The sequence below is a fragment of the Tenrec ecaudatus genome, chromosome 6 (assembly GCF_050624435.1).
Source record: "Tenrec ecaudatus isolate mTenEca1 chromosome 6, mTenEca1.hap1, whole genome shotgun sequence".
NCBI classification, from domain to species: Eukaryota; Metazoa; Chordata; class Mammalia; order Afrosoricida; family Tenrecidae; genus Tenrec; species Tenrec ecaudatus.
The window spans coordinates 157,867,895-158,156,252 of NC_134535.1; the positions used below are offsets into that span (position 1 = coordinate 157,867,895).

A 288,358-nucleotide genomic window follows, 5' to 3' on the forward strand; every position below is an offset into this window, starting at 1 on the left:
CCATAAAGATTTACAGCCTCAGAAACCTGGTAGCGGAGTTCTCAGTCATAGGAAGCAGCCACTCTAAGACAGTGGGTTTGGTCACCCCCATATTTCTCAAGTATATGATAGCATGCTACATTTTAGTGGCCAGCGCGTATTTCTTTGCTCTGATATACCACCCCAGTTGACTGCTGGTGAAAATTTTACAATTTACATCTTCAGGAACTACTGCTACCTTGTACTTCAACCCTTGTTATCATTGCTAGATGGTGGATTACACTCCCCAATCCCGACTTATTATCTACTTTCCCAGACACTTCCAGCTCAACAAGGGGCCCTGGTAGCGCCTTGGGCTAGTGTTGGCTGCTTGCTGTGATCTCAGGGGTGCAAACGCAGCAGGTGCTTCGCAGGAGAAGGACAAAGAAGTGGCTTCTAGGAAGATTGACAGCCCCAGAAACCCTGTGGGGCAGTTCGCCTGGGCCCTCTAGGGCACTCCGGGTTGGGAACGACTTGATGGCAGTGGGTCCAATTCAAACCGTCACAGGTCGGATACCCCGGGAAGCAGGCGCTGAGATGTAAACCGAGGTGCCACTGTCAATTAAATGTATCGTGCACGCGCTAAGATCAAGCTTTTGTAAAGTCGTCGCTTAGGCTTACAAGACGGCCTGTTTGAAACTTTACCTTTCAGCCTGACTTTCAGGGTGATTGGTTGGAAGGATTTTTCAAAAACAAGAAAACACTCAGCAGCTCTGTGATCTAAAAAAATAAAAAGAAAAGAAAAGCACCTTGGGGGCCGCCTACCGGGCGCACGCAGGAAACAGTCACTCCTGGGTTCCGGCCACAAACTCCCGGCAGCCCCTCCGACCCGGAAGTGCTCTCAGCCCGCGTCGTCCGCATCGTCGTCGTCGTCGGGCAGCGGCGGCGTCGAGCTCCTGTGGTGGGGCCATCATGGGTTCGTCCAAGAAGCACCGGGGCGAGAAGGAGGCGGCCGCGACGACGTCCACGGCCGGTAACGGGGGCGCCGCGGAGCCGCCGCCGCGGCACCGGGAGCACAAAAAGCACAAGCACCGCGGCGGCGGCGGCGGCGGCAGCGGCGGCGAGAGGAGGAAGCGCAGCCGCGAGCGCGGGGGTGAGCGCGGCAGCGGGCGGCGCGGGGCCGAGGCCGAGGCCCGCAGTGGCGCCCACGGGCGGGAGCGCGGCCAGGCCGAGCCGTCGGAGCGCCGCGTGAAGCGGGAGAAGCGCGATGAGGCCTACGAAGCCGCCGCCAGCTCCAAGGCCGCCTCCGAGGGCTCGTCCCTCAGCATCGAGGAGACCAATAAACTCCGGGCCAAGCTGGGGCTGAAACCCCTGGAGGTGGGGGCCGTCAAGAAGGAGACGGGCACCAAGGAGGACCCCTTGGCGGCCGACGTGATCAACCCCATGGCCATCCGGCAGCGCGAGGAGCTGCGGGAGAAGCTGGCGGCCGCCAAGGAAAAGCGCCTGCTGAACCAGAAGCTGGGCAAGATTAAGACCCTGGGGGAGGACGACCCCTGGCTGGACGACACGGCAGCCTGGATCGAGAGGAGCCGGCAGCTTCAGAAGGAGAAGGACTTGGCGGAGAAAAGGGCCAAGCTGCTGGAGGAGATGGACCAGGAGTTCGGGGTCAGCAGCCTGGTGGAGGAGGAGTTTGGCCAGAGGCGGCAGGAGCTGTACAGCCCGCGGGACCTGCAGGGGCTCACCGTGGAGCACGCCATCGACTCCTTCCATGAAGGGGAGACGGTGATCCTCACCCTCAAAGACAAAGGCGTGCTGCAGGAGGGCGAGGATGTGCTCGTGAACGTGAACCTGGTGGATAAGGAGCGGGCCGACAAGAACGTGGAGCTGCGAAAGAAGAAGCCCGACTACCTACCCTATGCGGAGGACGAGAGCGTGGATGACTTGGCACAGCAGAAACCCCGCTCCATCTTGTCCAAATACGACGAGGAGCTCGAGGGGGAGCGGCCCCAGTCCTTCCGCTTGGACCAGGGCGGCGTGGCCGATGGCCTTCGGGAACGAGAGCTGGAAGAGATACGGGCAAGGCTGCGGCTGCAGGCCCAATCTCTGAGTACCTTGGGGCCCCGGATCGCCTCTGAGTACCTCACGCCCGAGGAGATGGTGACCTTTAAAAAAACCAAGCGCAGGGTGAAGAAAATCCGCAAGAAGGAGGTGGTGATGCGGGCGGATGACTTGCTGCCTCTGGGAGACCAAACTCAAGATGGGGACTTTGGCTCCAGGCGGCGAGGCCGCGGTCGGCGCCGAGTGCAGGAGCTTGATGAAGAGGTCCCAGAGGAGGAGGAGAAGGAGCCAGCCCCACAGCCCACCCAGTCAGATGACACCCGTGTGGAGAACATGGACATCAGCGATGAAGAGGAGGGCGGCGTCGCTCGAGCTGGGTCCCCAGAGGTGCTGGAGGAGGATGAGGCCGAGCTGGAGCTGCAGAAGCAGCTCAAGAAGGGTCGCCAGCTCCGGCAGCTCCGCCAGCTGCGGGACAGCGCCGAGAAGGTGGTGGAGATCGTGAAGAAGCTGGAGTCTCGCCCTCGGGGCTGGGAGGAGGAAGAGGACCCTGAGCGGAAGGGGGCCATCGTGTTCAATGCCACATCCGAGTTCTGCCGGACCCTCGGGGAGATCCCCACCTATGGGCTGGCGGGCAACCGGGAAGAGCAGGAGGAACTGATGGACTTTGAGCTGGATGAGGAGCGCTCGGCTAACGGAGGCTCCGAGTCCGATGGGGAGGAGAACATCGGCTGGAGTGCCATCAACCTGGACGAGGAGAAGCAGCAGCAGGATTTCTCCGCCTCGTCCACCACCATCCTGGACGAGGAGCCCATCGTGAACCGAGGGCTGGGGGCTGCCCTGCTCTTGTGTCAAAACAAAGGGCTGCTGGAGACCACGGTGCAGAAGGTGGCCCGGGTGAAGGCACCCAACAAGTCTCTGCCCTCAGCAGTGTATTGCATCGAGGACAAGATGGCCATCGACGACAAGTACAGCCGACGAGAGGAGTACCGCGGCTACACGCAGGACTTCAAGGAGAAAGACGGCTACAAGCCTGATGTCAAGATCGAATATGTGGATGAGACTGGCCGGAAGCTCACCCCCAAAGAGGCATTCCGGCAGCTGTCCCACCGCTTCCACGGGAAGGGCTCGGGCAAGATGAAGACGGAGCGGCGCATGAAGAAACTAGATGAGGAGGCCCTCCTGAAAAAGATGAGTTCCAGCGACACGCCTTTAGGCACCGTGGCTCTCCTCCAAGAGAAGCAGAAGGCCCAGAAGACGCCGTACATTGTGCTCAGCGGCAGCGGCAAGAGCATGAATGCGAACACCATCACCAAGTGAAGCTGCTCTCTTCCCCAGTTTTGATATTAAATAAAGTTCTTGCCTTATTCTAAAATACTCAGCCTGCAGAAGAATGCTCTTGGGATCGTGCATACGGAAGGGTAGGAAGTCGGATTGGGAAGAGGGAGAGGTTGGGGGCTGCGGTACACATTGAAAGAAGCCAGCTTGATGGCCCTATTAAAGTTTTCCTGGGCTCGGGTAAGGGGCCTGGTCGTTGCAAAAGGGAGGCTTGTAAAATTCCATTGCCTTTCATTTCCATTTTTCCACAACTTTTTGAGGACCCCCTTATTCCCATAGTGAACAGGCTTTGGAGTTGGGCTGCATCAGGAAAGGGTCCTGGTTTTAGACAAAGCATTCTGTTTAGCTCAGGTACTTTCCAAAAGGGTTAATAGCTAGAGCCATTTGTTGACAGCATTTCTCACAATTGGGGAAATAAATCCTTAAATCCTTTTTGAAAGGGAATTTGGTTGGTAAATCACAATGTCCCTCTATAACATAATACCATTACCAGACTCAATGAATTTAGGATTGGTACAATAAGTACTATAAAATGTTCAGATTCCTTTGGCCCAGAATGCCTTTTAGGTTTTATTTTTTAAATCTGGGATCTAATCAAGAAGTGTTTGCATTTGGTTCTCAACTTCCTTGTTTTTTCTTGACACATTTTTGACAAGTCTAGAGTGTTAGTGTTTTATGATCTCATTGTCTGATTATTTTGGTCCTTGATTGGGTACAAGTTTTTTGGTGAGAATATTCCAACATAGGTGGTGCGTACTTCCTTTTGAATCACATTGAGAGATTTCGTTTGTTCCCTGTGTTTCACTCCCATCCAGTTGATTCCCACTCAGTAACTCAATAGGACAGGGAGGGCTGCTGCCTTCGTGTGCTCCCAGGACTAACTACAGGAGGAGGAAGCCTTATCACTCTCCATCGGGTTACCTGATGGTTTCAAACTGTTGCTAGTGGTTCTCAATGTGTAGGCCACCAGAGCTCCTCTCAGGAGCCTGAAAGCAGTCTTAATTGCATTTTGATTCTTTATGTGAGACTAGAAACCTTTTTGAATCTTAGAGCTGCTTTTTCTAGCAGCAGTTTTCTACCTTTATATGTTTAATTTTAGAAATAGACCCTAAAGGAAACCACCCCCCCCCCAGCCCCTTCCCGTGGGAATCTTAGATAGTGATTGTATATCTTTGTGTAAGATAACCACAGAAAATGTGCTGTCCCAAACAAGATGATCATTACAAACTTTTTGGCAAATACTGTTAACCAATCCATTAAAAGCCCTGGTGAATTAAGCAGTGGGTGGGAAGGTCTATGATTGGACCTACTAGCCACTCTAAGGGAGAACCACGAGGCAACCTTTCCCCCTAAACAGCCTCAGAAACCCTCGGGAATAGTTCTACTCTGGTGGGTGCTTCCATCTGTGAGTCAGAACTGGTTCAGTAGCACTGGATTTAGAACCATCCAGTGGCTATCAGGTGAACTTCACAATGACTCAGTATGTACCCCTGTGATTACTTACACTTTATACCAAGCCTTAAACTCCAACATACACAAAGGGCTTCAAAAAGTGGGAAATTGAATTTAGAGGTGGTAGAATGTTTCCATGTATTTTTAGAAAACTGTAACCAGTCCTAGCCAAGGTCCCACATTGACCCTCACCCAACTCCCATAACTGCTATTCAGCCAATCATAATCTTAAAAACGTTAGTTTCTGCCTTCTTGTCAGGAGCCATCAAGTCACCTCTGACCCGGTGGCCCTAAATACAGCAGAGGAAGAAAGCACTGTCTTTCACTATCCTCACAGTCGTTGCTATATTTGAGCCCACTGTGTCAGTTCCTGTTCGTATGGACCTTGTTTTTCACTGCCCCTCTAATTTGCTAAGCATGGTGTCCTCCAGGGACAGATTCCTCCCATGATTATACCCAAAGTATGTGAGTTGATGCTTTGCCTTCCTCACTTAGGAGAAACATTCCAGCTGGGCTTCTTCCAGGACAGATTTGGCTGCTTGGTCAGTCCATGGTAAATGAGGGTAGGTTAAAAAGTACTGCTACAGAATAATCGGCCCTTGTATTAAATAAGAATTCCGAAGGTGAAGCTGTTGTTTCTTCATCTGCCTATGTCCTGGTAAAGACACTTCTGAGACTGTCTTTCCATCTCCTGCCATTCCCTGAAGAATTGTGCCCTCTTACATTTATACTACATAAAAACAGTTTTCACAGTGAGGGACTCAAGTGATGCACCTATTAAAGGTTCTTGGAATTTGGGGAACAAAAAGAAGCCTGAAGGCCAAGAACAAGGTAGTGGGGAAGTAGGGATAGGCTTTATCATGAAGTTTTCAGCACAACCCTTGCCGCCCTCATGAGTCGGTGCATAATTGTGATGGAAAACAATTCCTTGGGGCATCTTTCCTTGCTTTTTTCATCAGTGCACAGTTCAATTTTCTTCAAAGTCCATAATGAGTCCCCTGCTGGCCCTGTGATCTTAGAGAAGATTACTGCTTTGAATCTGAAACAAGTTGCTGTAAACTTCTGAGTTAACCAGTCTTGAATTCATCTTTAAGGTCTCCCCAACCTTCCCTAAAACACCACCAATAAAACCACCTGAACCATCTACGAACTTATGTGGGGTGACTTTCCAATAAACTTGTTGCACAGCCTCAATGGATTGGGAAAGATAACCATTTGAGTTAAAAATTATTTGTCCTGTGGGTCCCCCCCTCCCCCGATGGCACAAAAAGTATTGGTTGTTTTTTAAGGCAGCTTGCACAGCTTAATTAAGGTTTAGGCTGCTCACTACAAGTTTCTGTCAACCACTCCTCAGAAGAAAGATGAGGTTTGCTTTCCTGAAGACTGAAACCGTCTCAAAAAAAAAAAAAAACCACACGGAGCAGTGACTTCTCCATCCTACTGGGTCTCTGTGAGTTGGAATAGATTCAGTAGAAGTGAGTTTGGGTTGAATGAGAGACCTATTTAAACACATTTGTTTGGAATCAACACCTGCATGTAGCAATACTTTTAAACTTGCCCTCCTGCTGTGTAGTCATCACCATAATTTAAATGTATCAATTCTTCTGTGGCCTGTCAGATTCTTTGTCTACCTTTCACATGCATAGAAGGCAATTGAAAATACTTGTGTCAGGTGCACCTCAGTCTTCAAGATAATGTGTTTGTTGTTAACACTCTAGAGGTCATTTGCAGCAGATTTTGTCAATGTAATATATTTTTTGTTGATTTGTTGACCTGTGAGCATTGAATGTGGTACCAAGTAAAATGTAATCTTTGAAAAATTCAGTCTTTTCTCTGTTTAACATGATGTTTATTGGGCCAGTTGAAAGGATTTGGTTTTCTTTACGTTGAGGTGTAATCTGTACACAATAAGGCTTACTGTGCTTCATCAGTGAGTGCTTCACATCTTGACAGGGCCGTGTTACCTGCATATCGCAGGCTGTTAATGAACTGCCTTATAATCCCTATGCTCGATGAGTTTTTTTCATTTTTCCTAGTGGGTTCTTACAGTCCAACTTCTTGCATCATTTGCTCAGCATACGATTTCAATAAATATTGTGAAAAATAAAACCCTGACACATACCTTTCTTGATTTTAAACCATGTAGTATTTCCATTGTGTTTGAATGGCTGCCTCTTTATCCATGAATAGATTCCACATCAGCACAATGAAGTGTTCTGGAATTCTTATTCTCCGTGTTATGCCTTACTTGTTCTGATCCATATGGTCCCAGATGCCTTGACAGTCAATAAAGCGCAGGTAAATATCTTTCTGGTAGTCTCTGCTTTCAACCAGGATCTATCTGACACTAGTGATTATATTCTCTGTTTGATACCACTGTCTGACAGTTCCCTGCTGATGTACTGCTGCTGCAATTGAATTTAGCAAAGTTTTCCTTGCATATGATAATAATACGTTAGATAATTTCTGCCTCCTTCTGGATCACTTTTCTTGGGGATATGCACAAATAAGGATCTCTTCTAGTCAGTTGTCTGGGTTTCCAAATTTGCCTCACCACATTGCATCCTTTTGTTAAGACATTTTAATTGGTATTTCTTGAATTTGGAGCTGTTTTTCAGCAATGCCTTCAGTATAGCTTGGGTTTCTTCCTTCAGAATCAATGGTTCTTTATCATATACTACCTGCTGAAATGGTTGAATGTCGATCCTTGTGATTCGGTGACTATTTCTTCCATCATCTTTTGATGGTTTCTTTTTCATTCAGTATTTTGCCTATAGAATCTCCTTCATTTTTGGAAGTTGAGTTTGTTTTTCCTCTCCTTCAGTTCTTCCAGCTTGCGAAGTGCTGAGCATGCTCTTTAATTTTGGTTTTCGTACTCTAGGTCTCTGCACCCACTCACTGTCATTATGTTGTTAGATGCAGTCAAATCAGAACGAAACACTTCCCGGTCCTGTGTCATCCTCAAAATTACTGTTAGGGTGGAGCCCATTGTGCCAGCCACTGTGTCAACCCATCTTGTCCAGGGTCTTCCTTCTTGTAGGCTGCGCCTCTTCTTTACTAATCATGATTGGTGTCTCCTGATAACATATTCAATATATATGAGAAGTCTCACCATCCTTGCCCCTAAGGACCATTCTTCATAGCCTATTCTAGTCTGTAAGCCCTGCTGTAACCTATTCACTCAGGGTACCCTTGATGGTATTTGAAACATCAATGACATAGCTTCCAGCATGATAGCAACACGTCAGCCACGGCAGTCCTACAGACCGACAGACGCGTGGTAGACTGTCCTCAATCACCCATCTAGGGTTTCTGAGACCAGAGCTTTTACTAGAGCAGCTGCCTTTCAGGACCCGAGAGGTGAGTAAGTTGGTCTTGCAAAATTCTATAATGTGGTTTCCAGTGTCATTTCTATCACCAGGGCCATATTTCCAAACTACCGACTGTCTAGTTTTCCTACCTCAATCACCTGTGATTGTGAATGCATCCTGATTGCTTGTGTGATCCATTTCAGACGACAGAGGTGGCTAGAATTCTTCAGTTTCTTTGGCGTTAGTGGTTGCTGAATAAATTTGGATAATACTTACATGAAGTGATCTTCCCCCCAATGGTTAGAGCACATTTTTTATCCTTTGTTGATTCAATCACTACATTGGTGGGTACAGAGTGAGTTTTCTAATCCTCCTCTCATTTACAGCAGGTACACTTCTCTAAAGATGAAGCTCACCTACCTCTTTTTCTAGTATAATTACATGCTCATGGATTCTTTTTTATTCACTGTACTGTAATACATTGCCATCGTTATTCTTTTACTATTGAAATTGTTTCAAATTTGCCAGTGGATACTCTTGCAGGATAATTCTTTAATTTTTAGTATGTCACTATCACTCGTTGAGTTCCAGGTGGTGCAAGCAGATAATGGGTAGCACACAACTGCTAACAGAATGGTTGGGAGTTCTTTGCCACCCAGACATTGACTTGATGGAAACATATTTATGCCCAGAGGGAGCAGCCCTGGTAGTGCAGTGGCTAAGCACTTAGCTGTTAACTAAAAGGTTAACAGTTCAGTGTCACAAGGGTTAAACCCTTAGCCACTAATGAAAGTGGGTGGTTCAGTTTTACCAGCCAATCCTCCGGGGGATGTGCACTCCAGGACGATTGAGAGCCTTGGAAACCATATGGGGGCAGTTTCACTGCTTACCGAGTAGTGGATCAGAATCAACTCAATGGCAGTGGGTAATTAGAACACATTTAAAAGTTGAAAAACGGATAGTGCATTCTTATTCAAAAGCAGTTACACAAATTGTGCTAATTTTAAGTTGCAACACAAATGCTGCTTGAATATGGAAATAGCTTGTATTTGAAAACTAAAAACTATAAAAATGGGCAGTGAATGTTAAAAAGATTAATGACATAGTTTTAAAGGGAACCAATCTCGGTGTAAGTTTATCTTTTTTTAAAAATCATTTTGTGGGCTCTTATAGCTTAAAAAATTTTTTTTAAATCAGGAAGCTCAATTTTTATTTGGTGCGTACAAGTGAGGCAGCTACCAAGGCCTTCATAAATGCAGGGCCGCCACTTATCCAAGGGGCCATGGTGAGGGATGTATTTGACTCCACAGCCATCCATGAGGAGGCGCTTCTCAGCCACTATCTTCAAACCTGGTGAAGCCCCACTTCTTGGAGATGTGGATCTTCTAGTGCCCAGAGAACTTCAACGTGGGTCTATGTAAGGCCTCAATCACATGCTCTTTGTTTTGAAGCTTGGTGCGGATGGACATGATAACCTGGCCAATGTAACTCTAGCCACTGTGCTGTGAGGTTTCCCAAAAGCACCTCGCATCCAGTTTGAAGCCTAGTTTAGGGAGAGCAGAAATTAGCCAGACCAGAGGCATCGAAAAGCAGTAAAAGGTTGTCTCCAAGGTCCCTAGGGCAGCCTACACGTACCAATAGGCTGCATACACTACCGAGGAGGCTTGCTGTTTGCAGCCATTGCACACATCCCCACCCCACCAAGTCTTACAGATCTTACATCCCATCAATTGTATGAAGCATATTTGTCCATGTTGTCATTTTCTAAACATTTAATTTCTAGTTGAGCTCTTGGTTTCAGCTTTTTCCTCGCCCCCTTGATAAATTATCAATTGTTTTCCTATCTTACACTGACCACTGTCTCCCTTCACTCACACTTGTTCACCCCCATGGGAGGGGCGGGGGATTATGCATCCATCATTGTGATGGATTCCGTTCCTCCCCTATCCTCCTGGTATCCCTTCTCCCGTTTCTTCTGTTCCTGAGGGGTTTGTTTGACCTGGACTCCTTATGTCATGAGCTCTCATATGTAGCAGTGTACATGCTCAGGTCAGAACTGAAAGGCAGGACTGGGGTCATGATAGTGGGCGGTAAGGAAACTTATAAAGAACCAGAGAAATAGTCTCATTGGTGCTACATTGTGCCCTGGTTGACTCATGCCTTCTTGTGACCCTTCTATGAGGGAATACCCTATTGTCTACAGATAGGCTTTGGGTCTCTGCTCTGACCCAGTCTCCTCATTCTCAACAATGACTTTTTGTTTTGTCTTTTACCTGATCCCATTCCTCATGATGCAGACTGGTGTGCTTCTTCCATGTGGGCTTGCTGCTGCTCTGCTAGATGGCACTTTAACTTCAAGCCTTTAAGACCCCAAATGCTCTTTTGATAGGTGAGCACCATCACCTTTCTTCACATTTGCATATGCACCCATTGCCATTAGTGATTGTGTCAGGGGGTATTAGAGAATGCCAGGTTCTTAGAACAATGTGTTATTGCATTAACGGAGGGCTTAAACAGGCCCAAAGTCGGTCCACTTCCTCAATGGCAAGTTTATCTTTTAAAGAGCAATTTCCAGTGTCTATTAATATTTAAACAATTTAACCCATCATTTCCACTGCTAATAATTTAGTCTACAGAAATACACAAGTGCGTAGGCTTGGAAAACTGGAAACCCACTGGTCTGATAATTAACTCCATGTACCAATATGGAATTTACACCTTTAAAACTATATCCAATACATGTACAATGCTGTTCCTGTAAACAATTTTTTTCAGGCCTTCTATTCAAAGATGGCAAATGGAACAAATAGGGAATTTTGCTTTTTTATGCTACTAAAAACTTCAGCAAAGGTTTTGAAAAATTGTAACACAAGCCAGTGAGCTGAAAAGACAAAAAAGCACCAGTAAAATAATTTGTAAAACTATTCCTTTCCATGTGGCACCCTTGGGAGACAGCCCTTCTGATCCTACAGGTGTTCTTTATTTTTTGCTTCACGTTATACAACTGAATCCTTTAAGAATTGTGCAATTACCACATCAATTTCAGAACCTTTTCCTTTCACACTCATTAGCTCCAAAGATAATTTTTTAGAGAGTAAAATCAGTTTCTGAACAATGGCATATAGCAGGACATGTGAATGTTGGTACATGGACAGGCCCAGAAAGAGTAGGAATTAAGTTACTGGAAGTTGATATTCCCCTCTGCCCCAACATGGTTCTCAGGTGTCTCACCAAGGCCTTCACTCTTTGGAAGGAGTTTTGGAGTCTTCTCTAAGAACCTGATCAACCTCTGTTATGGCAGACATTAAGAGCGTGGAAGGAATCCTAAGACCAGTGAATAAGAAGACAGATACACTCATATTGGGTCTCCAATACATGGACCACAACTCTATTATCCCTCAGTGAATTCCTGGGTAAAGAGCTCCACTCACATGCAGGCTTCTGATGGGATTGGCGGTCACTGTCTCTTAGACAAGTGAGGATTATCAGGCATGGAACCATGATGTAGAACCACAGCTGGCAAGCTTTTCTTGTAAAGGACCCAACTGTAAAACTGTCAGGCTTTCTAGGCCACGTTTGGTTTCTGTTGCATGTCCTTTGACTTTCATTTTAACATCACTTTCGAATTGCCTATCCAATGTATGTGAAAAAGGAAGCAATTTCTGTAGCATTTTGATGACTGGTCTTTGTAGGTGCAAAAGGAAGCAAGCTTGCGCTGCGTCTGTAACTTCCGTCTACATATCTTGGACTAGTTAGACATTTTTAATAAGGTGCATAGAGAACTGTACATTCATAAAAGCTTCTTGGATTAAATGCTTTTCCCATATAAAAATTCTAGTAGCATGTTACTATTTTAAATGTTTTAACATATCACTTAACCTCACCCCTCAAAAAAACCCACTACTGTTCTTATATTAAGTTCAAAACCAATGGTGAAATTTTAAAATTTTTGTTTATTGTAAGATAATGTACAATGTCTTATTGTCTTTAATAACTGGAGCCATACATGGACAAGGACAGCAATCAGCACAACACAGCCAGCTGCTGTCACTTCTCTTTTTTCACCTGAAAAACAAAATAGAGTAAGTGAAAATCAGTGTTTTTTGGGGGGGAGGTGGGGATGGGGCAAAAACATTGTCCGGAGATGATGGTTTAAGGAACTTGTGAGCTGTATTTATATCATAAAATGCTATCCCTGTGCCAGTGATTCTCAATTTTTGGTCAATGGATCTTTTCATGGGTTAATGAGTGCAAAAATATTTTCACAGTAATGTTAATGAAATTATTTACATTTTCTCTTAGGAATGGGCTTTTAAACAGGGTGCACCCCAACAGAGTGAATGCAGAGATGATAGATCAAGACTCCAGCTGTCTTCTGTGAATGAGTATAAAAGGGACCCAAAGCCCATAAAATGAGAACCATCACTCCACTCTTAACCAAGCAATATTCCAATCTTCTCTTTTTGTTTTTTCATTCCACATCTTAAAAACTAAACTAATTCGTTATTCCTAAAGTTATTTCTTTCTATTTCTTATCTGAGCACCGATTCTAGATTTCCTAGAAGTTAATAATATATGTATCTTGAAGAAAGAAAAATGTCTATTAGCATTACCCATGTACTTCTAAAAGTTGGCTGCTACTATACATTGGTCCCACCAACCTAAATCTCTTAGAGAAACAGCTTCAATATTTCCAAATCAACTCCTTTTATATCGGGTTAGGCATCTTTTCTGAAGGGGTCTGAGGACAATGTGTGAAATATTACCACTTTACCTCTTGTCTGAGGATGACACTTGATTTTCATTAATCCCTGGTTATTATATTAGGGGGAAACAAAAAGACAGACAAGCAGGTCAGGAAGCAATCCATGCACATGTCATTTCAAACCAAATAGGCCCATTTCGTTACCCACTTCACTTTGGACACTACACACAAATACTTACCAAAATATTTCTTTAAAACATTAAATGATTGTTATAAAAAGTTATATAATTGACTCTTGTTAGAAGTAGTATAAAATCATGTACATGCAAGACTGAACTACTTTGCTTATAAATAACACATAGAAAAATTTTAGGCTGGCAATGAATATTCATTACTTCAAATTTTTTATATTTTACAACTTATTGTTCAACATTAAAGCAGCCCAATTATTTTTCTTAAATATTAAAGTTTTTAGCCCAAATAATTGATGAGTATGTGTAATCCATTCATGTAAAACATCCAATTTGGATCTTCTAAGCTCACCTTTTAAGCAAAGATTAGTAAAAATTTAATTACAAAATTTTAATCTCAAATTATCCTAAGTCTTACCCCATCTTTATCAGATTGGTGCTACAATGTGCCTCACCCCACTTCCTTTTACACCCCTTTTTTGATTTTGTTACTTTAGTCAGGTTTCCCCCAACCCTAATCAAGAAAGTCTGGCCCTTAATCTTGCTAAAGTTGTACACCCATACTTCATTCCTAGCACTTCCTTTTCGAAAACAAAAAAGAACTTTGGGTTCTCTGCATCTCACATATCCCTCTGAACTAGGGAACCTTAAAAGGCTCTCCAAATCTAGCTCTTTAGCATTAGTAGGAGGATTTGTAAGCAGGGCTTCATAGAAAAATGGAATTAGAAGATCATGAAATATAATTCACGAACTTTTGGAAGGTTTTTTATATACGAAGGTGGATAATAAATGATACAGCTGAGTGAATACTAAAGTATCTTAACTAAATTTAATAAATTAGTAAGTGGCAGGCCAGTCAATACGCAGTGACCTCTGTCATGCTAACAAACAGTGACCAGACTGAGGTGAGATGGGTTAGTGCTAACAAAACAGAGGAAGAGGGTGTTTATGGTCACAGCAAAGTTCATGTTGCCAACAACACCTTATAGAACAGTTCTGTTGTCTTTCCTATACTTGAGAGATGAGACGTGTAAGGCTCAACTTAAATGTTATTTCTCCCTCTTCTGAATTTTCCAGTTCTTAACACACTTGTGGCCTCATCCATTCATCTAACCAACATTTCTTAAGGACAGTATGTGCCAGCTCATAGGGGCACAAAAGTGAACAAGACATGACTCTTTATCTTCAAGTAACATATATACAATTCTAATAAGATGTGGCACAGGATGAGAAACGTAGACAGCTCATCCAACTTGTAAGAAAGTAGTCTGTATTCTGGGAGAAATGACTCCCCTGGGTCAGTTAGGAGGGAAAGTGCGGGTGGGCCACATGAAGAGTCAAGGAGCTCAAAGGAAGAAGAGCATGTCAAGTCAAAGCAGCAGCCCGGGCCCCTTCTTAGAGGCAAGATTTAACACGACCAATCTGTAGGCCTAGAAGAGATCAAAGTGGCTGAGACTCAAGACAAGTGGGACATGGTAGTAGCAACAAATATTTGCTACTTCAAATACTTTATTTTACAACTATTAATGTTTAACATTAAAGCAGCCCAATTATTTCTCTTAAATAAAAAATAAGGGATCAGACTGGCTAGAGGGTTGATGGAAAGGTACTGTAGGATCATATGTACCATGCTATTTTTGTAAGATGAATTCTATTATTTCCCTTCTATGGCCAAATAGTAAATATTTCAGGCTCTGTAGATCATATACAGTCCCTCTCTTCCTCTAGCCTTTTAAGAATGTAAAAACAAAACAAAACACAACTCCAGCTCAGTTTGCCTGGCTCTCCTGAAACTAATTTATTAAAAGTTTATCCTCCTTTTGAAAGCTTATGAGCTCTTTGAGAACAGATATTGTTATGGCCAAATCCTGCAGTGTCTGACACTTAAACACTCTTTTAAAGTTTTGAATTTAGGGGAGATGTAACAAAAATGTAAATGAAAACAGTAGGCCTTGAGAAGGGAAAGGATTCCAGAGATGCTCAGAAGACTTGACTGTCAATTTAGTGGAGAGCATGAGAGTCAAAAATACGCCCCCCCACACACACAAACATTCGAGCTTTCATCACAATTGTGTGGATGTGCTTCTTATCCTACTAGAATATAAACACATACAAATAAGAGGATCATATCATAGCATTGGAGTGGTACATTGTTGGGTGTTCAAGGAAAGATAAAAAAACACCAAAGTAGTTGGATATTTTAGAAAGCGTCACTGTTTGATTTATAATGTTTTAAATCCCAACAACATATGTAGTATAGATGACACCGATTTATCCACAACCCTGTTCCCTAAAGCTTTAGGAATGGGAAAACTTGTAATATACGATCTAAATAGAAGAAACTAAGCCTCACTGTTTCAAGTGATTTTTATATTTCGATAGGCTCTCACTAATTTATTGATTGTTATGAGTAACTTGGTGAGATTCCATTTTCATCAAGTGTTTATAATCTAAATGTTAGGGATATAATAGTTAGGAATACAATGGATCACTTCAACTTTTATAGACAAAACAGAAAACTTTCAAGCATTCAAAGATCAAACTCGCAGAGTGAAAACTCTGAAAGATGACTACAATTACTTACAGAGCGGCAGCACCAGAGATGATTTCAATCAATTCTTTTGTGATGACAGCTTGGCGGGTACGGTTGAAAGTCAAAGTCAGCTTGTCAATCATCTCAGCTGTAAGCAAAACATAGACAATAAAAATCTAAAAATAGGAAGACATTACTAATGAACTCACAGTAGTATGCTGCTTACATTTAAAAACATGGGAAGAAAAAAAAAACATGGGAAGAAATCCGCTTAAGGTCCCTGCACTCTTAGGTATCATGTTAGAATAACTAGTCTCTCAAAAATTTGTATGAATGTTTTTACATCATTCATAGGATGCTTCCTTAACAGTACCAAACACTATTATATTTCTAATTTCTCAGATGAGAACAATTCAGGAAGAGAAATGGGTCAAGAAAAGGTATAGAGTCAATGGTAGAACCTAAGAGACTAGATCCCAGTTTCCTCGCATTCTGGTCTAGTTAAAGAATGGCATTGTCTTTGATGCTAGCATCCCCAGGCTGATCTAACCCCAGAACTCTGAGAAGAGCGTAGGCTTACAGGCGTTCTTGCTAGCGTTGTCCATAGCTGTCATTCTTGCACTTTGCTCACTGGTGGTGGACTCCTTTAAAGAGTAGTAGATGATGTTTGCCAGGCTGTATTCCTGGTAATTTTGCAGCACATCAGCATCAATATCATCATAGATACTCATGCTCTCTGTTAAAAGCAATGATAAAGTTCTTTGAAATTATACAGAACAAAGACTGATTTAATAAAACAAAAAAAATCAGCTAACACTAATGTCTCCTATATCCTCATTACAGAGAAGTCAAAGCAAGATGGGTAAAAGAATCCATTCTAATAGAATATAGCAGATAGCCAGCGAACTGTGATGTGTAAAAAATGTTTTGACATATTTCTGATGCATAATTAAAAATCAGAACGCTAACAATCACTTTACTAAGTTTCATAGATATGACACCTCTGGATAGGACAGAACAGAGTACTCGGGACAAAGCCAGCAGGCACTCAGTAATTTAAAAATGGTAACGATAGAACTGAAAACATTACAGTTACACAACAATCCCAATCTGTCCAGAAATCGAAAGTTATCAGTCTAGACAATGACTGGGGAAACCCTCTCTAGGCTTATGAAAGATTGTGGAAATCAGAATTTTTCCTTTTGTGGCAGCAATTTAGCTGCATAGTCTAAAATTCATGTGCTAAGGTCAAGTGAAAATACCATGCTTCCTGAGTCTTAGGGTGCTATCAGGTGTACCACCAAGAACGAATGAACACAGGCAAGAACCAGGATGCATGGCAAAGTCAGTGATGTTAAACTGTAAAAAGGCAGTCCCTGTAAATGCCTGACTTCTGAGCAACTCATTCTTCCCCTTTAATAACGCAGAGCTTTAAACAGTTCCTGTCATGGCTGACAAAGCAAAATAGGAACAGAGTGCTTTTTGTTCTATGGGTGATTCCTTAACATAACCGGAACAGGAACATTTAGGGGCATGAAGACTTGGAAGAGGTGTAGCAAATTCTTCAGGAGCCTGATACATGACAGGATTATTGGCAGGACTGTGGAGAGCCACACACATTCAAATCTGTGGTCAGCCACCACTTTGAACTAGGAACTACCATCTTTGAAGCCCTGCTTTTAGGTTACGTAAATTTGCCTTCACTTTGAAACAATGAAATCACAATAATCACCTTTACTTGCTGTACCCGAAGATTTTTAATTTCGGCAAGGCGCCGAGTCTTTCCTCACCTCAAAAGTAAGGCTACAGAATTATGTGCAATTATTCTGACTGACCAACAAATTCTTAAAGACGTGGGAATGGGTCTTGTTAGTAAACCTGTACATGTTAAAACAGATGAAATATGGTATAAAGGAGGGACGTTCTTAGAAATCTATTCCACAATATTATTTTGGATGCTTCAGTCAGCAACGATGACTTTATTAAAACAAGACAACTGAGTGGGTCAAGGTAAATCAGGTTCCAGCATGGTTCAAATCTCTGCTCTAGAGCTACTTCTGTTATTGTACAAATCTCCCCTCTTTAACAGAAATACTCAAAAACCACTTACCTGCACTTGCAATGGTATTAAGGGAAAATATGGGTCGCTCATCTGTCTTGTAGGAGATGACAGACCTAGAAATGACAAAAGCAAATGTAATTTTTTAAAATAAGTTTTAAACTTCTATGTAGACATCTGCTTATTTTCAAAGGAATGGTTCAGTTCATGAATATTAAAAAATCATTAAAAAAATCTATCTTGCCTGAATCGATTAAAAATGATAGATCCTTCATCAAATTCATATCCAGAATTTAGTAATTCGAGGGCAATAACAGACGCATCTCCAAAAGTAGGGGGTTTCCTTCCCACTTCCTTGAACGTCACCAGAAACTGGTCAGAGTGAGTCCTAGGAGAAAACCACAAGATCACAGAACAGAACACACTGAAGGTGGTAGGGCGGGGAGCACGTGTGCTCTTTGAGTGAAGCTGCTCCGGCATTGTTGTGCTTGCTCCTTTCAAAGAACTAGGGACTAAAACAAGTTCTTCCTCTTCAGTTTCCTCCTTCCACTTTTTTCTAGGCTATGATTGTTCCTTAAAGGTCTCATTTGGATTCATGCTCCTTGATTCTCACCGATTCAATGGGAAACAAAAGACAGACGGGGGAAAGGTCTACATTTTTACGAACAACCACCCACCCCGAGAATACAAACCAGTAACCAACAAAAGACACCCTGCTTAAAAGGCTGTCAAGACACTTCCATTTCTTCATGCACGCACCCTTTAGACTATAAACAACATACATTTACATTACCTATACAGTATGCCCCTGATTTTGTCACCAATTCCAACAAGCATAACTTCTTTGCCAGCTGCTGTGAGAGAGGCCACCTCATTTTTCATCTGTTTAGCGACTGAGGAATGAATAGCACCACAGAGTCCTCGGTCGGAGGAGACACCAATAAGGAGGTGTTTCTTCTTGTCTTCAGGCACCTTAATATCAGCTTTTTCATAGAGAGCTTAAAAACAAACAAAATGGTATCTAAAAGTTAGGTGGCATTTGACCAATATAATCAAAAGCATTTGTGTACTCACCCAACTAATAATGATCACACTAAAAACCATAGAAGTCTAAATTTCTAATGGCAAACGTTCCCACAGGTCTATGGAAGGCCAGCTTACCTTAAATCCTCAAAGAAATGCTAAGTACAATTAAAAGTACTTGTAGAGAAGCCCGTTAAATTGACTGACTGACCCATTGCCATTGAGCATATTCCAACTCACAGAGACTACAGCACAGAGCCGCACTGCCTCTGTAAGTTCCCGAGACCGTAACTGGAAGCCCTGTGTGTGCCGCCCCAGGAGTGCCTGGTGGTTTCTGAGGTCAGAGATCTAATGCGTAACCCACTCTGTCATTGGGGCTCCTCTGAGTTCAACAGAAGGACTCACGTGATGACTCTAGCCTAGCGAACAGAAGTGTCCAGTATACAGCCAAGAGCAGGAATACATCTTTATGAGCTACATACGAGGGGGCAGCCCCCCAAAAAACACAGAATTTCCCCCCCAAAGTTATGTATTTAAAAATTTTTAACAAAACAATATCACTTTCGAAGTACTCTCCACTACACCTAGTACATTTGTTAAATCTGTGATTCCATTCTTGGAAACATGTTTGAAGCTCATCTGTTTGGACGGCTGACAGCACCTCACTACTTCTATGTCGTCAAATCGTTGTCCCTTTATGCCCCTCTTCATTCCAGGAACAAAAAGTCATATGGAGCAAGGCCAGGTGCATGGGTCAAGAGAGGCATGATGCTTTTTGGCAAAAACTGGTGCACCGAGTTGGCTGTCTGAGCAGGTGCCTATTCATGATAGCAAAAACCAGTCCTCAGTTTGTCACAAATCAGGCCTTTTTTGTCGCACACTGTTACACAATCTTTTCAGAAAGTTTGATTCAGTCTGACCTGGTGGAATGAACTCCAAATGTACTACAAGTTGACATTTTCAACCCTTTGGGAAACTGACAGATGTCCAAAATGAGGTTTGTTATCAATTGACAGTTCACCTTTTTGGAAACAAGAAAACTACTTGTACACTTGAGTTTTCCCCATAGCACTGTTCTTGTAAGCTGTGTCAACATTACAACAGTTTCTGCAGCACTTTTCCAGAGCAGGGAACAGAATTTCTTTTAAAAATAATTTTATTGGCAAGATATGACAAAATAACAATCTATAAATTATCAAGGGCTCATGAGGGAGGGGGGAGCGGGGAGGGAGGGGAAAATTAAAAAAAAAAAAAAAGAGGACCTGATGCAAAGGGCTTAAGTGGAGAGCAAATGCTTTGAAAATGATTAGGGCAAAGAATATACGGATGTGCTTTATACAATTGGTGTATGTATATGTATGGATTGTGATAAGAGTTGTATGAGCCCCTAATAAAATGTAAAAAAAATAATTTTATTGGGGGCTTGTACACTCTAATCACAATTCATATGTACATCCATTGTGTCAAGCATATTTGTACATTTGTTGCCATCATCATTTTCAAAACATGTGCTTTCTATTTGAACCCTTAGTATCAGTTCCTCATTTTATACCCTCCCTCCAAAACACTTGATAATTTATGTATTATTATAATTTTGTCATGCCTTACAATATCTGACATCTCCTTTCACCCACTGTTCCCCAGGAAGGGGATTACATATAGATTCTTGTGATCAAGTCCCCCTTTCTCCCCTACCTTTCTCTTACCCTCCTGGCACGCTACTCTCATTATTGGTCCTAAGGGGTTTCTCTGTCCTGGATTGCCTGTTTCTAGTTCCTGTCTGTACCAGTGTACATCCTCTGGTCTACCCGTATTTGTAAGGTAGAATTGGGATCATGATAGTAGGGGGAGGAAGCATTAGAGAACTAGAGGAAAGTTGTATGTTTCAAGGAAACAATGTCACAGCTGTATGTTATTCTCTTAAATCAATCATCACAAAAAAGGAGGTTCCAGCAAAACTGCGACCAGAGAGAACTGTGACCAGAGAGAACCTTCCCAGGTGACACCACTGGGTACACTAACTCAGAGCTAGTTGCTTGATGCTCATGTAGTGGGAAAAATGCGCACTACTGTGAAAGCTCTGCTCAGCCCGTTGCAATTGTTTTTTGGGGGGGGCTACCCCCCTGATAGGTAGGTTTATTGTGCCAACCTAGCCAATGACCATATGTAGGACTAATTGAAGAGTGGAGATATAAATGGCTCGGTGAGCCTCGCCTTTCTTGTCTCTTGCTCTTTGATGATTGGACCTGTGTGTGGCTTGACTTAGCTTGTTCTCTGCCTCAATTTGCAAGCTACACTACCTGTGGGACACCTAACCCATGGACTTTGTTGCTGTGGTTTGAGGTTCCTTCAAGACCTGCTCGCCATGCTACTGGAGCATACATTGCTTGGGCTGGGGACTGTCGGACCCTGTCAGCTGACTGACTGTTGGTGACCTGCCTTGTGGTTTTGCTCCCTGTGGCCAGATAGCCTGAATTGCTCTACAGAGGACTTAGCTGTCAGCTTCCTTGACTGGTACCCGGCAGCCCTCAAGACTTGAAGGACTGCCAGTGTATTAGCTGTCTCACTGAAGTGAGTTGCACTGAGCCAATTGTACAGCTACATCGATTAATTAGCTGTTTATTTCCTATTTTCTAGCTATATAAATATATATAAAATCATGTGTCCTAGTTTTGTTTTTCTAGAGAACCCTAATACACCCCCACATATAATCTGAATGTTAAGTTCTTATAAAAACACTGTATACCTTAATGGAAGCCACGTGTTTTTCTACGCAAAATGCCTGAGGAAAAACAGGAAGGAAGGAAGTTGGGAGAAACTGAGAGAGCCTTTAGACCACAGTCCAGGTCTGCCTCCTACAAACATAGCTATTAGGGTTCCAGTTCATACAGGAAAGCAAACAAGGGCTTTAGCACATCTCTGCCATCCGTGCATGGCTGCAGAGAAATTCTTTCCCTTTAGGGTGCCCTCACAGAAAGATGTGCTCAAAGCAGTCCCTTCTGAGGGGATGTGCTAGACTAGACGAATTCAAGGCAGAGGGCCAGCTCAGATGATTGAGGACACTGCTTTGGGGAATTTTTAAAAAAAGATTTGTTTATTAAAGGTTTCCATGATTTGGGGACAGTACTTTTGGACTTGGCCTTATATTTCATTTATTTCCAAGATAAAACAATTTCATAATGAAGCAAGCACTGCAAGAGGTAAATTGATTGGCTGCTAACCAAAAGGTTGTTGGCTTGAGTCCAACCAGAGATTTTTCAGAGACAGGTCTCACAACCTGCTCAAGGAAAATTCATTATTAAAAACTCAGAGTACAGCCCCACTGACACACATGGGGTTGCTGAGTCAGAATCACCTTAAGTCTAATTGGTACCGGCACCATGCCATGTCTACTCTTCAGTAACAAGACCAATCAAGATGTTCTAGAAAGTTATACAGGAAAATAACAAGAATAGGGAAGAAAAGGCTCCGCCACCCACTCCAATGCGGCAAACCAAAGCATCACCAAATCACAAGGTAATGGGATGAAATCAAGCACCCAAATCTAATGCACCACTTTTTAAAGTTCTTCTGATAGTACATATAACAACCAAGGAAATTTTCTAGACTGTTTTAAAAGTCAATCTAGTCACAATAGTTAAGACAGACAGGGGGTGTAGGCCAAACCATGTAAATTAACACAACGGATTTCTGTGACTTCTCATAGGTGACCTTGGGAGCTCTGGAAATGTAGTAGTTCCACTTTGGGCTAATTACAAGTCCAGCGTTTGGAACCAGCAGCAGCTCCACAGGAGAAAGATGAGGCTTTCTACTTCTGTAAAGAGTTAGTCTTGATGGGAACTGATCACAAGGATTACATACAACCCACTCCCTGGGGGATGGGCAACAGAAATGTAGGTGAAAGGAGACATCAGACAGTGTAAGAAATGAAAAAATAATAATTTATAAATTATCAATGGCTCGTGAGGAGGTGGGTGGCGGGGAGGGAGGGGAGAAAATGAGGAGCTGATCACCAAGGGCTCAAGTAGAAAGGAAATGTTTTGAGAACAATGATGACATGTGTACAACTGTGCCTGACACCATGGATGGATGGATGGATTGCGATGAGTTTGTAAGAGGCCCCAATAAAATGATTAAGGTACAAACAAATACCCTCCCAACCCCCCACAAAAGAGTTAGTCTTGAAAACCCTCAGGGGCAGTTGCAAGTTCTACCCTGCCTGTTAGGGTCGCCATGAGTCAGAATTGACTTGATAACAAAAAGTTTGGTTTTGAGTTTTGGATTTGTGACCTTGAGCAGGTTTAGTCTTTCTCATCTGTACAGCAGAGGCTGTAACAAGTCCTCCCTCACAGCCTTGCAGTGAACCGTGAGTTGCTGACAAGCACTCAAAACAGCCTTGCCATCATCATAAGCACTCGAGACAGGCCAGGTCAAGAGCTCTGGGTTACACCATTCGTTCCAGTTTGAGAATTATACTCTTACCCAGAGAGCCGACTCCGTACACCCGGGCCGGTTTCAGCTCCCTCTCAGCTCGGGCATATTTTGCTGCAGCTACCATTTTCATAGACTTGGTAATTTTCTGGATGTTTTTGATGGACTTGAGTCGCCTGGTAACTGAAAAATTGAAATGCCTGGTTAAGGTCAGGGAATTACAGAATAATTTCATTTTGTGAATTTATTGGAACATTTTCCTCAAGTCCAAGGTCAAAGGAATAGCACTTTAACCATTAATACAGAGTAGATGCTAAATCTGATGTTATAATTAGTCCAAAGAAAAGGGGCACATTTGAGTAAAAAGCACAGGCTACATTTTAAATGTTAAAAGATACTAAAAACAGCCTTTAACAACATATTCCACAATACTGTTTTCATGTAAGAACAAGTATTACATTTTCTAATTATATAATTATTAACATACAGATAATAAAACCAGATCAGAATTTTCTCATGTGTCTCCTCATACTGGACTTTTCGAAAACAGGTCCAATATCGTACACATAAAACAGATTGAATCAGTTTTGACTAAATAAAAGCTCAAAGCTGTACCTTTAAAGTTTTACTATTTGTCTTATTGGATTAATATACTAAAACAAAATACTTACTATCTTTCAAAGTTGCCATATTTCGAACTTGGGTCCTGAGAATAAAACAATTAAGAATATTTCAGCATTAGGGAAAAATAGCTTCATTAAGAGCTAAAATATTTAGCAAGTACCCTATCGAAATAATCTAGGAAATACAGCATTAATGCTTATAGATGAATGTCTTATATGCTTTAATTCCTCAATACTGGAACCAAACCCACTATCAAAGGCCTGCCTTTACCTATCTGCCACAAACTTTCCATCAAGGCCATAGTGTCTTCGACACAGGCTGTGGTCTCATGCCCATGACAGCCTTTATTATTGTGTCTAAGACAATATAACCCACCCCTGGCTAGGTCACACAACTCAAGATTAAGGCCAACTATGTCCAGGAAGATTACTCAGTTTTGAGCAACACTCAGAGTAGATTATACATTCTAATGTGACTACATGCGTGAATGGAGTTTGTTAGGAACATTCAGGCTTTCCAAATCAATTAAACATTTACTCAGCTGCTACTACATTCCCAGGTGAGCAGAGTATGTTCTCTACATACAAGAAATATGTCACACAAATATACTAAAAACATGAAATCTACACTAAATATTTTCCTACGGTCTTTAAAATCAAAGAGTCTATATAGGACACGGGTAGTATGTATGTATACATGTTACAATGATTTGACTTTTCTAATGCTGACATGACACCCTGACTTAATTAAAACACTACGAGCATGTGACAACTTAGTGAAAGATACAGGACAAGATCTTAGTGAAAGATGTGTAAGACTTATGACCTTTTCTTTTTCTAAAGATTAAATGTTAATTTCACAGATTCCCTTCTCTTCAAAGGTCCTAGACATGACATCAAATTTCAGGCAAGATGCTTACCATTCAAAACATAAAATTGTTAAGGAACAAGGGCACACATCCAGATGAATTCTCAATTGTCCTTTAGTTATCCAGAAATGTATGCAGAACTTACTGAAGAGAAACTGCACGAGGGTAAACAATGAAGACGAGAGGGTCTCTGCCACAGGAAAGTTAGGACTAGCAGAAGACCACGCGTCCTAACAAATTTACATGACCTTCCGGCCCTCACACTGATACACGTTCATGCCTGTACCTGTGCGAGCCACGGCAAGTTTGATGAGAGATCTTAAATCTGAGCAAACTTTTGCATAAAAAAGGGTCTACAGAGGGCCCTCTGGGAAAAGGATGTAGCTTACACAGAACTAAAAACCCTGGTAGATGATGGTACTGGAGACAACGGTTGGGGCTAATAAGTTTATAGGTACAGGAATAATGAGCCGCCCTGCGGTGTAGTACTGGGTGGTGAGTTGGGCTTGGTTCAAAACCACAAGACAATCTGAGAGAAAGATGAGGTTTACTGCTCCTGGAAAGAGTTCTGGTCTCAGAAGCCCAAAGGGGCAGTTATGAGTCACAACTGACCCCATGGCAGCAAATGCGTGTGTGCATGAAAGACAATGTATGTTTACAAAGCCCACAAATCAGCTTGTTTCTTAGCAGTGAAAGCACACAAAGACGTTGCAGCACTGGTGACACGGGGACTTAAAAGGAAGGGGCTGCTGGCGGCCTTCAGACGAGAGGCTATAAATCTGGAAGAAAGTTCTTAAAGAAGTGAGAGGACCATTAATTTACTGATTAGCTTGAACAGGACTGTTATTAAGCAAGAGAAAACTGGGGACTTACCTGGAGATAATGAATTTTGAGTATGATGCAGTTAAGAAGATCATGAGACTAGATGGCAATGTCCAATGACTGAATTAGGAGATTTAGGGATTGGAAAAACTAACAGTAGATAAGCAACTGATGCCAAACAAACAAATGGCAGAATAAGAAGAAAAGATCAGGAACAAAAATTGTCAACCAATCAACATCTAAGTGACAATAATGACGAGTAATGGCTGAAAGAAACAAATGAGTAAGAGATGTGTACCGAGACAATGAAATGGCACTGAGATTTACAAGAGCTTGAGTTGGAAGGTAGGAGGTGGGTAAGGTGTTAGCCTGAAAGTAAACACCAAGGGAAAGCTATTTCATGGGGCTGTGTGCTCCAGTAAAGATTTAGTCTTGGAAGCCCTGGAGAGCAGTTCTACTCTGACCTAGGGGGTTGCTATGAGATGGAATCTTCCCCAGGCAGTGCGTGGGTTTTGAAATTAGGGAGAAGGAGAAAGTGGAAAGGACTTGGAACAAATGATGCTATTCTATTCAAATGGCACTCTAAGTATAATTTGTGATGGCAGTGGTAACATTGAAGACAAAAATACGACAAACTTTGCCAATGTTAAGCATTTTAGCTATCTTTTACTTAGTTGGTGTTTTCTAGGCTTAAAAAATTGCCTAAAATTACCCAGCCAAGCGCAAGAGAAAGTATAACTGGAGTGCCAAGGCTAAAAGACGAAATGCCACCGGTACTGGTGGAATGAGACACCTAAAGACTGCATACCGCAGATTCAGGCATGGAGTCCGTGAAGGAACACCTAAACCCAAGAGGGCAGCTGCTGCAGCTTCAAGTTCATCTTAAGGATTTCAACATTTAGTTGTGGAATAAATGTTCTCATATTTTAAAAATTGCCTAAAATAATTTCTAAAATTTAAAATGATCTAACAGATATATAATTTTTTTCCCAGTACAAAGTTTTCCGAATTCTACCTAGCAGGACTGGACAGGGCAGAGGTTGTACACTGGTGCATATGGGAACTGGAGGCACAGGGAATCCAGGGTGGATGATACCTTCAGGACCAGGGGTGTGAGGGGCGATGCTGGGAGAGTGGAGGGCGAGTGGGTTGGAAAGGGGGAACTGATTACAAGGATCCACATGTGACCTCCTCCCTGGGAGATGGACAGCAGAGAAGGGGGGGAAGGGAGACTCCGGATAGGGCAAGATATGACAAAATAATGATGTATAAATCACCAAGGGCACATGAGGGAGGGCGGAGCGGGGAGGGGGGGGGGGAAAGAGCACCTGATGCAAAGGGCTTAAGTGGAGAGCAAATGCTTTGAGAGTGATTAGGGCAAAGAATGTAGGGATGTACTTTATACAATTGATGTATGTATATGTGTGGATTTTGATAAGAGTTGTATGAGCCCCTAATAAAATGTAAAAAAAAGAAAGAAAATGATTAGGGCAAAGAATGTACAGTTGTGCTTTATACAATTGATGTATGTATATGCATGGATTGTGATGAGTTGTATGAGCCCCTAATAAAATGTTTTTAAAAAATCATCTTATTTGTGGTTCTTACAACTCTTATCACAATCCATGCATCCATCCATTGTGTCAAACACATTTGTACATGTTGCCATCATTTTTAAAACATTCCTTTTACTTGAGCCCTTGCTATCAGCTTGTTTCCACCCTCCCTCATGAATGCTTGGTAATCTATAAATTTTTTTTCCATGTCTTATACTGACCCATGTCTTCCTTCTCCCACTTTTCTGTGATCCACACCCCTGGGAGGGGGTTATATATAGATTACTGTATAGATTCCCTCTTTTCTCCCTACCTTCCCCTTACCCTCCTGGTATTATTCATAAGTAGCTTTTTAAAGAGTAAAACTTCCTCCATATCTGGATATTTCCTAAGTTGAGGGCTTTTGATATTGAAAATATTAACAGTAAACTTTGTTAGGTCATCTCAATCCATGAAATAAAATGTAGACAACCTTAAAATGTTCAAAGTTTCCAAGGATGCATGGAAAAGATGTAGCTATAGGATTTATTCTGCCCAAGGCAGATTGTAACAGGGAAACAAACAATACCCACCAATAAGTGTCCAACAATAGGAAACACATTAATTAGCCAGTTAATACACATTAGAGTATCCTAAGAAAAAATGTAGAAAATGTAGTAGCACTAAGAGAGGTTCCCAACAAAGTGGCATTAAATTAACAAACAAAAAAAGGCTATGGTGATTTAAAACTTCAGCTCAGTGCAAGATAAAAAACAGCAAAACTGGGCACTTACAGAGATCTAAGTAAAGGCATGTGCATATGTAAATATATTTATATATGAGGATGGGAAAAGAGATCCATGTGCATACATTTATAGGTTTAGTATTAAGGTACCAGATGGACATTTGGCCTACACTCAAGTACTCCCTTCAATGCAAGAATACTTTTTCTATTAGACTGGCATTCTATGATGGTCACCTTCCCGACACAATCACTGAAGACAAAGCCGGTGGTTGCATAAGCAAACGTGGTGAAGAAAGCAGATGGTGCCCAGCTATCAAAAGGTATAGTGTCTGGGGTCTTAGATGCTTGAAGGTAAACAAGTGGCCATCTAGCTCAGAAGCCACAAAGCCCACATGGAAGACGCACATGAGCCTGTGTGACCCGAGGTGCCGAAGGATTCAGTTATCAGGCATCAAAGAACAAAAAATCCTATCATTGTGAATGAGGGGGGGTGCAGGATGGAGACCCAAAGCCCATATATAGACAATTGTACATCTCCTTAAGGAAGAGTCACGGGGAGGAGAGGAACCAGTCAGGGTGTGATGTAGCAAAGATGAAACATACAACTTTCATCTAGTTCCTAAATGTTCCCTGCCCCCAACTATCATGATCCCAATTCTATCTTACAAATCTGGCTAGACCCCAGAGAATGTACACTGGTACAGATAGGAACTGGAAACACAGGGAATCCAGGGTGAATGATCCCATCAGGACCAGTGGTGACACTGGGAGGGTGGAGGGTTCATAAGGGGGAACCAATTATATATAAAACCTCCTCCCTGGGGGATAGACAACAGAAAAGTGGGTGAAGGGAGACGTTGGACAGTGCAAGATATGACAAAATAATCATTTATAAGTTATCAAGGGTTCATGAGGGAGAGGGTGGGGGAAAATGAGGAGCTGATGCCATGGGCTTGAGTGGAGAGCAAATGTTTTGAGCATGATGAGGGCAATGAAGGTACAAATGTGCTTTACACAATTGATATATGTATGGATTGTGATAAGAGTTGTATGAGCCCCTAATAAAACGATTTAAAAAAATACAGTTCATGTTGTAGTGACCCCCAACCCTAAATTATTTTCATTGTTACTTCATAACTGTAATTTTGCTATTATAAAACGCTATAGGGATTAATCACAAAAATATGTAATTATAATTTATGAAGTATTTTACATCCAATACTGCTGCTTTCAACACAGTATCTGCTTTTAACAGAGTAGCTGCTTTCTACATAGTAGCTGCTCTCTACACGTGTGACTGGTCCACATAAGTACATTATGGCGCCAATCCCGTCACATACACTTGTATTTGTATGGGGTGTATGTGATGGGGTTGGCGTGATGATGTCAACAGGAAGGTTACTTGTATGTGGGCACATCTGCATGCGGGCACACCCGCCTGGAGACAGAGGAGTGGTGTCTCAGTTCCTCAGACTATTGGAAATATGTATTTTCCCATAGTCTTACATGACCCCTGGGAAAGGGTCTGAGACCAAGTTGAGAGCCACTGCTCTCTACACCAGGTATAGTACATTCAAATGCAGAAAACCAAAGACAATGGGGGAGGGGTGAGCATACAGAGAATAGGAATAAGAATTACAGTAGACTTCTCTTCAGAAATCATGTAAGCAAGAATGGAGCAAAGTGAAATATTTAAGGTGTAGAAAGAAAAAACAAAAACTATCTAGAATTCTATAACCAATTTGGAAGTGTGTTTATTCTGACTCATTGCAACTCTATACTGAGGCAAAATGTGTATGGGAGCAGATAACCTCCTTCTCCTCAGAGGCGGTGCGTTCAGTCACCAAGCCCACGCCTCACCCATAGCACAGCACTCCCAGAGCTCTTTCTGAAAGTATTGTAAGGTGTCCGTATTTCCAAGTGGTCAAATCTTATTCAAAATGGATTAAGATTAGTAGAAACAACAGAATTCGCATAATCCATTAAAACTAGAATGCAGAAAATGAGGGAAACGTTTAAAAAAAAAGTACAGTAAGTACAGGTGTTGCCTGAAGTCCCTTTGGGCATTCTACCGCACACACATATGTGGTCCCACAGGCTTTGCTTTTTTTTTTTTAATTAAAAGATCATTTTAGCTTCTTAGGAAATCTCCTCAGAATCTTCCTAAAACAACAAACAAACCCCAATATCTGGTACTGAGTAAATATTTGTCTACTAAACCCTCTCCATTATTAAAACCTCCCCATAAAGAAAATTAAACAAAAGTTTATTTTATTGGGGGGGGAGTGTCTTACAGCTCTTATAGCAATCCATTAATTGTATCAAGCACATCTGTCACATGTTGCCATCATTATTTTCTAAACATTTACTTTCTATTTGAACCCTTAGTATCATCTCTTTTTCCCCTCCCTCTCCCCAGGTGACCACTTGATAAATTATGTTATTATTTTCATATCTTACACCAGCTGCTGGCTCCCTTCCCCCATGTTCAAGCCCCTGGTTGTGTGTGTGTGCTTACGTGGCAATCGCTGAGCTTAGTTCCCCCTGCCTCCCCTCCACTTCCCATCTTCCCCTCACCCTCCCAGTTTTGATACTCTCATTCCTGTTCCTGTATTTCGTGTGTTGTGAGCTCTTACCGGTACCTGTGTACATGGCGCCAGTCCAGCCTGCAGTGAAAGGCAGGATGGGGTCATGCTAGTGGGGGCGAGGAAGGCTGAAGGAACCAGAGGAATATTGTGTTTCATCGGTGTTCAAATCACATAATGTTCCATTTCAGAGAAGACATAGTAAACTGATACACACCTCCACAACAAATAGGGATGAAGAAAAGACAAACTATGCTAACATTAACCCCCCCCCCCCAACAAAAAGAAAGGTGGTTTAGCTACATTATTTTCCAACAGAGCAGATTTAAGAATAAGGGTAGTTAGCAGGGACAAAGAGGGTCACAAGAAAAGAAGGGTCAATTTTCCAAGAAGATATGACCATCATTAATGCATACATAATTAGAATCAAAATACAGAAAGCTAAAACTGAAAGATCTAAAGGAGAGCTAAATGAGGCCACTAACGTGTAGAGTTTAAAACTCCTTATTAGTAACTGGTGGGAGAACGATAAGGCTTTCTGTTCCCGTAAAGATTTAGAAACCCCAAACCCACAGGCAGTTCTACAGTGTTACATACAGAGTTGTTGTGAGTCAGAATCAACTAGATGGCAGTGCGCTTTTTTTTTAAAGATCATTTACTGAAAAAAAAAAATCATTTACTGGCAGACTAGTAAAGATTTAGTTGAACTAAACAGCACTACCAATCAACTGAGATCTATTTGACATTTTTGACTACATCCAAGACAGCACACACATTTTACCTCAAACTCATAGATAATATTCATCAAGTCAGACCACAACCTGGGCCATAAAATACTGCTTAACAATTAAACAGGCTGTGTCGCGGAGAGTTAGGTGTTGCACTGTTAACTGAAGGGCACCAGTTCAAACCCACCATCTGCTCTACAGGTAGAAAGAGCAGAAACCCTACATAGAGTGGCTGAGTTGGAATCTTTATGACAGTTGGTTTTTGATGGAAGATAAAAACAATAGAATCTCAAAACAAAACAAAAGAATCGCAAAGTTTAAAAAAATGTATGGAACGCTTCACAAATTTGGGTGTCATCTGCGCAGGAGCCATGCGGATCTTCTCTGTATTGTTCCAATTTTAGTATATGTACTGCCAAAGTGAGCACGGATTCGCAAAGTTTTATAAAGCAAAATGGGACTTGGATAAATGAAACCTATTCACAACACAGCTATATAAATCCAGCTGAAAACAAGGAACTAAGTTCTAGTCCTCCCCACTCATCAAAACACACACACACACACACACACACACACACACACACACACACACACACACACTTGAAAAGCAGTGGTAAAGAGTCCTTCAGAACCCAGATATTGAAGTCCATCCTTGTTTATGAAAGAGTCCATTGACTTTACCCTGCAGACAACTGACAAAACAGGGAGATTTCTCAACCCCCAATAGATTAGGTACAGCAATGAAAGATGGGTTTGGAGGCTTTACTATCCAGTTCAGCAGTCGAAGAAATGATTGAAAGAAAGCTGAGAAGAAGAAAACCCAAATTAAAAAACGCAAACCCAAATACTCCCCATGTACAATTGCGCAGGTGCAAACACTTCCATATCCCTTGAAATTAATACTGTCATCCTCGATAGCCCATTAACTGGAATTCATAGAGGTAACTACTTTCATTGTCATTGTTAGTTGCGCTGCATCAATTCAACTCACGGTGATCCCGTGTGTAGAGTAGAACTTCTCCATACTTTTCAAGGCTGTGAACCCACGTCTATTTGTTCACCATTAGGACTTTTCAGAGTAGACAAATGCGGAAAGGTTAACTAAGAGTACAACTCAAGACAACAAAGCTTAATTCCCGTAATTCCTTGTTTATGGAAAAATTGCCTGTTTCAATGAATGCGTTATGATCACTTCACATAATTAGAAACCCAAACCAAACCCAGTGAGCTGGTTACAACTCACAGAAAGCCTAGTTCTGAGACTACATATTTACAGTAGCAGGTAGTCTAGTTTTTCCAAGACGGAGCAGCTGCGGGATTTGGGTCTAAACAGACGACCTTGCGGGGAGCAGCCCAACTCGAATGTAGGGTATTGTTCGTTCTTAGAAATGTCCCGGCTGTCAAACCAAGAAAACGCTATGACACAGCCTATAGGTGTTAATCCCCTTAGCAGTGTGTCAGAAATTGTAAATGGTGAGATAAAAAATAAATTTCATCCGATTCTATAGTACCATCACTAAACCAAACTTTACGTTTTCCCAGACCTTCTGCTAAGCATTCTTTCCGGGAACCAATCTTTTGAATCTTTAAATCCCCCAGCATGGTACCTCTCCCTCCTCCCTCAGACTCCGGGACAATTTCATGACCTTGCAGGGGTTACCACGGCAGTATAATGGCTTCGTGACAGTACGAAGCCGCGTCTTTAACTTCTTCCGGCAACCGGCTTATTTTTAAGGTCCCTTTTGCGCTAAAAAGCCCACGAGGGCATTTTAAAATTTCCCCTTCATTTCTCCAGTGAGCATCAGAGAACCTGCAACAGCAGGCTCAATAAATGTCTGGCTGACCCACACTCAAGATTTCGCTCTGCCCTGCCGGGCGCACTTCAAACTTTGCCCAGCACCGGAGGGCTTCAAGGGCAAACAGCACAACCTTCCCCTAGACTTTTGCGTCGTGTCCCCCATCCCCACCTGGGGACCCACAGTTATCGTTGTGGGTCCCACAAATACAGGGACCCACAGGGGGCACCGTGGGTGGCACGCAGTAAGCGTGTAGCGGATGAATGGAATCAAGAACGTTTTAAAGTTCCGACCCTGAGGTCCAAGATTGCCACTCCTCTCGCCTCTCAGCCCGCCCCGTCAAGCCCCAGGAGACGTGGCGTGACCTTGAACTGACTCGCGGCTCCAGCCTCCCCGCGGCCCGTCCCTATCTCTAAGGCGCGTCCCTGCAGCGCCCGTGTCCCCGAGCCTGGGCTGGGGGAAGGCGGCCTAGTCCAGTCCCGAGACCTCGCGTCCATCCTAACGCGCCACTTCCTCCTTCTCCCCCGCTGGCCGAGCTCCGCCACTCCTGTCCCCACTCTCCTGTCCCCACCGCGAGCGGCCGTACCATTGCGGCTGCAGAGCCCAGGCCGAGGCCCCCACGACGCTCGCCCGAGAGAACATGGTGAGGACGGTGCCGGCCCTGCTGAAGGTCGGTCAGACGGGCCTCACCACGCGTGCGCAGAAGCATCCCAAGGCCCTCCCCTCGCGCCTGTTTCCCGTTCCGTCTCGCAGCCTCCCGCCAGACGGAGGGAAATCTCGCGAGATTTGGGGCGTAGCCCTTACCTCGCTCTGTCACTCACCTACGGCCGTCGTTTGTTGCGCCCGTCCCAGCCTGCTCATTCCGCTTCCGGTTGCCTGGGAACTGAGCTTCCAAAGTTGTCCCGAGCGTCGCCGCCATGGGGAAATCCGATTTTCTTACTCCCAAGGCTATCGCCAACAGGATCAAATCCAAGGGACTGCAGAAGCTTCGCTGGTACTGCCAGATGTGCCAGAAGCAGTGCCGGGATGAGGTAAGCGGCTCTGGGAAGGCTTCCGTCTCCCCGGTGCCCAGCGCCCAGTGTGCCCTCACACCAGGAGGGAGGCCCTTTCTGGAAATCTGAGTTCGAGTCTCAGAGCCTCGAGAGTAGCGCAGCTCCGGCAGGCGCTGTTTTTAGGGTCCCCTTCGTGCGAGCCAGCTACTCCGTAGAGCCATCCTTGTCCCTTCAGCGGACACCTGGTCCCCGGTGATTGTTGACACCTCATTCCTCCCTAGCCCTTTCCTAAACCACTGGAAACGGGAAAGGGCTTTGCAGCTCCCGAGGAAGTAGGCTTTGAACAATAACAATTCCGGCATTCATACCAGTCCTTTTCGCGATCAGATGAAAAGGAACTGTGAGCCCTTCTGCACTCGTTTTCCTCCTCGCGTATTTAGCAAGAATTTTTTGAGCACTTACACTATGCCAAACCCAGAATAATATTGCGGTTAAGATTATGAACTGGAGGCACATCGTCAGAATCCTAAAGACTAGCTGTGCCACTTACTAGCTATGTGACCCTAAATTCTCTTTGCTTCTTTATATTTGAAACAAGGTGACTGTCTCACATAGAAAATTGCAGAGACTAGTATAACGAACCTCCATATATCCGTGACCAATATTTAGTATTTCAAACATTTTCCATAAATTTTTAAAGAACATAAATTACAAATATCAGGACATTTCACCCCTTGAATGCTTAAGTGTGAGTCTCAAGTTATTAGAATGCTTTCCTACACAATTACAATATGTCATGAAACAAAACAAAAATAAGTAAAAATTCCTTGATATAATTCAGTATGCAACCATATTTACTTTTTTGCAGTTGTCCCTCAGATATTTTTACAGCTGTGCTCTCTGTCCCCACCAAACTAGCCATATGCCATGAATCAATTCTGGTTATTAGGACGCAAGATGTTTTGTAAATTTTGTCTCGACAGTCTGCTAATTACCCAGGAGCATTCCACTTTCTGTACATGTGGAAATGTTTTCTTTTGACCAGAATTCACAGCCTTATAATCAATTCCAACTCAGCAACCTTGTAAGGACAGAGTAGAACTGTTTACCTAAAGTTTCTAAGACTATGAATTGTTACAGGAGCAGACAGCCTCATCTTTCTCCCTCAGAGCTGCTGGTGAGTTCAAACTACCAACCTCTTGGTTAGCAACCTAATACTTAACCACTGCACCACTGTAAAACCAACCCAAACCAAATTCACTGCGATCACATTCATTTACGGTATATACTTGTGTGTACGCCAAGTTTTTCTGTATATTTTTAATGCGGTTTTTGTGGTAAAACTAGGTACCTCTGCTGATATTCGTGTCAGCTTATACTCGGGTATATATGGTAACTCATAGCCACTCTGTAGGACAATTAGAATTGTCCCTTTAATTTTTCGAGACTCATTCTTTAGAAGAACAAAAAACTTGACCTTTCTCTCACTGGTGGGTTTGAACTGCTGACCTTGAGGTTAGCAGCCCAATGTGTAACCCACATCATGACTTCTTGTAACTCTTTTTTTTTCTTGTAACTCTTATGGTTTCTGTAATTTGGAACTTAGTTTGAGAAGCTTGATTAGATTCAGGTTTAACTTTTTTTTGGAAAATTATTTTGTAGATAAGCATGTGTATTTCACAAAGCATCTTATAAAAAAGTCCATAATGTGTGATAGTGTTAAAAATCCCGCCCCCACCCCTCACCTGGCCTCTATACTGTCAAAAACATGGCAACCTGTAATGTTAAAAAGTAATGTTTTCCTCCTTGTGAAGGCAAGTATTTCTTTGAAACCATGCCAATATGTTTAGTTTGCCATCATTTTGCTACCTATGTGTTTTAGCTTCGTTGGCTTAATCATTCAATTCATTAGGGGTGGTTGTATTTCTGGATTGATTATTCTTTGTACATTCATTACTGACATTCTTTTGTCATTAAGAGCTCTTTCCTCATCAGCTAGGGCTATTGAGTTATTTTTAAACAAGTGCAGTTCCCATAGAAAAGACAGGGTGAATGTGGAACTCTTTCCTTCAGTACCAACTTTCTGAGTTAAGACGTGTGGTCTGGGACACTGTTCCCTTAGTTCTAGCCTTTCCTCCCCATGATGACAGACTAGGAGAGGGCCACCTTGACTTCTGTAGCCTCCTTTATTGTCTTCTATCCCCAATATTAAAGGAAGAGTAAGACCAGGGAGTTCCTCCCATCCCCACTCCAACTCTGTTGGGGTTCTAAAATTTGAGAGCACTAATTCTAAATGTAAGGATGCTTTGTTTTCATTTTATTGAATGAGTTTATTAATATATGGAGTATGATCCTAGTCGCTGTTTTTGAGCCTGATACTAAATTTTCTCTCAGATAAATTAAGAAGTATGTGTGATTCTTACCAGTAGTGCCTAAATGAGACAAATTGGTGTAAGCTGTTCATGGATGTCTAAAGGATTCAGAAAGTAATCTGAATGACTTTCAGATTCAACAGTACCATGTTGAGATTAGGACGCAAGCAATAGGATTGACCAGAGCAGCTGTGTAAGCAACATAAAGAAAAAGAAGGCAGCATGGATTTAATGCTACATTGAATGTAGAGAAGGAATCCAGGATGGTCCTACTGATTTCTGGCATGGGTGAGTGGTTGGGGATATGTTAGTTCTATTACTTGTGAGAGATAATACAGATGGAGAGGTACAGTACACACTAACAACGTATCTTGTTAGTGAAAACCCAAATCACACTTGTTGCTATCAAGTAAATTCCAACTCATAGTGACCCTGTAGGTCAGAGTAGAACTGCCATGAGTCGGAACCAACTCGGTAGCACCCGATGGCTTCAAATCGTCAGTCTTTTGGTTATCAGCTGAGAGCTTTAAGAACTGCACCCCCACTGCTTCTACTTTCAGTGAAGAAATCAAAAACCAAACCCATTGCGTCAAGTCGATTCTGGTTCGTGGCAACCCATGTGTTACTGAAGAAGACTACTCCATAGGATTTTCTTAGTGGTAATATTTATGGATAAGGAGCGCTGGTGGCAATGTGGGTTAGACAATGAGCTGCTAACTGCAATATTAGTGGTTCAAACGCACTACCCACTGTGTTGGGATAAAGATGAGGCTATCTGTACCTGTAAAATATGTGCCTATAGAGTATTGCTATGCATTGGACTCAATTCAACGGTAATGGGTTTAGTGCTTCGGTTTCAGTCTTTCTGGAAGCAGATCATTCAGAAGACCTCTTTACGGTGGCACTGCTGGCTTCAAATAGCCACCCTTTAGTTTAGTGTTGTTAGATTCCAACTCACAGCCACCCTGTATACAATAGGACAAAACACTGCCTGGCCCTCCGCCATCCTCACAACTGTTCTTATGTTGAGCCCATCTATGCAGCCACTGTCCGTGCATCTTGTTGAAGGTCTTCCTCTTTTTGCTGACCCTGTACCCAGCACGATGTCCTTCTCCAGAGATTGGTCTCTCCCGATATGTCCAAAGTATGTGAGACCAAGTCTTGCCATCCCTGTCACTAAAGGAGCACTCTGGCTGTACTTCTTTCAGGACAGATTTGTTGTTTGTTTGTTTTTTTTGACAGTCCATGATATTTTGAGTATTCTTGAGTAGCACCATGGTTCAAACACATTGAGTCTCCTTTGGTCTTCCTTATTCATTGTTCAACTTTCACATACATATGAAAGTACCATGGTTTGGATCAGGTACACTTTTGTCTTCAAAGCAACATCCTTTTCAACACTTTAAAGCGGTCTTGTGCAGCAGATGTACCCAATGCAATGCGTCTTTTGATCTCTTTGGCTGCTGATTCTGTGAGCATTGATTGTGGATACAAGCAAGACAAAGTTCTTGACAATGTCCAATTTTTTTCTATTTATCCCGATGTTTCCTTTTGGTCCGGTTGTGAGGATTTTGGTTGTCTTTACTTACATTCAGTTGTAATCCATCTTGAAGGCTGCAATCCTTCATCTTCATCAGCAAGGGCTTCAGATCTTCCTCACTTTCATCATGAAAGGTTGTGTCATTTGCATATCCCAGCTTGTTATTAAGCTTTTTGTCCAATCCTGTTGCCCCATTATTCCTTATGTATATATTCTAATATACACGGTAATCCAGCTTCTCGGATGATTTGCTCATCATACAGACTGAGTAAGTATGACGAGAGGATACAACCCTGACACACACCTTTCCTGATTTTAAACCATGCAGTATGCCCTTGTTCAGTTTGCACAACTGCCTCTTGATCTATTTATAGGTTCCTCGTGAACACAATGTAGTTTTCCGGGATTTCTATCCTTGTTAATGCTATTCATAATTTGTTATGGTGCACACAGTTGAATACCTTATCTTAGTTAATAAAACACTAATAACCATCTTTCTGGTATTCTGTGTTTTGAGCTAAGATCCATTGACACATCAGCAATAATATCTTTGTGATAGTTAAGGTTTATTGTGCCAACCTGGCCAATGAACACATGTGGGCTTAATTGAAGGAAGAAGAGATAAATGGCTTGGTGAGCCTCACCTTTCTGGTCACTTGCTCTCTGATGGTCAGACCAGGGTGCAGCTGCCTTACCCAGTTCCCTGCTTTAGCTGGCAAGGCTCACTTCCTGGGAGACATCCCTGAGGAGAAGCCACATGGCTCTACCCTGATGCAGCCCTGGGTGCTGGAGCAGCCGCATGGAGGCCCCTGCCAGCGCTGAGATGCTTACATGTTCACTGATTCGACTTTCCTCCTGCGTTCAGCGTCATTGTGTGTGTTTTATGAGTTTGAAGAGGACTTTGTAGATTGGTGTCGGACATATGGGTTAGTGTCAGATTTATGGGCTTGGACTAGACTGGATTGGGATGCTTTCTTAATGTACACTTACCCATTATGTAAGACTCTCTCTTATAAAATATGAGTGTCTACAAATTTTGTGTCTCTAGTCTACCCAGACTAACACACTCTTGTTCTCTGTCCTCTTCTGAATCCAGCCAGAACTCTGGCAGCCCTCTGTCAATGTACTACCGCAACTCTTGTTGGATGAGCGTCGTCACTATTTTACTTGTGTGTGATAGCAATGATAGCATCCTATAATTTGAGCATTCTTTTTTGTCACCTTTCTTTGGATTGGGTTTGGAATGACATTTTCATTATTTGACAGTTTCCATACTAACCATAGCATTTTCCATGGCTAATTCCTCCGAAATCCACAGCCTATTCCTTCTTCTTCATAGTCTGTTATTAGTCTGGAAGCTCTGCCGAAACCTGTTCACTGTGGCAGACTCTGCTGGTGTTTGTGGGTGACTTAGTTTCCAGCATCACAGCGACCCACAAGCCCCCACAGTAAGACAAACTGATGGAGACAAGTGGTGGCCCGTGTGTCGCTGTGATGCTAGAAGTTACATAGGTTAGTAGTAGAGTACAAGCTACTTTTGTCACCCGGAATCCTTACTAGTGACAAATGAGGTGCAAATATTAAGTAGAAGTTACTGAGTTAGAGCTTGCATACTTTTTGCGTTTGTTTTTCATCTAATTCAAGAAGGTACAAATGGAATGTTTTATATATAAGGTTTATGTCATGTGCATAATATATTTTAAAAAGGGGGCAGTGACAGAGGGAAGTGAGTGAAATAGTTTCCGTGAATGAATTCAATAAGGACACATTCTATTTCACTGTGGTCCCTCTACACACTACGCATCATACTCTATATTATTCAATGTTATTAAAAAATCTTAAATCACTCTATTGTTCTTGTACCTAAGGTTTCTTATTATGACCTGTTTTCTAAAGTAGGGTTTTACTCTTTCTGTAACTTCAACGACTATTCTTTTATTAGCAGGATTGCAAAGCTCAGCCCCATAAAAAATAAACAAAACAAGACAAAATAAAAGCTGTACAGCCTGGGGACATAATGACTTATTTTATTTATTAGTATCATTATTAATTTTACACTTTGTGATCAGAAAGCTGCTTTTAGGGGTTATTTAAATGCTAGCTAGAGCTCATTGTGATGCCCTAGTGAAAGCAGAATTTAACTGCAACCGTTCCATTTTTGCAGAACGGCTTTAAGTGTCACTGTATGTCCGAATCTCACCAGAGACAGCTGTTGCTGGCTTCAGAAAACCCTCAGCAGTTTATGGATTACTTCTCAGAGTAAGTAACTCAAATACATATCTTTGTACATTTTACTCTCTTGGATATTTAATGCATGCTTAACTGAGCTATTGGATGCTCTGTTCGTTTATTAATATGATCACTGTTTTTTTTCTATGCTCAATTTTTACCTTCTTTTGACAGTTTTTCATAGTGTTGACATCCCGTGAGTGTGCTTTACTGTTTAGTCGTTCCTTCCTTCTGCTTCAAGAGTACTAAATTATTCTGGAACAAACAACAAGTGTAGCTACTAGCAATCTCTGGAATCAGATTGTTGTTAGGTGCCGCTGAGTGGGTGTTGACTCATAGTGTGACCCTGTGTCACCACCACACAAATCCTGCCCGTTCCTGTGGCATCCTTATAGTTGTTGGGGTGTTGGGCCATTTCTGCAGCTGCTCTGTCAGCCCATCTCTTACCCTCTTGCTTACCTTCTGCTTTTTCTGACTCCAGATCGGCGCTTCTCTCCTTTTCAGCTGTGTGACTTTGGGAGCTCTGTAATTGTTCTGCGTTTAATTTCCTCATCTGTGAAGTCGGAAGAAAAACAACCCGTTTCTTAACTGTTTCGTAGGGCCTATGTGGAAGTTCAATGAATTAATAAAGTGCCGTAGGCAGTGCTCAGTAGTTGATGAACGCTAGCTTTGATTATTAATGCTACTGTTAGTTTATTCTTGTTTCCATTTATCTTTTTCTTTCCAAACTTCTATACTAATAGTTTCCTAATGTTTTTGTCTTAGGACCACTTTACCTTTGAAAAATTACTGAAACACCCCTCCTCCACCTGACGTTTAGTTATGTGGGTTTTATTAATACTAAAACTTTAACATATTTTAATTAATTAATTTAAAATGAAAATAATAAACTTCTCACTCAACTCACTGTCATAAACTAATAGTGACCCTAACTGACAGACTAGAACTGCCCCTGTGGGTTTCCAAGACTGTACCTCTTTATGGGGTAGAAAGCCTCATCTTTCTCCCTTGGTGCATGCTAAATTAAATAAAATTTTGAGTGAAAAATAACAATTTTCCTAAATAATAAACATTTCAATCAAGATGGTATTGTTTGACATTTTTATAAATCTCTTTAGTGCCTGACTCAATCGAATCCAGTGGACTTTTCACCATCTACCTCTGCATTCAATCTGTTGGGACATGTTATTGTGGTTAGAGCAATCATGAAGTTGGAAGGACAGTGGTGGTACTTTAATAGCTTTTAACGATAATTTTAGATCTTCTTTGATACTGCACAAAAACAAGACCAGCGATAGTTGCAATGTGGAATTTGACCCCTTATCAGTGAACTTTGTGTACTGTTCTATCAAAATCCATTGATGTGTCATTAGCTTTGAGTGGGTCTTATACCCGTGCGTGATTTTGTAACATCATGAAATCTTGCATCAGTCAGTTTGCATTCACTGACTTAGGCACACCTTCCAAACAGTGACACATTTTATTTGGGAATATTATAAAATTGTAGGCAGTAACTACAGCATTAATCTAATCAGAAACATCTTTTAAGTATTGGCAGGTATTTTAAAAATCACAAGTATTAGTCTCCCCAGAATTCTGATTTTTTTTTTGCTTGAAAACGCAGTTTTAATCATTAGCAATAAATGCTGCCAATGTCTTTCCTTGATGTGAGAAAATGTCAGCATAGCCATCCTTTCTATCTTGGATTATTTGTTCACATAAAAATGGTCTTTCGTGAAAATAGTTCAGCTCACACCTCAAACAATTGTAGATGCCTTTCCTCAAGACTACCATCCTGTCATAGCAGATGTGGTCATGTGTAATTCTCATTTCATGACACAGGATGTTAGAAAGATGTGTGTTAGTACAACGAAACAGTCTACTGCTTCGTCATGAATGCTTTAGATGACACTAGCATTGGTTTTTAATGCATGTGCCCGGCAGGGAAGAATACACTGACCTCCAGCACAGCTTGATACCACTGCTTTCATCTGTACCGAAACAGTAGCAGTTTCACGCTCCAGTAGCACAGCTAAAGAGGGAAAACTTATTTACCATTTGTGAACCACATAGAATCATCTTGAATGCCGCCAGGTTATGTATGGCACATTTTGGGAAATGCCATTTTGGCCAGAACCACCTACATTCAGTGCCTGCCTCTCCACGACTCCTTCATGCCTCAGTCCCCTGCAGTCCGACTTTGGCCTCGGTCAGTCTACTGAAGAGCCACGTAGGGCTTTTTTCCATCTTCATCTCCCTTGCCCTTTCTTCAGTGGAAGTGCTGGCAACTCTTTTTTTTTTTTTTTAACAATTTATTGGGGCTGATACAATTCTTTTCACAGTTCATACATATACATACATCAATTGTATAAAGCACATCCATACATTCCCTGCCCCATCATTCTCAAGGCATTTGCTCTCCACTTAAGCCCCTTGCATCAGGTCCTCTTTTTTCCCCCCCTCCCTCCCCATTCCCCCCTCCCTCATATGCCCTTGGTAATTTATACATCGTTATTTTGTCATATCTTGCCCTTTCTGGAGTCTCCCTTCCCCCCTTCTCTGCTGTCCCTCTCCCAGGGAAGAGGTCACATGTGGATCCTTGTAATCAGTTCCCCCTTTCCAACCCACTCACCCTCCACTCTCCTAGCATCGTCCCTCACACCCTTGGTCCTGAAGGTATCATCCACCCTGGATTCCCTGTACCTCCAACCCTCATATGTACCAGTGTACAGCCTCTGTCCTATCCAGGCCTGCAAGGTAGAATTCGGATCATGGTAGTTGGGGGGAGGAAGCATCCAGGATCTGGGGGAAAGCTGTGTTCTTCATCGATACTACCTCACACCCTAATTAACCCATCTCCTCTCCTAAACCCCTCTATGAGGGGCTCTCCATTGGCCGACACTTGGGCCTTGGGTCTCCACTCTGCACTTCCCCCTTCATTTAATATGATATATATATACATATATACACATACATATATACATATACACATATATACACATACATACACACACTTATATCTTTTTTTTTTTGCATGATGCCTTATACCTGGTCCCTTGGGCACCTCGTGATCGCACTGGCCGGTGTGCTTCTTCCATGTGGGCTTATTTGCTTCTGAGCTAGATGGCCACTTGTTCACCTTCAAGCCTTTAAGACCCCACACACTATCTCTTTTGATAGGCTGGCAACTCTTAATGAAGCACCTCGATTCCTATTTCCTGGTTTTCCTATTATTACTCCCACTGAAATTACTTACTTCATTAGCTTCTATTGTACTCTCCCCTCTCCTCAAATATCAGAAAGCTCTTCTGGGTGCCTACTGACTTCATTTCATCGCGCCCCACCCAGTCTCCATGTGTTACCTAATGCTCTTAGACGTTCACCTTCTTTCCTGTCATTAGTCTTCTACGGTAGATCTTTTTCCCTACAGGGCACTCTGATCTGTAGATCGTAAGACAAAGGCGTTAGTCTTGGTGACACAGTGACATGCTGGGTTGCTAGCCACAGGCTCATCAGTTTGAACCCATTGGCACTGGTTCCCGGTGGACTTTCTGCTCCTGTGAAGATTCACAACCTGGGAAACCCAAAGGGGCAGTTCTGTTCAGTCTGTCCTGTGCGCTTGCTAGGAGTCAAAATTAAGTTGATGACAGTGAGATATTTGTTGTTGTTCTATCTCAAAGTCAACCTTCCTAGAACCAAATTCGTTATTCTCTTCTATGAAAAATACTTTGCATCCTCTGCCAGCAACTACTTAGACTCCTGTGCTGTAAACTGCAATTTACAGTTTCACTAAGTGTTCAGGTAATACTGATTCTAGAGACTGCAATTTGAGGGTTATTGTTTTATATGGTCCACCAGGAATATTTTTCTAAATCACAGATTTTTTAAAAAAATTGTTCCCAAACTTAAATTCTTTATTGCTTTTCCAGTGTCTGTATGAAGCCCAACCTCATTTGTATGATATTTAAGACATTTCAAAAATTCGGTAGAACCTTTTATTTTAGCTACATCATCCCTCTTTATTCTATCCTCTATTTTTCCCCCAACAGTTCCATTGGCATGTAATTCACATAGCATATAATTCCATAATTCAGTCATATTAAGAAACATTGTGCAATCATCACCAAAATCAATTTTAGAACATTTCCTTCTTTCTCATCCTCATTAGCTCTCCATTTTCCTCCAACCTCTCCCACCATACCCCCAAGGAACCATTAATCTAGTTACTGTCTATTGATTTACCTATCTTGGATTTCATATGTAGAAAAGCATACCAAAAAAACTCAAACAAAAACCAACGATAACAAAAAAAGCCTTAATTGAAAAGAAACTAGAAAATATTAAAAGCTGGAACAAATTAAAAATGCGTCAAAAGGGAGATCAAATGATAAGGTGTTAAATGTTAAGCTAACTGTATCTGCAGTAGTCCACTTTCCAATGCACTCTGCACAGCAGCAAAACTATTCAGACCCCAGCTTTGTGGTCAGAGGGGATTCACCAGAGGCTTAATCCACTTGTATGTCTCTCTCACTTTTTAAAACTGAAACACCTTTAAAGTGGATTGAAAGGGAGATGAGATGATGACTATTTTAACCTAACTGCATCTGCTGGTAACAAGGCTGTTCACCCCCCTGGGCTCTGATCAGAGGGGAGTCCTTGGAAGCTTAATGCATGTGTAGACTCTGCACATGGTGGTGGGGCTTCCACAGCCATCCCAGCCTGAAGTCACCCTCAATTTTGTCTGTCCCAACCTTTAGCCACATGAGATGTATTCTCTTTCAAGTGTGTCATGTATGTGTTTGCGTCAGCTGAGAACGGCTTCTTTTCCTTCACCATCGGTAAGTCTATTCATCCATTAGAGTGTCGGATTATGAGTTGAGGGCTCTTCCTCTGTGTTAACTCTTTCTGTGTTATTTTGCTACGTGTCTTTTTTAGTTTGACTTCTGCAGTATTGCCTTATCAATCATAGCCTCCCTCAAAGTCAAGTTTATGTTGTATTCATCTGTGTTTACCTAGCACTTAACACACGTTTCTCAATTCAGAGGGACGCATTAAGTACCAATTTCATGTGGGATAGAGTGAAGTGTTGTTATTATTATAGGTAAAGGAGGGTGATTCTGTCATACTTGGTAGCACTAAAAAACTTCTGGAAGGACTATCTCCAAAGACACCTGATAACTTTTGTTGTGACTGCTTTGCTAATAAAAAAAGCACTTTAATTCCAGACTGATTTTTAGCTGTGATTCTTCTTGAAAGCTATTCTCTCTAATGTTTGGGGGTTTTCCCTTGTTTCGTTTTTATAGATTCAAAGCCTAGAAATTCCACATGTCATTTGGGCACTACAACTGTTGTGTAATTTTTCAGATTGTAAGATGTTTGTGCAGAAATTACCTAACCGCTTTCCTTTCTGTTTTTATTAGGGAATTTCGAAATGACTTTCTAGAACTTCTCAGGAGACGCTTTGGTAAGCATCTTTATGTATTATGCAAATAATACTTTCATTGCAATTTTGGAATATTCCCAAGGTCAGCAAATGTTATCTTTTGTTTTCAGGCACAAAGAGGGTTCACAACAACATTGTATATAATGAATATATCAGCCATCGAGAGCACATCCATATGAATGCTACTCAGTGGGAAACTCTAACTGATTTCACCAAGTGGCTGGGCAGAGAGGGTAAGATGAATAGTTGTTCTATGGCTCCATTGTCAGAGAGAAAAAGAATAATCATAGTTACTATGTAAATGTACCGAAGTAAGGATGACTAGGGCAATTAAGAATTTGGGGAAGGATTGAATTTGTTTATTATAGTTGAGAATGAATGTCTGAATAGTTTTATGTATAATTTTATTAGGGGCTCATACAACTCATATCACAATCCGTACATACATCAATTGTGCTGAATAGTTCTTTGACCATGCAAGGATTAATGATTGTTTTCCCCCTGTTTCAGGAGACTTCTCACTCAGTCAGGGTGGTTTTTAATTTCCTTTATCTAGACTGAAGAAACTGGGAAAGGAAGAGAAACTTTGTGTCACTGTATTATTTTATTCAGTGTGTTACTTTGTTCTATCCAGGGGGATAATTTAAGTTAGTAGATAGTCTCACTAGTTAGGAAATTACTCTGCAAAATAACACTTCTTTGCCTAACTATGTTGCCTCATCCTAGCAATATAAAAATGAAGATAAATTTTAGAGAGATAAAACTTCCATTTTAAAGTATCTAAATGTTATCAACTTTAAGTAATGAAAAATTAGTGCACAAGTGAATTTGTGTAGTTGAATATATTTGAATGAGTACATTTTAATGAAAAAAGAACATCGTATTTATGCTTAGATTTGCCTTTAATTGTCTAATCATTTATGTGGTCTGCTGTTTTTGTAAGGCTTGTGCAAAGTGGATGAAACACCAAAAGGCTGGTATATCCAGTACATTGATAGGGACCCAGAAACGATCCGCCGGCAATTAGAACTGGAGAAAAAGAAGAAGCAAGACCTCGACGATGAAGAAAAAACTGCCAAATTCATCGAGGAACAAGTGAGAAGAGGGCTGGAAGGGAAAGAGCAGGTAGGTAATATGGTCTAGAAAGGCAGCATGATGAGTCTTAAGATGTGAAATTGTGTTGTTGCTGACGTTCCTTCATTACAAAGATAACAAGCACGGCATAGTGTACAAGCATAAGTGCTAGAGGCGAAACAAGCCTGGCTTCCTGCCTCCATGATCTTGTTAGTTATGCAGCCTTTAGAATCCTCAGGTCCGTACTTGAAATAGAGGTGACGTACCAGCGGGCGCATGACCGCTTCAGCACCAGGACTCCCGGCACTCTTCTAGGCCCTGGGAACGAAAGCCCAAACCTCCTTGCCCTGTGGAACGTGCCCAGTAAAAGTGTGTGAGAGAGAACACACAGCCTGCATAAAGCAGAGCTGCCCCCAAAGGTTTCGCAGGCAGTGATCTTTATGGAAGGAGTTCTAATGGGACGATGGTTAAAGCGCTTGTCTGCCAACCAAAAGGTAGGGGGTTCCCACTCATCACCCACACCACAGGAGGCAGATGTTTGCTTCTGTACACCTTACAGCCTTGGAAACTCGTCTGAATTACTGTCCACTCTTTTACCTTTCTAGGTTCTCATACTCATTGCAGTGACTGGGCAGAACTCAGACACATTTGTGATCAAAGAAGTTAAGTTGTAATGCCAGTGAGAAATGCTCAGGGTTGTTTACCAGATGTAACAAAGTTCTGTATGTCAATCTGCTCATAAATGCCCGTAGGGTGGGCCATTTTGCTGTAAGTCTCAACCTAAAGGCATTCAGCTTAAGCTCTGTAGACCAGCAAACTGAATTAGGTGCACGGAGGCAGCCCGCTCCAATAAGCCTCAGCCTGAAGGCACGCAGCTCCACTTCCTTGGTCCGCAAGCCCTGCTTCTTCAACTAAATGCCCAGAGGCACTCCACTCCTCAAGCCGTCCTCAGCACAGAAGGACTCGGCTGTACTTGCTCTGTGACCTGGGAAGTCCATCAGCCTGATCCACGTTCTGATCCTGGTTCTGATTCTTCTAAGGCAGTAGCTGCCACTGAATCCAGGAGGCTCCCGGCACAGGAATCTCCGATACAGAGGATGCACACCACTCTGAGCTCTGGCTGGGGTTGAGATCTCTCCTCCCGCTTCTCAGGGGACTCATTTTATACACAGCAGGATGGCACTCCAGGGAATCCTGTTCAAAATCACTCAAAGAATCTTCCCCACCTTCTTACCAGACCCATGCAAGGAAAGGTCGTTTGGTGAGAGACTGACTAAAAAGAGCCGCGTTAAATTACCCACTGCCATTGCAGAAACCCTGTGGAGTAGTTCTAGTCTGTCCTTAGGACCCTGTGGAGTAGTTCTACTCTGTCCTTAGGACCCTGTGGAGTAGTTCTACTCTGTCCTTAGGTCCCTGTGGAGTAGTTCTACTCTGTCCTTAGGTCCCTGTGGAGTAGTTCTACTCTGTCCTTAGGACCCTGTGGAGTAGTTCTACTCTGTCCTTAGGTCCCTGTGGAGTAGTTCTACTCTGTCCTTAGGACCCTGTGGAGTAGTTCTACTCTGTCCTTAGGTCCCTGTGGAGTAGTTCTACTCTGTCCTTAGGACCCTGTGGAGTAGTTCTACTCTGTCCTTAGGACCCTGTGGAGTAGTTCTAGTCTGTCCTTAGGACCCTGTGGAGTAGTTCTACTCTGTCCTTAGGTCCCTGAGTCCGAATCACCTGGATGGTGATGGCTTGGATTTGGGCTCACCTTTTGGAGCAGATTGGTAGGTTTTATCTCCCATGGAGCCACTGGTGGGTTCACACTACTGACCTCTGCTTAGCAGCCGAGCTCCGAACCGCTGTCCCACTGGAGTGGGATAAGGAGCAGTGCCTGGTGGTTCTGGGCCTGGCTGCGAACCAAAACATCAGTCAGTACCCATCAGTAGCTCGGTGGAAAGCTGTTGCCGTCTGCTTCGTAGGTATTGGCAGTTTTGGAAACCCCATGGGACTGTTCACCCTGTCTTGTAAGATTACTATGAGTTATAATCAACTCTATGCAAATGTTTTTTTCTTTTTTTCTCCACATATAATAAATTACTTGATGCATATTAACATTAAGTATATAACGCAGTTAATTTGTATACACGTACCTACTTATGTAACTTCTCTCCAAATCCAGACAGAGCATTTCCAGTGTTTTCCAAAGTGTCCTCATATCTGTTCTCAATTACCCCCACCTGTCGCCCAAGACATGACCACTGTTCTGACATACCATTCCTGATTATGTTACTATGTTCTTAAACTTCCTATAAATAGAGTCATACAGTGTGCATTCTTTTGTGTCTGATTTCTTCAATTCAGACATAATATTTGTGACGTTCCATGTTCTTTCCTGTATTAATATTTCAAATTTTGTCTTATACTGAGTAGTACACCATCTTACGACTATGTTACACTTTTATCTATTCTATTTAAAGCCATTTTGTTTTGTCTTCAGCTTTTGGCTATTACGAATATAGCTGCACCTATCGAATTGCATTGATCTCACATAAACCATTGATTATAAATAAGGATAGAGGTTCAGGGGCAGCTTAGTCCATTGGCATGGTTCAGTTCACAAAGCTAATGCTCTTTATCTGCGTTTGGTCTGGGGTCTTAAAAGCTTCTTAGAGCCTGTGGTAGGCCGAGTTTTCTAGAGAAACAAAAGCCAATGGCAAACATGTAAGTGTAAGAAATAACTTTATTTGAAGTGAACAGCATACCCTAGTCCCAACTCAAGTTCATGGGTCTAGTGCTGCCTAGAACCCCCTTCAGGCTCCCACAGCTGCCGACCAATGAAGCCGGAAGCTGAAGTGAGAAACTGGAAGATCACAGGCTGGTGGGTGCAGAGGCAAATGGCTCCCAGGTCCACAAGAACATCCATCCCAGTGTAGGCAGGCCACATGGGCCGCTCGACCCTGACTTGAGCTGCAGGAACAAACTGGTCAAGCCGGAAGGAAAGGGGCAAAAGAGGAGCTCGTCACAGCATATCATGAAAAGGGCACACCCCCAACGAGGTGGCATCAGACTGTGACCTGATTCAAGGTCGGACTCTGCTTCTACCAACATCTATATGGAATTACATCTTTTAGAAATTTCTACATTGAAACAAGAAGAGGGTGAGTATGATAGTGGGACCGGAGGAAGGTGAAAGGAAACAGATGAAAGAAGTAGGCAGAAGCTATTTATAGAGGTATAGCTACAGGCATGTATATATGCAAATATATTAACTTATAATAGCGAAAGGGATAGAGGCTAATGTACATATATTTATATGTTAAGTATTAAGATAACTGACAGACTTTGGGCCTCTATTCAAGGCCTCCCTAATAAACACAAGAACACTTTGTTATAAACCTGGCGCTCTTTGATGCTCACTTTCCTGACACAATCGCTGGAGATAAAATGGGTGCATAAGCACATGTGAAGAAAGAAGATGGTGCCGTTATCAAAAGATAGAGTGTATGGGGTCTTAAAGGCTGGAAGTTAAACAAGCAGCCATCTAGCAGGGAGGCACCTAAGCCCACATGGAAGAAGGACATCAGACTGTGTGATCATGAGGTGTTGACAGGATCAGGTATCAAAAGATCCCAAACAAACAATTATATCAATGTGAAAAGAGGTGTGTTGGAGTGGAGACCCAAAGCCCATCTGTAGACATTAGGACATGTCCCACAGAAGGGTTACAAGGAAGGGATGTTTCAACCAGGGTGCAGCATAGCACTGACAAAACACACATCATTCCTCTAGTTCCTGAATGCTTCCTCCCTCCCACTCTCATGACCTCAGTTCTACCTTACAAACCTGGCAAGACCGGATTACACACATTGGTACAAATAAGAGCTCTAGACAATGTGGAATTAAAGACAGATAAACCGCTCAGGAACAGTAGTGGGGGTAGTATTGTCATGAGTGTAGGGGGATAAGTGAGGGGGAAGGGGAAAAAGGAGGACCCTATCATGTTGGATATATACACCCCCAAGGGGGACAAATAACAAATGTAGGTGAAGGGAGGCAACAGACAGTGTAAGACACGAAATAAAAACTATATAAATGATCAAGGATTCATGAGGGTGGAAAGGTGGGGAGTGAGGAGGAAAAAGATACCAGAGGCTCAAGTAGAAAGAAAACGTTTTGGAAATGATGGCAACATAAGTATAAGTGTGCTTAATACAATGGAATGATGGATTGTTTTAAGATTCGTAAGAGCCCCCCCCCCAATAAAATGATTAAAAAACAAAAGAAATAGTAAGAGTTACGGTTATTTAAAAATCTTGGTTAGTATGAAAGTTTTTTTAACCTTGAAATGGTTTATCTAAAGTTTAAACTTCTATTTTCAAAAGAAACATTTTAATCTCCAATATTGGAAATTTAGAAGACTCACACCTTGTTCAGAGTAAAATAGTTTATAATAACATTTGTCATTTTGTAGCCTTTTACCTTAATATTGCCAATACCTGGTAATTTTCTAGTTTTCTGATAAATACAGTGTCTTACTCCAAAAGTCAGGTGATAACAGAACATCTTATGTTTAAGTGTATCAATTATTTTACAATTAAAATTGTTCTTTTTCCTTTTTAAAAATTACGGATATTTTAGCTGGGTCTGTTTGTGACTAGTAGAAACAGCAAATACTATGTATTTGACACTGAGGCATTATGTCTGTCCTGTATGTTACCTTATCTAACCCTTATAGCTCTTCTGACTGTATATGTTATACCTATTGTAAAGATAGAGAAACTGGGCTTAACCCTTTAGTTGATTGCTGAAAATTACAAAGTTAATAGCTTACAGAGGTGGATTTTATATGTAGTTTTGCTTTCTTTTATAAAATTTTAGTCTTAGGTTCTTAAGCACTACACTAAATTGTCCTACAATGAATCAAGATTTTGCTTATTAAAATAATTCTCAATCTAATATTCCTAAAGTGAATGACTTTGTTGTTGTTGCTTCCTGCTTAAAATGTAAGGGGGTTTGGTACAGAAAAGGTTTGTTTACCCCGTTTAGACTAATTTTCAGTTGGTGAACATTTGCAATGCAAGTTAATGTCTTATTTAGAATCTTAATCATTTTAGAGTTGTCAGAGCTGTCTTGCAGCTTAGATAGCAAGCTGTAATAAAGAATTATTGAATATTGAAAGTAAATATACTTTGGACCAAGACCTTCAAGCCTTATGTTTGTTTATGCAGGAGACCCCTGTTTTCACAGAATTAAGCAGGGAAAATGATGAAGAGAAAGGTAGGCTTGTTTACTTTTTTTTTTAAATGTGGATATGTTTGCATTGCATAGACTAGCAGCATGTATGAGAATATATTTAATATGTTTGAGTCATTGTCTATAAATTGAAAAGATAATATTAATGAATTGGATAGGATGTTTTAGCTACAAGTAAGAAAACTGACTAAAACTGACTAAAAGAACAAGGAAATGTATTATCTAGTAACCATAAGACTCCAGCGTGGTTCCGAATGCCATATAATCAGTAGCTGAAAACCAGATGGCTGTCAAGATAACCAGCCATCAGTCTCCAGCCCCAGCGTTTTCCAGAGGACGAGAGAGCGTCTCTTGTGGAGTCTCCCAACAAACAAGGACATTTGTCCTTGTGGGCACGCTATTGTCATCAGACTTCATTTTGAATGTTATTGGTCAGAATGATGCCATATGTCTCCCTAAAAAGTCACTGGAAAGGGAAATGGAATAATTTTGATTGGTTTACACAATCAGAGATGCCCCCTGAGGTGAAGATGATGTGAACTCCCTGAGCCATATGTGAAAGATATGGACACATAATCCCCCCAAACAAAAAAAACAGTACTATCAACAGAACAGACATGGCACAGAGCAGGGAAGCATCCAGCCCTCTCTGCTGTAGCATCTGTCTAGTCAGTTCTACAGGATTTTGTAAATCTGAATAGGACTGTGTTAGTCTGGGTGGACTAGAGAAACAAATTCATAGACAGGCGTGTATAAGAAAGAATAGTTGAGTATTGAGAAAACATCCCAGTCCCATCCAGATCAAGTCTGTAAGTCCAATATTAGCCCATATGTCTGATACCAGTCTTGAAAGCCCTCTTCAGACTCATGAAACACATGCAATGAATGCAGGAAGATCACAGGCCAGTGGGTGCAAAGTCAGTGAGAAGCGTCTCAGCACAGGCAGGGGTCTCCATGTGGCTCCTCCCATTCCCAGGGCTGCATCAGGATAGGTCATTGTGGCTTCTCAGGGATGTCTTGCAGAAATTCAGCCTTGTCAGTAGAGCGGCTACAAGGGAGTGAGCCAAGAGTCTCTCCTGTGTCCAAGGAGGAAAAACCAGATTTCCCAGAATTCTCAGGAAGGCCATGCCCACACAGAGGCCTCATGGACTATATCCTGATTGACAGCCTAGACTCCACTCCTATACTCTCTATCCTCAAATTGGCACCAGATTATGTAACTACCCCAGGACTATTTTAACTCATTCAAAATGCTTGTAAATTTCTAAGTAAATACATTGCATGGTACCTTGTCTGGCAAGCCTTACTGTAATTTCCTTGAGATGTGTGTGGAATAGCGTTTTGTTTTTACTTTCAGTTACATTTAATTTGAACAAAGGAGCATGTAGTTCAGGAGGAGCAACATCATCCAAACCCAGGTACGCCAGACAATTATTACCTCAACCCTTAAAAATGTTTATGAAATGTTGGTTGCAACACTGTGAAGCATTTGTCTTCTGGTTATGGGTTTCTTCTCTTTGGGTTTTTGTGATTGTTTTGGGTGCCAACTGTTCTTATTTGCCTGCGATGAGAATGGATACTTGTGCCTTTTGAAAATAGACTCATTTTGAGGAACTGTTTCTTCTGGAGAGAATGTGAGTTCTCCCCGAGTCCCTCTCCAAGTAATGGTCCCTTTGGTAACACAGCAGTATTTGCTCCTTTAGCACCGTCTGCTTCTCACAGTCGCCAGCAGGGTGGGGAACCTTTTTCTACCAAGGGCCATTTGGGTTTTTATCATTTGAGGGCCATACCAGTCACACATTTAATTATCTTACCCTTAATGTGTTGGCGGGAACTGCCTCTCTGCGGTGAGGTGTGTGATGTTAACCAGTATTGATGATTTCATGGACCTTATATGGCCTCTTCTCTACCCTTGTTCTAAATTTTAACCGAGATGCATAGTTAAAAAAATTTTTTTTAATTTGCTATATTGTGATTTTTCTAAGACTTTCAATATAAATCGCCTTCCCTTTTAAGGTGGCAAACTTTTTCCTTAAAGGCCAGGTGGTAAATACTTTAGGCTTAGTTGGCCATGTGTCTTTATTGTGGCCACTTAACCTAGCTGTTGCCCAAGAAAGCAGCTGTAGACAGTATGTAAATCTGTGGTTCTCAACCTGTGGGGCGCGGCCCCTATGGGAGGGGTGTCGAATGACCCTTTCAAAAGGGTCACCCAATTCATCACAGTAGCAAAACTACAGTTATGAAGTAGCAATGAAAATAATTTTATGGTTGGGGGGGGGGGTCACCACAACCTGAGGAACTGTATGAAAGGGTCGCGGCATTAAGGGCATTAAGAAAGTTGGGGACCACTGATGTAAATGAAGGAGGCTGGCTGTGCTCCAGTCAAACTTTATCTCCAAAAACAGGGAGCAGGCTCAATTTTGTCCACAAACTGTAGTTTGCCAAACCATGGTACAATGTGTAGTCAAATACTTCTTTCTACTTTTCATGGGTTTTTTTTTTTGGTGCCACTCTTCCCTCAACTCCAAATATTTTGACCATTTGTGATATGTAGTATATTCAGTTATGTTACGGAGATTAAACAGTGAATAAGACAAGATGCCGACACCTCCAGAGGGTACCTTTATCAAATGGACTTTAGCTTTAGGTTGAGTGATTTTGTTTCTGTTTTACTTAGTATTTTACAGGTTTGTGCCCTAACCAAGCCTCTGGTGAGGGCAGAGGCTAGTGCTTATTTGTGAGGTCAACACTGTGTAACTTGACAAATATCGTAATGTTGTTTAAAAGACTTTAAAAATTAATGTTTATATTAGATACAAAGAAATTGATTAGTTGGATTCTACATGTTTATCTGGAAAGAATTTTTTTATTATTGGTGTGTTATGACCTGGAAAATGGCTCTACTATGTTATAAGACACAGGCACATACTTCGAAGTTTTAGACCCTTAACACATTTCTCTATATTTTCCTCTGTTATTCTTAGATGTACTCCAAAATAACCATTGCTGTAGAGTTAATTTCCACTCGTAGCACCTCGACAGGACTCATTAGAACTATCCTATAGATCAGGTATGGGGCATCAAAGAACAAAAAGTCATATCATTGTGAATGGGGCAGGGCGGGGGGAGTGCAGAGGAGAGACCCAAAGCCCATCTGTAGGCAACTGGACATCCCCTTACAGAAGGGTCGTGGGGAGGAGGTGAGCCAGTCAGGGTGCAGTATAACAATGAGGCAACATAAAACTTTCCTCTAGCTCTTTAATGGTCCCACCCCCCACTATCATGATTCCAATTCTACCTTACAAATCTGACTAGACCAGAGGATGTACACTGGTACAGATCAGAGCTGGAAACACAGGGAATCCAACACAGATAAACCCCTCAGGACCAATAATGAAAGTAGAGGTACCATGAGGGTGGGGGAGAAAAGGGAACCCTTCACAATGATCTACATATCACCCCTTCCCTGGGGAGTGGACAACAGAAAAGTAGGTGAAGGGAGACATTAGATAGTGTAAGACATGGGGGGAAATTTATAAATTATCAAGGGTTCTTGAAGGAGGGAGTGGGAAAAAATGAGCTGATACTAATGGCTCAAGTAGAAAGAAAATGTTTTGAAAATGATGATGGCAATATATGTACAAATGTGCTTGACACGATGGATGTATGTATGGATTGTGATAAGAGTTGTCCGAGCGCCCAATAAAATGCTGTAGAAGAAAAGAACTGTCCTATAGAAACTGTTTCCAAGCACGTAAATCTTGGAAGCAGCGTGCCGTTTTTCCCCCTGAGTAGTAGCTGGTGGGTTGGCACCCGTGGCCTTTCCGCTCGTTGTGTTTGTGAGACTAACTTCATCTCTGCCCTAGAGTGACCGGTGGCTTTGCAGGTAGCAGTCCGGTGCCTAACCTGTAGCACCAGTGAAAGCAGTTTAACACTCATCTCCAGCCTTTCTCAACGTGGGCAGTACTGCCACCTGGGCGACATTGGAGCAGTCCGCAAAAGCAGATATTGACATTTTATCCTGAACTATGAACTATAATACAAAAGGTTTAATTATGGGCCGGGGGGGGGGGCGCGAGTATCTGTCTCTTTTTTTCCAAGAAAATGGGGCCTTAGGTCAAATAAGTTTAGGAACCTATGATCTATATCTACGCATCAGGAGCCCTCTACTAATCAGAGCTTGATTTTTTATTAGCTTTATGCAAGTATGCATCCTCTTAGTCATATTTGGTAGCTAAGACAAGTGGTTAGGCAGGTCAGATTCCTTTAGTCAGCAAATATTAGGGGAGCCTCTGAAGATCGCTACTGGTCCTGAAACGAGGGGAAAGCCTGGTTCCTGCCCTACTCTGAGAGCGCCTCGTACACGAGTGATTGCGAAGCGTGTGTCCGTGGGTCGGTTCTCACAAGCGTGCCTCTTCTTTTCATCAGTTCCCTGGGGCCAAGCGCCTTGAAGGCGATAGGGAGCACAGCCTCGGTGAAACGAAAGGACCCTTCCCATAGCTCCGCTCAGGCAAAAGAAAAGAAAAAGAAGAAGTCTGCGCTTGATGAAATCATGGAGGTACAGTTTGCGAGCGAGCTCCGCGGAGGAATGATGCAATTCAGGCCAGGGGAAAATGACATCATTCTGCAGTGATTGGATGAGTATTAACTTAGAAAGTGTGACCTGTTGGTTTCGGAAAGGGACCTAGCTGCACTTCTCTCTGAACAGCGCGGGTGCCCCACTCTAAAGGTGTATTTTCTTGCCGACGTGCTGTCATTGACTCTGTGCACTGTGGTCGGCAGCACTCAATTACGAGGATTTTATTGGTAAGTGAAGCTAAAGATGAAGTCTGTCTTCTCCTGTCTGTGGCTCGTGATCCTCCGTCGGGCTGTCAGAGGGGCCCGGTGTGGCGGGCATAGTGAACACAGAGGGGAGAGTGGCCGTTTTCGAGATTAGAGAGAAGATCAAGGGGGGCGTCAGGGAAGCTCTGCATGCCGTAGCAGGTGTCTCTGCACTTTCATTCCAGGTACAGGGCCAGCCAGATCCACATAACTGTGAATATCGTACAGTGCTACATTTGAACTGCTCTTGGCTCTCATTTTCTCCCAACCTCCTCTGCCCAAACCCTAAGAAACTTTTTTTTAAATCATTTTATTGGGGACTATTACAGCTCTTAACATAATCCATACATCCATTCATCGTGTCAAGCACTTTTGTACATATGTTGCCATCAACATTTTCAACACATTTTCTTTCTACTTGAGCCCTTGAAATGATTTTTTTAACACTTGAAAAAATATGATTTTGGAGGATGGGGACGGAGGGGAAAAAGGAGCTGACAGCAAGGGCTCCATGGGCACTGTGTCTGCCTGAACCATTTTTGTGGTATTCCCCGATCTCAGAAAGGGAGGAAAGACCCCAAGCCAGTAAATATTATAACCAATCTGCTCAGAAAAGAAGAGGGCCCTTTCCTGAGTACACAGATGTAAGTGTTGTTATGGTTCAGAGATAGCCAAGTTGATACGGTGTCTATAATGAAGAAGAGGTACAAACAGGCCACTGTCCACTTAAGGAACTTCCACAACTGGTCGCAGTCCTTCCAGTGACGGAACAAATTCCTTTCTAGGCTGACAATTAGTCCTGGCCACGAGTTTCACCACAGAGGTAAACTATTACAGTGAACACATTTAATAGCAGGCGCGCCATCTCTGTGGGACATAACAGTAGCATGAGTCCTTCAACCCTTGGCGACTTTTTATACCGAGTCTCTCCAGGTCATCTGCCATGAGGACCCTTCTCCCAGAGAACCCATCTCCCTGCCTGGGTTTTAACTCCCGGTGATGCCCGGGGTCTCTGCTGCCACTTCGGGAGCACCCTCAGACGCAGATTCTTTTGCAAGCAGCCATCTCATGACTTGTCACCTCTTAGAAACTATTAATCTATTTGCTGTATAAATTTACCTACCCTGGATTTCATATGAAGAAAAACAGACCCCAAATCAACACACTAACAAACCCAGTAATAACAACAAAACACAGAAAGACTTCAACCCACAGAAAGCAGAAAATAATCAATACTAAAAAGAATTCAAAGTGCGCCTAAAGAGAGAGCAGAAGATGTTAACTTAGAGCCTAACTATACCTGTCTGAATTCACCTCCGCATGCACTCTGTCTCAGGGCAAGGCTACTTACGTCCCTGGTCCGTGGCCCCAGGGAATTCCGTGCAGGCTTACTCCCCGATGTGACCCACAAATGGATTTGGGCTTTCATTGGGGTTCATGTGAAGCAGGTGAGGAAGCGAAGGCATGACGGGCTGCAGTGGGCAGGCAGTGCTTTGTTTCTCTGGTCGTCATTTATTGACGCTTCTCTTGGTTGTATTTTCCTTCCTGGCTCTCACAAACTTTATTAGCATTATCCCACGGCCACAAAGTGCCATCGGACTGCGCCTTTTCATCCTGTGCGAAGTGTCTTTTAGTATTGTGCTTTATCACGTGAGAACAGCTCCTGTTTTCTGGTTTGGTGACAGTCACAGAAGAGGAAGCCGGGAGAGGGTCGTGTTGTAGTGTTGTATTGGCAGTTAGCTTTGCAGAGTTGACCAAATAGAGATTTTACTGCGTGTTCTCAGTCATTAACTTTTTTTTAATCCAAGGTTTATTTTGATCAAAAATTAGTTGCAAATACTGTTTTATTTTTATTTACAAGAGCGTTTGCATCATGGTTTTGATCCCCTGTAAAGTATATGTTTCGTGGCATTCTTTTGTTAACCACGTAGCATGTAACCAGGTGAGGTTTGGAATGAATTGGAGCTGGTGAAAAGATAACTTTATGAAGGTTTTATGTGTTCTATAGATCGAAGAGGAAAAGAAAAGAACTTCGCGCACAGACCACTGGCTGCAGCCTGTAAGTGTTCCATTGGAGTTTCTTCAGCTCCAGATAGACGCTAAGTGAGCGATCTACATAGCACTCAGTATAAACACTGACAATCCCAAACACCTGTAAGTGATTTAATGTCAATTTTTAATTTACAAGGAGACTTCAAAAATTTTGTGGAAACCAATGGAAAGAAAAAGAATTGGTTAAAGGCCCCTTGCATAGCTTGAGTGGATTTTTAATTTCATCTTTAAATATTGGTGGTATTCAGAAGATGGCTTTCTGTCCACAGATCAGTGATGCTCTGTGAGTTTGGGACTAAATCCATTAATGGGACCTTAAACTGAAGCCTGAAATTGTTTTTCATTTTTTCTTCTTCAAACAGTATTATTGACATATAATTCATATATCATACAATTCAGTAAGTTCAGTCACACCGAGAAGAGTTGTACAGTCATCACCATATTCGGTTTCTTCATTCCTATACTCAGTGTTGTTAGCTATTTCGCCCCAGCATCCCCTGCCATATACTCCCAAGGAGCCATTAAGCCAGTTACTATCACTATGGGTTTATGTTCAGTTTTGTTTATAAAACAAAGGTGGTGATTTTAAAAATGGAATTTCAAAGGTAGAAGTTTAATTGTAGAAATAGAGTATTATTAAAAAAGTGTTGCTACCAGAGTCCCAGTTGATACATACATGGGTTTACGGCACACAAACTTGTTAAACATGTCTGCCTTCAACCAGGAAGTTCAAGGCAGAGAGGTCAGCTCAGAAGCTGAGGGTTTCTGAAGGGGCAGTCTTACTAGATCTTCTTGAAGGACATCATATGATCATGAGAATTTATTAGGAAGAATTCCTCAGAAAATGGAAAAGTGCAGTGGTGAGGAAAAGCCTGGGAATGTGTTGCTGAGAAATCCCCACCCCTTCCCCCCTATTACAACACCATCCTTCGAGGATAGCAGGGGCTGTCCTGTGAGAATGTGTCCCTACAGCCCAGATCCGTGCACTGCATCTCCATCCAGGAATATACACTTCTGAAGTTGATATTTCTATCTCTCGAACCTTACCCCAAAGAATGTTGTGCACTTAGATTTACACCACACAAGGGCAGCTTCGCGAGATTCAAATCATGTGTTTAAGTGTTCTTTGAACTTCGCAAACAAAAAGACATCACAAGGGCCAGGATCTGGACTTCACATTTTGAGTCTTTAATAGAGGTTTCTGTGATTTGGCAGCACATCATTCTTTACTTACCATAGTGGGTTAATGAACTTAGAATATGTGTTTGTTGTTGCTATTAGGTGCCTTGGAATCCGTTTCAACTCATAACAACCCAGCCCTTTATAAAACAGAATGAGATATTGTCTGGTCCTGCAGCATCCTAGTGTTATGTTATTTTTAATATTATAAAGGTTGTAATAATATTTTTAATTAAAAAAGCCGGTTTTAACATTATGAGCCCAGGGAAGCCTTCCATTTTCTTATTTACTTAATTTTTAAATGACTGCTTATTGGCTCACTGTATGGAATTTACTGATGTGAAGTTTTCATGAAGCTCTCAGAGTACCTTGCCCCTGTCATGGAGTTGATTCTGACCTTTAGTTACTGTATAAGACAGAAGAGAATTGCTCTATAGGGTTTCTAAGACTGTCGATCTCTATGGGAGCAGACAGCCTTATCTTTCTGCTAAGGATTTGAACTGTTGACCTTGTTAACAGTCCAGTACTTAACCCACAGCATCACTATGCCTCCTCAAAGTATCTTATTCTTAATGAATTTATTTGATCAATAATAGCAGGCTGAAAAGTTTTATATATATATAATTCTTGATTTAAGAAATTAATTCAATAATAGCCTTGAATTACAGGCCAAGAAACTATTATATTCTAATTAAAATATTCATAGTCATTCTACCAGTTTGAGAATAATCCCGGTTATATGTCTTAGATTATGTCCTTATATATTGGGAAACATTCCTGCCTGGTGGTGATGTGATAGATCATGAAACAACTTGTCTAATATGGAAATTCCTCTTGTGTTACATGGAAAAAAGTACTATGTTTAAATTATTTTACTAATTCTCATAACCACTTTGCAAGGTGGTTACTGTTATTATTCTCATTTGATAGGTGAGGAAACTGATACAGTTTTCTCTGATGAGTAATTTTCTCATGGTCATTTAATGAGTGGAGAGCTAGGATTTCCTTGACAATGCGATTTGTTAGGTTGTATCTTCAGCTACTCAACTGTACTGCCTTAAGTACAGTTAAGTCATTGAGTCCATTGTTACTCATACCCCTGCAGGACAAGGCAGAACTGCCCCTGTGGGTTTCCGAGACTGAATCTTTCAGTAGAAAACCTTATTGTTCCCTCTCAGAGAGGCCGGTTGTTTTGAACCTCTAATGCACAGTGCAGAATAGCAGGTAACCCAGCTTAACGCCTAACCCGCTCTACTGCCCAGACGCCTTCTATCTTACTGAGTCGTCATAAACTCAAAGGTGCTTACATGGGACGGAAAATCTAATTTTCTCTCTTATACAATTAGCAAAGGAAACAAACTTCGTTTTTTTGTGTGAGTTAATGGTGTGTTTCTCCCTATCAGTTTCACATTCAAGTCATACACATTTTGTTTCATCTTACTGATTGCATTCCCTGCTGCCTCCCCGTGTTTCCTATTTCCATTTCACTATTTTTCCTAACCCTTCCTCCTGCCTTCTGAATTTTGTTCTTGGGTAAATGCTGCCCTTTGATCTCCAACAGTTGATAACTCTAAGCGGTGAGTACCTCACGAATGTGAGTGTTCCATTTATTGATCTTTTGTTTTACTGAAAATCGAGTCCTGGAATGAGTTCCTTCGCAGACCTCCAGGGGTGACGTCAGCACCACACTCTTGAGTGGAAGTTCCATCAGTCTACCCGACCAGTCAGCCAGGCCTTTTGCATGACTTTGAGTTTCGTTCCACATTTGTCTCCCATTCTGCTGAGGACTTTCTATTATGATCCCTTTAAGAGCACTGGTAGCTGGACACCATCTAGTTCTTCCAGTTTCAGTATCATGGAGACTAATGTTCTCATGGTCCTGTCCATTGGACTAATTTAAATAATTATTAACTAGAATTTCTTAGAGATTTTGAAAATATTTATGCTTCATACTACCCTAGTTTAATCTCTTGAGGTGAGTATCAATTTTCATTAATTTCCCAAGTGCTTCTGATGTCGCCCCCCTGGTTAATAACCATGGATTTAAAGGAAAAAAGGCGGGACAAAAATATTCAAAATTTTAATTAGTCTTAAAATTTTTTAGTCTAAAAAACTTTTTATATGGCTAATATTTCAATTGATTTTTATTTTATTTTGATGTCTTATATTGTAAATTCTGAGTTTTTTCCCTTAGCATTTCTTACTGAATGCTTATGTTGAAAGTGAATCTCCCACAAGCAATGTTCTACTGACTCAGCCTGAAATGGGCAATGTTTGTGAAAATTGCAAGCGGTGCATAGAGACAAGCTAGGTAGGCTTTATTTTTTTACCCAGAAAAGAAAAATTTTGAAGAGATCTATTGTAGGCAGGAGTCAAAAAGTATAACGATACAGTGAGTTGTCTTCAGCTTATTGTCGTTTGAATCCCTAAATGCCCTTGGGAGAAACCTAGCCCAGAAATCTGTTGGCTAACTCGGAAAAGCCACGGTGGCATTCCCTGGCTTCATTTAGAAAGTTCCGTTGGGTAGTCCCTCCCTGCCGTGGCTTCTAACCCTGATGGCAGAGTGCGCTGTGCGCCGGGCAGCTCTAAACTACCAGCTGCTTCAGGACAGAAAGATGTGGCGTTCTACTCTCATAATGAGTTGCTGCCTTAGAAACCCACAGGTGCAGTTCTGCCCTGTGCTACAGGGTTTTCCATAAGTTGGAATCAACTGATGGCAATGAGCAAGTAGTCCATAGGTGGTGCAAGTCAGGGTAAGCTGTTGGCTCCTCACTGACCCGTTGATGGCTTGGACTCACTCACCCAGCACCGACTCTGAAGACAGGCGTAGTGAACAGTTGTATTCTGTACACACGGGGCCGCCATGAGTCTGAATTCACTAGACCATTGTTAACCAGTAGGGGCTAAGCAACTTGACATGTTCTCTAAAGTTAGGTTCCTGCTATTAAATATCTTCCCCCCAAAGCTCGGACTAAACTTTTGGTAATATAGTTTTAGCATAGCTTAACCAGCGTACGGAGGCTTCCTGGTGATGCAGTGGGTTAAACATTGGGCTGCTAAGGGAAAGGTCCGCAGTTTGACCCCACCCGTCGGTCCCTGGGAAACAGCTAAGGTGACAGCTTCATGAAAATGGACAGTCTCAGGAAACCTGGTGACACAGGAGGCTCTGTGCACTGGACTGTGAACCATCAGCAGACACCCTGTGGAGCAGTGCTACCTGGTCCTGAGTCAAAATTAACTTGATGGATGTGTGTTTTTGTCTGGTTAGTGAATGAAGTACTTGTAATCTGTTATATTCACTGGAAGTAGGAAACTACAGAGTCGCCGCCCTGGGGAAAGCAGTCAGCTAGTCCCGGTTTCATTGTCAGCCTCGAGAAAGCTGGTCAGGAAAACCGCGAGGAAGGAACACATTCAGACTTAATTCATATGAGACAAGCCCAGACTCCTTGTCCCTTAGAGAATTGGATGCTCTGAAGAGAGATACTTTTAGCTAAAGTTAAATCTGGAAGAATCCTGTCTGTATTAAAAATTCAAAGCAACATAAGGAGAAAGTAACATGAAAAATGTCGTGCTTAAAATCCAGTGCAAATCCTTGCAGTTTCCTAGTGAGACCTTTGCAGTTTGAGTTTTTATCTTTACTGAATTCCAGCAGTTTAATATGTAAGGAACCTTTAAGTTCCTTGAGTGAAGAGAAAGAAAGATCCCACCTATGAAAGACAGGATGAGTTACTAAGATTTTACAGACGAAAGTGCTAGATTTCAAGAAACCTTCCCTATGGAAAGCAGCCGTGTGAGTGAGTGTGTGTCACACACACTTGGTAAATTGGTAACTGTGTTGAGTAAGAGAAAAAGAAGGCATGACAGTTTACCTACGAAATAATTTTGCCATTGTCGGAAAGGTTTAGAGTGCAGTAATTTCTATTCATTTTTATTTTGTTGATTCGACCGTTTCTACTTGTACAATTGATTATATCCTTCAAGTTAAGTACCTGTCCTCACCCCTCTTTTCTGAGTTGTCATTTCTCCCTTAAAATGACCTTGCCATCCCCTGGCTCATCTTTCTAGCTCTCTGTAACATCTTGTTCAGTAGTGCACATGATTTAGAATGAAGGAGTAAGACAAGATAATTTATGTCTGTCTTATTTTTGTTTCTCAGGAAATTGTTGTGAAAATTATAACCAAAAAACTAGGAGAAAAATATCATAAGAGAAAGGGCATTGTGAAGGTAAGGACTTGAAGCTCTGAATGGAATTTGTGGAAAAGCCGACGGGCGCATGAGAAGCCGTTTTGGGAGCCCCTTACGTGGGGCTGCATGGCCACTGTCATTGAGGTTCTCGACTGCTCCGTAAAAGCAAAGTTAAACTGATATTTGTTGGAAAAACCCTTCATTTCCAACCCTAGTGTACATTTAACCTTACTCTGGCTTCTTACTTGGACAAATCATCTACTAACCTCATCAATACATCTGGTACATGGCTTGGTAGTTCTTGATACTCCCTTTGCCAAATACAGGCAGTGCAGTTAACCCCTGCGGTCAAAGGATGTGGTTCTTGAGTTTTGCCTGATCTCGTAGGCATGGTTTTATTGTAGTTTATACGAGCACGCAGGTTGTTTGTTCCCTTTTGTTTTTCCTAATTTTTCTAGCACCTACCCTTGTACGTGCTTAAGTTGCTGTTCTGCTATATTTTAAGTGAGGCAAAACAACCCCTCTTGTTCTTTAGGGCTGAGAATCTTGCTTTAAGATCAGTAGCCTGTTATTCTTTGCAGTTGAATTGAGTTCTTGATTGAGACTCATATATTAAGAAATTGTAAATAGAATCTAGAAAATTGTGCCATTTTCAGAAGGAAATGACTTTTATTTTTAAATTTGAATATGATTTGTTTTTGCTTTTAAAAAATTATGTTTTTACAAAAGTTTTCATTTGATATGACAGGAAGTAATCGACAAATACACAGCTGTTGTAAAAATGATTGATTCTGGAGACAAGCTGAAACTTGACCAGACTCATTTAGAAACAGTCATACCAGCACCAGGTAAATCTTTTTTCAGTCATTTTATTGGGGACTCATATAACTCTTATCACAATCCATCCATCCATCCGTTGTGTCAAGCACATTTGCACATTTGTTGCCCTCGTCCTTCTCAGAACACTTGCTCTCCACGTAAGGAGCATAACCTCCTCATTATTCCCCCTCCCCCTTCCCCCACTCATGAGCCCTTGATAATTGATAAATTATTATTTTGTCATGTCTTACACTGCCCGACATCTCCCTTCACTCGCTTCTCTGTTGTCCGTCCCCGAGGGAGGAGGTTATATTTAGATCCCTGTAATGGGTTCCTCCTTTCTACCCTCCCTTCCCGGTATTGCCACTCTCAGCACTGGTCCTGAAGGGATCATCCGTCCTGGATTCCCTGTGTTCCCAGTTCCTATCTGTACCAGTGCACATCCTCTGGTCTAGCCAGACTTGTAAGGTAGAATTGGGATCATGATTGGGTGGGGGTGGGGGTGGGGAAGCATTTAGAAACTAGAGGAAAGTTCTATGTTTTATTGTTGCTACACTGCACCCTGACTGGCTTGTCTCCTCCCCGCAACACTTTTGTAAGGGGATGTCCAGTTGCCTACAGTTGGGCTTTGGGTCCCCACTCCACACTCCCTTGTATTCACAATGATATGATCACACAGGCTGGTGTGCTTCTTCCATGTGGGCTTTGTTGCTTCTGAGCTAGATGGCCACTTGTTTACCTTCAAGCCTTTAAGACCCCAGACGCTATATCTCTTGGTAGTTGGGCACCATCAGCTTTCTTCACCACATTTGCTTACACTCCCAATCTTTTTTTTTTTCTCCCAGTCTACTTAATGTATACACCATCAAAATGAATGATTTCATTCTTAGTCATTTTTTTTTACATGAAGCTTAAGGATGGTCATGGTTCCCCTTTTTAGGAATATGTGACATAATTGAGCCTTATTGGACTTCAGCATTAAATTTCATCTATTCTCTGTTTTAGGTAAACGAATTCTAGTTTTAAATGGTGGCTACAGAGGAAATGAAGGTACCTTAGAATGCATCAATGAGAAGACTTTTTCAGCTACTATACTTATCGAAACTGTAAGTATGTTTGCATCAAGACATTTTTAAAAACATCATTTCAATGGGGCCTCGTATAACTTACCACAATGCATATATAAATCCATTGTGTCAAGCACATTTGTACATTTGTTGCCATTATCATTCTCAAAACATTTGCTTTCTACTGAGTCCTTGGTATCAGCTCCTCACCTTTTCCCTTCCCTCCCCATGTCCCACCCTCATGAACCCTTGATAATTTATAAATTATTATTATTTTGTCATGTCTTACACTGTTCAGTGCCTCACTTCACCCATTTTTCTATTGTGAAGACATTCAAAAACATTTTTTATTAAAAGATCATTTTATTAGGGGTTCTTCCAGCTCTTATAACCGTCCATACAGCAATTGTATCAAGTATATTTGTACATATGTTGCTATCATTTTGCAAACATTTACTTTCTATTCATTTATTTGTATCAGCTCCTCTTTTTTCCCTCCCTCCCTCCTGACCCCTTGATAAATTATGCATTTTTAAATTTTCATATCTTACACTCACCACTGTCTCCCTTTCCCCATGGTTTCTGTTATTCCCCTGGGGTGCGGGCTGGTGGTTATATGTCCTTCATTGTGATCAGTTCCCCCTTCCTCCCCATCTCTCCCCACCTTCCACCTACCCTCCTAGTATCGCTACTTCCATTCCTGTTCCTGGATTCCGTGTGTTGTGATCTCTTATCTGTACCTGTACACATGCTCTAGTCTAGCCCTCAGTGAAAGGCAGGGCTGGGGTCATGATAGTGGGCGATCTGAAGCCTCAAGGAACCAGAGGAGTAATGTGTGTTTCATTGTTGCTATACTGTGCCCTTGTTGCCTCACTCTTTCCTTGTGACCCTTCTGTGAGGGGGATGCCCCACTGTCAACAGATGGGTTTGCTTTGAAAACATACCATTGTTCTTTTGTCATCAGTTTTTGTCTTTGTTTTATTTGAAGAGTTTGTTTCTTCTACGTGCCTTCGCTCCTATGGTTTGGGAGAAGGCACACAACAGAGAAGAGGATGCTTGGCTGTCCGTCCATAAGCTTCAGTTCCCCAATGATGGCCATCAGTAAAGCCTTTTATTCTCCAACAATGAAAGAAATACAACCGGAAAAGTACAATGTAGTGTAAATAATTTAAGAACTTATTATAATCCCCCATTACTAGTTTGATCTATTTATGAATTTTTATATAATATGTACAGTTTCGATTCCTTACTCTTTTTTTCCTCACACTTAATATAAAACATTTTGTGGAGCGGAGACCCAAAGCCCATCTGTGGACAATGGAACATCCCCCACGAAGGGACCAAGGGAGGGGGTGAGTCAATCAGGGTGTAGTAGAGCATCGATGGATCACACAATATACATCCGATCCCTTGAGGGCTCCTCACCCCCCACTACCATGACTCCAGTGCTGCTTCCCACTCTGGACTGGACGGGAGCATGTACATAGGTGTAGACAAGAGATACAGCCCACGATTCATGAAATCCAGCAACAGGGATGGGAATAGAGATAGCAAAAGGGTAGTGGGAAGGCGGGGAGACATGGGGAGGGAAAGGGGCACCAATAGCAATGAATGGCACATAACCACCCACCCCCATCCAGGGGGAAGAACAACAGAAACCAGAGGGGAAGGGAGACAGTGGTTGGGGTGAGATATGAAAATAATTAACAATCTATAATCTATGTAGGGGCCATGCAGGTGGGGGAAAGGGAACAAAAAGAGGAGCTGATCCCAAGGGCTTAATAGAAAGTAAATGTCCAGAAAAGAATGGTGGCAATGTATGTACTAATGTGTCGGATAACATGAGTTGTTAAGAAGCCCCAATAAAATGATCGATCTATATATATATGAATTAACATTTTGCTTAATGATTCACCTTCTTTCATGAAGCCTTGGCAGAGATCAGTAAAATAATTAATGTAAAGATCTCTGGTATAAATAAAATTAATGATTGACTTAGCACTGACAGGTTTTGTGAGTGAGGCCAAGTGAGGTCTAAGCGGTCTTCTGAAGAAATGAGCTTGCTCTACTCATTGTCTAGTTCTGTGCAGAACTCTTGGTGTACGGTACCCTGTCTCTCTCTGACCGGGTATCTCCGTGTCCAGCACAGTGATTTTTAGCGTTGGGGGCACGTGACCGTCCCCATGGCGAGCCTTTTGAGAGCTTGGGCTCTGCACTGTCGCACGTACCTGCCCACTCACAGATTCTCCTTGTGGAGTTCATAGCTTCCCCAATCTCGCCCATGGACCGGTTTCACATGTATCAGGAAGGTTTCCAGAAAAACCATTCAGCTTCTCATTTGAAAAGGGGCGCGTTTATGTAAATTAAGCTTTTCTCTGTCTTCCTGGATGAATGAATGTGTTTTGGAAATGAATCCATAGTACCATTTCAAGGGTCTAATTTAGCAGATTTTTAAAAAGATTTTTTCTCTTTGACATGATCCATATGAACCATGGAATAATTATTCATTATCAGATAATAGTTTATTAATATTAAATTTTATATCCTGCTTTATATTTTCATCTAAGTAGCATACAAAACAATTAATGGCTATTAAGGATTTTCTTTGTTCAATCGAGATGCCTTTGGCCCACAGTTCTTAAGATTTTGAGAGCTAATTGTCTCCATTATAAATCCACAGCTTCATCTTTATAATGCCTTAACCTCCCAAACAATAGTTGCTGTACTAGAGATGGACAATCCTGTTGTTGAGAGTTAAAGATATATGATACAGCACTTCAGTTTTCTAAACAGAATTGGGCAATTAGGAGAAAAGCAAGTTTCTGCTCTTTCTGAAGACAACTTGCTAAGACACCTTACTTTAATTCTTTAGCCCCATGTACTGCCATAGAATGAATTTATATGCCTCCACATGAAAAGCGTTTTGATTATGAAGCAAACTGTACCTTTGAAAAAGAAACCCACCTGCTGAATGTTTCTCTAATTTTTTCTGTAACCTGCCCACATAATGCATGTTATTGTTTGGCCCCAAGTCTTGTCTGAGTCACTGCCACAAAGCACATGTATGTTTTAATTGATTTCTCTTGCTATTTCAAAAATATTTAGTGTCAGTTGTCGTATTTGAAATTTGCTAATAGCTAGTATTCAAAATCACTCTTAACTTTCTAAATTATTTGTTTAATTGCCCAAATCTATGGCATTCATCTCATTTCCTGGATTTGTTGCTCTTTAATAAAAGTATAATTGACTTTTAAATCCGCCACTGAAAAATGCAAGCTGGGTCATACTTTACCTGGAGGCTTTTTCCCTTAACTAAATCATTATTGTATATTGGAAAAGCATTTTCTTATTAAATCATTTTATTGAGGGCTCGTACAACTCTTATCACACAATCCATCCATCCATCCATTGTGTCGAGCACATTTGTACATTTGTTGCCATCATCATTCTCCAAACGTTTGCTTTCTACTTGAGCCCTTGCTGTCAGCTCCTGATTTTCCCCCTCCCTCCCCACTCCCCCTCCCCACTGAGCCCTGGATAGTTTATACATTATTACTGTTGAGTCGTGTTGTGTCTTGGGGAAGCATTTCTGAAGGAAGGCTGTGTTTTCTCAGATGTTAACTTCTCATTCTGAGCGAGCACGTGGGTGCTCTTCACTGGGGAGAGGCTTTCTCCAAGTGATTTGTAGCTCAAAGCTCACCCTTCTTCCACATGTGCTTTCTTGGGTGGTCCTGTAGACTTGCGCCAGGCAGGCCAGGAGGAAGGGAGGGAACGGGAGGGATATGGAGCGCATCACTCGGTTTGCTTGCATGGTCTAGACCTCTACCACAGGCCACATCTAACCATGCTCAAGGGGAGCTAGGAAATGCAGTAACTGTTTATCCAAGGAGCAGAAGAAATACTGAGTGGCCAGGGAAATCTGTCACCCTGCCTATTATTGGAACCGCTTAGAATTCTTTCAAATAGCATGGAAGGAAATATGGTCGTTCACAACAAGAATGCTAGGGATGACTTTTTAAAAGTAAATTACATATTGACATGTGGATAAAGTGCTAATAAAACTTAAAAAATGATTAAATAGGTGAAAAAATAATTTATAAAAATATAGAAATATTTGCTACTTTAGTAGTACTTTCTAGAAATAGGAAAGGTAAATATATCCATAAGTATGAAGCCATGATTACATCTTCTAAGTACATTTATATTCTTAACCTTTTAAATTTTTATTTTATTTTTAGGGCCCTTTAAAGGGACGCAGAGTTGAAGGGATCCAATATGAAGACATTTCTAAACTTGCCTGAGTTTGAAAATTTGTCAACAACACATTAAAATCCAAAGCATCAAATTGGTGTTCTCGAAAGCATTATGAAACTCTACTGTGTTAGGGTATATCTTTTGTATTAAAATAAATGAATTTATTTAAATATTTCTGTATAGTTGTTTAGCTGAACTTATATAAAATTATGTCTTATGATATAGCGAACTGTGTAACTTTGTCCTTGTTTTGTTCCTTTGTAGTATATTTGCAGTTTTTGTGATCTTTTATTAAAAGGATATTATTATAAAGTGTTTTATACAAAACAATTTAGAATCGTAAGAGGAGGAAATGCTTTACATGTTCTACATCTATATTTTCAGTAGTGTTTGAAATATAAATTAATACTATAAATTTTGAAAGTTTATGTAATTCACATACTGTACAATTTACCCCTGTCTTTAGTTTTCGATATATTGGCTCAGAGGAGTTGTACAATCTTCACTGTTATCTAATTGTTGTGCATTTCTTCATCCCCAAAAGGAAACTCTGTAGTCATTTGCAGTTAACCCCTAAGCGTGTGTTTCAGCACGCCCTGGCAACCACTAATCTCTTCTCTGCCTCTGGATTTCCTACTCTGAACATGTCATATAAATGGCATTATACAATATGTGGTCTTTTTGGCTTCTTATAATCTTTTCAAGATTTGTGCATGTTGTAGCATATCTCAGCTCTTCATTCCATCTTACAGCTGAATAATACTGTATACATTTTACTGTATACATACATGACATCTGTTTATCCATTCATCAGGTCATGGACATTAGATTTATTCCTGGGTTTGGGCTGTCAGATAGTGCTGCTATAAACGTTCATGTGAAATATGTTTTCATTTTCTTGCGGATCTAACTTAGAAGTAGAATTGCTGAGTTTCATGGTAACTGCTCATTTTGAGGAACTACCAGACTTTTCGAAAATGGTTGTGTTGTTACATTGCCTCCAGTGACCAACAGTTGCTGTCAAGTCAGTCGTACCCATGTGGGTCCCAGGTGTGTCCGAGTAGAGCATAGCATTTTAGTGGGTGATTTTTTATAAGTAGACTGAGTTGTCTTCATTAGTGTTCTTTATTTTACTAATATCCATTGCAATGACTACACAGAACTCAGACAAAATTTATGATTAAAAGGTTTATTGAGCAAGTTAAGTTGTAATGCCAGTGAGAAATTCCCAGGGTTGAGTTGCTCTTCTGCCATGCCTGCTAATAACTGCCCAAAGGGCATACCACTCAGCTAGAAACCCCGCCCCAAAGGCCTTTCAGTTAAAGCTCCAGAGGTAAGCAGCCCCAGCTCCCTGAATTCAGTTTCTGGGGACATGCCACTCCCGTAAGTCTCAGCCTGCAGGCACACAGCGCCACTTCCCCGATTAATTGCCCAGAGGCACCCGGCTCTGTAAGTGCGCCCCCTGCACCAATGCACTCAGCTTTACTTGCTCTGTGGACTGGGAAGTCCAGGGTTCTGGTCCATCTTGTGGCTTCCGGTTCTGCCGCCGCTCCTCTGATGTTACAGCTGTTGTCTGAATCCAGTTCTCTGCAGAGAAATCTAGGGTGGGGGGAGGCGCTCCTCTCTGAGCTCGTGCTGTTAGTGATGTGTCCTGCTTCTCAGAGCGGTCATGTTGTACACAGCAGGATGGTGCGCCCGTTTGAAGTTACAGGTGAATCCTGTCACTGTCTTCACCTTACCAGACCCATGCGGGGAAGGTCATTTGGTGAGAGAGCTTGGCCAGAAGAGCCACGCTAAATAATCCATTGCCCTGCATAAACCACCAGACCTTTTTACGCACAGTCCCTCTGGGTGGATCTGAACCGCCAACCTTTCCGTTAACATCATGAGCGCTTAGCTATTTATACCCAGGTTTTAATGGTGAGCTATACATTTTTAACATATGGGATAGTGTATTACATAGGAGTACAAAACAAGACCCGTGTCATACTTGCTTATGCAAAAAATAAGAGTTTTCCTAAAAACAGTACTGGTTCTGTGGGGTCAGAGTATAAACAGCAGGTCTCTGCATCCCTTTCTTCCTCTTTCTTAGCTCGATCCGCAGTCACTCCTTGTGGCAAGGTGACTACCGATATCTCCAGGTTTACATCTTAACCGGTGAAAAACGACGTGATAGTTCAAACAAAAGACCTAGAACAGTCTAACTGCACACATCTGGACCATCCTCTAAGTAAGATTGGACTATACTGAGTGGGAAGGGGCCTGGTGGTGTAGTGGATTACGAATTGCACTGTTAACTTCTGGGCCAGCGCTTCTAAGTAACCAGTTGCTCTGAGAGCAAAAGATGAGGCTCGTTGCTCCCCTAAAGATTTAAAGTCTTAGTAGCTAGCAGAAAGGAGCAGTTCTACTCTGTCCTACTGGGATGCTGAGTCAGAAGCATCTCAAAGGTAGTGTGTTTGAGTTGTCATTTTAATCCATACTAAGTGGCCAGACCCGATTCATAGGCCAACCCCTGAGTCAGCTCTCGGGCTAAGAGGTAGGGGGAAATGAATCAGAAGATGGGGACGTAGATGCTGGTAAGTAGAAACAACCATTGGAGCGAATATAAAGAACAGTGTAGGATGGTAGTACCTTTACAGAGAGCCCTTCCTAGGTGAATGAAGGTGTTTGAGAAATGGCAACATCGTGTCGTGGAAAGGGTCTAGGTTTAGAGTTGGGCCACTTGAGGTTGATTTTGGCCTTTTCACTCTAATAAAGTTAACGTTGAATTTCAATGGCTTAATCTGTAAATTATCGAAAAGAATGTCTTTGCAGAGTTGTGAAAACCACAGGACATGTCTCGAAGATGCCATATAATACTAGGTATTTAGTAAGTGGCAGTGAGTGTTGCTGACAGAGGGAGGCAACAATAATATTTGACTGGAGAGTTTTAAAAAGATTAGTCCCTGATAATGAAATAAAACATGGCAGATTTTATATATGCCCCCCCACCAAACGAAGATGTTTGGAGTCAATGGTTTTGATTCATACAAAAAACACTTCATCTCTACCTCCTAATTATTATTTTTGTTTTGTTTTTTAAATTTAAATCATTTTATTGGGGGCTTGTACAACTCTTATCTCAATCCATACATACATTCATTGTGTCAAGCACATTTGTACATTTGTTGCCATCATCATTCTCAAAACATTTTCTTTCTACTTGAGCCCTTGGTATCAGCTCCTCATTCCCCCCCCCCCATGAGCCCTTGATAATTTACAAATTATTATTTTATCATAGCTTACACTTTCCGACATCTCCCTTCACCCACCTTTTTGTCCATCTCCTAGGGAGGAGATTACATGTAAATCCTTGTAATTGGTTCCTCCTTTCCACCCCACCCTCCTGGTAGCACCACTCTCACCACTGGTCCTGAAGGAATCCTGTCCTGGATTCCCTGTGTTTCCAGTTCTTGTCTGTTCCAGTCAGTGTGCATCCTTTGGTCTAGCCAGATTTGTAAGGTAGAATTGGAATTGTAGTGGGGGGTAGGGAAAGGAAGCATTTAAGAACTAGAGGAAAGTTATGTGTTTCATCGATGCTACACTGCACCCTGAATGACTCATCTCCCTGCTACCCGTCTGCACAAGGATGTCCAGTTGTCTGCAGATAGGCCTTGGGTCCCCATCCAGCACTCCCCTGCATTCATGATAAGATTTTTTTCTTTGATGCCTGACACCTGATCCCTTCGATACCTCATGATCACACAGGCTGGTGTGCTTCCATGTGGGCTTTATTGATTCTGGGCTACATGGACCTCCTAATTCTTTACTCCAGCATCCTTTTGAAAGCATTAAGTAGTAGCACACTTTAGCTTACATTCAATGAAAAAAATATCTCAAGCACAAAATATAATTGTAAAATTTTGAACACTGCCTTTAAGTTCTTAGACGTCAATGGTGGCTATGTTGAGCAAAATGACTTTTAAGATAGTCAAAATAAAGTCTTGTATTGATTTATTATTTTCTCTTTCTTCTTGAAGCTTCACAAACTTGGGTTTACTTTTAACAACTTGCTTGAGATCATACCTAATATACTGTCATTGCTGTCCTGGAAAGAAAAATGCCCTGAATTTTCTCCCTTGAATGTCATTGAATCCCATTCCCTTGTTTATGGATTTATTCTTTGCCTTGTGGCATCTACTTCTAACCGCCTATTATTGTTGGCTGACGCCTTTGAATCAAACGCATTCAGCAGACAGTTGCCTCTGGTACGTAAGGGGTGAACTGTTCCAGAGATGGAACAGTGAGAAGAGACGTCAAGGCAAGATGCCTGGTGTAGTGCGATGGACAGTGTTCAGTGAACTGATACACACACATAGTAGTAGGGCGGTAAAGAGAAACGTTGTAATCTGGAACAGCAAATTTCAAACTGCTGTATCTCGGTAAGAGCAAGGTCACTCAGTAGATTATTCAGTAAGTTACCTGATGTCGTTAAGCTGAGATTCCTACAGTAGTTAAATGGAATTGGAGGCTTGAAAATACACATAAAGTATCCTTGATCATAAGGCTTACTGGCAGGACCACAGCGATAGTGTTCACTGGAGAATGGAATTGTTTTTACCATTAAAGGAAAACATCCCTGAATTTTCTTTCTCTTAGGTGGCTATTTCATAAATCACCCATGTAGACCTGGCCAGTGTGGGGAAAAAAGTAATAAAAATGATACTAAATCTTAACAGATAGCTAGGTACTTTTAATTTTGCTTTTACTGGGTCTTTCCAGTCTATTTCTTTTGAGAATTAGGCTGAAGAGAAGTCTCCACTTTTTATGCTAGTAAGTGTTCCTTTAAATCATGCCAAGTTATTTGCATAAGACCTCATAGGAGGGGGCAGTAAAATAACTCCTGACCCATGGTTCATTTTTATCAACACTGAGGGAGTCCTTGTTTAATTCTCTTAATTATTTCTTTGTTTCTTTATAGTGATTGAGTTTTCTCACCCTCAGGGGGATACAACACAACAACCTCACTGCCATCAAATGGAATCTGACTCAGATGGGACCCTTATCAGCCAGAGGGGAACTTCCCCTATAAATTACCAAGTTGAACGCTTGGCAGGAGTCGACTTCTCATCTTTCTCCTGCAGAGCAGCTGCTGGCTTTGAACAGCAGACCAATGCAAACCACTACTCCGCCAGAGCCCCGACCTTATGAAAATGAACTTAATTAAAAAATAATTTAAATGATATTTATTTTAATTATTATGCATTTATATATTTAACTATTAATTTAAAAATAATTTTAGCATAACTTTATTGGGGGCTCATACAACTCTTATCACAATCCATACATACATCACTTATATAAAAGCACATTTGTACATTCATTATCCTCATCATTCTCCAAACATTCGTTCTCCACGTTAAGTCCCTGGCATCAGTTCCTCATTTTTCCCCTTCCCTGTTCTCCCCTCCCTCATGAACCCTTGGTAATTTATAAATTATTATTTTGTCATATCTTACAGGCCCAGATGGGCTATAACGTAAGCAATGCAAGTCGACAGAATCTACCAGCCTCAAACTAAAGTGATGTGTGTACCAGGTCTCGAAGGAGCCTCAAGCTCTAGTGACAGGGTCCATGGATTGGCCTGGCCCACAGGTAGTGTAGCTCACAGGTTGAGGCAGAGAACTAGCTACAGAAGCAGCGCGCATGCTCCAGTACTCTGATCACCAGAGAGCAAGAGGGGGGGGGGGCAGTTTTTGCAGAGCCATTTATCTCTTTGTCCCCCAATCAAACTGACCTGATTAAGCCCACATGCTCCTATTGGCCAGATTGGCACAATAAATCTACTCATCAAAGTGTGAAATTTAGCTCACAGGCTGAAGAAGCTTCCAGAGAATCTGGGATTCTGATTCTCTCAGAATTCATTGATAGTAATACCGTTGTATGCAATTAGCCATCAGAGCTAGTATCCCAGTGATTTTAAATCTGCGAAGAGCAACAGAATCCCTGAGGTGATCTTTTCACAATGTCAGGGAGTCACTTAATGTGATTATAATTCATTAGGTAGAAACTGACCCAATTGTATTATACTTGATCTGGAGAATAACTGAATAGAATGAGGTTAATCCACTAAGACATCAAGAATCTGGAGGGAATCTTGGCCATTGTACTATGGAATCACAGCTACTTTGGCAAGGCTCTCTCTAAGTGGTGTTAGAATTTTAGTACAGGAGTACCTGGGAGATACTGTATATTCATTTCCAGACCACTGGCATCCAGCCAAATACCACAACAAACAAATCAAATATCAAAGCGAGACACATGCTTCTTTGGTCCCCAAGGGCACACAGTGCACTTTTGGTTCCCAAATGACCAAAAGGTCAACAGTTCAACTCCACCAGGTGCTCCACAAGAGAAAGACTCACAGCCTTAGAAACTCTCGAGTCATATTGACTCTGTGGTGGTCGGTTAGGTTTGGTTTGGTTTTGGGCAAACCATTATCTCTATTAAAGGTCTCTATTAAATTATGAAAAAGTTGGAACTATTGTGAGAATGACCAAAGTGTGACTCAGAGATATGAAGTGAGCACATTTGTATTGGAAAAAAGACCCACTATCTGCAAAGCACACACAATAATCAATGCACAATAAAAGGAGATGTGCCTGTATGTCTTAGCTACAAAGATCATTCCACGCTCCTCATTCCACGCTCATCAATGACTTCTCTCAACTGCACTGACTGGGAGCCCTGAGGGCGTGATGGGTTACAAGGTGGACTGCTAACTGCAAGGTCAGCCGTTGGAAATTGCCGGCTGTTCCGAGGGATGAAGATGACGTTTTCTGCTCCTATAAAAAGTTACAGTTTCAAAAAAAAAAAAAAAAGTTACAGTTTCAGAAACTCTGTCCTACAGGGTCACGATGAGTAGGAATCAATTCAGCAGCAAGATTGTTATTTTGCTTTGTTTTTAAATTGAACTTTCCATATAGCTGAGACCCTAAAACATACTCTATTGGCAAGGCTGAGGATCTGACACTCAATAGTACATAGCAAGATCACAAGAAATGCCAAATCTGGAGGCCAGGTTTTCTGTACATCTCCCTGTTTTACACACCCTACAGCTGAAAATCCAACAACATCCTTAAGTATCTTTGCAAAGTATTTATTTATTTATATATTGTATGATGTTCTATAAACTACCACAAAGTATGGTTACCTTTTGATTACCGAAGAACAGCGACAAAGTGACAGAGAAAAATTGTATTTATATAAATGAATTCCAAAACTTTATTTAGAAAACTCTTACAGCCGTTTAAGATAACTATAGAGGCGAGGCACCAGGTAATCCTTGTAATGTCCATCGATGAAACCCTTTCCACTGTTATGCACAAACCAGCAGGGGACATCCGTTCCAAACACTAGATCAGTTCTGTAGTCTTTCTGTAAGCCTCTGCAAGGTGAAGGATACGCACAGTCAGGGGAGAGACCAAGACCTGGTTTTCAATCACCATGTGTCCTCTCAATTCACTCATCTTTTAAAGAAAACCAGTCTCGGTGGCAAGTAATTCATGAACCATTCATACAACTCAATGCTTTAAATATATAAAAGGGTTATGCATTCCATTCATTCCTGCTCCCATCCGTTCTAACTCCCTAAGTTGAATGAAGCATCAGAACCTGGCGATAAGTATTGGAATGACCTAGAATAATTATTTCACACTTAGATAATTCAAGTAACCCAGCTGTGCAGTGATGAATGGTTTCATGTGGCTCTTCTAGCCACAGTCTTCATATCTCCCCCCAGATCACGGGATGGGGCCATATTCAGATACCTGGCTAGGCCCTTGCTGATTGAGTTTATGAAACTATAACATGGGGATTGGGGCTTTATGAACTCTCATGTGGGCGATGGTCAGTTTTGCCACCCCACTGGGTTTAAAATGAGTATCTCAGAAGCAGGACGGGAGAGCTCACTGCCATGAAGAAAGAAAAGTCAGGAGTAAGCTGTGTCCTCTGGACCCTAAAGGCTTAAAAGGCTGCTAACTTCAAGGTCAGTAGTTCAAAACCACCAGCTGTTCGGCAGGAGAAAGATGAGACTTTCTATTCCCATAAAGAGTTACAGTCTCTGAAACCTACCAGGGCAGTTCTACCATGACCTATAGGCTTTTTCTGAGTTGGAATTGACTCTCTGAGAAGCTTCCTCAATCCAAGAGCTGTGATCTCAGAGGGTTGGTGGCACCAGAGGCAGCAGAACATGACCCAGGATGGCAGGCTTCCTGACCCACAGAGCAAGTAAAACGATTGTCTTCAGCCCAAGGCTCCCTTGTAGAGTAGGATGCTTCCAGGAGCGAGAGGCAAGCACCAGGGCTGAGGCGTCTAGTGGAGTGGTGTTCCTTCTAGGCATTTATCAGCAAGGCTAAAAGAGCTTTGTAAGTGTCGGAAATCTATATAATTACACATAGCCCACAGGTCACCCCAGTCTCAGTATATGTATCCGGAAGTGCTCCCATTAGCAGAAATGGTAATCCAATATTTGCCTCCTGACATTAGCTTATTATAGATGCTCTCGTACCAACTTCAAATAACTTTATTAAGTGATTCAGACCACTTCTTTCTTTTAAAAAAAATTTTACAATCATTTTATTGGGAGATCTTACAGATAATATAACAATACAGAATTCAATTAGATCAAGCATAATTGTAAAATTGTGGTCACCGTCATTTTCAAAACATTTTCTTCTTGAACTCTTTGATATCAGCTCCCCTTAGCAAAACTTTACTTTCTTTCTTGTTTGTTTGTTTTTTGTAGGACAAACTCTGTTGTTTGTTTTTTTTAATTCTTTAAAAAGCATTTTATTGGGGGCTCATACAGCTCTTATCATAATCCATATATACATCCATTGTGTCAAGCACATTTGTACATATGTTGCCAACATCATTTTCAAAATATTTGCTTTCTACTTGAGCCCTTGATATCAACTCCTCATTTTTCCCCCTCCTTCCCCGCTTCTCTCTCCCTCATGAACCCTTGATGATTTATAAATTATTATTATTATTTTGTCATATCTTACGCTGCCCGACATTTCCTTTTACCCATTTTTCTGTTCATCCCCCAGGGAGAGGATTCAGACTGACCACTTCTTCCATGTTCAATAATGTTTATTGATTTCTTGATTGATTTCTTGACTGCTCTCTAGTATGCTAATAGGTGAGTAGTATGCTCACCAAGAGATTTTTTGTTTACAAATCTATTTTTGCTGGACTACTGATTGAAGCTTTATGATGTAACTACTATTATAATATAATATAGTTTAATTCCATATCAGGAAGTCTGACATTCGTATCATTTGAGTTATCTTTAAGAAAGCAAAATTGGCTGCTTTGTAAAAATTCTAAGTAAGGAAACAATGCTAAAAATGATAAATTTAAAAGTTGTACACATGGCATACTTTTCAAATCTCTATGATATCTTCAAAAGGAGCTTTATTATAGGGTTTGTTTAAGAAAAAACACTCAACAATGCATTCAGTAGATGCATAACCTTCAAAAAGCAGGTTCTGTCATACATTCATTCTCACTCACAATGGTACATAGTAATTTTAATAATTCCCTATTTTCCAATGATCCAATTTGTCACCATAACGCTTCTAATATATGTAGATGAGAACAACTGATAAATATGCTTATTGGTCTTGGCATTTTATGACACATTTCATATCTAGTCTTTTTTTCATATCTAGCATTTATTCGTATTTAAAGATGAGCTATCTAGTGTCTGGGGTCTTTAAGGCTTGAAGGTAAACAAGTGGCCATCTAGTTCTGAAGCAAAAAAACCCACATGGAAGTAGCACACCAACCTGTGTGATCACGAGGTGTCGAAGAGATCAGGTATCAGTCATCAAAGAACAAAAAATCATATCATTGTAAATGAAGGGGAGTGAGGAGTAGAGACCCAAAGCCCATCTGTAGGCAACTGGATATCCCCTTACTGAAGGGTCGCAGGGAGGAGACAAGCCTGTCAGAGTGCAGTGTAGCAACAATGAAACATACAACTTTCCTCTAGTTCCTAAATGCTTCCTTCCCTGCCTCTCTATCAAGATCCTAATTCTACCTTACAAATCTGGCTAGACCAGAGGATGTACACTGGTACAGATAGGAACTGGAAACACAGGGAATCCAGGACAAGATTCCTTCAGGACCAGTGGTGAGAGTGGCAATACCGGGAGGGTGGGGTAGAAAGGGGGAACCAATTACAGGGATCTAGATATAATCTCCTCCCTGGGGGTCGGACAACAGAAAAGTGGGTGAAGGGAGAAGTCAGACAGTGTAAGACATGGCAAAATAATAATAGTTTATAAATTCTCAAGGGTTCATTAGGGACAGGTTGTAGGGAGGGAGGGGGAAAATGAGGAGCTGGTACCAAGAGCTCAAGTAGAAAGCAAATGTTTTGAGAATGATGATGGCAACAAATATACAATTGTGCTTGACACAATGGGTAGATGTATGTATTGTGATAAGAGTTGTATGAGCCCCCAATAAAGTGGTTTAAAAACAAATAAATAAAGATGAGTTATCTACAGTGTCTTTCATGCAAAAGTATACAGGCATCTATCTGTTCCTAATGCATGATATAGTTTGAGGGGTGTCATGCTAGGGGGAGCTTTTCTTGCTCTTGGACTTCGGTATGTGGGTCAACCTGAATAGCCCTCCTTTGTGTTGCTTCCCTGTGTGCTGAGGCTTACCTGGTGACAGTCAGCTTGTGTCCTTTCACTTCCATGCTTGCCTCCGGCTTCTTAGGGTTCTTTCCCGGCCTCTCATTGAAAACATGTATCTTGGGCTCATGCATGAACTGGCCTAGGGAAAGAGTCCAGACATTGAATCCACAGTTCAAAGACAGGCTCTTGAGTCACGCTATACTTTGGACTTTTAGGGTAAACGCCATGTTGGAAAGAGTTGGAAGCAGAAATTGGGAGAGGTGGGGTGCTCTCAGAAGGGCAGCCCTGCTAACCCAGCCAGGCTCTGCGGGAGAAAGGTATGGCTGTCAGCTCCTATGGGTCACAACCTGGGAAACCCTGTGCCCCAGTTCTCTACGGTCCTTTTGGGTCACTCCGAGAGGGACTCAACTCAACCACTGTGGGTTCGGGGTGGCTTTTATGGTGACTTTAGATATAAAGTAAAAGCAATCTGATATATATAAAAGCAATCTTCCAAATCTACCAGTAAAAGCAAAGCACTGATGGGAGTGGGGGGAAGGTTAGCATGTAAAAGTGTCACTCGAATCATAGAAATGAGGTTTGATTGTGATGTCATATTCTTAAATTGGACCCTAATCCTAGAAAACTAGGGAATATTCACCTCTCTCTCATTGAAACAATGATTTAGCCTAAACTGAAAATACATCTCTCCCGGTGACCTTTCCTTTCTCTTAACCTGGCAGCCCTGGTGGCATTTGGCTACTAACCACAATGTTGGTGGTTCAAGTTCACCCAGAGGTGCCTCGGAGGAAAGTCCTGGGGATCTACTTTCAGAAGAACAGAGCGATTGCCAACCCTATGGAGCATCAATTGACTCTGCGACCTACCGGATCACCATGAGTCAGCATTGGCTTGGGTTTTAGATTTAACATCCTATCTGTGATTCTTGAATTCTGGTTCAGGGAACACCCTGTCTGGAATGGTAGATGGTCCGCCTGTACAGGTCTGAGCCATCTCCATCATCAGTAGGTTAGCTCCTTTCTGTGCCATTTCCCCATTTTTCACTACTGTCATCCAAAAGTCACGAAAGCCTAGATTGTTACGCCCACTTGCAGGGTGGTTTAATACTTTACCTATTAGTCCATGAACACTGGGTGAAAACTTGTTTGTAGGGGGAATGTAGATCCCCAAAAAGTCTACATTGATTGGATGTTTCTTCCAAACACGATGCAGCAAAACTGTGAAGGACATCTCTTTATCCAGGGTGATAGTCACAGATTTTCCTTTCTTCACTGAGACAAGCACCCTAGAGTGAAAGTCAAAAAAAGGAATTGACTACTGCAGAACAGGCTCTTTTTTTCTTTCTTAAAGACAATTTCTGAGGGGCTCTTACAGCTCTTGTAACACTCCATACACCCATTATATCAATCACATTTGTACATATGTTGTCATCATCATTGTCTTTCTTTCTTAAAATCATTTTATTGGGGGCTCATACAACTCTTATCACAATCCATCCATCCATCCATCCATCCATCCATCCATCCATCCATCCATCCATCCATCCATCCATCCATCGGGTCAAGCACATTTGTTGCCCTCATCATTCTCAAAACATTTGCTTTCTACTTAAGCTCTTGGTATCAGCTCCTCATTTCCCCTCTCCCTCCCTGCACCCTCTCTCATGAGTCCTTGATAATTTATAAATTATTATTATTTTGTCATATCTTACACTGTCCGATGTTTCCCTTCACCCACTTTTCTGTTGTCCATCTCCCAGGGAGGGGGTTATATGTAGATCCTTGTAATCAGTTCCCCCTTTCTACCCCACCTTCCTCTTCCCCTCCTGGTATCTCTACTCTCATTATTAGTCCTTAGGGGTTTATCTGTTCTGGATTCTCTGTGTTTCCAGCTCTGATCTATTCCAGTGTACATCCTCTGGTCTAGCAGGATTTGTAAGGTAGAATTGGGATCATGATAGTTTGTGGAAGTCATCATTTCTCTAGAGTTTTCCACTGTTTTTGCTTCATGCTGTTGGTTTATTTCCTAACTCTAAAATTCTGTCAGTTTGTATATGAACCCTGGTGGTATAGTAGGTTAAGTACTGGGCTGCTAGTCACAGGTTTTGTGGTTCAAATCCTCCAGTTGCTCCCAGGGAGAAAGATGAGGCTATCCGTTGTCATAAAGATTTAGAGTCCTGGAAATTCTAAGGAGAAATTCTATTCTAGCCTAGAGGATGACTATGAGTTATCTTACTTATCCCATACACATTTATTCAGTACTTAATATCTCTATCTATGTATCTATCTTTATGCCTGATGCAAGGCTAATATTGAGACACAATGATGAACAAAACACATGGTCTCTGCTGCCAAGGAGCTGGGTAGTGGGTAAGAACATGAACTTGAACCTGGGATTCCTCAAATTTAAAGTAATGGTTTTAAGTTCTGTGCTTATGGTGCTGCGATCTGAGTTCATTTATGTAGTCATGTGTCAAAGACAAGTTCGGATTCCAACATGATAATACTTGCCCGTGATTATGGAAGCGTGCTGTGTCAGCCCAGGACAAGACGGTGACATGAGGACCGTGACTGGCAGTAATGGTCTCAGTGCTGACTTCTATTTTTATGTCTTCTCTCTGGAAATAAAAGCCTAGCTTTCCAAAATAGGTGCTTAGTTTATTGTTCCTGGGCTTCTTGGCACCAGTGAGCTGACCATTGACCAAAATCCCTGCAGGGGGTGAACAAAAGGTCTTTTTTTCTCTGTTGCATGATATTATGTCCATGTGCACCATAATTTATATTTATAAAACATGACAACAGGGAGAATTATTGTGCTTCAGAAATTAAATCATGTAGTTCTCTTGTAATTCTTTTTTATACCACTATAATTGATAATAATTTCATTATATCACAATAAGATCTGATACTTTTTATTTGAGGAGAATACGTGACTTTAACAGTTCAAAATACTAAGATTATATTTATAGCTAGTTTATCATTGATGATTGGAGTTTGAAATATGTAGCACATCGGTTAAGGTAAGAAAGTTGGGGAGGGAGAGGGACAATGAAAGATCACACTTGTTAGTTTTTCTAATACAAATAAATTTTCTTTTTCTTTTACCTGCTTCTGAATCAGAAACCAGGTTGAGAATTTTTCCGGGTTCGGAGTCAATATTGAAACAGATATTTGTTTGGCTCTTTGGAAGGTAAATGATGAAGTGTGGGTCATTTTCAACTGGAAAACATAAGAAAAGAAAAACAGTCACAGTAAAGAAGATTTTAAACAGTATTTTATCCCTGGACTTTTCTCATTTAATAAGGACAGATATTTATTGTGCTTCTCTCACCTGCTAGGTCCTGTTCTAGGTACTGGGGACCCATAACCCTTTCCTCAAGGAACTGCCTGCAGAGGCTTATGTGATTCAGTAAATCTAATGGACACTGACCATGTCACTGTCACAGAGGCCAGCGGTTCTCAACCTTCCTCCTGCCACCACCTTTCAGACAGTTCCCCATGTTGTGGTGATACCCCCAACCATAAAATTGTTTTCGTTGCTACTTCTTCACTGTCATTTTGCTACCATTATGAATCGGGCAACCCCAGTGAAAGGGTCATTCAACCCCCCTAAATGGGTCATGACCCACTGGTTGAGAACCACTGACCTAGGCCTTGTATGAGACATACATAATATTAGCAAAGATGAAACGTGAAAGAGAAACACACTGGAAGACGGAACACATGATAGATAGTTTTTGTTTCTTTAAACCAGCCATACAAAGTGGAAAAAAATAAATGGGCTGCAATATGATTGATTCATGTTGGGTTAAGATGGATGAATTCCAAGAGTAATGAATGATCAAGCTGCTCCCGAGAGCAGTCCTTGATGCAACCACACTGGCTGATGGTTCTCGATATTTATTTACCTGTTTATTTCATTGCCAATTTAATTGGGTGAGGATAAAAAAAATCCTGAAAAGCATCAAGTTAGACAATGTTTGGTACAAGTATAATGAAGTGATTTTTAGTTTTGTGCCACGTTTTTTTCTCTTGATCCAAGACCTAATGTGATTATTCCCAGAGCAGTTGGCAGTAGGGGTGGACTCCTGAGGAGACAGAAGAAGACGAAATCTAACGCTGTCTCGGATAGCTATCCTTGAACGCCATGCTAGCAAAGGAACCTTTATTCTGTGGGGCTGCTATTTACAGCGTTTGAGAATAAAAGTGACATGACTCGACCCTCATTTTAGGCAAAAATCACTGGTGGCAATATAAATAAATACTTTCCTATGCAAAGTAGTAGTAGTAAGGGCATTTAGGAGCTCATGTAGTAATATAGGCAAGAGATATGATATTAAATGTATGAACCAGGAGAGTGAACAAGATTGGAATGGAGGAAAAGTTCCCAGAGATATTTTGAGAGAATCTACAACATCTGGAAACAGAGCAGAGAGGAAGGCGCAGTGCTACCATGGTTCTAGTCTCAGTAATGGAAGCAGGGGGGTGGAAGATTGGTGGGGGAGAGAAATGCACTGGTTATGATTTCTGGACAGAACATTGGAAGACCAGGCTGCCATGCATAGAAAGGTTACTGTTTTCTCGATGTCCTTACGAATGTTAACTCAATTTGTTCTCACTGTACCCTTATAAGAGGAGCCCTGGTAGCATTGTGGTTATGCATTGGGTTACAATCCAAAGGGTCAGCAGTTCTAAACCACCAACTGCTCTTTGGGAGAAAGACAGGGCTTTCTACTCCCATTAATAAGAGTTAGTCTTTTTAAAAATATTTCACTATTTAAAAAAATCAACTCTGATCACAATCTATACATCCATCCATTATGTCAAGCACATTTGTACATTTGTTGCCCTCATCATTCTGAAAACATTTGCTTTCTACTTGAGCCCTTGGTAACAGCTTCTCATATCCCCTCCTCCCTTCTCCACTGTCCCTCACTTGTGTACCCTTGATAATTTCTAAATTATTATTTTTTCATGTCTTAAACTGACCGATGTCTCCCTTCACCCACTTTTCTGTTGTCTGTCCCCCAGGGAGAAGGTTATATGTAGATCTTTGTGATCGGTTCCCCCTTTGTACCCTACCTTCCTTCAACCCTCGGGGTATCACCACTCGCCCCACTGGTCCTGAAGGCATCATCTGTCCTGTGTTTCCAGTTCCTAGCTGACCCACAGGGGCCAGTTCTACCCTGCCCTTCAGAGTCTCTATGAGCCTACCTCAACTCGATGGCATTGAGTTTGGTTTGGTATCCTTACAGAGATAAGACTTGACTTCTCCAGGGTCCCAGAACAGAGTATTAAGTGGCTTGCTGATTCAAACTCAAGATATCTGACTACAAGCTCTCTAGCCACCCTGATCTACTACTTTGTAGTCACTCACTTTCAAGATTTTTGGTTTTGTAGCTGGAGAGTCAACATCAACTAAATCGAGGCAGAGACAAAATCTTATGCTTTTCTGCAGCCCTCGCACCACCTATCTCATGCCATGCCCATAATGATTTGGTTACTTGATGTTGTGTTGGGGCTGGGTATTCTTGAACTCACTGCTGTTGAGTCGGTTCTGACTCATAATGACTCCATTGGATACGCTACAATTGCCTCTATGGGTTTCTGAGACGGTAACACCTTATGAGAGTAGAAAGTCTCATCATTCTACCTTAGAGCAGCTGGTGGGTTTGAACTGCTAACTTGCTGATAGCAAAACCGTTCCCCACTTATCAGACAGCACCACCACGGCTCTGTCAGGAGTTGGGCAAGAGGGAATCACTGAAAAGTAGGCTAGACGTTCTCAACTAGTTTGTTTTTCTAAATGAAAAAAGACAATCTTATGAACTGTCCTTTACTTTACACAAAGATGGTGTTTTGAAATCCTTTATTGGAAGAAAATAGCTACTTTCACCCCAGAGGAGGAGACGAGCCAGTCAGGGTGTAGTGTAGCAACGATGAAACATCCAACTTTCCTCTAGTTCCTAAATGCTTCCTCCCCGCCCCACTATCATGATCCCAATTCTACCTTCCAAATCTGGCTAGACCAGAGGATGCACACTGGTACAGATCAGAGCTGGAAACACAGGGAATCCAGGGCGGCTGATCTCTTCAGGACCAGTGGTGAGAGTGGCGATACTGAGAGGGTGGAGGGAGGGTGGTGTGAAAAGGGGGAACTGATTATAGGGATCTACATATAACCTCCTCCCTGAGGGATGAACAACAGAAAAGTAGGTGAAGGGAGTGGTCAGACAGTGTAAGATATGACAAAGTAATAATAATTTATAAATTATCAAGGGCTCATGAGGGAGGGGAGGGAAGGAAGGAAGGGGGAAAATGAGGAGCTGATACCAAGGGCTCAAGTAGAAAGCAAATGTTTTGAGAATGATGATGGCAACAAATGTGCTTGGCACAATGGATGGATGTATGGATTGTGATAAGAGTTGTACGAGCCTCCAATAAAATGATTAAATTAAAAAAAGAATTTACATCCTGTTTTTGAGGCTATAAATCTTTCAGTGAGCGGGTAGCTTCACCTTTATTCCCAGCAGCAGCTGGTGTGCTTGAACCGCCGACCTTACTGTTAGCAGTTCAACACTTTCCTTACACTTTCAGCAGAGCGCCTTATAATAAGCATGAACAAATGAATGCTGCCACTTTGAGCTGGTATAATTCTAAGTAAGAGAAACGAAACATGTTTAAGTTAGCTTTGTTGGATAGGCTGTAAGCCAATAGAGGGAGGTGGTGAGCTATCAGCTTCCATAGAGATTTATAAGCTCAGAAATTCGATGTCAGCTTCATGGCAGTGCTCTTTGCGGGGTGGAGTGGAGTTTAATGTTTGTGATTGGGGTGAAAGTAGCTTGAGGCTGACTAACTGTATCTCTTCCCAGGACGTGGACCCCGTGGTGCAGTAGACTGCTAACCACAGTCAGCTGTTTGAAACCGCGGGAGAAAGATGAGGAGACCACCCAGAGGCAGGGAGATCAACTGATGCACCACACTGAGAACAACGGCCGCGCAAGACGTGTTTAGAGTGTTGAAAAGCGAGGATGATCCTCTGAGGATTAAGGTGCACTTGACTCAAGCCGTGGTATTTTCAATGGTTTTAGATACATGTGAAAGTTGGACACCGAATGAGGATGACCAAAGAAGAATGGTTGCATTTGAATTATGGTGCTGGTGAAGAATATTCAAATTAGCACGGACGACCAAAGAACAAAGACACCTGTCTTGGAAGAAGTACAGCCAGAATGCTCCTAAGAAGCAAGAATGGCAAGACTTCATCTCCTGTACCATTGACATGTTGTCAGGAGAGACCAGTCCCTGGAAAAGGACATCGTGCTTGGTAAAGCTGAGGGTCAGCAAAAGGAAGACCCTCAACCAGATGCAGCGACGCAGTGGCTGCAACCATAGGCTCAAACACAAGAGGGGCGAGGCTGGCGCAGGACCAGACGATGTGTCATTCTGTTGTGCCCTGGGTCGCTCCGAGTCGGAACCAACCTGACAACACCTAACAGCATTATGTGCCAGCACTTTCAATGAAGTCTAGCATTTCATTCACCTGGCTACCTCAGTGTCGGGATGCCCCCTTTCAACAGGAAGGACATGAAATGCAAACACATTAAGTAACTTGATCAAGTTCGCTCGGCTGGTGTAAGTCTCAAAGGTGGTGTCCTTTCCACTGACCCCGCATTGACCACCTCCCCTGTGACAGGACTCTCTGTTCTATTCCAGAAGTTTCTCTTTGTACATTCAGAATTGAAGTGGTCTTCTTCAATGGCAGGCAGTGATTCCTATGAAAACGAAGGGGCCCCAATTCTATCTTACAAATCTGGCTAGACCAGAATGTGTACACTGGTACAGATAAGAGCTCGCAACACAGGGAATCCAGAACAGATAAACCCTGCAGGACCAATAAGGGGAGCAGCGATACTAGGAGGGTAAGGGTAGGGGGAGGTTGAGTAAGGGGGAACCCATCACGATGATCAATGTATGGCCCCCATCCCAGGGGGGTGGACAGCAGAAAAGTGGGTGAAATGAGACAGCAGTCGGTGTAAGACATGAAAAAAAGCCTCTCCTCCCTCTCTCCGTTTCTCTGCCACCCTGAGTGTGGTGGTGCTCCGACTTCACCATGTCGTCTCATAAGACTTTCAGGATCAAGAGATTCCTGGCCAAGAAACAGAAGCAGAATCGGCCCATTCCCCAATGGATTCGAATGAAAACCGGTAATAAAATCAGGTACAACTCCAAGAGAAGACATTGGAGAAGAACCAAGCTGGTGCTGTAAGGAGCCCCCTGAAGGGTGGCACGCATGGCCGCATTTTCCCAGGCTCAAATTTTGTCCCCATCTGATGACTTGAACTTCTATTGGCAAATAATCTGGTTTATTCCTTGGTTTTTTGCTTCCTAATCAAGTTTAACAATAAATGATATAAGGCTGTTGGTGTGGGAAAAAAAAGACATGGAAAAAAAAGAATAATTTATAAATTATCAACGGGGCTTGGGGAAGGGGAGGGTGAGAGAGAGGAGGTGGTACATGAGCTGGTGCCAGGGGCTCAAGTAGAAAGATGTTCTGAAAAAGATGATGACAACATATGTGCAGATGTGTTGGATACATGTATGGATTGTGATAAGAGCTGTAAGAGCCCCCAATAAAAATTTTTTAAAAAAAGAAAGAAAAGGAAGGGTCCTTTACCTCTATTCACATGAGGAGGAGGTGTCGCCTCGAGGATCTGAGCTCCAATTGCATGCAGTGGGACCTCGGGCGCCGGGGAAGGATTGGCCCAAGACGGGATTGAGGTTGCAGGAACTTTGCTGCCATAGTAAAGAGCACCTGTGTAGGAAAAGCAGCGCCCATGAGTTTCCCGGCTTCCATTTCTCCGACCAAAGCTTGTATTTGCAAGAATCTGCTTTTATGCAGCTCCCAAAGGTTCCCAGCTAAGGTGTTCTCCTTCTATTTTGATGCCAGACTCGTGTCTCTCCAGGCTCCCTCCAGCATCACGCTGTGTGGTTTGGCTACCTCGTTCTCAGGAAAGTCTAGAACCTGAGCTCGGGTCCGCTGTAGGAGAAACTCCACAAGAGCTGGGGAAGAGTCTCTTCCTTTCAGCACCGGCCAGGAGCTACGGCCCACTCTGACCTAGGAGAAGTCTTAGGCATCTTCTGATTTACATGATACAACCATTTGGCCCGTTTAGTTCCCGGATGAAGTTCCCCTACGCAGGAGAGGTAAGTTCATTCTGCTGTCAGAGACCTCATCTCTTTCCCCAAATTTGGATGCTTCCTCAATAAATTCACTGTGGAATTTCCACAAAGGCTTCGGAAGCTGGAGGCTCTGGACCCCTAGCTCAGGCCACTGCTGTAAACTTGGAGTCTCACTTTAAGGAAACAAGAAATGCAGACAATGGTCGGTGCAGAATCTGCTGGTGAGTCTCAAGAACATGCTTCATGAGATCCTGTGACTGAGAAACAGAGGACGAAAGGAGTCTAACAAACCGGAGGGCTTATAACATAGGTAATAACATAGGTTATATATAACATAGGTTATATATAATAACATAGGTTATATGTAACGGAGGTCCACACAGAGACCAGGACCCAGAGAACCCCGAGAACGTGCATAGTTTCAAAGCAACGGCTAGATTCTCAGCTCCGGCATTTACTGTTTTCTAAGAAAACTCTTTCCCAATCACCCTTCCCTTAGTTCAGGAGGACAGGTCCTTGCCCTCTCCTACGATTTGAAATGTTGGTGTACTGACAAACCACTGAATGACTCTAATTAGCGGGTGGCAAGTCATTTTGCAAGGCAGGATTTCCAGGTCTCTGCTTTCCAGAAACTTGGAGTTGGGCCCAAGATCAGCGGTTCCAAACTGCAGGAGAAAGACAGTGTTTTCTGCTCCCATGAAGAGTTCAAGTCAACTCACAGGGGGCGGTTCTACCCTGCCCTGTAGGCCGCTGTGAGTCTCAGTGGACTCGATGCGAGCGAGTTTGGTTTCAGTTTTGTCAGCAGAAAGACAATGACAAATACTTTTGGACTGATGACTGTGTGTGTGAGTTTTGGCACATAGCTTCAGAAAAGTTCAAATGCGTAACATTGCAATGAGCAAAGCTCTTCTTGCTCCTCGCTACTCATCAGTGTCCACCAAGTCTACCCAGACTGGCGCCAGTGAAAGGCACAGCAAAATAACCAGAAATGATTCGGAATCCTCTGTCCATCTCTCAATGAAAACGGCTCATCCGTGGATGTGTGGCACAGCAGCTACATTTTGTCTCATTGAGAGATGAATCCCAGGAAAAATTTACTTTGTATGGATATAAAAATTTAAATATATTTCTATTATTATTATTATCAAATATCGACTAGTTACAAGTGTAATGACACTCAACTCAGAGGGGAATTCTGAACACTCTGAATCTTGTGTTCACTTGAGGTTGACAACATTCACATTTTAATTTGTGAGTGTCTTTTTCTTGTAGAGGAGCAGAGTTAGCGATGATCCTACATTAATGATTTGGGGCGGGAGAAGGGACCCACACCCAACCCACTGCCAGTGAGTGGATTCTGACTCATAGCAGCCCATTTGAGGGTTTCTGAGACTCTAAATCTTTACAGAAGGAGCCCTGGAGACGTAGGTGTCATGCGCTGCCCTGCTAAGCCAGCTCTCCAAGACCACCAGCTGCGACTTTCTCCTCCTGGAGAGTTACAGGCTCGGAAACACACAGGGGCAGTTCTGCCTGGTCCTCCAGGTGGTGATGAGTCGGCTGCCGCTCAGTGGCACTGAGAAATTTTTATGGGAGCACACAGTCCATATTGCTCCCTTGTGTGCGTGGTGTCTCTGTGTGTGCGTCTGAGTATGTGGGTGTGTGTCTGAGTGTGAGTGTGTGTCTGAGTGTGTCTGTGTGTCTGTGTCTGAGTGTGTGGGTGTCTGTGTCTGAGTGTGTGGGTGTGTGTCTGAGTGTGTGGGTGTATGTCTGTGTGTGTGTGTCTGAGTGTGTCTGAGTGTGTGTGTGTGTGTCTCTCTGTGTGTGTGTGTGTGTGTAGGGGGAAGTAGAATGGGAGAAAGCAAGTTCCACTAGAAAACTAGACCAATATGACATTTCCAGTGATTACAACAGAAGTTGTTCCTGGGTGTGTTTATAAGTGGATGAATGGGAACATCAAATTAGGTGCTGAAGGCCCCAGGAGACATGGGAAATAATCAGGGAACAGTTTTATTTTAAAACATGACTATTTACAAGATGCCAGATGCTAGGTTCTTGGCAACTATGTCAACAAGATGAAACGTTTCATTTATTTAATTATTTAAATTAAAAAAGAAATGCCAAAGAAGTTTAATATGCTGCAATACAAGAATCGCCTTGAAAAAGCTCATGGACTAGATGCTAATGTTAGTGAAATCCCTCTCCCAAGTCCACTAGCTCCATATTCCATCTTTCAAAATCAAACCCCCGAATCCGAAAAGACAAGGAAATCCTTCCCAGCTTGGATTTCCGTGAGGGGCCCTCTCCCCATCACCAGAACACAGTTTCCTTTAGGGACGGATGATTTATTTTCTTACTTTGCTTCAGCCTCCCTCAGGCTAAAACATTTTAAATACTGACTTGAAAATGCACGAGCAGACACATCCACCAACCCAACAACAATAAATCCAACTCCCTGCAAGCCAGGCCATTCTGATGCAGAGAGACCCATGCCAGAGGGACAGGGTAGAGGTGCCCCCGTGGGAGTCTTTAACTCTTCACAGAGCGGCCGCCTAGGGCTCTAAAGTCCTTTTCTGGAATTTGTGAGCAAAACCATTTGATGAACACAAAAATGCGTGAAGGGAGACGTCGGGCAGTGTAAGATATGACAAAATAATAATGACTTATAAATTATCAAGGGCTCATGGGGGAGGAAAGGGGGAAATGCTGATGGCAACCAATGTACATATGTGCTTGACACAATGGATGGATGGATGGATTGTGATAAGAGTCGTATGAGCCCCCAATAAAATGATTAAAACAAACAAAAACCGTTCCCCGCGTCAAGTGACAGGAAGAGCTGAGGCACAAGGAAGCGGAGACCTGAGGCCCCAAGGGCTGGAGAGAAGCAGAGGCCCCAGATTTTCCCCAGAGGAAGGACGCTGTCCCATCATATTTCTCCACCCGACGGACACACGGACCTGAACAGCAGGCATGATCGTGTGGCGGAGAGTCTGCCAGCATGCGCTCATCCCCCGCGTCATTCTCGATCACCATCGCGGTCAGTGGGGTCACGATGTGATGCTCCAGGGACAGCTGCAGGACTGTCCTCGTGATTTTCCTCTTGGCTGCAGCGGTCGGAGCCAGGCTCCTGCAGTTGGGAAATACACACATTCTAGGTGGTCACTGCGCCCAGGATCCTGGTGGGCTTTAAAGTGAACAATTAATTGGCCTCAGGAAGCTGAGTCTAAGTGTTTCCTCTAGAGCCGAGGTCCCCGGAGATGGCTGTTGTTGCTTTTAAATCAGTATTTCACACGCACAGATCGGCTATATGACTTTAAACTATTCCACGGGCTTCTGTGAAATAGCTCTCATTTGAACCCACAGGTGACCCCTGTGGAAGCGTCTCTTTGCGATGGCATTGGTTTCCGCTGTGAGGGTCACCTTTCAACCCGATTTCCCCTCTCCAACTTAGTCCACACGATCCTCTCCATCTCCCCGAGATGCAGATTTACTGCCATCAAACGGGGTGCGGGGTGCGGAACAATGGTCATCCTTTAAATCAAACTAGCCAGGTAATTCTGATGCAGGAATCTCGGAACCATTCCTGCCTCTAGCAGGTTTAAATGCAGCTCAGCTGAGAAGGCCGAGATGAAAGCGATGGCTTCTAGGGAGCTTTCCTTTCATGATCATGCTAATGCTCAATTTCTCTTTGTCTTCGAGAGCCAACATACGTGAGCTCCTGGAAAATACAGAGCATGGATGAAACGCTCAGACATCTTACTGCGCAAAAGAAGCCAGGGACGAATAAAAATTGTACGATGGCTTCAAGTTCAGAAGCTGTTGCTGATGGACATTGAAACAGTGGTTTTCACTGTGGGGCACAAAGGAAGCTTCACTGGTGATGGAAATGCTCTACATGGGCCTCTGGGGGATGATTACATAGGAAATATATATATAAATATATATATTTCATTTTTATTATTTTTATCTGCATTTATATTTCTCTCTATGTGTGTGTATGTACACACACAAATACACACACACACACACATATATATATGGAGCCTGGTGGTGTTGTGGTAGGTATATTGTAGTGGTTATGTACTAGGCTGCGATCTGCATGGTTGGCAGTTTGAAACCACTGGCATCTCCATGGGACAAAGATGGGGTTTTCTATTCCCATAAACAGTTATAGTCTCAGAAACCCACCTTTCTTGATTGCAAGCCCTTCTTGGGTGTTACTTCTAATTTTCTTTCTTTCTTTTTTTACTTCTAATTTTCTAAGTAAAATTTCACTTTTGCCAACCCCTCAGGTGTGGGTTCTTCTTACCGCTCAGCCAGAAGTTGGTTGATTGTTAGGTAGGCCCACAGCTTCTTGGTGAAGTTAGGGTCTGCGTGCTTGTCTTTTGACAGAAAGTCTTCTAAGTCATCCATTTGGGCCAGGGTTTCCAGTACCAGGTCTGTGCTGGCCTATGATAAAGGTTCAGTTAGAAGACAACAAAGGAGAAGAACTATGGTTAAGAGCCAAGTCATTTTTATTATTTTTATCTACAGTTATATCGGCACACAGGCATTACTCTCATCAATTTTAGAGCATTTCTCTTCTCTTTATTTCCCCATGGTTAAATCGCTTCTAAAATGAGTTATGAAATCACAGTCAGTTCTAGTGATCCCCCACTTGCATACATTGTTTGCTCTCCCAACCCCCTTCCTCTGTACCTCCCACCCCACCCTCTCTACCTCACCTACCTCCCCCTTCCTCTGTACCTCCCACCCCTCCCCTACCTCCCCTACTTCCCCCTTTCTCTGTACCTCTCACCCCACCCTCTCTACCTCCCCCTTCCTCTGTACCTCCCACCCCACTCTCTCTACCTCCCCTACCTCCCCCTTCCTCTGTACCTCCCACCCCACCCCTACCTCCCCCTTCCTCTGTACCTCCCACCCCACCCCTACCTCCCCCTTCCTCTGTACCTCCCACCCCACCCCTACCTCCCCCTTCCTCTGTACCTCCCACCCCACCCCTACCTCCCCTTCCTCTGTACCTCCCACCCCACCCTCTCTACCTCCCCTACCTCCCCCTTCCTCTGTACCTCCCACCCCACCCTCTCTACCTCCCCTACCTCCCCCTTCCTCTGTACCTCCCACCCCACCCCTACCTCCCCTAGAAACCCTCCCATCAGTTCTTATCTTTATGCCTCTATGCCTCTCCCCCCACCTGTGCTTCAAAAATTGGAAAGCCCAACAGAGACAATAAAAAACAGAAACAAATTAAGGAGGTAAGAATAAAATAATAATATAAAGATAAAAATACAAATAATGAGGAAAAAAGAAAAGATCATCAGTATGTAAAAGTATTTAAAATACCATCAGTATTTAAAAGGCCAGGGAAGAAATTTTTGTCATAGAACAAGCAAGAAATGCACAGAAAACGAGAAAGAAAGAAAAGAATATTTGCATGCAACCCCCTCCCTTTTTTTTTAGGATCCATTGTGATTGAAACACGATATGACATACTTGAAAAGCCAAAAAACTCACTGCCGTTGAGTTGATACCAACTCAGAGTAACTCTAGGACAGAGTAGAATTGCCCTTGTTGGTTTCCAAGACTGTAACTCTTTACGGGAGTAGAAAGTCTCAGAGGAGCTGGTGGTTTGGAACTGCTGACCTTGCAGTTAGCAACCTAATATATAACCATTATGCTACCAGGGGCTCCTCATGCGCTGTAAGCAGAGTCTAAGATCTCTATTGAGAAAGTAAATACATACATACCTCCAGATCTTGGGATTGCGTTACGAATGAACACAGTAAGGTTTTACAGAATAGTTGGGAAGATAATATACACATTCCCCGCTTCTCCTTCACTCAGGGCTTTTACCGTGCACACATCATTATTGGAATAGAGATGGTTAATTTGTTGTATATAAACTAAACTAAAACAAAACAAACCTCACTGCTATCAAGGTGATTGTGACTCAAAGCCATCCCATAGGATTGGGTGGGAACTGCCCCCATGGGTTTCTGACACTATGAGGTAGTTTATTGTGCCAACCTGGCCAATAAGCACATGTGGGGTTAATTGAAGGACGGAGGGATAAATGGCTCTGTGAGCCTCGCCTTTCTAGTTCTCAAGTCTCTTGCTTTGTGATGGTCCGACCAGGGTTCAGCTGCCTTAGCCAGTTCCCTGCTTTAGCTGGCAAGGCTCACTTCCTGGGAGACATTCCTGAGGAGAAGCCACATGACATGGACCTACCCCAATGCAGCCCTGGGTGCTGGAGCAGCCGTGTGGAGACCCCAGCCAGTGTTGAGATGCTTACACTTTCACTGATTCGGCTTTCCTCCTGCAGTCGGCATCATAGTGTGTGTTTTGTGAGCTGGAGGAGGACTTTGTGGATCGGTGTCGGGCATATGGGTTAATGTTGGACCTATGGGCTTGGGCAGCACTGGGTTGGAATGTTTTCTTGATGTGCACATAACCTTTATATAAAGCACTCTCTTATACATGAGTTTCTGTGGATGTGTTTCTCTAAAGTAGCCAGACTAACACACACTGTAACTCTTTACAGGAGTAAAAAGTCTCAAGCTTCTCCTGCTGAGCGGATGTTGGTTTTGAACTGTTGACCTTGCAGTTAGCAGTCTGACTCATAAGGACCAGTTAGTAATTTAGAATAAATAGATCCACAGACATACCGAGGTTGCGGTGATGATGCTCTGTACGGGCTTCAAATTGGTCGGGTCAACCTTTCCTGCGACCACAATCTCCGAGCCTCCAAAATAGTTATGGAAACTGTTTTGGGTGACATCCATTGCTGGATGGAGATAGTTGAACTGAATGTTCCGGAGCAATGGAGTGGAGACCTGGTTGTAGAATTTCTACGATTCATAAAAATTGGGAAGATCATTATTTTCGTATCCCTCTATAGGCCCAAAGCACTCTTCTCTGAAATTCTTCAAACGCTTAGCAAATATTCCCACAAGATCTCTGTGAAAAAGCGAAAGGTCTGGGAAATGTTCTCATAATGATCCAACGAAAACATTGAGGTCCGGAGGAGATAAACATTGAGAGATTTAAGGGTCTATCAGTAAAAACATTGTTTTTTCCTGTTACAATCAACATGAAAAACGCATGGACACTCATTAAAACTTTATTTCTTCCCTATCCCTAAGTTTAAATACGGTGCCTGGCATTGTCTGCAAACAAGGTCAGAGAGGATCATCTGTGTCTTTCTTGTTATCTATATTCAAGGAAACTTAAAGGCCACAGTTTGATCTGTCTTTGAAAAACACTGACATGAACGATACCTGCGTACTTTAAAGGGGAACTAGGTGGCCATGGCGATCAGGAGGACCTGTTACTTAGGACTGGAGAGAAACCAGCTTTGAGAGTGGCCTGAGTGTCTGTGGGTACCGATGTGAATAACCACCGACCTACTCTTTCCCAGCTGACTTCAAATGCAGGAATAGAGTTAGGCAGAGGGTATGTGAGAGATCTGAATAGCTTCCCCTGGTGCTTGCTTGTGACTGGCTATAGCTAAGAGTGATGACCATTTGGAGTCAGACTTGGCCATCTTCTCGTAGGCAGTAGATATTACTGTTGGGAGCTTTGGAGTAAAGGGGAGAAAGTTACCTTGAGCTGGGAAGAAGTGTCCTGGTTTCCATATATCCTTTGAGCAATCCCACGGTTTTCATTGGAGAGTCTCTTCAAAAAATCATAGTCGACATCGAATCCTATCCCCAAACTGAACAAGGAGATATTGTCCCGTATGTTCTGCTTCACATTGTTCTGAATTTTTGACAATTTAAGTTCTCCTATAGTTCATGATAACACAAAAAAGAATGAGGAAACAATGTTATCGCATTTGTGGAAAATCCATTTGGGTAGTTTAGACAAAAGTTGTCACATGAAGAAGACACCTACTCTTTGACCTACTGCTTTAACTTCTAGATGACTGTACACATACATATTGAAAAGCAATATGGGTGCTAGCATATAGCAGCATTGTTGAGAGTAGCAACATATGGGAAACAAATGCACACAATGTGGGGGGCTGCTTACATGACAGTGAAATGTTGTGTAGCCTCTGAATAGAACCAGGCAACACTGTGTACTTACGTTAAGTGTTATGATATATTTTAAATACAAAGAAACAAGATAAAGATCAGTGTATGTAGGAAGGTTTTATATATATATCTCCAAAAAGCTCATTGAAAAATTCAATTATCTTTTCATTCCATTTATTTATGAACTTTTTGAAAATCCCTTGTCTATATATATGCACGGAAGGATACATGGCATGCTTCAGGTTTGTATCCTCCCACCATACTTATTCAATCTGTATGCCCAGCAAATAAACTGAAAAACTGGCCTGTATGAGAAAGGACACAGTATCAGGATTAGAGGGAGGCTGGGGGACAACCTGCAATATTCAGATGACAACACCTTGTTTGCTGAAAGCGAAGAGGACTTGAAGCACTTACTTATAAAGATGACAGCCTTTAGGATGAATTGCATCTCAACATAAAGCAGCCAGAAATTCTCACAACTGACAGATTGCAACATAATTTAGTACTCACCGTTACTTACACCTGCTAGTATCATAAATAAATAGATGCCACAAATAGATGGAACCGTATATTTTACATGTAGGGAGATGCTGAAGCCATCCTGTAAATCAACAAAAGGCTTGACTTCAAGGATGCATCAGAGCGAGGCACTGCCTGGTCGCCATGGAGAACGGAGGAGAAAGGCTGAGTGTGGTCGGAGGAGATGCTGCTCTGAACTCCCTCCAGGAGACGTGGGCTGCATACTCACCCATTGCTCAACCTCCACGCACCATCTTTCCAGTGCTTAGGTTGGGGAGTGAATACATTTCACTGTATGTGTCAGCCAGCCTTGAGGCATAGTACCCAACACCCCCAGCTTGTGGGGTGACCCGGAAGCACTGCAGAGCACCATCCACCAAGGGTGTCTCAGGCTGGCTCAAGGGAAGCGTGTAAGGGGGTCAAGAAAGGTGAGGGGGTAAGAGCTTCAGAGCAAGAAGAAGCCTTCTTGAGGAAGCATGGGCTTCAAAGGTTTGAGAAATTCAGGCGAATACCATTAGAACTTCCATTTTCAGCCAATCACATTCCCAAGTACCATCACCACCCATATTTGTCACCAGAAAAGGGCAACGAGACTTGCCTACGGTTGGATCGCCGTCGGAAACCAGAATGATCAGAGAGACGGAGTTGGGGTCCAACATTCCCAAGTTATTGGCTTCGTTCAGAATAAAGATTGCGCGGAGAAGGGCTTCGTTGATATTTGTGCCTGTGAAGGTGAAGATATTGTGTTGCTGGGATGCTTACTTGCTTTTCAGAGAAGCACCACCTTTGGGTCCCTGATCATATCGCTGCTGATCATTCATGTGAAAGCCAGTCACTTTCAAGTTCATGTGTTCGCTTCACAAGGGGACGCAACAGACCATGCCGGTCAAAATCCCACAACAGGAAAAGAAAATCACGCTGTAGTAACCGGTTTTCTTAGCCCTTTCCAAGCACCGGTGGGTCATTTTGTTAAATGGAAAATAAAAGGTTCCTGAAAAAGGGGTGGCTTTCTAATCCCATCAACAGTTACAGGCTCGGAAACTCAAAGGGGCATTTGTACCGTGTCCTGTGGGTCACGATCAGTCAGCATCTACGTGCTGCCGGTGAGTCTCTATTTTGGTTTTTGGTAAGTCAGCCTATTGGGCCACTATCAGTCGGGATTGACTCAAAGCAGTGGAACAGATGAATGGAGAGGGGAGTCATCCTGATATGGTGCCCTTTTGGCTGCTAATTGAAAGGTTGCTGGTTTGAATCTGTGAGCTTCTCTGTGGGGGAATGATCAGACGGCTTCTGTAAAGTTTTTAGCCTTAGAAGCCCTATAGTTATGAGTCATGATCGACTGCATCAACTCGATGACCATGAGCTTGAGTTTTTGAGTCTTGCCCCTATCGTTGGGCACTGCTCTGAAGATAGAGGTCTTTAATGCTGCGCACGTGGTAAAGACTACCGGTGTCTTTCATTGACACCCTTTGCTGGGAAAGGGGGATATTTAAGCGCTGTGTGGATGGACTATGTGTTTGCACTTGAACCATGGTTTTGTTGGGATTCTTTTTTTTCTCCTTTGCTATCATTTATTCATGTATTATTAATATTAAACATTGTGGAGAATATTTTGAATCTTAATACTTTATTTCATTTTTCAGAATTTTGAGGATCTTCTAAAATTTTATTTTCAAGATATGATGCAGCTTCTTTCTTTCTTTAAAAAAATACTTTTATTGGGGCTCTTACATCTCTTATCAAAATCCATACATTCCTCCAATGTGTCAAGCACATTTGCACATATGCCGCCATCATCATTTTCAAAGCATTCTCTCCCTACTCGAGCCCCTGATATCAGCTCCCCATTTCTTTCCCCTCTCTCCCCCACCACTCCTCCCAAACCCTTGATAAGTTATAGATTACTATCTTTTTCTGTTGGGATTCTTTTGGTTAGGTGAATTTATGTCAATTGTGGCTCTTAGTGACCCAAGGTGACACAGTCGAATTGTCCCATGGGGTTTTCTAGACTGCAATCTTGACAGAAGCTGGTCACCTGCTCTTTCTGGTGCAGAACCTCTTGGTGGGGGCCAACCTGTTGGTTACCATCTGACTGCTTAACCATTGAGCCACCTCTACTCCTTATCATGAATTTAGTATTCCTTTACTAACAAACACGCTATCTCAAGCAGATCCTTAGACCACTGTGCAGCCTCTACTGCTTCATTCTTATTTTTTATAATTAAAAAATTTATTTTTCAAAAATGTTAATTTTTATTTTAAAAATCATTTTATTGGGGACTCTTACAGCTCTGATAACATTCCATGCATCAATTTCACTTATTTGTACATATGTTGCCATCATCTTTTCCAAAACATTTTCTACTTGAACCCTATGCTGCTTCATTCTTAAGCGAACCAAGATTTTAGATCTATGGAAGATACTTTGTGAGCTTTTGATCAAACTCATTCACTCACCTCCATTTGGCTGGATTTTCTCAATATACTTCTTTGCGTCTGCAACTTGGGTTTTAGTGGCTGAAATCAAATCACTTCTCCAGGTTCGAACGTTGTGGTTGAAATCAACCACAGAGAACTGGTCTTCAGCTCGTAGGTCATCCAATATGGTCTTCATGGCTTCCACAGTCTATTTCAAAAGAGAATGAAGAATGGACTCATTAAAGCTTCCACCTAAAGGGGGCACTAGAAAGACCAAGCATTTCGCCTGGTTATTTTCAGGTTGTGACTCAAACTGTTATTCTTTCAGAATGATCTCTCTTGAAGCCACTTCAGTGGACCCAGACCCATCTTTTAATTTTCCTGAACATGTGTTTTCCTGTATGTTGATACTTAACTTTTAGTGTCCTATGCTATTTCTTGCTCCAAGTCTTTTAGCCTGAACACCTGGAAGGTTGGAGTGGGCCATCGGCTGGTAGAGAAAAGGCAGGACAGAGGAAGGAGGCAGTGTAGTGGGGAATAGCAGGAGGGTTTTTTGTTTGGACGTGTTAAGCTTTGTTGTTTATTAAATACCCAAGTGAACCTGTCAAGTTGGCTGTGGCTAGAAAATGTGAATGTTCAAAGGTGTGATCTGGGGTGGAGATACGCAAATGTTACCAGCAGATGCTGTTACTACTAAGCTGCCCTAGAGTTAGCCTCAGACTCCCTGCCATCCAGACACCACAGACGTAAACATTGCCTAGGTCTACACCATCCCCAGCACTGGCTGTGGATTTGACCACTGTAATCCACAGGTTTCTCATTGTCAGGCTAAAAGACTTGGAGCATCTTTGAGTCCTCGCTTCTTCCCTCAACCCATACCACCTACTCCTTCAAAAATTCTTTTTTGCTTTAGCTTCAGGATAAACCCAGAATTCAATACATTCTTACCACACCCTCTACTGTCACCCTGATGCAAGCCATCTGCGTCTGTCCCTGGGTTATTGTGGTGGCCTCCGAGAGTCCTCTTCACTTTGTCCCTTCCTATCATTGAATCTGTTCTCAATACAGCAGCTGGACGATGCCCTTTAACACACAAGGCAGACCAATGCCACGCTTCTCTCCAACCCGGCAATAAAATAGAAACAAACCCAAACAAAACCAAAACACAAAAAAATCTCACTGCCGGTGAGTCGATTCCAACACCTAGCAACTTCCCGAGGAGCTGCTGGGGAGTCGGACCTCTGACTGGTCTGGTGCTTACCAGACAGCATCACCCAAGCTCCACAGCTTTCTATCCCCGTTGCCAGCCACGAAGTCAATTCTGATGCATAGCAATCCTGTCTGAGGGAGCGGACGTGCCCCTGAGCGTTTTCTAGGGTGCAGTGTTGCGTCAGCCGATGGCCTCCACCCCCCAGAACTTTAGTTCGCAGCGGGACTCTTAACCATTGTAGTCACTGCCAGAGCTTCTTATATAATCTGCCCCTATCAGACTTCAGCTCCTGCCACCCTCCTCAGGCTCTGGCCACATGGGACTTCACACCGCTGAACATGCCTGGCTCACTTGTGATGGAAAGCCAGCTGGAACCAGCCACGCCTGCTGCCCACCATGCTCCACTCCTAAATTTGTGCACCCTGACCCCCCCCCCCCACCTTTTTCAGGGTTTCCTGAAAGGTCTTCTCTATTAAATGACAAGTCTGTTAAAAATTGCATCCCCCTTGTAATTCTTAGTCTTGATTTCTATTATCGGCCTCTTAAGAAAAACACACCCAAACCTGTTGTATAACACCAATGTTTAACATTGTTCGGAATTCACCTGCGATGCTTCTTTTAATTCCCTCTTAATTCCACTTTCACCCGATTAGAATATCAACTGGGAGACTAGGCATCTTTTTTTGCTTTCATTTTGTTTATTTATTGATGATCTAAGTGTTTGGCACGGGAGAGCGACTTAAGACGTTTTTGTTACATAGAGGAATGAGAGAAGAAAGGAGGACATGCAGAAAGCGCTGTAATCGAGCAGTTGTTCTCAACTGCAGAGATTCGGCATTGTCGCCAGTGATGCTTATGAACAGGCTAGTGAGACTGTGCCTTCCAGGTCATGTTAACAGGAAGACCAGACTCAGTAAAGTAGAGGTCCAGGGACAAAGAGGAAGACCATCAATGGAACGACTGATTCGGTGGCTGTGAGAATGGGATTAAGCATAGCAATGATTATGAAGATGGCAGGGGCCTGGGCGCATTTCATTCTGTTCTACGAATCCATCCCTGTGAGTTGAAATCAACTTGACGACAGCACTCAACAAGCACAGCAACATGACCGGGGCGGCTGCTTCTAGTGCTCGATCAGGCTGCTACTAGAGGCCAGGAGCACTGAGCCACATTCGACAGTGACACACCAGCCCCCCGCAACCCCAAATGCTCCCGTCCAAACTTGTGTCGCTCTTGAGAAACCTTGTATTGGTGCATAACGCAAGGTATGCAAGCTGGGATCCAGATTTTTTACTTAGCTCGAATCCCTTATAGATGCTAGAGTAGTATCCCACACTTAGGTGCTCAGTATAGTTGTTGAATGAATAGTTGATTGTTTTACTGGATGGCTGGATGGATTAATGAATAAATAAGTTTTTTTTGTCTATTGTTCAGAATTATATATCCACACAATTTATCACATTCTGAATAAGCCTCTGACCTAAATGAAAACTTTGATGAGTGCGCAGAATTGGAGGTCATGAGATAGGACAGTCACCCTCGAAGAATTACAGTAGAACTAGCAGAGATATACATATACATCAACTAATGAACAAGTCCTTCTCAGCAGTGGCATGAGATTAAAGTAAAATGGCATGCAAAAGAGCAGACTCCGTAGCAGAAGAATCAGGAGAGCGAGGGAAAAGTGCACAGAGGAATCTTTCCAAGAGGTGACGTTTTGAGCTAGTTTGGGGAGAAATAATGGCCGTGGAATGGAAAAGAGAAGGCGAGCGAGGTAAGAAGTGAGGAATCCCTACAGGACGGATGTGTGCATCCTGCTCAAATACAGCAATCGCCAAACTTCATCCCAATAACCAGTCACTTAGTGAAAGCCCTCCAGGGGAGGAAGGAGGGCAGGGGTGCCCGTGGGGGAGAGGAGAAAAGGCAGGGAGTCCCACACACTGCTGCCAAGGAAGGGTGCTTACTTGTTTCATTTTGACTCCCCACATTGAGCCGCTGACATCAATGACAAAGAGGATGTTTTTAGGAATTGGTTCCAGGTTTTCAGGAGCAAAGAAGTGAACAAAATATCCGTTAAATACCTGCAAAGCAGAACAGATGTGTGGATGAAATCCTTACCGGGGTTTAGAAGGGAAAGAGCCGAGCCCGCTGTCCAAATTTACTACCAGTACTTACGTTTTCCGGCCCAATGCACAACTTTCCTCAAATGACTGAGAAAGGATTCTGACTGTACACATCACTCTTTCTTTTAGGAATTCATCTACGCAAGACATCTTTTGGGGTTACTTTTCCACGCAGCAGGCATTTTCCAGCTAAGAAACTGGTGACGCTTCAGAAGCGTCTTTGCAAATTGGTGAGTTGTAAGCCATCTTCTCGGGACCTGCTGGTCATCATGGCAGTCAAGTGCCTTGACCCGTTCCCAGCAGATGATACAGAATATCAAGCCTCCCTTCCCATCTGCTGAATGAGGGGAGTAGGATTTTTCTTAGTTGGCCGACTAGAATTCTTCAGGGGGCCGAACCAGGAGGTGCGGTGGAAAACCAGAGAGGATGGGGGCTCAAGGTCCCTGGGGAAAATTCTGTGTCTGGGAACTTGGGTTGAGGAGTGGGAGTGGCCCTGAGTTGGGAAATGGGAAATGAGCAATGGAATGCCAGAGGCATAAAGGTCCAAAAGAAGCGAATGGAGGTGTCCTTCCGTTTCTCCCCTTTCTTTCCCCCGTTTTCCCCATTCCTTTCCTGTGAGAGTCCTTTCCTCCGCAGTTTAACAACCTCCCTCGGGTATCTCAGTCCACTTTCCCCAGTAGGTGTGTGTGTGTGGGGGGGGGGGGGGTCTCTGTTGTATGTGAATCAGGGGTCTCGACTCTCAGAGGCTCACAGGTCCGTGAAGGACACTGACACATGAACAGGCAGCTGTAGCCAGGACCAGAAAGCAAAGGACTCTGGGAGACCAAGGAGGTGCATCTAACTCCCATGGGGAGCCTGTCCATGGCTATGACATCTAAACTGGAACTAGCCAGTGTGGGAGTTGAACTAGGGGTGAGGGGAGAAAATAGAGTCCCAGATAGTTTGGACTCAGCTGTGAGAGTATACAGCACAGACGAGGCTCTACCAAAACAAACAAACAAACAAACAAACAGAAAACCTCACTGCCATGAGGCAATCTGACTCACACTGCCCCGGTGGGTTTCCGAGGTAGTCAATCTTTACAAGACCAGAAACCCTCGTTCTCTCCCCCGAAGCAGCTGGCAGATTTGAACTGCTGGCTTTTTGGTTAGCAACCCAATGCATAATCCACTATACCACCAGGCTCCTTTGAGGCTCAGTGAGGACCATGGAATTCAAGGTAGAGATTGTTAAGAATTGGAGTCGAAGGACTAGCAGGGCAGATTATGAAGATACTTTATGTACACTGCAGGGAGTTTGGGCTTGTCTTGAATTTGATGGGAACCAATCCCACCTAGTCCCTCCCCCCCCCCCCCCGTCACCTCTGTGTTTTCCACCGCAGGCTTTCACAATTGGCTCACCTACTTCTCTTACCACCCCCCTTTGGTTGCTTCTCCCCAGGGTATCAAAATGCCCAGCCCAGGTTGTGAGCTCCAAGGTACTCTGCTGCTACCTTGTTCCCGCAGGGAATCACAGTTTGTTAGGAACTACGGCAGTGGTCTCAACCTTCCTACTGCTGCGACCCTTTCATGCAGTTTCTCATGTGGTGGTGACCCCCAACCATAAATTTATTTTTGTTGCTACTTCATCACTGTCATTTTGCTACTGTTAGGAATCATCGTGTAAATATCTGATATGCAAGATGCATTTTCATTGTTACATATTGAATACAATTAAAGCATAGTGATTAATCATAAAACAATATGTCATTATGTCTTGTGAAATATTTATTTCTAATGATAAATACATGAAATTTTGTCTGGAAGCATGTTGTAGCATGGGTAACAGTCTTCATGCTGGGTACTCATATGTGGGTGTATCTGCATGTGGGTGGACCCATTTGGAGGCAGATAGAGGAGTGGTGTCTCAGTTCCTAAGACCATTGGAAATAGGTGTTTTCGGATGGCCTTAGGTGATCCCTGTGAAAGGGTCATTGGACCGCCAAAGGGGTCGCAACCCACAGGTTGAGAACCACTGGTAAGGAGAGGGTCTGTGAAAGAGACATAGTGGCTGTGACAGGCGCTCAAACATAGCAATTGTGAGGATGGTGAAAGACCGGGCCGTGTTTGGGTTTATTGTGGATTTAGGGTCACTCTCTGAGAGGCACTGACAACTCAGAGCAATAAGGCTTCTTACCTCACCGCAATGGAAACGCAGACCCAGGTCTAAGACCTACCCCAAAAGGGGCAGTCTCACAATGACCCTGGCATTCACTGCTCGCACCAGGGCTTTCACAGGCTGGGATTATGCTTCGTCCTCACTCAGAACCTGATTTCTTTGAGAGTCAAACTGTCAAGGACCTTGGGAAGTGATAGAAAACTCCCATTTTAAATGATCGAAAGTTCTATTTCTTCATGTGAAGTTAGGAAGTGCCCATCTTGAGCTGATGTCAGGGGCTCAGGTGGGTGGAGAATGCTTTGAAAATGATGATGGCGGCATATGTGCAAATGTGCTTGACACACTAGATGAATGTATGGATTGTGATAAGGGATGTAAGAGCCCCCAATAAAAGTATTTAATAAAAAACGATAAAAGAATAAAAACTAAATTTCATACATAAAAAAGTGCCCATCTTTCTAAATAAAGAATAGCATTCTCTTATCAATAATAACACATTATTTGTGCTATTTGAAAACCACTGAGACCAACACAAGTTAGGTTCACTAGTCTGGTCTCAAAACACAGAAGATGAAGAACGAGGAGGAGGAGGAGGAGAAGAAGAAGATGAAGAAGATGCAGACAAAGACAAAGAAGAAGGAGGAGGAGGAGAAGAAAGCATAAAGAAATGCAGGTTTACACTGTTTGTAAGATTAGCATTTTAAAGAAGATAACTTAAAAAGAACATAAAAAGAAGTGCCCTCCTCCGACAAGGGAATGAGACCCACTGATCCTTTTTATTTCTTCATGATGTTCTTGATAGACAGAGAATGCAGTTAGGAGGACATTTCAATCCTTTCTCTGCAGCCTTTCACTTGCAGCTGGAACCTACCCGGAGGCTCAGGAATTTGGTCCACCAGACAGCTCTTTGGCAGCCCTAGCGTCTGTGTTCACTCACCTCGAGCTTGCCAGCTTTCTCTTCCCTATTCACGTCATACATCACCACCAGCTCTCCGTCCACAGCGGTCTCTGAGCAGTTGGAGCACATTCGTTGTTGTGCTACTGTGGGCTTGAAGGAGACGTGCACCTGAAAGGGACATTGATGTCAGAGCCTGATCTTGGCTCTCCTCCCTCTCCGAGTAAGGCATTGACAGGGGATGGAGGAGGAGTTGGCCATGAGCACTCTGTTCTGTTGACACCAATAGACCCATTAGGAAGAGGGAAAGCTCAGACATGTCTAAGTCTGCGGGGATGCTTTGCTCGATTCTCAGGACATTTCTCCCTCTCTCAAGCATTTCAAAGAATTTCTACTCTCTCCTTTGCTAGAAATAGTTACTAGCATTCGAAAAAGCCTGGGAGGGATTCCCAGAAGTGAACCTCTCTATAATTGGTTCTTCCTGACCATTAAGACAGAGGGAATTAAGCTGGATCTCTCTCTTTAAAACTTAAAATCTCCCACAGATGATATGAAAGCTGTCTTTGGCCTCCTTGCCAGTTGGGTGACGTGGGGAAATATAGCTCCATTAGGGATGCTCAGTCACTGGCCCAAATGAGGGACGCCATTGGGAGTTTTGTGTTGCATGCTGGGTAGAAGACCCTAGGCTCTAGCGCTCAGGGATCACCGTTCCTTCCTGACAATGACCTTAGCTCAAGACCCTCAGAGAGAGAGAGAGCAGACCCCATGAACTACAAGCCACTGAGACGCTGAAACATGCAATGCTCACCGCACCTTCTGGTTTCCTTTAGATATGACAGGGACGCCATCAAAATGACCTTCGAATGTGTCTGGGACATGAACGAATTTCATTCCCTGAGGTTCAATAATCCACACATCCACCTAGAGATGGGGAGGAAAATGACAGCCTTCAACATCTTTCTATGCTTGTCAAGTACAAAACGCGGTGTCCAATGGGTCTTTGGATGTTTTTCTCATCTTCGGGTTTTCCCAAAGTTTACCCAGTATGGCTTTGCGATCACTCTTCACATTCTTTATGTTCATGGAGATGTAATGCATCCAGCTATGGAGGCTTAAGCCCTATCTGGCAAAGCAATATTGTCTTTTTCCATTGCCTCATTCCTCTGGGAAGTTAACTAACTTCCCCTCTTCATTCTAGTCAATTCCTTTGATTTAGAAGAGCATGTGCGTTGTAGGTGGGGGTCTGGGGTGGTGGTGGTGGAGATGAAGCAAAAGCATTGCTACATTGTTCTACACAGACATGATAAATTCTGTGCTTCTAAATTCCTTTCTAAGCAATCGAAGAGGGAATCCTGGTGACATAGCTGGGTACACGTTGGACTGCTAACCACAAGGACAGCAGTTTGAACCTCCAAGCCACTCTGCAGAAGACATTGTTTGCAGTAGGTTCACATTGCAGACGACAGCAGTTTGAACCCACTAGACATTCTGCTTCAGACAGCCGCAGGATCAGTTCTCTCTTGTCCCACAGGGTCACCACGACTTGTAATGAACTTGATGGTAAGTTTTGGACGTTTCAATAGTTAAAACACCCTTTTGATTATTCCTGTCCAAATCATAGAGTCAGCTGCAATTTTCTGAGTGCTCCCTATATTCTTAGTTCTGTGCTAAGTGGGTGCCATCTATTAATTCCTATAACCCTCACTTGTATGCTCTTATTTCTGCACTGACAAACAGAGAAGGAGATGCACAAAGTGATCTAGTTAGTAAGTAGCAGAACCAGGCTTCAAAAGCAGGTCTGCCTGACTCTTGTGCCAGGATTCTTCATACTTCATAGCTTGCTTCCTTGCTGACTTCAGCCTCAGCTCAGCTATTGCACTTCATGGGTTACCCTTTCCACATGGTTCCTCAGGCCCCGTGCTACTTTATCCTACTGAAGTTTCATGCGCTTCCCCTCTGTCTTTTTACAGTGCATTTCATTGTGAGTCTGTGCACCCACTGGATTCCTTGACTGCTCCTTCCTTTCTACGATCATTTGAAACAAAGATGAACACCCCCCCCACCGCCCACTCCACCCCATTGGCAGTCTCTGGGTTTGGAATCATGGCCATCTTTTTTCTGCCAAAAATTAAAAATATATATTTTATAAAGTCTTCGCACTTTAGCTGAACCAACATTTTTTTTCTTGGTAATTACATATTCTAGGGCAGCGTGGGAACTTAAGGTGCCGCCATGATTCCTGCGGTTTCTAAAAGATTAAATCGCTCTTCAAGTGAAGAAGACCCAAGTCTCTGTAGGATCAGGTAGATCATCTCTGAGCTACGGACCTGATCACTGATGAGAGCTGATTGAGCTGCGCTTGGAGAAAAGGGGGAAAAGGCTCAAGGCGTTACGGAGACCCAGGCCGCTGCTTTCATTCTTCCACCATGGCGTCTCCAAGAGTGAGTACAGAGTCGGCAGGGAAATGCCGGGTCTCTCCTCTGGAGGAAGGAGATAGAAGGACATTTCCCAGCCTTGCCCTCAGTTTGCAGTCCTGGTGGCTTAGTGGTTACACATTCGGCTGTTGACTGCAAGATCAGAAGATCGAAACCACCAGCTATTCTGTGTGAGAAAGACAGGGTTTTCTACTCCCATAAGAAGTTACCATCTTAGAAACCCACAGAGGCAGTTCTAGTCTGTCCTATAGGGTTGCTATGAGTTGGCATCAACTCAATGGCAATGAATTCGGTTTGGTGTGTTGGGTGTGCAGCCTGGTAGCACATATTAGAACTGCCCTTGGGGGTTTCTGAGAGTGTAACTCTTTCTGGGACCAACTGCTCCCTCCTAGTGACTGGTGGTTTTGAACTGCTGACCTTGCCATTAGCAGCCCAACATGTAGTGCACTATGCCACCGGGGCTCCTTTGGAAGAGACACGGCCATTTAAAAATCTGCTGGGGCATTGAGCATCCCCGGGAGTCATGCCGCAGCCCTGGAGCTGGCTCTGCTAGATTCTGAGTGGCTGGGACTGGCCCACGGTGCCCCTGAGCCACTCACTACTTAGTGTTGGTTTTCCCTGAAAGGGACACAATAGTGATAACTCTTTGGCAAAATTTGATACATCAAAGAGACTATTAAAAACGATTTTATCCACCTTGATTCCTGTGAAGGAAATGTATTTCCATTTAATGCCCTGTCTGATGGGACTTCGAGGGCCATGGAATTCCCTGCAGGAGACCCTGTTCTAGTTCCAGGCAATGAGCATCAGACTCCACCCTCAGTGTGGCTTCCAGGCTAAGACGGACTAGGAAGAAAGGCCTGGCAATCTTCTCCTGAAAATCAGCCAGTGCAAACTTCATGGGCCGCCACGGTCTGATGGGCAACCAGTCTTCAGGATGGTGCGGGAACTCATTGGGGCCAGGGTCACCGTGAGTCCGGTGACTGAGCAGCAAAAATACCCGAGGGGATTAGAAATCCTTGCGGGAATACAGGCATCTGGAGAAGGTTCGTGATAGGACGTGGTCGCTCCAATTTATCTCTGGATGAGGTGGAAAATGCATCTCCTCCAAGGTCGGGAAATGCATAGAATGTTAGAGCTAGATTCCCTCGAAAGACCAGTTCATCCACAGCCCTCTTATCTCAGCGGTGAGAGGAATGGCGTCCGAGAGAGACATGCCCCATCTCTCAGCTCGCTCGTACCCACTCAGGACCCCGCTCAGGAATCAGGACTGCTGGCCCAACTCCTGAATGTACTACACCCTGTCCAGTCTGTTGTCTTAAATGCACGGGAGCATGGACGATTTAAGAACGAATAAAACTGTGAGAAAGATTAATTTTTATCCAACCTGAAGAGTGGGATAAGATAAGAATCACTACATGGAGGGATCCAAACGTAAGGATTGACTGGATTTAGGGCAGAGAGTATGATTTTAGATACAGTCTCACCTAGGTTAAAATCTTCATATTTTTTCCTCTCAACTCTGTGATCTAAGGCAAGTTATTTAATTTTGAGCCTCAGTTTCCACATTTGTATTTTAGGGATGATAGTGTCTACTTCATAAATGGTAGCAAGGATCAAATGACATAAATATATATTAAATACATAGACACAGTAACACTGCCGTGGTCAATTTTGACTCATAGTGACTCTGCATTGAGTTTCTGAGGCTGTAAATCATTACTAGAGCAGATATCCTCATCTTTTCTCATTGGTGCAGCTGGTGGATTTGAACCTTTGACATGTGGTTAGCAGCCCAACACTTACCCTCTTGTGCCATTCGGGCTCTTATTATAATATATAATAATATGTGTTATAACATCAATTAATTATAGAATCAATCCACTTACCATGTTAATTATATGAATTCATGTTATTTATTATATACTATTATTAATATATAACATATAAATTCAGGCCCTCCTAAATGTTAATAGAATATAAGCATTATAATATCATGAACTTAGTTATTATGAATAGCATTTGATTCTTGCCAATAATATCAACTATTGCAGAATTAGAGGCTGGGTCTTAACCTCACCAGCTGATGCTTGGATTATCTACCATGGGACTCATCGCTTTGAGCACTAGTATGCTGGTAATGGGCACTCGCTGTTCATCACTAGAGACGGTTGACTAGGAACCCATATTCAACTGTATAGGCCACCTGGCCAGGTGAGGAAAGGGAGCTGAAACACGCCCATAAACTGCATGCCCACCTGCACTGGCATGGGCTGCCTTTGCCTCATGGAAAGCCCCTTTCCTAATTTGTGCAAAGGTATTCTGTAGGCAAAGGGTGGCCCTGGAGAGCTCTCATAGCATATATCTTGATAGTAGAGCAATCCCATACTTTAGATACTACTTTTAAAGTAGTTTTGGAAGACGGCTTGCAGTGGAGAAAGCCCCCTGCACCTAAAGCTTCTGATGACTTCGGCATTGCCCCAGGGGCTGGACAAATCCCAGACCGGTGGGCTACTTGGTGCTGAGTGAAGGCTAGGGGTGCTGGCAGTGGCTGGGCAGCTAGAGAAGGACAAGCAGACAGCCAGAGCTCTCTCTGAGCTGGTCGCCACTGCGGGTGGCCTCCAGCTACACCATGGCACGGACATACCCTTCAAATGCCTCGCTGTGGTCTTTGAAGAACACACTCTGCTGGGGACCATGTTGGGACAGAGGGTGTTTGTGGCGAAGAGGCAGAACTGAGGCTGGGAGCCCATTGACATCTGAGCCCACTGCAGAGCTGGGTCAGAAGACGGTGGGGTGGTCCGTGAGCCATGTGTGAGGAGGAAGGCACCATGCCCTTTGCCTCCTCCTTCATCTTCCTTCTCCACAACATAGGCTGCTGCTCATCCACCTCCCCACCTCCCTGGACGGGCAAAGGCTTGGAGACTCTGTGCAATGTGAAAGAGAGGGAGGGCCAAGGGACCACCCTCTTCCTTTCCTCCTTTCCTCGCCCCTCAAAAACATAAACCTGATGTTCCCAGAAAAAAAGTATTTTTTGTCATACATGCAACTCTTCAAATTAGAATTTTAACACCCACCGGGATCAATCCATGACCTCTAGTCTTTTCTACCTAGGCATACATTCATAAGCTCTGACTTTGTTTTCCAATTTGTCAAGTGGGGGCGGCCTGTTGCACTCCTAGGTTGCTTCTAGGTCTGCTTTGTCTTATCAAATTGAGCACACAAAGTGCTCACGTGATCACAGAATGTTTGGCAAAGACAAGAGTATACCAAAACTCAAATTTATTTACGAGACCAGACGTACTGGTCTGGTAGAGACTGGAGGGACCCTGGCGACTACTGCCCAAAGTCATACTTCCAACGTGGACCGGACACTCCTTCTGGAAGGCACCTTTCAACCAAACAAGAGACTGGCCTATACACCAAACCATAGCACACCTGCGAATGTGCTCCGTAAAGTAAGCAACAGAGAGACCGAAAACAAAGGTGAGAAGGCAAAGAGGGACACCGAGAGAAGGAAATGGGGAAGCCAGGATAAAATGGGGAACGTGCTGGCACATCCCATGGATGGCATCCAGTGTCATGGAACAAGCGGCGTATGAGTTACTGAGTGGAAAATGAATTTACTATGTAAATGTTTACCTAAGGCACAACACAATGTTAGAAATAAAAGCCTTCAAAGCATTCAAAAGATTGCAAAGCAAGAGATGAAGATTACAGCAAGGATGAGCTCAAGTTCATAGCCAACAATGCCCAAAGGCATTACTATATCTTGAGGTGATTGGTAATAGCTGCATGTGATATGAAAATGAATCAGGGATGGAAGGAGAAGATGACTAGCTTAGCATTCATTGGGCTCCAGTTCTTTGCCATCCATTTCCCTGAATTTCTCTCATGCGTTCCTAAAGTAAAAATCTTGTAGTAACTTTATTTACAGAAGAGGATGTGGGGATATGGGATCATTTGCCCCATGATGGTTAGGGAAGTAGGTACACTGACATTTGGCCTGGTTGAATTCAACGTCAAAAGTTTTTCATTACCCCACACTGTCTGTAGGATGGATATCAACTGGGAGCAGGAACTATAAGGGACTGAGGGCACTGTGCACCAGACACCATACATCCATGCCACACATCCATGCTTACCTCCAAGTGTTTGACCAGTCGCCCAGGTTGCAGGTGAATCCTGTGTTCATAGGATCCCAGCTGCCTCCATTTCACTTCCTGGTACTGAAGTTCAAACTGCGCCTTTGACCCAGGGAGGATGTTGACTTCGGTTTTGAAGTTCTCCATATCAAGGGCCCTGCTCCTAAGGGGGTGAGTCCTTGGCATAAGTCACCACGAGCATGACAGAGCCACAAGACCCCAAACTTCAGGAGAGAGCATCTAGACTCCCCTGGACGATTAAACCTGGGTAATTGTGCATGAAGATGAGCAGTAGATGGAATAGGGATACATGCAGCTCCTGGTACATTTAATTCCACGGACAGTTCCGATCCCCTTGCCTAGCTGATCTTTTTCTTTCATAGCTTCTTACCGATTGTATGCTTTAAAACTCTACCAGTTATTTATCCCTATCACGTGTCAAACATTTGACACATCCATCGCTAATACAGCATTTCTGCAAGACAGGGATTCCCCCCATTTATCGTATGATACTAAGGGAGGGTCTCAAAGGTAAGCAACCCTCTCGAGACCACAGTGCTAATCAGTGATGGAGCTCCAATTCTCACACTACATTGGGATAACTCCGAAGACTGCCTATTTGTCACTGAACCCCGTTTGTACACCACTCATTCGGGGTGGTGGTTGTTATTTTTAAAGGTGCTCAGAATGAAAAAAATCTATTTCATCAAATCAAGCACATATTTTGAGCATACACCAAATCGTAATCAATCACAATGCTTCGCAAACCTGTATAGGGTTTCTGAGGCTATAAATCTCGGGAGGGAACACAAAAGTTTTCCTTTTTCCTGTGGAGCAATTGGTAGGTTCGTACCAGTGACCTTTCAGTGAGTAGCCTTAACGTTTATCTCACAAGCACTACCAGGGCACAATGCTCATCATGCTAAATATTGAGTCCAATGTGACCATTGACCTCAAAGTACTTATTGTTTTAAAGAGTAAAGGGCAATCATACGAAAGTGGGTCATAGGCTCAACCATAAGATGAACAATAAATTATGTTTGATCATTAAATACCTAAATAAGCCAGAAGAGATTGTGCTGAGTTATCCCATTTAAGAGCCGCGAAGGTCCACGGGGAAGAATGCTTGGCCTTCTGGCTAGTTGAAGCTAAAGATGATCATGGCCCAGTGGAAAGCCAGAAGCAGAATGTAGTGAGTGGCCACGTGTATCTGAGGATTAGACTGAGTTCTATGAGACTTTTTGCCTGCTGTGTTCTCCTAGACCATAGCCTCAACTAGACGAGTTTCTATGATAAACAAATACAGTGACACCTTGTTGTCGAACAGTTCCAAGTTCAAACTTCTCACTACCCAGACAGCAAAGTTCGAAAAGAATCTGCTTGGTGTGTGTCACTTTGCTCATATTTGAGCTAAAATGCTCTGTGTGGGCCAAGCGTGGGTCACGGGTAGACGGGTAGAGTCTCGCCGTGGACCAAAGGGATGATGCTTCAGTCTAGCACCGCTCTCACTCGGCTAACATATCGTGCGTGTGCTCGTGTGTGAAAACATTCATCATTGTGCTTTTTTGGGTGTGTGTGCTTTATTTTGGTAAACATCATAACCATGATTCTAAAGGAAGGTAGTGATACCAGCAGTAAAGCTAAGAAGAAAACTGTCGAACTACAATAGAGTTAAAGGAATCATGCAAAACTTCAATTACGTTGTCACTTGTCTGATTTGGTGACCGAATACAGCCTGATGAAGTTGATTTTATCAATATTTTTGAAAAACAGAAAAATGTCATTAAAACAGTTAATAGAGTGAAAGGTGTGAAATTGTTAACCACAAAACAAAGAACCCAGTCACTGAAGACGTTGACAAGTGACTGTTAATTGGATAACCCAGAAACAACTCGATGGTGGTAGCATATCCAATACAGTGATACACGTGAGAAGGTTAAAGCCTCCACAGTATCCTTAAGTACTGGAAAAATGAATTTACAAGGGTCACTTTTGGGCCTTAGCACCAATTATTTGTGTTTTTTTTCATGATCTCTTACGGTAAAATATGTTCAGTTCTCGAACTTTTTGGTGTGTGAACATGAATGAATTGAGTTCATCAACTAAGGCATCCTTGTATCTGTGGAATCAACAAATAGGTGAGGTGGCCAAAATGGCAGGTTAAGGGGCAAAATGATAGGAAAGCGTAATAGAAGTGATTGACCGGAAACAACCCTCTGGTTAGAATTCCTTCTTCTTCATTTTCACCCCTTCTCTGCCTGACTGAACTCCACAAAGCTTCTTGGGCTCACCTCAAGTGTCACCAATTCTGTGGTGATTGCCTGAATCCCTAAACAGCATTACCCACTGTAATGCCCGAGTCCTGAAAGGCTCGTCTCCTCCACCAGCCTCCCCATCGTTATTTTTCATGTTGCTGCTGAATTGACATTCAACACATTTTTCCAGAATGAGAAAATGTATGAATGAAATGAAAACTAAATTTGGGGAGGTGGAGGGGACGGACGGACACGGAGGAGAAACCATGTCCGAGTTTGGCATCAGCTTATCTACTCAGTGTAGGGAGTGGTGAGTTAAACATTCACTTGCTATTTCTTGGCTTTTGAATAGGGCTTGGCAATTCCCAGTGTTTTATTGAAGATTACAGAAGAACAGCAACACAAACAAGATAGATGAAATCTAAGTAATGGATGTTCAAGAAGGCCTTATCTCATAAAAGTTAGGCAAAATAAATCATCGAAACAAAAGCCAAACGTAGCTTTCTGCACATACAGTAAACTCTGTAACAAGATCACCAATATTCTGCACATAGAGTAAACTCTGTAACAAGATCATTGCTGATAGCAATGATGACTGTGTGATCCCACTCGAGGGAAACGAATAACAGAATTATAGGTGAATGGATATATCGGACAGTGGAAGACATGGATAATAATAATAATTTATAACATAACAACAAAGGCTCCTGGGAGGGGGGGGGAGATCAAGGGGAACTAATATCAAGGAGTTCAAGAGGAATGAAAATATTTTGAAACTGACCAGTAATTGTATAATTATGCATGAGCTAATTGAATTGCAAATTGTTACAACCTCTGTAAGAGCTCCCAATAAAATGATATAAAAAATCACAAATATTTCTATAGCTACTTAATGTACCTTTCAGAACCCTTGAGTATATTTAGACTCAGAGCTTCCTTATAGAACACCAATGTTTATTTACAGCACCTCCATCCACCTGAAGGACAGGTGAGATCTCTCGAAACCTATTCATCGAAGAGAGGTCTTTAGGGAAACAGGAATGGCAAGGCCTAATTTTATGATCTGACCACAAAAGTTTGTCAATGATTCTTAAGCTCTGTGTCCTCTTGGAGGTCTGCCGGCTTGCTGTTGGCGGTGGGGTTCTGAGATGGTGCGGCGCTGGAAAAGGGAGGGCAGGCCTTGCTGTGCGCCCTCCGCCAGCCCTTACCTCACCAATCCAGCCGTCTTGCCTTTTGCTCTCGCCTGGGCATAGAGTGACAGGCCCACCATTTTCTCTTTGATGGAGCTGGTAAACTTCGTGTCATCTACACTCCTAGAAAAGGACAGAAGGCAGTCAGGTGGCCAGAAGAGCAAGTTTAGCAAAACAAACAAACAACAGGACACCACCCAACCAGAGGGATCTAACCAACAAGGAGGGGAGGCTGGCATTTTGCATCTCTTAGGAAGCAAGAGGAGTAGACAAGGAATGTTTGGAAACTGACAGTGGTAGCAATTGCATGATGCTACGGACATGATTGAAATACGGAATGATATGATATATGCATGGGATACCAACCCATAGTTTAAAAAAATAGCAAAGGGAGATTAGGCAGCAGTAGATGATTGAGCATTTTTAGCAATTTATTTGGAAACTCTCTAAGGTTAAGTAATCTCCTATCTCACAGTGTGCCGAGCTCGTTGAAAGGTTTGTGTTTGGGAACCACCGGGCACTCCAAGGGGAGAAGATGGACAGCTTTGGAGCATCAGTGCCGAAGAAAAGTTCTACTGGGTCTTATAGGGTCACTGGGAGTCAGCCCTGACTAGGAAAAAAAGTGGGTTTCATTTATGTAGAGGCTGGTATCTGGTCAGCTTTAATATTTTGTGCTCAACGACTAACCTAAAGGTTATGGGTTAGACCCACCCAGTGGCCCTTTGGAAGCAAGGCTGGCAATCTGCTTCCCTACCAATTACAGCTGAGAAAAGCACACGGAGCAGCGCTGCACTGTAACACACGGGCTCCCCAGGGGCTGTGATCAACTTGATGGGTAAGGGTTTTTTAAAATGTAGATTCCCTTCCTAAATGTTCCCCCTCAAGTTCAAGGTACAGTCCCCCCCCACCCCACTTTCAAAATTTATTATCCAGGTTAAACATGTGGTTTGTTCTTTTTGTTTGTTTGACTTTTGACTTACAAATGTGCCCCAGGCGAGGTGGCTGATGAATCACTGGTGCCTGGATTTTGCTGTATGAGTTAAGGGTTTATGAGTTTATGATTCTGTAGGGTATGGCGCGCTCCTACAAAGGCGGAAGAGCAGCCAGGAGGATGGGAAGAAGGTGCTGGTGATCCCTTTGCTACATCCTTGTGTTTATCCCTGTCACTCTCCTTTGGGGACCTCCGTCTTTTCTTCTCTCCTCCGTCTGTGCCTGCCTATTAAATGATAGTTGGCCATCATTTAATTCTCACCTAGCGATCCTTGGTCTGAGCAGTAGCAGTATTGAATTTTATATGTAAAAGGGATCTTGTAATGTTCAAATGAGCAGCATCTTTCCCCAAGTGGGGAATGGGAGGTGTGTGGGAAAGTTTTGAGCTCTGATAACTGGGAGATGCTGTTGGCATTTAAGGGAGGTGAACATTATTCTGCATAGGCAGGGTCAGTTCCATCAAATATCTTTCCTACCCCAACGCCAATGGCACCTTGTTGTGGAACAAACACCCTTAGGCTTACTCCTGCAGATAAGAGAAATGAGACCTAAGGAGCCATGGGACTTGAGCAAGGTCACACAGCTGGCCCCGGACAGAAATGCAACGGAAAGTTCTGGGTCTATGTCAGGCCTCTTTCTATTAGATCCCTGGAAGGTCCAAAGATGGAAGCATCTCAGGACAAAATGAAATCATCTCCCACGATACCGTATTTGGGACCTTGCTAACAAAGCAGAAGAACTACTTTGGCTGGATAGGAAGATATGTACAAAACCAAGCCCAAGTCAAAATCACGGCCATTAAGTTGATACCAACCCATTTACACCAACCCACCTACACTTTTTGGTGGTATGTGCAGCCCATGTTAAAGTGTGGTCATATAGGCAGCTGTCAAGGAGCTGGGAGCAGCCTGGGGTGGGGTGGGGGCACATGTTCTGGAAGGCCGCTGTACAGCTTGGATGCCCCAGGCATTCGACTCTCTTAAAGAGACACAGTCTTGGAAACCCACAAGGGCAGGTCCCCCCTGTCCTATAGGGTTGCTATGAGTCGGAATCAAAACAATGCCAGTGAGGTTTCTCTTTTAAAAATCATGGAGCTTTGGCGGCACAGGGGGTTAAGGCTTGGGCTGCACCCTGAAAGATCTCTCGTTGAAACCCACTGGCTGCCCTGAGGATTTTCAGTCTTAGAAGCCCCACGGAACCATCCCACTCTAGCCCACAGCGTCACCTCACTGCAAAGACCTCAATGGCAGTGAGCGCTGGGTGAGCAGCTACCTTCTCTTGTCTTATAAATCTACTCCTCACAAATGTAGCTTCACAATCACCTGTGCCCAGTGCCATTGAGTCCATTACAGCTCATAGCAACCTTACAGGACATGGCAGAACTGCCCTGTGGGGTTTCGGAGGCTGTAAGGCTTTATGGAGCAGAAAGCCTCATTTTTCTACCTAGGAGAAGCTGGTGGGTGTGAAGTAGACTTGAAACCACCTTGTGCTTGGCAGACCAACTGGGAACCCAGGACCCCATCCGGGCTCCTTACAATCGCCTGTCGTCACCTCTGATCTACTGAATGAGATATAGAAGAAAGGAAAGAAAGGGGGGTGTTTGAAAAAGAAGAGGCGCATAAAGTCGTATTATAGGTTTAAAAATAAGTCGACTGAAAAGGTTTTGAGCAGACATCCAACTTGTAACAACTAGAGCAGGAGAGGAAGAAGGAGACCCAGGAGAGAGAAGGAACTGCACGGCAGATCTGATGATCTCCTTAAATGACTGCCTCCTTTCTCCTGAGACCAGAGGAACTAGATGGCGGCCAGCTACCAGGACTGAGTGTTTTGATCAAGGATTCAAATAGATGGCGCTTGATCCCCAATGGGGGCAAGGTTGAACAGGTTTTCAAATTCTTGTGGAAACCCAGACTTTCTGAATCCACTGATCTTAGAGGACTCTCACATCTACCGACCCCCACCCCCCAAATCGTTAAACCTGGAACCTGAACTATGTCCTGAAGTCAACTTTAAATCAAACAACAGCTTAGTTCAATCAGTGAGGAATGTTTGCTTTGAGCAATGTGCTGTTTGAAAGAATTCCCTAGAGGAGACAAAACCGATTTTAACGGACGACTTTAACAGCAGTGATACTAACATACAGGTGAGACATTTAGGGGGCCATTACTACTACTGTGGAGTGGATTCCGATTCATAGCCGCCCCATAGGAACAAGTAGAATGGTCCCTTTGGGTTTCTGAGGCTAAAAACCTTTATGGAGCCAAAGCCTCATCTTTCTTCCATGGAGCTGCTAGTGGGTTTGAATTGCTGACCTTGAGGTTAGCAGCCCAATGCAGAACCCACTATGACACCAGGGTTCATTTAGGGGACAGTAAGTCTAAATTAATGATGGTGAAATGATTTGGGAAGAAGGTCCAAGAATAGCAACATTGTTAAGAAAGTCACCAATGTCATTGAATTTTACGTTTAGAAATTTTTGAATGGGCATATGCATCATTGTATATGTTTTCACCCATGTTAAAATAAAAAAGAAGACATACACAATACGTGTTTATGAAAACATAATTTTAGACATGGTGCCATATAATACTACTACATATAAACGCTCCTTTTTAGAAAAGGCTGACTAAAAAATGTCACAGATTTTAAGCCAATATAGCAGATATCAAGTCCAAAATATCTCATCAAAAGAGTGAAAAGAGATGTACATTGGTACATATAGGAACTGGAAACACAGGGAATCTAGAACAGATGATCCTTCAGGACCAGTGGTGAGAGTGGTGATACCTGGAGGGTGGAGGGCAGGTGGAGTAGAAAGGGGGAACCGATTACAAGTATCTACATATAACCTCCTCCCTGGGGGATGGACAACAGAAAAGTGGGTGAAGGGAGACATTGGACAGTGTAAGATATGATAAAATAATTATTTATAAATTATCAAGGGTTCATGAGGGATGGGGAAGCAGGGAGAGAGGGGGGAAAATGAGGAGCTGATACCAAGGGCTCAAGTAGAAAGAAAATGTTTTGAGAATAATGAGGACAACAACTGTACAAATGTACTTCACACATGGATGGATGGATGGATTATGATAAGAATTGTACAAACCCCCAATAAAATGAATTAAAAAAAAGAGTGACAAGAGAATGTACAACCTGGGGGAGATTGGAATGATATATCTGATAAGGAGATTAGTCACTAACATTTATAGAAGAATACAAGAATACAGGAATAGGACAGCGAATCCCAGCGAAGAAATGGGCAGGGGACATGGACAGACACTTCACCAATTAAGACCTCCAGGCAGCCAAGAAACATGAAGAAATGCATGTGATCATTAGCCATTTAAGAGATCCCAATTGAGGTGGGGAAAGTGAGCCTGATACCAAGGGCTCAAGTAGAAAGAAAATGTTTTGAAAATGATGATGGCAACATATGTACAAATGTGCTTGACACAATGGACCGATGTATGGATTGTGGTAAGAGTTGTATGAGCCCTCAATAAAATGAAAAAATAAGTTAAAAAAAGAGCTCCAAATCAAAATATCAATGGGCCATTATCTCAGCCCAGTATTAATGGCAACGTCTAAAAAGAAAGGCGGAAGAAAGCACATGTTGGTAAAGAGACTCATCTGCTGGTAGAACGACAACCTAGTGCAATGACCGTGGAAAGTGCCAGGGGACTGCCTTAAGATGTTGGCACTAGAAATGCCAGATGACCCAGCAATCTTGCTATTTGGTATGGATTCTGGAAAAGTAAGAGCCGTGACGCAAATAGGTGCACATCCATGTGCACTGACTGCAGCACCAGGCACATTAGCAAAAAGGTGAGAACACCCGGCATGCTCATTAACGGTAGAACGGATAAACAAAGCTAAGGTAAGGTATGCACAAGGAGGCTGTGAAAGGTTAAGGCATAAATCTGAGAGTCTGTGTCTGCAGGAGTAGAGCCTATCTGAATTTGGTGTTAGGAGTTACTCACATGGTGAAATTGGAAATGAAGGCTCCTTTGGGAATCTGCACATCAAACACGACATTCTGAGGCAGTGGGGAGTAGTTGACCACTTTGCTCTGGATGACCGTATTGGCCATACGAGATGTAATCGTGGATTGGACTTTGTAACTATACAGCGTTACTTGATCAACATCTTCCTGTAATAGGAGAGAAAGCACAATAACTGTATTCAAAGGACAAATAAACTCAATACAGTTGATGTTAACAGCAGTGTACTGTATGTGGGAGCGTCAAGAAATTTACGGAGCTATCCCATTATCTTCAGATTCAATTTTCCACAAATCATTGGAAGCTCCTTTGTGTTTATTAAGAACAATTCTGGGACATTGTTAAGCGCAGTCCTCCAACTTCTTGAAGTACACCCTAGGCAGAAATCTGATCTTTTCAAAAGAGATAGCATAGAGTCTTTTTAGCTCTTATTAATATTAATAATTAATACTAATAACGAGGGGTAGGATTAGTCCATCCAAAAAAACAAAAGGAATCCAGATATAAAATAGTTGTGGGAAGCAAGATTGGGTGGGACAAAGGCCAGGAAATGACTTCAAAGTCAGAGCTTTAACTGAGGAGAAGATCAAGGGCTGCAGAGGTTAAACGTGGGAAGGGGCTTAAATAGCTCTTTAAAATAGGGCACAGCTAGAGACTGGAAGTACATACACTGTCCCCCAAGCTACCCAGCTTCTTCAATCTCCTCTATTCCAATATTCTCTTCTCCCAATTCTCCCCTTTCCCAGTTTAAAGCACAATATAAAACCACCAATGTGTTTAAGCAACAAATGAAATATCATCAAGAGGACATTTTGAGGCAGTTACAGTCTAGTACTCTGGCTCCACCTTTCCCAATCCGTCTCTATTGATTTAAGGTAGCTCTGGGGTGAAAAAATAAAATCGACAGTCTATCAGCATGTGCAAAGGCAAGGTGCTAAAAATGCACATCTTTTACGAGATGCCTAAGAACTACAAGTTTCTTCAGCTCTGTGGCAATTTTGTGACCCAATCGAGTTTTCTTTTACCTCCCAAAGGACTTGCTTACTGGGTCTTGCCTTGCAAACCTTGCGTTGTAAGATCAAACCTTTCACCTGGGTCTCATCCACTTCAAACGAAAATAAAATCCAGGCTAAGGAACTGTGTGAGCCTCTCACAGTTTTTGTCAGTTCAGAGCAGGAAGCACAACATAAACCACTTTCTTTTAAGTTGTCTTGCCACAGGAAGGTCTTCTTTGAGCTTTCAAAGAATTAAACTATTTCGTGTCCAAGAGCGCTCTCACAGTTCCCTCCAAAGCTGTGAGGTGTTATATTCGAAATTGAGTCTGACGGTTAAATCGAAATAAATACAAATCCTTGGGTGGCACTCGTGTTGTTGGCAAAATTTGAGAAAACATGGCTCTCGGTGGCATCTTTTATAGCCGTAAATACATGTACTCTTTAGTGCTGCGTGTTAGAAACACTTCCAAGCAGGATTGAGCAAGGGAGTATTTCGAAAGCCCAGTAAATAATCTCAGTGACAAAGACAAGGGAAACAACAGGATTGACTTCTAATTAATAGTTAACAGAAAAATCATTCTGACATCAATTTTTAACAAAATCAAAGAACACTTACCATCACTTCTTCAGATTCCCCAGAAACACTTCTCTGTGAAAGGAAGTTGGACAATCATTTCTCAACTGTATGTTTTACTCATGACCTCCAGGGAAAAATTGTTTTCTCATGGTGAAAAAGCCTTTCTTTGATACTGGGCGATATAATTCATTCCATGGAAGCAGAGACATAAATAGCAACTATTCTTGAACATCATTTTCCCATTGACGTGTTTCTCTGAACCCATTTCTCAGTCTTTCGTTTTGTTTTGGTTGCCTGCTAAGTTTCAATTTAAAAAATATAATGCTAAAACAAACATTTTCTGTGAAAATGTCAACCAAACTCATGCCGAGTGATCTAGATTTATCCTATTTTTTGGACTTTTAAAAATTCAAATGAATAGTGTTTTAGATATTCCATCTTGTTACAAAGTTCTGGACACGCCGTCCCCACTCTCGGCAATGTGCTTCCTTCTAAGATCCCTTGATCCCTTATGCTACGTAGCCCACTCCTCCTTGTTTTTCGGCTCTGCCAGAAGTCCATCCCTGACATACTTCTGACAACCCCTATACCCAGACCAGCTCCACTTCCTTTATCAAGTATTTTCATGGAAGAATATTCCTTTCTTCTGAATACTCACTTTGCTTTGTAATTCGTCATTCTAGGTGAGTAATTATTTGGTTAATATCTGTCTTCTCTAGTAGACTAAACTCCATGAGAACAGGGACTTTGGGTTGGAGTTCTCCTGGGTGTGACCAAGGAGACAAAAGTAGGGACAAAGTAGGGCAGGGGCAAAGGTCATCCCATTGCCTTTAAATTCTCAATGACTCAAGAGTGATGGATTTTAAATTAGTAAGGGGTTGGATAAAATCTTAGTTTTGCCTACTTTGGGGTGAGCTGAAGTTTTAATGGATGTACATGAGGGGCATCAAAAATTCACGAAACAATTCTATTATATCTTAATTCATCTTTTTCCACAAGAACTTTTGACACCCCATTCAAATAACAGTGAGGTCAATGGCTGCCTAATGTTGGACTTTGTTTTGTTTTGCTTTGCAATGGACTTTAAAAAAATTCATCATTTTATTGGGAGTTCCTACAGATGTCATAACATTTCATAATTCAAATTATCAAGCATAATTGTACAATTGCTACTATGACATCAGCTCCCCTTTATTCTCTCTTTATATCTATCTATCTATCTATCTATCTATCTATCTATCTATCTATCTATCTATCTATCTATCTATCTATCTATCTATCTAAATTAGCTGTATCTTATCCCAGCCAATACATCCATTCACCTACAGTTCTGCAATTCACTCTTTGAGTGGGGTTATACAGTCATCAATGTGATCAGCTTCCCCTTCTTCCCCCTTCCCCCGCTCCTGTCTTCCTGTATCCTTAGGGAATCATTCCTTCCATTGACGTTTCTGAAGGGTCATCCACCCCGGCACTCCTGCATCAAACGATCTTAATTATACAAATGAACATCCATAGGTCTAACAGTATGAATGAGGCAAGCCTTAATAGAAGGGGAGAAAATATTAAAGAACCAGAGGATCCTTATGTGTTTCATCAGGGCTATACTGCACCCTGAATTACTCATCCCCCCCCCAGGCCCCCAACCATGTGGCCCCTCTGTAAGGGACAGTTCAATTGTCTTGCAGGTGGGTTTTGGTCTCCACTTTGTCTATTGGACTTTTTGAGTGTGCTCTTCAATGACCAAGTTTTCTCTCTTAAAACGATGAAGACTCTGAAATGTTGATTTGCTGATTGGATTTTAATATGATTAATCTACTTGCACAAAATAGGTCATTGGTCAGCCTACCTTTGCTTCCATAAATGGCTTCTTTCTTAGCACGAGAGCTTTATGTAGGGGGAAAATAACCCCCCAATTCTCTGAGGCATCCCTGAGAACTCATCTCAGTAATTAGAGGACCTTGTCTATGCTTCTGCTGCAGGCCTCTTAGATGCTGTCTCCAGCAGGCCAGTGGCCCTCCCTCAGGCACTCTTTGCGATAGTGGCTGCCAGAAGAAGATTATGGCTGCAACAGGGGCTCTCTGTGACTGCTGGGAGAAGTGCCCTCTGCACAGAAATGATTCATTAGAAGGCAGCAACATCATTCCATAATCTTACATGTCGAAGGAGACACATAGCTGTGTATCTTTGAAGGGGCGAAGGTAGCCATTATGGTTTAGAGTCTCTGAAGGGCTTGTATTTATTTCACCTTATTGGCAATATTTCCAACTAGGTACAAAACTATTGGATTCTTATCTGCAAGAGAGAGAGAGAGAGAGGAAGAGAGAGAGAGAGAGAGAGAGAGAGAGAGAGAGAGAGAGAGAGAGAGAGAGAGAGAAAGAGAGAGAGAGAGGAAGAGAGAGAGAGAGAGAGAGAGAGAAAGAGAGAGAGAGGAAGAGAGAGAGAGAGAGAGGGAGAGAGAGAGAGAGAGAGAGAGAGAGAGAGAGAGAGAGAGAGAGAGAGAGCGAGCAAACTCTAGAGAATCTCTAACAGGTATGTTAACCCTGATTTTCCTTTTTCAATAGTGGTCTCTTTCACTTATTTTCCCTTTTAGAATGAAGCCTACTATACCTGATACCTCCGGTTCTCTGGTACAAATCGAAATTTTCCTGGGGCGAGCTCCACAAGATCTCCATATTCTGCAAACTTAAAAAAGAATTTAGAATGATTATCTCTCTCTAAATTTTTTAATTAAGTGTCAAAGAAGCAAAATAGTCAGATTTTGAAACAGCCGTGGCCGGGCACAAAGCTATTCATTGTATTAGTTTATATTCTTTCTGGGCCATTTCATTAGCTTGCTCAATGGTTTCTTGAATACACTTATGTTCGTGCTAGTTTTACGGAAGCAGACTGCCTCGGTTGTCTCCCATGGAGTGGCTGCTGGGCTCAAACCCCCGACCTTTCTGTTAGCAGCTGAGTGTTTCAAACACTGTGCTACGATGGCTCCTCATAATGCTAACAAACCCACTGTCATGAATCTTGGCTTCGGACTCCTCACAACCCCTACATGGGATTTTTGAGGCGGTAAATTGTTACCAGAGTAGATAGCCTTGTCATTGTCCTGTGGGATGGCTAGTGGTTTTGAACTGTTGACCCTGCAGTTAGCAGACCAACACTTTACCCGACAGTGCCACCAGAACCCCTTAATGGTAATAATAGATAATGATTATTAAACTCTTGCTGTTGACAGGCAGTTAAGTTATTTCTCACGACAACGCTTTGGGTTAGATATATTATTATGCCTAACTTTGTTTTAAGGTAAGGAATGAAGCGCTTCCACTGAACCTAGTTCACATGCAAAACTTGTCAATGATTTAAAAGGCAAATATACGTCCCAGGAATGATGACGGTAAACACTTGTTACAGAAATGTGATCATACGTTTTCATCTGACACCGTCTCGTTGTTGGATAGACATAGGATCGTTACAGAGCATAGAACATCTAGGCCAACAGCAAGGGGACTTCTGGGAGTACTTACTTCAGGAAGACCATTGGTGGGGATTTCCAAGCCTTGAGCCTCGGAAAGAAATAACCAGGAAAACAAGCAGATGAGTCCTTTCATTCTGGGAGCCAGCTCTGCCGGGCTTCCCAGGCCAGACGGGCCGTGGAGAATTCCACCTCTTCCTACTGAACCCAGGTCAAAGAACACAAGAGGGAGACGGCAGTTTTGAAAAAGGAGGAAAAGAAGTAGAAAGCTCTCAGACTTTGTTCAAAACCAGGACAAATATTTGTTCTGGAGCGCCAACCTGAGCTGCGTGGGAGGATCGACATTCAGAGGTTATTCAAACAGCTGTCACCAGCCTGTAAGAACAAGCCCGACTCAGAGATAGGTGACTGATTTTTTTAAGCTTCTGCTGATTTTTGTTGATCTAAAAAAATCAGAGAGATACTCAGATTATTGTTTTTCTCTTTAAGAGGTCAAGTGAATGCTCCCTCAATGTCGTAGACCACGCCTGGAGGGCGCTTGGATGAGCCCTGCTGGCTCAGTGGTGACGCATAGAAGCTGCTAACTGCAAGTCAGCAGTTCGAAACCACCAGCCTCTGTGTGTAGGGAAAAGATGAGACTTTCTACTCTAGTGATTCTACACTGGTGATTCTAACAACTGATACTAATAGCTAAGTATTTAAATAGCTAGCTTATTTTCCAATTTAATATACAGACTTTATGGACTATTGATGTTAGTGTTTCTGTAGTAAAATGTATTGAATTTAAAAACTATAGCAAACAAAAGGTAATAAAAGCAAAAGAAACAACAACAAAAACATCTAAAAGTACACCATGGTTTTTTAAACATTAAGAATTATGCCAAGGTTTTCAGATATCCCAAAGCACAAAACAAAAAGGAAACCACGTTGTTTGGTAAAATGTAGACATCTGCCAATGGAATAAAATAGTGAGTCCAAGAATACGCTCCATAGAAAATATATTACAAACGAATAACAAGAAAACAGTGATGATAAATGCTGCAGGGACAATTGATAATGGATGAATCTGCTCGAAACGCAACTCAGATTCAGAAGCGGACGTAGATCTTGGTTTCGTTGATGAAAGCAGAGAATTCTAGAACGATTTTTATCTGTGTTTTATTGACTCTGAAAAGGCATTGGGTATGGATTGTGGTAAGAGTTCCCAATATAATGATTTAAAAGAAAAAGCATTGGACTGCATGGATTGTAACAAATTATGGCTACTATTGTGAAGAATGAGAACTCAGAGCTCTCCACTGTGCTCATGCAGAACCTGGATGTAGACGAAGGGACATTAGTTTGTCCAGAACAAGGGTCCTGCTCAGTTTAAATCAGGTACAGTGTGAGCCGAGCCTGTATCCTTTCACCACACGTATTCAGTCTGTATATGGAACCAATAATCTGAGAACTTGGACTATTTGAATGATGGGGCATTAGGATCAGAGGAAGACTCATTAGCAACATTATTTGCTGAAAACAAAGATGGTTTGAAGCACTTATTGGTGAACATCCAAGTCTCTAGTCTTTAGTATGAATTACACTTCAACTTAAAGGAAACAAAAGTTCCTTGCCCCTAGGCCAATAGTAACATGGTCCTAAACAGATAAAGTTGTCAGAGATTTAATTTTACTTGGACCCACAGTTAATACTTATAGAAGCAGGAGCCAAGAAATCAAACAATGGGCAAATCTGCAAAAAATCTCTCTGCAAATAAGATGTCACTTTGAAGATTGAAGTTTGCCTGATTCAAGCCATGGACCTTTTGTTTATTTATAAAATCATTTTATTAGGGGCTCATACAACTCTTATCACAATCCATACATATACATACATCAATTGTGTAAAGCACATTTGTACATTCGTTGCCCTCATCATTCTCAAAACATATGCTCTCCACCCAAGCCCTTGGCATCAGCTCCTTATTTTCCCTCTCCCCACCCCCTCCCTCATGAATCCTCGATAACTTATAAAGCTATGGCTCTTTTAATCTCCTCATCTGCACGTGAAAGCTGGAGAATGAATAAGGAACACCAGAGAACTAAGACCTTCGAATTACGGAGTTGTTGAAGCATATTGAAGTTATTTTGGACTGCAAGGAGAACGAGCTCATCTGTCTTGGAAGAAATACAGTCTAAGTGTTCTTTAGAGGGGAGGCTGGTGAGTCTGTCTCCTAGGCTTTGGACACCCAGCAAACTATATACACCAATCCAACAATTTCCCTACATACAATTAATTGACATCGAATACATCCTTCAAGCTGTGCAACCATTCTCTCGCCCTCTTTTTAGGAGTTACTCCTCCTCTAGTAATAGAAATTCATTGCTTCCTAAATTTCTTTACTCAATCTTTCAAGTTGCTATTGTGAATTTGGGCTTATAGAGATGGTTCGTTAAAAGAGCTCAATGCTCTTCCCAACAGGATCGCTGAAGACAAAGCAGGTGCCTAAGCAAATGTGGTGAAGAAAGCTGATGGTGCTGGGCTATCAAAAGATATAGTGTCTGGAGTCTTAAAGGCTTGACGATAAGCAAGTGGACATCTAGCTGGGAAGCAATAAAGCCCACATGGAAGACGCACACCAGCCTATGTTATCACAAGGCATCAATGGGATCAGGTATCAGGCATCAAAGAACAAGAAATCCTATCATTGTGAATGAGGGGGTATACAGAGTGGAGGCCAAAAGCCCATCTGTAGGCAACTGGACATCTCCTTACAGAAGGGTTCCGGGGAGGAGACAAGCCAGTCAGGGTGCAGTATAGCACCGATGAAACATACAACTTTCCTCTAGTTCTTTAATGCCTCCTCCACACACCCTCACCCCTCACTATCATGATTCCAATTCTACCTTACAAACCCAACTAGACCACAGGGTGTACACTGGTATAGATAAGGCAGAAACACAGGGAATCCAGGACAGATAAGACGAACAATAATGAGAGTAACGATACCAGGAGGTGAAGGGGAAGGTGGGGGTAGAAAAGGGGAACCGATAACAATGATCTTCATATAACTCCCTCCCTGGGTAATGGACAACAGAAAAGTGGGTGAAGGGAGACATCAGAGAGTATAAGACATGAAAAAATATATAAATTATCAAGGGGTTCATGAGGGAGGAAGGCAGGGGGGAATGAGGAGCTGATACCAAGGGCTCAAGTAGAAAGCAAATGTCTTGAGAATGATGATGGCAACAAATGTACAAATGTGCTTGACACAATGGATGTGTGTATGGATTGTGATGAGTTGTATGAGTCTCCAATAAAATGATTTAAAAAAAAGAGCTCAATGCTCAAGGCAGACATTCTTTACTAATTAAGCTAAACTGTTGTTTAATTCAGAAGCCCTGGTAGCTTGGTGGGTTATGCATTGGTTTGCTAACTGGAAAGTCAGTGGTTCAAACCCAGCAGGTACTCTGAAGGAGAAAGATGAGGCTCTTTGTTCCCATAAATACTCACAGTTTTGGACATCCTACACAGGGTCACCATGAATGGGGTCTGGCAGTAGGTTTGGTTTAGGTGATATTTTTGCTTTAAGGTGTAAAGATGATCTCAGGCCAAAAGTTTAAAGGGTTCATCCGGATGAAATCCTGACTCCAAAAAATCTAAATGTCCTGGGAATTTGAAATTCTGTTCCGCAATCACCTATCTATCCTCTCCTTAAGTTGAGATTTGTCTGTTTAATTTTTGGTGATCAACTCACTTTGAAAAATAGGGACACATTTCACAGAAAAGTTGCTTGCTTTAGTTGAGTATAGTAGGATGAATAGGAGTTCTCCAGGCTGGCAATGGGAGAATCCCACTCAGCAAGTACCCCAGGAAATGGAGATAGAGTGAGGAGTGAAAAAGAGCAGGATGTCACGGTGGACCATGGAAAACCTGATAAGCCAGGTCAAAGGAGCTTGAACTTTGCCCCCTTGGCCGTGGGAACCTAGCAGAGGATTTTCAGGAGAGAAGCAGGAAAAGGTTGGCATTTGATAAAGATCACTTAAGATGCAACAAGGGTGATGGAAAGAGCAACACAAGAAACTAGTTGGCTAGTTAGAGACTCTAGCACAGTGGTTCTCAACCTGTGGGTCACGACCCCTTTGGGGGTTGACTGACCCTTTCACAGGGGTTGTCTAAGACCATCAGAAAACACATATTATTTCCAATGGTCTTAGGAACCAAGACACCATCTCCATGTGGGTCTGCCCACATGTAGATATAGCCACATACAAGTACCTGGCGTGAAGGCTGTTACCCATGCTACACCATGCTTCCAGACAAAATTTCATTGATCTGTCATTAGAAATAAATATTTCACAATCTATCATGACATATTGTTTTTGTGATTAATCGCTATGCTTTAATTATGTTCAATCTGTAACCATGGAAATACATCCTGCCTAACAGATGTTTACATGATGATTCATAACAGTAGCAAAATTACATTTATGAACTAGCAATAAAATAATGTTCTGGTTGGGGGTCACCACCTCATGAGGAACTGGCGGCATGAGGAAGGTGGAGAAGCTCTGCCCTGGCAGGACCCTCACAGAGAGAACATGGGGTTCTAGACCGAGGTCCTCAAACTTCTTTGGCTTACTGCTCCCTTTCAGCATAAAGTGACTCAGCACCCCCTGGCAACGACAAGCGTTTGTACTCCAGCCCACAATTGAGGATAAAGTGTAGGTATTCGTTTTTGCTGAGCTCCTAGATTATTCCAGTGCCCCAGGGTCAGAATCATCCACTTTGAGAAAGGCTGTTCTAAATCTAAGGGGATAGAAGCGAGGATCGCCTGAGGCAATGGAGTCATGAGCTGTAACATATGTTACAGTTCTCAATGTCCAAACAAACATTCCTGTTCTTTTGATACAGAGAAGTATATTGTTAAGTAGTGATAACCCAAAACAAAACCACTACCATGATTGATTCTGACTCATAAGGAGCCCGTAGGAGAGACTAGACTGGCCCCCATAAGATTTCCAAGACTGTTAATCTTTACAGAGTCAGACGGCCACATTTTTTTCCCTCAGAGCCCCTGGGGAGCTCGAACCACTGATCTTTTGGTTAGCAGTTGAGTGCTTTAACCACTGTGCCACTAGTAAGGCTCTTGCAAATAGTGATAGCAGAATGCAAATTATTGTGGTCATGAAGATATAGTTATACAACAAAGCCCACATGAAAGAAGCACACCACCCTGTGTGATTATAAGGCGTTGATGGGATCACGAGGTATTAGAAGTTCAAAAACAAGCAACCAAATTGATGTGAAGGGGCAAGATGTAGTGGAAGCCCAAACTCACCTCTTTGGTAACTGGACAGTCCCTCACAGAAGGGCCACACTGAAGGGATGATAAACCCAGGGTGTGATATAGCACTGATGAACCACATAACTATCCTCTAGTTCTCCAATATTTCCTTCCCTTACTATTATGGTTTTTATTTGTTTTACCTCATTAATCATGTTAGATTTGCATATGTTAATTTATATACTTAAGGTCGTTCAGTACATGAAAGCCAAGATAGATAACCCTTCAGAAATAGTAACAGGAGTAATGGTTCCCTGAAGATACAGGAAGAGGGGGTGGGAATATATATATATGTAGCATTGATGATCTCACTGGAGGGGATCAAATAGCAGAACTGTATGTGAATGGATATATTGGATTGTGTACGATATGGCAACAAAACAAAACCCAAGAAACCATATAGGGGGATAGCAATAAGGGTTCCTTCGGGTGGGGCAGGGGAGGGAGGGGATAAAGGGAGCTGATATCGAGGAATGCAAGGAAAAACAAAATGTTTCAAAAGTGATTGTGGTAGCAATTGCACAATACTGCTTGATGTGATTGAACGATGGGATGTTATATCTCTAAGAGCTCACAATAAAATGATTAAAATTAAAAAATAAAGAATAATAATTTAAAAAGGTACAGCTATAAAAGCATGTAGACTGACAAAGGGCCAAGAAAACTTCATGACTAAGATATTACGGTTGTATTTCTAGTTGTGAGTTTATGGGCAGTTAATGCATTCTTCTTTAGTGGTTAGAGCATTGGGCTTTGGAGTCTCTCTTCCAGGATTCAAAATCCTCGGGCCTCCCCTTACTATGAGACCTTAAGCAGCCTCTTGGACCTTTATGCTTGAAATGAGAATGGCCTCCTATCTTCTCTTGTACAGTTCTTGTGAGCACTGACTACCACAATGAATATAAAATACTTGGTCCAATAAATGTTCAAGGAGTGCTAGTTATGATTATCAATTATTTTTATCATTAGAGAAAAGGTGGATTTCTACCAGAGAAAAATCCAGGACAGAAAATAATGGTGTTCAATATTGATTGAGTGATTTTTCTTTTTTCTCCATTAGGTTATTTGTGCCCTTAGTAAGAAAAGCTCATTTAGTTCTCAGATTCTTGACAGCAAACCTTAATTCATTCCCCACTGGCACACATTCATCAAAGAATATAAATAACTGTGTGCTAAATGATTTTTAAAATTTTTCCTCATACACTTTTGTACTGTTGTTTTATGTTTCTTCTAAACAGCTCAATTCTCGTAATAGACTTAATATAGCTTAGATTTTAGAATGTGCTTATCATCAAACCATCCCTGTAGGCTCAGCTCATGACATGGTTCGCACTTTTCAGAATAAATAGGATTTTATATATTAACTCATCCTGGCAATGTCCCTTGTAACTGATAAGAAATATTACCTCTTTGTCACATGACTGAGACAGGCAGCTGGAGCTCTGGGCAGAATTGTGCCGGGCGCCGCATATAATGCCATTCTTTCCCCAGGAAGGTTACAGATCGACTGAGGAAACACAACGGGACCCCTGCCATTTCTGGGCCTGTATGTCTCTTTTATCTCTTGGCAATCTTGATGACAGGAGTTATAGAGGAAAAGAAGCAAGTTGATACTTATTAGAGTACCTACTTAGCATAGTGGTTACATGTTTGGCTGCTAGCTGCAAGGTCAGCAGTTCAAAACCACTTCTATAGGACATTTTACTCCCCCAAAGTTTTATTATTTAAAAAAATTATTAACTGGGTATCAATATATCATATCATTCCATAGTTCAATCACATCAATTACTACCACAATCAATTTTTCCAAATTAGTGTGAGCCTAAGCTTATTTATCTCCCTTTTACCAACCACCTCCAATTACTGTATGCACCACTCCGCAAACAAAACAAAACACACTCTTCTACTTGCTGTCCCTATAGGTTCATCCATTCTGGGTTTCACATATTGAACCACAGAAAAAACATGTAACACAACTTCAAGAGGGTGACCTCTAATGTCATAACACCTTTAAGACAAACCCTAATAGGAACAAGCAAACAAAAAATACTCCAAATACAGAAAATGTTGAAAACCAGATCAGGTCCAGCATGCAAAGTGTTAACTTTTCAAGTCAGGTCTATCCCTTTGATCTTCTATACTCATCTCTTCAATGACTCTGTTTAATAACCGCTTTCCTCCCATCTCTCAATTATGCACAGAGGGAGACGACCACAGGCTTATTTCCCATGTGGTTCCCACAAAGGTTCGTGGGCTCCCATGCTCCTGCAGAGCCTTCTGCAAACTGGACTCTCACAACGTAGATTCTGATACGAATCCCTGCTTTGTCTTCAGATGATATGATTTACAGTCCTTCAGTGACTGATGATGGTGGGCTCCTTCTGTGTGCACTTACTTGACATCTCACTCAGATGGCTGCTTATTTGGAGATAAGCCCAGACGCTATTTTATCTGCTGTCTGGATACCATTTAATTTCTTTGCCACATTTTGCTATAGCACCCGTATCTTCTGTGTTCCCTTTCTGCGGGCGAGTATCGAGCAGGGCCATGGTAAACGAACGAATTGTCTTCAGTTGGAGCTAGGATTTAGTTTGCGCCCCAAACCCATTCCTGGATCTATGTTTTGTTTGTTTGTTTGTTTATTTTATCTGCCTTTGGCTCCCTTTCAAGCCCTCCTTGTTAATTTATGGAGCAATCTTATGGATCATCCCCCTAGGGCAGAATGATCTTCCATGAAGATGGTCTTTGTTTGCCCCTGGTACTAATTTTTCAAATCCCTATTGAGAGACGGATATTGGGTCTAGGTAGGCTAATGCCATATCACAGTACCCGAATTATTCATTTGTACAGAATCAATCCTTTCGTGGCTGGACACTATTTACACAAACCACAGGGGCTAATTGTCAGGGAAATTTACAACAACAGTCCCTGAGCATGTCAGTCCCAGCCATGAAAAGTCTTAGTATGGGAAACTTACTGGGGTCCTGTTGGGTCACTGTGAGTCAGCATCAACTCGATGGCGGTGAGTTGGATTTGGGGTTTTGTCTCAAGCAGCTTGAAGGGCAGGGAAAACACTGCATCCAGCCTCAGAGTGGATGGCTACAGTCTTGGCCTTGGTTCTTCCCGGGGAGCTCCTGTCCACTGTTCTGGGGGCCTGTGGGAGCACATGATATGAGAACACGGCAGCCACGGAAGTTCAAACCCATCGCCATTGAGTTGATCCAGACTCACCGCGACCCTAATAGAACACTGTAGAACTGCCCCGGTGGGTTTCTGAGCCGGTAAATGTTTATGGGAGTAAAAAGCCTCATCTATCTCTTGAAGAGAAGGTACTGCCAATGCATAATCCATTAAGCTACCAGAGCCCCCTCTGGCGCAAGGTAAGTAGCCTCTATTGTTACCACCATCATTCCAAAATAGCAAATAAAACCAATATGTGAGTGTGAAGCATAACTCAGACGACACATAACTACATTTTCCCTATTAACCTTTAAAACGGAACAGCAATTTGTCTTCCAGGAAAGGAGAAAACCGATCCTCTTCTCTCTTCAGTAGGCTGAGCTGGGTGAGCTCCAAGTCAATAACGGCCTCAGGCCGACCCTTGTGCACAGAATCGCTCTACAGCTCTGCTGTTTTTAGGTGGGCGTTTTAAACTCACTGGCAGGGTTTTCAAACAATTTTGAGTCTTGAATACTGTGGTTCCTTCTGGGGAATCACTTGATCCTCCAAGATTTCAATCTGATATGCAGCATTATCTCAGAACAAACTGAAGCAAGGGCAGCCTGGGTCACGTGTCTCTTCGTGCTGATAGCCTATCTCCCAATCCAAAGGTCTTGGGAAAAACACTGTTTGATCTCCCTACCACTATGGGTGCTGGGTGCACTTCCACCCCTCCCCCAACCAACCGCCATACCTGGGCAGCTAGGACATGGTGAATTGAAAGTGTCCACGGTTAACTCACTTTATATGTAGGATGACATTTTGAACCACAGAGGATGCAAATGACAATCACCCTGTTTTATGTGAAAACTAGTGGAAATTTTACAAAGGGGACCCCCCCTCCCCATTGTTTCCACGTGTTTAAACCAAGTAGGAATTCGCTTGGCACTCCATGAGAGTTCTGAGAGAGCTCAGCAAGTCTGAGTTACATGACCTTGACTGTGCCATAACTTTAACTAGCAATGCAACTGACAGCAATCACACGTTTGTTAAATTCAGTTTTAATGTTGCGAAAAGGGATGTCTGAAAAAGTCCAAGATAAAGTTGAACTGGGTTATGCATACCTACCTCTTCTCGACCCTTACCGCTGACGTGAGTGAAGAGGCATGGCATAAAGAAGGTCTGTTTCTATACACACTTCAGTTTTTGTTATAGGTCCTTCGAGGATTTTTCCATTTAATTTTTCAATGTGATACTCTATTCCTCTGCCATGTTTTCCTCCTTCTCGGGCACAGGTGTGCGTTAATGGAATCTGGAGCGAGAGCCTAGAGAACTTTTGGAAGGAAACTGTTAGAGCTTGGACAGAAGTGTTAAGAGCCAAACAAATGAAGCCAGAGTATGGGCTTGATTTCCTTTTAAGCTCTTGAGCCATGGAAAGTTGGCCGGGATGTGGATTCACTTCAGTTGTGTTCTGTTTTGTGTTCCTTGTCTTGGAAATTCGCGTGCATTACCAGAGTAGAGACAGTTGAGCCCAAGATGCCAGGTGACCAGCTTGCTCTTGTTGTAAGGTGTCATCATGTTGGTTCTGACCTGCAGCAATCCTATGCACAGTGGAAGGAAACAGTGCCTGGCTCTGCACCATTTTCACAATCATTCCTGCGCCTTAGCCCATTTGTGTTAGTCCAGGTAGACTAGAGAAACAAATTCATAAGCACTCATATGTGTATAAGAAAGAGTTTTTTTTACACAAGAACAGTTGAATATTGAGAAAACATCCCAGCCCAGTCCAGATCAGGCCCATAAGTCCAATATTACCCCATATGTCCAACACCAATCTTTAAAGTTGTCTTCAGACTCATGAAACACATGCAATGACGCTGAATGCAGGAAGATCACAGGCCAGTGGGTGAGAAGTCTTGTGGATCCAGTGGCAGTGGAAGCATCTCAGTGCTGGCAGGGGTCTCCACGTGGCTTCTCCAGCTCCAGAGGTCTGGCTCCATCAACTTCTTTCCATGTGTTTTCTCCACAGGGATGTTTCTCAGGGAGTGAGCAGAGAGAGTGTGTCTCCCGCCTCCAAGGAGGAATACCGGAGTTCCTAGAATCCTCGGAAGGTCATGCCCACCCAATGGCCTCATTGGCTATCACCTGATTGACAGGCTAGACTCCACCCCTTCACTCTTTTTTTTTTTTAACAATTTATTGGGGCTCATACAATTCTTATCACAGTTCATACATATACATACATCAATTGTATAAAGCACATCTGTACAGTCTTTGCCCTAATCATTTTTTTCTCCTCTTTTCTTTTTTTTACATTTTATTAGGGACTCATACAACTCTTATCACAATCCATACATATACATACATCAATTGTATAAAGCACATCCATACATTCCCTGCCCCAATCATTCTCAAAGCATTTGCTCTCCACTTAAGAGCACCCCTTCACTCTTAATCCTCTCAGATTGACAAACGATTATCTAACTACCACACCATTGTTGCAGCCACTGTATCAATCCATCTTGTTCTGGGCCTTTCTCTTCCTCTCTTTCTTTTTCCCTCTATTTCACCAAGCATGATATCCTTCTCCAGGGACTGGTCTCTCTTGATAACATGTCCCACGTATGTGCAATGAAGTCGCACCATCCTTGCCTTTAAGGAACACGCGGGCCATACTTTTGTTTGTCTTGGTGTTTTGGCAGTCCATGGTACTTTCCGTATTCTTTGCCAGCACCACCATTCAAGCGCATTGATTCGTCTTCAGTCTTCCCGAGTCAATGTCCAACTCTCACATGCATATGAGGCAATAGAAAACACCATGGTTTGGATCAGGTGTGCCTTAGTCCTCAAAGAAACAGCCTTGATTTTGAACAGTTTAGAGTTCTTGTGCAGTAGATTTACCTAATACAATGCATCCTTTTGTCTCTTGACTGCTGCTTAGGTAAATTCAGTGGGTAGCTTCCAACCTTCACCTCAGAGAACCTGGCAGGGAAGAGTCACACCTGGACGCAGATCTCACCATAGCAATTAGGTGTGGAATTGGCATTTTATGTCCCTGGCTGGAAGGTGCCTTCACAAGAGTTACTGTGACTTTCTCTGAGGAAGCAAAGACTGTTAGAGGTCACCTATCTTGGCCCCTTTAGCTACAAGATGGTGTAAAGGGAGGCTCACGGCAGCTCAGTGATGTGCCCAGAGCCATGCAGGCAGGTAAAGAGGGAGAAGTTGTGTCAGACAGTGGTTAGGAGCACTAGTTACCATGAGCTGGGGGATCTCACCAGGAACCACCTAATCTTGTCTCTCATATTCACAACCTGGCTTGATGACTTTGGACAAATTTCTGTGTGCCTCCATTTTTTCATCTGAAAAATGGGAATAATAAATAGTACTTACCTCGTGAGCGAAGGTGAAGGTTTTAGGATAGTGCCTAGAACAGATGCAGTGCTCAGTAAAAGTTAGTTACTATTTGTAGCATGAGAGCAAAGCTCAAGCCAGGGACTTCTGGTGTCCAGAGAGGCATTATGGGTCTGTTTCACATCGCAGTACCTCTCTAAGCACACTTCAAAATGGAATAAACGCAACCATCGAGAAAACCGGTCTTATTCAGTTTTAATCAGGGGAAGTTCATTACCCTCCTTTCTTCCCACCTCCCATTAACTCCTTGTTGCTCTGTGGGGGGCAGTACAACATGTTCTTGCCCCTCCTTTCTAAGGCGAGGGCAGTTGAAAGGGGCACGTAACTGTGGCAGGAAGACATTATAACCAACAGGGGCAGCCTCTGTTCCGCACAGCACTGGGAAATGTAAATGCGGCAGTAAGTTGAGGTTTGCGAGAGACAGAAACAACAACTTCACTTTTAAAACTCTATTTGCAACATGGGCGGAAAAGCTAAGAAAAGATTTCTAGCCAGGGGAAGATGGGGCAATGTTAACTGGTCGTCCATTTAACGTGTTTCTCATTGGAGGGTGGCCCTCGGGCTGGACAGAGGAACACAAAAAAGCAGGCAAAAGGGAAATAAAATCCAAGATAAATGTGGTGATAGCAAGACTGAAGTAATTTAAATGAATCAGTTCCAGTCCCGGCCTAATTACACACCAGGGAATTGAAAGAACTTCTGGGTGGAAAAAGCATGTAAGTTATTACCTTAAGTTTCAACATCAAGGACATGTCAATGCTATAAATGATAAATTGCGGAAACAGAAGGGAATTTCAAAAAGTTAGTGGAGAAATTCCATTATTTTTTAATTCCCTTTTTTCACCGTCTTTTTGAAGTCCACTTGTATATGTGTGTGTATGTGGATGCCTATGTGGGTGTGCATGCCTGGATAGCGCCTGTTTCCATTGAGGAGATTGCCATGCATGGCCACCCTACGAGCTGCAAAGTAGAATTGTTCCATAGAAGCCTCTTGCTGTAATTTAAATGGAAGCCAATCACCACAAGGCCTTTCTTCTGTGGGTTCAAACAGCCAACCTTTAGTTAAGTAGTTGAGTACAAATGTTTCTCACTACCTCTGGCATACATATGAGTACCCATGGTATAGACATGAGTACCTATGGCACAGATAGATATGAGTACCCAAGGAAGAACTCTGACAAGGTTACATTTGGGGTTGGGGGTGGGGTGGTTTGATGACTAAGCTTGATTAGATGTGAAATAGGATTGAAGCGAGAGATTCAGCGGGTGATGAGGAATCGCGGTGGGCGTGGACAGTCAGAGAGAGCAAGAAGGGCTGAGGACAGCCTGGACACCGACGGTCCTGGAGGTGAGTACAAAGGAAACAGATAAGATGTCTGCAAGTCAATGAGGGAACGGGGTAGGTCGAAACCATTCTCACAGCCACATCCCAATGTTAGGGTTGAGTCCAAATCCAAGTTGAGTCCAAGTCCAAGTTGAGTCATGGTCCAACCCTAGTTAGGCAATGAGAAGAAAAATTATTATTTGTCAGGAGACTCAGGAGCTAGCAACTTGTAGTTCAAAAACACAGCCAACGTGTTATAGATACATTCTTTCACATCGCTGTTGAGTTCATGAATGGCGAGGGCCATTTGTTGCCCAAAGAATCAGGGATTACATGGTCTTTGAATGAAAATTAAGTTGAGCTAATTTTATTTCTTCTTACTATGGGATCTCTAAACTGGAAGACCCAGATTTGTTGTAAGCACAGATTGGCTTGAATGTGATTATTCTGGATGAGATAGAAAAATGAAAATGGAAGAGCTTTTCATTGGTTTAATAATAGAATGAGTGTTTGAACAAATGGGACTAGAAAAGCTTTTGCTAATAGATTGATGTTAACTTGAAATAATGAATTTAGTGTTAAAATACAAAGTCCTATATTCACTGAGCCCGTTCAAATAAAGTATACACGAAATAAACTTGAACGACAGAAAAGAAGCTAGGCTTATTTTTTCAGACAACAGAGCATCAAGAAGGGTGGCTAATTTGTTGGGTACAGATTGAGAATCAAAAGGCATTTTGAAGGATAAAAATAACTTTTAGAACCTGTACAGTCGTTTCAGTGCATGATTCAACGTTGGCCACATGTGGAATGTTGCGTTCAATTTTGAGATACATTTTGTGAAACATTTTAATAAATTAGAAGTAATCTACTGGAGCGTAGGCAGGGTTGGAAAAGATTTGAAAATTCTGTTGTATGAGGACACAGTGTTAATAATGAATGTAAGAATAAAGCCGGGATGGATATGCCAATTATTCAAATATGAGACTTCTTAGCCTTCCAAAGGCAGGGTTCCTTAGGGGGTTGTTTTTCCCTGGAACATGCCAAAATGGAAGAACAAAATTCGAATCCAGGAGAGAAAAAAAAATCAAAGGCTAGGAAGAAGCTGGGCAGATAGCCAGTCTATGTGGCAAAAGAATGAGTAGGGTCAACACGACCCCAGGAAGTTAAAGGACAGAGGGAAGTTCAAAGCATCAGACTACGCCATTCTGGAACTAACCCACAAACACCGCGTCGCTGGTGCGTTTTTGAGGTATCGTTCAGCATGATTGATCGGCCCGGACAAGGTCCGCGTGGCAGTAAAGTGGGCCAAACTGCTCTGTGGGGACAGTCTGGTTCATTGTGTTTTTCAAGACGCTGCATCTGGAGTGTGTCAGTTGTCTGCAGCTGTGTCACCAATCACGGCAACACCGAGCTTCTTAACCCAGCAGTTTAATCTCTCTCTCGAGTCTGCGGTTTGGTGGGTTCAGATGGGCGGGTCTTCTGCTCCACGGAGTGTTGGCTGGGGAGACATCCAAAAGATTAAGTGGATTATGATTTCGAAAACATTTCACTTACATGCCTGGCAGTTAGTACCATAGCGGGGACAGTTACCCGAGCACCTTGGTTCTCCTCTCTGTGGCCTTTCTACTTGGGTGGATGCCTCACTGTATGTCAACTGGGTTTCCTGAAGAGCATTCCAAGTGTGTGGAAATGCGGGCAGCAGGTTTCATAAGGCATCTGTCGCAGTCTTTGGATCAAACCAAGGCATGGGAGCGGGCCACATTTAAGGAGTGGGGATATACAAACATTTGGCATTTGGTTGGAAGACTGGCAAAGAATTTGGGGCCATTTGAAATCTACTACCAGGAGTAAGGGAGGAGGAGAGATACTTTAAGGGAATGATGTTTCTGAGACTCTGGGTCTGACTAAAAAGGGAAAGTTCCTGACTAATGGAGGTTATTATGAAGATGCGTGGAAAAGGCATATATAGAAAGCTTTATAATAACTGGAACATAAAAAATCTCCTTAAATGAGTTGCTATTCGAAATATTATTAATGCGACATCTATCACAAAAGTGTTCAACAGAGGCTGTGAGATCCCATATTCAGAAGCGGTTGGAGTGAGCCCTGCAGGAACTTACTGCTGTCGAGTCGATGCCAACTCACGGGACAGACTGGGACTGCTCCACACCTGCACTGTGAGGTCAACTGTCACAAGATGAACTTGACCCTTAGGACGATTCCAGAGTTGGACAAAAAGCTCTGTTTTAATTCTCATTTGTTTCTGATCACGTACCTTCTCTCATCTGAGACAGAAAAGAGACTGTCCTTCTAGATTTTAACTTCTTCCTATCTGGCCTGGAGGAGTGTCCATTTGGGACCCGTTATGGAAAGAGAGCAGCGTAGAAATAAAGACCAACAAGAGAAGTGTTTTGGGTCAGTGCGGGTCTATGGCCCTCTTCATATTAGAGGGTGGGGGAGGGGGAATGGGCTTGAAAACACGTATTTACATATATGGCCTTATTATATAGGCCTTAATCATACATTTACTATTGTAAAACGGAGTTGTCATCCATCCATTTACTTAGCACCTCCTACTGCTTGGATAGGTACCTGTAGGTGTTTAACAGGAAACCAAATCAAACCAGTTGTCATTGATTCGAACTCGCCGTGACCTCGTGTGTGCAGAGTCGATCTGTGGCCCACAGGATTTCCAGTGAGCGCTATCTTTCAGAAGGAGATTGCCTGGCCTTTCTTCCATGTTCCCTCGAGGGGGAGGGGTGTTTCAAACTGCCACATTCTCTAATAGGGTCACCTGGACACTCCTTTACAGTATCTCTTGGTGTGGTTATGCCCGAGTTATGTATCTATGGAAGGACATTTTATTACAGGATTATCTTTTCATTTATGATATGATGCAGGAGTTATATTATATATTTACAATCGTGTGTGCAAGTAAGATTTATTTATTATTATTAAAACCATTTTGGGGGCTCGTACAACTCTTATCACCATCCATCCATCCATCCATCCATCCATCCATTGTGTCAGGCACATTTGTATATTTGTTGCCATCATTATTCTCAAAACATTTGCTTTTTACTTGAGCCCTTGGTATCAGTTCCTAATTTTTTCCCTTTCCTCCCTGTCCCCCCATGGACCCTTGATAATTTATAAATTATTATTATTTTGTCATGTCTTACACCATCGGGTGTCTCCCTTCACCCACTTTTCTGTTGCGTGTCCCCCAGGGAGGGGGTTATATATGATTGGTTCCTTGTGATTGGTTCTCCCTCTCTACTCCACCCTCCCTCCACCCTGCTAGTGTGAGTAAGATTTATTATCTGTGAACATCATTTTGAGATCAGAAAGGAAATGGCAAAGTCATTATGTAAATAGGGCACCGAGTGAAGAACAATTGATTTGGAAGAAGACAACAACGTCAGGGAGGGTTATTGGAATGAGAGAACTGGTGGCCAGAGGGCTGGCGTCTACTAAGGCTGAAATCTGAAAAGTGCTGTCTATACTCCCTGGAGCTTGTAGTGACCAGTGGTTTGGAGAATTAAAAAAAAAGGGGGGGGAAGCCATATTTCATGTGTAGGTCCGTGGAGACAGACGAGACAGAGACGGCAGAGAGAGAGTAGTTATGGGGTGGCATAAAGGATTGAAGGGGGCGCTGCTAGCGGCATGGTTAGTTTGAAATGAGCAGATGCTTTGTGGGAGAAAGATGCGGTTTTCTGCTCCCATAAAGACTTACAGTCTCAGAAATCCACAGGGGCTGTTGTACTCTGTACTAGAGGGTCGAGATGAGTCAGAACTGACCCAATGGCCATGACTTTGGGTCTTTTGAGGACAGGGTTGTTTCCCACTCACAAATCCTGCTCACAGCAACCCGACCGACGGTTTCTGAGATAGTCAGTCTTTACACCCTCGTCCTTCTCCAGGGGTGGGATTCAGCTAGCTTGTGCCGATTCAGCAGAACTGATACCTACTTTTTTTGTTGAGTTTCATGACCCAGTGGGTAAAATGGCACTTGTAATCAGAGGTCTCCCAAACTGAGTGGCTGGGCAGTGCCCAACGCAGAAAACACAACATTCAGTACGCTTTTTAAACTTCCATCTACCCAACAGCATTTTTTTTCCCAACGGGCTCTATTAATTACAATTTTTAACTCTGTACAATAATTGGCTTGTTTTCTGTTTTCTTCTTCTTCTTTTTCTATGGACCCATGGGAACAACAGTGATTGACTTGCAAAGCTTTGTGTTTCTTTTTTTTTTTTCTCTCTAGCTTTGTGTTTCTATGGAAAATGCAAAACAGTGGGCCCACAAGCCAAAAACTAAACTTGCTGCCTTCAAGTCAATGCTGACTCATAGCTACCCCTTGTGGGTTTCTGAGACCATAACTGTTCACAGGAGTAGAAAGCCCAGTCTTTCTCTCAAGGAGCTGCTGGTGGTTTTGAACTGATGACCATGTGGGTCACAGCCCAATGTGTAACCACTATGCCAGCAGGGCTCTGTAATATTTATTCTGTCCATAGGTATAAAAAAATTAGATGGAACTATGCTTGTAATATTCATTAATGCATTTCACGAAACTCATGATCCTATTGACGAAATACTACATATTTATTCCTGCGTGTTAGTTACTTTCATAAACATATGATGTAAAGAGACGTGTCCAACAACCAGAGGGTGTCCTTCCTTTCAGTTCTGGGTTATGCTCTATGCAATGAGTGCACTATGCAATTCCTGAAAGCGTTCAAAGGGCTAAAAAACATAGTCAGAGCAATGGCTGTAAGTTCAAGCAGACGCGGAAAGGGGTTTTCCAAAGATGAACATAATATGTTCAGAGAAGAAAAGTTGCTCACCTGTTTCTATGCTACTCCTACAGTGCAAAGATGGTGATGGAGAAATCACACAGCTGGTGATGCGTCAATAAAAGTGCAGAACATTGCTAGTGAGGTTGCCAATTGTGAAGCAACATGGAAATATCTTAAATAACAGTTTCATTTTGTCAAATATTATTTAATATTCTTTCATTAATGTCTTAAACCTTTCTTAGAACCTAATCTAGTTTTGTGTGCCTCGTTTGCTGTTCATATCGAACTATTAACTGTATGAAACAATAAACTACCTTTCAGTAGACATTTTTTATACTTAAAACGGTCATTAGGGCAGTGAACAGGTTGTCACATTATTTGAATCCTACCACTGTCTTGTTCTCTCCTTGAAGCTGGTGGGTTTGAACCAGCAATTTTGTATGTACTAGCCAAGAAGTTCACTTGAAATAGTTTCCAAAATCTGTCGCCACTAGATGGCATAAAGAGCTTACCTATTTAGAGCTGACTTAAAGGCCCCTACTCCCTAAGAGCAACTTGAAATTAAGATTCCTTCCTAATGCTAAGGACGGATCGTAAGACTGTGCAGTTGGTGGGTATGAACAACTACATCCTCTCGGTACAATGAGCAGTGGCTTTCCATAAGCATATGCCTTATTTGAATATGTAAACTAACGTCATCTCCCACAACCTACATTGTGGTCTTGTAGCATGGAGTGCATTCTGACCCTGGTGGCCCCAGTGTGACAGAGAACTGCTTGACAGGGCAATGGGGGCCAATTGATTGCTGCTGCTGCTGCTGCTGCTGTGTGGGTTCCCAGGGCGTCAGTTACCAGTGGAGCACACCTTTTGTTGTGGAGGAGTGTGGCCCAAGATCAACCTTAGTCAGAACCTGCTCTGAAAAACCAGAAGGTGTAGATAATTACGTACAGTAAACCAATCAATCAGCTAGGGGCCATTGAACGCTCTCTGTGTGCAAAGTGCATTTTGCTAGACTTAATGCAGCAGGAACGGCTGTTTGGCACGGTGGTTGTAAGGATGGTCTTTGAGACCAGGCAGACTGAATTTTCATCACTTATAAGCTATGCTCTCAGGCAAGCAGGGTAATTGCTGTGCTTCCTCGCCTGCAAAATGGGGGTGATAATACCTAAGTCACAGGGTTATTGGAAGGGGTAATTATTTGTAAACAAAACCGAACCAACTGCCCTCAAGTCAATTCTGGCTCATAGCACCCCTAGAGGACAGAGTAGAACTGCTCCCTAGGGTTTCTTAGACTATAAATCTTTACAGGAGGAGCTAGCCCCTTATAGCTCCCTCCGAGTGGCTAGTGGAGTCAAACTATTGACCTTGTGGCTAGGAGGCCAACTCAAAACCCACTGTGCCACCAGTGCTCCTATATTTGTAAGGCGTATCCAATATCATCTGGAATCTACTTGTAGTGAGTTATCTACAAGTGTTAATCATTATGATCATTATTATCACGTGTGTCCTCATGTTATACATGAGCTCAGTGTAGGCATAACAAAGAATTACATGCCTATTATGCATCAGGCTCAGTGCCAGGTACTGTGCTGGTCACAGTGGGCGAATGAGTCAGGCATGATTTCTGCCTTAAGGAATTTAGAGAAGATTACACAAACAACTAAAGTCCCTAGAAAGAGAGAGTGATACCAGAGATGTGAATTGTTATGGATTGAATCACATCTCCCAAGGAAAAATATGGAAGTCTTCATCCCGGTACCTGTGGATGTGACCCTGTTGGGGGAACAGAGTCTTTGAAGGTGTAATCAGTTAGGTTAAGAGATGAAGTCAATCTGTTGTCATCAGTTAGGTTAACACATGAAGTCATCCAACTAGAGTGGTGTGACCCTTGATCCTACATGGCTTGTGTCCTTCTTAAAAAGAAGGTAGGCAGAGATAGGGAGACAGAGGAAGGATGTCACGTGCAACACATGCCAGGGGAGAGGCACCAAATACATTGCCATCTAAAGTTTTAGACAGAACAACATTACAACACCCTGCTCTTAGACCCCCCCCACATTCCAGAACCGTGAGACTACCCTGCGATGGCTTTAAGTCCTCCACTCTGTAGTGTTCTGTGATGACAGCCAGAGGAAACCAACGATGCAGATGGATGCGATAATCTAGAAAGGATTTGATGCCAAACTTTCAAACGCAGGAAGAGATTTACTGGGTGGAGATGTGGAGGGAACATTCTTAGTGGAAGGAACGACATGAACAGGAACTCAGAGAAGGACCACGTCTCCATACTTGTGGAACCTGGAGAAAGATGGGCAGAAGAAAGCATGGGGGGGGGGGGAGTGTTGGAGAGCAAAGACTGGGAAGAGAACGTGAGCCTAGAGCAGTGGTTCTCCACCTTCCTCACGCCGCCACCCTTTCATACACTTCCTCATGTGGTCGTGACCCCCAACCATAAAATTATTGTCAGTGTTACTTCATAATTGTTGTATTAGTCTGAGTACATTAGAGGAACAAATCCACAGAAACTCATATGGATAAGAGAGAGTTTTATATAAAGGATAAGTGCACATTAAGGAAACATCCCAACCCAGTGCTGCCCAAGCCCACAAGTCCAACATTAACCCATATGTCCAACACCAATCCACAAAGTCCTCCTCCATCTCACAAAACACACACTATGATGCTGACTGCAGGAGGAAAGCTGAGTCAGTGAATGTATAAGCCTCTCAGCGCTGGCAGGGGTCTCCACATGGCTGCTCCAGCATCCAAGGTTGCATTGGGGTAGGTCCATGTGGCTTCTCCTCAGGGATCTCTTGAAGAAAGTGAGCCTTGCCAGCTGAAGTAGGGAACTGGCTAAGGCAGCTGCACATCTGACCATCACAAAGCAAGAGACCTGAGAACTAGAAAGGCGAGGCTCACCAAGCCATTTATCTCTCCACCCTTCAATTAACCCCACGTGTGTTTATCGGCCAGTTGGCACAATAAACTTTAACTCAACTGTCATGTTGCTACTGTTATGAATCGTCATGCAAATATCTGATAAGCAGGATGCATTTTCATTGTTACAAATTGAACATAATTAAAGCAGTACAGTGATTAATCACAAAACATATGTAAGTATATATCTTGAAATATTTATATCTAATGACAAGTCAATGAAATGTTGTCTGGGAGCATGGTGTAGCATGGGGAACAGTCTTCACGCCGGGTCCTCGTATGTGGGCATATCTGCATGTGGGCGGACCCCTTGGAGACGGATTGAGGAGCGGTTTCTCGGTTCCTAAGACCTTGGGAAATATGTGTGTTCCGATGGTCTTAGGAGACCCCTGTGAAAGGGTCGTTCGACCTTCACAGATTGAGAACCGCTGGTGTAGAAGATCCTGCAGGCCCTGGAATAGCCACCGGCTAGCTTATTTGGGAGGTGAGGTGGAGTGCAGACACGGGTTTTACTCAGCAGTGACCTCCCTTTCTTCCTTCCTGACAAGACCCCAATTTTGTTCAAGAGGCAATGACTCATGATCATCTCAATCCCATTGGCGCGTCTCCGGGCTTCTTTACTGCGCTACAGCCCAGCGTCGGCTTGTGAGCGCGTTCTGGTAAGACATCAAGGCCAGGTGTTTGTTTGGGCAATTTCAGTGGGGTTTGCATTCTTGATACAAAGAACACGCTCATTGGCTCCTCTTCCCCGTCTTGTTGTCTCCACGAGTGGCACACCTGATGCTCCCCGGTCTCGAGACCTGGAGGTGACAAGGAAGGACGAGGGGGAAGAAGCTACCCTGTGGGTGCTCTAGGAAACAAGCGGCTGTTTGGTGAGAGTTTGTCAAGGGCGGCAACCTTCTGACAGGTTTCTGGAGTGGGCGATCCCTCGGCTCTTTGCTGCACTCGATGCAAGAATTCACGCCCAAGCACGTTTTGTGATCCAAGTGGGTTTGCGTGAAGGCCACGTTTCAGATTTTACAGTCTCAATAGGGGACACGCACCTTCTGGACACCAATCACCACGTGGAAAAGATCACCCCCACGTGTGGAACTGGAGGCTGGGGGGATCCCAGGAAGCCAAAAACTCAAGAACCAGAGAGGCTAAGAACTCATGGGCCAAGACACCTCTGCCCCCCAGTAGGCCTGCAGCGGGTGCATATGCACCTGCACAGGGGAGCGAGACCCTCACCCTCCACCTGCCACTCACCAGGAGCAGGGTGAGAGAACCTGCGCCAGGGGGCAAGAGGGCAAGAGGGCAAGGGAATAAGAGCCTCTGCGCACCGGAGCATGTAGGCCCCGAGCAGGCCTGGAGTGGGCCCTGTGGGGTCACGTCGGGCAGCACCTGTGCACCCCGCCCTCCGACCCGCCACAAGACCAGAGCAAGGTGAAAGACAGCGAGGCCTTCCCACAGCCAGCAGATGTTAAACCTCTGGCCGGGGAGGCGTGGTTGCCCTCACTGGCTAAGTGAAGCCCACCTGTGTGCGGTACCTAAAGTGGGTGTGTCGGAGATACTGGTTTTTCCTGGGCCCAGGGGGCTTGTGTTTGTTTCTGCTCAGTTTGGGGTCTTCCCATAGCTGGCTAATGGTTGCCTGATTTCTTTTTAACTTCCTCTACTAAGGGGGTCTTTCCAGGCATCGGAGGGACCAGCCCCGTGCCTAGATCTGGTTACCTCACACTTCTAGGTTAGGAATTCTTACTGGTGCAAGTAAGACATTAGGAAGCCACTCCTGGCTCGCTGGGTGGTCTGTTACATGTCGCCGAACACATTCTAGCTGGTCGAGACAACGTTTTAAGAAAATTCTCATTATAGAAAAATTTCAAAACATAAATGCACAACAAGAATCTCACTAGAATACTGAGTCCTCCTGGATCATTTTACATGGGCCACAACCAACACTTTTCAAATCCCTTATTTGTTCCTAGCTAATCCCCCCCCAAGTGTTTAAAAACAACAACAAAACACTCAGATGGCAAGTCACTGCACCTGTAAAGATCTCAGGCCTATAACCACTAAGCGACGATCACACCTCACAGAGTTAACAATCCTTAAACTATGAGCTAACGCCATTCTGAAATGTCTTTAATTTGTTTGTTTTTTAAGAGTAAGAAGACACGAGGAAGGTAGGAAGGGTAAAAAGAGGCGCTGATACCAAGGGCTCAAACAGAAAGTAGATGTTTAGAAAATGGTGATGGCAATCTATGTAAAAATATGCTCGATACAATTGATGTATGGAATGTTATAAGAGCCCCCCCCAAAATTTATTTATTTATTTATTTTAAAAATCTTTTTATTGGGGCTTGTAAGGCTCTTATCACAGTCTGTACATACATCAATTGAGCAAAAGCACCCTTATACATTCGTTGCACTCGTCATTCACATAATTCACCTTCCACTTGGGTTCCTGGAATCAGCTCGGTTTCCCTTTTTTCCCCCATCCCCCTCCCTCCCCAATCCCACCCCTGGTCCCTTGATAGTTTATAAATAATTATTATATCTTATCTTACACTCCCCGGCGTCTCCCCTTACCCGCCTCCCCATTGCCCATCTCCCAGAGAGGAGGTTACACATAGATCTCCAAGATCGGTTCTCCCTTTCTACACGCCCTTCCCTCCTGGTGTCGCCACTCCCACCGCTGGTGTTGAGGGGTTCGTCTGTCCTAGATTCCCTGTGCCTCCAGATTCCCACTGCACCGCTGTACATCCTCTGGTATAACCAGGTCCGCAAGGTAGAATTGGGGTCATGATGATTGGGAGGGGAGGAAGCATTCAGGAACTAGAGGAAGGTTTTTAGTTTAATTGTTGCTACACTGAACCCTGAGTGACTCATCTCCTCCCCACTACCCCTCTGGAAGCGATGTCCAGCTGTCTACAGATGGGCATTGGGTCCCCATCATGTACTCCCCCTCTTTCATGGTGATGTGATTCTCACCACCACCCCACCTTTGTTGTTTGAGACCTGGTCTCCTCTGCCCTTCACGGTCACCTATGTTTTTTAAAAAAGAGTAAGAAGATGTTTCTGGCTACATGCTCAAAAGAAGTTGGTTGGGGAGAAAAGTCCGAAGAAGAAAGGCGAGTTAGGAACTTATTGTCATAGTTGTTACTAAAAACTGTGCTTCAGACGTGGGCAGGCCAAGAAGCAAGAAACACTGGTGGGCGGTGGGGGGGGGGGGGCAAGAGGCCACCAATGGCAGAGGGAGCTCCCTAGAGGGAGGCCTGGGAAGTAGGTCAGAGGCTCCCAGTCTGCTCTGAGGACACACTGCAGCCACTGCAGAGATTTTATGATAAAATGAGTAGAGAGGGGCGATGACAGGTACATCACCAGGTGTTAGTAGGATTTGTAAAGGCATGACTTGGCTTATATAGAATTGATTGGTACCTGTATTATTAGGGGCACAGCGGCATGGAAAACAACCATATGCTGCCATAACCATGATGAGCTGCCCCTGATCGAATGCATGGGTGCCTTTCTGCACACACACACAGACCCAGACGAGTGGAACAATGGATCGAGTCTACTTTAGGCTGCCACCTAATTGCCATTGGCACTTGGGCAAATTGCTTTACCCTCTTTTGCCTCTGTTTGCTAATCTATGAAGTGGAGAAACTCATAGAGCCTACCTCACTGGGCCGTTTTGAGGATTAAATAAATGAACATGTGTAAAGCCGCCAGAACCTTGACTGGCACATGATAAAGCAGGGGCTTGTGATCATCCGTGTGTAAACGCACACTGCCTTGATCCTGCGTTGTACACTTATGCAATGCACACGTGCAATTTAGATTCAATGCCAGCAAAAGGTGATAGAGACATTTCTTATGGATTCTCTGAATTGTGGGAACCGCCCTCGTTAGCAAAGCAGTGCAGATACGTTAGCACGGTTTTACATTTGATCTGGGATTTTGAAGGGGGGGGGACAGCAAATGTCTCACATAAATGGAAAAGCCTGGAGCTTATCCATTGGGAGAATTCATTCCACAGAAGAACTGCATCTGAAGAATTTCCAGGCACGGCAACGAAGCACCTGACTGTCCACTGTAATCGCCTTACCTTTCTAATATGTGGGCTGTTACTGTGCCTCCCCCCCATCACGTTTCTCAGAGAAACCATACATCGGTGTTTATTCCTCCACCCCAGCTTACCTGTTGGCAATTTATAATTCCAGGTTACCATTTCAAGTAATTCTATTCCTGCTACTAGAGTATGGGGAAGTTTTGTGTTTACTATTTTTAGATTGTGCTTTCTTTTCCAAACTGAGGTGAAGTTCGCATAACAACCTGAATTCTTTCAAAGGGCATGTAGTACATTGACAATGGTGGGTATGGGAATCAGAAGGAAGTATTGGGAATGCACTGGGTCTATCCTTGGTCAGGGCTTTATCTTGCCTTAGGGCGGGGATCCCTCCTTGAGAGAGGCAGGCCGGGAATTCTTTTCTCTGTCCCCACCTTACGCTCACCCCGGGTCCTGTCTCCAGCTCTGGCCTCTTGGCTGTACAGGGAGAGGGCAGGGTGGGTCGAGCAAGGAAAGACACAGATGCTACCCAGCCTAGGTGCCTTGAGAGTGAGGCAGCTCTATTCTTGTCCAACAGGCTTTCAGGCGGCATCTGCAGGGGGAGAAAGCCCTTGACATTGGTAATGTCTCTTCTCCAGCTGCTTGGAGCCCTGCCCTCATGCTGGTTTCCTGTGATCTTCCCTTTCTGTTAAGGTCTTAGCTACTGCCTGTATGCAGATCTCGTGGGGAGAACCAAGGAGCTCCCCAAGCTAGCTCTCCCCCAGCATCCTCTTCACACACACACACACACACACACACACACACACACACACACACACACACACACATACCGGCAGTTCACTCTCAAGATGGTTGCCTCCCTCCTAGGGGACTCCAGCCAGCCTTGTGGCTGGACAATATCAGGTCCAAGGGGAAATGATCCTCCCCCGCCCACACCCCACTGCCCCTACCTACTCACCGTTCCGTTCTCCACAAGGACACAGGATGGAAACGCTCTTTCCCTTATTTTGAAATGATGACAGAGTTGCAGGAAGTTGCAAAAATAGTACGCAGAGGGCCCATCTACCCTTCACCCTATTCCTCTGCGAACAATATCTAATTTAACGGCAGTACCATATAACAACCAGGGAAACGGACCCCACATTTTATTTGAAGTTCACTGGTTCTACATGCCCTCGTGCACGTGTGTGGTTCTCCATATTTTGATCAGGTGCAGATTTGTAACCACCACCACTGCCGAGAGACAGGCTTGTTCTCTCACCACAGAGACCTCCCTCATGTTACTCTTTTATAACGACACTTATTTCCTCACCCCTGCCACCCTCCCCCCGCCTCCCAACCCCTACACATACTTAAACCTTGGATAAGACCAATCTCTTCATCTCTATAATTTTGCAATTTCAAGGATGCTATACAGATGCAATATAATACCTAACATTGTGGAACGGATTGTTGTTGTTGACCAGTGTGAGTCCCTGGAGAGCCCCCGAAGTGGAGGCATCTCTCAGTAGTGCATTCCTTCCTACTGCCAAGTAGTATTTCAGAAGGGAGTCGTGAGGGTGCTGTGCAAACATCGGGCTGATGGGTGATTGGAACCCAACTGGGTCTATGCAGGAGAAAGATGTGGCAGTCTGCTATCCATGAGGATTACAGCCTTGGAAACTCTATGGGACAGTTCTACTCTGTCCTATCAGGTCACTGTGAGTTGGCCTTGACCCCACAGTAAGGGGTTTGGGCTAGTATTCCAGAGGTGAGCAGCCTCATGGCTTGTTTAACCATGTACCCACTGACGAACATTTGGACCATTCCAATTTGTACTCGTACGAATGAATATTTGTGTACACATTTTGGTGTGAACACACTTTTTATTTCTCTGGAATGAATTCAGGAGCAAGATGAGGCTGCCTGCAATCATAAGAGTTATCTCGGGAACTCCTAAGGAGCAGGTGTACTCTGTTCTATACTGTCACTATGACTCAGAGTCAACTGGATGGCATTGCCATTTTTTGGGGGGTGAATGGGGGTTTCTAGATTGTACACTAAGTTGTTTTTTTAAAGACACTTATAAATTATTTTACAAAGTTTTTTAAAGACACTTATAAATTATTTTACAAAGTGGCTGCATCAATTTACATTTCTACCAGCAATGTCTGGGGTATCTAGTTTCTGTGCATCTTCACTAGCATATGGTAGTGTCATTGTGGCATAGTATAGAGGTTTTGAATTGGATTCCACAAGGTCAGCAGTTCAAAACCACCTGTCCCTCGGTCGGGGAAATATGAGGTTTTCTACTTGTAAAGAGTTAGTCTCTGAACCCCCTCTCCCCCCGGGAAGTTCTACCCTGTCTCACAGGGTCGATATGAGTTGGAATTGATTTGATGGTAGTTTTTTGTTTGTTTGTTTGAGGTTAAGTGTGTTGTGACATTTAATTGTGGCTTTTTCTGGTATTCCTCTTGTGCCTAGTGATGTTGAATTTCTTTTCAAGCCCTTTTTTCCTCCTGTCATTTTTTCTGGTGAAAGTCTGTTTGTGTCTTTTGGCCCAATTCCAACTAGAGTGTTGGTTTACCATTTAGTTTGAGAATTCTTTATATATTTTAGATATGAATCCTTCATTAAATACATATTTGTAAATATTTTTTTCCCAGACTGCAACTTGTCTTTCTGGACTCTTACTAGTCTCTTTTGTAGAGTAATGATTGTACATTTTGACTGTCTAATTTGTCCATTTTTTCTTTTATGGGTTGTGCTTTTGGGGCCATGCCTAGAAATTCTTCAATAAACCCTTAGTCCTAATGGAGATGGGGTAAGAGTCAAAGGCTGAAGGAAGGTGCAGATGTGATAAGCAGACTTCCAAGGGCCTTGTGGTTAGGATGAAGGCATTTAGGGGTTAACAGCCTTAGAGATAAGCACTTACACCATGGAGTGGAGTGCAGGATGGAGTCAGATGTAGTTTCCCCACCAGGTGGGATGAGACCCATGGATAGATGATGACGACTCAAGGCTAGTGGCTCTTCTCTCAGACCCGGACCACCTTCCCTAAAGATTTGGTGGAATTTCGAAGAACCAAACAAAATGGAAACTCTACACTGAAGAAGAAAACAATCATTTGACTGACTGAAGCCCCAACTTGACTGTTTATCATTGACAAGAGTAGAATCCATTCTTCACTGAAGAGCGAAAGCCAGGCATGGAGATGCAGGGGAGAAAAGGATTACATATCTTTATGCAGCAAGTCTAACCGTGCTCAAGATTCAAACCTGCTACCCATACTGCACAGGGAAGAAGCTTTCCTTCCTTGCCAGCTAGGCAACCAGCCCATCAGCACTGCCTGACATCCTGATTACAGTATTGTTGTCAGGTCTTGTTTTCATGGAGTATGACACATCTATCTGAATCAACCACGAAGCCCTGGGTGCCTTGGCTTCTGGCAAAATCTTTCTGAGGACACACCTGGGGCTTTTGGATCCAGATCTCTGGCTATCTCCCAACATCAGCATCTGGCACGTCTTCAGGGAGAATCCACACCCGAAGGACCAACTGCAGCTATTCCTAGTTTCCCTGTCCTTATGCCTTGGAGTCAAAGGAAGTCCAAGGGCGTGGAGACTCATGCTGAGCTCTGAGGGTAGGTTAGAAGACCCTCCACCATAGTTTACAGCATTAAGAACCCATCTGCAATATTCGCAGTCTTCTGTGGTCCCAAGTTAAAAGGTCCATAAAAAGAGAATTTCACTGGTGGCTGTGGGCATCTTCCCCAAATCCTTAACTTTGGATTGAGGCTTTCGCATGTTGAATGAGTTTTGATATAACGAAAAGCCATTAATTAACTAAAAAAAATTTCCGTAGAGCTATTTGTCTGGTTTTGAACTACACATACAGATATTCGCAAAGGAGCAACGATGTCCATCTCCAGCTAACACCCAGCAAGGGAGTGAAGTCCTGGCTTTAGTTTATTTTGGTGGTTGAGGTAGTTTATTGTGCCAACCTGACTGATAAACACATGTGGGTTTAACTGAAGGGCAGAGGGATAAATGGCTCGGTGAGCCTCGCTTTTCTACTTCTCGGGTCTCTTGCTTTCTGATGATCGGACAAGGGTGCAGCTGCCTTAGTCAGTTCCCTGCTTCAGCTGGCAAGGCTCACTTCCTGCAAGATATCCCCAAGAAGAAGCTACATGGACCTACCGCAATGCAGCCCTGGGTGCTGGAGCAGCCATGTGGAGACCCCTGCCAGTGCTGAGATACTGACACATTCACTGATTCAGCTTTCCTCCTGCAGTTGGCGTCATAGTGTGTGTTTTGTGAGATGGAGGAGGACTTTGTGAATTGGTGTTGGACTTATGGGTTAATGTTGGACTTGTGGGCCTGGGCAGCACTGGGTTGGGATGTTTTCTTGATGTGCACTTACCCTTTATATAAAACTCTCTCTTATACATATGAGTTTCTGTGGCTTTGTTTCTCTAATGTGCCCAGACTAACACAATGATATTGGAGAAATAAGGTGATATTTGAGTAGTAATTAGCACTAACTATACTTTCTTTTTTCTTGCATTTTATTTATTTTTTATTTTATTGGGGGCTCTTACAGCTCTTATCACAATCCATACATCTATTCATGTGTCAAACACATCTGTACATTATAAGGTTTATTTCCTTTTAAAAATAATTGTATTGAGGCCTCAAACAACTCTTATCACAATCCATACATCCATCCATTGTGTCAAGCACATTTGTACATTTGTCACCATCATCTTTTTCAAAACATTTTCTTTCTACTTGAGCCCTTGATATCAGCTCATTCTGCCCCCCTCCTCAACCCTCCCTCTCTTCCTACCCCGTTGCCCCTTGATAATTTATAAATTATTATTTTTTTCATGTCCTTCACTGATGGTTGTTTCCTTTCACCAACTTTTTGCTATCTGTCCCCCTGGGAAGGGAATCCTACATCGATTATTGTGATTGGTTCTCACTTACTGCCTCCCCTTCCTTTCCCCTCCTAGTATCACTGCTCCCCTTATTGGTCCTGAGGGGTTATCTGTCCTGGATTCCCTATGTTTTGGGCTTTCTTCTGTACCAGTATGCATGTTCTGGTCTTGCCAGATTTGTAAGATAGAATTAGGGTGGGGTGGGTGGGGTGGGAGTGGCAGGAAGCATTAAAGAACTAGAGGAAGGTTGTGTGTTATCCTGCACCCTGATTGTCTTGTCTCTTCCCTGTGGCCATATTGACAGGGGCTGTCCAAATGACTGCTGATGGGTTTTGGATCTCCACTCTGCCCTCCCTTTCATTCCCATTGATATGATTTTTTGTTTGTGTGTTGTTTGTTTTGTTTTGGGTCTTTGATGGCTGATACCTGATCTCATGGATACCTCATGATCACACAGGCTGGTGTGCTTCTTCCATGTGGGCTTTGTTGCTTCTCAGCTAGATGGCAGCTTGTTTATCTTCAAGCTTTTAACACCCCAGATGCTATATATTTTGATAGCCGGGTACCATCAGCTTTCTTCACCACATTTGCTTACGCATTCATATTGTCTTCAGCTGTCCTGTCAGGGAAGGTAAACATCACAGAGTCCTGCATTAGTAAACAAAGTGTTCTTGCGTTGAGGGAGTACTTTAGTGGAGGCCCAATGTCCATCTGCTGCCGTAATACTTTATAAATAAATATATGACATAGCTCTATTCCCCTGTTATTATGTAAAAATATATTTACATATACAAATGCCTGTATTTAGGCCTCTACAAATGTCCTTTGCCTCCCAGTTCTTTCCTCAATTTCCTTTTACTTTCCTCCTGTCTCACTGTCATGTTCAGCCTTCATTTGGGTTTTGGTAATTCTTCTCGGCTACATTGCCCTTGATAGAGCCCTCCCCACCCACCCCCAAGCATGCTATGCCTTCCCTGCCCCCAATTTTAGATAATTTATTCTTCCCTTGTCCCTGGGTTTGTTGACATCCCTCTACTTTTCCCTCACTCCCCCTCTCCCGTGTCCCCCAGGAACCACCGGTCCCATTGTTCTCTCCTCCGGATTGTTCATCCCGCCTATCTTGTCCAGATAGACATGCATAGACAATAATATGCACAAAAACAAAGCAAAGAAAAACATAAAAAGTAAATCAACAGCTAATACAACCAAATAAAATGATAGATAAACAAACAAACAAACAAACAAACAAATAAAATCCAACAGCAAAAACTGAAAAGCCCTCAAACAATTCCAGGTCTGTCCGTTGACTTTTATGAGTGTTTTCCAGTCGAGTCTGTTGGGGTGCCACGCCCTGACTCCGAAGTCCACCTTTGGCATTCCTCAGGGACTTCATTGCTTTGCTCTCCTTGCTGTTCTGCTTTACGCCCTCAGTGTTTCACCTTGGTGCAGTGAGGTTGGATTGGTCATGTCTCCCATACCGTGCCCCCAGTGCTGTCCCCCTTAGCGCTACGTGTCAGTGAGGGACGTCGTTGTGTCTTGTGATGGAGCCAGCCCTGTGATTTTCTCTGTGCATTGGCAGCTCTGAGCTGGAATATTGTCCTCAGGGCTTGGCGGGCCTGGTGTGTTCCACTCTCTCCTTCCCTCTTCGTTTGCTCCTGATCAGATGCGCCCCACTTTCCGAGCCACAGTTTCAGTTAATTATACTTTCCAATGACCCTAGGAAGGTGAATTGTGACCTGGCGGGTAAACACATTAACTCAGGAGAAGGGGAAGGCCGTCTATACTAAGAGGGAGGTCAGCTAAAAATGACAAAGGCAAAGGAAGATACTGGGAGGACGACGCGTATTAAAGGCAACAAAAGGAAATACGCCTAATTCCCTAATAGCAGTAATCCCCAAGTGGCTACATAGATAGATGTGCAAGCTGAAAGAGAATGGAACTGTATCCTCAAACATATGTATACACACATATGTAGAAATACATGTTTGACCTAGGCTATTTATACATATGTATTTACCTGTACTACAAATACATACATGACTGTAGTCGACCATACAGGAGACAAAGTTTTGTGAACTTCTTAGCATTAGCCAAACACCTGGAGAGGGGCTCAGGGTAATAATCTCAGGGGATACCAAGGTCAGTTGGCATAACATGGTACAGACACACACACATACACACTATATATGTATATATGTAACTACAGATTGCAAACCCATCCCCCTTTACAACAGGAATGCTTTGAGTGTATGTTTTTGGAAAAAAGAGAGAGGAGCCATGTGGCAGAGGGAGTTCCTCATGGGGCAACTGAGTGCCAGGGCAGCAGTGTGAACCCGCTAGCTGTGCCAGGGGGGAGAGGAGGCCTACCGTGCCCATTCACATGTACAGCCTAGGGTTGTTATGAGTCTCAGTGGACTGCAGGGCATTGAGTTTGGTTTTTGAGGATGTCGAAGGGAGATGTTTGGAGGGGAACAGAGGGAGAGATCCTTGGAAGGGGAAAGGTGTAGGACAGAAGACAGAAATTTATTGTAGAAATGGATGAGAAAAATTGCTGCTATCACCATGTAAAGTGAAAATCTCACAGACATCTGATACTTTCAGCAAAGATGAAGCACCAGGTACAATATTACCTTGAAGATCTACATACAGTTCAGTTGTCTCTCACAGTTTTCATAGCTAGGTAACTCTTACAAAAAGGAATCATTTTAAGTACTTCACTGTTTTAAAAGGAGCTCCGATCACACCGTGGATAAAAACTCAGCTGCTAATCAAAAGATCAGTGGTTCGAATCCCCCGGCTGCTCTGAGGGAGAAAGCTGTGACAGTTTAATCCCATCTAGAGTCGCAGTGTTGGGGATCCTAGGAAGCAGTTCTTCTCTGTCCGGTAGCATCACTGTGAGTTGGAATCCACTCGACAACAACTAGTGAGATATTTTTGGCAATTACAGTCACTTTCAAAGTATTCACCTCCAGCCACCTAGCTATTTTGTCAAAGGTCTTGGCATCTAAGACTATGTGCATGCTGATGTTGATCAAAATGTACAAGATGAAAAGTATACCTTTAGCCTTCTGTATTCTTTCAACAAATACTTCTCAAAAGCTTGGATGACTTGCTGGTTGCTAAGGAGGCATACAAGGGTGAGTGCAAGCATGGCTTGTCCTCCACTGGGTCTTGGCTCCGTGGACAAGACATCTGTGTTAGCAAAGAGGTGCTGAGCTCCATTTATGAACTTTGCACTATGCTTTCTTACCTCTGTAGGTAACACCCCAAATGTGAAACTGCCACTGTCATGCGCTCGGTTCCTTCTTCTTTCTGTGCACCCTTAATGCTCCTTCTTTTCTGTTTGGCTTTTAAAATCTGGTTGATGTGATGATCAATATCCACCTCCTTCCTGAGACCTTCACTAATGATTCTAGTTTATAATCACAATCTCTCGGTGTACCAGCTCACCATTGGGCACACATTATTTTCATTTTGTTAGCTTCACATACAAATGGAAAAGACTTCCAGGTCATGGACCAGGTCTAAAACTTCCATTTTATCATACACAAGGAACACAGGCTAGGAAAAGGATGAGTATGCATTCTCTCATTCACCCATTGAATAAATCAAACGCTTTCTATACCGCGGGCTATGTGCCAGAGCTTGGGGATATAAAAACGAACCAGATATTTTCCTTGTCCGGGAGGAAATCAGTCTAATTTGAGTTGTATACCTGTAAGCAGATGATTAAAATGTAAATGCTTTACTTTGTGAGTAGTTGATGAATTCAGTAAATCATCAATCAAAAGAAATTAGGAGCCTGGATTCTTTATTTTCTTTTTTTATGTCTTTTCTCTTTGGATGAAACTCAATAGTTGATGAAGCAGGAGAAACAATGTCATAATTAGCCTCCCAAGATATGAGGATATCCTGAGAAACTATGGGGTCAAGGCCCAAAGGGGCTCCTGTCTTCCCTATTCCTTTTGATTAAGTGGGGAGGCAAAAAGCCAAGGTGTCAAACACGGTGGTAGAACTGCCTCTGGGTTTTCAAGACCGTGTATCTGGATGGGAGTAGAAAGCTTCATATGTCTCCCGCAGAGCAGCTGGTGGTTTCGAACTGCTGACTCAGCATGTAACCACGACACCACATGGCTCCTTCCACTCACAGAGTCCAGCTGTCTTGTACTCTTTAATCTCACGTGGCCAGTGAAGCCCTGCTCTTGGGCCGGTCAACTGGCATCTGAAGTAGGAAACCGGGACAAAGCTGATGGCTGTAATAGGTTTGATTTAAATCTTTGGAATTCTTTGGCTTGTCATCCAGTTACTTGGAAGAGCACTTTTCTAGGAGCAGCTGGGCCAGAGCTTTATCCATGACCCAGGTCATGGTCACTCTTGCTGCCAAGTCTCAGATTCTGCTAATGAACACCCGAGTCTTAGCTTGAGACTTGCCAAATTGCCTACCATCCTGGGAAAGCCATTTCTGTTTTGACTATCTCATTGGAAAAGTCAGGATTAGAAAGGATGTGTTTTAGGGTTTTTTTGTTTGGAGACCCCATGAGATCAGTAGTTTTCTTTTTAAATATGTATTTAAAATAATTAAATAATTTTATTGGGGGCTTGTACAACTCTTATCACAATCCACACATAGAACCATTGTGCCGAGCGCTTTTGTACATTTGTTTTCCTCATCATTCTCAAAACATTTGCTTTCTACTTGAGCCCTTGGTATCAGCTCCTTATTTCCCCCCTCACTCCCCACTCCCTCCTCACCCATGAACCCTTGATAGTTTATAAATTATAGTTATTTTGTAATATCTTACACTGTCTGACATTTCCCTTCATCCACTTTTCTGTTGTCTGTCCCCCAGGGAGGAAGTTATACGTAGATCCTTGTCATCGGTTCCCCCTTTCCACCCAACCCTCCCTCCACCCACCCAGTATCGCCACTCTCACCACTGGTCCGGAAGGGATCATGCACCTTGGATCCCCTGTGTTTCCAATTCCTATCTGTACCAGTGTACAAGCCAGATTTGTAAGTTAGAATTGGGATCATGATAGTGATAGGGGTGGGAGTGGGGGCGGAAGCATTTTGGAACTAGAGGAAAGTTGTATGTTTCATTGTTGCCACACTGCACCCTGACTGGCTCATCTCCTCCCCATGACCCTTCCATAAGGGAATGTCCAATTGCCTGCAGATGGGCTTTGGGTTTCCACTCCACAGTCCCCCTCATTCACAATGATATAATTTTTTGTTCTTTGATGCCTGATACCTGATCCCTTCGACACCTTGTGATCACACAGGCTGTTGTGCTTCTTCCATGTGGGCTTTGTTGCTTCTGAGCTAGATGGCCTCTTGTTTACCTTCAAGCCTTTAAGACCCCAGATGCTTTATCTTTTGATAGCCAACACCATCAGCTTTCTTCACTGCATTTGCTTATGCATCCATTTGTCTTCAGCGATCATATCAGGGAGGTGAGGATTACAGAATTCCACCTTATTAGAACAAAATATTCTTGCATCGAGGGAGTACTTGAGTAGAGACCCAATGCCCATCTGCTACCTTAACAATTAAGATTTAAATATATATACATAGACTTATATACCTATCATTATATATGAATATATTTATATATGTGCATGCCTATATTTATACCTCTATATTTATACATTCTGCCGTCTAACTCTTTCCTCTGTTTCTTTATGCTTTCCTTTTGTCCTACTATCATATTTGACCTTCATTTGACTCTCAGTAATTCCTCACTGCTACACTGCACTTGATCAAACCCCACCAGGCATTCAACACTCTCCCCACCATTGATTTTAGGTCACTTGTTGTTCCCTTTGTCTGGGTTTGTTGGCTTCCCCCTCCCTGTCTCCCACCTCCTTCTCTCCCATGTCTCCCAGGAGTTGGTGGCCCGTTGTTTTCTCCTCGGGATTGTTTATCTTGTTAGTCTTATTGATAGACATGAGAAAAAGAAAAAAAGTACAAATAGTTTCAGCCGACAGACCTGGAACTATTTATAGGCTTTTTGTCTTTTTTTAAAAAACTTTTTTTTCTCTTAAAACTAATCTTTCTTAATGCCGTCATTCATCTGTTCATGTGCATTTGGAAAAAGAGCAGCTGCGAGACCAGAATTTGAGTTGAAATGACCCTTCCTATTAATTCAAGAGAAAGGGATGGTAGGAAAGGCAGGACAAATATGTAGTCCCTGGCCTGTTGGGGAATTGAAATAATTGTAGCTATTATTGTCTTTTTTCCAAATAATCTGGCTTTGTCCAATTCAACTTTCAGCTCACAAATACTTGTTTTTCCCTGGGGGCAGGGGCAGGGAAACAGGCCAAGGCTGCCGGCAGAAGATTTGGACTAGCCTTGTTAGTCCAAATGCTATAAATGAGGACAGGCTGTGCACATGATTTGTATGCTGGAAATTTCCAAATCTGCCAGGGGCACAGGGAAATTCATAATTCTTTGTTAGATTATTTTGGGGAACTAAAGTTACAATCTTCTGCTTTACTACAAAGATCTCCTTTACCAGTGGTTTTGTTCTAGAAATCATGTTGAATCAGCTATTACTACTTGTTGATTGCATGCTTTTTAATTAGGCAAGGGTGAAGCAACGGGGCGATTGTTACTGAGAATAATATCCTTTTCATTTTTTAACAATAGCAACACATCTTTTTTTTAACCTCTCTTAATTTTTATTTAGGAGTCCTGGTGGGTGTTGGACTACTAACCACACTGTCAGCAGTTCGAAACTGCGAGCTCCTCGAGAGAAAGAGGAGACTTTCTACTCCCGTAGAGATAAGTCTCAGAAACCCACAGGGACAGTTCTCCCCTGTGCTACAGGGTCTCCATGAGTTGGAATCGACTCCCTGACAAAGAGTTTGGTTTTGCGAATTTCTATTGGTTAAGCCTACAGTATTCCAACAAGACTTAATAAAATATTTGAAGACGCGGTATCACCATTCTTTAATTTTTGTTTTTTCTAATTTTGATATCTATGCCTTCGTATTTTACCATAATGCTGATGCAGTCTGATTTTTTCCCTTTAGACTGCATTATGAACATTTTAATATGTATATATGTACATTTTATATGTAGATGTGCATATATGTATATATTTTATATGTATATATAAATAAATTGTGATTATTTATTGATTGCCTAGTATTCCATAAGATGGATGTTTCATAATCCAAAACAGTCATGTGGCTGATTTGGCCATTGAGACTGGTAGCATGACTATTCAACCCATTAGTTTGGATGGAATTGATATTAAAAAGAGAAATCCAATCAAATTTACTACCATTGAGCTAATTTCAGCTCATAGGAGCTGGGATACTCCAAAAATTCACTGCCATCAAATCGATGCCAACCCATAGTGACTTTGTCGGACAGGATGGAAACGCCCCTGTGAATTTCCAGAGATGGTAGCTTCGGGAGTAGAAAGCCCCTTCACCCACAGTGCGGCTGGTGCTTTCAAATTGCTGCCCCGGTGGATTTGCCAGCCTGCAACTCTTTACAGGAGTAGAAAGATTATACTCTTCAGCGTCTCTTAATCTTGGAAAGCAGTCCTGATGGTGCTGTGGATTAAAAATATTGGGCTGTTGACCGCAAGGTTGGCGGTTCAAGTTGTCCAGCCACTGTGCTTCGAAAGAGGAGGCCGCTTGCTCTTGTCCAGCGAGCCGTTGCACATTGTCTAGTAAGGGGTAGCTCCTTATGGGAGTGGGGTTTGCTTGGCGCATCCTGGCATCCAAGCACCCGTGCCAGGTACTGTTCTCCTGTGGACAGAGACTGTCTCCTTCCTGATGGTGTTAGGCTAGCAGGTGAGGGAGGCGTCTATGCACTGACCGTCAACCTGACCTTTCCAATGCCCCCTTCCTCCTCGGATGGGAATCAAGAGTCCTTGGAGGATAATTTAGCATCCTGAGGTTAGCGGGTGGATCCGGAGAGCAGATTCTGCTCTTTGATCCATGGTCACCCCGCGCCGGATGGAGAAGGCTGCAGAGAACGCGTGGGCTGGAGCCCGGTGTCAGCTGCCCAGTGGGAAAATTCATGGGATTCGCCCCCAAACAAGGGGAGGGGGCCTGTGGAGCCCGCGGAGGTAAGGGCACAGTGGCTTTGGCCCCTCCTGCAGGGCCACCTTGGGGCCCCTCTGGGGGCGCGGCGCAGGGCGGGGGGCGGTGGGGCGGGGCACCCCGCGGGGCGGGAGCGGCCCGAGGCGGAGCCGTGGTCCGCGTCCTGCAGCCTCTAGAGCCCCGGGCGGCGCGTCCCTGTGCGCGCGTCTGGCCGCAGAGTCCCGGTGCCCGGTCGCCGCGCTCTCGCTCGCCATGCTCCTGCTGCTGGGGCTGTGCTTGGGGCTGCGCCTCTGTGCGGGCTCTCCCGGCCCCCCGGCGCCGGCTCGGGAGCTGGAGCTGGAGCTGGACCCGGCTCGGAGGTGGCATGACCCTTTGGAGCAAGTAAGTTGGGAAGGTGGAAGGAGCCAGGGAGGGGACTCCGGGTGCCTCCTTTGGGCCACTGGGCGCCTCCTTTGGGCCACTGGCTTCTTGACAGGCTCCCCGTAACGCGCCCTTGACCCCAAGAAGGGAGGAAGAGCCACCACTGTCGTCTCCTCTTCTGTCTTCTTCATGTCTCCCAGCCCCGCTGAGAGTTGCTCTCAGCCCTGATGCTCGCCCTGCGCATGAACTTTCTCGCAGAATTGTGCCCGGACTTAAAAGTCACGCAAAACCCAACTTCTTCCTGCCTCCTCTTATTTGTACTGATTTATGCCCTTAAAAAAAACCAACCACAAAACTTTGAGATTGATCCCAACTCTTCTTTCAGAGCGGGGGTGGGGGGGTGGGGTGTGTGTGTGTGTGTGTGTGTGTGTTTGGTTTGTTAGTAGATCGAAGGGAGTGGGCAATCCGGAAACCGCTTCAGGTTCCTGTAAGCCTCAGCTCTCCCCATCTGAAAACCAGGGGTAACAGCTTCCCCTTTAGGCTGTCATGAATGGCTTGGCAGTTTCGAAGGTAACCTGATGCTCGCTCGGACCAGGATGAAGATCCCAGGCCTCTTCGTTTCCTAATGTGGGTTCTCCACAGTGTCCAGGCGTGCTGGAGGGGTGGTGGGTGGTGGTGCTTTAAATAGTTTAACCTCGTAGGTGAAGAAAACTTGCAAAATAAGAACTCTCACGGTGATGTCTACTGGATCCATAGACAAGCTCATTCACCAACAGAAAGCATGTTTATATGAATGTAAATGCAAGACCTCGTACAGAGACACGGCTCTGTCACAGAGAAAACAGGCTGTCAGTCTTGGCAGGAGCACACAGCCTCATCTTTCTCCTACAGAGTTGTGGGTGGGTTTGAAGGGCCCAACAGGCCCACGGGGCACACATCATTTAAATTACACTGTAAACTGTTACAGGGAAAGCACATTTCTGTACAGCGGGGAAAGTAGTGGGACTTCGGTGTCTCTTTCCCCAGGAGCTTGTTCCCAGGAGCACCCATGGGAGACAGAATCCACCGAAACATCAGGAGGTGGTTTTCATGCCGATGGTGCCCTATGGGTGTGTTTCTCTGTAGAATGAGTGTGATGGTGCCAGCTTCCCTGGCACCGCTGTCGGGATGGACAGCCAGTAGGGCTTCTAGGAGGACGCATGGTGACTGGGGAAACGGTAGGCTTTGAATCCTAGAGAAGCAGGCTGGGCCCTTATTCCACCACTTATGTGACCTGGGAAAATTATTTACTCTCTCAGGGCCTTGACTGCCTTCTTGATAAAAGGAGGGGATGACCCTCCCCCACTTTGAGCTCAATTGTAAGGATTTCCCACTGGTGTGTGTATACGGTGGGCACTTATTAAACGGTAGGTGTTTAGCAAGTAGTTCGTGGCATGAACTTGATGACAGGCCATCTGGTTTGATTCTTAATTGTGTCACTTTCCATCGCCGTGACCCTGGGTGGATTCCATCGTGCCTCCATTTCTTCCTCTGTAAAATGTGGGGAATCACAGGTTTGAATGCATCAATCTATACCAACTGTGTGAAAAGGATTAACTCATAGTGTGCACGGTTGCTATTAGGTTTGTGCAACTGAAGGGCTGGGGGAAGGGATTTAGGGTAAAGCTCTTGCAAGTTATTTTGCATGGAGAGAGGAATGTGGGAACAACTGAAGCAAAGATTCCGTTTATGAGGGCCTCTTACAACGCTAACCGTTGCAAGCCCTGTAGGCTTAGCCCCCTCTGTACTCTCCTGCACAGGACATGAGTTTGGCCCTTTCTGGTGATTTCATGCTGTCTTGAGCCCATAGTACCTCAAAAAAATAATAAAGCAACCCCCTCCCAATACTCCAAGTTATAAATAAAGTTCTAGGAAAACTCCAAACCTCACTTGATCCGACAGTGCCCTTGTCTACAGAGCAGTGTAAACCCACCAACGAGGTGACAGTCAGCTTCATAGACATTATAGCCTTGGCAATGCCCCAGGCTAGCTCTACGCTGGCCTATGTAGAGTGTCACTGTGACCTGGAATCAACTCCCCAGTCGTGGATTTCATTTGGCGACCCCCAGTCCCCCTGGGTAGGTTTGTGAGCAGACGGCCTCATCTTTCTGCTGGGGAGCAGCTGGTGGGTTTGAAGGCCGACCTGGTGGGTAGCAGCCCATCTCGTACCCGACAACAGCTTGGTGGCACAGTGGGTCAAGCGCTGGGCTGCTAACCGCCAGGTCAGCATTTAAAAGCATCAGATGCTTCCCCGGCGAAAGAGGACGCTTTCTGCTCCTGTGAAGGTAGACCACCCCTATAGAAATAGGATCTGAAGGTGAACAAGCGGCCATCTAGCTCAGAAGCAAAAAAGCCCACATGGAAGAAGCACACCGGCCAGTGCGATCACGAGGTGCCAAAGGGACCAGATATAAGGCATCATGCAAAAAAAAAAAAGATATAAGTGTGTGTATGTATGTGTATATATGTGTATATGTATATATGTATGTGTATATATATATTATATTAAATGAAGGGGGAAGTGCAGAGTGGAGACCCAAGGCCCAAGTGTCGGCCAATGGAGATCCCCTCATAGAGGGGTTTAGGAGAGGAGATGGGTTAATTAGGGTGTGAGGTAGTATCGATGAAGAACACAGCTTTCCCCCAGATCCTGGATGCTTCCTCCCCCCAACTACCATGATCCGAATTCTACCTTGCAGGGCTGGATAGGACAGAGGCTGTACACTGGTACATATGAGGGTTGGAGGTACAGGGAATCCAGGGTGGATGATACCTTCAGGACCAAGGGTGTGAGGGATGATGCTGGGAGAGTGGAGGGTGAGTGGGTTGGAAAGGGGGAACTGATTACAAGGATCCACATGTGACCTCTTCCCTGGGAGAGGGACAGCAGAGAAGGGGGGAAGGGAGACTCCGGATAGGGCAAGATATGACAAAATAACGAGGTATAAATTACCAAGGGCATATGAGGGAGGGGGGAAAGGGGAGGGAGGGGGGAAAGGGGAGGGAGGGGGGGGAAAAAGAGGACCTGATGCAAGGGGCTTAAGTGGAGAGCAAATGCCTTGAGAATGATTGGGGCAGGGAATGTATGGATGTGCTTTATACAATTGATGTATGTATATGTATGGATTGTGGTAAGAGTTGTTTGAGTCCCTAATAAAATGTAAAAAAAAAAAAGAAAAGAAATAGGATCACTGTTGAGCCTGAATCAACTCAATGGCAGTGAATTTTTAAAAAAATTGTCTATATCCTATTTCAATCTCTGACCGCCACTGTGAAGTGCGTCTCAGTGCACTTCCTTTACAAATGAGAACAGTGGCAGTTCCCACTGGCACGCGAGGTCATCCTCACGAACCAATGATTTTTCACATTTTACAGAGGTGGAAATAGAGAGTCTGTAACGTGCTCCCAGGGTCAGAGTGATGGGAAGGGAGAGAATCAGGAATCAAATGCTGCTGGTCTGGCGTCTGGTCCAGGAAGCTGACATACAAACTAGTGTGTAGAGCCCGGGTAAGCATGCCAAGACTGGCTCTAAATGACTTTTCGAAGGAACCAGTCACGTTCGTGCCTATGATTCAGTTTCATTTGTTTGAATGCCATGCTGATTTGCAACCCCTGCCCGTTGTAATGAAAACCCCCATGGTGGCTACATTTCTAAGTCCCTGAGTGAGGGATCCCATCCTCTGCATTGAACATTTCTGGATTTTTACTGATAATTACTTACTCAGAACTAAATCATTGCAGTGGGGAAACAACAGAGATTAAAGAGAACTTTTTTTTTAAAAAAAGAAAAACGTATTAAAAAATTTAACCTGTACCTATTGTTATACCAGAGCCCTGGAGGTGTAGTGGTTAAACATTGTGTTACTGCTAACTGTAAGGTTAGCAGTTGGAAACCACCAGCACCAACTCTGTAGAAAGATGGGACTTCCTACTCTCGTTAACAGCTACAGTGTTGGGCACTCGCAGGGGCAGTTCTGCCCTGTTCTATAGGGTCGCCATGAGTCAGCATCGACTGGATGGCAGTGAGCTCGTTTGGTTTTATTGGTATGCCACTACCCATGTGTCATTTTGTTCGACTGTGGTGGCTTGTGTGCTTCTGTGATGCTAGCGGCCACGCCATTGGTACCTCAGATACTAGCAGGAGGAGGTATCCCATGTCACCCGTGGAGGCGTCCAGATCAAGACAGCATAGGAAGAAAGGCCTGGTGAACCTTTGTAAAAATAAGTGGCCAGTGAAAATCTTCAACTCTCAATGGAATTTTGTCTGATATTCTGCTGTAGGAGAAGCCCTGTAGATTGGAAGGCACCCAAAATATGAATGCAGGGAAGCTGCCTCCTCATAGTTGCTATTGTTCAGTGCTGGCGAGCCAGTGCCAACCCATGGCAACCCTATAACAGGACTAAGCACTAAGACCACTGTTTGGGGCTCTTTGGAAACAAAGTGAATCCAGGTTTATTACTGGTGTGTGAAAGAAAGAAAGTACGGATACGCGATACAACAGAGGTGAACTTTGAAAACATGCTGAGTGTGAGAAGTCAGACATGACAGGACAAGCATGGTACGATCCCACTTATATGGAATATCCAAAGTAGGAAATGTCTAGAGGCCAAAGTTGATTCGTGGTGATCCGAGGTGAGCTGGAGGAGGGATGGCAAACTGCTGCTTAATGAATGCTGAGTTTCTCATGTGGGGTGATGAACGATCTCTTGAAATAGTGCTGGTGGTTATACCATCTTGACATCTTTCATGCAATTAATGTCACTGAATTGTACACCTGAAGTGGTTAACATGGTATTTTTGGGTTATATTTATTATTAAATACCCACACCCGCCCACCCGCAGAGAGCCAGTAAAATATTATGGAAACACCGTTCCGTTCCGTAATGCCTCCCTTATGCGTGCATCGATGGGATTATTGGAATGGAATTGTAGAGCTGAATGAGGCGGGCAGACATTGTGGGAGAGGTTCCAGAGATGTGCTCACTCCCAAACCAACCATTTCTTATTTCTTGGAGGAAAGGAAGTGTGGAGATGGCCTGAGAGTGGGGTGTTAAGTAAATGTGACTTCATGTTCCTAAGTAGCATGAGCCTCATAAGCGCCTTGGAAGCTCACACTTAAGAAAACCTTGTCTAATGTGCCACCAGAGTAGCCAGTGGGCAGCAGGTTGTCTATTTAGAAAGATGGGCCTAGGAGACTTGACTGTTTGTTTCTCTGCATCTGGAAGTTTCCATTCTTTACTTACAAGTCACTCTTAGTTTTCAAATTTTCAAAATTAAAAAAAAAGACAAGGTGAGTTGCTAAAAATTAGTTGCCCCCTCCCTTTAAAAAATCTGCTTGGTAATTATTTGAACGTTTAACCTAAGCACCATGTCTTTTCTTTTTATTACTCAAGTCACAGACATCTCAAATGGTTAGTATCAGAATAATTGATGACAATAGTATTCAAAAAAAAAAAGGAAAAAAATTGAGCTGTAGAGTTGGGTTCACCGCCTGGTGACCCTGAGTAGAACCATGCTCCAGTGGCTCAGTGGTTTCAGGGGGTTGTTGGTCAGAGGTAGATTGCCAGGCCTTTCTTCCAAGACACTTCTGAGTGGGGTCAAACCTTCTACTTCTTGGTTGGTAGCCAACTGAGTTAAACATTTGCATCATCCAGGAACTCCACCTGTAACATAGAGTTACCCACATGGGAAAACTCCCAGATGAACTGTTCTCTGTCCAGATGACAAATGGCCACTCTAGTGACATACTAAGCTCTAGCCCCTGGTTTTGTTTCAGGCCTTAGAGGAGGTTTATGAAGTAACTGACTCCAACTTGCTGGGTATTGATCTTAGGATTTCAGAACTTCCTTGGAAGAATGGCAACAAATGATAGATGAATTCGGAGTTTAGCTCTCTTTAGAAACGCAGCATCCCAGTGAGTTGAAGGCGTTTGGCTGAGACTAGTCTCAATAGATTCAGTGCAGTGTGGCTTGACTCTGTGAGGGTTCCAGGGTCCCAAACACATGGGGAGAGCTCATAAGGAAGACTGGCGGTCATGAGCTCTTCCTTCTTTTTGCCCAGCCATCCTGAGTCCTTCAAGCACCCATGCCCAGCTGGACTGTGTCTATTCTGTGTATTCAGAATATATTTCACCAGGGACAGGCTTAGGTTTTCTCTCTTTCCTTTCTCTCCACATTCTTTTCCACCAATGGGCTCGGTGGCATGTTTTAAGGTGATGTAAAAATAGCGTGGGGACTACGCCTGACCTCTTCTGATGTCATAAGGGGGAAAGAGAATCAAAACTCAATGTCAACCCAAGACCGACTCCTTTGAGGTAGAGGTCAGACATACCTCCATGCTCCACAGCTCAATCATACCCTCCTTCCCCATAATTAAGACAGCGTCTTATATTAATTTTTGCTCCCAAAGATGCGCTAGGTCTTATTTTCAGGCGATGTCTTATTTTTCCATGAAGAAGAATATGGTACACATTTATTGTTTATTGCTTTATTGTTTTTTTTAAAAACAGACCTCGCACTTCCTGTCTGCTATGGCTGCACTGTGGCCAACAGTGAGCTGTGTGGCGGCTCCTGCCGCTACGGTCCAGAGTTACAGTAGCTTCAGGGGCCTTATTTTCAGGGAGGTCTTATTTTCGGGGGGATGCCGTATGTTTCGGTGAGAGGCAAAATTGTAAGCAGGTCTTATTTTCGGGGGATGTCTTACTTTTGGGGAAATGGTATGGTTCCACCGGAGTCTTCTCTCACCCAGACTTACTAGATAAAGTGGAAATCCATCCAGACTGCAAGGTCTCCCCTTGTCATTTAATGAGAATTGCAAAGCCTATGACTAGAAGCGTCCTAGCAAGGAGAGCACAGCGCCCCGGAGTATGTGCCCTCTCTTTCCCCGGGATCCAGCATTGTCACACAACCAGAAACCCACTAATTGTGCCCAGTTGATACCAATTTCTGATAACTCCACATGTTTCCGAGTAGAAGGATTTTCTTGGCTAGAGTAATTATGGAAGCAGATCATGAGCCCCTTTCTTCCCCAGTGTCACTGGGTGGACTTGAGCCACCAACCTTTTTGGTAGTCATTGAGCGTAAACCATTTGTACAACCCGGGAACTTTCATGCTAGGATAGATCCTGAGAAAAAAACCAGAATCTCTGTTGTTCAAATTATAAACATTTAAGTAGCACTTTATATACTTTGATTTTTTGCTTATACTTAGAGTGATTGATGATTGTGTAGGTGGGAGAGAGTCTACACGCCATAGTCCTGGTAGGGTTAGTGTTACTGTTACATTCTTGGCTTAAAGCATATTGTTATCTATCTTTCTGCTTAGGAAATTCTCTTAGTCTATAAGTTAAAGAAACAGTGGCAGATCTCTAAAGCTGATTATTTTTTCAGCATCATTCTTTTTTTTTTCATGCACAGAGAGTGTTTAAAAAATTCTTTCTTAAAAATAATTTTATTGGGAGCTCTCCCAGATATTATAACATTCCATAGTTCAAACACATCTAACAGTGTTGTACAATTGCTACCACAATCAGTTTCAAAACATTTTATTTCTTCTTGAAATCCTCGATATCTGCTCCCGTTTATCCACTCCCTCCCCACACCATACCCCCCAGGAACCCTTATTTAAAAAAATTTTTGCCATATCTTTCACATCCAATATATCCATTCACATACACTTCTGTTGTTTAATCCCATAGAGTGTGGGGTTATATAGTTTTCAATGCTATCAGTTCCTTATTTCCCCCTTCTTCTTTTCTCTTCCTGTACCTTCAGGGAACCGTTACTCCTGTTACTGTTTCTGAAGGGTTATCTATCTTAGCTTTCGTGTGTCGAGTGATCTTAAGTATACAGATGAACCTATGCAAATCTGACATGATTAATAGGCAGAACAAATAAAAACTGTAATAGTACGGGGAGGAAATATTAAAGAACTAGAGGATAGTTATATGGTTCACCAGTGCTATATCGCACCCTGGATTTATCATCTCCTCTGTATGGCCCTTCTGAAAGAGACTGCCCAGTTATCTTACAGGTGGGTTTTGGATCTCCACTATATTCAGCATCATTCTTGTATTGAATTTGATTCTTTAAAAATGTGTCCCCGGGTCACCTTTAGCTCAGCGGTTACTTCGTCAAACTAAAAATTTCTCCCCTTTTTGGTCCTCTTCTAATAAACATCCTACAAAAGTAATGATTAATGATCTGGTTTAAGATTAACCAGAACAAAATGAATTGTTATTTTTTTCTTATCACACTGGACCTAACCTTTAAGGTAGATAATAAGGGTCTAGATGGCAGGAACTGTGGCCTGATTTTCTCAATAAATCTTGTGGCGTGGACATCTTCTGTTCTGAGGCTGGAGATGTAAACTCAGCTCGGTAGGAGCAAAGGATGCTGTTTGAGCCATCTCTTAAGTATAGGATTGGAGGCCCCCAAAGTGAGTGAAAATTCCAAGGTCACAGTCATTGTCCTTGAGCTGATTGTCGGATATGGATTTGCCTGCCTTCCCACGCCCCTGGTTTCTTATAAGGTAAGGGGGAAACCACTCAAACAAGAAAAAGGACCAGAAATTCCTCATCCAAACAGTAATGATAGTATTGCTGTCATTTCCGTCTCCAGGAAGGGCACCAGGAATCCGAGTGTGCCAGGATGTTTTGATTCTGGTTCAAGGGGAGTTTTAACTTAGGGACTGAAGTGTAGCCATACTGATCCCGTGAGACAGCTGAGAGTAGATAGTCATCTCAAGAATGGAAACCCAGCTTCTCTTGTTCTCCTTAAACCTTGTTTATTTATTTTTCTAAATGAAAACTTGCTTCAAAAAGAAGGAAGCTTCAAAGAGAATACTTTAGATCAATCAGAGTACGGAATACCTGAGAGGGGCTGGGCTTTCCCTGTGAGTGTAGTTATGTACGTGGTCCCAGCCCAGTCCACAGTTTTAGGGAGGGAATGGCCTGAAATGAACCAGTGAAATTGGCAAAGACCTTGTCTGGGATATTTGTTGTGGGCTTCAACAATTTGTGGCCACTCCACATACGAAGATAAATCAAGAAGTATTGAAACCAGGGCTTGAGTTCATCTGTGCATAGGTTTATGCTAAAGAAAATGTGTTTAAACATGACTGCAATCAGTGGATGGGTACAGATGAGTTCTCTCAGTCATACACTTGTCCCAGTCTCGGCAGAGTACCTTCGAACAAGGGTCAAACCTAAACAAACGTCTAAGGGGACCTTGGGGCCCATTCAATTTGAAGCAGAGAAGTCTAAGGCGACTGCTTTCTGGGACCCCTATTAGGATAATTGCAATAGATTTTCTTAAAGGATACAGGATGATCACAAATAGAAAGAAATTTGAAAACTGCATTGGTGAGAAAAAGACCAGGAAATTTGTGCCAAGTGAGGCAACCCTGAGCTTTGTGGTCACTCAGGGATTTGGGCTGAAGGAGCAGCGACCATCTCCAACCTTGCTGGTTACTGTGCCGGAGAGCAAAGGGCCTTCGGGACGACCTCACCCCTGCAATGAAACTCTCCACTTAAAAGGGACAGGTGTTACTTACATGCATAACTCATTGGCCAGAACCGATCACTGGGCCATATGTATCTACGAGGGGACCAGGAAGTCCCATCTCTCTGGCAGATTACTGGAAAAATATTTGATGAATAGCATTGGAGCCTGAGAAACTATCGATGTCAGTAAATATAGATCTATATCAGTGCTTCCCAAAGTGGGTGAGCCCATGTCCTGGGAGGCACTGGAGTGATCCAGGGGGGCTGTAAAAGCTGCGACCTACACTTTATTCTGGATTGTGGGCTCTGTAGTACAAAAGGTTTTCATTGCCAAAGAGGAGTGGAGCGGTTTGTTTCTCTGAAAAGTACAGTAGACCGACTACGTTTGGGAGCCTCTGATCTGTCTCATCATTTCTAATAGTTGTATCTGAATAAACTGATGTATCACAAGATAGTTATCCAGACACTTCTTAGTGATGTTTTAAGCTCTTCAGAATAGTTAAAATGGCTTTAAAAGTTGAAAAGAATTTTCTTGTACATCCATCACTTTCCCTTTTAAAGAATTGCCTTCTTTAGAATACTTCTCTGTAAGTTTAAATTATTTTCTTTTTTTATGTCGCCTGTTCTTCCCCCTCCCCCAACAGTTTGATTGACACACAATTTACACTTCATACAATTCAGTAGCTCAATATTACAATCATATCAAGGGTTATTACACCATCACCACCACATCAATCTTAGAGCATCCCCATCCCATGGTTAAATTGCCTTTAAAATGAGTTGTGAAATCACAATCAATTCTAGTGCTCTCTCCCTTCTCCTGCTTTTACATTTAATTTCTTAATGAAAAGATATGAGTACTAGTAGGAATATCAAATTCCATTTCAGAGTACATTTTGGAAATTTCTTCACAAGTTAAATTTACCAAACAACCAAGGAATTCAACTCTACGGCAATAAAAACATATGTCCAATACTAATATTTACATGTGAATGTTCATGCAAGGGTAGCATTATTTACAATAGTTGGAGGGTGTATAAACTCTGAATGTCCATACGGTCCTGAATGGATAAACCTGGTGGTATACGCAGACGCCAGAGTATTATCCAGCCACATGGAGGAACCAAGTACTTACTGATACATGCTACCACATGGGCGAGCCTTGAAAGCATTATATTAAAGAAGCCAGGTAGAAAAGGCCACATAGTGCATGAACCTCTTTGCAGGAAATGTCCCGACTAGGTGAATCTATAGCGATGGAATGTAGATTAGTGTTTGTCTAAGGCTGGGAGAGAGGGGATAGTGGGAGATGATTCCCAGGTAGGCAGGGTTCCTCTTATGGTAACTAAATTGTGCACACATTGATGGTGGTGAGGGATGCGTAGCTTGGGGATTGCATGAGGACACCCACACTATTAAACTGTGCGCATTTTCAGGGGGCGGATTTTATTTTATATCAATTAAACCTCACCAAAGGGTTAAAAAGGATAAGCCCAAAGTCTAGAGAGCTTTTTCTAATGTCTGGTATACATTGCAAATTGATGATCGCTCACAGCACTGGCAGCGTACACATCTGTGATTTCAGCAGGATTTGCCGGGAACTCGTGGCACCGTGGTTCAATGCTCAACTGACTTGAAAGTTAGATGTTCAACTGACTTGAAAGACTTGGTGATTTGCTCCCATAAAGGTTACTAAACCAAGATCAATCTCACTGCCACGGAGTCGATTCTGACGCACAGCGACACTACTGGATTGAGTAAAACTGCTCCTGTGGGTTTGAGAGGGTAACTCTTAATGGGAGCAGACAGCCGCAGCTTTCTCCCTTGGAGCCGCTGGTGGGTAGACCTGGTAGTTAACAGCCCAACACATAACCCACTCACCACCAGAGATCCTCCGGTCAAGATCACAGCCCAGGAGACCCTCTGGGGCATTTCTACAAGTGGCACCATGGCGGATTGGAATTGACTGAATGGGCGATGGGTTTGGTTGGTTGGGGAATGTTCAATTACCAGCTGTGGTTTTTATATCAGTCCAGGGAAGCCGGTCAGTTATCACTGTAAATGGAAAAAGGAATTGTGCGGCTACCTCCCTGTGCTCCTCCCTTGGCGGGGAAACCTAACAAGCCATCTGGAAAAGCACCATGTCATTCAAAGCAAGTTTAGTTTTGCCTCAAGAGTTTCCTAGGGGGTTGGGTTCAGTCACCAAGCCTACCTAAATGAAAAAGAGCGTGTTTCCAAGCCCCGTGTACACGGAGCAAATGATCAATGTACAAATGGTTTTGTTCGTTTTCTCTCCTCCACGCTCCTCTAGCAGTTTTGAAAACATGTGGGGGGCCAGCGAGGGAGTCTGCATGGGTTAGGCAGTAACCAGATGTGACCAGGGTCCATCAAGGTGGAGAGTCCTTTTGTCGTGAGCATGAAGCGGTTCTAAACCCCCCTCCTTACTCCTCTAGGCACGGCTTCGTGAGGGTAATTCATGACTGTTCTGTTTTTGCAGGTCAGACACAGGGTCCCCAGGCAACTGAGGCTGCTGCAAAGACTGGTACGTACTCATGACACAGCTCTTGAAGGCGACTTCCTCGCTGACTTGCTTCTTTCGAACCAGGCCCTCACTTTGCTTTTAGCTCCCTCAGAACTTCTTGAAAGTTGCTTGTAGAGAATTGGAACATGAAGTGGAGTAACTACCATATATACTCGTGTATAAGCAGAGTTTTTCAGCACAAAAAATGAGCTGAAAAACTGGGGTTCGGCTTATACATGGGTCAGTGGTACCCCAGCGAGGTGTAACATCTCACGGGTGATTGCCGCTCCTCCGCTGTTCATTCACAGCCCCGCTGACACTGCAGGGCTTTGAATGTCTGTTTACTCACGTGTAACCAATCAGAGCCGTCCTCTGATGTGGACAGCTCCAATTCACAGAAGTGATTCACTTACGCCGGCAGCTGAACTGGTAAGGATGTGTCTGTGGCTGTTCTCCATCTCTCCCCACTGGTCTCTGTGTTAATTCACATCCTGCATTATACTCAAGTCAATCCTAGGTTTATACTCGAGTCAGTCAGTTTTTCTGGTTTCCCAGGTAATAATCAGGTACCTCGGCTTATTCTCGGGTCGGCTTATATTCGAGTATATACGATAGTTCTTTGGTAAGGTGTTCATCCAACAGATTTTTCTTTCTGGAAAGAAAACAGATGATTTCAGTAAGATGAAAGGGATTTAAACCCACCCAGCCTCCTGATGGGAGAACTATGTGACTGTCAGACTCCGTCGAGATTACAGCTTGCCTGGAAATAGATCTATGTACATATAGTTATATGTAAAGTATCAAGGTAACAGATGGACACTGGGTCTCTACTCAAGTACTCCCTCAATGCACAAACACTTTGCTCTAATAACCTGGCATTCTGTGATGCTCACCTTCCCGATATGATAGCTGAAGACAAAATGGGTGCACAAGCAAATGTGGTGAAGAAAGCTGATAGTGCCCAGCTATCAAAAGATATAGCATCTGGGATCTTGAAGGCTTGAAGACAAACAAGTGGCCATCTAGCTGAGAAGCAACAAAGTCCACATCTTAGAAGCACACCAGCCTGTGTGATCATGAGGTGTTGGTAGATCAGGTGTCAGGCATCAAAGACCCAGAACAAAAAATCATATCAATGTGAATGAGGGGGAGTGAGGAGTGGAGACCCAAAGCCCATCTGTAGACAATTGGACATCCCCTCATAGAAGGGTCACAAGAAAGAGATGAGGCAGTCAGGTTGCAGTATAACATGGATGAAACATACAGCTTTCCTCTAGTTCTTTAATGCTTCCTCCTCACCACTGTCATGATCCCAACTCTACCTTACAAATCCAGCTAGACCAGAGCATGTACACGGGTACAGATAAGAGCTGGAAACACAGGGAATCCAGGACGGATAAACCCCTCAGGACCAATAATGAGAGTAGCGATATCAGGTGGGGGAGGGGAAGTGTTGGGAGAAAGGGGGAATCGATCACAATGATCTACATATAACCCCTCTCTGGGGGATAGACAACAGAAAAGTTGGTGAAGGGAGACATCGGTTAGTGTAAGACATGAAATAATAATAATAATTTATAAATTATCAAGGGTTGATGAAGGAGGGGGTGGGGAAGGGAGGGGAAAATGAGCTGATATTAAGGGCTCAAGAGAAAGAAAATGTTTTGAAAATGATGATGGCGACACATGTACAAATGTTCTTGACACAATGGATGGCTGAATGGATTGTGATACGAGCTGTATGAACCCCAAATAAAATGATTTTTAAAAAACATTTTATTAGGGGCTCATACAACTCTTATCACAATCCATACATATGCCTACATCAATTGTGTAAAGCACATCTGTACATTCTTTGCCCTAATCATTTTCTTTTTTTTCCTTTTCTTTTTTTATATTTTATTAGGGGTAAAATTATTTTTTAAAAAAAGAAAAGTATCAAAAAAAAAAAAGATTACAGCCTGTCTCCCCTGTGGGCCAGTTCTGCTCCGGCCTGTAGGACGGAGAGTTGGAATCAGTTCCGTTATCATTACAGCGGTGGCCAGCATCACCAGCTTTGTTTCGGCTAGCTCTTTTCCCATCTTTCAGTTACTGCTTTGCTTCTCTTCTTCTCTGTTTCCCCAGTCCTCCCTCCTCGTCCTTCTGCCCCCGTATCGATTCTTCGTTTACCTCTGTGTTTGTACAGTCATAGGCAAACGTACACGAGTACACATACATGTCAAGAAATGTAAAAGGTCTGAGGTCGTTAGCCAACTTAGCAGCTGATACTTTAGCCTGTTGTGTGGATGTTGGCAGAAGACACGAGCCTCCTGGTCAGAGAGAGAGGACAATTCGCTACAGATAGCAATAGCCAGAGGCTCCGCATTCATGCCATTCCTTGATTTCCAGGTTATACTTGGGAGGCAAAGAGCTCCTGGACCTCCAGCTAGCTGCCGTATAGGTTGCAGTTTATAAATATCTACACAAGGAACGTGACTATTTTAGCAAGAATGCTAACCCAGCCAGGCCTTCATCCCTGGATACAAATATTATCTTCATTGCACTGGACAGTAAGACAGCAAACAAGGCATTGCCTTTTTCTCTGGCAATACCTCTGTCTTCCAAAGCTAGGCACTCTACAAACATGCTTGAGAAGATAGCCAGCAAAAAAGGCAGCCAGCGCTTTGGTTCATAAAACATGCAAAGAGATTCAAATGTGAGAGTCTCCTGGGCATGAGACATATATATGTATTCATTTCTCAGCCCCTACTCTTTGAAGGCTTGCTACCTGCCTGACACTGTTTTTGGCATTGAGGATACAGCAATGACCAAAACAGGACCCACCCCCCAGCCCCCAAGTCCTCTCTCCCATAGAGTTTAAAATCTAAAAGGGGAGAGAGATCATCCAAAATGACCAAAAAGCAAATTAAATCTCACTGGTAAGTGCCAGTGAGAAAACTTACACAGTGCTGGGAGATGGTGGAAACTTATGTACATTTGTGTCAGATTTGGACCATTGTTTTAAAACACTGGGATCAGATAATATTTATTGAATACTTTCTCTGTGCCAGACATTGTTTTAAGTGTTTTGCAAGTCACACTCTATTACCCTTGAAATAAATGCCTTTTGAACATTGTGTTAGTCTGGGTAGACTAGAGAAACAAATCCATAGAAACTCATATGGGTGCAAGAGAGAGTTTTATATAAAGGGGTAATTGTACATTAAGAAAACATCCATCCCATGATACCATCAGGACCAGGGGTGTGAGGGGGGATGCTGGGAGAGTGGAGGGTGAGTGGGTTGGAAAGGGGGAACCAATTACAAGGATCCACATGTGACCTCCTCCCTGGGAGATGGACGGCAGAGAAGGGGGGGAAGGGAGGCTCCGGATAGGGCAAGATATGACAAAATAACAATCTATAAATTATCAAGGGCTCATGAGGGAGGAGGGAGCGGGGAGGGAGGAGAAAAAAAAAGAGGACCTGATGCAAAGGGCTTAAGTGGAGAGCAAATGCTTTGAAAATGATTAGGGCAAAGAATGTACAGATGTGCTTTATACAATTGATGTATGTATATGTATGGATTGTGATAACAGTTGTATGAGCCCCTAATAAAATGTTAAAAAAAAGAAAAAAAAAAGAAAACATCCATTCTAGTCCAGTCCAAGCCCATGAGTCCTGTATTAGCCCATATGTCTGATACCAATATATAAAGTCCTCTTCAGACTCACGAAATACATGCAATGACACTGTGTCAGAACGATCACAGGCGAGTGGGTAGAAAATCTTTGGATCCAGGGGTGTTGACATTTCAGCTCTGGCAGGGGTCTCCACGTGGCTTCTCCAGTTCCCAGGGCACAGGGTCCACCAGCATAGTGCCATGCATCTTGTCAGTAGAGTGTCTCTTAGGGAGTGAGCAGAGAGAGAGAGAGCAGTGTCTCCCGCCTCCAAGGAGAAAAACGCAGGAGTTCCCAGAATTCTCAGAAGGCCACACCCACACAGAGGCCTCATTGGCTATGAATCTGATTGACAGACTAGACTCCACCCTTTACTCTTAATCTTCCCAAGTCCCAAATTGCCAGCCACCAGATAATGTAACTGCCACGAACATTGTAACAAATACCTCTTTTTTGTGTGGCATTTGTCAGGTGAACAAAATAGGTTTCAGGGGGACTGAACAACGTGACCAAGACATCATAGTTGGCAAGAAGTGGTAGACTGAGGATTTGAGACGCAATAATCTGGTTTCGGAGTTCCTGATTTTAACCAAAATACCAAACCTCTGTCTCAATAATAACTACTTTAGATCCCTTATTATGCTCACTTAATAATACCTTACCCGATATCCATATTTTCTAAATGACTGAGTATTAATCTTTGAAGCTGCCACACAATCACTTCTTCAGGACTCGACTCCTGATTAACATTCGATTTGTTTCCAGTGTTTTTGCCCTTAACCCACTGCTGCAAGAAAGTTTCTTGTTTGTTCTAGTATGCTAGCGCTTTCAACTCTATGACCAGAGTTTTCAGTAGGCAGATTTCTGGCTCAGAGGACATGTACATTATTAATTTTGATAGATGTTTATCAGAGACTATTATTTTTAATACTCTGTAGTAATCCCCCGTTCCTATCAACAATGCGGAATACTCCACTTTCCTGCCAGCAATATGTATAATCCCTCATTTTGATTTTCCAGTGACCGAGTAGAAAGTGATCACTGCTTAAATTTGCATTCCCCTGACTAGTTCTGAGACTGGGCTTTGAAAACCCAGTTCACTGGCCAGTCAGAGTGGTTTCTCTGTGAATTGCTTTTGAGGGCTACCATTCTTTTGTGTGTGTGCACATTTTTCTAATCACCTAATTATCCATTTTCTAGGTCTCTTTGTATATTACAAATATCCTCTCTGTTTTTGACTTGGAATATTTCCCCTTAAATTGGTCACTTATTTATCACTTTTTTTTTTTTTTTTTACAGTACTCACTGGGCGAATTGTCTTTGTCCTAAGCTTCCTCCTTCTAGCAAAGACCATGGGCTGTGCTATTTTATTATTATTTAAAAGTTTTTTTTTAAACAAGAGACTAGTAAACCAGGTGTTAGCAGCTACCAAGCTACAACCTTCTCTATGAGATGAAGGAGCCTGAGTGAGCTTTGTTCTAAGGTTCTCTACAACCTCCAAAGTAATTTGTTCTAATGGTCACTAAGTCATCAGACCAGAACAAAACAACAGAAGGTTAATCTGGGCAGAGGCATTAAGGCCTGGGTTCTGGTGATTGGGTGTCCCACACGTTTCTCAGTGACATTCCAGACAGTATTTTGGGTCGTTCAGGCCATCTTCTGGGCGCCTTGATTGTAAGTGACTCACATGAGTCATACATAAACCTCTGGGCTCTTGAGCAGCTAATTAAGACACTCCCTGCCTCAAACTCCTTTTCCATCTGGTTATCCTTTATAGGAAAAATAATGAAGAAATTATGTTATGTCACAGGAAGATTTGTTTTGGCTCCCAATTTTCCAGTTGGCACTCCAGAATGAATAATTCCCTAAATATAAACATGGAAAGCATGTTGGATTTTTAAGGACCTTGCATCGGGAAACATTGAGACCACTGCTTTACACCCTTCCCTTTGTGGCAAATGCTCACGCACCCCTCCCACTCAAAGTTCTGTGCTGGCCGATGAGGGTTGTGCACGCTGTTGTTCAATGTGCTTCTACAAATGTATGCTCCTTTCTGCTTAGGCTGGTCTTTCCATTGTTCCAGGAACATATTATACTTGTCCATCCATCCATCCATCCATCCATCCATCCATCCATCCATCCATCCATCCATCCAATCTTTTGTGTTTTCAGGAGTGCATTTTATTTCTTTCACCACATACAAATCTTACAATGATTGTAAAACCTTTTCTTACTGTTATCAACCTTTATATTTCTCTTTCTTCTAAACTATGAAGACTCTTAGCATTCATAAATAATTAGGTGGCTATATTGTATTGCATCTTCCTATGTTGGGTTTGTATTTTCCTTTACAAGTTGAAGTGTTGTGAGAGAGATAACTGTATGGACCCTGAATTCCCCTTCATGGACTGAAGACTAGAGGACCACTCAGAGATGATTGTTCCTCCTTTTCTTTTCTGAAGAATTTTATTTAATGTTCCAGATTCAAAATTTCAATCCCATGCATTTTTAACAGATTCCCAGTCAATCATTTCTACAAATATGGCTCTGTGATATCAGTTACCTTCTTCAGATTATGTCAGCATTCTCATTATATCTGTTTTCCAGTTGTTTCATTCCCATTAATTTAATCTGAGACCCCCAACCTTCTCATTTGTGTTTTAGAGTACTTGTTCACTATTTGATTACACTTACACACACACACACACACACACACACACTCCACCCCTTCAGTCAAGGGGGACATTTGTTGCTTTATGGGTTAACATATTATTCAGCTAAAAGATGACTCGAAGGCATAATGTCAGGTCATACCCTAAAGCAGCATCTCAGGGAAAAGTCTCAGGAAGTCCTACTTTCTCAGTGGGTCCAGTAAGTCTGGAGTTTTGCTCTGTTCCACATTGTTGTCTTTCTGTCAGGATGCCTCTATTGTGGTCTTGCTCAGAACAACTGTCCTTGACCGCTGCGTCATCCCATCTAGTTCTGATGCCAGGGTCAAGGAGACCATGGTTCGTGTGGACAGCCTTGTAGGCTGATTCCTTCTCCGAGTCTTGCTTTTATGATTTCTTTCTCTTGCTCCAGATGAGTAGAGACTGAAAGCTTTCAAGAACCCAGTTGCTCCTCACTAGACTAGGATGTAGAACATCAACTTTTTGAACTATATTAGGCCAGTGGACAGAGCTGTCTGGTGAGACTATGACTCTTAAGTCTTCAAATCCAGAAAATGGATCCTCATTAGATGATTGGTTAGATCTAAGAAGTATAAGTCCCTACAGCCCTTCTTTGTTGTGTAACACACACACACGAACACACGGGGAAAAAAAAAGTATTGTTACTAGCATTCCAGTTCATACATGGAGGGGTTTATTCGGAACACAACATGTTTCAACACGTCTCTGCGATCAGTTGGGGATGGCTGCAGACAAGTTCTTGCCATCACACCCTTAGTCTCATAAGCACACCTTAAAAACATACTTCATCAGAACAGTGGCTTCCAAGGGGCTCTACAGGGCCAATTAAATTCCAGGCACAGAGGTCAGCTCAGAAGGTCATTGCCATCTTGATAGATTTTCTAGAAGGACACAGGATGATCGTGGGGACTTATGAAGAAGTCTTAAGAAAATGAAAACTGCATTGCTGAGAATTGAACCAGGAAAATTGTGCCAAACAATTCCCCTCCCACTTCATGACAATATACCTGCTCTTCAAGGATGGCAAAGGAGAATTTCTTAGGGAGCCTTTACCCCATCCACATTACCGTCCTGATCTTGCATCTGCAGACTTCTTTTCTGTTGTTGTTGTTGTTCCCCAAATTCAAAGAACACTTAAAGGGATCACAATTTGAGTCTCCCCCAAATGCCCAAACTTCCATGTTGATGGGATGTACATTGAAGAGCGTAGAATTCTTCGGGGAAGCATGAGAGAGGTGGAAGCTACTCCCGTCAGAAGTCTATTGACCCGAGAGGGAGGCTATGTGGAGAAACAGCAGCTTCACAGTTTGATATTTTTATTTAAATGACTTTTGTAGCAATAATATTTGGATTACCTTCCCATATAGATGAGTGCTGGAATGGAATGGAGAGGGACAGGCTCCCCTGGGAAAACAGTCGCTGGGCAGGAGCAATAAAACCAAAATAGCTTCCTGAATCTTTTCTCAGCCGGCCTCTTGGGCCTATAAACTATATTTCATAGCCTCAAAGTAACAGTGTGGAAAATTTGGCAACATCTGTAATCTTCCTTTAAAGCAAAGGGAAGGTATTGTAAGAGCTAGTTATGTCACGTCTTCACATTTCACTCTAATTCTTATCTCCTAAATAAGAATTATAATTCTTATCTCCTAAATAAGAAGAAATCAGCATGACATCCAAAATAGTCTTATGTGTGCCAAGTTAAAAAAGCACCTTTATTTTAATTGTTAAGCAGTCCTGGGCAAGGACTGTGTACTCGAAAGGGTTAAGTGTTCATTGGGAATGCTACCCAGCTAGAGCTGTACACTGATGCTGATCGGACATGGGGACCAGCCTGCTCAGAATTCTCCCTTTACTCTACGTTCACGTGGAGTTTCCATGAACACTCTACTTAAAGAGTTAAGCCACCAGGTAATAGACAAGAGTTCTAGAAAATGCCAGAATGTGGCAATGGCCAGAGTAGATTGAATTCATTGTCTTCTGTCTTGAATGTTGAGAATGGAATGAGGACGACAGTCATTCACAACTGAGTTTTAAATCAACAAAGATTGAATTGTAGTGAGTGTAGTTTTTGTAATTGTATATATTTATTGCTTCTCTAACAATTATTGGCATGGAAGACATTGGACAACCAGGCTGTCTCTGGGATCCTCTTATGAAAGAGAATTGGGGTCAGCTGTTCGAGACTTCGGGACAGACTTTTTACTGGTAAAGGGAGGGAATAGACTTGGATGTAACTTTTCCTTTTTTATATATATAGTTTTTCTTTGAATTGCTACTGTAAACTCTTTCAGAAAACTTCAAAGGCATTTTATTATGCATAAATCTAGTTTACAACACAAACAAAATGTGTAGAAATGAAAAATAGACTAGAGTTTGAAATAATTAGTAAAGACCTGTTTAAGCATGGGTACTTTAGGAAGAAAATATGTTGCCAGAGATAATATAAACATTTTATCTCAATGCATGATTTTATTTCCTTTAACATCCTTTTTGCTACAAGATGACGATATATATATTTCAGTTTTAAAAAGCTCAACAGGTTTCTATGCTTCTAAGATCCTTATTACAATCCTCAACTTAGTTTCCATTGTCTTTCCTGGATTAATATTATTTCCTAAATTCAAAATATTAATGAGATAATGTAACAAACTTGTGGGATAACCACTTATGGAATCTCTTGTTTAATCCAAATCACTTCTAAGGAGAGAGATTTGTTGTAAAAAGACTAGATTTTCATGAGTGCATTTATTTCAAAATTTAGGAACATTTTTTTCTTGTTTTTTTTAAGATCATTTTATTGGGAGCTCGTACAGCTCTCATAAGAATCCATCCATCAGTTGTATCAAGCATATTTGTACATATATTGCCATCATTATTTTTTAAGCATTGAATTTCTACTTGAACCCTTGATGTCAGCTCCTCAGGAACATCTTCTTAAAACCCCAATTAAAACAATTTCCCAAGGTTTTAGTTCTTATTTTTGGCTTCGTCTTAGTTTCCCATGGCTCTCAGAAGCAGACATAATCTTAGCCATTTATTATGACATCTTGATTTATAGATGAAGTAGTATGAAGAGGGCCACTTCATCATCTGTCTTAAAAACAAAGAAACCCCAAAACCCTTTGCCATCTACACACAGTGACCCTAAAGGACAGAGTAGAAATACCCACAGGGTTTTCAGGCATAATGTTTATGGAAGCAGACTGCCCCATCTTTCTCCCACGAAGTAACTGGTGGGGTCAAGCCATCGCCCTTTCAGTTAAGCACTGGCGGCTTAATCACCAGGATTCCCTTTATGTTGATTTTGACTCAGAGTGACCCTACAGGATCGAGTAGAAGTACCCCTGAGAGATTCCAGGGCTGTAAATCTCTATGGGAATAGAATGCCTCATCTGTTTCCTGAGGTTTCCAACAGCTGGTGCACTGTGTCCTTAGCCCCATAGCAGTAACCCACGACACCACCAGGGCTCCCATGTTAACACTGAGTTCTCAAATCTGAGCCCAGGATCACCTGAATGTTTATTGAAGCACAGATTACTGGGCCATGTCACCTGAATTTCTCATTCTGTCAGTTTGGCATGGGGTCTAAGAAGAGGCATCTCTCGACTGAGTTTCCAATGTACTGCATTGGGTAAATCTACAGCACAAGCCTTCTCTAAAGGGTTGAAGAGGAAGGATGTTATTTGAGGACTAAGGTGCGCCTGACCCCAGCCAGGGTATCTTCAATCACCTCATATTCACGCGGAAGTTAGACATTGGCTAAGGAAGACTGAAGAAGAACCAATGTGTTTGAACCGTGATGTTGATGAAGGCTATTGAAAGTACCATGGACTGCTAAAAGAACAAACCAATCTGGCTTGGAAGAAGTCCAAGGAGACTGTTCCTTAGAGATAAGGATGGCAAGACTGTCTCACATACTTTGAACATGTTATTAGGGGAGGCCAGTCCCTGCAGAAGGACATCATACTTGCTACAGTAGAGAGGCAGCGAAAGTGAGGAAGGCGCTCAAAGGGATGGGTTGATGCGCTGACTGCAATGCACTTGTAAGAACGGTTGTGAGGATGACATAGGACTGGGTGGTGTTTTGTTCTCTTGTACATAGGGTCACTATGAGTTGGAATCTACTTGATGGCCCCTAACAATATCAACAGTTACCCTAGACACCCTGGTAGTGCAATGTGCTAAGAAGTTCTCCTCAGTGCTATGGGGTCATAGCGAGTCCAAATAAACTCAATAGCAGTAGGCTTGGTGCAACAGTTCTATGTAATTGTGATGCTACTGGTCAGGGTACCGAACTCAGAACCACAGCTTTGAGACAGTTCCTTCACCAATGAAATCAAAGAGCTATTTCCACTCTTAGGAAAACATCTTTCAAATATTTTTCTCCCCACAGCCTTTCCCTAATCCAGTCTACTTAAACTTAACTTTATAGTTTAGAGTTTTCCAACTTTCTAAGAAAGATACACATGCTCCTAATGCTTTCCATAAACATGTTCCCTTGTGTCTTTATCCTTTTGAGTCACCAAGAATGAAAACTCTGCCACAAAGATGAATAGTCTTTAGACCTCACATCCAGCACTCCACCCATCTCTGGCTTCACTCATGAGCTTGGCTTGGAGCCTTGCAGCGGACCCTCTTGCGGGAAGCTGAATGTGTTCTCTGACATGCATCGTGCAGAGTAAATCTCAGATCTACTTTCCTAATACACCATATAAATACCTCTTAAGCTTTTGCTGGTAGACTGTGCAGATCATGATTTGCCTCACATGGTTTGAGTAAATATTTGTTTAAAGAAATAATCCTGTATGGTAATGCCTTTGAAATGGGATTTATTACCATGATTTTAAATCACACGTATGTACTGACATACACTCATAAAATCAGCGAGGGTTCAAATAAACCTGGAACACAGAGAGGACACTGTGCCATTGAAAGAGAGTAGAAGCTTATCAGAGCAGCCAAGTTGCATTCAGCAATCATTTCTTGAGAGGCCGATGTGTGCTGAAGAGCAGGCTGGAGTTTGACTACACAGAGATGCGTGAGAAAAGTCCACTAAAGGCTGACAGGCAACACAGCATGATGGCAAAAAGCATGGCCGTTGGAGCATGTGGGACTGACTTAAACTCCCAAACCTACTCTTTGCTGGCTTGGGCAAATAGGAGAGGTCTTCAAAAGCCCGTGGAAAAAATGGAATGAAAAGAAAGTGGAAAGTTTCTACAAAGTTTTTGAAGCCGCTTCCTATGCAAACTCGGTGAGCTTGACTTTCTTTTAGCTATACCATGAGAATAAAAACACCCAAGCTATCCCGGGGTAATTCCTACAGAGTCTTGAGTCAGTCCTGGGATGAGCCAATCACTCAGCAGTGACTTTCCGCATGGGAGTTTTCCTTCTGTAAGCTTCTGGTCACCAGAGGTAGTGCTAGTGTCAAGGCGAGGACACATAGATCTAAGGAACACCTAAACTCATATCATCAGCTACTCCCCTTATCGTAGGCGTTCGGGAAACTAATCATTAGCACCGATATAGACTGTCTTTTTTCCTGAGTTTTAATTCCCTGAATCCTTTCTTGCATCTATTACTGGTCCTATGGTACAAGTGTGACGGTGGCCCGGATGGCACTGCCCTCGCTTACAGTTCCTCTGAATGGATATTGAAATAAATTAGAAACGATGAGAATTTTCTGAGGCATGCTGTGATATTTCAATAAATCCAGTGTTCCTATAAATGTGATCTCATAGTGTATAGCAGAAAATAATGATAGGCTAAATATACTTATAAAATCCTAAATGTTGCTAACGTGGAACTTTCCACCGTGTTCATTCGTTCATGTTAGGTTAAAAGATTTGCTGCCAAAACAAGAATTAGTTGTTCCATGAAGGTTGTTTTACAAGTGAGGGTAGTAAGACATTGGGAAATCTGGAAAAAGGAGAGTCAGATGCCAAAGGTTCCCACATTGAAGAATAGTTTACTTAAGGGGGGAAAAGAAAACCCACAGCTACCCCAGAGAGCTTGTCTCGTTTGCTCATCATGAAAGCTGAGCGCATCACTGAGAATGTTGTGCTTTATTTACTGATTGATTGAATATTGTGTTTTAATTCCCACAGAAAACCAAACCCTTGATGACAGAATTTTCCGTGAAGTCAACCATCATTTCTCGGTATTCCTTCACGACGGTTTCCTGCAGAATGCTGAATAGAGCTTCGGAGGACCAGGACGTTGAGTTCCAGATGCAGATTCCAGCTGCGGCTTTCCTCACCAACTTCACTATGTAGGGAACCCCCTGGATGGAGCCTTCTGTGGAGGGTGGCCAGGGCCAGGCCGAGATGATGGGAGGTCTGCCAGCCGGTCTTTGGCTACGAGATATTACATCCCAGAATAGATGATACAGTGAAGCCTTGGAGAGTTGAAGCTCAATAGGACTGCCTGGTTTTTCTAGGTCTTGCAAGTTTTCTACCTTTGGTAGTGTGTGTGTGTGTGTGTGTGTGTGTGTGTGTACACACACACACTTTTAATTGTGATTTGGGTGGAATTTTATAAGGCAAACCGGTTTTCCATTCAGCAATTCATGCACAGTTTGACACATGACCTTGATTGCAATCCTCACAGTGTAATAGCACTTTTCCCACTTTCTCCCTGTTTGCCATTTTCATTAGTCCATCTTTTATATCCTTTCCTATCATCTGAGCTTTTTCTGTAAGAAAATGTTACCCTTTTGATCTCCTATGATTAATTATTCTAAGGCATACATACCTCACCTCCCAGACCTCCCTAGGAGCAGAAAACGAGCCACAGGGGTGAGTTCAGTTTCAGGCCTAAAGGGAGTCTAATAAGGGCCAGTCTTGGGGGTTCCACTAGTCACTATTAGACTGGTAGGCTGGACTTAACAAAAGATGGTTGTTGCACATTTTTCTCTCATTCTGTCTAGGACTTTCTTTTGTGATCTTTTTCAAAGTAGTCAGCCATGGTGGTTGGGCACTATCTAGTTCTTCTGGTCTCAGGGTCATGGAAGTTTGTGGTCTATGAATCCTTTGCACTAACTCTTTGTTTCCATGAGTTGTTGATTTTCTTCGCTCGTCTTTACTCTGGATAGGGAGAGACCAATAGTTGAATTGCACCTTAGATGGCTGAAAACAGCTTTTACGACACCAGTTGCTATTCTCCATAATGGGACATAGAACACTGTGTTTGTGGACAATGCTATGCCAATTGACTTTTATGCTCTCCTAGCAGTAATGACTCATTGACAGGGAAATATTTGAATTTTCCTCCTTTGACCGGTTTCTGCCTTATATAGGTTCTGGTTTTTATAAGTTTTACTGCCAGATAATTCCTGCCTGCCTGCCTTCCTCCCTCCCTCCCTCCCCTTTTCCCTCTCTCATTCCTTCCCTCCGTTTCCCTCTTCATCCCTTTCTTTTCTCCAGCCCTTCTTTTTTCCTGTAAATATTTACTAAGTAACCACTATGAGCGGAGGAGCCCTGGTGGTGTAGTGGTTATGTGTTGGCCTATGATCCACATGGCTGGCAGATTGAAGCCACCAGTAGCTTGGAGGGAGAAAGGCTGGCCTTTCTACTCCTGTGAACAGTCACCATCTTGGAGACCCACAGGGGGTTGCTATGAGGCAGCATCAACTTGATGGCTGTGAGTTTTGAGTGACCCTCTATGAGCCAGACACCTTTTCAGGTCATGAGCATACTACTACGGAAAAGATAATGTTGCACCGTTCCAGAAATTCCAGTGGTGGAAGAACACCTTATAAACAAGTAAGCAAATCAACACATGAGATAGATTCAGACAGATCTGCATCTTATAAAGCTGGCAGAACAGCAATAGGATTAAGAAGTTTGTTGTTGTTGTTGTTGTTGTTTAGATCAGGAAGAAAGAGAGAGGGCTCAGAGACCATGGTACTTGAGACCTGAATGATAAGATAACATAAAACCCTTGATGTGTTGTTCTTGTGAGACACTTTCAAGTTGATTCCTACTCCTGGTCGACTTAGTTCCGACAGCAGGGAACACTGCCTAGTTTTACACCATCTGCATAATTGTTAGTTTGCGCGCATTGCTGTAGTCAATGTATCTCATTAAGGGTCTTTCTCCTTTTTTACCCTGACCCTCTTTTATACCTAGTATCATATCCTTTTCTAGAGACTGATCTCTCCTGATAAGATGTCCACAATATATGAGATAAAGTCTCACCATCCTCACTTCTAAGGAGCATTCTGGTTGTACTTTTTCCAAGACAAGATTTGTTTGTTCTTCTGGCCGTCCATGGTATTTTCAGTCTTCTTCACCAAGACCATAATTTAAATGCACTGATTCTGCATTCTTCCTTATTCATTGTCCAACATGCTTGCATATAAGGTGATTGAAAATATCATGGCCCTGATGCTCATCTTCCCGACACGATTGCTGAAGACAAAGTGGGTGCATAAGTAAATGTGGTAAAGAAAGCTGATGGTGCCTGGTTATCAAAAGATATAGTGTGTGGGGTCTTAAAGGCTGGAAGACAAACAAGCGACCATCTCGCTGAGAAGCAACCAAACCCACATGGAAGAAGCACACCAGTGGGTGATCACAGGGTGTCAATGGGATCAGGTATCAGGCACCAAAGAACAAAAAAATCATATCATTATGAATGAGGGGGAGTGCAGAATGGAGACCCAAAGCCCATCTGTAGGCAATTGGACATTCCCTTGCAGAAGGGTCACGAGCCAGTCAGGGTGCAGTATGGCACAGATGAAACATACAACTTTCCTCTAGTTCTTTAATGTTTCCTCCTCACCACTATCATGACTCCAATTCTACCTTACAAATCAGGCTATACCAGAGCATGTACAAGGGTACAGAAAAGAGGAAACACAGGGAATTCAGGACAGATAAAGCCCTCAGCACCAAGGTTGAGAGTTGCCATAACAGGAGGAGGAGGGGAAGGGGGGAGCGGAGAAAGGTGGGACCGATCACAATGATCTACATATAACCCCTCCCTGGGGGACGGACAACAGAGAAGTGAGTGAAGGGAGACATTGGTCAGTGTAAGACATGAAAAAAAAATTATAAATTATAATGGTTCTTGAGGGAGGGAGGATGGGGGAAGGAGGGAGAAAATGAGGAGCTGATACCAAGGGCTCAAGTAGTAAGCAAATGTTTTGAGAATGATGATGGCAACAAATGTACAAAGGTACTTGACAAAATGGATGCATGGATGGATTGTGATGAGTTGTATGAGCCCCAATAAAATTTTTAAAAGAAAAATAAAAATATCACGGCCTCCATCAGACACACCTAAGTAAGTCCTCAAAGAGCCATTCTTGCTCTTCAACACTAAAGAGGTCTTGTGCAGCAGCGGTCTTTTGATTCCAAGCAAAAGGGAATCCTTGAAAATGGCAATCTTCTCTCCATTTATGAGGGTGATGTTTATTGGCCCAGTTGTGAGGATTTGGGCTTTCTTTACACTGAGTTCAGAAAGTTCATGGAAAGAGTCTATTATCATTTAATTCCATTGTCTCACAAGCTTTTCGAAGCACCCATTGCGTCTCTTATTTTGAAGCAGGTGGGAGTAGTATCTAACAAGGCGCTCTGGCGGTGTAGTGGATGACATTATGCCTTATGGTCAGCAGTTTGAGACTCCCAGCTGCTCAGAGGGAGAAACATGAGGCTTTCTCCTCTCATGAAGATTGACAATCTCAGAAACCCAAAGGGGCTACCCTATCCTATAGAGCCATAATTAGTCAGCACGGACTTGAGGGCAGTGAGTTGCTGGTGAGGGGTATGTAACATAGAGTTGGTGTTGGGGTTTAATGCTCAGTTTGGGCAAGATTCCAGTTGGTGACTACTTATGGAGGTTGGTCGGAGCAGATGTGATGTACTCTTAGAGAATTACAGGAGCAGTGTGGGTTGGGTTTTTACCATTCAGACCTGCTGGAATTGCCCTAGGATGAAATCAGTGATTCAAGGGCTGTGCCTCGGTCTGGAATGCTCTCTTTCTGTAGACCCAAGAGGCAAATGAAAATATTTTGTAGGGTTGTCATGGTTATGACATCTATATTTGAATTTGTCTTGGGATTGCACGCTGGTAACACAGCTGTCTCTTGTGTTTCAGGCTTATTGGAGACAAAGTTTATCAGGGTGAAATCACAGAGAAGGAGAAGAAAAATAACAACCGGGTAAAACAGGAAACGAATAAAACCAAAGAAGATAACCAGTAAGTACCATTTAATTAAGGAATTAAAAATTCATCTCAGCAAAGGAGAAAACTTTCTACCCCATTTGCCGGCTCATCTTTTCCTGGTCCATTCCTCCACACACTTAATTCTTTTTAATGTTTTATCAAAGTAATACACCTGGTTAACAACATCAGGATTTATAATTAAAAAGGAGCATTTTACCTCTCTTATCTTCCAGTTCTTACTTTCTGGAATCACTCAATACTAATTTTCTCATGTTTTCCTTTTTTTGTAGTTTTCTAGTATTAAATATTATTATAGTTTTGCTTCCCCCCCCCTGTCTTTTAAGAAACTGGCTTATCTGGATTTTAAAAGAAAAACAAATAAATAAATTGTATTTATTTTGTTGTTGAGGAGATGGACAACAGAATATACACCGATTCAACAGTTTCTACACAGATCATTTAGTCACACTGATCACAGCCCGTGAGCTGTGCCTCCCCCAGGAACATACACTCCCCGCCCCCTAAGGCAGCTACGGAATCTTCTGAGTTGCTGTTGCTGACACGATCCCAAACACATAGTTCTTAAAAGAACACAAGGCTGTTCTTGAAAGAGCACAATGCACACAGCAGTGTTTTATGAGTCCAGCTAAACTACTGTTTGGTTTTAAAAAAAAGCCGTCAGGGGCTATTTTGGTTCAAGGTTTACAGATTATCTTGGGCATTTGTTTCAGGTGTTCCCCCGAACGTCAGGGGCTTAGAAAGTCTGGGTTCTTGAGAATTTGAAATTGGATTCTTCACACTTCCTCCTTTTGATCAGGATTCTCCTGTCACCTCTTTGATCGAAATGTTGAGTGATCGTAGCCGGGCACCATCCACTTCTGGTCTCATGACAAAGGAGGCAGTTGGTCATGGAGGCAATTAGCCTCTTCTCCCTTCTTCCATTGTTTCAGGTGAACAGAAATGGATTACGCCTTGGATAGCTGTTTGCAAACTTTTTAGACCCCAGACATTACATGCAGAACTGGGCGGTAGAACAGAAGCACTAAGCATGTTGTTTGGAGATGGCTCTGAAACCACAGGTCCCTACCTCCAAACCAAGAAGCCAAATCCTGTGAGGTTTTTGGTTGTGCATAAGCCTCCTCAGTAGCTACATTTTTTTTTGCTGTTGTAAATTTGAGCTGTCATATTGCCTTTACCAATTCAATTTTTTTTACAGATGTACAAGGTAGCAATGACAATAACTGTTTCTACAACCCTACTCTTAATGTAACATTTCTCCCCAGTTAGCCCATTCCTGGTAACCACCAATCAACTTTGTTCTTTATATATCTTATGCATTTGACTTTTTTGTGTGTTTTTTATGTAAGTCAGGTCATACAGTATTTGTTCTTTTGTGATGGACTCATTTCATTCAGCATAATGTCTTTCAGCTCTATCTACACTGTAGCATGCTTCAAGATTTCAGTTCTCCTAATGGCTGAGGTGTATTCCATCATATGCACATAACACATTGTGTTTGTTAACTCATCTGTTGATGGGCATTTAGGTTGCTCCCACCTTTTGGTTATTGGCAATAATGCCACAGTGAGCCTCGGTGCGCCTGTCTCTGATGATCTGCTTTCAAGTCTTTTGCATATATACCTAGGAGCCAATTTGCTGAGTCATGTGGTATGATGCCACTGTTACCTGTCACTTTGGTATACTCTGGTGGCTGTGTGCTGCCGGAGTTCTGCTACTGGTATTTTAGATATCAGCAGGGTCACCCAGGTAGACGGGTTTCCGTGGAACTTCGGATGAAGACCAGGAAGGAGGACCTGGTGATCTACTTGTGAAAAAAATTGACCTGTGAAAATCTTATGAAAAGTAGCGGATCTAAGTCTGAAGGATGCGTAGCTCAGGTTGGAAGGCATTTGTGGTGACAGAGTGGAACTGTGTGTCAGAGAAGAACTGAGCATCATGGGGTTTTCAATGGCTCCTCTTTGGGAAGTAGATCACCAGGTCTTGCTTCTGAATCACTTCTGGCTGAACTCCAACAATCAATCTTTGGTTAGCGGTAAGTGCATTAGCCAATTTCTCACATCAAGACTCACACTCTATGCACTGCCGAATCCTATAATGAATCTGTTAAGTCCTTTGATGATCTGCTCCACGGTCCTTTTGCTATATAATCTCTCTTGCTGCAGCAAGTTATTCAACGTAACCTTGAACTTGAGGTGTGTCCCAAATGGTCTGTATCAGGACCATCGTTTCTTACAATTCACAAGCTATTTGGAACCATTCTCCTCTCCAGTTCTCTTTAGGGACCATAACATACACACTTGTTGCTCCCAGAGTTTCTGATTGTCTTTTTTTCTTACAAAAAGAAATGTATTTTTTTCATTATTATATCAATCAGGACGTAGAACTCATTTAAAATGATGACAAAATGAACTATGACCAAATTTGTTCAAGTCATGATAACTATGTCATCACTGATACCTGGTCAACAGCCATTGTGAAGACATTGTTGAGACATATCTTTATTTCAGAGCTGTTTAAATATGGGGGATGAGTTACTATAGACCCATGAAATGCCCTCATGGCATTTAGCCTTTTGCTATATAACTGTTAACCTGGGGTTTCTTTTGAGTGTACTTCTGGTTTGGTTTTGTTATTTCTGGCATTTCACTTTTCCTTTTTTCTTGCTTTTTACCATCACTTTAATGGAGTATATTCTAAATAACTTTCTCAGAAGGGGTATATGAGAAGTAAACTTTCTGAGGTGTTGATTAATCCTTTGATCTGGTATGGAATTTTGGGTTCAAAATAAATTTCCTTCAGATTGTTGGTGGTTTTGAACTGCCAACCCTACGGATCACAACCAAAAACGTAACCACTATACCACCAGGGCTCTGTTTGTCCTGTTTAAGACTTAATAAAGGGGTCTTTATAAATATATATTTGAATTGGGGTTCTTTCCCTCCTGAAACACTTCCCAAAGATAACTTCTCTTTTTACCCTACTATGTTTGCTGGGCTTACTCAGAGACAGGTTATCAGTATGGCAGTGCCCTGAGGATCCCTGAGGGAACCGGGCTTTCTGTTACCTGGACCTTACTCAGTGGTTCCATTTTCCATCTTCCAGGGAGAAGGGGACGGAACTGTTCAGAGCGTCTGTGGTGATTCCCAGCAAGGAAAAAGCTGTCTTCCTCTTAAGCTATGAAGAGCTTTTGCAGAGACGGCGTGGGAAGTATGAGCACATCATCAGCGTTCGACCCCAGCAACTGGTTGGGAGGCTTACAGTGGAAGTGAATGTCCTGGAGCGGGCGGGCATTGCTTTGCTGGAGGTGCCACCCCTGCGTGACAGCAGGCAGAAGGGCAGCGGGAAGGCGGAAGGTAGGTGGTGCTTGCTGAAGAGTCTCAGCTATAACGTGAGCTCTCAGAGCTGGTGGTTGGGTTTAGAGAAATCTATAAGACAGGTGTCATCCCCTCAATGATGTGTCTGAATCTTGTCAGGGTTGAAACAAAGCAACCAAACAAAGGCTCCTTGTTCTTCTGAAGAGCCTGGCTCTATCACAAGGTTTTAATATGCTTACAGCATTTGAGACAGAGTTCTACTTAGGGGATTATAGGACCATGTTATGAAAATCTCTTAAACACTCAGCAATATGTTATAGTCTCTCTAAAATAACATGATAACAATGGGCACTGTAAATTTGACTTGAGATGTAGCACTTTGGTTCATCGAGTTTAGGTTTTTCTCCAATTTGAATTTTAAAAGTCACATCCCATTTGTTGAAATTATCATGAAGAATAAATATGATTAATTTTAATCATTATTTTTATTTCAGCCAATAGCTTATATTAAATATTTACTTGAAGCCGGCTCTATGCCAGGCAGCAAATATACCAGTAAGGCTTCATGCCAAATTGGATAGCGAGACAGATATGTCAAAACACTGCACCTGAATCGGCATGACAGGATTTCAGGTAACTGTGACATGGAGGTCAGGGAAATGCTAAGTGGATGTGAACAACCTTCAACTCAACCCCTGGGATTTGCCAGGAAAATCTAGAGTGGCGCCCACAGGCTTCTGGGACCTAGATGTTCAGGAGTGAGCTTTGAAGGAGGGCAAGGAAATGGCTTGATCAATGGATTAATCGAATATTCTTATTGAACATAGTAAAAACATAGTCAAAGCCTGCAGGTGGTATAGAAGAGTAAGCAGTATGCGAAGGATGCTTTCCTCAACCGAGGATTTACAACTGCTTTTACAATCAGTTTCAAAATATTTTCTCCCTTCTTGTACTCCTTGATATTAGATTCCCATTACTTCCCCATCTCCTCTGCTGTACTCCACAGGAAATCCTTAATTTAGTTATTGTCTGCAGAGATTCATCCATCCTGAGTGTCATATACGAAAAACTGTAACAGAGAGTCAAAAAGGCAACCCTCAATAACAAAACACAATGGAGATAAACCCCAGATTGAAAAAAAAACCCAGGAAATATTAAAACCCAGATCAAGTTCAAAGGCTACACTCTTATGGTATGGAGGTGGCCAGAGGTCTGGGTAAGGGATGTTGGTTCAGGTATTAACTATGACCTTGTAAAAATTGCTTAAGCCATGTAAGACTCAACTTACATCTATGTAGAATGAGGGTAATAATGACTACAGGATCAACGTGAAACATGAATGTGCGTAAAATGCCTAGCCTGGAGTAAGAGCTAATTATTAATTGTTACTTATTATAATTATGAAGGAGCCGTGGTGACACCGAGGTTAAAGCTCTCAGCTGCTAAGCACAAGGTTGGCATTTTGAATGCATCAGCCCCTCGCTGGGAGAGCGGTCTGTCCATCCACTGTCCACTGTACAGATGGCGGCCTAGGAAACCCTGCGGGCAGTGCAGCTCCGTCCCATGGGGGCTCCAGGAGGGGCTGCTGCGCTTGGGATGGTATTAGAACTATTATTGGCATTATTGTTATACCCCAAGAACACACGCTTTGTATTTTCTAGCCAACCCTTATCTCTTCTGTCGCACCAGACATGTAACGGTCTGGGGTTGTGTCTGCGTAATCGTTGTCTCCTTCCAATATTGAAACAGTGCCTTTTACAGAGCAGCGAGATTATTGTGTGCAAAGTAGGAAAGCAAAGCAAACATTACACTTGCAAAACATTTTAACTTCATTGATTTTCTGTAATTGATAGAGAAATTTTGCTATATCCAACTGTATGAAAAGAAGTCCCCGCCACTCCCACCCTCCCAGGAGGAAGATTTTTTCAGGGTTGCTTACATTTCATAGGGAGGGAGGCATATGGATGCCGTGTGTCTAGAATGGGGGGAGAGGCTCAGCAATGATCTCATGAAGAGTATTCTGAGGTCAGTCATGCTTCCGCAATGAAATGTGCGCGTTTTGTGTAATTGTTGAAACCACTGTGAGTTCTCAAAGACGTGCACGTGTTGTGCTGTTTTGTATTGTGTTTGGAAAACGAAAACCTGTTGACTGTCAAGCAGTCGCCAAGTTGTGCCTGGAGGGCTATGGCTTATCGTCCTCTCTTACTCAGCGGTTCTCAACCTGTGGGTCGCGACCCCTTTGGGGGCCGAATGACCCTTTCTCAAGGGTCGCCAAAGACCATCAGAAAACACATATTTCCAATGGTCTTAGGAACCGAGACACCGCTCTCTAGCCACCTCCAGTCAGGTCTGCCACATGCAGATACACCCACACACGAGGACCAGGCGTGAAGACTGTTACCCATGATGCACCATGCTTCAAGACAAATTTCATTTATATGTCATTAGAAAGAAATATTTCACAATATAAAATAACATTATTTTGTGATGAATCACTGTGCTTTAATTGTATTCAATTCGTAACAATGAAAATACATCCTGCATATCAGAAATGTACATGACTTAACTGAAAATTTGCCGACTGTGTATATTCAGGGGTCTGCGAGTATCTCAGAGGACTATTTCTAGACCATTGATCTCTGGGGATCAATTTATTTGGAAGGAAATTGTTTTTCTAGCTCTTTGTACCCAGCAGATATTTTCCCTTCCAGAGCACGGGAGTTTCACAGGCATATTTGTCAGACCAGGGGCAGTGGGCGGTTTCCCTTTTGGCTGGTCCTCACGCTCATCTTTCAGAGCTCAGCTCGTACTGTGCTGGAGAAACGGAAGCCTCAGCAGGGCTGTGCGCAGGATGCTGTGATTCTGTCTACATGCCAGTGTTTGCCAAAGAAATCCGGGGGAGAGATTACACTCGCGTTGGGCTTGCACCAGAACAGAGCTGTAATTGTGTGAATGTGGACTGACGTCAACAACACATTCCTCTGATCGATCTGGTTGTAGTTAAGGAATCAAACTTCTGGAACTTGTCTAAGCCAATCTCTGGCCACTCCACCCCGTTCCATCTTTGGGGATGCAATTCTAGACTAGGCAGAGCAATAGTAAGAATTATTAGCTCACGCCATCCTCCTTACAACCCACTTAGGTTGTACTTTTTAAATCTCCATTTATTTATGAAGAAGTTAAAAGTTACAGAGTTTGGGTGATTTGGACAAAGTAGTTTATTATTATATTCAGTAGTTCATTATTGATAGAAACAAAATGGAATCATAGACCTGACTCCCAGTTTATCATTTTAACCACTCTATTGTCCTACTTGCTTATTAAATAGACTATTATAAACTTCTGAGGGCAAGAGTTCATATCCCAAGTCTGTCCTTAGTTAAGTGTAAAATTTAAAATGAGGAGCTGATGCCAAGGGCTCACGTGGAGAGCAAATGTTTTGAGAATGATGAGGGTAATGAATGTACAAATGTGCTTTACATAATTGATGTATGTATGGATTGTGATAAGAGTTGTATGAGCTCCCAATAAGATGATTTAAAAAATAAAAGCTAAAAGCAATACAATCTACCTTTGCCACAGTTTACAAATCTGATATTAGGATTTCAGATATAAAATTCAATATGTAATGAATTTAAATAAGCACATTCCCACTTCAGAAGTCAGTTAGAAGACAGAGTATTATGATTTCTAGATTCTTAAAAGAGTGCATGCTCATGACTCAAACCTTAAAAAAGTTACAGATCGGCACACATTCAAAGACAAGCCTCTGCCTCCTCCCTAGCTTTTCCCCCTAAAATACTCTGATGAGTTGTCGGCTCAGAGAAGTGAAGTATTTGAAATTTGGACTGTCCTGAACACTCCGGCAGGGCAATATTCTGAAGGCATGCTCTTCAATGGACATTCCATCTCTATGATTGGTGCAAGGCTGGCTATTTGATTCTCTGTGTTAAAATCCCATAAACTTTCTATCATTCATGGACCAAGAGGCAGTCTTTCAAATAGGACCAAGTAATATTACATGATTTAAAATCAGGGTTGTATTTTCCTGCCAAATGATTCAATTTGTATGCTGAACAAATAATCCAAGAAGCTGGATGTCTGAAGAAGAACAGAGCATCACGATTGGAGGAAGGCTTAATAGTAAAAATGACCTTGGTTGCTGAAGGCAGAGAGCTTGAAGCACTTGCTGATGAAGATTGAGGAATGTAGTCTTCAGTAGGGATATTGCAACTCAATGTAAAGAAAGCTCAAACCGTCACACCTGGCCCAATAGACAACCTCGTGATAAACGGAGAGAAGATTGAAGTTGCCAAGGATCTACAAGGTTCTTGGATCTACAATCAGTGCTCATGGCAGCAGCAGGCAGGAAATCAAGGGTCTATTGCATTGGGCAAATCTGATGCACAAGACCTTGTTGAAATGTTGAACAGCCAGAATCTCACTCGGAGGACTAAGGTGTGCCTGACCTAAGCCATGGTATTTCAATGCCCTCATCTCTGTGTGAAAGTCGGACAGTGAATAGGGAAGACTGAAGAAGACTTGATGCCTCTTAATTGTGGTGCTGGTGAAAATTATGGAACTCTACCAGGGGAGTCAATCGATCCTTCATGGAAGAAGTACAGCTTCTTGGAAACATGAATGGCGAGGCACTTTGGGCGTGTGATCAGGAGAGACCAGTCCCTGGAAAGGAGCACCGGGCTTGGTAGAGCAAAAGAGGAAGACTCTCCGTGAGACGAATGGACATGCTGCCGGCGACGATGAGCTCGCTGGTGAGGATGGGGCAGCACCGGGGGGTCCATTCTGTGGCACAGAGTCACTTTGAGGAGCAGCCGCTTGAGGGCACCTAAGGGGCACAGCCACGTCACCTGTACTACTTCCGGTTCCATGATCCCAATCTGATTGGCAGAGGATTTTCATCGTAAGTCCCTGATGATTATGAATAACAAAAAATGGGGCTAGAAAATGGAAAAATAAGAGACTTAACTGTGTTATGAGGAGCCCTAAAGGCACAAATGGTTAAGGGCTCATCGGATAACTGGAACGGAGGCGGTTTCCACCCTCAAATTGCTCTGAGGGTGGAGAAAAGACCTGGTGATAATGTTCCCATCACGATCATGACCTTGGGTTACAATGGGTTGAAGTGGGTTCTGGGGCCTGCATCTGAGAGTTGGTGGAAATCACCTGCTCTGGTACCCAACATCTGCTCATCAGCATAGAAGTACCCACCGGCAATGCCGGGGGGGGGGGGGGAGGGCTGGCGCTCACTCAGGTATCCCATCCTCTCATGGAAAGACCAAGCTGGCGCTCACTCAGGTATCCCATCCTCTCATGGAAAGACCAAGTGTGGCTCATCATCCAGTTAATTTTGGGGTGTCAAAAGAGCTTTTCTAATTTTCTTCAGTCTCATCATGGCCCCTCGGGTACTGCGGGTATCACCATGCTGAGAGAAAAGCAACCAGCTTTGTGAGCCTGCCTTGGTTTCAGAGTTCATCCTCGTTCACACAGCTCCTTAGCCTTGGTCAGAGGTGAGCAGACTTGACTCAGCATTACAATCACCTGGGGGGAGGGGGGAGGCGCTAGCCTAATTCTATCCCTCAGGTCTCACTCATGCCAATTGGATTCGCATATCTAGGGATGGAAAGCAGGTGTTGGTATTGTTTAAAGCTCCTCACGCAATAACAATGTACAGCAAGCTTGGGGCCTAAAGCCCCCAACTTCTGGTTTGAAATTATTTGGCTTTAATTCCTTATTCCTCTGTTCCCAGAAATTCTCTTGGGGGACTGCAGAGTCTTCGCTTTTAAGCCTCCCAGCCTGGTTCCTAGGTTATCTCACGTCATGTGGATGGAGACCAGCGTCTTTCCCCTAATCTAACATCGAAAGGAAACTTGGGTGTCAGGAATGAGAGGACTCTCCTGACTGCAATCTCCATGCAGCTGCTTCAGTGAAAGGTGCTCAGTCTGCAGGAATACAGAAGGCAGATAAAGAGTATCAGCTAGCACATTAAAAACAAAACCCTAGTTTAGGTTGTTGGGCTGGAAGCTACGTTTGCTGGGCTAACAGGCATCCTCTACCTCCTGCAAAAGCAAGCGATAGGACTTGGGCGTAACTTAACTTACCCCTGGTTTGTTTGGTTGTTTCTCCACCTGTAAAAACCCACTTATGTCGTTCTATAGAATTTGGACCTTCACGTGGACCAAAGGCCCGAGGAAGCTTGTTTAGCAATAGGAAAACCACTTGACACCCAGCTTTACTTTGGTCGAAGAGGCTGCTGACAGGGCTGCTGTCTTGGAGGATAGGTTCGTGACCAGCCATACACACACACGTTCTGTTGGATCAAATTAGCTTTACATCATTGTGTTTCAGTAAATGCTCAGTAAAGAGTTGAATAGGATCTTTAAAAAATTATTACTAAATCAGTTTTTTGGGGACTCTGACAGCTCTTATAAGCATCCATACATCAATTGCATCCAGCACATTTGTACATGTGTTGCCATCATCATTTTCAAAACATTTTCTTTCTGTTTGAGCCTTTGGTATCAGCTCCTCCTTTTCCCCTTCTTCCCAACCCTCCCGCCCTTGTGGACCCCTTGATAAATTATAAATTATTATTGTTTTCATATCTTATACTATCTGCTGTCTCCCTTAGCCACATTTCTGTTGTTCGTTCCTCTGGGTGGTGGTGGTGGTGGTTATACGTCAATCATTGTAGTTGGTTTCCCCATTTCTCCCCACCCCCCCTTCCTCCTACCCTCATGGTATCAATATTTCCATTACTGCTCCTGAGGGGTTTCTCTGTGTTGGATTCTATGTGCTGAGAGCTCTTGTCTGTACCAGTGTACATGCTCTGACTTAACTGGATTTGTAAGGGAGAACTGGGGTCAGGATAGTGGAAGGAGGAAGCATTAAAGAACTAGAGGAATGTTGTGTGTTCCATCTCTGTTTAAAGTTTTACTTGTTTTCTGTGCATCCACATCAGGCTTCTGCCTCTTGCCATGAAGCCTATCTTAACACTGTATTCCTAGACAATTAGCATGGTGCCTAGGCCGGCCAGAGAGGTTGGTGTAGACCAGAAGTCTTTGAACTTTTGAGATGGAAGAGCCAATCCTGTACCTCACAAAAATTAAAAAAAATTATTCCATGGGGCTGAAAAATTATTCCACGTGGACCCCTCCCCAGAAGAATGAACTACAGAAGACAGCACTGAAGCTACAGCTTGGGGAGAGGGGCGCTCCAGAATACACAGAAGCAAACTATGAGGGAAGGAGAGAGAAAGAGAGAGTGGAACACATCCTGCCCCACCAAACCAAGGACGATATTCCTGCTTAGAGCAGCCAATGCACAGAGGACCATAGGGGTGACCCCACAATGAGATATGTCATCCCCTCACTGACTCAAAGCACTATGGGGACAACACTGGATACACAGTGGGGGATTGTGCCTGATCTGACCCCACCACACTGGGGCAAAACACGAAGGACATGCAACAGAGCAGCAAGAGGAGCATAACAATAAAGTCCCCAAGGAATCCCAAAAATAGACTTTGGGGGCAGGGTTTGGTGCCTCATTAGATTTTACCAGAAAACATAAAGATCAGCAGACAGACCTGAAACTATTTATAGGCTATTCTATTATTGTCGTTTGTTTTGTTTTTATTCATGTCTTTCTAGATCAGATAGGCAAGATAAACAATTCCAAGGAGAAAACATTGAAACCAATGGTTCTGGGGGGACATGGGAGAGGGGGAGGTGTTGGAAAGGAATGGGGAGCCAACAAACCGAGGAACAAGGGAACAACAAGTGATCTCAAATTGATGGTGAGGAGGGCATAGGATGCCTGGTGGGGCTTGATCAAGTGCAATGTAGCCAAGAGGAATTAATGAAAGCTGAATGAAGGTTGAACATGATAATGGAACAAGAGGAAGTAAAAGGAAATAGAGAAAAGAACTAGGAGGTAAAGGAAATTTATAGAGGTCTAAATACAGGCCCATGCATATGTAAATTTACATAACGATAGGGACATAAATCTATGTACATATATGTTAAATATTAAGGTAGCAGATGGTCATTGGGCCTCTACTCAAGTACTCCCTCAATGCAAGAACACTTTGCTCTAATAACCTGGCATTCTGTGATGCTCACCTTCCTAACACCGTTGCTGAAGACAAAATAGGTGTATAAGCAAATGTGGTGAAGAAAGCTGATGGTCTGGCTATCAAAAGATACATTGTCTGGGGTCTTAAAGGCTTGAAGATAAACAAGTGGCCATCTAGCTCAGAAGCAACAAAGCCCACATGGAAGAAGCACACCAGCTTGTGTGATCATGAGGTGTCCATGGGATCAGGTATCAGCTATCAAAGACCCAGAACAAACAATCATATTGATGTGAATGAGGGGGAGTGCAGAGTGGATTCTCAAAGCCCATCTGTAGACAATTAGACATCCCTTTACAGAAGGATGACAAGGAATGGACGAGCCAGCGAGGGTGCAAAATAGCACCAAAGAAACATTCAACATTCCTCTAGTTCTTTTTTTATTTTAATAAATCATTTTATTGGGGCTCATACAACTCTTATCACAATCCATACATATATCAATTGAGTAAAGCATCCTTATACATTCGTTTCCCTCATCATTCTCAAAATTCGCCTTCCACTTGGGTTCCTGGAATCAGCTCATTTTCCTTTTCCCCCTCCCTTCTATCCCCCCTTAATAATTTATAAATTATTATTTTATCTTATCTTACACTGCCTGGCATCTCCCTTCACCCACTTTCCTGTTGCCCATTCCCCAGACAGGTTATATGTAGATCCCCGAGATCGGTTCCCTCTTTCTAGCCCCCCTCTTCCCTCCTGGTATCGCCACTCTCACTGTTGGTCCTGAGGGGTTCATCTGTCCTAGATTCCCTGTGTTTCCAGATCCCAACTGTACCGCTGTGCATCCTCTGGTCTAACAGGTTTTCAAGGTAGAATTGGGGTCATCTCATTCCTCTAGTTCTTTAATGCTTCCTCCCCTTCAGTAGCATGACCCCTATTCTACCTTACAAAGCTGGCTAGACCAGAGCATGGACACTGGTACAGGTACGGGCTCTCAACACAGGAACAATAATGGGAGTATTGAGACCATGAGGGTATGAGGAAGGTGGGGGGAGAAAGGCGGAATAAATCAATGTATAACTGCCCCCCCCCGCCAAGGGGGACTAACAACAGAAACGTGGGTGAAGGGAGACAGGGGTCGGTGTAAGATAGGAAAATAATAATAATTTATAAATTATCCAGGATTCATGATGGAGGGAGGGTGGAGGATGGAAGAAAAAAATGAGTTGTTGATACCAAAGCTTCATGTAGAAAGAAAATGTTTTGTAAAGGATGATGGCAACATATGTACAAATGCGCTTGACACAATGGATGGATGAATTGTGATAAGAGCTATAAGGGCCCCCAATAAAATGATTTTAAAACATTATTTGAGAACCATAAACATATTTTACAAGTAAATGAAATAACCATTATTTAAATTAAATCCTTTAAAATTGTATACATAAACTATGATTTTATTTTCATTTTCTATTGCGCTTCAGAGCCAGGTGTACATACTGAAAGAGCGATGTGTAAATATAGCTCAAGACCTGTAGTTAGCCAATCCCTGATGTAGACGGTGAACATGCTTCCTTGCTAACCCAAAGGTTGGGGGTTTGAGTCCACTCAAAGGTGACACCAGAGAAAGACTGGGAATCTGCTTTCAAAATAATCAGCCATTGAAAATCCCATGGAGCCCAGCATTCCACTGAGACAAGCACGAGAAGAACTTATTTGATGGTCACTGGTGCCCAATGGGGCCTCATGAGGATGTACTGAGTGAAGTAACAAATACAGAACTCTGGGCAATGAACATGCGTCCAGTCCTTTCCTGGCTTGACCTGGTTAACTTTGCCAGCTCTTCTTTTGCAGCTGTGAAGGGGAGAGCAATGAAGGGACAGCAGCAGGCTTAATTCAACGGACATATTGTTTTGGTCATTGAATCCAGAAGGCTTTGATTTAAAAAATTGACATTAACCCTCACTTGGTAGGGTTGCCAGATAAAAATCCAGGGATATTTCCATTTCTGTGAAACACATGTCTGTCCCCTGTAGCATTTGGGATATACTTTTACTTAAAGCATGTTCGCTGTTTATGCTTAATCCTATTTTTCATGGGGTGTACTGTCTTTATTTGCTACATCTGGCAGCCCCATCCTTTTTTGTTCCCTATGAAAGGGTTTTGATTGTGACTAATCAGTGACCAGGAAGTTCGGATCCCTGTTGTTCTGTGTTCTGCCCCGTAACCCCTTCTCCACTCTGCAGCTAGACCAGCCTGGACAGCTGGACCAGCCTGCCCCCGTTGAGCCTCTGTGAAATCTCCCTGCCCCCTTGCCAGGAAATAATCTGGTTAAGTGGTTGTTAAGTGAGCGTTGCTCAGGTCTGAGTCACGTAGCTCTGTCCTTGTTTTTGACACGTGAGCCCGTGTCATCTTTGTTCCGACCCTGAGGAAGGTTCGGCTGGGCCAGCTGTGAGCAGGACCACAGCACAGAAGCTTTGGTGTGGCGCCTCTCCCTGGATGTTGGTGACCTACCTGCTCTGCTCTGTGCGACCTCACCCTTGGTCTCTTCCTCTCTGGCCAACTTCCTTTGGTGCGTGAGATGTGGTCAGTGTGAATGACACTGCCCACCACTGCGGATGGAACCAGAGATGGGGGCAGGTGATAGGACACCATTGACTAAGAGCATCTGCCATGCCCCCCAAACCCTGTCAAGGTGAGGCATTTTCGTTATCCTGAAGGGCTTCCCTCTCAGTCTCCCAACTGTGTTCCCACAGGTGTCATTCTTCCACCTTCAATGTTCATCCAGCAGGTCTTTTCTCACGAGACCGTTGGCACTGTGTTAGAGGCTGGCATCCTATAGCTGCTTCAGCTATGAGCCTGGAGGGTCCAGAGCGCCAATTTCCAGTAATCAAGAACGAGAATCTTGGAGACTGAGTCTGCAAGTGGCCATTTGAGTTTTCTCAGTGATTCAGACGAGGTCTGTTTTGGTACAAGAAACCAGTGGACGGGAATTTAGCAGGGATCTCCCAGTCTCTCTTGCTGTGCTGTTGGGCCGTTGCTCCTGCTGGCACAGCGATGAGTTCTGCTTGAGATGGTGAGCAGTTTCTCATTGAGATCCTCCATGAACACACAGGGTGTCAGAAAGAGGTAATGTGTATGTTTGAGGGTGACACACTTTTAGAATATACGCTTTTGAGAGCAGCTGATTGCATTTGTTTCCATCTACAACTTTTTTTCCGAGGAATTCAATAAAATACAGAAAGGGAGAACTTCGTCATGTGTTATTTTAAGAAAAAAAAAAACAGCATTGAAAAAGCGGTTGAAGAAAGCGAATTTGCTTAGATGTCTAGGTTACTTTAAAGCATCGGTTACTTGAAAAGCGGGATCGTGGTCGTGCATAGGATGCTAACGGCAAGGTCAGCAGTTTGAAACCATTGGCTGCTCTGGAGGAGAAGCAATGAGGCTTTCTACTTCTTCGAAGAGTTAGTCTCAAAGACCCATAGGGGTAATTGAGCTCTCTTCCAGGACTGCTGTGCTCTGAAGTGGCCTCACTGGCAGTGAGAGTGGCACTGCCCCATAGGATTGTCCAGGTGGTCATCCTTATGGACGCAGGCTGGCCTAGCTTTCGCCTGTAGGGTGGCTGGTGAGTCTTTAACCTTTTGGTTAGCAGCCTCATGCTTGACCTGCTATGCCACCAGGACTCCTAACACATCAGTCTGGAAGGGACACTTAGTTTCAATAAGAACTCTAGATATCATAAGGGACTTAGGAAGGCATTTACACAAAGTTTTCCCTGCCTTCACCGTTCCAAAGAGCCCTGATAGCAGAGTGAAGGGTTACGCGTTAGGCTGCCAACCGGAATGTCAGTGGTTTGAGCCCAGCAACTTCCCTATGGGAGAAGGAGGGGGCTTTCTGCTCCTGCAAAGATTTTCCGTCTTGGAAACCCCCGGAGGCAGTTCTGAGTCTGACGTGATTCAATGGCGGTGAATTTTGGGGGTGCCGTGGGGGCACAGGGGGAAGTTGTGCTACCCAACGTGGTTGTTATGGATTCTCAGGTGATTCTTATAGAGCTACAGCTTGTTAAGATGTAGGTTCTGGTGCCGAATATCTGGGGGAGGAAGGCAACTTCCCAGCAGGGGATTGAGCAGGAACAGAGTGGTTTGGAGCCTGTTTGGTTTCCCAAGTCATAGTGGCCCTGTAGAGCGTGCACACAGTGGGGACATGGAATGAAAAGGTAGTGGAAAGTTTTCATGAACAGACAGCCTTGGAGAGCCCATGGGGCAGCTTTGCTCTGTCCTTGATGATTGTTAGGAGTCAAGGTCAACTCTATGGCAATGGGGAGTCATTTAGAACTTGCCTCCCTGGGTCCCAGGTGAGCAGGTTACAGAAACAAACATAACCAATTTAGCCCCCTTTCCAAGGGGAAATGAGCAGGCAGTGTTTGTTTGGAAACCCTTTTGTAAAATCCGCAGGTGTTGGCTGCCTCTCTGTGACAGTAGCCAACCCCAAGGCCCACAGGAAGACAGAGGCCAGGAAATCCCTCTGTCGGTTGACCCCAAAGGGTGGGGCTTCCAGTTTATGTCCTAGAGTGTGTACTTCTTTGCGCCTAAATCTTTTCTCGTTTAGTCATTGTACGTGGTGATTGGGTTCCTTTTCCATTCCCGCGTGCTTTGTCTGGGAGGAAAATGTTCCAGAACAAAACTAAAGAGATACGTTTTGCCCTCTCCCCTCCGTAGGCCGTGTATGTGAAGGATTGTGTTTGCCATCATAAGAAACACTGTAAGAGGGGACCATTTAGTAATCTTTATGGATACTGACACAGATGACTTGTAACTTTTGATCACACTCCGTGGGCATCTGTCCAAAGATGGGCCTGTCCGCCCCCAAACCACCCAGCTGCCCTTATCTGCAAACTTCTGCATATTAATTCCGGGGGCTCCCTTGCTAGCTAATGGCTCCAGTGTACTTTATAAAGCGTGTGCTTTACATAAACATTCTTGAGTTCCCTGTTAGGTTCATGATAGTGTGTTCTTCCCCAATAAAGATTGTTTTACAAGTTCTCCGTGGTGTAAAATGTAAACTGTATCTTCTCAAAGAGTACTCGTTGCTCCTCAGACACCCCAAGGAGCAGTTCGTCTCCAAGATGGACTCAATTCCACAGCAGGGGATTCACATTTTTGGGGGGGGGTGCTCAGCAAGCGGGCCTGTAGATAGGAGGCTTTGTGAACATCAGTGATCTGAGAAGCAGGGACGGTGGGCTAGTGGTTAATACATTTTTACCAAGGGCCCAGCTGCAGGTGAGTGCCCCTGAAGGCCGGTCATCCTGCATCAGACGGTCAAGGTCTGAGTTACAACAGGAAGCTAGCATCGGATGACAGACCCTCCTCTAGCTCAGCACAGCCACCAGCTCATTCCCACCCTCTCCAAGTGATCAAGCAGACATGTGGATTCTCATTAGGAAAGCTGGTCAGATTCCCAATCGTCTGCTGATCTGCTCCCAACCCTTCCCTTGCACTTTTCATTATTCTCAGAACACATCTCCTGATGGCGTCGGGCCCCTCTAAGCTGACTCTGTGCTGATGACGTCTGGCGTGGTGGCCAGCAGTAGGAGTTGCACTGCAAAGGAAGGGAAAGTGAACTGCTTTTCCATCTGGGACTCTGGTTTGGAACGGTGGGCCAGGCTATACTTACTGATTTACAGTAGGTATTTCCCCCCTACTCTGTGAATAAAAAGATGGTCTCATGTCTGTAGATATTACTCTGGAGTTTTCTCAATAAACTTAGATTTTAAAAATACCCAAACAGAACAAACAACCCCCAAACTCCACACCCCTCTAGCCTCAACTTTCTTCCGAGGAGTGGCTTGTGATTTTGAACCACTGGCTTTGAGGTTAGTGCCCAATGCTTAACACCAGTGCCACCAGGATACTTTTTAGTAGATAATTCATTGGGCCATATTTACTCTTTGGTACTTAATGGGCTCATATCAGCACCAGAAGCCAGGCTTCTTAGTCAGTGGGAATCAACTCACTCTACAAATTTAGTTCATGAATTTTCATCATGATCTAGCAAACACCAGAGAACTGTGGGAAGCCATAATAATAACACACTATCCTTTCTCATGGTCTCTATCAGAGAGGCCAGTCATATGAATTATGCGGGGAGAAATTATACTTTATAATCACCACTGCTTTCATTTAACCATAAATAACATTAATTCAGGGTAGTTGTAGATAGCATTTTCATGACAAGTTTGGAATGAGAAAAAGTAGGTCCATACTTCTGCAGTTTAAAGGGGGTCTAATTCACTTGTAGAATCTTTGGAGATAATCTAGTGCTGCCAAGTTACATACAACAAATTGTACTGGTTATTTTCCTAAAAAATTTTTTTAAAACTTATTTTGATTATTTTCTATATATCAAGTGCATGTCTCTTTTCAAGGTGTAGGAGCTTGAATCACCCAGATGCACTGTCACTGAGTCGTGACCACATAGAACAGAGTAGAGCTCCCTCAGGGTTTGTAAGACTGTAAGTCTTTATTGAGATAGAAAGGCTCCTCTTTCATTCTAAGGAACAGCTGGTGGGTTTAAACTGATAACCGCGAGGTTAGCAGCCCAACACATAACCCCACCACCAGGAATCCTAATCCTGACTCATTGGCACATTAAATAGAGTTTCCGAGGCTTTGCCAACCTTCACGAGACCAGAGAGGCTCATCTTTCTCCCATGGAGTGACTGGATTTGAACTTCTAGTTATCAGGACTGCTTAAGCTCACCCAGAGAACTTGTTAAAATAAAGACCAAAGGGCTCCCTACCAGGGTTTCTGATTCAGAGTTTTGGAGGTGGGGCTTCAACATTTGTATTTCTAGCAGGTTCCCAGGCAGTGCTGATGCTGCTAATCCAGTGCCACACTTTGCGAACCGCCGTTCTGTACAGCATCCCCGGGGCGGCTCCTTCAGGCTGAGTCATGAAAACTGCCTACACCACCAGACATCTCGCTTAGACATCACCGATGCTGCAAGAGACAGTGCTTCCCAGTAACCTCTGACCTTAGTCCTAAGTCTACCAGTTTGGGTGACTTTGCAGACACCTAACCCCCCTAAAATCCCTACACAAACTAATTTATCCTAATGAAACAACAGATGGGTTTGTTTGGAAAACTGCATTGTGTCCCATGCTAGGAAATGCTTGTTCAGTGTATTCTGTTATGCAACTCCCAACACATCTGATTTCTTTTTTTTTTTAACATTGGGGTATACGTAGATTAAAGTGCACAGAAGATCTTAGGTGAATAGTTTGAGAGATTATAAATACATATGTATACTCTCATACAGCGAGCTACCTGACACTCATATAGATCAAGACGTAAAATATTTTCATCACCTCAAAGGATCACTCATAACCATAATTCTGACTTAATTAACATGACTAAGTTCTATGTGCTTTTTTGCACGTTCTATAAATAAGCCTAGAAAATACACAGTTTTGTGTCTGATATTTTCCTTCAACATGACCATGACATCCAACTATGTTTTTGTATGGGCTGTAGTTCTACACTTTTGATTGTTTTACATGGAATTCTTGTGCCCTTCTGTTTGGGCTACATTTAAGATAGATAAATATATTAGCTAATAAAATAAGCGAATGTTGATAATTATATTACTTACCATGGGCTAACCCCATTGCATCCCTTATTCTTTTCAATAGTGTGAGCTAAGTACTACCATGAATCCCTTTTACAGATGAGATTGCTGAGATCAGTCACTTGCCCAAAGTCTTGCAGCGCATAAGAGAAGGAGCCATATTGGAATACGGGTCCTTCTTTCTCACAGCTCTGAGTTTTTGCTGGTGTATTGTCTGGCAGAGATATTCTCGTGTATTGCCGATAATCATCGATAAGAAAACACAGTTTCCTTAAATTTCAAGGACCTTTCCATTTTCAGGTTTTCTTCTTTCTATTCTCTACCGGGTTTAAGGCCTTTTTCAGATCTCTAGTGATCTGATTGCTGACATTTATCACTGTGCCTTCTCAATGTCTCAGCTCCTTCTTCGGATGAACGGATCTATTAGAAGCCTGCTGTCTTTTTGACAAGCATCCATTTCCTTGTTTGCTAGCTCTCAGATTGCATCCCAAATTTCTGCCTCGATAAGTGCAAGTAATAGAAGAATCCTTTCTGCCCTGTGGCACCTGAATTGTCTCCGAAACATAATTGTCTTTTCAGCTGAAAGAAATGTCTTTCTTGTCAAACGTCCTTTGACTCTAGTGTCTACCAAACCCTGAGCTGAAGGAAGTTTATTTTCAAGTACAAATTATTCTAGCCACTTCTTTTTTTGCACTATTTGTTGATAGAAAGTTGGTGGTTAAGCTAACTCCGTAGTATCTACTTAAGTGAATTTAAAGAGAATCAGATGTGTCATAATAGTTTTAAGCCTATCTTTGATTCAGCATCTAGTTAAAGCCTTCATGTATATTGGTAGTTAAAATTTATTTCTGGAAAACTGATTTGCTCTGCAAACTTTCACCCAGAAGTTAAATTAAATATATAAAATGCTTTCATTGCCACTAAACTATGCCCTTTGTTGGCTTTGGGATTTCCAGAGGATTTAGTTCTTTTCTTTCAATGTCCAACCTCCTGTAACAATAAACATGTATCTTTTAAAATAATGTGAAAACAACAATCAAGCTGTTTTCACCTTGGACAAACAGGATTGTTTATTTTCATATTCTTGTGAGGTACGCTGATTGATCTCAGAAATGTGGGTTTCTGCTGCTAAGTCCATAAACTTTGTGAGGTTTAGGATTAGAATGGTCTGATAACTATTGCTCCGTGTGATTGAACAAGAAATGAAGGTCAAGGGCAAAAACTGCCGCGATCTATGTCTAATCTCTCCTCTCACTATTTGTTCTGTGATTGCTAACACTATCAAGTGAGAGCGAGGGAGGTGGGAAACTCGAAGATGAGAGGCCAGGCTCACAACAACTGACCCCACCTTCAATCTTGCCCCTGCTAAGAAACAACTAGCTATCAGGCGCTTTTTGATGCGAAGGAGGAGAAAGCACGCAGCACCACCTGCAGCACCCTGCGAAACATTCTTGCCAAAAGAATTCAACCAGAATCTCAGCAAGCCAAACTCACTGCCGTCGCGTCACTGCCGATTCGCAGTGACCCTGTAGGACAGGGTAGAACTGTCCCCACTGAGTTTCTGAGACTGTAACTCTCTACAGGAGTAGAAAGCCCAGCCTTTCTCCCAAAGAGAGTTTTCAGGTCAGCAGCCGATTTGTATCCACTACACCACCTGTGCTCCTACAACTTGATGAACCTGGTTAAGCTGCTTAGTGCTAATAGCTATCAGAACACACGTAAACATGGGGTCGAGCAGGGCTTTTCCGCCTCGGAGGAGTCCTGGGTGTGCGTGACTGCTAACTGAAAGGTCAATGGATTTGAACCATGTGGCAGCCTGCTTCCATAAAGATTACAGCCAGGGCGGCTCTACCTTGTCCTGGAGGCTTGTGCTGCTTCGGGACCTGTTCCATGGTGGTGGCCTTGGCTTATGAACTGGCCTCAAACTTGACCACGCATCAGGAGCAGGGAGGAAATGTGGACGTTCGGATGACCAGGCTGTCTTTCTCACTGGTGAGAGGAAACGCTTTAGACCAGGGCATCCGGATGCTACCCTATGAGCCCAGGTTGGAACCCACGGAAACAGAGGAAGAACTTCATGGAGACCACGAGGAAACAGCCCCAACGTGCAGAGTGTGAGAAATTCTACACAAGACAAAAACCAGGCTTTGGCACCACAGATGAAGTGGCTTTCAGAAATCAGCTTTTAATTCAATTTGTTTCCCGCCACCTTTTGGAGACTCACTTTATCAAGGGCTCATGAGGGAGGGAGCAGCAGGGAGGGAGGGAAAAAAAGAGGACCCGATGCCAAGGGCTTAAGTGGAGAGCAAATGCTTTGAGAATGATGAGGACAATGAATGTACAGATGTGCTTTACACAATTGATGTATGTATGGATTGTGATAAGAGTTGTATGAGCCCCTAATAAAACATTTAAAAAATAAAATTAAATTCAAAGGAAAAAATAAAGAAAAGAAATGGAGGAGGGGGTGCCGTTCAAGGTTAAAGTAGATTCTAGAGACTTCATGTGATGTGCAGATCTTGTGTTGACCCCGATTCCACCACGTCAGTTATTATGAGTTATTTTAGAGAACCAGGGAAGTTAAATACGAATAGAAGGTTCGACGATATTAAGGTATTGGGTGTTCATCTTTGGGCTATGGTTATGTTTTAGAAAGTTTACACTTTTCAAACAAAGTGTTTAATGCATGAAATACGTTGTCCGGCATTTGTGTTGAAATGTGTAGCAAGAAGTGAAGAACTACGTAAAACATAAAAAAAAAAAGATTGAGTTTAAAATTTTTCATAAGATTAGAAAGGAGGAAAAAAAAAAGATTAGAAAGGAGGTAGCGAGGTAAAATGTACGAGACTCTGCCTCCTTGGTTGCGCTCAGTCTTAGAAATTCAAATGGGAAATGAGCCTGAAATAAAGTGAAGTTGAACCCTCCGACTCCACAAACCAAAAACCTCCCCAAACGGTACTTTCAGAAAAAAAAAGTTATGTATTTAGGCATCAACTAGACCTACTATGTTTTATTTGCAGGTGATCCGGGGCCGCCTCCTTCTACTACTATCAACCAAACGGAAACTTTTGCTAAGATCGTTTTTAAGCCTAGCGTGGTACAGCAAGCCAAGATAGCCCAGAATGGCATTTTGGGAGATTTCATCGTTAGATACGATGTCCACAGGGAACGCAGCATTGGAGACATCCAGGTAACGGGGTCACTGTTCCTCGTTCAAACTGGTTGCTTGACACTTTCAGTTTGATGAAAAGTTTAAGATTCTAGTAATTACCTGACCAGGGCCTGGTGGCCTATTGGGTTACACATTGGGCATCTAACCACAGGGTCAGCAGTTAGAACCCACCAACCTCTCCCAAGGAGAAAGAGGAGGCTTTCTACTCCCATAAGCAGTGCCAGCCTCTGAAACCCAGAGGGACAGTTCTCCCCTGCCGTATAGGGTCGCTATGAGTCAGGATTGACTTGAAGGCAGTGAGGAAGAGGAAACTTACCTGAAGGAAAGAGAACTTTCTGGCTCTTAGAAAAAGTTTGCTTTAACTCAAACTATATCCCCAAAGAGACTAGTAGCTTTCCCTTCCTCACGGCCAAGAGGACCCATTTCCCGCTTCACTAAGCCAGAGAGCCCCAACTCTATCATACAACTCTCCCTGCAGTGTTTCAGGTGAACTTTGCATTTTCGTTGCTTTTGAGGGTTAATTAGAAGCGCCTGCTCCATGGCTCATTTCCCTTTAGGTTTTATTGCTTCGGAGACAGGGGAGGAATATTAATGTGTAATAATGTGTGTTTGGAATGTAGACAACCTTGTCCCCACTAGGAAAATTCTTGGTTAAAAACAGATAAGGTTGGAAGCAGGATTCCCAAGGGATAAAAGTCAGAAGGGATGAATAATTAAAATAGAATTAGTTGATACAGCTAATCAACTTTTAAGGGATGATTCAACCCGTATGCAGATGAACTGTTTTCTCTTGGTGGGAACAGGGTTTCAGATCATTTTGGTCTGGATACGGCTTTGTTCTGAGGTGGCCATGACTTTCAGAGAGTCCGTAGATGATTTATTTTCATTCTTTCTTCTCCCTCTCTGGGTACTACCATTCTTAGAGATTTCTTTTCTTCCGCCAGGTTCTGAATGGCTATTTTGCGCACTACTTCGCACCTAAAGACCTTCCACCTTTACCCAAGAATGTGGTATTTGTGCTTGACAGCAGCGCATCCATGGTAGGAACCAAACTCCGCCAGGTGAGTGACGCCTATTTACTGTCCACTAACGAGGTCCTGGCTCTTCCTTTCCCGCTTGTGCCTGGGACAATGGTCTTTGTGAATGAACCAGGTGCCGTCCAGGTCACTATTTAGCTTTATTTTCATAGAACACTTCATACCCAATTAACTTAAACCACTGGCATGAATGGTCATTCTGACATGGTAGTTTTCAGAGGGAAGAGGGGCATGCTGTAGAAACAGCTGGAAATTAAAGGGTGATGTAATGCAAGCAAGACAGCAGACCCACCCCAAAGGCTCCTCAGCAGTCTCAATGTTGACAGAACATATGTGCTTAGTGAGGGAGCTCTGCGATTTCCCAGGCAGTTCTTACTCTCTGGACCCACATTTGAATCTAATTCTACTTGGTAAAGAATTGCAAATATTTTTCCACAACTGATTATTTGTAAATGACTTCTTTGGCCATCTTTCCTTTAAATAGCATGTAGTAAAACATGTTGATCTTTCCTTCATAGGATCTTGGTTTCCTCTCCCCACAAAACAGCAACAAGAAAAAACTTTGACATGTGCTGTGTGAGGATAGTGGTTAGCTGCGCTTTCAGAGAAAGCCAAATATAATTCTGACCGAATGCACCCGGACCCTGGAAACACAACCACTATGGTTGTCCAGAATCACACTCACAAGCAGAACTCAGCCTGCGAAGGCTTCCATTTTCAGCGTCTCTGACCTCCCATCTCTAGTTTTCTGAAGAATATGCAGTATCTTTTAAAACGTGGATTGACTGATGAAGAATGCCGCCTCTGTTTGTCTGAAAAGAACCTATTGCACTTCCTTTCTGAAAGATATTTCTATGGACGTGAGAGCCTTCATTGCCTGTTGTATTCTTTCGGAACATGGCGTCCATCGGTGTTGTTGAAAAAATAGTGGTATTTTAATTATGCTCCTCGTAAAGTAATCTGTCTTTTGTTGTGGACTCCATTGAAGATTTTCCTCTTTGTCTGTAGTTGCCTATGGTTTTCCTATCATGGTTCTCACTGTAGATTCTTAAAAAGTCATTATTCCTAAGGTTCTTCCTTGAGTGTCTAGAGTCCAGGAACGCATCCTCAGGCATTATCTTTGAAATGCTTCCTGTTCGTTTTTCCTCCTGCGAGGCCGAGGTTAGGGCTCCTCTTTGCCGCTTCTCTCGCACCTGCAGAATTACAAACCTGCCACGTCACACATTTTCTCTTCAGCTACGTGGAAGGTGTTGTAAAACTCCTGGATTTCAATTGGGGTTTTCCTTTTTTCAAACCTGCCCTTGGTTCTTTTTCAAATGTGCTACGTCCCTTCTTGGAGTTTTTAGTTAGGGTTTTAAATAATATAAAGAATCTTCCTGAGCACAGTAAACATGTTGATTTAAAATCTGTTTGATCATTTTAATCCCTAAAGCTCCCGGGTTTTTTTTTCTTGTTGTCTTTTTGTGTGACTGGCGGTTTTGAGTGCGTTATGGATATTACGTTTGAATGTTTGTTTGCAGACATTGTTTGAGATTAGAGAATGACATATTCCTCCAGACAATGTTTTGGTTTACAATGGAAGTAATTGCAAAGGAAGCGATCAGTGGTTTTAGCTATGCATAAAAATTTGTTCTGTTGTTGTAAATAAAAACATAATAAAAGTAAACAATACATTGGTCAACTTTGTGCATCAGAAGGATAGGAGTTTCGTCTTTCATAGGAATGATAATGACATAAATGCAAAGTGAGGGAAAGGCTGTTTATCTATAGACCTTTAACCTCTAAATAGTGTACATTAGTGATTTACATAATTAGTGTAAATTAATGTAAATTAAAATTAATTTCTATTATATGAATTTTGAGAATTCAAGAATCTATATCTTTAAATTATCTGCCCCCAAATATTAGGAAGCACCCACATGACAGAGTGCACAGTCAACTCGGTTGCCTCTTCACTCAGAGGTCATTGATTAAACAAAGACTACAGGAGCTTGAAGAACCTATGTCATCATGTATCTGAGTCACTCAAGGATTTTAACCTGAAACCTCATGCTGTTTCACCAGGGTCTTCTCATGAGATACCTACCCAGAATCCTCCCACCTTCTAATCTCCAGGAAGACAAATCATGCCCCGGATGGTAGAAGGAAAACCAGTCAAGTAAACCAGGGTCTCCTCAACTTGCCTTTAATGAGAAAATAATTTGGGCACTCAAACTCAGAACTGAACTCTCTCCCATCCCGTCCATTCCGACTCATAGTGGCACTTCTTAAAATACAGTATTTTGGGCATCCTTAAGATGCTGAACCTTCTTAACAGGCACCAGGCTAAAGGTATAAAGTGAATTATTTAACAAAGACTATTCAATGCTTGTAGCACTTGGCTTACTATTCTTCCTTGTTTGATGGAGCACCTGAAGCTTTTTAAAGATTGAAAACTCAGCGAGTCAATGCCAGGGTCAGGTTTCAAAGCCAGGACAAATTCTGAATCCCATGAGCCAATCTAACCGCCATGCTGCGGTACCTCTGTACAGGGAGCAGTGTGGTAAGGTTGGGTGCAGCTCGTGGGAGTGCCAAGGGACAGGCAACCAAGAGAACCAAACCCACTGCCACCGAGTTAGCCCCATCTCTGTGGGACCTTATGTAGGGTCGCCAAGGCTTTGTAGAAGCAGATAGTCTCATCTCTCCTCCTTGGAGTGGTTCGTGGGTTTGAACTGCTGCTCTTGTGGTGATGAGCAGTCTAACGTTTCTCTAACATCGCCACCAGGGCTCCTTACATGGCTACAAGGTTAGCACAGCTTTACATTTCCAGACCTAGTTGAGCGAGAGGAACTACTGACACCCAGATGAAGGCTGAGCATGACAGTGGGACATGAGGAAAGTCAACGGAAATAGAGGAAAGAACTAGGTGACAGATGGTATTTATAGAGGTCTAAATACAGGCATGTACTTAGGTAAATATATTTATATATGATGATGGGCAAATAGATCTATGTGCATATATTTATAGGTTTCGCATTAAGGTAGCAGATGGACATTGGGCCTCCACTGAAGTACTCCCTCAATGCAAGAGCACATTGTTCTATTAAACTGGCATTCCATGATGCACACCTTCCAGACACAATCTCTGAAGACAAAACTGGTGCATAAGCAAATATGGTGAAGAAAGCTAATGATGCCCGGCTATTTAAAGATACAGCATCTATAGGTCTTAAAGGCTTGAAGACAAACAAGCGGCCATCTAGCTCGGAAGCAACAAAGCCCACATGGAAGAAGCACACTGGCCTGTGTGATCACGAGGTGTCAATGGGATCAGGTATCAGGCATCAAAGAACAAAAACTCCTATCATTGTGAATGAGGGATAGTGCGGAGTAGGGACCCAAAGCCTGTCTCTAGGCAGATAGACATCCCCTTACAGAAAGGCCACAAGGAAGAGACAGCCAATCAGGGTGCAGTATAGCCACGATGAAACATACAACTTTCCTCTAGTTCCTAAATGCTTCCTCCCCCCACTATCATGATCCCAATTCTACCTTACAACTCCAGCTAGACCAGAGGATGTGCACTGGTACAGATAAGAACTGGAAACACAGGGAATCCAGGACAGATAAACCCCTCAGGACCAATAATGAAAGTGGTGATACCGGGAAGGTGGGGTTGAAGGGAGGAACCGATCACAGGAATCTACATATAACCCCATCCCTAGGGGATGAACAACAAAAAAGTGGGTGAGGGAAGATATCAGATAGTGTAAGATATGACAAAATAATAATTTATAAATTATCAAGGGTTCATGAGGGAGGGGGGAATGGGGAATGAGGGGGAAAATGAGCCGGTACCAAGGGCTCAAGTAGAAAGCAAATGTTTTGAGAATGATGAGGGCAACAATTGTGCAAATGTGCTTGACACAATGGGTGTATGTATGGATTGTGATAAGAGTTGCACAAACCCCCAGTAAAATAATTTGGGGAAAAAAACAGACCTAGTTGGGAAGCTTGCATTGGAGAAGTCAGGGATTTCCTTGTGCTGAGCAAAAACACTGTAGTGACAGATGCCTTGCTGTTTGTATTTTGCCTTCTTCATTTCTGGATATTCAAATCCCACTCCTTGCTAGTTGCTGGGAGTCTGGCATGCACTCTGCTGGCTTCTAAGCGACACTGTGACCTCTTTCCAGGAGAACCACCCTCGACCAGCCAAACATGCCAGAAGCTTCTAAGCAATTTCTAAAGCCTGTTGCGGTCTCGAATGGATTTGAGAACTACTCACAATTTTCTCAGCTCTCAGCTTCTCTAAGGCGATAGCAGAGAGTCTTGCATAAACTGTGATGTCCACTGGTGAAGAGGACAATTACCCTGAAGCACGGGGCTCTTACGTTTTGTCAACAGTCTTGGCCTCTTGGATGTTTGTCACAAGTTCATTAAGAATCCCTCACGAGCAGATGGGAGTGAGTTGGGCAAAGGGAGACTCGCTGCTTAGGGGACATCGACCTTCTGTTAGGATGAAGGGATCATTGGGAAATGGATACTGATGATGGTTGAAGAATATGATAAACAAATTATGCCACTGAATTGTCCAGGTAATAAATGTTGAAATGGAAAATGATTTGCTACGGGTATACTAGGAGGCTTCAAACGTTTGTGGAAAAATTCCATTATGTTTTAATTCCATTATTCTATGAACTTTATTTAAAGTCCCTGATATGTATTGCAATAATAATAATAACCCTTCCCTGTTTTCTGCATTTTTTGGCCTCTCTCAACTCAGATGAAAATATGTTATCCCATCATAGGGCACGTGCACACAAAACAAAACAAAATAAAACAAAACCCTAAACAAAGCCACTACTGTCAAGTCAATTCTGAATCACAGCCCCCTGTACCACCAAGGAGAACAGTTCCATAGGTAATCCTGTCAATCTGCAGACTCAGACTGCCTCACCTTTTCCCCAGGGAATGGCTGGCAGGCTTGACCTGCCGACCTTTTAGTTAGCAGCCCGAAGCTTAACCAATTGCACTGCCAAGGGCCCTTAAAAGGACATCTGAGGTGACTTCAAAAAGTTTGTAGGAAAAAATAGAATGAAAAGATATCAGTGAAAAAAATACAACCTTTATTTCTCAACGTAAGCACCATCAATTTCAAAACGATTTTGCAAACAAGGGTGCCAGCACTTTACCCCATTCCTAAGGCCCAGAGGATCTTGGGAAGTTAGGGAACTCACTGCAGTCTTTTCACATTAGTAATGGAAGGGAAATGGGTTTCCTCTAGGGAGTTTTAAGACCGAACACAAAAAGGAGTCAGAAGGAGCCAGAGCAGGACTGTAAGACAGATGCCAGGGACTCCCTACGGACAATTGAGCTCAGTTGCCCTCGTGTGATGAGCCAGACGAACAGGTGTGTTGTCATGGTGGAGAAGGACTTTCTGGCGGAGCTTTCCCAGGCGTTTTCTGCTAACGCTTTGGCTGATTTTCTCAAAACACTTTTTAATGAGCAGATGTTACTGCTTTTTGGCCCTCCAGAAAGTCAACAAGCCTTGGGCATCCTCTGTTGCCCGTGACCTTTGTGCTTGAGGTCTGCGTTCGCTGTGACTGGCCCACAGCCACCTCTTGGACGCCACTATGTTGATTGTGCTTTGTCTTCAGGAGTGACCGGGTGAAGCCACCTTTCATCTCCTGTGAGGGTTCTTTGAAGAAATGTGTTCAAAATGTGTTAATTCTGCTTGTTTAACATTTCCACGGCAAGCTCTGCTCTCGTCTGCAGCTGCTCTGGGTGTGGCAGTTTGGGCACCCATCAAGAGGAAACTTTGTTCAACTTTGATTTTTCCAGGCAGCATTGTGTAAACAGAACCAAGGGGGATCTCTGTGGCATTGGCTATTGGGTCTGTGGTTCTTTGCAGGTGGGGGCACGGACAGGAGAGTTTCTTTGCAAATGGATATGGGAGTCTGCTGCTTCGAGCTTCACCTTCAACGCCATCTTACCCCTTCTTAAAAATGATCTGTGCATTTATAGCCTGCAGATGTCGGGGGAGCATGGTACCCGGAAGCTTTTCCTAAAACATCAGAGCGGCTGCCATTCTTCCACCCAAGCATTGCCATGAATCTGATGTTGGTTCTTGCCTCAGTTCTAGCTGGCGTCATGCTCTCAAAGGGGCGGCTTTCAAATGGGTCTCCTTCTTGGGGCCTCAAACTTGCTCCTGTTCTGACAGGTTATTACAAGTTCGTTTATTTTGTTGCCCAAAATGTGAATGTATGCATAAGTACTTTTTCGTGACTGTGGTTTAATAATTGCTCGAACAATTGATTGATGAGGCATCATAAAAATCATTCAGCAGTGAAATACACAGCCAGCAAGGGAGCCGGGAGGCGCCTGGGACCGGGGACATGTGGGGCTGTGTGCATCTGGGGCTGTGTGCATCTGGTGTTTGCTGGCGCTGGCCCTCATCACAGGGGGAATGTGGGCCTGCCAGCGGGACTCACTCAGCCTAGGGACAGTGACTGGACCTCACAGCTTGCTGGGATAATACTTGACTCTGCTGTCTCTCCCATAGGAGTGCCTTGAGAGGGGGCTCAGGCACGATTTCTGCTTCCCACTTTGAACCAGTAAACTTCTCAGTGAGCGCGGGAGCTGAGAAGACCAACCCAAAGAATAAAACACAGCAATCAGGCAGCAGTGGTTGCCATGGTGCCACCAGGGCTTCTATATGGATCTGTGTTGAAAGGCAAACCAGCGCCATCGCTGTTAAATGTAGTCTGAATCTTGCCAAGACACACTAGCTACAGTCGAGTGATGCATACAGACCAGGCATGCTAGGGATTTTATAAACATCTCTCTGTTACTCTTTCAAACTTCCTCATGGAGGCTTTCAGCCAACCAAGGACATGGACCTTCCTCCCCCGCTCTGTAAGTGAGCAGGTAACAGGCAGAAGGGTGCTAAAATGTCTTAAGTTATAAGCTGGAGAAGTACCATGCAAATCAGATCTCTGTTACTCTACCACCTCCAGGCTTTACGCTCACAGTGGACCACCTCTCGAGCTTTTAGAACCTGCCTGTGCCTGTTGCCAGTGGTGAAGTGACATGGCACGCTGCCGCCTCGGCCAAGGGCACACAGATGTTACCTGCCCTGCGATGCCAGCCGGCAGCATGCTGATGCGACGCATCAGTGGCGCTGTTCTGCCCCAGTCTATAATAATTCACTCGGGGCTTTTCAGTAGTTAACCTGAAGAACACCAGCATGCTGCTAGGGAACACAGTCCTCCTTCCCTTTTATGGCTGGGATGGGGCAGGCTTGGAAGAGCAGGGCTGTGGGAGGGAGAAAAAGGATCGTGAGGTTCCCCAGTGCCTGGTGTTATAGAACAGCCTAGCCATCCTCTTCCAGGAGGGGTGCTCCTGCCACATTTTGAAAGGCTGCATTCTGGGAAGATGCTAAGGAGGGAAGTGAGTGCATTGGAAATGATGCGGATCAGGAGAGACACTTTGGGAGAATGGTAGGCTGGGGCCACAGAGCTTGTCAGTGGCACGGAGGGGTTGGGAGCTGCTTAGGAGGAGAGAGGTCCATGTATGAACAAATGACGACATTCAGAAAAGAGGAGGATACAAGCAAGGTCACGCCAGAAGGGTTTGGAGGGCACTTGAATGTAAGAATGTAAGCCACCTCCTGTCTGTCCCTGTGTCCTGTTGTGGTGGCGTGTGTTGCTGGAAGCTGTGCCATTACACAAATATCAATAGAGTCACCTAAGATGGACAGGTTTCAGCAGATCTTTCCTCTTTAAGACCTGGTGATTTACTTCCACAACCTAGCCACGGAAGTCACTATAGCTCCCCGTAGGGTGTCAGCTAATCCAGGACTATCAGGTGAGTGCCCTCAGCTCCCCAGGTTGACAGGTCCTCAAGATGCCCAGTGGACACCATAACAGATTTGAGAAAGCCACCAGTTGTAAACATGGTGCAGACCTGGGCACGCCTGAGCCCCACTGACGGGCTCTGCGGTCCCAGCCTACCATTCTCCCAAAGCGCAGCTCCTGATCCACATCATTTCAAGGCTCTCACTTCCCTCCCTAGCATCCCTGGTCAGCAGAGGGACCACAAACCAGACCTGAGTCGCCAACAAATCACAACAAAGAAACAGGCATTCTCGAACTCTCCCACAGATGACATGGGAAACACAGAGTTTCATGGATCCTTCCACAGCCTGCTTGAGCCGCAGGTCTTGCTGTACCATTAGAAAGCAAAAGGCCCTTCTCATTTCCTCCTGTGACACTCGAAGCCATTGGTCCCCAAACTCTGGCCTACCACCCCCTTTGTCTGAAAAACAAAACCCACAAAACAACAAAGTGTGACACCCCGCCATTGAAAGACTTTGGTACTGTAGCGATGGCCGTGGGACAGTGTGACTGTAGCCCAGGGTCAAGGGTACATATCTGTTGATGCAGCGCCCCCAGCCTCCCCATTCATCCAGAGACACCCCCCCCCCCAGGAGGGGGTTGGTGGTGCCGAATTTAGGAAGCATTGATCTAAAGCTACAGGCTCTAAAGACATTTTCTGCAATGGGACAGACAGATGGTAAATAGCTTCGGCTTTGCAGGTCCTGCGTACTCAATTCAGACCCACTGCTATAGAGCAATAGAAGCCAGAGAGGTACAGTCACAATGGGGGCGTTTGTGGCCTGATAAAGCTTTATAAAAACAGACTGACTCTGGCCCCGGGACCATAACTTGCTAGCCGTAAGTCTAGGGCAATGACTAATTGTGTCACGTGACTAGAGGTCATTTCAGTGAAGATATTTATCCTGATGTCTTTAATTGCTCTTGTCAAAACACCGCAGATGTGTGCTTCAACAATACATTGCAAAATCCAGGACTTGGGGACGTTAACGGCAGACAGTAGGGAACACTGTACTTTTTTTTTTTAACTCTGACTCAAAATATTTCTTTCTCTATGTCATCAGCGATTTTTTTTCCCTTTTAGTTTCAAAACAGATGCTCTTTAGCCATGCTCTATAAATGTTCTTAAAATGAATTGGGGCATTAATTAAAATAATTTGTTGAGGTAGTTAAGCTATATCTGAATGACATCATGTCTAAATAATTGGAAGGATCTCTGAAAGTTGGGACTGTGACTCCATACAAAGAAAACATGATAGCATAGGATTATTTGTACTCCTGCATTACCTGTTCAGGTCACATACCTGGTTGTAAGCATCTGAAAGCACGGGCCCTCGTACATACCCAAACCCCAACCCAATCAAACTTATTGTCATTATGTTGATTCTAGCTCCTAGAGATCCTCTAGAACAGGGTGGAACTGCCCCCGTGGGTTTCTGAGATTGTGGCTCTTTATGAGAGCTGAAAACCCTGTCTTTCTCCTACAGAGCAGCAGGTGGTGTTGAACAGCTGACCTTTCCGTTAGCAACCCAGTGTATAAACACTACAGCACCAAGGGTTTCTATTAGTAAATAACAGAAAAGCCTTATCTCCCCACTTTCTGGTTTTATACTTTTGTACTCCAATCTAGAGTAGGGGTCCGCAGATGTTTTGTGTGAAAGGAAACCTTTGCTATATAAAACAAGAGAAGTGCTGTAAATTAAAGTGAATTCAATGAAATAACAAAGTGGAAGTGCTGATCGGATCCTTCTTTCCTTCCTTCCTTCCTCGTGAACTCTGGCTGAAATTAGTTTGCTCTGGTTTCTCTGTAAAACAAAGCACAGTATTGGAAAGGAGGTCACGGAGTCTACCTCTGGCTCTGGGCATGACACCAAGAGATTGTCCTCCCAGAGAAGTTGTTTTCTGAGTGGCTTCAAAACAGCAGCATCAGTATCGCCTGGGAACTTAGAAACACACATTGTTCAGGATCAGGCCTTTGAAATAATGCCTTCTATACCAGACCCTGCTGAGAATATAGAGCCATATATCTACCCCAGATATATGGACTCAGAACCAAGATTCTAACAAGATCCCCAAGTTATTAGTAGGAGGCCAAACCAGTTTGAAGTTCTGGGCTCACCCAGGCATACAGAGTTGGAACCTCTGGGGATAGGGCTAATTTGGTGAGTGCTAAAGTTTGAGACGTGTCTTACAGGAAAGAACATAAAGTTCCGGAGCTAGGAAAAAAGTAGAGAAATAAAAAACAGATTTCTCTGGGGGAAAAACATGTCTAATGGTATGTTTTTAGTAGAGTGCAGCCAGGCCAAGTGAACAAGACAACATTTTAAAAGGCAAGAAATGGACCCGTTTCTGGTTTGCTGTTGCTAGTGCTCCGGCAACAGTGAGCCAGAGGGACTGAGTACTCAGATCAGAAGAAAACTGGGGGAATTTTGGGAATGGACTGGGTTTGAAGGGAATTAATGTGAGAAAACAGGAGTTGAGGGTCAACTTCCTAGGTCAGATTACTCAGGGTTTTTGGAATTACCAATCCACTCCTTGTGCATTGGATTTACACAGACTCCTGAGACATGAAGTTCACCTGAAATCTCAGCCCAATGGATGGCTTTTCCTAGCACAAAGCCCTTGTATCTGATTCCCTTTGTGTCCACAAGCAACTAAGCCAGTCAATATAGGAGCAGATGTCAGATTTCAGTTAGCCTCCTGCCTTCGAGCTTCTCCACGCTGGCCCCTCTGGGTCCCCAGAACCAAAGCGGTTTCTTCGTGCATATAAGGCAGACAGTTACTAAACAAAGGAGCCTCTTGAACTGCAACAGTTAGGTGCATGTGATTTTACAGTCCCTTCCTTCAAGAAGAACCCCTCTTTCCTAGCGACTTTAGCCGAGTATGTGTGGTCAGAAAGAGACACCAGAGAGAATGTCACTCTCGCCCCAGAGGAGACTCCGCATCGGCCAATAGGTTCTTGTACATAGAAGTCACAGGTATGTATCATTGTAGCCTCTGCTTACTTTGTTATACAATTGTTTCCCCCTTTTGCATTCAGCACGATTTTTTTCACGGCTTCTCCACAGCTGTCTGCACTTGGTATTCTTGATATTTGTCAAGGCATGTCCCCGAGAATCATAGGGAGTGGCCTCAGAGGGTGCTAAGTCGGAAAACAAGCATCATGGGAACTCGCACTGAAGGGCTTTGAGGCCAGCCGTGTGGGTCAACAGGCAGTTAGAGAGTCGCACATCAAAAAAAGAAAAAAATAACCCCCTAGACTGAAAACAGGCAGGGCACCAGAAGGCAAACATGCAGTTGGTCAATACAGATTCCAGAATTTAGACCCAGTCATTGTGGCCCAAGAACTCAATTGTTAGTTTAGTAGGCATGTCAGAGTAATAGAAGATTCTAGTTGCAAGAGATATTCATAAACTGAGGTGAACTGCCCCTGGTCAGCAGCCTCTTCCTTCCTGTTCATAGCAGGGATTGATTTCTTGATAGCCCCCTGGGGTCTACAGATGGATGTCATTAGACAATGTTCTTGGATCGAGTGAATGTGCAGCTAAATCCGGGTCAGTCCTACCATTGCACATGAAGAGAACTATGAGTTATTTACACGTTAAGTGTGAACAATAGATTCACCTAAGACCTCATTCTGAGTTCCCTTTGGCTGGGAGCACAAATTCCACAAGCTGGGATTGCGATCCCATGAATCATCGTCAAGGTCTTGGGGGCGGGGGGAATGCGCTCACATGGATGTGGGGTGATTGTACAATTCTCCGTGATAAGATTGAACTGTTGAATTATATGATATGTAAAATACTTGTGAATAAAACTATTGGGGGAAAAAAGATTTACCAAAAAAAGAGGAAGAACTTTTCTGTCTCAAAGTTCTGGCAGCTGAAAACCTGAGATCAAGATGTTGCTCTTGCTGATTCCTAGTGAGGCTTTGAAGGGACTCTATTCCACGCCTTTCCCTTAATTTCTCTCCACTCAGGGTGTTCCCGCAGTGTCACATGGTGCCGTTCCACGTTCTCCTAGTTTCTGTGCGTCTGTCTCTGAGAAGGCTCTTCCACAAAGAAACCGCCTTAGAGAATTAAGACCCACCATATTGCAGTGTGATCTCGTGTCAACCTAACTAGTAACATCTCCCAAGACCTTATTTCCCAAACAAAGCCGTACTCACAGGTACAGGTATCAGGACATGGATCGTTCTGTTTGGGGAGCTGTCCATAGAACCCCAAATCTGCTGTTGAACTGGTCCGACCTCATAGCGGCCACAGAAGACACAGTAGAACTGCCCCATAGGGTTCCTAGGCTGCACATCTTTATCTTTCCGGAAGCAGACGGCCACAGTTTTCTCCCCGGGACTGACTGTTGAGATGGAACCAGCAGTCTTTGGGCTGGCAGACAAGTGCTTAAGCCACTACACCACCAGGGCTCACTATTCAATCCATAACACATGACAAAGAAGGGAATTTTATTAACAGTGATATGCACTTTTATGAAAAAAAAGTACAAACAGAAAAATGGGTGAAGGGACACATTAAGCAGTGTAAGCTATGACAAAATAATATTAATTTTTAAATTATCAAGGGTTCATGGGGAGGGGAGGGAAGGGGAGAGGAAGGGGGGAAATGAAGAGCTGATACCAAGAGCTCAAGTAGAAAACAAATGTTTTGAGAACGAGGATGGCAAATGTGTAAATGTGCTGGACACAAGGGATGCATGTATGGATTATTGGAAGCATTGTCTGAGCCCCAATAAAATGGTTTTTTTAAACGAACTAAAAAAAGTTGTACATGGACATTATTAACTAAATGTTTGATATATTTGTCATAACGAAGGCAAAACATTAGATGACTAATCTTAGCATTAGCCAGAGGATTAAGATGAGAGATTGTTTGCTTAAATTAAAATAAAATGTCATCCAACACAAGGATTAGGAAATTTAGTTAAGTTTACATTGCAAAAACGATGTTTTAATATGTAAATCTCTTCAGACAATTTTTAGTCAAGTCTGACTGCAGCCAGAATTTAGTCTTCCCCATGAGAACCAGTAGAACCAGTACTCAGGTGATACCGGCATGTAGATCTGAATCTTTTTTTTTTATCGTTTTATTAGGGGCTCGTACAACTCTTATCACAATCCATACCCACATCAATTATATAAAGCACATTTGTACATTCATTTCTCTAATCATTCTCAAAACATTTGCTCTCCACTTAAGCCCCTGGCACCAGATCCTCATTGTCCCCTCTCTCCCTGCTCCCCTCTCCCTTATGAATCCTTGATAGTTTATAAACTATTATTTTGTCATATCTTGCCCTGTCCGACATCTCCCTTCACCTCCTTTTCTGTTGTCCGTCCCCCAGGGAGGAGGTCACATGTAGATCCTTGTAATTGGCTCCCTCTTTCCAACCCACCCTCCCTCCACCTTCCCAGTATCGCCACTCACGCCACTGGTCCTGAAGGGATCATCGCCCTGGATTCCCTGTGTTTCCAGTTCCTATCTGTACCAGTGTGCATCCTCTGGTCTAGCCAGACTTGCAAGGTAGAATTGGGATCATGATAGTGGGGGGGGGGGGGTGAGGGTAGGAAGCATTTAGGAACTAGAGGAAAGTTAAATGTTTCATCATTGCTATGTTGCACCCTGACTGGCTCATCTCCTCCCTGAGACCCTTCTGTAAGGGGATGTCCAGTGGCCTACAAATGGGCTTTGGGTCTCCACTCTGCATTACCCCCCTCCTTCACTATGATAAGATTTTTTTGTTCTGATGATGCCAGATCTGACTCTTTACTAACAAGTCGCCTTTACCTTGCTCTGAAGAAACAGCACTGCTGTGTTTTCATACAGATTGATTGAACACACATGTAAACAGGTAATTCAAACCAGACTTATAGCATTGTAGAGGACTGTAACTGCATTAAAATAACATTTGACATTTCGAATTCAAACAGTAAGAGCTCGAAATAGTATGCTTTTAAATACCAGAGCGCTGTGATTTTGCTCAATCTAAGAAATATGCTTTCATAATAGTCTGAACACTGAGATGTAGAACCCAAAGTAACTGTGCTTCTACATCCGCTTCTGGGTAAAATGTCAAGTTCATATTTTTACTTTCACTCCAGTGTTTGAAAATGTCAGAAGGTATGAGGCCTCCCCGCCCCACATGTCCATTTAGGGATGGAAAGAGGACTAGTTTGGGGTGTTTCCCCATAAAGAACATTGTAGCCTGTGGGGAAAAAAAGTAGATTTGCTTCTTTAACCAGATTCATCAACATTGGCAGATGCAATGTTTTTTTATACTTATTCCAGTAGGACTGAACATTTTTAACATAAATTTGAGATAATAACGTTCGTTGCAGGAGCTCTGTCTGGCAGACCAGCAACAAGAGGAGACTAGGGATTTCCCTATATTGAATTCCTTTTTGAGTTTACACAGCCTCTTGAAGTGTGATTATACTGCGGTCAGTGGGGTGAACATTAATTTTGAATGTGTTGGGTTGCTTTCTGAAACCGATCAGGTGTTACATATAACAACCATGCTGTTGTTATGTGTCCAATAAATCATTCTGAACGGCTCCCAGAGTCCCGATGTACCAACAGAATGAGGGAGTAACCCTTGTGCTGCTGAGGTTTCAGCATCTTAAAACTTTCTGGATATCAGAGAAACATTGTCAGACACTGAAAAAAAACCATGTAGTTGCAGATAAATTATAGAGAAGTCGTGTTGTACACTCCATTTATTTCCTTGCAACCGATTACAAGGATCTACATGTGACCTCCTCCCTGGGGGATGGACAACAGAAAAGTGGGTGAAGGGAGACGTGGGAAAGAGCAAGATATGACAAAATAATAATTTATAAATTATCAAGGGTTCATGAGGGAGGGGGAAGTGGGGAGGCAGAGGAAAAAATGAGAAGCTCATACCAGGGGCTTAAGTGAAAAGCAAATGTTTTGAGAATGATGAGGGCAATGAATGTACACATGTGCTTTACACACTGGTGTATGTATGGATTGTATGAACCCCTAATAAAACGATTAAAAAACCCTCAGAAAAACAATATTTTCCTTGCTCCTCAAAGTTGGAATTTAAAAAATCTCTTTACTACATGAGTCAGTTGTGGTAAGAAATCAGAAAAGTTTCCCTCAGATCAAAGTCCTGTGGCGTGTAAAGATAGGGTTGTGCTACCTTTTACAGAGTACGTGTTTCTGCTCTTGAAAGACCAGCATCTCTCCAAAGCCCACTAAAGTTGAATTGATGTCCATGTTCCAGCGCCATCTCCTGGCAAGCCGTGGCTACTCTAGTCTTGGCCTTGGCTGTGACCTAAAGATGACATGGGATGGACATCCTGGCGTTGGAGTACTCCTGGTTAAGAACCAGAGAGGGGACAGAACCATTGTGGAAATGGTAGACCTTTCATATTCCTGATTGCAGGCATGGACAAGTAGTTAAAGTGAGATTCTGTTCTTGCAAACTTTGATGGGATCATTGACTATTTTTGAATGTCCCTTCACTGTGGCCACGCTGCCTCCTGAGGCATGATATCTGGGGCATTGGGAACTTCTTGTCTGGTGGCATCAGGGAAGACTGACTTGGGACAGCATAAACACACCCACCCACACCTCAGTCTCCATGATCTCTGCCCACCTTTGATAAAGAGTAAAGGCTGACCTTAGGGAGACCTGTAGCCATATTTTCTCTTGGACATGGTCTATAGTCCAAACTTTTCTCTGAGAAACTTGGGGATATTCCATAGTTCATATTGGCTGGTCATGATTTCCTTCCATGGTTCAAGTCAGATGGACTTTTAGAAGGTCTTAGACTCCTTTGTTGGTTTATTTTAAGCGATTTGTCCCAGAAGGTTCCTCTTGGGTTGATTCAAAACCAGGACTGTGTGGAAGAATCCTTGGTAAACATTTAAGAATGAGGCAAGCGATAGGGCTGCCGAGGAGAACAGGACAGCCATTGTGCTGGAAATCTGGAAATGGCTAATGTTGAATACCTTTGAACTTGGGCTTCATTTGTGATGTCATGGGCTTTCCTTGTCTTATGTCCAACAACCCAGAGGTTACGGTACAAAAGCCTTTTGTTGCCAGAGTTGTCTCCCTGAAAGTCTGCTTTGACGCAGGCTTGGAAATATTCGAGAAAATCTGCATCCATGGGTACTCTAGGAAGCCGTGGGCAGGCAGCTGGGTTTTTCATGGGCTTCTCTGTGGTCTCCCTTGAAGGCTCTTCATATCTAACACTTTGCTTGTGAAGTGTTTCGTAGTCCTTGACAACACGGCGATTCTAGCAGTGGCATGCTTACCCCTTTGAGGGCCGTGCCAAGAGCTGGCAACTGCCTGGGCTTGTTTTGGTAGAGATGGTGGGGGCAGGGAGAGTGGCAGATCTTGTCGCACTAGTGCAGTTTATGCAAGGGGCCGGACTGCTCAAGGCAGAGCTGCCATCTGGCTGCATCCATACCCGGGGGTTGCAATGGTGGACAGTGAGAGCGAAGATGGAACTGGCTCCATGTCCCCCGAAGCCCAGGTCTCCTCCTTCCTCGCCTCGTTTGTGGTGGTTGTTCCTTGCCATCCAGGAGAGCCTGGGCCCATGCTCAGCAGGGGGAAATGCCGCTGAGCATTGTGCCATCCTCGTGGGTGACTGTGGATTGGAGAGACCCTGGCAATAGGGTTTTCATTGGCTGGCTTGGAGAAGTAGATCACCAGGCCTTTCTTCCAAGTGCACTTTAGTCTGAAACCTGTGCAGCATTGTATCCACACCCAAAACCTTCATTCACAGAGACCATTAGGGGAGATGATCTAGACCAGGCTCTCAACCTTCCTAATGCTGTGGCTCTTTAATACAGTTCCTCATATTGTGGTGACCCCCCAACCATAAAATTATTTTCATTGCTACTTCATCACTGTAACTTTGCTACTGTTCTGAATCAGGCGACCCCTGTGAAAGGGTCATTCAACCCACAGGTTGAGAGCCACTGATCTAGGTTATTTATTATTATTATTGTTGTTGTTACAGATCCCTACAAAGGGGAGGGTCATGTCTAACCATATTGCATAGATGGAGAAAATGAAATGGAGAATTTCTCTTTTTTGTTTACGTCTTGCCTTGCTCGTGAAAGAATTTAAAAGAACCAAGAAGAAAAGATTGACTTAACAAGGAACCTGAGGCAGGGCTGCCATTCCCTCCTGAGACATGGGTTTTAGAGGAAGCACGTTTGTCCTTTTTTAAGCCCAAGGAGAGTAGGCATAAGAAGAGGAAGTCAACCTCCTCTGCCAATAGTGTTAGGGAAAGAGTCCTGACTAGGCTTTCTGGTTCTCAGTAGCTAGATTTAGGAGGAACCTTGTCTAACGCCTGTATCCTAGCTGAGGTATTTCCTCACCACTTCAACGGTAAGAAATATATCCATTTCATGTGTTAATTATATTTCTGGACCTTTGAAATGGTGGTCTATATCTATAACACAATTGCCACGCCACCATTTACCCATGTACAGTTCAGGGACAGTAACAATGCTCATCATGCCATGCCGCCATCCCCACTCTCCGTTTCCAAGCGCCCCCACTACTCTCAACCCAAACTCAGTCCGCAGTCATTGCCCTTCCTCCTGGTCCTGGTCACCACCGATGAATTCTGATCTCTATACACTTGCCTAGTCTAAATCTTTCCTGTAGGTGGGTCATACCATAGCCATGGGTTGCTGACTAGCTAACGTAGGTCCTTAAAAAAAAAAATCTTTCTTTACAAATCTAACCTTGACTTCCTTTCAGAGAGCTCTTCTGATGAGATGGCTTTGTGGTTGAAGACTGTCTTCTCCTGTCTTCCGAAGTCAGTGGATAGTTACTTACCATGCCCGGCTGTTTTTAAGGACTGGCACGTACGCACAGGGAAAGTCCACTGGATCTCTTATTGGTTGCTCTCATAAAGAGTTGTCTTCTCCATGGAACCCCATTCTAGCCTTGTCTTTGGCTTCTTGTAGGCACAAGGCTTGGCTTCCTTACCTCTTCATAACTCTCCTTTCTCCTTCAAATGTACTAACTTCTCTCCAGTGGTTGGATGTGGTGACCTGGTACTCTCTCTTCTTTGTTTTTGAGGTTGACTTGCTAGCAGCTCACAGAGTCAGTGTTAACTTTGTGTTGCCAGCCACTTGTTGCTCTCCACTATCAGACCCACACAAAACCCAAACACCACATGCCCAGTTAGATTCGCCTCCACGCGGCTCTATTCAATACGACACACACGCATTTACTTTAGGGCTCTATTTTTTTTAAAGATCGTCAAAGAAGGCATGATCATAGTATCCTTCTGTCATTTATTTAATGAGTTAATCTTAGGGCAGAGTCATCGTGATCAAGTGGTGCTGTAACAGAAAGACCGCAAGCAGGTGGCTTTAACAATGGAATTAAAAAAACAATGGAATTTTTTTTCTCATTGTTTAGTAGACTGGACTGAATTCTGAGCACCTATTCTAGCGGAAGGCTCTCTCTCATCTTGAGAAGACCCCTGCTATGTGCTTCAGTAGTGATCTTCATGTGGTGTGGCATCTAGCGTCCCTCATTTCTGTAGGCTCACTTGTTCCTTTTTCCTCTTGTATATCTCTAAATTGATGGACTTAACACACTCCCTACACTATACTAAAGATTACCTTCCCCAGGGGGCTTATAACTGCAGGTGCACAGGCTAGGATTGAGGAACATCTGGATCGGGGAGGCTAATGACAATGCAGTCCATAACAGGCCTCATTGTTCTATGTTTTATATATATAAGTATAATTTGGCAGAGGGTGTCATTGTTTCTTCCAGGCTGGACTACTTTCAATGTGTAAGGCCACTAGGTGGGGCTTTGGAAATAGGAGAAACTCAGGGAACATTGCCTTCTGGGGTGTCTATTATCTCTTCATTCGGCTCAAAGAACTCAGGAATGGTGTTGGCGGCTCCGATGGTAACCCACCTGATTTGCTTGCCTGCGCGGGAAGAATGCCTACCTGGTCTAAATGGCCCTCATTCCATCTTCAGTTTCGGGGAGACCTTACAGACTCTCGTGGTAACTTTCTGCCTTCAAGGCAGTTCCGTTGTTCAGACGAGCTTGTGTTGCTCATTGCCAGCCTCTCTGGATTTCCTCTGATCCTTTGGGCTTGCCCTGTTCTCTGGACGGTATTCCTGAGAAAAGTCAGAACTAGGTCTCCATTCCTCTCCAGCCGATAAACACGGGGCGCAGAAACATCTGCTGAAGCCCACTCATCTTTACTCTCTGCACACTTACCTTCCTCTTGCCTTTAAGCTCTCCACAGAGGGCAGACCTCTCAGGCATATCAGCCCGTCTGAGGAGAGGAAGAGGGGGAGGCAAGTACAGGGTTAATGGGTGATGGCTACAGGCCACGGAGGCAGCTTCTGCCAAGGCCCCTTTGGCATGAGGGGGTGGGAGACCCCACAAGAGGTCCCGAGACACACACAACTGCAGACGGGGCAGGAGTGCAGCCAGCTGCTGGCCTGCTTTCTTGGTGCATGTGAGGGTACACTGCAGCTGTGGCCTTACAAGGCCATCGCAAACCTGCCGTGGCGGGGCTAAGGGGAGGGGGGGTGGGGGTAGACGAGCGAGTATTCCTAAAGCAGAATAGTCATTATGATGGAGGAGAAAAACAATGAAACTCAGCTCGGGAGCTGGTCACATCCCTCTGGAGTTCTTTAGCACCCCTACTTAAAGCTCCCTAAGGATGCCGGTAGCGAGACAAACAGCAATCTTCTGTCAGGCTTCCTTGTCAGCTCTGAGCATGCCTATAGCCCGTGGCACCCAGCCAGGTTTGGCGCCCCATGGGTAAGCAGGGTGAGTATTTCCCAGCCAAGGCCTTAGGATTGGTGCCTAAGAGTGTAGCCTTAGGGAGCTGGTGATACTTTTGCCTCTTGACCCACTTAGTGCCAGCATCACCCCCCCCCACCCCCAGAGCTCTAGGCAGCCTTGACTTCACCCTCTCCCAAATGTCCATCCCTCTGGAAGGTCTGAAGCCCCACAGCCGTGGAGTCTTGCACATTGGTTCATTGTATTGAGTTAGTGCCTATAACATTACCAGTCAGTGACCTCTTCTTCCTGGACACTCGTACCTTCCTCGTTCCTTTTAAGCTCTGCACAGAGGGCGGACCTCTCAACACCCACCGATAGGTCTTCTCTAAGTGCTTTGTGACCTAGGTTCTCGAAGACGAGAGTCGGTCTCTCTTAGTTCCTTTGCGGTTCACCAACAGAATCCCACGCACCCGGACAATTAGCCAGCGCAATGCGGTGCGTCATAGTAGAGTATTGCCTACTAGAAGGTTCTCCAAATCCACAGCGGCCACCAACAGTGGACTGGGGCATACGGATGATGGTGAAGATGATGCAGGATCAGGCAAAGCTTCCTGTGATTGTACACAGGGAGTCATGAGTGACCTGGCAGCATCCGTCCATTCCCCCACGCCCCCACTCTCATTCGGGTACTGATTCAACGGATATTTACCCAGAGCCTAAATGTGTCACATAGCTTAATAGGGTGGGAAAGGACAAGGAGTGAGTGCTCTGTGGAATTCCATGCCTAGTAAGGCAGATGAACACTCCGTCCACTAGCCAATTATTCGCAAGACATTGATAGCTCATCTTTTATGTTCCAGGCACTGTGGGGTCTTAGGTATAGCGTGATAAACGAAATAGAAAACATTCCTGTGTTCAAAGGCACAGCATTGAGTTGGAGAGTTATGTCCATGTACAAATGTATAATGATAGGCTCCTTCTAAGTTTGCGAAGGGAAAGAAAGGGGTACCACAGGCGAACTAACGGTGCAGAAGACAAGGAACGACTCTCTCAGGAGAGGCTGTTCATACTCAGAAGGAAAGGGAGAGATGAGACCACCAATAGGGAATGCATGGGAAAGAACATGACGGATACACAGAAGAGCAGGTGCCAAGGCCCTGGGGTAGAAAAGGCTGTGCTGAACTAAAACCAGGTGTTTCACGCCAGAGTGGGTGTGTGCATCAGTGTTGCTCTATACGGTGTTTTGTGAAATGACTGGTTTCTCTGAAGTGGATTGCCAGGCCTTTCTTTCAAGGGGTCTCTGGGGAGGCATGAGCCCACTAGCCTTTTAGCCGGCAACTGAGTGCATCGCTCAGTTACACCCACAGGAGACTCATGAGCCAGGGAAGGGTTGTTAGACAGAAGTGCCGGGGTTCCATGATGGAGGGTCTGAGTAACACTTAAGGAGGAGGATGAAAGATGATTTGACCCGGCCTCTAGGCTTCTGACGTAGACTTCTGGGTGGCTGAGTCTGCCGCCCCCCAGGATGGAGAGCAGGGGAGAAGCAGGTTTGGGCCAGAGGAGAAAGGGTCAACTATTCGGCGGAGTGCTGATTCCGAGGGGAGAACTGTCTCGCAGGTTGAGCTGGATCTGACGATTACAGCAGGCACTGGACGTAAGCCTGACGTTATCAGTGAATCATTGGCAGTGGAAGGTTGTCGAATGGGTATATTCGCGTGGGGCCAGTGTGGCGTGGGAGAGGGGCACTGAGTTACGGAGGCTGAGAAAATGCCGGGAATTCCCATGTCAAACGGAGGGCTGAGGAGGAGACCCCTAGACAAGCAATGGGAAGGCTGGCCAGCGAGGAGGAGATGCTGGGCGGTGCCCAGCAGGCAGAGCCGAGAAGAGTTTCAGGAGCTCAGGGTGGGGATTTTGATAAAAACTGTATGAGCCCCCAATAAAAAGATTAAAAATATAAAAACAAAAAAAACTCAGGGCGAGAATGGCTACCCCACACATACCCCAAAACCACAAAACTTCCTTCTGGGGATTGCTGGAAAATGTGGGGTGTGGATTCTGTTTATGTTCACAAGATACCCAGACACAGTAGCTCGGGGTGGGAGTCAGAGGTGGGAGAGGACAAGAAGTTTGCCTGCCTGCGAGACCATCTGCTAAAAAACCCGAGTGTACTGTGGCGGGAGGAGGAAAGGGCCAGGGCCAGACAGAGCGAGGGAAGTGCTGGGAAGGAGGGTCTCAGAGACAGTGAGAGACTTTGTGCACATCCATCGCCATGCTTCGCCCCTCCAAGGGCTGTGGGCGAAGGCCATCCATCCTCTGTAGGGCGAGACAATGGGCTTAAAGAAGTATGTGCATGGTCCTCAGCCCTGGGTGGGTGCAGAATTCCTGAACTGCTCTCTCCAAGGATGTTCTAGCAGATGAATTCATTCCTTGCTGCCAGAAAACAAAGGGGGGGGGGGGAAACCCCAAAGAAACAGAGCCCATTGACATGCAGGGACCTGAAGGGGATCCCAAAGTGAACAGCAAATTATAAGGGTTACCACGGAGTGTTCTCGGGTCCAGCAGTCTTGGGGCTGCAGGTTTCGTGGCTGTGAGTGTAAGTCTTGGCCCTGGAATCAGTGTTTCTGGGTCTTCGCCCAGGCTCGCACAGGCAGGGCATGATGCTCCCAGTCTCGGCGCCCCCGCAGCTTCTCGGTCAGATGGGAATATTGACCGGTCACCTTCCCTCAGGTGAGTTGCAGTGAGAGGATGGGAGTTGATCACCTCAGTACGTGACTGCTGTTGGATTTGTGTTTGCCTAGACCAAGGATGCTCTCTTCACCATCCTCCATGACCTCCGGCCCCAGGATCACTTCAATATCGTCGGATTTTCCAACCGGATCAAAGTGTGGAAGGACCACTTGGTGTCAGTCACGCCCGACAACATCCGGGACGGCAAAATCTACATCCACCACATGTCGCCCAGTGGAGGTTAGCTGCGGTGCCTTCTTTTCCCAGGGGCTGACCATAAGTTAGTAGCTAATTTTCTGCCAAGAGATGAGGGTTTGAAAGCGGAAGCTGATTACGGGACAGAAGATAACAGTGTTCCCAGAAGCTTCTGTTTCTCTGAGCACGAAATCTATAAATTCTCCCGTTCCCACCCTCTGGCGAAGATGCCAAATAAGTTATAAGAGAAAATACTTGATATGTTTTCGAAGGCTTTCCCAGCTTATCTCAGGACTCCTGAACAATGCGGCCGGTTTTTCCATTTGTGAATTGCTTGTGGGTGCAGGATGAACGTGAAATGGATGATCTACTGTTTTATGTTCTTGGGTGTCCCCCCCCCCCACTCCCACCCTTGGGACAGAGCAGATAGAAGTGCCTGTTAGCAGTTAGCCTGCCCTGCCTGAGGCAGAGCAGCAGCTGGGTGAGTGGATGTGAATCCCAGGTGTGTTGGGTGGGGGTGCAGGGTGGGGAATGAGCGATGTGGCTGGTAAATCAAGTGCAGTGGAGGACATGGCAGGCTCTGAATCTTTTTTGTTTTGTTTTGTTACTACGGTACCCAGCAAAGTGTGCAGGCTGTTTAGAGATGGACAAAGAATTCTTTATTAAAATAATTCTATGACTGGAGAATCAGCACAGTCGATCACCCAGCTATACCAGTCGAGGTAAATGCCTCCACTGTGTAAGAACTAGGTCTCAGTCTTGCTGCTCTGTGCCCACCGTACTAATAATGGAAATAAGAGGTGCCAAGAGAGGAATATTTAGGGGAACCGAGCCTGGCCACCTTCTACCTCAACCTCCACCCACCCCCACCCAACCTCCAACACATACTTTTCTTAAAGGCCCTTTTAGAGACGGCATCTCTTGGTGGCCTTGTTTTAGTTCCTTCTTGTCTCCATTGAAACAGTTAAATACCGGAAACACCCAGTTCAGTTCTCTTCCATCTGGGACTTGGCATCTTTCACATAGTTGCTATTTCACTTGGAAGACAAAGCCTCTGATGCCCTGAATGAACCTCATTTAAGACTTGGATCTTCCGTGGATGACTCTTGGATTTATAATAGGGTTCCCTACCAGTCTCGGATAACAATGTAATCGAGAAACTATTTTATTGGTTAAGAGAGAATTAAAATCATCAAGTCAATATTATAATGATCTATGGCTGGGAGATGGAAAGGCTGTACCGTCCCTGAGGGAAGAGACTCTTACCATCTTTGAATATCCCCAGATGTCTAGCATAGCTCATGCACAGGAGTATAGTATGTCAATGAATGTGTGTTACCCCTGAGAACCTTTTAGTGATACTGCCTCCTTATAGAATAGTGTGTGTGTGTGTGGGGGGGGGGGTGCTGTGAGTAGGAAAAGAACTTTCTCAAAGAATTGAATAAGTATCCTGTTTCTTTTGGAACCCAAACCATATTAGTCATATTGGTATTCTTTATATACATACATATTTTTCTCTGTACTTCATTGGCCAACCTCTACAGATGAATAGAACATCCATTTGTACTTCTCCAGGCAGGATACTATTCTAGTACGGAGACTTAGCAGCCTAGTGATTAAGCGCTTGCCTGCCAACTGAAAGATTGGTGGTTCAAACCCACTCAGAGCATCTGTGGAAGGAAGACTTGGCAGTCTACTTCCGAAAGGATTAAAGCCCATTGCCACGGAGTCAATTCCAACTCATGGGACCCTCCAAAACGCCAAACTCATTGCCATGGAGTCAGTCGATGCCGACTCATAGCAACCCCATAGGACAGGGTAGAACTGACCCTGTGAGGTTCTTGGACTCTTTACAAGAGTAGAAAGCCTCATCTTTCTTCCTAGGAGAGACCGGTGGGTGATTTTAAACTGTGGACCTTGTGATTGGCAGCCCAGTGCATAACCACTGTGCCAACAAAGCTCCTCTACAGGGACCTTAGGGACTAGAAACCCCTATGAAGCAACTCTACTGTCATGTGGACTCCCTAGGAGTGGGAGTCCACTGGACAGAACCTAACAATACTGGGGTCAGGTGTGTAGATTCTGAAGACAGGCTTCCTGGGTTTGAATCTGCCTCTACCATTTGCTAGTAGTTTCACCTCTCTAAGCCTCCACTCTCTCCCTGTAAATGGAGACTAAGAATGGAGTTGTTATTAGGAGTTAATCTAGCTACAGTACTTTGAAAAGGGCCCGGCACATGGTATGTCCTTTGGGTAAATTTTGTTGTGGTAAGTAAGCCCTTTGTTAAAAATCAGATATAGTCACTATTTTTAACAATGTGAGTACTTAGTCTCCCTTGGCACACGCGACTGCTGTGTGTGTTTTGTGTGGATGGGTTGGGTCCCTCTGCAGTATGCGCCCGGTGGGTAAGTGGGTAGACAGGGGAAGCCCTGGTGTGACACAGATTGGTCCCGAGTCAGCCCGGCTGTGCTTTTGGTAGCCATGGGATATTAGAGGCGATAAATCCAACCATTTGCCTCGGCATTTGGTATGAGCCACATGAACGAACCATTTGGCACTGCTTCTAAGAGCTAGATTAAAGAGAAAAGAAACACTTGCCAGTTAGTCTATGCCCACACATTCCGAGGCAAAATTAGGTTGTGCATTAAGAAAGGAAATTAACAGATGGAAAGAAATGTTCAGCTCTAGGTGTGGATGCTGTATGCATCTTTCAGAGGGGCACCAATGTGCTTGGTACAGACACAGGCGTAGTGATTTTGCCAGCCAGCCAGTCTGGAGGAAGTGAAGCTGGGGGGCACTGTCTGATTCATTCAAACAGGGGGCCACTTTAAAGGCAGATAAAAACATGTCCATCTGGGTGAGGGGGCTATTCTATAACTGGGCTAAAGTGTGGGTGTCCCACTCTATGCATTTGTTCAAAATCACTTCATTTGACACTTCAAATGGGTGATTTGTTGTTATTGTCCTATAAAGTTTATGAAAGTAAAGCTGGTTTGACAAATTACTGCCTCCTGGAAAAAGAAATCCTCACTCAGGCTGCAGCCAGAACTCTCCATTTGACGTGGCAATGGAGGAACAGTGGCAGAGGTTGAATGGGATTCATAGCTAATCCAGGGACCTCAAACACTCAACTCCCCATCCCTCTGTCACCCCAACCACAGCCAATGCTTGCCAAACACCCTCTGAGGGTACAGTCCCACAATTTGAATCAGAGCTAGTTCAGTGCCAGTGGCAACACCTCAAAAAGATGGGAGGGGTGGTATGCAGGGTCCCGGGGTGTAAAATTGGGAACAAGGTTCAATAGAAGTGATCTACTAGGTTTTCAATAATCACCACCCAGCTGCGGGCAACATTTGAAGCCACTCAACGCAATGTCTTGTGCCCCCCCCTACACCTCCATGCTTTGTGCCCTTTTCCTCCTTTTATTTCCCTTCCTTCCAATTCCTTCAGCCGGCACTCTCCTCCTGTTCTGTGCAAAACCTTTTTCTCAGAAAAGACTGTCGAAGTCACCAATGCTAAGATATTGAAGACTTCTTTTCTAAGTTGGCATTCAAAAACCCAAACCAAACGCATCGCTATCTGTCTCATAGCGACTTTGTAGAACAGGATAGACCTGCCCCTCTGAGCTTCTGAGACTAACTCTTTATAGAAGTAGAAGCCTCATCTCTCCCCCATAGAGTGGCTGGTGGTCTTGAACTATTGACCCAGTGGTTAGCAGTACCCCCTGTACCCACTGTGCCACCAGGATGCAGATACCTTCTAAAGAACACACACACACTCTCTCTCTCTCTCTCTCTCTCTCTCTCTCTCTCTCTCTCTCTCTCTGTTGGTAGGTCCCATTGAGTCAGTTCCAAACTCATAGCAGCCCTGTGTGCAACAGAACGAAACCCTGTCCGTTCGTGTACCACACTCACCGTTGTTCTTAGGTTTGAGCCCATTGTTGCAGCCACTGGGCTGACTCATCTTGTGGAGGGTCTCCCTCCTTTTTGGTTTTTTGCTGCCCCTCTACTTTACCAAGCATGATGCCCTTCCCCAGGGACTGGCCTTTCCTGATAACATGTCTAAATCACAAGAGACAAAGTCTCTCCATCCTTGCCCCTCAGGAGCACTCTGAGTGTATTTCCTCCAGGGCACATTTGTTCATTCTTTCCACAGTGAAATGAAATATGGCACAGCCTTCAAATCTTCCTAATCCTCGGTATATCTGAGTCCATTGTTGGGGACCTTGCAGCAATTTATCTCATTTGGTATTTCGTTGAGGGCAACTTTTCGTTCTGTTATACATGAGGCTGCCATGGGTCAGACTCAACTCAGTGGCAAATCGCAACCACAACAGCAAAATCTGTAGTCGGTGAGATTCGTTGAGCAAACAATTGCCAAGATTCCACACAAACTGGGTCCCTTGGAAGCACTGCATATGGAGGGAACTTCTTTCCCCGTACAGCTCCCTCTCTTAATGCTTGAACAATTAGAGCTCGCCGCACCTATGAAGTGGCAATTGGGTTTCTGATCTGAGTGCAGAGCCTTGAGCTGTCCTGGTTTGATGTTCACAGGTACAGATATCAACGCGGCTCTCCAGAGGGGTATCAGCCTGCTCAACAACTACGCGGCCCACAATGACATTGAAGACCGGAGTGTGCCTCTCATTATCTTCCTGACGGATGGGAAACCCACTGTGGGGGAGACCCACACCCATAAGATTCTCAACAACACCAAGGAGGCCGCCCAAGGTCAAGTCTGCATCTTCACCATTGGCATTGGGAATGATGTGGACTTCAAACTGCTGGAGAAGTTGTCACTGGAGAACTGCGGCCTCACACGTCGTGTTCATGAGGAGGAGGATGCCAGCGCTCAGCTTGTCGGGTCTGTCTCTCTTTCCAGGGCAGTGAGGGATGCTGTAGATTAGGTTGGGGTTGGATTCCATGGGCAACTCAGAACTCAGGGGGGTTTGCTACACCTTGATCTTGAATCTGTTGGTGATCTTTGTAACTTACTTACTAGGAGACATCATATTTTGTTTTTAAACCTGGCATACCTGGATTCAAATTTGGGTCCTGCTTTAAGACTATAAACATGTTTTTAAAATGCCTGTTTGTGCCTCAGTTTGAGAGAGGCACAGATGGGTGTTGTGTTTTTTTTTTAAATTAAAAATAAACTGTGCCTCAGTTTAAGGGGCACTGGTGGTGCAGTAGGTTATATGCTAGGCTGCTCACCACAAGGTCAGCAGTTCAAAACCACTAGCCATTCCAGGGGATAAAAATGTGCCTTTCTATGCCTGTGAAGATGTACAGCCTCAGAGACCCACAGGAGCAGTTCTACACTGTCCTATAGGGTCACAGTTCCTTGATATCGACTTGAAGGCAATGAGTTTGGTTTGGTTTGGTGAGTGTCTCTGGTTTTTCATCTACAAATTGAGGATTATCAGTCATTGCCAGAATCTAATGTGAAAACACAGTGAAGTATTAGCAGAGTGTCATCATCTCATAGGTGTTCCATTAGTTGTTACAGTGATCATGGTTTTCTTGACATTTCACAGCGTGTTCTAATTAATTTATACGGATTCCAGGAGGCAGGTAGAAGGGGTAGTGTTAGCTCCCACTTGAAAACTGGTTAGAAGACTTGTCAATGACCTTGTCCTTGTTTGAGTGGGGAGGAAACCAACTCTAAGATGCGCACAAGTGTTTTTGAGTCCATGAAACGTTGACTCCTAGGCTGGTGTTAAATGCTTCAACCTACTTCTTTGTGGCATATGTTGAGAACAATGGTTCTCAACCTGTGGGTCGCGACTCCTTTGGGGGGTCGAATGACCCTTTCACAGGGGTCACCTGATTCATAACAGTAACAAATGACAGTGATGAAGTAGCAATGAAAATCATTTTATGGTTGGGGGTGGGGTGTCACCACCACATGAGGAACTGTATGAAAGGGTCGTAGCATTAGGAAGGTTGAGAACCACTGTCTTAAAAGAAAAGGGAAGTTTAGGTAGAGCTGCAGACATTTCATAGTCATAGCTAAAGAACAGTCAGTAATGCATTAATGAATAACCTAATTGAAGATCTCTAATAAAACAAAGCTAGATCCTCAGCATGGGCTAGCCACCATTTTTCCCTAGCATTTTTTTAATCAGAGATTTAAATGAAAATGAAATCTGGCTTTTTGAATTTTCAAAATTATTCAAAACCAGGTTAAAAGAGGGAGAAATAAAGGCATTGCATTACAGAATTGAGATTCAAGAAGGGATATGTATGCAGAAGTAATTACACTGAAGCAACTGCTTTGCCTTGCTACTAAAATGATCAATGTGCATTTGCCCAGTTGTTGAGCATGCACAACACACCAAGTGTTCCGATGTGCATCCAAACCCACTAGCATTCTGAAAGGAGGGTAGCATCTTATAACAGAGATGACATAATAGCAAAAATAAGATAAGATACATTTTCTTTCTCTCATCCGTAGGAGTCTAGACTCTTCTCTGTAAGGCGGGTCTGAGACTCAGGTTTCTCCCATTTTATTGCACGTAGGGTGTTGTTCAGAGCTGCAAGGCTGACATAGGTCACTGTTACTCCTGTCATCCAGGCTAATGGGAGGGGTCAAGTCAAAGCAAGCCATTCTCCTTTCAGTGGTGTTGTAAAGCCTTACCTGCCATGTCTGCTCATCGTCTGAGAACATCATCCTGTGGCCACATTTGAGGACAGTAGAGGCTGGGAAATCTTTCCAACTGGATACACATATATTCCGTTAAAACTCCATTATTGTAAAAGAAAGGACAAGTACATTTGGCTGAATAACTAGTCGTTTTCCAAAGTAGGTCCTATTAATATCCCATTTTATAAATGAAGAAATGTTTCCTTAGAAAGGTTAAGGCTGATGCCCCAAGACATACTGTAAGGGAAGGGGTGAGGCAGCTGCGTAACTCCATGGCCTATGCTCTCTAGATCTTTGAGAAAGAAGTTTAACTGTCTTCTTACTCAGACAGAAGCAACTATTTATGAGAAAACTAATGCACATTAAATGCTGACTTTTATAAAAGCGTAATGTCAAAGTCACGGCCGGAGTGCTTCGATATGATGTGTTGTTTTGAACACTTACGGAATATGTATTTGATTCTAAGGAAAACATTCTACAGGGCCCTTGGAGTAACTTAACCCCCAATAAAAACATTGCCATCAAGTTGACTCTGACTCATGATATTTCTATAGGACAGTGTAGAACGGTGCCACAGGGTTTCCAAAGCTGTGAAACCTGCCTAGAAACAGCCGTGCGTAGCTGTCTCCCGCAGAGCGGCGATGGCTTCAAGCTGCTGTCCTTTTGGGGTGCAGCTTTGTACTTAACCACTGCACCCCCGGGGCTCTTTGAGAAACGTGGCTGTGTTTGTCGAGTGTTATTAGGAAGCCTTTCAATGGTATTGCATGAAGAACAGTTAATGAAACAGGGAATGATTAACCTCCAAAACATATTGGCCTCGAGTCAATTGTGACTCATAGCAACCCGATAGGACAGGGTGGAAGAGCCGTAGTGGGTTTCCGAGGCTGTAAATCTTTACAGGAGCAGGAAGACTCTTCTTTCTTGGGCAGAGTGGCTGGTGGGTTGGAACCGCTGACCTTACATTTAGTGAGCCAGAGTGTAACCCGCGGTTTGAAGGCAACCCCAGCAGTGTTTTAGGCATCTAAATGGCTGTTGCATTGAGATGGCCGAGACTCGTTCTGTGTTGCTGAGAGCAGTGACTGGAGACTTCAGGGATCTTGGTTTGGATCACTGGAAGGATGTTTTTCCTCATCCATGAAGCAAGGAAAAAGAGATGAGGCAGCCTCGTGTGAGAGCGAGTGCTCTTTGGCCAGTGGGGCGCAGGCTCCTGCTGATCGGCCTCATTGAAGAGCTGCGGGGTGGGATGGAATGTGGGGCCGGACAGCTTGTAAGATGCAGTTCATCATCTCCTTCAGGCCCTCTCTTACCTGCCGCCAGGGCACGATCCTGACTCTGTTTCTCTCTGGTCATCCACTCCAGGTTCTACGATGAGATCAGGACCCCTCTCCTCTCGGATATCCGCATCGATTACCCACCCACCTTAGTGAAGCAGGCCACCCAAACCCTGTTCCCCAACTACTTCAATGGCTCAGAAATCGTCATTGCTGGGAAGCTGGCGGACAGGAAAATGGATCAATTGCACGTGAAGGTCACCGCCAGCAACAGCAAGAAGTTTGTCGTACTGAAGACAGACGTGCCCGTGGAGCCCCAGAAAGAGGGGAACAATGTCACTGGCAGCACCAGGTCCAAGGGCGATGGCCAGGAGGCCCCCAACCACATCGAGCGTCTCTGGAGCTACCTCACCGTGAAGGACCTGCTGAGTGCCTGGCTGCAGACTGATGATGAGCAGGTGAAGGAGCGGCTGAGGCAGAAGGCTGGGACGCTGGCGGTGAATTACCACTTCCTCACCCCGTTCACCTCCATGAAGCTGAAGAGACCAGCCGAAGAGACTCACGCAGATCGCCTAGAGCACGGCTATGGTGGCATGTCGGCCGTGGCAGGCCCTGAAACAGTCATGCAAAGCTTACGAGGAGCCAACATGCAACCAGGTAACCAGACGCCGCAGACGACCAGACGGGAGGGCCATTCGACCTCAGGGTCTCAAGTTTGACTCCTTTGAAGTCCGGGGTCACCTCCTCCAGAGTCTGTTGTTTTTTATTTCACATTAATTATAAAATGATCTTCCTTTCATGTATTATATCGCATCATCAATACTATTTATCTTATATCGTTCCAAAGTCATACTACTTAGAATTTACTGATTTGGGAAACTATGATAGAGTATTTAGATTAATCTTTTTATTTTTCATCCGTCTCACTTTCACAAATAGCAGTCCTAAGTGCACCTTATGGTCCTCAAAGGGCATATCAGATTTGTTGTCTCTACTTTGTTATCAACCGGGGGTTCTGGTAGAGGGGTGTGAAAAGGTGGCATTTGGCTCAGAAATGTTGCCCATTGAAATCAGCCCGTCCCTAAGTCATCAGTCAGTTGAGTGCCCACCATTGCGCAGGCAACACCAGAGGCACCAGAGGACTAAGCGAAGGTTTCTATTTAGGTGCATTTCTATAACTTGATTTTCAAGAACTTTGACATAACCCTCATCTCATGTGTATGTTGATTTTAGTTTCCTGAGACCACAGGCCCGCTGGGACTGGGATTCTAAGAGACTTCAGCATTTACAAACCCATTCTCACAGGGTCTCCCCAGTCCCGGGCCGTTGAGAAGGAGAATGGGAAAAAGGAACTGTGGTTCAACGAATCCGAGGGGCTTCTTCTTTTTATCTGATTTTTTTGTGTGTAACATTTTAAGACTCTTGTCAAGCCTACATCTCCAGAGGGAACTGACATCATTCCAGACCCTATTAGACAGCCAACAATGTGCTCCTTGTACTTGAGTGGGGGCCTCACCAAAAGTCATGAGTGACAACCTAGCAGCCACTCCACAAGAGAAAGATGCGGCAGTCTGCTTCCGTAAAGGTTTCCAGCCTTGGGAACCTTACAGGGCAGTTCTGCTCTGTCTTTCCGGATCAGGATGAGCCAGAATTGCCGACTCGATGGCTGTGGGCTTATTCCCTGTACTCTTAATTCTGAGAAGTATTTGGGTCCGGCAGAGAGCGTGTGATGTTGAGATCTAGACGGTGCTAAGTCTCTGCGCACGGACCTCCCCTCTCTCCCTCCCATCTCCCACCCCTGTAAGGCAAATTTCGGAACCTCTCTGAGCTTCCATACCCTCCTCTGTAACAGGGGGAGGATAATAATTTCCCTGGAGGGCTGCAGCAAGGATCAAATCTGTACAGCCCTTGGCACATCCTTCATGTTCTCCAAAAGTTAGATTCCTCTTCCCCGAAAGACTGTGTAGTGGTAGACATGGATTGAACACTTAGATCCTGACAGAGGTTAAAAATGATCTATTTCCCATTTAGAAAGAATGGAGTGTGTCTTGGCAAAGTGAGTGCAGTTTTGCTTCTGATTGCAAGCACTTGGCACGAGGCTATTACCTCATACTCACAATTCTGTTAGCTTCTCCAGGAAGAAAGGAAAGAAAGGGGCTTTGTGCAGTGACACGTTTATTATATGTCAACAACTCAGACCTCAGTCACGTCAGGGGAGATGAAACACAAATGATGAAAGGACTTGGAAGGCCAAACAAACAAGCAGGGAAAATTACCATCTGATTTCATAAAGGGATTCTTTGAAATAAGATTAAAATCATATTTTTCGTGACACATCAGTCTTCAGAGCAATCTTCCATCTTTATATTAAAACTCTGATGATCATTCAAAACATTTTCTTTTCTTTTGGAGGGGTGGGTGTCTTGGGGAGCTTTCACTCGCTAAGCTTCAATGTCCATCTAGAGCAGTGGTCCTCCACCTTCCTGATGCCGCGACCCTCTCACACAGTTCCTCGTGTTGTGGTGACCCCCAACCATAACATTATTTTCATTGCTACTTCATCACTGTACTTTTGCTACTGTTATGTATTGGGTGACCCCTGTGAAAGGGCCGCTTGACCCCCAAAGGGGTCGCGACCCACAGGTTGAGAACCACTGGTCTAGAGCAGGTCCAGGTCCCTCAGCATCCTGCTGGTGTCACACGGGCCAAGGGGACTGAGTTGGGAAGGGGGATGGTGCTTAGGAACATGTAGACGGTTAATTCGAACCTTGAACTTCTGCCAGCTGATGATGGAACTAGCCTACATAGGATGGAATGTTTCTCCCCACATAGGCACAGCAATCAGGGGAAAGAACAATACTGAATTCATAAGAGATCGAAATCATGAAGGAGCCACAGTTGATGCCCTTGCTGTGTCTCGTGAGGCCAAGCTACCTCTTTAAAACCTATGCCGTGTTTAAGATTATAAAACCATTTCCTTGGGGTGTGAGGGACAATGCTGGGAGAGTGGCGGGTGAGTGGGTTGGAAAGGGGGAACTGATTACAAGGATCCACATGTGACCTCTTCCCTGGGAGAGGGACAGCAGAGAAGGGGGGAAGGGAGACTCCGGATAGGGCAAGATATGACAAAATAACGAGGTATAAATTACCAAGGGCATATGAGGGAGGGGGGAATGGGGAGGGAGGGGGGAAAAAAAGAGGACCTGATGCAAGGGGCTTAAGTGGAGAGCAAATGCCTTGAGAATGATTGGGGCAGAGAATGTATGGATGTGCTTTATACAATTGATGTATGTATATGTATGGATTGTGGTAAGAGTTGTTTGAGTCCCTAATAAAATGTAAAAGAAGAAAAGAGAAAAAAATGATTAGGGCAAAGACTGTACAGATGGCTTTATACAATTGATGTATGTATATGTATGAACTGTGAAAAAAATTGTATCAGCCCCAATAAATTGTTAAAAAAAAAAAACATTTCCTTGGATAGCTGTGACTATCTCTGAAGGTGAAATCTTGCTCACCCCCTTCTTTCTCTACCTTTCAGATCCTCTGCCATGAATAAGTCTTTGCTTCCTCTCTTTCTCCTTCCAGGACCTGCTCCCAAGAAACCATACGACCCAAGAATCAAAATCTCCAAAACGTCAGGTAATGAAAATGAGCGTCGTTGTGCTCACATCGAGAGCAACAATTAAATCAAAGGCGGCCAGTCAGGAGACCCTGGAAGCCAGTTAATATGCAACTCAGAGAATAAGACCTGAAGGTCTGGGCTTATTTTGCCCAAGCCAGCAGCTCGAGGTGAATGTCATAGAAGCACTGTGGAGATAGCGCAGTGCCGAGGAGGGCTGGCCGTGGCCAGGCTGGAAGACGAGATGGGCAGTGGAACGTTGTGTCACTGCTAAGTTGAAAAGCCTTTGCTTGAGAAAGCTGAAGCGCGCACATTCAACCAGCTCTGCTGGTGCCAGGCAGGCAGGTTTGACAGGCCAGGGCTGGGTTTGTCTGTTTGTTTGTAATCCTTGTCTTTAGAAAGGAAGATGAGACCAGGGAAAGATTATAAATTTCTCTCTTGCCAGATCCTGGGTTTGCAATAAAAATCCACTTGGAATAACCACGCCAGGGCTGGGTTTTATTTTTAAAATGTGCACATCTTCCTTTGTAAGTGTTTGCTATTGCACTTCTGCCAGTGTGCTCTGCCTGCAAGTTCATAAAGCCAGTATGCTAGAGACGAGCTATAGGGATAGAAACCAGGGCTCCAGGGAGCAGATGTACTTTAGGCACCCCCATGTCTTATAGCACCCCCCAAATTCCTCCCTCTTGGGTGGTGTAATGAGCCCTTCCCTGTCTTGAAGCAAGTAGCATCTTTCCTCATAAAGGGAGTTGGGAGACTTGGATAGCAATGTGGTGCGAGTCTAGGGGAGCTGTCAGCAAAGCTCCACCCATCCTTCAACCGAGGGCCAAACATATGGACACAAACATTTACCACCCCTGGGAATCATTTCCCGCCTCTGCAAATGGCCAAGACCGTGCATTTTTGTGTATGTTGCTTTTCACAGGATGCCCGTCGCCCTTCCCAGTGAGAACAGCCACATTCTCTCAAGGGACCTCAGGGGTGAGGCTGGGAACTGAAGAAGGTTTCTAGCAGACAGAGCAAGCACATTCATTTACCATTTGAAAAGACGGGCGTCTCCCTACACCCTCCTCCCGGCCACATCCTACACATACGTATACACATAGATCCCCAAGTGGTGCAAGAAATTTGTCCTCAGCTGCTATCCTGATCATTGGCAGTTCCAGCCCACCCAGTGGCACAGGGGCAGAAAGGCCTGGCAATCTGCTTCCATAAAAATGACAATCAAGAAGACCCCAAGGGAGCAGTTCTACTGAGCAGCACGCAGGTCTCCATGAGCCGGAATCAACATGACGACAGTGGGTCACACAGCCATACCGGATAGAGAGACCTCCGGAAACACGTAGCGTTTGGTGCCTAAATGAGAGAAATGGAGTCACCAATGTAGTAAGAGAGGAGAGTCGATTAGTCTCTGGGGAAGGATTTTGTATAGTTCAAGGCAAGGCTCTTGATCTTGTATGGAAGTGAAATTGAGGACAGGGGCCAGCTGAAGTCGAAGGTCTCACCCGCTTATCCAACTCTGAGAGGTAGTCAGTATGACCCAAAGGAAGGGTTCACATCCTGATCATGGACTCTTCTACTGACCTCCTAACCCCTGGATCCCCTCCCCAGCCCCCCTCCCATTGGGATAAAGATATAGGGACGCTAAGCATTTGTCCCGTCTACAACCTTCCCATGTACACGTCAATGGCATCGCTGATGTTCATCATGCTGCGCAGCCTTCACCATCGTCTCATCCCAGACTTTTCCAAGACCCTTGATCGAAGCCCAGCCCTCCCTCCCCTGATCCTATGGGCTCTTTGCTTCCTGTGCTGGTCAGTACTGATGTGCACTGCCATCAATTCTGACTCAAGAGGCCTGTGTGACAGACGACTTCCCTCCCCAATGCTTGTCTGAAGCTGTGATCTTTGTGAGAGCAGACCTGGGGGTCCCGTACCTGCAGAGCAGCTTGTGGGGGTGGGGTGGGGGGATGTTCAAACAGCCGACTTTTCACGTCCCAGTGAGTTGGGGTGGGTGGGTTATTAGTTCACCTCTGTAAGGCAGGCATATAATGAGTGCCGCAGATGTGTCTGTGGGAGCCCCTGGCTTCCTCGGGGGAAGACGGGCCATAGTGCTCATCCTAAGGAAGGAAGGAAGGAGCCGTATTCTGATGGATCTAGACAATTGAAGGTAAAAGGAAATGAGATGGAGAAATTCCCATCAAAAATTGAAGAATGCAGACTTGGTCAGCATTGACAGCTAGGACAAGAAGACCCTTTCATCTATCGACGCTGTTGTCGACATCTAACGTATGTCAATATGGTGACAGGACAATTGTACTTGATTTTAAAGGGACTGTCTTATGGTGGGTTATGAGTTGGGCTGGCTGCTAGCTGCAAGGTCGGCAGTTCAAACCCACTAGCTGCTCCTTGAGGGAAGGACGAGGCTTTCTGCTCCCATAAAGATTCACAACCCCAGAAACCCACAAGGGCAGTTCCTCTCTGTCCTGCAGGGTCACTACGAGTTGTAATTGATTCCGTGGCAATGCGTGTAGTTTTGGTTTTGGGAACATGGAACTATTTACCATGGACTCACTGGGTGGCTGTGTAGTCACCACACGTCCTAATCGCCTTCCTCCTTTATAAACTAAAGATCCCATCGTCACAGTATTGGCGTAGGGGTGAAGTAAGGATTACATGAGAACGTGTAAGACGGCACGTCCAAGTGGAAAGACCAGTAAATGCCTATCTCTCGTTCTCTCCTTTTTTTCCGGCACCGGCAGCGGATGGAGACCCCCATTTTGTGGTGGATTTCCCGTCGAGCCAGCTCACGGTCTGCTTTAACATTGACGGACAACCGGGAGACATTCTAAGGCTAGTCTCTGATCACATGGGCTCCGGTAAGTTCTGTCCCCCATATGGCATCTGGGCACAGGGCAAAGGCATGCACACCCCCACCCCCCCGTTCTTAAGATGAATGTCCACTTGTATAAGGGGCACTCCATCCTGCTCAATGAGGGCTGTTGATGATTCAGTACAGGAAGCAGCTGTGTTCTGGGCTTGGCGTCAGAGCCGCAGTGGAAGTTGTGTGACCTTTGGCGCGCAACCCAGATGCTTCAACGGTCTCCCTTGTCAAATGGAGTTCATGGTACTTGTCCTGCTGGACTCGCAGGACTGGTGTCAAGCTCAAGCTACATCATGGATAGGAAGTCGCTTTGTAAATACTAAATTGTCGTGTCTTTCTGTTTTGAAAAGCCCTGGCCTTTGAGAGAGGCTAGCGTTGTGAACTCAACGGTCTGCATTCCCGGATGATTTAGATTTGGACCCCAGAAGCTCCTGGCACCGTTCTGTGTTCAGTGATCGTGTGTGAAATGAGCTCAGGACCCTTTAGTCTGTAGAGGGACTGGGTGAACGAAATTTAAGGATAAAAAGTTATTCAAGTTCAGTGGCGAGGACAGTGCCCCCACGATGGCCATGAAGACAACCACGCAGTCCCACTTGCTGAGGACCGGCTTTGGAGTGGACCTTCTGGCATTTCTTAGTTCTGAGAAGATAGACTTGGTGGCATGTTAGCATTCAGAGGGTCCCACAGAGACACGTGTGTTGTCATTATTTACTGTTTGGTTCTGAGATTTCTTTCCCACATTATTCTCTTTACTGGACAAGCCCGAGAACTACATCTCTACTTGCTTCTAATTCCCAAGGGGTCAGGAGTGAGTTAGTTCCCTAACAGGAGCCTGCTCCGCTGGGAGCTGATTGCATGGTTTCTTTATTCAGCTCCAGGTGCCTGATGGCAAGCTCACCTGGAAGATGCTTAGTTCTGTGAGACTGAGGAGCCTGGGATCTGCCCAGCACAAGGTTTCTCCTCTTGCCCAGGGAAGGCAGTTTCCTTCTGGAAATGCCTAAGAAGTCACTAGGCAAGATTTATCAGGAAGATTAACCCCAATGTATCGCAAACAAGAGATCATGCTATAATATTCTGTGGTTGCGCCTTGCCTCTCTGAGAGCAAAACATATCTTGCCTGCTTCTTCACGTGGCCCTCAGCTTCTCGTGTGGGCTTGCCTGCCATCTACTCTTCAACTGCTGAGGGTGGAAGCCTCTGTGAGGTCTAGCTTGCAGGCCTGGCCAAGTCTAAGGAAACTACCATTAAGGATAATGAGCGGACAAAAGAAAGGAGCTGTACTTGATTTCCCATCTTGGCGTACACACACGTTACCTCCTTTGATTTTTCACAAGGAGGTAGCTACTATGCCCCCATTTTACAGATGAGGAAATCTAGGCTCAGTGATGTGTGCGCGCGTGCGTGTGTGTATGTGTTTTTTAAATGATTTGACCCGGGGTGCATACTCCGTAGCAGAAGAGCTTGTGGGCTTGTTTTATTTTTATAACAGGCTGTTTTAGGTTTATCGAGAAGTTGTGCAGCAAGTCCATATAGTCTCTCTCCCATCATGCATTTTGGCCCTCGGTTTGCAGCAGGGTTTCTGCTGTGTTGCACGTCCTGTGGATTCGACATAATGTCATGTCTCCACCATGGCAGACTCATGAAGCATCATTCATCTGCCCATCAAATGCCCTGTATTCTGCCCATTTGTCCCACATCTCCCCTTCCCTTCTCCTCCGAGCTTATCCCTGCCCCTTTAGATTTTTCTTTTTCAAGAATGGCCTATACGTGGAGTCATACAATAGGTAGTTTGTTCAGGCCGCCTTCTTTCATGTAGTGACTCGCATGTAAGATTTCCTTCATGGCTTTTCACAGTTTGAGAGTTCATTTTTTTATGGTGAGATAATATGTCACTGTACGGACAGCCCACCGTTTACTTTGCCATTCACCTATCGAACAATAGCACGGTGGCTTCCAATTTGGGGGCAATTATCAAGAAAGCTGCTGTAGGCATGTGTGTCAGAATGTTACATGTTGTTTTCATCTCACTTGGGTAAATAACTAGGATGGTGATTTCTGGGTCCAGCGATAAGCCAGCATTTAGCTTTGTAAGAAACTGCCAGCTCTCTTCTCAAGGTAGGCCCCCGTTTTGCATTTCCACCAGCAGTGAAATGGTTTTCTGTCGCTCCATATTCCTGCCAGCATTTGGTGTTGCCAGCGCTTTGAATCTGAGCCATTCCAATAGGAATGCAGTAAGTGTCTCATTTGATTTGCAAGATGGCATGACCCAACCCTGGAAAAGAATGCCATGCTTAACAAAATAGAAGGTCAATGAAAAAAGAGGGAGATCCTCAAGATGGATCAACAGTGTGACTTCAGCAGTGGGCTCCAGACAATTGCCAACCTGCGGCCAGACCAGGCAGTGTTTCGCCCTATTGTTCAAAGGCTTGCTATGAGTCAGAGCCAACTCAGTGGCATCTAGCCACAGCATAGCGACAACAGCGACATTTGGGAGTCATTGGGTGGTCTAAACTCACCCTTCTGTTAACCAACAGGAAGGTGGCTCCTAGCCACCCAGAGGTGCTCTGGAAAAAAGGCTTAAGAATCTGTTCCCAAATCTCCGCCCCTGGTATCCCTGGGGGGTGATGAGTTGGAATGCATGCGGTATTGATAGAGTAGCAGAAGGCTCACCTCTCTCGTAGGAAACCTGGCTTTGACTCTCTGCCAATGCACCTCATCCTGTTGTCTGTCAGTGGAGGCTTGTGCGTTGCCATGACGCTGAACACATTTCAACAGAGCTTCCAGACGTAGCCCAACTAGGAGCCAAAGGCCTGACCACCAACTTCCAAACACCACGCAGTGAATACCCCATGGATCGCCACTCTCCGATACACCGTCTGTTATGGGGAGGCTGCAGGATTGGGCAGTATTTCCCACCCCCCTCAATGTATATGGGGTTGCCAGGAGTCAGTGACCAACTTGATAACACTCAAAATCATCTCAACAGTGACATACGATGAGCATCTTTTTACATGCTTATTGCCACCTGTAGATCTCTGGTGGGGTTTCTGGTGGGGTTTTGAATCTTTAGTGTGCCCCACCCTTTTTGTTTTTGTTTATTTGATTCAGCTATTTGCTTCCATGTTAAATTTTGAGTTCTTTTCTGCAAGTCCCTTATCAACTGTGCATTTTGCTGTTATTTTCTCCCAGTCTGTGACTTGTCTTCTGGTCTCTTAACAGTGTATGTTGCAGAGCAGAGATGAAAAGTTTCCCTCTATTATTTATTTTGTTGTCGAGAAGATACACAGCAAAACATAAATGAGGGCAATAGCTTCTACAAGGACAATTGACAGACATTGATTACCTTCTTCAAGTTGTGCAACCTTTTCACCTTCCCTGTTGAGCGGGTCCTCCCCTCACTGACACAAACTTACTGTCCTCCAAGGATCCTGTCCAATCTTCCAAGTGACTGCTGTCAGTTTAGCTTCATGTGGATCCACAAGTCAGGCTAAATTGTTCTATTGTAGGATGACCTTAGGAACTTTTGATTGTTTTTGATATTAGCTCAGGGCAATACTCTCAGTAGCTCATCTACCCTCCATGGCTCTAGAAAGTCCAGCGTCCATGAGAATTTGAAATTCTGTTCTGCCTTTCCCTCACTTTATTCAGTATTCTTCTACATCATCTTTGATCAGATGTTCAGTAACGATAGCCAGGCACCATCCAGTTCTTCTGAAAAATGAGGTCATTGCTCAGGAAGACCATTAGCTATGCATACTCACTCCTATTCTTTTTATGTGCAAGAAAAAAAGCTTTATATCAAAAAGTAACTATATGGAATGTGATAAGAGTTGTATGAGTCCCTAATAAAATGTTAAAAAAAAGAATAAACCTAACAAAAGAAACAAAGACCTATAAGAAAAACAAACTTTGGGGACATTATTGCAAGAAACCAAAAGAGACCTACACAAGTGGAAGAATATTCTGTGTTCATGGATAGGACATTTTAATATTATGAAAATGTCAACACTACCTAAAGTAATCTACAAATAAAACACAATTCTGATCTATAAAAAATTAAAAAGTAACTATATATCAAGAAAACATCTCAGCCCAGCCCAACTCAAGTCCATAAGTCCGATACTAGTCCATAAGTCCCTCTGCAGACTCACTCAGGCACATGCAATGACGCAGAATGCAGCAAGATCACAGGCCAGTGGGCAAAAAGTCGAGAATATTTCAAGACATCTACCTGGCTCATCAACTAGAAGAGATTAATATTTGTGCCCCTTCCAACACAAGGTGATTCGATAGATGTGGAGATTGTTGAACAGTATCATTAATATCACAAGCTAGCAACATTTTGTTGAAGAAAATTAAAAAAATGGTTGCAGCAATGTATCAACAGGGAGCGGGCAGAAAATTGAGCCAGATCCAGAGAGGATGCTGAATGAGGAAGATCTTTTGTTGTTGTCAGATGGATCTTGGCTGAAAGCAGAGAATGCTAGAAAGGTGTTTACTTGTGTTTTACAACCAACTATAGATAACATCGTGAAGAGTGGAAAGTCCAGAATAGTTGTGTGAATGTGGTCTCTGTACACAGACCAGTAGAGGCAGTCATTTAAATAGAAAGGGGGTAGTACATGGTTTACAATCAGGAAAGGTCTATTTGCGGATTATCTCCTTTCACCATATTTATCTGTATGCTGAGTAAATAACCTGAGAACCTGGACTATGTGTGAAGAACTCAGCATCAGGATGGGAGGAGGATTCAGTAATAACCCGTGATTTGCAGATGACACGACGTTGTTCTCAGCAAGCAAAGAGGACTTGAAGCACTCAACGATGAAATCCAAAGACGACAGCCTTCGCATATATTATAAATATTTCAACACAAAGAAAACAAAAGTTCTCACAACTGGACCAGTAAGCAATATCATACTAAAGAAAGTATTGAAGTTGTCTGGGATTTTATTTTACTTGGTTTCCCCCATCAAGACCAGGGAAGCACTGGTCAAGAAGCCACTACATTGTGCAAATGTGCTGCACAAGGTCTCTGGAAAGTGTGAAAGAGAAAAGCTGTCTCTTTGAGGACTGAGGTGCACCCGACCCAAGTCATGGTCATTTTCAATCACCTCATACATGTGAAAAAGCCGGACCATGCACAAGGACGACAAAGGGAGTCGATGCCTTTGAATTGCTGTGTTGGTGAAGAATATTGATATAATATGGACTGTCCGAAGAACAAGCAACTCTGAAATACAGTACAGATAAAATACTCCTTCGAAACAAAGCTTTGTGCCACTTCATCTCACCTACTTTAGTCATGTTGTCAGAAGAGGGCAGTCCCCCGAGAAGGACGTCATGGATGGTAAAATTGAGAGTCAGGGGGAAATAGAAAAACCCTTAATGAGGTGAATTGACATAGAGGATACACAACAGTGGGTCCACACGTAGAATGAGCATGAGACTGGACAGAGCAATGTTTTGATCTGCTACACATGACCTTGCTATGAGTTGGAACAGCTTGTATTTGAATTATGGTGCAAGCTGTCTTGGAAGAAGCATGGCCAGAGTGCTCCTTAGAGGCGAGGATGACAAGACTTCCTCTCGTGTACTCTAGACATTTGTCAGGAGAGACTAGTGGCTGCAGAAGGACATCATGCTAGGTAAGGTGGAAGGGCAGTACGAAAGAGGAACGCCTTATCCTATAGGGTCTCTATGAGTTGGCATCAACTCAATGGCAGTGAGTGAGTTCTATATGGGAGCCTTGATGGTATACTGTAATGTATTGGGCTTCAATCCCCAAGGTCAGCACTTTAACACCACCAGCTGCTCCATGGAGAACGATGGGGCTTTCTATTTCTGTAAAGGATTACAGGCTTGGAAATCATAGGCGTGGGGTCTAGCCTGTCCTGTAGGGTTGCTATGAGTTGGTATTGACTCGATCTTTTTGCTTTGGTTCTATATATGAAAAAAATCTAGTTGGTTTATAGTATTATTGTGCTCCTCTGTTTCCTTGTTGCTCTTCTTTCTAGATGGTCTGTCCAATCCTGGTAGTCATATATTTAAGGAGTTGCAGGGAGAACGAGGTAGTATAATAATAGTATTATCTATTTCCCCTTTCGGTTTTATCAATATTTGCTTTTTATGCAGATGCTGTCTTAAAGTCCATTTTGTCGGATATTAAGACTGTCACCCTGGCTCCTCTTGGCCTATTGCTTGCATGGAATAGGTTTTCATCTTTTCACTTTCAGCCTATTTGTGCCCTCTGGTTTAAGGTGTGTGTCTTAAAAACAGCTTACAGTTGGATTGTGTTGTTGTGGGAGGTTTTTTTGTTTTGTTTTTGATGAATTTCCCCTTTACTCCTACTTGCTGAAGGCTTCTTGATCATGAGTGTTGGATCTTGTCACACTCTGTTTTCTTCATTGACTAATGTGATTATATGCTTTTCTTGGTTTAGATTTTGAATTTTTGGACTTAAAAGAACCTGGTCTTTCCATCATGCCACACAGCTGAGTGGCATCACAAGACCTCCAAATTAGGATCCAGGGCAACTGATAGAAGCCAAATACATGTCAGGGCCACTCAATTATCATTGCAATCAGACACTGAATGGAAGTAAACAAATGCGCAACCCCCCTCCTAATAGTTCCTAATCCCAATCTACATCAATCTCCTCTTCCTCTGCCTTCCAAGATTCCGTCACACATAGGAGGAAATGAATGAGTATCCTTATTCATTCAATCATTCATTCCCTCAACCAGTAATCGCAGAGTGGCTTTTATAGATGTGAATTGGGCAGTGCTACACGGATAAGCCCAGGACCAAAACTAAGCCAAGTGCTCCCCAGTTGATTGCAACTCCTAATGTCCCATGTGTTATCCAGTAGAACAGCTCCAAAGCATGTTCTTAGCTGTAACCTGATGGAAGCAGGTTTTGGGGTGCCATGGGGTGGATTGAATTGCCCACCTTGAGGTTAATCGTCGAGTGTAAAACATTGGTGATACCCAGTGACCTGATAAGCCTTAGGAAAGGAATTCTGATTAGATCATGTTGGCATAAAAGTAGGGCAGTTTTTCTAACCATTTTTTTTCTCCTTCTCCTCCAATTTTGAGGTGTGACTGTGAATGGAGAGTTAATCGGGGCCCCTGCTCCTCCAAATGGCCACAAGAAACAGCGCACGTACTTCCACACTATCACCATCCTCGTCAATAAGCCAGAGAGATCTTATCTTGAAATCACCCCCAAGAGAGTCATCTTGGATGGTGGGGACCGGCTGGTCCTCCCTTGCAATCAGAGTGTGATGGTTGGGACTCGGGGACTGGAGGTCTCAGTATCTGCCAATGCCAATGTCACCGTCACCATCCAGGGCACCATTGCCTTCGTCATCCTCGTTCACCTCTACAAAAAGCCCGCGCCCTACCAGCGAAACCACCTGGGCTTCTACATCTCCAATAGCAAAGGCCTTTCCAGCAACAGCCATGGGCTCTTAGGTAAGCATGGCGCTCTTATCCACAATGAATTCAAAGGCAAAGCACGAAATCTCCCAAAGTGAAGCTGGTGTTGCCAAGAGCTTTAGCTTGGTTGGGAAAGTCAGCAGGAGAATGTGTGCATATGTGCGTGTGTGTGTGTGTGTGAGAGAGAGAGAGAGAGAGAGAGAGAGAGACAGGAAGGCACAGTTTTTGTCTCCTGATGACTTTTGGGGGTAAGAACAGGTTTTATAAACAAATTCTCTCTAGCATTCTGGGAAAGCATGCAAAGAAATTGAGAGTATTCCTCTTAACATCTGGTTCTTTACCACTCGGTAAGAAGATGCAAATAAAGGGCGATCCATGGCCCAGCACCAGACCTGGGACCTGTACTCCTTCCCTTGGAGTCAGCCACATTGCTATGAGCAGCCGGTAGCCTACTCTGGCTGGCTCTCGGCCACGTTCAGTTTCACCTGGAGCCCCTGGTCCAGAGGAGAGAGCAAGCCCTTGCCAGGGCCTGGCTTCAAAGGCAGGACATCCTGGCCCTTGAGCTGGGCCCTTTCTGTGCAGCCTTACTGTCAAACCCCTGCCCCCTCTCACCGATGCAGGCCTGTGTTCCTTTGGCCTCCGAGATGCCCTCACTTGACCTCTGGCATTTTGATTATGAGTATTAGCAGTAACTGAACTGAATGCTCTTCGCTCCCCAACCCCAGTCCACTAAATGACCAGATGGAAGGTGGCCCTATGTCTTCATGGCCTTCCATAATCAGAAAGGAAAGGGGGCAAGACCTGACCCGACTTCTCTGTCGGTTCCTGTCTTGTTCTCAGCCACTTACTGGGGGACTGTAATTATCCTGATTTTCAGTTCGTCTGAGAGACGGGACAGCTTCCAGGAAAAGCAGGTTGTTATGAATAAAACCTTAGCTCTCTCCTCTCCAAAGACTCATGGTGACCTGATCCTCTAGGACAGAGTTCCCAAAGCTATCAGCTCAAGGGAAGCAGATTGCCCCAGCTCCTTTCTACAGAGTCACTGCTGGGCTCAAACTGCTGACCTTCTAGTCTGCAGCCAAGTGCCACTACTGTGTCAACGAAGGCACCTGATAGCCTCTCCACAAACCAAGGCCAGTGCCATCAAGTCGATCCAACTCATAGCAATGCTATAGGGCAGAATATTACTATCCTGTGGGTTTTAACATAATCTTTGCGGAAGCAGACTGCCTCACTTTTTTTCCTGTGGAGAGGCTAAGGGGCTCAAACTGTATACTTCGGGTTATTGGCTCAGTGCTTAATTCACTGTGCCACCAGGACTCTGCTCTCCTCCCTGCAGAATGCAGACTGGCTGCCAGTGTGCTGATTCTGACTCATAGTGACCCTCCAGGGCCTAGTAGCTGTTCCCTAGGGCCTTTGAAGCTATGAATCTTTACAGGAGTAGAAAGTCTCATTGTTCTCCTTTGGAGCAGCTGGTGGGTTTGAACTGTCGGCCTTGTGGTTAGTAGCTCAATGCATAACCTATGGCCCCGTCAGGGATCCCCTCTCCTTTATAATGCCCCCCATATATTATTGACCTGAGCAATGTGTGAACGCCTTCTAGGAGAGTCACCCCTTGGTCATGGTCAAGTAATCTCACCCCTGTGCAATTCATTTTGCCTTTGTACACCGGCATCTCCTTATTGCCAGTGGCCTGCCTGGAGGGCACATTTCAGAACAATGCTGTCTCCATCTGACATAGACCGGATGCTTTTCTTGTCCTCCCAGGTCAGTTCCTGTACCAGGATGCTAAGCTCACAGAGGATCCTGCAGAGCAGAGCAAGAACCATAGTGCTCCTCCATTCCCGCCCGGTGACCAGAGGTCCGAGACTGTCCTGAAGGTGAAAGGGCGCCGAGTCCCCGTGGTCTGGAAACAGAGGAAGATCTACAATGGGGAAGAGGAGATTGACTGCTGGTTCGCGAGGAACACTGCTGCCAAACTGATTGATGGGGAATATAAACATTACCTGGCATCTCATCCTTTTGACACAGAGCCTGTGTTTGGCCCGGGCATGCCCAGGGGAATCTGAAGCCAGCAACCTTAAGGAGAGAGGGCCGGAGAGGGAACTGGTCTGGGGACACCGCCGTGAGGCTCTTCTTGTTGCTTGTCCATGCCTGTCTCTTGGCAGTGGGGTGCACTCCATAACAGAAAGCACCCTGGTGGAGTGGGGTCCACTGTCTGCTTGAACAAAGGGCCGGGGCAGGAAGCTTGTGTGAAACTTCCTTCTACTTCTGCCTGCCTGCCTGCCTGCCTTCTTCCTTTCTGTAGTTGAGAACCATGTTCGTTTGTTTGTGGGAATTGCCATGGTGGGCTCTCTGCTTTCTGCCATATACTAATATTTGGTCATCTCTGCGTTCTCCAGAAGTCTGACCAACCACTGCCTCCAGGGGGCCTCTTGTTGGGCCCAGGCCCTGAGTTGTGCAAATGACTCACCAATTCGATCATTGTGAACAAAGGTTTTCTTAGGAGGAGGTTTTCTTCTGCCAAGATGTCTTGCCTTTAAAAATTAGTTTGAATAAAATTTGATTGGAAACAAGAGCTCCATTCCAGATACCGATACCCTTATAATGGGCTGCACGAGCCACTTGGCTTTACACGTGGATGTCTGTGTACCCCAAGAAGCTAAGTGCTTTTATAACAAGCAGGGCAGCAACCCCACGTGGCCACGTCCCGCTGGGCGGCCCTGGGGGAGCGCTGGCCAGTTGAGTCTTTTCATGGAACCCTTCAGGCTGTTCGTCATAATCCCTGGACTTTTTTCACGTGTGGGAAGTGGGAGAGGAATTTGGAAGGAGATGGAGCCAGTCCAGTGTGAGCCTAGTGGCCTGACCATAGGGCTTAGCTTGCATATTCTCAGCAGGAAGTCATGCCTTCTACAAAATCATGGGGGAATAAAACTCTCCACACTTCAAAAAGCCCAAGGACAGGAACTCTGTGCGTGAGGAGCTTTGGTTTCAGAATGTGGGAAACTCTGGTCCTTTTCAGTAAAAAACAACAACAACAAAAACACAAAGTGAAGATCAGGGGCATGTTAATACATGTCATGCTTTTCATTCTCAGCGCCTGTCTCAGACCTGTTCATACAATCACCGGGAAATGGACCTGCCGGTGGAATCCGTACCTCCTGGTCCTCCTCCTCGGTCCTTGTCGGATGAGTCCTCTCAGGGCTCTGCGGCCCAGTCAAGGAGGGGCATGGTCAGGGAGCAGACCGATACAGGTGAGAAGGCACTTGAGCCAAAGAGGAGAGAAAGCAAGATTTGGGTCAGAGAAAACCTCAATTTTGCTGTGGGTTGAGAGAAAGGCTTTTGTGGGGGCCTCACAAGAGGCTTGAGGTTGGGAATGATGCCAGGGCGGCCTTTGCATGCAACGTGGAAGCATTAGCTAGCAATTGGGGAGAAATCAGAGTTGAGAGAACTGTTTATCATACCTACGTTCCCGTGGGAAACGTCCAAGCAACAGAATGACATCCACATGTTCCTGTAGGGCTGAGACGGCTTTCAGGAAGATGAAGGTCGTGCCAGGTAACTTTCCAGTCCTGCCTCCGAGTCTCACTCGTCTCCCTCTCTGCCTTGAAGCTCCGGGCTCATCAGCCGTGGCTGGCAACAGCTGGCCTGTCAGCTGTCAATCTTCTCACACTCAGCTGGCCCTGTTCATGCTGCAGGTGGAACAATTGCCAGCCTGGACAGCTGAAGGATGCTGGTGTCGGTTAGAAGTCAGAACCAAAGAGAACATGACCTAGAGCTAGTCAGCACCCAGGAAAGCTCCCTGGGGACCGTACAGCTGTGCTCCGCTGGGTAGATGTTCCTTGGGCTGAGGCTTGGCACACTGTGTGGCACGGGAAGCAGGCGTAGATGGTTTCTTCCAGGTACAGATGTCAACCCTCCTGAGAGGTATCTTGCTAAGTAAGACCAGTCACTGCTGCTGCTGCTGCTGCTGCTGCTTTGACACTGAGCAGAGAAACATATTCCAATGGGCATACCTATTGCTTACTCTCCTAGGCAGAAAATAAAAATAAGAATGAAAAAAAGACCATATCAAGACCGAGTTTTTATTTTACTGTTTTCACTTTAGACCAACACCAGTTTTCTCTTCCCTCCCCTGCCCCACACCGACTGTAGTCAAAGCCAAGAGCAAACGCTAGTTGTAGATCATGCATCCTATTAGAAAAGGAAGTTTACCCGGAGATTAGTATCGAGAAGTCTGAAACCTCACACCAATATTAGGATGTTCCAGGCGTCTTTGAGTTGATTCTGACTCACAGTGGCCCCATGTGTGTGTCAGAGTAGGACTACGCTCAGGTGTTCCATGGCCGGTTTATGCCCACTCCTCACTTAATGACCGGGTTAGGTTTTTACAGACCAGGAGGTCATCATGAGAAATTAGTGTTATGTGAAAGGGATCCCACCTTGGCTTTGGCCTAGGTGTCCAATCCCAGACCCACCCACCCCTTCTCCAGATCACTGCCCATTAGGCGTCCTGGCTCATCTTGGGCTTTGCCTCCTTTGGGAAAGCTCCCCTTCCTGACTATTATTGAGCTTAGGGTGGTGTCCCTCTGCTGTGGCCCTGCAGTCCTAACTGGCTCCTGTCCTCCCCTCACCCCACTCACTGCCTCCTTCTACTGAGCACCCTGACACCTTTGGGCCCTGGCAGCCTCCCCACCACCACCTGCTCACAACCTCTCATTGTCCCTTGTCACCCCCTGTCCTTCAAGACTAGACTTAGATGTCCTGGGTGAATGAAAGGAAAGGTGAGTCCGCCAGGCTGCCACCATTCCTTGTGTGACCTGGCCATTGCCGGGGCTCCAGTTTGAGCTGAGCTGGACGGATCTGTGTGATCCACCCAGGATTCCTCCAGGGGAGACTGAAGACCTTTTTTTTTTTTTTTTTTTTTTTAACATTTTCTTTAAAAATATCATTTTATTGGGGGCCTCATACAACTCTGATCACAATCCATATATACATTCATCGTGTCAAGCACATTTGTACATTTGTTGCCATCATCATTCTCAAAACATTTTCTTTCTACTTGAGCTCTTGGTATCAGCTCTTCATTTTTTTACCTCCCTCCCCGTTCCCTCCTCCCTCATGAACCCTTGATAATTTATAAGTTATTATTTTATCATATATTACACTGCCCGACATCTCCCTTCACCCACTTTTCTGTTGTCCACCCCCCCACGGAGGAGGTTATATGTAGATTCTTGTAATTGGCTCCCCCTTTCTACCCCACCTTTGCTCCACCCTCCCGGTTTCCCCACTCTCACCACTGGTCCTGAAGGAGTCTTCTGTCCTGCATTCCCTGTGTTTCCAGTTCCTATCTGTACCAGTACACATCCTCTGGTTTAGCCAGATTTGTAAGGTAGAATTGGGATCATGATAGTGGGAGGGGCGGTAGAGGAAGCATTTAAGAACTAGAGGAAATGATGGGCCAGCCCTGGTGTCTGAGTGATGCCCAGGGCCCAGCAAAAGGGACCAAGCTTCCAGAGCCCTGAAGACTAGGGGAAACACCCCTAAATACGGACTCATTTTCCACTCCACCTTCATTGGCAGCGCAGCTGCCAAAGAACAAAGGCCGCATCTCCCAATACCTGGTCAACAAATGCAGCATCGCCTTGCGGATCGATTGCTTCTCTGAAGAGCCCACAAGTGTATTTGGGGAAACGCTTCGTGAGCAAGTCGAGGAGCGACTGTCCTTCTACGAGACCGGGGAGGTACCCTGGAAGAACCTGGACGTGATGAAGGAGGCAATGGTGCAGGCGGAGGAGGCCGCTGAAGAGATGACTAGAAAGCTGGAGAAGCGGGAGAAGAAACGCTTGAAAAAGGAAAAGAAGCGATTGGCTGCACTTGCCCTTGCGTCTCAGGAAAACAGCAGTGCTCCTGAGGAGTGTGAGGGCCCTGAGCAGGAGACCCACGGGGAAAGGCCCAAAAAGAAGAAAAAGCAGAGGGCCCAGGAGGCTCCGCAGGAAAATGGATTTGAAGACCCAGCTCTCTGCTCTCCCCAAACCCAAGAAGAAGAGATCTAAGGAGGAGCTGGTCAGCACTGAACCAGAAGGGACGCCTCTCCCCAAGAGGAAGAAACTGAACCTCTCCCCAGAGAGGAGCCTGCACGTGACCCTCAGGAGGCAGCAAATGGCGGGAGCAGCCCAAAGAAAAAGAAGCAGCTCCCCGCGAAGGGGGAGCCCGCCAGCAGTGCACCCGAGGAGGCGGCTGCTAGCAGCAAGAGCAACAGCACTAAGAAAAAGAAAAAAATTAAAAAGCCAGCCCAGGAAGATTAAAATGGACATTCCCTCTCAATCAACGACTCGACCAAAAAAAAAAAAAAGAACTAGAGGAAAATTGTGTTTCATGGAAGACCTTTCCATTGAATTGAAACCACAGGTATTTTTGCTTGTGACGTGTGTGTGTGTGTGTGTGTGTGTGTGTGTGGATAGCATGCTACGTAAAGTCAATGTAACAGGAAGGAGGACTCTTATTCCCAGTCGGGGAAACGGAAGCAGGGTACAGGTAAACCCCTTTCCCCAAGTTGGAGAACAGACATGGTATAGAACCTGGCTGACTCTCCAGCATTCATTTCGTTAGCTCTGACACCATCTTACCACTGGGCAGGTATTTCCTTTGGGCGTTTACAGCTAAGGGGAGTTACTAACCGAATAACTGAGCCACATTGAGAGATGTGTTGTGATTCAAGGAAATATAATAGCTAATGAGTCGCCATAATCGAGAAACTGGGACTTGTAGCGAGTTATCTCTGGGGTCTAATTCCCCAGCCTTATCTGAAAACAAATGGCCTTTGAATCGTCCTCTGTAAGGTTCTTCTAATTTATTGTTTTGTGAAGCATGATGGCAAAGAAGCGCGGGTTGAAGGCTCTCTACGTGCCTTAGTGGGTACATTGTCGTGCTCAGTGGGATTTTAAAGTGGTTTCCTACTGCAGGTGGGAAGGGGTGGGCTTGGAGAAGGTTAGCTATCAAAGATCTCTACCAGAGCCAGCTGCTTGTGTTCAGCACTCAGGGTGCCTGGGAGGAATAGAAACCGTCTCTCCGTTCCTAACAGATGTAGCATATTGCTTAATTAAGTCAGGGCTCTCCGTGGATGGATTAGGGGCAAGATTCGGTCCTTTAAATGTATCTCTTGGCTAACCTGAATCACGAGAACTAGGAATGCCTTTTCCATGCATCAAACTATCCAGAGTGTATGCACAATGTTGTTATAAAAGATGACAGGCTTTTGGAATCATAAGAACACGATCCAGCCAAATAAACAGAAAATAAGCTGACATAGCTAAGCCAATACTTAGCGCTGCAACTTTAAATATTTATTTGAGTCAGTTTTAAATCACAAGTAGAGGACACATCATTCACATCCAAGATATAATTTTCCAAAATGAGGATTTGTAAGGAAAGGATGCTGAAAAGTGAGCAACATGTTCGTATGCTATTTCCCCTCCAGGAGGAAATCTAGTCAGAGTTCTAGACAATAAAATGTGATGATTCTCAGGGTATTGCTCGATTGTAGGCCTTTCTGAACGATGGGAAATGGTATGGACACGCAGTAGTGACGTGGGAAGAAGACTGTTAACACAAATCACTGTCTAGAATGGAATTTTTACGGCAGCTATTTCTGAATTCTGATTAAACGATTGGATCCATGGGAGTCTCTTAAACACCTCTGTTCATTGTCTGAACTTCCATAGCTCTAATCACCTAGGGCTGCTGTGACAAAGTACCAAAAAAAAAATAATAAACTCGTGTGACTTTAAAAGAATAGAAATTTATTTTTTAACATTGGAGCCGATTTCGGCTCTTAGTGGCCCTGTAGGTTTCCAAGAGCAGAATTCTTTGGGAGAGTAGAAAGCTTCGTCTTTCTCCTGTTCTGGAGGCTAGAAGTCAGAATCCAGGGTTGCCATGACAACGTTCTCTCTTGGACGGCTCTAGGAGAAGACCCTTCCTGGTCTCTTCCTGGCTCCCCCTGGTGTTTCTGGGGGTTCCTTGCCAGATCCTCCCACTGTGCAGGTGTCTGTCCTCATAAGATGTTACTCAGAAGGGATCAGTACTAGGACTCACCCTCCTCCGGTCTAACTTCATTAACAGACCATCTGCCAAGAAAAATCCTGTTTCCAAACAAGGTCAGGCTCCTCAGTGCACTCACCCCAGTCGACATTACCGGCTCCCTCATCTGCTCCGCTTAGACCTTCATCCAATTAGTACTTCCTCCATGTGATTGAGGGTCCTTTCCCCGCCCCCCTCCGTAAGTAGCATTTCTAGTTGGCGGTTCTTGCCTTCTCCCCTGCAATCCCGAGTGATCCGGCTGGATTTTCTTTAGCGCCAGATTCCTCTGCATAAAACCCAGTAGAACAACAGTTGATTCCAACCAAGACCAGCACGGCCCGTGAGGTAGTCATCAGTACCGCTAAACTGTATAAAGAAAAAGCAAGCAAACAATCAACATTGAAGATAAAAGGTCAACTTCCCTGAGCTTTGATTTTTAAAAAATCACTTTATTGGGGGCTCTTACAGCTCTTATAACAATCCATGCATCCATTGTGTCAAGCACATTTCTACATATGTTGCCAGCATCCTTTTCAAAACATTTTCTTTCTACTTGAGCCCTTGATATCAGTTCTTCATTTTTCCCTCCCTTCCCCATGAACCCTTGATAATTTATAAATTATTATTGTCATATCTTACACAGACTGCTGTCTCCCTTCACCCACGTTTCTGTTATTTGTTCCCCTGGGTGTGTGTGTGTGTGTGTGTGGCAGTTATACATCGATCATGTGTTTCATTCTCCCTTTCTGCCCCCCCTTCCCCTACTCTCATGGTATTGCTACTCCCATTATTGTTCCTGAGGGGTTTATCTGTCCTGGATTACCCATGTTGAGAGCTCTTTTCTGTACCCGTGTACATACTCTGGCCAAGCCAGATTTGTAAGGTAGAATTGGGGTCACGATGCAGGGGTGGGTGGGAGGAAGCGTTAAAAAACTAGAGGAAAGTTGCATGTTCTGTAGTTGCTATACTGAACTCTGGCTGACTCATCCCTTCCTTGTTACCCTTCTGTGAGGGGATGTCCAATTGTCTACAGATAGGCTTTGGAACTCTACTCACCCCCTTCCCACAGACCCTTTGTTCACATCAGTATGATTATTTATTCTGGGTCTTCTGATGCCTGATACCTGATCCCATCGACACCTCTTGATCACACAGGCTGGTGTGCTTCTTCCCTGTGGACTTTGTTGCTTCCCAGCTAGATGGCCACTGTTTATCTTCAAGCATTTAAGATCCCAGACACTATATCATTTGATAGTTGGGCACCATCAGCTTTTGAGCTTTGATTTTTCTATAAAATGCTGGGGTTGGGTTAAGTAATTTCTAAGATCCATAAAGCTTCACTTTATGCCTTTAAACCCCAAACCAAATTCACCGTCAATGAATTAATTCGACTCACAGCAACACTGCAGTAGAACTACACACAGAGTCGAACTACCCCTGTGGGTTTTTGAGACTAACTCTTCATGAGAGTAACAGCCTTGTCTTTCTCCTGAAGAATAGCCGCTGGTTTTGAATTGCTGATCTTGTGGTTTGCAGCCCAGTGAGTAACTCACTACGCCACCAGGGCTCCTTATGCCTTTAGGTGAATATATGATTGCTTCTTGAACTGCCACATAATCAATGTGAGATTATTCAGTCAGGGACTCCAACATATTTGGAGGCCAGGGATCAGAGGCAAACAAACACAGTTCATGCCTCCATAGAACTCACAGTTCAGAAAAAAAAGACAAACCCAAGCCAAACTCACTGTCATTGGGTCACTTCTAACCCAGCACAGCAACCCTATGGGACAGGTGTCCTTGTGAGGGATCCGAGACTGTAGCTGTTTACACAAGAGGAGAGCCTCATCATTCTCCTGAGGAGTACCTGGTGGTTTCAAACTGCTGACCTGGTGGTTAGCGGGCCAACGTACAACCACTGTACCACCAGGGCTGGAGGATAGTTGCTTCAATTAATCTGCTTCGATCTAGAATCTCCAGAATTCACGTATCAATCCAAGTACCCAAGAAATGATTCTGAAACAATCGCCCTTGACTGCTCTCCCTCGGGGCGTCTATCTTCTCTTTTCTCTGTGTTCAGGCTTGCTGTAGAGGTGGAAAACCCATTCTTTTCCTCTTATTTGTTGAACTCAGACTCAGTTCTGCCTTTGCTACATTAGTGGAACCGATTCTCTGACGGCCCATTCCCATTCCCGATGTTCAAATCCAGCTCTTAGACACCTCAACCTCTGTTGATCTAGTCCTTTTTTTTTGTTGTTAATGCCGACATCCTCTTGTCTCTGTATGTGATGTTCATTGTTTCTAGCCTCCTTTGCCGGATTGTCTACCAACTTATGGCTTTACCCGCAGGTTTGTTCTTGGTTCTCTCTACTGCCTCTGTGTCTGCTCTCCTTTCGTGGCTCCTCCTCTGTCATAGCTTCGGCCTTTGCCTCGACATCAAGGACCTCTCAATATCCACTGGAAAGGCATTGGCCTCTCTCTGAGCTCAATTCTCTTTCTTTATTTTGGCATCCCCTCAAACTCAGGAACAAAAGCAAGTGTTTCATCTCAAAGTGCCGATGATTACATTAGCGGTATTTAGGATTGGAGCTCTGGGAGAACAGGCAGGGAAAGTTCTAGCTGCCCGTACCCCATCCTTTTTTATTTTAGATGTTGCAAATAAGGGCGGAAACATCCATACATGTTAGGTGAATTTCAAAGGAGGTCAAATGTAAATTTTTATTCGTATAGCACTCCTTTATTTCCCTCCTATTTTTATTAATCATTTTATTGGGGGGCTCTTATAAATCTTATAACAATCTATAATTCAGTTGTATCCAGCACATTTGTACATATGTCGCCATGATCATTTCCAAAACATTTTCTTTCTACTTGAGCCCTTGTTATCAGCTCCTCTTTTCCCTTCCCTCCCACCCTTGTGAATCCTTGATCAATTATATGTTATTATTGTTATTTTGTATCTTACACCATCAGTTGTCTCCCTTCACCACATTTCTGTTATTTGTCCCCCTGGGGGGTATAATCACAATGATATCTATCTATCATTGTGATCAGTTCCCCCTTTCCCCCCCACTTCCCTCCCTCTCCCCTCCTGGGGTTGATACTCCCACTATTGTTTCTGAGGGGCTTATCTGTCCTGGATTCCATGTGTGGAGAGCTCTTATCTTGGTACAGTGCTCTTGCTAAAAATTCTCTGTTAATCATATTTTTTTTCAAAACAACAGCTGTGTTTGTGTAAAAGAAGTAAGGCCCCATGTCCCGACTGCTCCCTGGGAGTTTCTGGTTATGTAAGTTGAAGATTGCATGTTTCAACGTTTATTGTTATGTCAACCCGCTTCATTGTACTGCAATGAAAATACATCTTAGTCTGCTTTTTTGCCCCCCATATAAGATCTATTTAAAATGTACAAGGGCAATGTATGAGTGGCATGCATATACTCTTTTATCGTATGAAACTTCCAACTGGAAGTTGACCTCAAAGTATTAGAATTGTTTTAGCCCCAAAAGTAGCATAAGGCTCTACACATCTTCAAAATGAAAGATTTACACAATGCTGCTGGCCTGAAAGTCCTCATGAACCCTTACAGAAGCAAGGCTTTCCAAGAGAAGGAAGAAATGGTTGAAAGTCTGAATGATTGGGTCCAAAGTGTAGGGGTGTGTTTTTAAAGGCTTAGAACAGCACACTAATAAATAACAAGTAGGCTCCTCCACAGTGACCCCGGGCGTTTCAGAATAGAACTGTGTTCTTATAGTTTCAATGGCTTCCTGCTCCCCCCATTAATCACTAGGCCTTTCTTCTAAGGTGCCTGTGAGTAGACTTGAACCCCTAACCTTTAAATTCACAGGGTTAATTGTGCACTACTCAAGGACTCCTGAAGAAAGCTAGAGCCTGAGACTGTTCTAGAAATGAAAATATATTTCCTACAATTCGTAGCTACTAAGTCTTTCCTGTCTCTTTATCTGCCTACCTGAAAAATAGAACATTTTGAGAAGTTATGATGAAGAAAACATAGTCTAATTCTTGTGTATTATTAAATGACAAAAAGATTTTAAATTGCTCATGCTGTTTTCCCAAAAATAAGACAAAATTCTTCAAAACAGATGCAGTCACTTATTCATTCCACTCATATTTTATTGGGTGCAAGCTATGTGGGGGGATAGAGTGGCCTCTTTCCTGGAGCAGCAAGCTGTCCATCCCTGGAGATAATGCTTTGTGTCATCTGTCTCATAAAAGGTAGAAAGCAATGCGCTCGTACAAAGGGTCAGATAAGATGCGTGGAGGCATGAAAAGGAAGAGATTATTTTCAGCCTGGGACGGAGAGGGAGCTGGCGTTTGACCCAAGTCTTACAGAACTGGTAAGATTTGGAGGGTAGAACGTCTAGGACCATGGTATTTAACCGTTTATTTATGTGCTGTAAACACACTGTAAAGAAGAGAAAACAGACACGAGGAAGCAGAAATAAAAGCTGCAGAGATGAAAGCACTTGCTGTCCTCACCGGGCTCGGACTGGAGATGGGCTGGCCTGGTCGTCAGGCCCTTGCTCTTTTCATGACACTAGAGTACCTTGGACAAAATCAGCAGGACTGTCGTGAGGTTCCAATGAGACCCCCACATCTCAAGCATACTTGAAGGAGGACCTTTATTAAGTCTTCAATAGGCTACCACTCATGGTCCCCGAGTCAATGCTGATTCATAGCAGCCCTAGAGGACCGGCCGAACGATCTCTGTGGATTTCTGAGTCTGCAAAGCTTTACGGGAGTAGAGCGTCCCATCTGCCTCCCTCTCAGTGGTTATTGGTTCCAAACCGGTGACCTTGCAGTTAGCAGTCCCACATATAATTTGTGTTAGTCTGGATAGACTAGAAAAACAAATTCATAGACATGCAGATGTCTGTAAGAAAGAGCTCTGTGTAAGAGCAATCGTGTATTGAGAAACATCCCAGCCCAGTCCAGATCAAGTCCATAGGCTGATACGAGCTCATATGTCCCATACCAATCTGTAATTTCTTCTTCAGACTCACACAACACATGCAAGGACGCAAGAAGATCACAGGCCAGTGGGTGGGAAGTCTTGTGGATCCAGTGGCAGTGGAGACATCTCAACACTGGCGTGGGTCTCCACGTGGCTCCTTCAGCTCTGGGGTTCTAGCGTAGCTCCATGTGTCTTGTCAACAAGAATGTTTCGCAGAGAGTGAGCATGTGTCCCACCTCCAGCAAGCTATTTATCACCTTAGCTCCTCCAAACGAGGTCATCAATCTGCGACCTGATTGACAGGCTAAACTCCACCCCTTCACTCTTCAGTCTCAAATTGACAACAGATTATGTAACTACCACATAACCACTATACCACCAGGCTCCTTAAACAAGATAAAGATGAGACAGACTGACATATTACCAGAAGGAGGAAAATCATTAGCACAAGGTCATAATGGCATTGATGGGTTTACAGAGAAGGGAAACTGTCACTGAAGCCTGATTGGTGGCAGATAAACACATCACAGTTGCAGGAAGGGCGAGAGAAATGGGAATAGGACTAATGTTGGGACACATACATGATGCTCAACAGACAGCTTATAAGATAGAGCCTTCCATCCAAGGAAGTCAAGGGATAACTCATGACTATGCGACCCCACCATGGCAGTGTCCAATCAGGACAGATCCAGGTAAGCCCCTAATGGAGACGGGCCTGCCCGGGGCTGGTTAGAGAGATGGTAGTAATCTGCTTTCTAATGTGCTCTGCCCAAGGGCAAGGCTGTTCGTAACACTGATGAATGGTCATAAGGAGTTCCACTAAGGCTTCATCCATGTGGGGACCCTGCCGATGGCTTCTGGGCGTTTGCTGTCATGCACAGCCTTCTGCAAACTTAGTGCTGAGAACTGAAGTTCCAATACAGTATCTTTCACGGGGGACTGCCACACGTTGCTAGATTCTGGGTCCAGGATATCTTTGTTGCTGTGTGCTCTCAAATCAATCCCAACTCTTAGTGACCCTACAGAAGAGAGCAGAGGGTCCATGGCTGTAAGTCTTGACAGGAATAGGTTACCAGGTCTTTCCACCCATGGAGTGGAGCCCAAGGTCCTACAGATCACTTGTTTTGCATAGGGTGTGTGATGACTTCTGTCTTGTTTGTCTCACTTAAAAGTGGATGTCCGTGGTATTGAAAGTCCTGCCCATTGGTTTGGGTGGGAAATGAATGGGTTTCTGAAGAGATGCTGATGGGAAGGACTGCTCCCATCTTCTAAGGGCTGGTTGTTGCTTGGGGTTTTTCCTGGAAAGAAGTATGGCTAGAAAACCACGGCGCCTCTCCTTAGCAGCCAGGCTTCCATCTGCTGGACCTGCACTTGCTCATCCCGATCCCTTAGCCCTCAGGAGCGCTGAAGACAGCAGAATTGCTCCAGTTTTACTTTTCCCCCTTTTCCTTACACACAGCATCCTAGGAAACACCTCCAGTCGGTAGCTTCCTAAAGCAAATTATTATTAGTCTGAAGGCACGGAGATGCATCGGCGAGCTAGGGTGGAGGGAGCCAGCCTGTCGATGAGAACGAGGCGGTCTGGATGGCTGAACAAAGGAAGAGCAGCGATGCTTCACTGCCCCTGATCTGGTCCCAAACCCCAACCCGGGTTAAATGCACAGAAAACAAGGCAGAATGCAACTGCATATTTAGTGGCTTTTAAATGTCACTTGTCTTCCTTGGGTGAGGCCATAGACAATGCAACTGTTGACATGATTAATGAGCCGGCTGAGCTGCATCTGGCAGGGAGAGAATGGGGCTGGAGAGGTGGAAGCAGAAGGAACATCCCTCTTTTCTCTCTCAGACCCCCAACCACTGTGCTATGGTGACATGCCCTAGTTTCAAGGGGTTGATGAGCAAGTCCCCAGAAGAGTGTAGGAACTTGGCAAGGAGGAAGAACGGAGTAGATTTGAGACCCAGGGCCACAGGCAAACCAGAGGCATTCCTAATGCTCAGAGGAACAGGGAAGGGTAAGGGGAGGTCAAGCAGGTTGCTGCAAAGACTAGAAAGACCCCAAAGTAAAATACTCCTGTCCTTGCCCAGCCTCGTTTGCACATTCTTGAACTAAGAGGAATAAAGCCCAATTATAGAAGGAACTGCCTGTATGTTGGGAAGTTAACAGATTTCTGCAGTTCTACACCGGCTCTGTTCCCAAGCATGGTCCCTGGCATCCACTTCTCATGCTAGGGCCTACATTCTGTCCCCATCCTTTCTTCAATCCCCTTAGTCTAGGACAGCGGTTCTCTACCTTCCTCATGCCTCGACCCTTTCAGACAGTTCCTCGTGTGGTGGTGACCCCCACCCATAAATTTATTTTCATTGCTACTTCATCACTGTCATTTTGCTACTGTTATGAATCACCATGTAAATAGCTGATAGGCAGGTTGTATTTTCAGTGTTACAAATGGAACATCATGAAAGCACAGTGATTCATCACAAAAACTGTGTAATTCTATATTGTGAAGTATTTATTTCTAATGATGAATGAAATTTTGTCATGAAGCATGGTGTAGCATGGGTAACAGCCTTCATGCCAGATACTCATAGGTGGGCATCGCTGCATGTGGGCGGACCCACCTGGAGATGGATAGAGAAGCGGTGTCTTGGTTCCTAAGACCATCAAAAATATGTGTTTTCCAATGGTCTTAGGCAATCCCTGGGAAAGGGTCATTTGATATCCCCCCCCCAAAGGGGTCGCGACCCACAGGTTGAGAACCCTGGTCTAGGGCTCCTCTCAGCCCAGATGCTGAAAGCCACAGGGGCATGGCTTCGTCTCAGTGCTTCCCTCGCATGTAATCCCTCCAACTAGTTCCACTCCAGTCCCCTTGGCCCCAGAGTGAGGAGGAAGATGGAAGGGGAAAAGTGGAATCAAAGCATGCAGCTTCCCAACCGGTGGGAACAGGAGCCGGAAGTACCAAAGGGACCTGAACCACCCCACCCCCATGATGCTTCCTGCATTTTCAATGGCTCCTTTGGAGACCTGATGGCATTCTGGGGAAAACAAAAGCACCTGTGATTCGACATATGCCTTTGGGAGGGACCAGTCCCTGGAGAAGGACATCCTGTTTGGCAAGCAGAGCATCGGCTCAAAAGAGGACGGCCTTCCCTGAGATGGACTGATACATGGTGGCTGCAACACGGGGGTCAGTCATCAGGATGCTCCCTCAGCACAGGGCAGTGTTTGGTTTGGTTTGGTTTGGCTGTACACAGGGCCCCGACTTGGCAGCACCCAACAACAAGCAGAACCACACAACCCCCTGTGAAGCCTTATTACATCCCTGCGAAGAACCGTGGCTACATCATCTTTTGATGATTTCTTTTTTTTCCCAATCATGTTATCAGTGGCTTATACAACTCTTATCACAATCCATACACACATCAATCGTGTAAAGCATGCTTGTACATTCATTGCCCTCATCATTCTCAAAACATTTGATCTCCACTAAAGCCCCTGGCATCAGCTCCTCATTTTTCCCCTTCCCTCATGAACCCTTGATAATTTATAAATTATTATTTTGTCATATCTTGCCCTGTCCAACGTCTCCCTTCACCCACTTTTCTGTTGTCTGTCCCCCAGGGAGGGGGTTACATGTAGAGCCTTGTAATTAGTTCCCCCTTCCCTCCCCACCCTCCCGGTATCACCACTCTCACTACTGGTCCTGAAGGGATCATCTGCCCTGGATTCCCCGTGTTTCCAGTTCCTATCTGTACCAGTGTACATCCTCTGGTCTAGCCAGATTTGTAAAGTAGAATTGGGATCATGATAGTGGTGGTGGTGGGGACATTTAAGAACTAGAATAAAGTTGTATGTTTCATTATTGCTATACTGTACCCTGACCGGCTCATCTCCTCTCCACAAACCTTCCATAAGGGGATGTTCAATTGCCTACAAATGGGCTTTGGTCCCCACTCTGCACCCTCCCTCATTCACAATGATATGATTTTTTGTTCTGATGATGCCTGATACCTGATCCCTTCGACACCTTGTGATTGCACAGGCTGGTGTGCTTCTTCCATGTGGGCTTTGTTGCTTCTGAGCTAGATGGCCGCTTGCTTACCTTCAAGCCTTTAAGACCCCAGACGCTGTATCTTTTGATAGCTGGGCACCATCAGCTTTTTTCATCACATTTGCTTCTGCACCCATTTGTCTTCAGCGATCGTATCGGGAAGTGAGCGCACAATGATATGATTTTTTTGTTCTTTGATGCCTGATTCCTGATCCCTTCGACACCTCGTGAGCCCGCAGGCTGGTGTCCTTCTTCCATGTGGGCTTTGTTGCTTCTGAGCTAGATGGCTGCCTGTTTACCTTCAAGCCTTTAAGACCCCAGATGCTATACCTTTGGATAGCCAGGCACCATCCACTTTCTTCACCACATTTGCTTATGCACTCACTTTGTCTTCAGCAATTGTGTTGGGAAGGTGAGCATCATGGAATGTAGGTTTAATTGAACAGTGTTCTTGCATTGAGGGAGTTCTTGGGTCCAATGTCCACCTGCTACCTTAATACTAAATCTGTACATATATGCACATAGATCTATTTCCACATCCTCATATGTAAATATGTTTACATACGTACATGCCTGTATTTAGACCTCTATAAATGCCTTTTGCCTCCTAGTTCTTTCCTCTATTTCCTGTACTTCCCTCATGTCCTACTATCATGTTCAGCCTTCATTTGGGTTTCAGTAATTCCTCTCAGTTACATTAGCCTTGGTCACGCCCTACTCGGCCTCCTACACCCTCCTCACCACCGATTTGGATCACTTGTTGTTTCCTTTTCCCTGGGTTTGTTAACACCACTACCTATGCCCCCACCTCCCCCTCTCCCATGTCCCCCCAGAACTGTCAGTCCCGTTGTGTTTTCTCCTCCAGATTGTTCATCCAGCCTACCTTATTCATCGATGATTTCTAATAGAAATATGCCCTAATGCTATCCAAAACAGGAGTTCTAAAATCCCTGTGATTTGTACCACGTTCTGGTGATAATCAAACTTCCAGTCAAATATATCCTTCCCAATTCCAAGCCTCAGTCCCTGTGCTGCGATTTAAGTTTCACTCATCTAGTACAAAGGAGCCCTAGCGTTACCCACTGGGCTGTTAACCATACGGTCAGTCAGCAGTTCGAAACCCCCAGCCCCTCTGGGAAAGAAAGATGAAGCTTTCTACTCCTGTAAGCAGTTCCAGTCTCAGAAACCCACATGGGCCATTCTTCCCTGTCCTGGAGGGTCGCTGTGAGCTAGAAGGGACTTGATGGCAGTGAGTTCGGGTTTTGGTTCATCTAGTAAAAGTCCAGGGGGCCCTGGTGGACTGGTGGTTATGCACTGTCTGCAGTTCGAAACCACCAGCCAATTCTCGGGAGAAAGACGGGGCTTTCTACTCCTGTATGCAGTTACCATCTCCAGAACTCACAGGGGCAGTTCTACCCTGTCCTTTGGGTCACTCACTTAATGGCAGTGAGTGAGTACAAGTGGTTAAATGACCTGTCTGCTCCGGGGGTCTGCCCCCCATGGCCATCCTTTTTAGCAAACAGTGCTGAATCCTAGAGGATTTGCTTGCTTGTTTTCTTTTCCCCCCAAATTCTATTATTTTTCCCCATAGGCCTTTTATATTTAGGCTAAGGCATTTCTCAATACCTTCTTTGAGGTCAGGGGAGGTAGATCCACCCACTTCTCCCCCCACTTTTTTTTACAGGGTACTGTGAAAGCATAGACCCAGTGACTCTGATGGTCACACAGCCGGTGGCCAAGTGAGGTATCAGCTCCCAGAGGGTTTCATTCTTCACAGAAGCAAACACCTTGGCGCCCCTCTTTGGCTGGGCCCTGCTAGGGTTACAAATGGAAGTCCCGCTAAGAAAGGGGTGGCGGTGGGGCTTCCAGCAGGTTAGGTTAAGCCAGTTCCTGTCCCTGAAAGGTAGGTCCTCAGTCTCTAGTTAGGAATGAATGGGGCTTATTATGTGCAGGGTGGGGGGCGGGCTGGGCTCGGGAGGTGTTAAGCAGAGCAACCGGGGTTGAAATTCAAGTCGCAGCGATGCTGGCGAGCCCGGCGCCTGCTGTTAGACAGTCCTGATGAACTCTGATAAACTCAGGGCACTTTCCCCAGGCTGCGGTCCAGGCCACCTCATCCCTGCCAGCCCCGCGCCCCTCCCCCCACCTCCCACCAGACTAGCGCCTGATGGAGAGTTGGGGGGCGTGTGGGGAGGCATGGAGCCAGAGAAGAGGGGAAGCAGATGGAAGTCTGCTGGCTGGAGGGCAGGGCATCAGGGAAAGACGCTGACTTTGCTTAGGACCGCAAGGGCATTGCATTCTGGACTGGCTCTAAGAGCATCCTGAAGTTCACTGGTGGTGGTGGGGGTGGGGGGGTAGCACCCAGCTCAGAGGGGGGTCCCGCTCTGGAAAGAAGGACCCCTAGATTCGCCTCCAATCAGGGATGAAAGGAAGAGCAAGCGGCAGCCCCTCGAAAGGGCTAGAGTCCAAGGGGGCTGCTGAAGAAGCTGCCCTGTGGTGATGGAAAAAGGTTAGCGGGATGTGGCAGCTGAAGGAAAGGTTGGTTCAAGTCCCTGCAGAGGAGCTTCCAAAGACAGACCTGGTTGCCAACCCTTGGGAAAATCAGCCACTGAAAATCCCAGGAAGCACAGTTCCACTGGGACATCCCGGGGGCTGCCAGGAGTTGGCGTGACTGGCAGGCAGCCCCAGCTGAAAGTACAGTTATGTCTTGGAACAGTGTCGGTTCCCAAATCTTCCCTCGTTAGTGGGGTGAAAGCTGGTTTTTCTTGGGGAGAGGACCAGCCCGCTTCTTTCTGATACACACTGCACATTCTCCTGTCTAGGCCTGGAGATGGGACTTAAATGTCGATGCTTTATCTCATCATCCATGTGTCCTTTACACTCCAACCGGAGAAAAAACCTCCTCGGGCGCTGGGCAGGGCAGGAAGTGGAGCACCGGGGGTGGTGAAGGCCTGAGACCTGGGGTCAGTGTCAGGATAGCCCGAGAGTACAGACTGTTTCCATGCCTGGGGAAATCTGGGCAGGGATGCCAGGATCGCCTGGGGCACCCCAGGCACTGGCACAGCCGCAGAACTTCACAAGCCATTCAGGGGTTTGTGACTCTTGCCTTAAGGTGACAGATCGAGGATGGGTGTCTGTCCAGAGCAGTAGTTCTCCGCAGTACTCCAATAGGCCCTGGCTCATGGCAACCCCACACCCTCCAGCCCCTACCTCAAAAGAAATGCTACTTGGCCTTGCCCCATCCAGAGGATTGATGGGGAAATCAGACTCTTAGGAGTCATAGGGTTTTGGGTGGCTGATCCTCAGCTGTTGAGAGCAAGGTCATCCTTCCCAGCATGTCTTACTCCATGAAGCTGCACTGAACCTGTTCAACCTCACAGCAACGGGCAGCTGCCACTGACAGATGGATGGGGGCAAGGTGTTTGGGCCAGAAGTCAAACTGAGTGTCCTGTGTGGAAGGGGAGACGCCCACCCCTGAACCTCCAGTCCTCAAAAGCAGGCACTAGGTCCCCCAAAGTCAGGAGTTCTGCTCCTTCAAAAGGGCTGGTGGTGTGAAGGACAAGCCCTGTCTAGAGAGCACGGAGCAGAGAGGAGATGGTAACCGTCATCGCAGAAGCACAGTGATTTTTAAAGTTGAAATGGAAATAGGTAGTAGATGGACCAGGGTACCTCTTCTTTTGTCCCCTTTCCGTTTGATCTTCACACAATTCCTCATCCACGTTTACCCCCACACGTCATGTAAAAGCTTGTACCGAATCCACCTTACATCCACCTTACAAATATGCCGCTGTTCTCCTGGTCCAGTCTGAAGGGCATGGCTGGATGGCCACCATCAGGTGAAGGACAAGATTCTGAGGGAAGCCACAGATGTGACTCTGTGGACACAAACATGACACTGGCCCCCCCCCCATGGCATCCCTCGATGTCTTCACCCCTGAAACACTATTAGGGATGTCTTTCATGGCCGGCAGTTAAACCTGGAAGAGAAAAAAAGAAATGAAAGTATGGGCATTTTCATAATTCAAAATTAATCAAAATCAGCCACTGTTGAGAGTGAAAATTTCAGTACCTTTACCAGCAGTGTGTGTGTGTGTGTGTGTTCAGAAAGATAAGAAAGCATTGGGTTGACAGGGGTCTGTGAGATGAGCCTCACAAAATGTTTCTCCTTCCAAAATTACTTTTAAAGTCATAGTGCAAACCTAGGCTGCTTTTCCAATATAGTAATTAAATTCCCAGCTCTTCAAAATAAGGCATCAAGCCAGTTCATGCTGGTCCCAGCCCCTACTGAGAATTTGCATTTCCACCCCTAATGCTGAAGTAACTCCTACACTTCATCCAGATCCCTAAGCTAATCGTATGCCCTAGACATATGTATTCTTATATACACAGCACACATATACAGTACATGTATTCTTCCCTATATCCAGTACACTCCCTACTGAACCACCTGGGGATCTTGTGGCACTAGAGATGCGTACTAAGTACAGCCAAGGTGGAAACGCAATTTCTCAGCAGAGGCTGGCACTGAAGTGAACCCATTCGAATCCTTGCTTGCAAAAGACCTTGCTCGCGCCTGTGAGTCACAGGCAAGAAATGATTCTGCTTTGTGCCTTGCGTGGAGGGTGCCCCATTAGCTACTCCCATTAGACAAACTGCAGGGACAGAGACCACCGTGTGACGTACAGGGATGTGCTCCCACCGGCAGCGGCCCCAGCCCTCCCTTTTCAGTGGCAAGGCATATTGGTATGCTATCATATATAATTTTTATTATTTTGTATGATACACTCATATTATAAAACCTTGTTATTTTATTAAAATAACACAGAGTCATTGTAAAAACAAGACAACGGCAACCGCCCTGGGGAAAATATAGCAGACCACAAAGAATCCATTCCTCTAGTGAAATGCTTTATTGTGTGTCAGACAGAAGTTTCCAGAGCAAGTTGGCTTACATCGCAAAATGAATGCTTCCTATTGAACACTTGCTACATGCTATTCAGTCACTTTGGATACACATGTTCCACACACATGTGTCTCCCTTCTCGTGGAGACAAAACATTCGTGGAATAATTCCTTTGAATCATTCCAGTGATTCTTTTAAGCCTCCGTGTGTGTGTGTGTGTGTGTGTGTGTGTGTGTGTGTGTGTGTGTGAAATCCAACAAGGGTATACTGGGAGATAATCTATAAGAAGTATAAGAAGTAAAACACTTCATTGGACTGTTTAAGTAAGTCCAGTCAGTGAACCAAAAGAAATATCATCTCAGAAATGAGCTTCAGGTCATTTGGCTAATGTTAGAGGACAATTGGACCCAGCAGTCCTGCATTCCTACGGCTTCTGCCCAGGACAAAGGGAGCCCCCACAAATGTCTTTCGGCCCTCAAGGAAGACGGCGCGGCTTGGTGAAAGATGTGCAGTAAACACCAGCATCCGGCTCACTTTGGGTGGCCCTGGGCAAGTCTTCCAGCCACTGGCGAACAGCAGGTTTCTCATGTATGCAGGGAGATCTTCATGATTGCCCCCCAGTTGTTCGATGGGACACATGGAAGGAGTCTGGTGCTATGCCTGGCTTAGGTTAAGCTTTCAAAAACAGAGTTACATATCCAATCGATGCTCCATCGACTGAATTTCTCAAAAAAACAAACACATGTACTAAATACCCTCTCAATCATCAGGGTTGCCTCTGAGTCCCTGGGGCTCTGGATCCAAGCTTACCCTTCGGAATATGATCCCCAAGGCTACGGGGTGTAGCTCACTCCTAGGAGGTAGGTTTTCCTGATTTGGCGCCTGTGGCTCATGAGCCTGCCTAGTGCTATCAGGCTCTTGGGAAAGAGGTGAGGCTGTGAATCGTGGGCATGCGGGTAAAGCTCATCATGTCTCTATCTTTCTGCTCTGCTGGAAGTGAATGGTGTGTGATTCCCCAGACCTTATGCCAGGGAGGGTTACAATGTGCCTCTGGTGAGGGTGGCCGCATGAATGCCTCACTCCTGCATGGACTGCTATGGAAGATACTCTATCCCCAGACATTGTTCACAATGATCCTGCTGCCAGCAGGAGAAACTAAGATTGAGTGATAGAGGGGAGCCGATCCTTTGTCTAGGAACCAGCAAGGAAGAATCGAAGACAGTCTGACGCTTGCTCTCACTGAGAAGAGGAGAATGGGTGGGAGGCAGAATCGGAGCAGACATGCTAAACGCCTCTCCCTGTACTGAATCTGAGGCCACCTGCCCTCACATTTTTGAGTGTATGAAAGAAGAGGCCTGAACCCCTGTTTTGTTTTGTCTCCGTGAAACACCTGCTCATTTCGCATAGGTAGGGCGGAGACCTGCTGGTTGACATTGGAGGTAGTGCTGCAACTCCACCTTGACTTTGCTGCTGCTGCTGGGTGCTGTTGAGCCGCTTCTTGACTCATGAGGACCCCGTAAGGTTCCCTAGGCTGTAACCTTTGAGGAGTAGACCACCACATCTTTTCTCCGGCAGAGCTGGGGGTGGGCTTGCACTGTGAACCTTTCGGTTAGCATCCTAATGCTTAGCTATGGCCTTGAAATGTAAACCTTTTCCACAAAATGCTTGAAGCCCTCTAGTATAGTGTTGGGAGAAAGACGAGGTTTTCTACTCCCGTCAAAAGTTACAGCCTCAGAAACCCACTGGGGCAGTTCTGTCCTGTCCTACAGTCGCTATGATTCCAAGTTGACTCGAGGGCAGAGCCTTTGAGTAGTCATGGTTACTGTTAGCTGCGGGCACACCTGTGGTGCACGATTCATGGCAGAATCGAGGGATGAGGGTTTGAGGCAAGCAGCCACAGAGAGCAAGCATTCGGTTGGGAATCAGGTAGCTTAGACTCCTGTCCTGCCCACCCCAACTGTAGGTGGGCCCATGCTACAGGCTCCACTTGTTTTCCGTTCTAGAAGACTCGTTAGTGTGGCGATGCATATTGTAAGAGCCACAACTATCAACTAAGGATCCCTGGCAGGGCTGTGGATTAGGCGAAGGGCTGCTAACCTGAAGGTTGGTGGTTCAAACCCACCAGCTGCTCTTCTAAGGAAAAAATGAGATCGTCTCCTCTGGCAAAGATGGAAGTGTCAGAAGGCCAATGCTGAGCTGCCATGAGTTGGAAGAGACGCAGTGGGAATGGGTTTAGTGGTATTAAAATGTTGGATTATAAACAAACAGGCCCTTGGCGGGGTTGTGGGAAAAGGTTTGGGTTGCTAACACAACTCTAAACTGCCTGCTGGTCTGAAGAGCTCACGGCGTTTGTTAGGAGGCAAGGAACGCACATTCCTAAGCAATCCCAAGCGGGCATCCAAGGCCTTACTTGGCCCAAACCTGAGCTGCCTCATCCTGGAGAATGAGCATTGCAGAGTCCCGGCGCCATCGGGAGTCTGGAATGCAGCCTGGACCATTCCGCACGTACCTGGAGCCTTGCGACAGCCACAGGTTCTACAGGCACACGTGTCTAAAGTTTGCGCTCTGACACGATGAGGAAATATTGCTATCCCACGGCGATAGAGCTAGACCTAGGCGCTTCAAACAGTTCGTGGAAAAATGGACCTTTGTGAGGCTTGGCAGTGTGTATTGGCATCGTTATTATCTGCCATTGACTTCACCGCCATCTCGCCCCGAGGCATCCCTGTGATCAGTTACGGAGTAGGCTGTTCTGATCCGTAAGGTTTTCTAAGGCGGCTTTGGGAAAGTCCATGACCATACCTTTCTCCTTCGTCTGGAAGATCCATGGAAACCCGCTCAACACCATCGTCACACTCAAGCCTCCACTGAGAGGCACGCGGGGGGTGGGGGGTGGGGTGGGGGGGGAGAGGGGGAGCTACACATGACGTGCACTGACTAGGAACTGAACCTGGGTCTCTGGCATGGAAGATGAGAACCTTACCACTGAGATTATGTATGCGTGTGTGTATAAATATATCTAATGTATAGATCTAAACATGTATATGTTTTTGTGCGCTGGTGAGCCGATTCTGACTCCTATCTGTGTTGTATGACAGAGCAGAACCGCCCCATGAGGACAGATCACCAAGTTTCTTTTCCATACAACCGTGGGTGGGTTTGAACAACTGACGCTACCAGGGTGTGTGTGTGTGCATAACGCTTTTAATAAATGTTAAAATATAATTGCATCCTTTCTGCATCTAAATGCTCGCGCTTATGTGAACTCAATCTAGAAATGCTGTTTAGAGTCACAAGGACTAGTGTGTACCGCATAACAACCCTATGGAACGGAGTAACTGCTTCTGTAGATTTCCAAGGCTCTAAACCTTCTTTTTTTAAAAGTCATTTTATTGGGGGGCTCTTACAGCTCTTCTAACAGTCCATACATCAATTGTATCAAGCATGTTTGTACATATGCTGCCATCAACCAAAACATTTTCTACTTGAGTCCTTCCCTGCCTTCCCACCCTTCTGAATCCTTGGTCAATTATATATTGTTATTATTTTGTATCTTACACTGTTCATTGTCTCTGTTTATCCGCATTTCTGTTATTCATCCCCTTTGGGGAAGGGGGCATATATCCAGCCTTGTGATGTTTTCCCCCTTTCCACCCTCCCCAACGATCCCCCTACCCTCATGATCGCTACTCCTACTACTGTTCCTGACTTCCATGTGTCGAGAGCTCTTATCTGTACCAATGTGTGTTCTCCGGTCTAGCAGGATTTGTAAGGGAGAACTGGGTCATGGTGGGTGGGGGTGGGGGAGGGGGGGTTGGGGGTGGTCAGGAAGCATTCTGGAACTTGAGGAGTGATGTATGTTTCGCCGGTGCTATACTGCCCCTCTAAATCGTTACGGAAGCAGAAGCCTCATTTTTCTCCCATGGAGCAGTTGACGGGTTCAAACTGCTGACCTTGCGAATCGCAGCCGAAGGCATGATCCTGTACTCCAGAGGAGTCAGAGTCAACTCACTGCCAGTGAGTCTGTACTTGATACGCTCCTTGCTTTGTGACGGTCTGCCCCATCTGCACTGCAGAGAGTTATGGCTGTTTGCATTCTTTTTCTCTTGGTACTTCTGCATGATCGTTACCCACCACCTACAACTTGATGGCCTCAGAAGGGCAATAAGATGTGAATTCTCATTATTATTGGGGCAGGGGGCATACAATTAACTTGAAGCAAAGTCTGAAACGAAACAATGAAAGAGAGTTCTTGGTCATACAATCTTAGAAAGGAAAAGGAGAAGAAAAAATGAAGACAGAGTAGAGTTCTGATTATTTGTTTCTCATTCTCTATCCTAGCTACTTTTCGAGTCTGTGCCCAGACTCATTCCAGAACCTTCCCACCTCTTGCTCCGGTGAGGTACCTTTGACGATACTATACCTCTGGTGAAAGG

General features: G+C 44.0%; 5 protein-coding genes, 1 non-coding gene and 2 pseudogenes across 8 annotated transcripts; 4 read left to right on the forward strand and 4 right to left on the reverse strand.

Annotated features, from left to right (window-relative positions):
* The first annotated feature begins 848 nt into the window (after positions 1–848).
* Positions 849–3,388, forward strand: SART1 (spliceosome associated factor 1, recruiter of U4/U6.U5 tri-snRNP). Its single transcript, XM_075552403.1, has one exon. The coding sequence runs from the start codon at positions 931–933 to the stop codon at positions 3,331–3,333; it is 2,403 nt and encodes an 800-aa protein (XP_075408518.1). The 5' UTR covers positions 849–930; the 3' UTR covers positions 3,334–3,388.
* A 6,324-nt stretch (positions 3,389–9,712) lies between these two features.
* Positions 9,713–9,854, reverse strand: LOC142452128 (small nucleolar RNA SNORA70; annotated as a pseudogene).
* A 2,193-nt stretch (positions 9,855–12,047) lies between these two features.
* Positions 12,048–33,492, reverse strand: ATP5F1C (ATP synthase F1 subunit gamma). Of its 3 annotated transcripts, XM_075552404.1 has the most exons (10): positions 33,346–33,492; positions 23,728–23,762; positions 23,108–23,239; positions 18,396–18,600; positions 17,847–17,990; positions 17,654–17,718; positions 16,124–16,279; positions 15,595–15,691; positions 12,889–12,925; positions 12,048–12,179 (listed from the first exon to the last, which is right to left on the reverse strand). In XM_075552404.1, the coding sequence occupies exons 1-9, from the start codon at positions 33,399–33,401 to the stop codon at positions 12,919–12,921; spliced, it is 897 nt and encodes a 298-aa protein (XP_075408519.1). In that variant the 5' UTR covers positions 33,402–33,492; the 3' UTR covers positions 12,048–12,179; positions 12,889–12,918. The 3 variants fall into 3 exon arrangements, with proteins under 3 accessions (XP_075408519.1, XP_075408520.1, XP_075408521.1); XM_075552405.1 differs by lacking the exon at positions 12,889–12,925; XM_075552406.1 differs by lacking the exons at positions 12,048–12,179; positions 12,889–12,925 and having other exon boundaries at positions 15,591–15,691.
* LOC142452061 (U6 spliceosomal RNA) lies at positions 31,287–31,391 on the reverse strand. The gene has a single exon (XR_012785124.1). It is a non-coding gene; the product is annotated as a U6 spliceosomal RNA (small nuclear RNA).
* Positions 33,493–33,599: 107 nt separating the features above from the next.
* On the forward strand, positions 33,600–70,727 carry KIN (Kin17 DNA and RNA binding protein). Its single transcript, XM_075552407.1, has 13 exons — positions 33,600–33,790; positions 39,828–39,922; positions 45,313–45,356; positions 45,446–45,568; positions 46,279–46,460; positions 51,617–51,665; positions 52,999–53,059; positions 56,070–56,199; positions 58,471–58,521; positions 63,850–63,918; positions 64,628–64,727; positions 65,704–65,804; positions 70,004–70,727. The coding sequence occupies exons 1-13, from the start codon at positions 33,677–33,679 to the stop codon at positions 70,064–70,066; spliced, it is 1,182 nt and encodes a 393-aa protein (XP_075408522.1). The 5' UTR covers positions 33,600–33,676; the 3' UTR covers positions 70,067–70,727.
* Positions 70,728–77,297: 6,570 nt separating this feature from the next.
* On the reverse strand, positions 77,298–127,449 carry ITIH2 (inter-alpha-trypsin inhibitor heavy chain 2). The gene is made up of 21 exons (XM_075553403.1): positions 127,360–127,449; positions 126,452–126,526; positions 123,881–123,913; positions 122,249–122,418; positions 117,297–117,401; positions 113,834–113,996; positions 108,067–108,174; positions 107,296–107,424; positions 104,043–104,159; positions 100,908–101,076; positions 99,049–99,174; positions 97,495–97,676; positions 96,558–96,740; positions 94,202–94,341; positions 92,850–93,019; positions 89,387–89,524; positions 83,815–83,928; positions 83,221–83,419; positions 81,823–81,995; positions 80,738–80,849; positions 77,298–77,445 (listed from the first exon to the last, which is right to left on the reverse strand). The coding sequence occupies exons 1-21, from the start codon at positions 127,441–127,443 to the stop codon at positions 77,298–77,300; spliced, it is 2,838 nt and encodes a 945-aa protein (XP_075409518.1). The 5' UTR covers positions 127,444–127,449.
* On the forward strand, positions 112,152–112,451 carry LOC142451303 (ragulator complex protein LAMTOR4 pseudogene; annotated as a pseudogene).
* A 38,038-nt stretch (positions 127,450–165,487) lies between the features above and the next one.
* Positions 165,488–265,925, forward strand: ITIH5 (inter-alpha-trypsin inhibitor heavy chain 5). Its single transcript, XM_075552408.1, has 14 exons — positions 165,488–165,674; positions 177,693–177,737; positions 190,168–190,331; positions 194,162–194,263; positions 197,354–197,604; positions 216,308–216,477; positions 217,404–217,520; positions 239,938–240,106; positions 244,615–244,924; positions 248,066–248,634; positions 251,566–251,619; positions 254,361–254,477; positions 261,578–261,955; positions 263,687–265,925. Exons 1-14 carry the CDS (start codon positions 165,546–165,548, stop codon positions 263,986–263,988), a joined length of 2,877 nt encoding a protein of 958 aa, XP_075408523.1. The 5' UTR covers positions 165,488–165,545; the 3' UTR covers positions 263,989–265,925.
* Positions 265,926–288,358: the final 22,433 nt, after the last annotated feature.

What these genes read in the sequence shown, in the direction of transcription:
- ITIH2 (XM_075553403.1), bottom strand. Translation starts at nt 127,443, where the DNA reads ATGAAAGGACTCATCTGCTTGTTTTCCTGGTTATTTCTTTCCGAGGCT. An exon ending in GAAAATCCAGCCAAATGGAG is followed by an intron (nt 99,175 to 100,907) that starts GTGAGTGAATGA and finishes TCACCTTCACAG; the next exon opens with GCACAAATATCAACGAAGCC. An exon ending in GGTTTCTGATTCAGAAGCAG is followed by an intron (nt 83,420 to 83,814) that starts GTAAAAGAAAAA and finishes CACCCCCTGCAG; the next exon opens with GGATTTTGGTCAATGGTCAG.
- SART1 (XM_075552403.1), top strand. Translation starts at nt 931, where the DNA reads ATGGGTTCGTCCAAGAAGCACCGGGGCGAGAAGGAGGCGGCCGCGACG.
- ITIH5 (XM_075552408.1), top strand. Translation starts at nt 165,546, where the DNA reads ATGCTCCTGCTGCTGGGGCTGTGCTTGGGGCTGCGCCTCTGTGCGGGC. An exon ending in TGAGGCTGCTGCAAAGACTG is followed by an intron (nt 177,738 to 190,167) that starts GTACGTACTCAT and finishes TAATTCCCACAG; the next exon opens with AAAACCAAACCCTTGATGAC. An exon ending in GCCAGCGCTCAGCTTGTCGG is followed by an intron (nt 244,925 to 248,065) that starts GTCTGTCTCTCT and finishes CATCCACTCCAG; the next exon opens with GTTCTACGATGAGATCAGGA.
- KIN (XM_075552407.1), top strand. Translation starts at nt 33,677, where the DNA reads ATGGGGAAATCCGATTTTCTTACTCCCAAGGCTATCGCCAACAGGATC. An exon ending in CAGACCACTGGCTGCAGCCT is followed by an intron (nt 58,522 to 63,849) that starts GTAAGTGTTCCA and finishes TTTGTTTCTCAG; the next exon opens with GAAATTGTTGTGAAAATTAT. An exon ending in AGAGAAAGGGCATTGTGAAG is followed by an intron (nt 63,919 to 64,627) that starts GTAAGGACTTGA and finishes TTGATATGACAG; the next exon opens with GAAGTAATCGACAAATACAC.
- ATP5F1C (XM_075552404.1), bottom strand. Translation starts at nt 33,401, where the DNA reads ATGTTCTCTCGGGCGAGCGTCGTGGGGGCCTCGGCCTGGGCTCTGCAG. An exon ending in TGGGCTCTGCAGCCGCAATG is followed by an intron (nt 23,763 to 33,345) that starts GTACGGCCGCTC and finishes TTTTATTCTCAG; the next exon opens with GACCCAAGTTCGAAATATGG. An exon ending in ATCAGGGGCATACTGTATAG is followed by an intron (nt 17,991 to 18,395) that starts GTAATGTAAATG and finishes GTTTTCTCCTAG; the next exon opens with GACTCACTCTGACCAGTTTC.